Source organism: Gambusia affinis, linkage group LG17 (assembly GCF_019740435.1).
Source record: "Gambusia affinis linkage group LG17, SWU_Gaff_1.0, whole genome shotgun sequence".
In the NCBI taxonomy this organism is placed as follows: domain Eukaryota; kingdom Metazoa; phylum Chordata; class Actinopteri; order Cyprinodontiformes; family Poeciliidae; genus Gambusia; species Gambusia affinis.
The window spans coordinates 20,189,197-20,477,554 of NC_057884.1; the positions used below are offsets into that span (position 1 = coordinate 20,189,197).

General features: G+C 38.0%; 10 protein-coding genes across 18 annotated transcripts; 3 read left to right on the top strand and 7 right to left on the bottom strand.

Annotated features, from left to right (window-relative positions):
* Nucleotides 1-801: 801 nt before the first annotated feature.
* Nucleotides 802-62,918, bottom strand: LOC122819515. The gene is made up of 19 exons (XM_044096296.1): nucleotides 62,463-62,918; nucleotides 51,986-52,080; nucleotides 51,688-51,888; nucleotides 39,443-39,589; nucleotides 34,943-35,091; nucleotides 33,500-33,611; nucleotides 30,780-30,921; nucleotides 25,660-25,805; nucleotides 23,150-23,292; nucleotides 19,385-19,525; nucleotides 18,967-19,086; nucleotides 18,595-18,699; nucleotides 15,836-16,036; nucleotides 15,498-15,582; nucleotides 8,233-8,394; nucleotides 6,906-6,942; nucleotides 4,627-6,684; nucleotides 3,685-3,758; nucleotides 802-2,654 (listed from the first exon to the last, which is right to left on the bottom strand). The coding sequence occupies exons 2-19, from the start codon at nucleotides 52,044-52,046 to the stop codon at nucleotides 2,491-2,493; spliced, it is 4,248 nt and encodes a 1,415-aa protein (XP_043952231.1). The 5' UTR covers nucleotides 52,047-52,080; nucleotides 62,463-62,918; the 3' UTR covers nucleotides 802-2,490.
* Nucleotides 62,919-63,855: 937 nt separating this feature from the next.
* LOC122847096 (transmembrane protein 230-like) lies at nucleotides 63,856-101,740 on the bottom strand. 4 transcript variants are annotated; one of them, XM_044144456.1, is made up of 6 exons: nucleotides 101,592-101,740; nucleotides 101,275-101,401; nucleotides 101,107-101,172; nucleotides 68,316-68,430; nucleotides 67,369-67,491; nucleotides 63,856-64,460 (listed from the first exon to the last, which is right to left on the bottom strand). In XM_044144456.1, coding segments are annotated over exons 2-6 (447 nt in total). In that variant the 5' UTR covers nucleotides 101,277-101,401; nucleotides 101,592-101,740; the 3' UTR covers nucleotides 63,856-64,319. The 4 variants fall into 4 exon arrangements, with proteins under 4 accessions (XP_044000391.1, XP_044000390.1, XP_044000394.1 ...); XM_044144455.1 differs by having other exon boundaries at nucleotides 68,316-68,433; XM_044144459.1 differs by lacking the exons at nucleotides 101,107-101,172; nucleotides 101,275-101,401; nucleotides 101,592-101,740 and adding an exon at nucleotides 70,220-70,361.
* adra1ab (adrenoceptor alpha 1Ab) lies at nucleotides 87,324-100,152 on the top strand. The gene is made up of 3 exons (XM_044144454.1): nucleotides 87,324-87,492; nucleotides 91,942-93,038; nucleotides 96,648-100,152. Exons 2-3 carry the CDS (start codon nucleotides 92,120-92,122, stop codon nucleotides 97,127-97,129), a joined length of 1,401 nt encoding a protein of 466 aa, XP_044000389.1. The 5' UTR covers nucleotides 87,324-87,492; nucleotides 91,942-92,119; the 3' UTR covers nucleotides 97,130-100,152.
* Nucleotides 101,741-105,177: 3,437 nt separating the features above from the next.
* On the bottom strand, nucleotides 105,178-135,711 carry dpysl2b (dihydropyrimidinase like 2b). 2 transcript variants are annotated; one of them, XM_044096000.1, is made up of 14 exons: nucleotides 135,169-135,711; nucleotides 119,164-119,252; nucleotides 118,907-119,091; nucleotides 117,218-117,382; nucleotides 116,768-116,829; nucleotides 115,116-115,196; nucleotides 114,241-114,309; nucleotides 113,685-113,805; nucleotides 112,666-112,822; nucleotides 112,393-112,534; nucleotides 111,248-111,418; nucleotides 109,607-109,786; nucleotides 109,362-109,527; nucleotides 105,178-108,187 (listed from the first exon to the last, which is right to left on the bottom strand). In XM_044096000.1, exons 1-14 carry the CDS (start codon nucleotides 135,439-135,441, stop codon nucleotides 108,096-108,098), a joined length of 1,953 nt encoding a protein of 650 aa, XP_043951935.1. In that variant the 5' UTR covers nucleotides 135,442-135,711; the 3' UTR covers nucleotides 105,178-108,095. The 2 variants fall into 2 exon arrangements, with proteins under 2 accessions (XP_043951935.1, XP_043951937.1); XM_044096002.1 differs by lacking the exon at nucleotides 135,169-135,711 and adding an exon at nucleotides 131,307-132,003.
* Nucleotides 135,712-140,608: 4,897 nt separating this feature from the next.
* On the bottom strand, nucleotides 140,609-153,801 carry bnip3lb (BCL2 interacting protein 3 like b). 2 transcript variants are annotated; one of them, XR_006368588.1, is made up of 7 exons: nucleotides 153,522-153,801; nucleotides 148,657-148,882; nucleotides 145,922-146,000; nucleotides 145,708-145,811; nucleotides 144,750-144,899; nucleotides 143,455-143,570; nucleotides 140,609-140,839 (listed from the first exon to the last, which is right to left on the bottom strand). XR_006368588.1 is itself a non-coding variant. In XM_044096003.1 (6 exons), the coding sequence occupies exons 1-6, from the start codon at nucleotides 153,577-153,579 to the stop codon at nucleotides 143,522-143,524; spliced, it is 666 nt and encodes a 221-aa protein (XP_043951938.1). In that variant the 5' UTR covers nucleotides 153,580-153,779; the 3' UTR covers nucleotides 140,609-143,521. The 2 variants fall into 2 exon arrangements, 1 of the variants encoding a protein (XP_043951938.1); XM_044096003.1 differs by having other exon boundaries at nucleotides 140,609-143,570; nucleotides 153,522-153,779.
* Nucleotides 153,802-155,267: 1,466 nt separating this feature from the next.
* On the bottom strand, nucleotides 155,268-168,161 carry ppp2r2ab (protein phosphatase 2, regulatory subunit B, alpha b). Its single transcript, XM_044096006.1, has 10 exons — nucleotides 167,852-168,161; nucleotides 164,913-164,981; nucleotides 163,356-163,453; nucleotides 163,096-163,261; nucleotides 162,438-162,550; nucleotides 162,149-162,326; nucleotides 160,626-160,790; nucleotides 159,215-159,384; nucleotides 158,216-158,307; nucleotides 155,268-156,939 (listed from the first exon to the last, which is right to left on the bottom strand). The coding sequence occupies exons 1-10, from the start codon at nucleotides 167,856-167,858 to the stop codon at nucleotides 156,660-156,662; spliced, it is 1,338 nt and encodes a 445-aa protein (XP_043951941.1). The 5' UTR covers nucleotides 167,859-168,161; the 3' UTR covers nucleotides 155,268-156,659.
* A 2,878-nt stretch (nucleotides 168,162-171,039) lies between these two features.
* gsna (gelsolin a) lies at nucleotides 171,040-191,290 on the top strand. 2 transcript variants are annotated; one of them, XM_044096004.1, is made up of 17 exons: nucleotides 171,040-171,189; nucleotides 177,074-177,274; nucleotides 178,608-178,762; nucleotides 180,134-180,295; nucleotides 180,436-180,585; nucleotides 180,663-180,752; nucleotides 181,581-181,713; nucleotides 181,786-182,090; nucleotides 182,957-183,090; nucleotides 184,048-184,138; nucleotides 184,272-184,298; nucleotides 186,407-186,577; nucleotides 188,253-188,430; nucleotides 188,901-189,022; nucleotides 189,138-189,215; nucleotides 189,301-189,361; nucleotides 190,723-191,290. In XM_044096004.1, the coding sequence occupies exons 2-17, from the start codon at nucleotides 177,079-177,081 to the stop codon at nucleotides 190,890-190,892; spliced, it is 2,223 nt and encodes a 740-aa protein (XP_043951939.1). In that variant the 5' UTR covers nucleotides 171,040-171,189; nucleotides 177,074-177,078; the 3' UTR covers nucleotides 190,893-191,290. The 2 variants fall into 2 exon arrangements, with proteins under 2 accessions (XP_043951939.1, XP_043951940.1); XM_044096005.1 differs by lacking the exon at nucleotides 184,272-184,298.
* A 38-nt stretch (nucleotides 191,291-191,328) lies between these two features.
* Nucleotides 191,329-198,412, bottom strand: LOC122819343 (stomatin-like). Its single transcript, XM_044096010.1, has 7 exons — nucleotides 198,211-198,412; nucleotides 197,481-197,590; nucleotides 196,749-196,821; nucleotides 195,773-195,855; nucleotides 195,368-195,571; nucleotides 194,378-194,512; nucleotides 191,329-193,238 (listed from the first exon to the last, which is right to left on the bottom strand). The coding sequence occupies exons 1-7, from the start codon at nucleotides 198,263-198,265 to the stop codon at nucleotides 193,050-193,052; spliced, it is 849 nt and encodes a 282-aa protein (XP_043951945.1). The 5' UTR covers nucleotides 198,266-198,412; the 3' UTR covers nucleotides 191,329-193,049.
* Nucleotides 198,413-198,573: 161 nt separating this feature from the next.
* Nucleotides 198,574-211,423, bottom strand: stom (stomatin). 3 transcript variants are annotated; one of them, XM_044096009.1, is made up of 9 exons: nucleotides 211,261-211,383; nucleotides 209,047-209,110; nucleotides 207,799-207,831; nucleotides 207,444-207,553; nucleotides 205,537-205,609; nucleotides 204,757-204,839; nucleotides 203,857-204,060; nucleotides 202,391-202,525; nucleotides 198,574-201,682 (listed from the first exon to the last, which is right to left on the bottom strand). In XM_044096009.1, the coding sequence occupies exons 4-9, from the start codon at nucleotides 207,489-207,491 to the stop codon at nucleotides 201,494-201,496; spliced, it is 732 nt and encodes a 243-aa protein (XP_043951944.1). In that variant the 5' UTR covers nucleotides 207,492-207,553; nucleotides 207,799-207,831; nucleotides 209,047-209,110; nucleotides 211,261-211,383; the 3' UTR covers nucleotides 198,574-201,493. The 3 variants fall into 3 exon arrangements, with proteins under 3 accessions (XP_043951944.1, XP_043951942.1, XP_043951943.1); XM_044096007.1 differs by lacking the exon at nucleotides 209,047-209,110 and having other exon boundaries at nucleotides 211,261-211,423; XM_044096008.1 differs by lacking the exons at nucleotides 207,799-207,831; nucleotides 209,047-209,110 and having other exon boundaries at nucleotides 211,261-211,423.
* A 51,971-nt stretch (nucleotides 211,424-263,394) lies between these two features.
* barhl1b (BarH-like homeobox 1b) lies at nucleotides 263,395-272,261 on the top strand. The gene is made up of 3 exons (XM_044096023.1): nucleotides 263,395-264,580; nucleotides 266,180-266,402; nucleotides 269,587-272,261. The coding sequence occupies exons 1-3, from the start codon at nucleotides 264,127-264,129 to the stop codon at nucleotides 269,891-269,893; spliced, it is 984 nt and encodes a 327-aa protein (XP_043951958.1). The 5' UTR covers nucleotides 263,395-264,126; the 3' UTR covers nucleotides 269,894-272,261.
* The last annotated feature ends 16,097 nt before the right edge of the window (nucleotides 272,262-288,358 follow it).

Here is a 288,358-nt window from a genome sequence, read left to right on the forward strand (position 1 = left end):
ACGTTAACCTTAGCACAACTGCATTGTTCTTAGGTTTATTATTAGCATGTTTATTTTAGCTTTAGGACAATACTAACATTAGCATGCTAGACATTTCTCTAGCATGATTAAATGTGCATAGTATAGTAATTTGCTGGATATCAGCTTAAGCACAATAGCATTAGCTTTATACTCTCTTACGTTAGTCCTTAGCTTTAGTATTAGCATGTTTATGTTAGCTTTAGCATGGTAACTATTATATGTATTATTTAATTGTAATACTGATATACTTTCGTGCTAAAGCACAAAGCATGCTAATTTTAGCTTTAGCATGGTAAAATTGGCATTTTGTTAGCTTCATCAAACCAACAGCAGGACGCAAAATATAACATAAGCAAAAATACACATCACAAATGGATTTATATTTTAAAAAAATAATCTGAATGCATAATTTATATTCCTAAAATAACATCACATACAATTAGAACATTTACACTCACACAACATTTTGGTTGATGCTAATCCTAATTTGTTTTTGCTCAAATTTGTGTATTTATTGGACTGTTTGTTCATACTACTAATTAAATACGAACACAATCAGATTTTTGTGTGAACAGATCATGAAGGAAGCCAGTAAAAAGAAAGCTAAGCTAACAGTGACGGCGTTTTGTAGTGAAACTCTTGTGTAGTGGGAGCTAAACGTGGCGGGATTGTGATGTGAGGCAAATATATTAAAATATTCTAATTCTGTTCTGCTCTTGTTTGAACTTACTAAATATCTGTGGCATGAAACGAAGCTCACAACATCAAAATATAAAAACAGGCTTTAATTTTTAACAAACATAAAGAAACTTTGATTTAAAAGCATTAAAGTCGCATCAGACTTTAACAAACCTTTAATTTGTTTCATTTACTTACAACAAATTTGTCTCTTCTACCAAATTAAAATGCTGAATTTACAGTTTTAAATTCCTTTTGAGGTTTTTCTTAACAAAGCATTTAGAAAGTGACGATATATTCCCTGAAAATAAAACCTGCAATATTCAATCAATTCAATATCGCTTTCTAAAAGGAAGCTGTTAAAACTTTAACATCTCTTGCAAAAAATACATCATTATTCTAGATTTCTTTTCAATTTCTTAGAAGTCATGAGAAACCTAACAGAAGGAAATAAAAACGGATATAAAGAATAATTAATCCTCTGTGTAAAGGATTACGCCTCTCATGTCTAATTACAATAAAAGCTTGATTTTTAAAATACATTTAAAACACTATAATAATCTGGATTAATTGAGTTTTTCACAAACTGATTCTTGCCCCTGCAGATGAATCAGAAATTCATGTATAGGTAGTAAAAAAATATTCACATCTTAAAATATCAACAATAAATCACAGGCGATGAAACCAAAAAATGGAAACCCGGTGAGTTGATTGTCTATAATTGTCTATTTTCTCTGGCATCTTTATTTTTGTCTCTTATTTAGTGGAAATATCGATGCTGATGAGATCATCTCCAAAATAATAACCTTTTTCAACCTTTCTAGCTCCACTGTTGAAAATGAGAAGCTGACGTTCACAGACGACATTGAAATAAATTCCAGTCCAACATCTGGTTTGGATCCAGTTGGAGGAAAAATATCCCAACTTCATCAGATGTGCTTTTGTCTTAGCGCTGCTCTGTGTGTTTCTCATACTGAGGTCATCAACCCAAAGTTCAGATCTACCATAATAACAGCTGCTGGCCTCTGAAACCAGTAACCTCCTCCCAGTGCCAGAATCTCACTGAGGGAGAAACTGCATTAGGTTCACCTTAATATGTCTGCTATAACTTTTGGATATTTGCATATAAAATAAGTCAATAAAGTTTCATTTTACAATCTTTATATCTTCGTGTCATGAGGTAGATCTCAGCCGGCTGGTGAGAGAAAAAGTAGATCTTGGTCTCAAAAGGTTTGGGCTCCTCTGGGTTATTGGCAGCTACAGCTTTGTAGTTTGTTTAGGATTATTGTATATATAGGTTCAATATGCAAGACAAGATTTTAGCTAAAAAAAACATTCATGGTAACATATTCCACATTTCTGTGGAGCATTGACAAAGAACAATAAATTACATTTTAATGCTCTATTCGTTCTCCTCAGTGAGCAAATCAATAGTAGCTGGTAAAAAAACAAAGTATTGTTTTGTTGCAGTGCGTGGCGTTTTCTGGAAATTCAATATCGCTGGATCTCACAGCATGAGTTTGTCTGAATCCTACCGGATGATTCATCCACAGTTAGCAAAATAAACAGAAGGATTTGAAATCTTTGTGGTAAATGTGAAGCAAGATCAGATAAAATGTGAATTTCTGTGCTAAAAATGACAAAACCCACCAAAAAAAGCTCTCGTCTTCGGTCGTCTTTTATCCACTTTTGGAATAAAATTAAATAAAAAAAGAACGAGCTTGATCACAGAAGAGCTCACTTTCTCCGGCGTGAGCTTTTGTCCCCCGGAGCTCCAAGCCGCCGCCGCCGTCAGAACAGCACGGCGTCTGGTTCTGGCCCAGCAGAGCGCCTGCTTTGATGCCCCGGCAGCGACGCGAACGCAGAGGAACGTTTTTGTGCTTTCTCGGAGCGCGGCATGCTGGGACGGCTCCGGTGGGCAGCGGGCTTCTGTGGGTTCGGTGCTGGGAGAACGCCTGCAGGTACAAAAGGAAAAGAAGCTTCTGAAATTACAAAGTGGGAGTTTATTTTATTTTATTTTTTACCTCAGCTGGTATTTGATGTATAAATTTCATCTCCTTGATGGTGAACATCCATGTGTGAGAAACAGTCACAGCTTAAGGGCTGGATATTAAAAACGGACTTATCCAAGAGAGACCTGACCTTTCTCTAAATTTGTTCAAGGAAATATATTTATAAATGTCACCCAGGCAGAAGAAAGTTTTGCAGGAATTAGTTTTTTTAATGTTCACAATTCAAAACTACTTCAATAAGACAAACGGTGAAAGTTAAAGAACATGTTAAATCTATTCTTTTTTTTTATTGGTTAAGAATATTACTTTTATGTTTGTGCCAAATGTGTTTTTAAACAGGAACTTAAAGGGAAAGAATTTCTATGTTTGTAATTGCAATTCTTACACTTTTAACCCTGATATGAAATTCTAAATATGTCATGCAGCTTCAGTTTTTTTATTTAATATTTTTCACCTTTTTTGGTTTCTACTTCGAAACGTGTAAAAATTAAACATAGCAACAGGTAAAATAGTTAAAATATTTATGCTCAAAACTACAAAAGGTCAACAAAAATCCAAATACATCACCTAAAATTTACTTTTTCCCTCTTTGTTATCATTTTGGACTTATTTTTATGAGGAATTTATATTCTTTTCCTTAGCACCAGATCAATCAATCTGAATGTCAATATTTCATTCTGAATTTATTGTAGATATTTCTATGGAGGTGAGGCTTTAAATATAAAACTGAAATTAAATAACAGCATGTGTACTCGTTGATAATGTAAATCTGCTACATAATACAAAAATACAAAATAAGATTAAATTAATATTGTAAAGTACAGAACTTAAGTGACAACAGTGAAACAAAGCTACTATGTGGATAAATACCAAAATCTACTAACTAACCTATTAGGCAGATCGTTTGTGTAATTTTAATAAGTGATTTTGCTTTAAAACATTAATATACAATCTAGAAAGTTAAAATTCTCACCATCTTGTTCTCCAGGCCGTGAGCAAATGTCGCCAGCATCCCATTCATAATTCTCATCTACCGAAGGCTGCCTCCTAAAGAGGAACACAATGATTAGCCGCAAAGATTAGCCGCAAAGATTAGCCGCGGGCGCTAGTGCTACTTTTTGCTTGGGAATTAGTAATAAGTGAATTCTTGATAGATTTAACATGACAGCCCTAGTATTAGCTTGCTAACAATCGCTTCATTGGCATTTATATGCTGGCATTTACTTTAGAATAACAAATGGAAATTTGGTTGCTAATGTTAGCTTTTGCACAATAATACTAGCATTAGCATTTGTTTAGCATGATTGAATGTGCGTCGTATTTAGTGTTTAATATTATCTTAAACACTATAAAATTAGCATTGTAAGTGCCAACTTTAGCACAATTGTCTTTAGCTTTAGCATTAGCATATTAATGTGGGCTTTATTATGGTCACTATTATAGGAGTGACTTATTTAACTGTAGTATTTAATATAATTTGTATATACTGCCGTGCTAAAGCTGCTATTTGTAGCATATTCCATGCTAATTTTAGCTTTAGCATGATAAAATTGACATTTTGTTTGCTCTACCAACACCAGGAGGCAAAATTTAACAAGCAAAAAAAACAAAAAAACATTTCTTAAAGCATGATGTATTAACTTTAGTACGTATTATTAGGTTGCCTACAGGCGCTTTAGCATAATCGCTTTTGCATTAGCATGCTAAGCTTACCATTAGCATGTAAAGCCTCTATGCACAACCTTTTCTGAATTATATTCTGAAGTATACTTTGTTCTATTCAGTTACCAGTTATTGACTTTTAGACATTTGATGAGTAATGGGCTCATGTTGATAGTGACCATAGAGGTTTTCTAAAATCCCTGACATCGTCTTCAACTAAATCAAAATTCAGTAAGTCGGTGTGTTCCATCACCTTCGTTTTGGTTCTGTTTGTCCACCTTCCTTGTCCTCTGATCCCCCCTGAGTGTCCTCTGCAGTTGCAGGCGAGTCTGTCATCGTTGGGGACAGTTGAGACAAGGGCAGATGCCCGTTAGCAGTCTCCATGCTGCCGCGGCCGCTGCTAGCGTAGCTGCTGTAGCTGCCACCGGAGTCTGCCACTCCCTCGTAGCCTCCAGAGTCCACTTCCAGTGCCTCTAAGTCATTACTGATGGGCGGTAAGTATGTGGAAACCTCCTTCAGGCTGACAGTATAACCTGATTCCTTCATTGTGTCCTGATTGAGAGCTGGATGATTGGCAGCATCAGCTGAGGGGCTAGGTTCACAGTACTGGGAAACGTCAGGTTTTCGACTGCGAGTTGGACCCACAGCAGTTGAGAAATGTTGCTCGCTTTTGGTACTTGTATGAGAAAATTCAACCGAACAGTTCTCTTGGCTGAGTGACTCTACCCATGCGGATGGTGTGAGAAAGGTACTCTTCTTCTGTCTCCTCAAGTCTAGACTCTGACTTCGCTGACTGCGGTCCAAGGTTTGGGAGCCTCGGGTCCTAGCTCTCCAGTGTTCTGGTCCTGAGGTTTGCTGACAGTGACGGGCCATGTCAAAACTGCTGACAGAAGCATTCCTGCTGCAATTGAAGCTTGTGCTTCTTCTCATGTCTTCATGCCTGCTTCGCTGAGACAGCGAGCAGCCGTGTTGAACATGAGAAGCAATCCTGTGGTGTAACATGGGCTTCACGGGCTCCAATGTGGGCAACTCAAACTCCGGCTCGTCTACGCTCATCTCGACACACAACTCTTTGCCAACTGAACCAATTGGTTCACGGAGCATTTCGTCCAATCTTGTAGAGTCTGGTACTGTATCTGGAGTGTTTCTGTTGCTGTGAAACATTGTGCCATTACTAAGAGTGTTTTCCATTTGTGGCTTCTGGAATGAGTCACTTGTTTGGTGGTCAAAGGATGAGAATCGTCTATTGTAGCCTTGTGGTGGATCTACTCGACACCTCTGGTGAGGGAGAGTTGAGCTGTCAACAAAAGAGTGGCGGAGTCCATTGGGTTTCTTAGTAAATGATTCAAGAAAAATGGGAGAAAAAGAAGGAGTCGAAGTGGGAGATGTATTCAAATGGTCTCTGAATGGATTCAAAGTTGAACTTGAGTCATAAGGATGGGCTTCCCAGTTGGTTGAGGATGATGTAAGGTATCTAGATCTCTCCTTACCACCTTGACGATAGATGTTTGGTAAGGTCTTGCTTTTGTATTCCCACATAAGACTCTCAACACTTTCGTCCCCATTGCTTGTTTCTCTTTCCTCTGTCTTAACTTTCATAGAGTTTCTTTCCAATGTGTACCATCGAAGCTGCCTTTCCATTTCTTCCCGCTCCTGTGCCAGCCTCAGGCACCGACTAAGGTTCCCTTTCTCACGTTCATGTTCCATTTGGAGAACCAAAGTGCTCGCTGTTGTTGAAGGCTGACCATTGCTGGCTCGGAGATGTGGGAGGACGGGAAATACCGAAGGCAGACCTCTGTTGAGACGAGGCATGGTGCAAAAACTGGTGTTTGAGTACAAGCTGTTCCGATCAGGCGAAACAATGTAGCTTTCCTGAAGTGGTGGGAGTTGACCCAAGCTGCGCATTGGACTTGACTCACGCTCCAGTTTAAACGGAGGAACGTCAACAGAAAGCACACACGGCAGGTCTTTCTTGTCCCCCTTTTCCAAGTGGAGTGACAGAGATCTTTTGACTCTGGAAATCGTTTCGCTGTCAACGCTTATTGTGTCATAGTCACCAGCTGCAAACCGGCCATCCGGACCTCTAGAAATCAACTCAATGGAGGGAGAAATTAAAGAAGTTGTCTTGGTAAGGCGGCCTCTGCTGTAGGTTGGCTCTAGAGTCCTGCGCCGACGGTTATTCTCTGTGCTCAAAGTGGAGCAGTCCGTCTGAGAGGAAGAAGTGGTGGAAGACGTTGTGGGGTAGTGAGAGCTGGCTGGGAGGAGGCTTTTCTTCAACAAACTGTCTGGACTACTGGAGCCTGAAGTCTTACTGTGAGAGTGAGGGGAAATATGGGGAAGGGCAGAGGAGAGAGATTTGTAAGTGGAAGAAAAAATGACTGTATTTAAGCTCAGCCAGCAGCTTGGATAGATCATCACGAGGGAGATAAGAAGATGAAGCAGGAACCTGTTGGCATTTTCAGCACATTCAAAGGAAGGAAAAAGGGAAAGGTTACTGCCTGATATGCAGTGGCGTGATAAAGGGGTACTCACATTGATGGGGAGCACTTATAGATGGCAGGAAGGGGTTCTGAAAGGGAGGGATGAGGTGTAAGATGGTGCATGACCCGGAAGTGAAAAACAATATCAACCCCATCAAGAGCCCAATAGAGGGATCCATGATTAGCTGTAACAGTAGACTTTATTTGAGAAATATTTATTTTAGATGTAAAAAGAAAAAACAGTTTTTAGAAATGTTAATAAAATATTGTCACAAGAACGTCGCCATGTTGTTCACACTGCAATGCATTCTGGGTAAATGAGGTCTAATGGTCCCACTGCCTGGCTGGGGCCAGCCAAAACAGTATGAGTAATATCTTTAAGCCTTTTCAATTTGAAGTGGAGAGCAATGGGATTGTAGAAATCACAAGAGGTGATGAAGATGAGGAGAACCAAACAGAGGAAGAGGACAGAGTTGGCCGTAGCAGCTGGTGTTTGCTGCTGCTGCTACCTTTGGCTTCGTAAACGAAACAATGAGTGACACGTAATTCAGGTTGGACTGTGTGATCCGGTAAATATTGCTATAGTTCTGTGTCCGGTCCGGATATAACTGGGCGCCAGCAGTGCCACTGGTACTACTGGTACCGTTACCACTTAAGAGTTTCCAGTTAAGTACCATTAACTCCAGTGCAGAGCTTTGCTCATACAAATGACTCAAAGTCTTCTGGAGAGAAATGTTGAGGGCACAAATGTTCATCCTATGGAAGTTGTGTTTTGCTCCTGCTCTCTCCTACTGCACTCTACTTTTTTTTCATGTGGGAAATTATCCTGATTCACCTCAATGTTTTTTTTTAATTACAGTCAACAGCGACACAGTGTGGCATCATCTAAAATTACAGCAGTCAAACGTAATATGACGAACAATTACTCGGGTAAAGTTAGCCTGTCTGTGTTTACTCTGTAGATTCCAGCTCAGAATGGACCATCATCAACCCAGCAGGTTTTAAAATGGGAACCTCCATGGGTGAAAAATATAACAAAAGATCTCAAATTTTGAAGTAATTATGAGTTTTGGTGCATCACAAACAGCAATTTTTAGTTCATAGGAAAATTAACATATTTAGGCCAATATGTTCAACTAATCTTGGATCCCTTTAATGACTCAAGGCAACTAGGCTAGCTAAAGTTAATTACCCTTTCATTTATCACCGCCTATTGAGAAATTAGACAAATCAGGAAGGGACAAGATATTTCCTAAATCCATGAAGAGTAATTTATTACGCAGATATAAAGTGGCTCAATATTTTACTGAATAAATGATGACATTCAACATGCAGTTCATCAAAATGTGCTAAGTCTTCATTGGAAGATGAATACTTACCGTTCTCCGTCTTCTTGCGGCGACGGTCCCTCCTGCGGCTGACAAAGCAGGCAGAACCGAGCAACAAGACCAGCGCCAGAAACATGACGCCGACGCCGGCCAGCACACCGGCCAGCAACGACTCCGGGACGAACGTAGACGTAGCTGCGAAGCTCTCCGTCACTGAAAACAAACAAACAAATACGTTTAAACAGACAAAGAAACAAGTGACTGTAAATTTTGCCACAAGTAGAAAAATAAATGACTAACTTCCAAGTTTCATTCTCAAATCCTAAAACTCAATTCTGTGGCTGAAATGCTGCTTGAGTCAAAATCTTAACTGCTAAACATAAAAACTTGATTTTGACCTCAATGAAACACATTTTGATTTTTGAAATTTGTTTTTACTTACATATTTTATTTTTATATAACCCAGACAAAGAAGAAGGTATAGGCGTACACTGGCAAAGAGTTGGTTGTTATGTACAGTTGTCATTATTACTATTATTAATATCACTAATACTGCTACTATTATTACTATTACTACTGCTAATACTACTGCTAATCATCATTACGTAGATTTTCTTGTCATGCGAGTTATTTTGTAATAATTTTGTCTTTGTAATGTAATTTATCAGTTGGCTCTTTCACCCAGTATATTGTACAGGCCCATGAATATTATAACATGGTTTTAATTACTAATTTTTAATCATTATTGAGTCGGTAAGAGGCATATTTCATTAAATTGAGATGAGTGGTAGGGCTACATTAGTGTCCACGTCTTTTTGCTCCTTTTCAAACAGAACAGTAGTTTTGAGCTAATTATTTTGTTATTGGGAATGTATTCATATGTTTTCCCTCCTTGTTTTTAAAAAACAGTTTGAAATATGTAAATCAATAAACTCAAATTAGGAAGTTTTAAACCATTTGTTCAAACTAAATGTTTATTAGTCAACTTGATCTTTTACCAATTTCTTTTTGAAACATTTCTTAGCATCGTTTTGTGAGCCCAGTTTTCAGGAAGAGTCCATCTTTCTTATTTAATTTTTATATCTGCCTCTTAATTATTATTCTCATTGACAGTTGTTTTTCTACAATCCTTGAAAGCTAACTACAGATTAACTCCTCATTTCGTTTCTCTCTTTACAGTTTAAATGTCTTAACAGAACAGTGATTGTTATAATGATTTGGGTATAGATTTTATTTTATTTTTTTTTTTTTTTTAAATTCTCAATCTTTATTAAATCCTTCAACAATAAAACATACAGTGAAACCAATGTTAACAATATCACTACTGTGAAGTAAACAACCTTAAGTAGTTATACAGAGAAGGATTTGAGTTTTTAACATTTTCCCCCCTGAAACCCTCCCGATCCTCCCGTACTCCCCCCACCCCAGCCAGCAGAAGGAACTAAAGGAAAAGAAAAAAAAAAAAAAAAAAAAAAACAGTAAATAAAAAGTACAAACACACTGTATCTTTTATTTTGGACCAATAGTGTTTGAGCCTTTCCTCTATGGTTTTAAGAACGGTTCCCACATACTCTGATACGTCTCAATCTGACCGTTTATTTTGTAGATGAGTCGTTCATAAGAAGCAGTTTCTAAAAGAGCTGCATACCATTCTGTATAAGTAGGGATACTTTGACCTTTCCAGTGTCTTAATATAACTCTTTTTTAATTTTTTATGGCTATTTTTAACCACTGTACTTTTTTTGTTCCTATTTCGTCTTTATAATCCAAGAAGTGCCAGTGTAGGTGTCAACAATAGGTTGGAGTTGAGGGTGCTGTTAATTTTCCCCATGACCTCCTGCCAATAGGAAGTTAGTTTCGGACACATGAGGAACATATGAAGCATGTCTCCTGAGTTTTGTTTGCATCGCCAGCAAGTATCAGTGTTACTTATTTTAGCTCTGAATAATTTAACTGGTGTCCAATATAATCGATTCATAATTTTGAACTGTATCAGTTTGGAGCGTGCATCTCTCATGGGCTTTAACATTTGTTTGACTATTGCAGCCCACTGTTCCTCTGTGAACTTTATGTTTAACTCTGATTCCCATACCTTCTTAAGTCCTGTATTAATATTGCAAGTGTTCTCAATCAGATAGTTATAAATATGACTTACTCGTCTTGGGGAGTCTTTTACTTTATTAAATATGGTGTATATTGGTGATTCCATGGGTATGGTTCCCTCAGGATTCTTTAATTTTGTAAGGCAGTCTCTAATTTGTAGGAACTTCCAAAAATCTTTGTGGTTTAGATTGTATAATTCTTGAAATTGTTGAAATGACAGTAAGGTACCATTTTTGAAGAAGCAGTTTATACGGTCAATCCCTTTTATATGCCAGCTCCTCCAAAAGATCATTTTCCCCCCTATTTTTATTTTTGGGTTATTCCACACTGAGGCTGTTCCCTGAGCGAAAGGACAGCTGTTTGCTTTTTTATGTAACTGCTGCCAAACCTTTTTAGTGTGAGTGATAATTGGATTGGATTTAACTCCATCATTTGAATGTTGGGATAGATAATCAAAAGCTTTAAATGGAGCATTTATTTCACCTTCCAAGCTCACCCAGATCGGACTATTGTGGTTGTGTAACATAATTGATGTTATTTGTGCGCTTGTAAAAGCTTCCTGATAAAGTTGCATATTGGGAAGTCGTAATCCTCCGTATTCTACTTTAGTTTGGAGTTTTAGGACAGACATTTTAGGCTTTTTCCCCTCCCAAATAAAGTTGTTTATCATTTTGTCCAGGGTCTTAAATATAGGGTGTGGAATTTTGAGAGGTAATAAACTGAATAGGTAATTTAATTTTGGTGTAATAATCATTTTAATGGCTTGGACTCTACCCCATAGTGATATTTGTAGCTTGTCCCATCCCTTTAAAAGTAAACTTATCTTATTTATCACAGGTTCAAAGTTGTCCAGAATAATGTCTTCCAGGCCCGGGTTCAGCAGTATTCCTAAGTATTTAAGGTTTTTTGGTACCCACTGAAATTTCCATTTTTGTATATGGCTTTTGTAACAAAGTTTTGACAAGGGCATTACTTCGCATTTAGACCAGTTGATCTTGTATCCAGACAAATCAGAAAAATTGTTAATTAAATCCAGTAAAGGAGGTAATGATTCCTCAGGATTTGACAGTAGAAGCAGTACATCATCTGCAAATATCAACATTTTGTTGTCTATTTCACCCATTGTTATACCTTTTATTATTTTGTTTTGTCTGATGGCTTGGGCTAAGGGTTCGAGTGCAATAATAAAGAGTAGGGGTGACAATGGGTCTCCCTGTTTAGTCCCGCGTTCAATTAAGAATTGATCTGATCTTGATCCATTTGTCGTTACAGTTGCTTTTGAGTCTGTGTATATCATTTTTATTATTTCTAGAAAAGAGTGTTGAAACCCAAATTTTCCAAGTGTATAGTAAAGATAGTTCCAGCTGACCCTGTCAAACGCTTTTTCCGCGTCAAGTGACAGGGCCGCTACAGGAAAATTTAAATGTTGGGCCTTCCAAATCAGATGTAGTAAACGTCTTAGACTATCAGAGGAGGTTCTGCCCTTGACGAAGCCTGTTTGGTCCGGATGTATAATTGATGTTATGACTTTATTAATCCGCAATGATAATATTTTTGTGAATAATTTTGCATCACAGCACAATAAGCTTATTGGCCTGTAGCTTGAACATTCCAGAGGGTCTTTTCCTTTCTTCGGAATGACAGTAATTAATGATTCCTTCATGGATGTGGGGAGCCGATGTGAATTGATAGCTGAATTAAAGGTTTTTAATATTTCTGTGCCCAGTTCAGATGTAAATGTTTTATAAAACTCGTTAGGAAAACCGTCCAGGCCCGGGGTTTTCCCATTGGGTGAGGTTTTAATGCATTTAACGAGTTCTTCCATAGTAATAGGCCTTTCTAGTTGTGTGGCACTCTCTTTGGACAATTTCTGAAGACTTAACCTTCCAAAAAACTCTTCTGCTGTATTTGAATCAAATTGTCCTTCTTGAGAATAAAGGTGTTTATAGAAATCTTTGAATACTTTGTTGATTTCTTTCTGACTAGTAACTACACTCCCAGCCCCGTTCTTTATCGCACTAATTTGACGCGCTGCTTGTTTGGCCTTTAATTGGCTGGCTAATAATTTATCCGCTTTATCGCCTGATTCATACCATCTCTGTTTGATCCTGAAAAGAGAGTACTCTACTTTTTTAGAAAATATTGTATTTAGCTCATATTTAGCTCTGACTAATTTATCAAAGATTGAAGGATTAAGATTTTCCGAATATTCCCTCTCCAATTTCTTTATCTCATTTTCATATCGGTTTATATTTTGGGAGTCTTGTTTTTTGATCCGGGAGGAGTGTTGTATCAGTATTCCCCTAATATATGCTTTGAACCCGTCCCAAATTGAGTTTTGGTCTGCAGTGTTGTTGTTGTTTATAAAGTATTCAGTAATTAGTTCTCTGAGTTTTTTGCATAGGTCAGCATCATTTAGTAAACTGGTGTTCAACCTCCATCCCCTAGCCCTTTCATAATGAGAACCCAATTGTAGGACTAGGTCTATGGGGGCATGATCGGTTATTGCTATTGAACCGATATTACAATTTCCAACATTTTCAATGAGAGAGTGTGAGATCAGGAAATAGTCTATCCGGCTATAAACAGAGTGCCTACTTGAGAAGAAGGTATAGTCTCGCGCTGAAGGATTTAGGAGTCTCCATACATCTGATAAACCAGCATGTTTGCACAGAGTTTTAATCGCTTCCTGGGTTTTGCTGGTTCTAGGAATTGATTTCCCGGATTTATCCAAAACAGGGTCTAAGACTTGATTGAAATCTCCTGCTACGATAGTAGGGAAGTCCCCAAAATCCGTAAAAATTGTCTTTAGCTGTAAGAAAAAATCTGGATCCTCTATATTAGGGGCATATATATTGGCTATAATAATGTTTTGTCCTGAAATATTGACTAGAAGAACTATTACTCGACCCTCTTTGTCTTTATATTCTTTCTCTACCTGAATTGAGAGATGTTTAGAAAATAGAATGGACACTCCTCGTTTTTTCTGTTTGAAAGTATTATGGTAAGCTTGTCCCACCCACCTATCTTTAATTCTGTTAACATCTTTCTCTAACAAGTGTGTTTCTTGTAGCATCATCACATCTACTTTTTTCTGCTTTAGATATTTAAGTACTTTGCATCGTTTGGTGTAAGAGCCCAAACCATTAACGTTCCATGAGGATATTTTAACTATGGTCCCCATATTTTATGTTCGTTTATCAATAATAGTAACAAGACCATCATTGTGTCTTGTGCTGTGTCAGTTGTGTTTATACATATAACAAAAGAAAACACAGAAAAAGGCTGGCTGAGATGGAGGACCCCAAAAACAAAAACAAAAATTAGACGCAAACAAAAGCGTCTTTTGTAAAATAACCACGCCTTATTCCTTATGACGAGCATGGAGGCCTTCAGAGTGAGCTGCCTCGGCCAATAACATAGAATAATAATAGGCATCAAGAACTTCCGCCAGAACTTTGTTAGTGCAAATGACTCAGATAAGAAGAAAAAGGGGAAAAATACCAAATAAGCTGGGCTATTTAGACTGTATGTTAAACCAATATGTGGGACATAAACACATAGCAATTTAGATTGCCACACATTCATATTTATCGATCCAAAACACCATACATGCGACTTAAATTGCTTACATAGCAATCGATTTTCCCCATCAGCAAAAATTCACCGAAATAACATAAATCTGACCAGATTAACGAAGTCCAGTTTCAACGTGTATAATATGATAAACATCTTAGTCTTAATAAGTTGGAGGTTATGATTAGTGTTCTCAGAAAGGAGATATTACCACTGATCATCGCAGCCTGTTCGTTCATTCACCTTCCTCTGGGGGTTGGTATTTGTCTATCATCTTCTTTGCTGCGGTGGCGTCTTCAAAGCGGAGGCGTTCCTTACCGAGGGAGACCCAAAACACTGCTGGGTACTGCGTGGTGTATTTCAGTCCCTTGGCTCTGCACATACGTCTGACCTCAAAGAATTTGTTCCTTTTTTCTTGTACTTCCCTCGTGAAGTCTGGAAAAAACTCTATCTTGTTTCCCCTCCAGTGAAAAGTTCCAACCTCTCGAGCTCTGAGTCGTATTTTCTCCTTGTCTGTGAAGCGAAGGAATCTCACCAGGATGTGTCGGGGTCCGGCTGGCGTGTTTCGTCTGTTTTCTTTTAGAGTAGCAGGTACTCTGTGAGCCCTTTCAATGACGATTTGATCCGTTCCCTGATCCTGTGGGAGTAGGGCTCTTAGTATGTCCATGACACACTCCGGTACGTTATCCCCCTTCTCCGAGAGCTCCGGGACACCCTTGATCCTTAGATTGTTTCTCTTGCTGTAGTTTTCTTGATATTGGATCCGATCTTCCAGCTGTGCAACTTTGGACTTGAGCTCAGCTGTGCTCGCAGTGAGCACCGCATTCTCGTCCTCAAGTTGCGACACTCTGATTTCCGCTTCCCCCATCCTGCCGCTGAGGCCGGCCAAATCTGATTTCAACGAGTCCAGACAGTCTCTAATTGTGATCACGTCTGTTCCGACCTGCTGTATTTTGTCTTGGAGGTCCCGGTTCATGACGCGGATCTCGTTTAAAATCATTGAATCTGTCCCTGCATCAGCGAGCGTCTCCATGCTAGTGTTAGCATTAGCCTCGTTAGCTCGTGGGTTCGACCGGATCATTTGGTCGATTTTAGGGCCCGGTGTGCTCTTTATCCTTGAATTTTTCCCTCTGTTCATCTGTATTGCTTACCCTGTACCTCGCTCACACTGGTTAAGTCTTCTGACGGAAAGTAGCAACGTAAAACTGGCCGATATCAGCTCTGGCTCCTCAGCATGCGTTCTCTCCTCGCCGCATCGTCACCGGAAGTCTAGATTTTATTTTTAATTTAATTGTTAATCAGGTTTCCTGGTGGAGCCTGATCATCATAATCAAACCTTGAACATGTTTGTTTTGCAGCCAGATGACCGAAACTCAGCGCAGCTGTCTAAACAAAAACAGAGATTTGAGTTGCTGCTGCAGCGACGAGCCCTGATTGAGTCCTACGTCTGATTTAACATTCATGTCACACTCAAATAAAAGGAGAACAAGAAGAGAAAAAATAAATTAGTGAAGCTATTTCTATGGGCCGTGCTTCAAATGGGCAGCGTTCCCAGGGGTCTCGCTCTGATTCCTCTCGCTGAGGAGCGACGGCGTCACTTTGAAGAGGAGAGGCTGCTCTCTCTCTCAAACTCCTACCTGTGGTGGAGACGTTGACTGATGGACCGGGTTCGCTCAGCAGCTCCCCCCGACGAGAAAGCATCCGCAGCTCATACACACGGTCCTGAAACCCCACACACACACACACACACACAGAGGATGAAACCACACTTTGTCAACACATGGCGCTGTCTGCAATGCTAATGAAGTTCATTTGAATTCATGCAGACCCATACAGGAGAGGGAAGGGGGAGATGAGACAGGCACAGGGAGGGAATAAAAAATTAAAAAATGGAAGTGATGACTGTCATGTAGTCTACAAACTGAAACCACTGCAGCACCGACGGAACCGGAGGGCAGAGCGACCGGCTCTCTACCTTCTGCAGACCCCTAACCAGGATGCGGCTGCTGCTGGCGTTGATGTTCTCCTCCAGATTAAACCAGTCCTCTGCTGCGGCGGAGCGGGATTGGAGGACGAAGCCCGTGATGGGCGGCTGCTGGGCGTCAGGGAGGGCCCACTGCAGGATGACACCCGCTGAGCTCTGATTAGCTGACAGCGACGCGGGGCTTGGCAGACACTGAGGAAGAAGACTTCCATGGTTTCAGTGCACAGGAGGAAGAGGATGACGGCTCTCCGTGACTTTTAACCGTATGTTATTTAAACCAGCCCTGTTAGTGTTGTTTTGCTATATTGCTGCTGTTCAGAAAGAAAAGCTACAGCATATTATTAAAACTTTAAAAACACTTTCTGTGTACCGTCTTTCTTTGTAAATATCTCATGTTTCAATGAAGGCACATGCGGCTTATACACCGGTGCGGCTTATGTATGTATAAAAATGTGTTTCCTTTAAAAATGTAGGGGGGTGCGGCTTATAATCAGGTGCGCTCTATGTATTTTCTGTAACTTCATGGGTTTATTACCTAAAAACCCAATAAAACACAAATATTGGTGGTAATGATCTGACAAAACGTGTAAAAGGGATGATGGAGTTAACAGAGATTTAAAGAAAATGTGGAAACGTCAAGCAGAATAAAACGAGCTTAGCGGGGCCTTAAGATGTCAGATTTTAGAATATTTTCATACTTTCCCTGCAGTTGAAATGTTCAGGACAACATCTCAACTTAAGATAATTACATGTGAGCTATATGGGTCAACTTAGCCCAACTTGGACTTCAAACCGTTTAAGTTAAAGTAACTCCCTGCTGTGGATAAACAGTCATGTCAGGTGATTCTCTGCTCGTTTCTTGGAGGCAGTCCGGCCTTTATCCCGATAATGTGGCTTCTATCCAGGTGAAATGGACGATGTGGATCATAGATCACAGGGGATTGTGTGAAATCCTTTGGGCTTTGACTGGATCGCCAAAGGCGAGTGTGTGAAATGACTGAGCTGCATCTTGCTGTGGGGAACATTTCATCTCCAACACTCCAAACCTCCAAATCGTTTCTTCGGCCGCAGCAGAGAAACTCTGGGAGGATTTAGAAATCGGTTTATTAAACCTTCAACGAAGCTTTGCAGAGAGGAGACAACGTTTATAATTAAACACACGACGCCGAAATGGTACTGTTCTAAGAGCTACATGGATGGATGGATGGATGAACAGATGGATGGATGAACAGATGAACGGATGGATGAACAGATGGATGGATGAACAGATGAACAGATGAACGGATGGATGAACAGATGGATGGATGAACAGATGAACAGATGGATGGATGGATGGATGGATGAACAGATGAACAGATGGATGGATGGATGGATGGATGGATGGATGAACAGATGGATGGATGGATGGATGAACAAATGGATGGATGGATGAACAAATGGATGGATGGATGAACAGATGAACAGATGGATGGATGAACAGATGAACAGATGAACAGATGGATGGATGGATAGATGAACAAATGGATGGATGGATGAACAAATGGATGGATGGATGAACAGATGAACGGATGGATGAACAGATGAACGGATGGATGAACAGATGAACAGATGGATGGATGGATGAACAGATGGATGGATGGATGGATGAACAGATGGATGGAGATGAACAGATGGATGTATGGATGGATGAACAGATGGATGGATGAACAGATGAACGGATGGATGAACAGATGAACAGATGGATGGATGGATGAACAGATGGATGGATGAACAGATGGATGGATGGATGGATGAACAGATGGATGGATGAACAGATGGATGTATGGATGGATGAACAGATGAACAGATGGATGGATGGATGGATGAACAGATGGATGGATGGATAGATGAACAGATGAACAGATGGATGGATGGATGGATGGATGGATGAACAGATGGATGGATGGATGAACAGATGGATGGATGGATGGATGAACAGATGGACGGATGGATGGATGAACAGATGAACGGATGGATGGATGAACAGATGAACGGATGGATGGATGAACAGATGAACGGATGGATGAACAGATGAACAGATGGATGGATGAACAGATGAACAGATGGATGGATGGATGGATGAACAGATGAACAGATGGATGGATGGATGAACAGATGGATGAACAGATGAACGGATGGATGGATGAACAGATGAACGGATGGATGAACAGATGAACAGATGGATGGATGAACAGATGAACAGATGAACAGATGGATGGATGAACAGATGAACAGATGGATGGATGAGGGGAGTCCAAAGTGGTCCTGGCTCTCCGGCCTCCTGCATGTTTTCGTCTCCCTGGTTTAACGAACCCGGATCCAATGATTAGAGGATTTAGAAGAACATGGACCTGCTGAAAAGGTTGATGGTGCCACCAGGGTGAAATCTGGGCCCGAATGAGACATTTCTTAGTTTCTCTGTTTCATAGAGAGATGAGCAGCTTTGGTTAAAGAAGAAAATGTAAGTTTTCTTTTAGAATATTTTTATTTTTCTGTACAGTGAACCCTCATTTCTCACGGGGGTTGAGTTCCAAAAAGAACCAGTGAGGCGAAAGTTACCTTTATTTTTTACAATTATTGCACGGCATAATTAAATACTCTACATTGAAACCAAAGAACAAAACCTGTTTTCAGGACCAAGCATTTTTTTAACAAATATAACGCTTTCTTTCAAATAAGCACATTAAAATAATCATTTTAATCATCAATACGAAGTACAGTAGGACAAACTGTGTTTGGCGGATTTCCCTGTTCCTCTGACTGAGACGCTGCTGCCTCTCTTCTCTTCGCTCTCTGGTGGCTTTTTCTTCTGGAGCCTGAGGTGCAGGTGAGTTTTAGAGTTATCGGTAGATCATGTCGCTCTTTTTTTCTTCTGGAATTTGCCAAGCTGTATTACGTATATTTAAATACTGCAACGTTATTGGCACGTTACGCTCTACAGAGAAGAAGCGCGGAGACCGTTTAGCCAATCAGGATGCAGAACACAATGCACCGTGAAAAAAAAACTGCACAAAACAATCTGCGAGGCCGTGAAAGGTGAGCCGCGTTACAGCGAGGGTTCACTGTGTTTGTGTCAGGTTTACCTTCCTCCAGGCGGCTGCTGCAGCTGCTGCGGCTGCGTTTCCTTGACAGGGGATGAGCAGCGTCCTCCCGGCGTCCCGCCTGTATTCCTCGGCTGGAGTGATGCTGAATGACGGGGGGTCCTGCCAAACGCCAAAGCAGTAATCTGAATCAAGGACATCGCAGCGATGCAAAACAAGGGATTTCCAGTCTGGATTACCGCCGTCTTGGACTACATTAGCTTAATAACAAGAGGATTAGCCACACAATTAACTCCCCCGCTAAATGACATCGTTTTAGTCGGGCGAAGTTGACTTCTGTTAATGTGGGAGGGCCTGGCAGGGCGGCGGGGAAAGGTCAAGAAAATGTTTCTTCTTAATACACAGTGAGAAAAGTCATCATGCTCGATTTGAATGTCTGTTGCTTTGAGTTGGTACCGACCTGCAGAACCACCCTGGTGGGTCCAGACGGCCCCATGGTGCCGTAGCTGTTGTATGGAGTACAGCTGTAGGTGCCCTCTGCGTCTTCGTTGACCGTCGCCATGACCAAAGAGCCGTCGGCTGTCAGAGTCCATCCTGGATACTGGAAGAAAGAGAAAACTTTATTTTTCTTTTGTCCTGTCTCGACATTTCAGGCGTCACCAATAGAGCTGGAGTGTCAAACTCTTTTTCGTTTTGGGACAAATCAAGAGTAAGAATGTTCTTAAAGGGCCGGAAGTGCCTCAATGCATTGATAAAACCCATTAACAAACTCTAAAAATATTTAGGAATTCTTAAAATTAAATATTATTGAACATCTTTTCAGTCCCTCCAGGATTTTGTGATTCTTTTGTGATTTTTTGCAAAAAAAGTCAAAGTGTTTGTGGTACTAATTTGGAAATATTTATAAAAAGTAAATGTGACTTTTATTACTCGCTGTATAGATCATGGACTAATATAATCTGATATCAATTAAAGATGAGGCAGCTGTTTAGTACAAGTAAGAACGTTTTTTGACCATTTTTGAGAAGAATCTGCAATAAACTCCCACTTAGTGAGGGAATTTGTTGATTTTCAGTGAATTTATATCAAGAAACCGGAGCAACTGATATAATTTGGCAGTAAACAGATAAAAACTGCATTGATTTGATTGATAACATGATACTTAAGGACACTTTGTGTTTAATCTAGAATCTTGAGGGCCACATAAAACGCTGTGGTGGACCAGATTTGGCCCACGGACCTCGAGTTTGACAACTGACAGAGAAACAGGTTGCCTAAATGTGTCATAGCAAAAAAAAAAAAAAAAAAAAACCCAAACTGATATAATTGTAATCTGTTTGAATGACTTCAATCATGTAGATTATGTGTGAGTTTGTGTCTAATTTAATATTTAAATTTATAACTTTGTCACCAAAATGAACGGCTATAAATGGTTAAAATGAATCCATCTTTGTCCAATTGGCCAATATAATGTATAAGTTTCCCTTTTTCGGTTGAATTATTTCATAAATGTGTTTTTATTTCCATTATAATTCATTCACCTGAATGTATGGGAAGAGCAAAAATGTGAGAAACTATGAAGAGGTGTTTGACCTGGGAGGCGTTTTCTGCATTTGTATCCATCCAGCACTGATGCTAAGAAATGTTACCTCCAATAAAAATCACATAAAACATAAAAATATATAATAACTTTCTGGCTATTTCAATCAAACAAAGCACAGATGTTCTTTTCAGGTTTCACGATCAGTTTTTGAGAAACAGAATTAAAAGCACTCAAAGTAATTTTTTCCATTACGCCTTCAGTGAAAAGCTTTCGCTGTGTTCAAAAAGTTCTCCACTCGGCTGCTTAATGAAGCCAAAAGTGCCATTATTCTCCGCGGATTGAAGCCGTAAGTATCGCTGCGGCTCGTGGAAACCGCGGCAGGATCGGAGTAATTGGCAGAAGAGCAGCCCGACTCCGAGCCTCTGCACCAATCTCCTGCCGTGCGTCTCATTCTCCGATACAGCCATCGCTCCCAGAGTCAAAAACACACATGGGAGGAAAACCCGGACACTTTAGAAGAAAAAACAAAGTTCAACCTTAAAAGAAATAAGAGGACAAGCGTTTTTCCAATCAGGAAAAGTAAAAGGTAATCTGTAAAGGGTCCTCCACTCATTCCTCCAATGAAGGGAGGAAAAGATCGAAGGGAAAGTTGGGGACAATACAGAGGTGAGAAATTCCTGAGGGATTGCTTCCAGAGCTTTTAAGACTGAACACATTAAACATATCCATTAAAATCTATGTGATTGAATGGCCTTCCACTGCAAAGCCGGCAGGAAATTTCCATCGTGAGCAGAGGGAACGTCAGAGAGGAGATCCTTCCCTTTCATGTATATTTATTCACAGCCAAGCCCAGAATTGTTCAAGTCTCTGGCAGATTTACGTTTAAAGTTATATTTCTAAACAATTTGGAGCGGCTCAACCAGAGCCCCGAATTAATTCTCCATTGGAAAAGGGAGAAAAAGCAAGACATCATCTGCAAAAAAATCCGATCACAACTTTGTTTTTCTGTGATCAGAAGATAAACTCCTTGTTCAGAAGCAACCTGTAGAAAGCTGAAGTAGCCCTACAGGTTGTTTTTTTTTTGTTTGTTTGTTTTTTTGAGGTTACAGATCGGATTTGTCTTTGCCAGCCATGTGGAGACGACATAAATGTCATAAGTGAATATGTAGCCAAATATATAAACTTCTGTGTCAACAGCATCATAACACAGAAAATCAGAAAAATCATGAATGAGACTGTCATAGAACCAAACAAGCTGAAAAAGTTGTTCCCCTTCTCGCCTGTGGTGGCGCTACACCAAGAACTACTGAAGGAAACGACATGAAAATAAGTCAAAAGGAGACACAGATCGCAACTTTCTTCTTCAGGAAATGTAAACAAGTGAAGAAGCGTCAGATTTTAGAGGTTGGAGGATTTTTCTTGTCATTTTTCCCACTAGTGCTACGCTCACTCGTTGTATTTACCCAGAATGCCTTGAGGCATGCATTCAAACCGCACCAAAGTTCACTTCGGACCAGATTTCACCGTTTTGGTTCGCATCACAGTTTGATTACGCATTCACACCTCGACAAACAAAATAAAGTTTAATTAAAGCAAACTAAAAATGGCCGATGTGAATGAATGCTAAATAAATTTAAGCTTTTTATTGATAATCTTTTTACATTATTTTATTATCTTTTGAGTATTGCTCATCTTTCGATCAGAAACAATCTTCAAACTCTCAGAATAGAAAGTACATAGTTTTATTTCTGCAGTTTTGAGTCTCTGAGGATAACAGACAACGTAAACAGGACCAGTGGCGGAACTAGACTTTTTTTCAAGGGGTGGCCAAAGGGTGAGCAAGGCTTTATCAGAGGGGTCCATATATACAGGGTGAACATATTTTCATTTCGGAAAACCAGCAGGGGGTGGGGGGGAAGAACCACATGTCAGCTTAACCCATGGACAGCGTCAGTGAGCTGCTACTGCATCGGGCTGCCTTCAGGGACAGTCAGAAATTACAGTTTTCCTGGTTAATCTTTGCCAATCTCATAAGTATTATATTTTAAAATGACCATTTCCAGTGGGAGGGCAGTAGGGGTGGCGAGGGCTGTGTTGGGGGTGGAAAATGCCACCCCTGCCACCCCTCTGGCTCCGCCACTGAACAGGACGCATCGTGTTTTTGCGCTCTGTTAGCCTACTTCATGAAGTCAGACAGGTTCTAAGTAAGCAGGTCTGAAGTTTCTAACATAAAATTATCATTAAAAGTGGATTTTTATCTCAAATTTTGTTGATCTGAAACATTTAAGTCTGACAGAAAAAGCAAAAACAGGGGAGAAAAAAATCTTACAAAACAGTTTTTACAGCCTTGCAGGGGATCCTGGTTGCTGCTACTTTCCTCCTAAATCCCACTGAAAAAGCAAGGCTGTTTACTTTTTTCTCCCCACACACACACACACACATCTTCCCAGCCTGAAACAGACATGCCAATAACTTCATTTCTGCAAATCCTGCAGAACACACCTACTGGAGCGTAAAATGCCGCTCTGCTGAGGGGAAATGAATAGATTCAGCCACTTTACCTGGAACCACCATCATTTAAACTGCTGTTGACAACATAATGATGCACAGAAATGTGCTTATGTTTGAAACTGAGCACTGCTCAGGGAAATTTCACCTAATCGTGAGATTATTGTTTATTACCAGAGACAGATCCAGAGGCGCTCCGTCTTTTATCCAATCCACGCGGCGCAGCGGAGGCTGAGCTGCCACCGGGCATCGGATCCCGCCGCCCATACCTGTGGGAAGGTACGTTTCCTCGGGTATTTGGAGAGCCTTGGCTGGGTCTAAGTGTAGTTAAAACACAATTCTGAGTTATTAAAGTCTTCAGCTAAATCATGCCTCAGTGTCCTACTAATGTTTCAACAGTTCTACCAAAGAAAACAAGACATTAGATCTGTTTTACCCAACAGGTCAAGGATTTATTAATCTCCAAATCAAAGACTTCCTCTGGGGAAAAAAATCAGATCACACGTTTCTTTTTCTATGCTCAGAAGTGAAACAGAGACAACCTGTACAAAAAGAACTGCTGAAGAAGGCCTACAGCGTTTATTTGAGGCAACAGATCGGATTGCTCTTTGCCAGCCACATGGAGACGACATAAAAGTCAGGAGTGAGTGTGTAGCTAAATATGTAAACTTCTGTGTGGACAATGGCATGATGTGAAGAAGGACTTTACATAAAATCAAGAAAATTATGAAATACCCAGCCATCACTATCTGCCATAACTTTTTCAAGAATCTTGAGTTAAAACAATATTTAAATTTCCCTTGGGATCAATAATGTAATTTTAAATGCAGCTGCTGTTATCTGCAGACTACAACTTGTTCATTCTGACACCCAGCAGAGCTGAGGAAAATGTATTTTCAAGAGGAAAACGCTGAAGCCGCAAGGAAACGATATGATTAATTATACTACAATATGAGCATTTCTTTGCTAACAGGTAATTATAAAGAAACAGCTACCCTTCAAACAAACGGAAAACCTGGCAACTTCTATTGCACACACCAGCAACTTTTCCAACACGCACATTTATAGTCACTTTTTAAAGCTTAAAGGAAATAATGGAGTATTTATTTTAAAAGAGAACATGTTTTTACCCAAGTACTTTAACTTGACTTAACTTTTGCCAGAGCAACTTTTAATTGTAGTTGAGAAAGATTTGATAAATGAGTATCAATACTTTTGAACAGTTTTATTTATTTTCTTTACAATCTTCTTCTGACATGTAAAATGTTTGGTATTTTTTCTTCTATGAAACTGAATGTGAGCCACAAACACCACAAACGTGGGAAACCAGGTCTTAGAAGAACGTTATAGATTTTGGTTGTGAAGACATTTCTCTAATTTAGAGCAACAATATTGAAAACAATCAACCCAAATAGTTAGAAAACTGTACTAATTTCTTAAGACTTGCAATAAATTGTTTTTTTTTTTTGTTTTGTTTTTTTGCATTGTTTGATGAAAATAATGTCTGTTTAAGTCATTTTTAAATGAAAAAAACACCTAAAGGTTTGGAAACAGTTTGCTCCAAAGCCTCAGTCAACTGTGTGCAACAAATAAACGATTAGCTCTAGCTAGCTATTTCTCTAAAATAACTGGGGAAAGTTTAATAAATTGAGTATTCTTCCTGTAACACATAACAAAAAGAAAAAAAAGGCACTTCGACTTCAGCCGTTCTCTAAAGGGTCCGTCTATTAAATAAAAAGTGACGACGTCGATGTTTGTCCCGGCCTGCAGTCAGAAGATAAAGAGCGTATGGATTCAGAGAGACCCGACCTCTAACTCAGATCAGTATCAATAATCAATTCTGTAAACTGTAATTGGTGAAGAGGGAAAGCATTTATGGGTTGGTTACTTTAATCTGCTACGGTGCCGTCTGTTACTGAACTCTGAATTAGCTCAGGGTTTCCTGTTGCTTGAATTAAACTAGATAAATCCTGCTACATTTGATGACATCAGAGGTGATAGTGTGGAAGGCAGATCCTGAAAACGGTGCTGTGAATTTCATATTATTACCCCAACAATAAATATTTAGCTAAATTGGTGGCGTTAGATTTCTGTCCATTTTTCTTACATTTCCTGATTTTGTTCCCTTCATTTCTTACTCCATGTTTTCTTCCATTCTTTTCTTCCTTTTTTCTTCCCTCCTTACCTCATTTTTACCTTCCTTTCCTCTATTTTTAGATTATTTTCTTTCTTCTCCCATTTTTCATTCCTCTTTCCATCCTTTCTTATCCAAGTTTTAGCTTATTTCCTTTTATTTTATCTCCATCTTTAGGACAAGGAAGGATCTTATGTATCCTTCCTTCCTTTCTCCCGCCATCTTTTTAAGTTTTCTTACTTTCCTCCCAATTTTTTGTTTTCTTTAGTTTCTTTCCTTTTATACTTCTATCTCCCCCCATTTGTATCACTCCTTTCTTTCATCTCCATTTTTCATCCCTCCTTTCTTTCCTCCTTGTGGTTGCAGCTCAGTGGAAACCGGACCCGAATTCAAATCAACCGAGACGTTTTCCCCTCTTTACCTCCTCATGTTGCTGAGTTCAGTAAAAATAATTCATGACTTTAATCACCAGCAGCAGCAAGACCTTAATCTTCAGCTCACTTCATTAGGAAGTCGTTTCAAACAGCCACACATTTAAAATGCTACGTACGCATCACAGTTAAGATGGCGGAGGCGGTGGGCGGGGTCAGCAGCCCATTGGTCGGTACGCAGGTGAAGTTCCCGGAGTCTTCTGGCAGTAAACGGAAGATCTGCAGCGTTCCATCAACCAGGATCCTCACGCGCGACTTCAGAGACCTGCACAGGAAATATCCGTCACATCAGGCGGGAAGACAGTTTATCTGAACAACGAGGGGAGTAAAAACCAAAACACAGCAGAGGAGGTTTGCTTATGCCTGAAGTGGACATAAAACACTTTAATGAAATATTTTTTTAGATTACTTCATCAGCAGGGTAAATGCAGGTTTTCTGGACCTTGTAAGACCTTTTAATGTCACCTCCAATTTAATTTAAGACAAAAAAGGAATGTTTGGGGCTTACAATAAAACATAGCAAAAACATGTGATGAAGATACCAGAAACATTTTAAAACTTTCGTCGCCATTGTTGTCATCACCTCATGTGATAAATACCGTAGCTAAAAGCTAACTTTTACCTATCGAACCAAAAAACTGGCTAGCTAACTAGCCATGGTACATTGGCAACTGGTTACCCGCCTCGCGTTGCAGAACACGATGAAGAAGTCTGCGGGACTCAAACTCCTGACAGAAAAGTCCAGTGAGAGAAAACGTTATGAATACGAGACCAAATCAAAATTTAAGGCACGTAGAACCGTGACAAGACAAAAGAAAGTTGAAAAATGTTTAAACTTCTGTCGCCTTCATTGGTATTGCCTCCAATATTTTGGGTTTCACCCTGAGAAGCAAAGATTTGTGCTTTTTTTTGTCATTTGTCCAATCTATCACTCATGACAGACACACAGAACTAGCTAGCTAGCAATAGTACGTTAGCAGTGAGGTAGCGCAGAATACAATTAAGTTGCAAGGCCATGACTCAAACTTTTGCTTGACAGAAAAATCCCACAAGAATAAAAACTTAACATTTAGTCCTGCTATGACAAAATTTAAGATCCCAAAAACATTTAAGGCCAATTTAAATTATTTTAATTAGAGATTTTTTTAAGGTCTTAATTTTCTATACATAAAACTTACAGACATTTAAGGCATGCATTTTAAATAAAAAAAAATTAAAATTTCTTTTTTCAAGACTTTTAAGATGGATTTCCAAAAATTTTAAGGCCTTAATTTTTCATTAATAAATTTAAGACTTTTAAAGACATTTCAGATCTTAATTTTAAATAGCTGAATTGAATTAGTAAGACTTTCTAAGGCCTTAATTTTCTATACATAAAAAACTTTGAAAGACAATTATGGCAAGAATTTATATAATTTAAATTCACTTTTTAAATACTATTCAACCCTTAATTTTAGATTTTTTTAATGCCTTAATGTTATACATGAAATTCAACTTACTAAAGTCATTTGAGGCCTGAATTCTAGGTACATGAAGTCATATAAATTTTTAAGACTTTTTAAGACCTCAAATGTTTTTATACATAAAAGACTTTACACAGTTTAAGGCCTTAATTTTGGATAATCAGATTTTTTAGGCCTTAATTTTCATTAATACAATGACCATTTTAAAAAAAATCATATGAATTTTACATATGTAAATTTAAGGCCTGATTAAGATTAAAGCATAAAAAAGTCTTAAATGAATTTAATTTTACATGTGAAATTTATTTAAGATTTTTTAATGCCTTAATCTTTCATTCCTGAATTTAAGTCTTTTTAAGGATGATCTGCATCAGACAGTAACAGATGTTCTCCAGGGAAACAAACAGCAAGAATCTGATGGAGAGAAGAAAAGGTTTGACCAGAGCCTTCCCAGTTCCCCCAGCTCCTCCGGTCCCAGCTGTGCTGTGGTTTTATTTTCCCAGCAGTGGCAGAAGCAGCAGGACCGTGTAGGTCACGCGGATCCGTCCTGCCTGGCAGTAAATCTCCTGAGTTCAATGTGCCGTTGCCCCACAGCGGGGGAATGGCAGCCATTTACGGCCCGACCCGGTTCTGGTCGTGCTGACAGCGATGTTGGGAAACAGCCTTCAGGTTTACGGCGCTCAGGGCAGAACAGAGTTCACAACACAAAGTTTTCCTGTCTGCTCACCTTGGATCAGAACGACGCTTTAATTCAAGGATGTTTAAAAAGTGACTTTTTTTCTTTGCTTCCTCTCATCCTTTCCTTTATCCTTTCTGCTTTCCTTTGTTTTATTTCCAAATTATTTCAGTCTTTCCTTTCTTTACTTTTCCGTCCTTCTACCTCTATCTTTCCCACTTTCCTTCCTTTTGTCATTTTTCCTTTTTTTTCTTCCATCCTTTCTCTCCTTCCTCCTTCTCTTGCCATCATTTCATTCTTCCTCTTCCTATATCCTATTGCTTCCTCACATTTCTCCTTCCTTCCTCCTATTTCTTTTTTGCTTTCTTACCTCCCTTCATTTTATTCCCTTGTTCCTTTCTTTCTCCCATCTTGTCATTATTTTCTTTTCCTTTTTCCTCCCTTCCTAAAGCCTCTCATTTCTTTTCTTTTAGCTTTCTGTACATCAGTTCTTCTTTCCCCTCTTTTCTTCCAACATTCCCTCCTTCCATCTTTTTTCTTCCTTTGGTTTTCTGCTTTTTCATCCCATTGCTTCTTTCCTCTCTTTCTTTTGTTGTCCTTCTCTCCCTCCTTCTTCCATTTGTTCCGTTTCTTTTTCTTCTTTATTGTTTTTTGCCATTTTTCCCCCGATATTTCCTTCCTTGCTTTCCTGTTTAGTCTAATAAAAGTCTACAGTTTTCACTCCAAACTTATCAAAACAAGATATAAAAACTTGAAGTTAAATATTCAAGTGGATTTCCTCGACTATTTTTTCACCCAAACTTCCAAAGGAGTTAATTTTCCAGAATTAGTAACAGATAATTAAATCATCTTCATGTTTTGAACTCCAGTATTGCCTGCCATTTCCTGCACATCAACTCTAAATGCCCCTCTGAATTTCTCCCCTCATTAAAATCGTGTAGAGAATTAACCTGAGCTCCACTGTAATGAGTCGCGATGCGTTCAATGGCGAATCGCTAACGAGGGGAGCCCTAATGGAAATTAACCCAACCCTCTTCACCCCCATCTGCTGGTCTGACCTCTGCTGTATTCAGCAGCTGCTGGATGGCGAACGCTGGTAATCACAACCATTTACGCTCAGATCCTCTGTCTCCCAGTTAAACGTTAACAAACTCGTTCTTTGCTGCACATGTTCACTTTTTCACAATGAAATTAAACACGAGAAACTGAGGTGAGCACAGCTGAATCACCTTAAACTGGTGAATGAAAAACAGTTTAAAGTCTCATTAATCAAATGGTTTTTTTTTAAACTAGCCACACAAGGAACAACTTTAATTCCTGCACTGCAAAAACACAAAATATTACTGATTTATTCTGGACTAAATATCTTAGTACACTTGAAATAAGACAAAACTTACTTATAAGTAAGTTTTCAGCCAAAAATATGTCCTTGTTTTAAGTCAAGAATTCTTTAATATTGATGAAAAAGTTCTAGCTCCATTGGTAGAACGTTCCATCGTTACCTAGCAACCCTCGCTAAACCCAGCCTGTTACCTAGCAACCCAGTACTAGTTCCACTGGCGGATTATTTTCCTTATAACAAAACATTTTTTTAATTTTATAAGTGAAATAATCTGCTTAAAAGTTACGTGTAAGCTATTTCTTCCTTATTTCAAGTGAATTAAGAAATCTGCATTAGAAACTGGACCAAAAATATTTTGTGTTTTTTTTATAAGACTTTCAAAACCTGAGCAACCAGACACAGGACAATAAAAAATAAAAATAAAAAAATCAGATATAACAAGTCTGATACTATAGTGTCACAAGGTAGGAGTAACAACACACACACGCACACACACACTGACTTCACAGAGTCAAGTGGGAAACCTTTTAAAACATGAGTTCAGAGAAAACAAACATGGCCGACTGGAACGAAGCAATAGCGATAGTTTGTGGACTATATTTAACCGGAAAAAAGAAAAACAGTAAAACGACATCTGATGTTATTTTCTCAGTGTTTCCATCACCGTGCTTTCTGATTGGCACACGTCACATTCAACAGCCTGCGTCCTCATTTGACAACCCAACATAAGTCGAAAATATGGTCGAAAATCTGAATGACAATTTTGCCATGTGAACTAGGCATAACGATTTATCTGGAATGGGTTAAACATTTTTATGGCTTTGGGACTGGAGTGATCCACTGTGAGAGTAAGGTACGGTAAGCTCTACCAAAATAAGAAACACAAACTATTATGTAGTTGTTATCACATGGGAAAAATGTCTTGTTTTAAGTGAAATAATAGATATAGGAGCTTGTTTCAAGTCAATAATTCCTTTACATGGATGAAAATGTTTTAGTTCCATTGATAGAATACTACACTGTGCCGTTGCCTAGCGACCCCAGCCAAGCCAAGCCCGTCACCTAGCAACCCAGTTCTAGTTCCATTGGCAGATTATTTCACTTACAACAAGACAATGTCCCCATTATATCAGTGAAATAATGGAACTTTTTCATCAATGTTTAAGAATAATTGACTTGAAACAAGCTCATATCTTGATGAAAAGTTACTTTAAGTTTGTTTCGTCTCGTTTCAAGTGTAATAGGATACTTGCACTACAAACTAGACCAAAAATACTTGGTATTATTTTAGTGTTTAGTGTCATGTAGTCCAAGAGTTTTGACAATAACTGGAGGAGCAGCAGGGATTTAGCAGTCTAGATGTTCAAACATGGTAGAAACAAACCCAAAAATATAGTCACAATGTAAATGTATGTAAAAAACAAAATAAAACATAAATACACCTTCTACATCACAAGAGCAGTTTCAGTAAGACTAAAGAGCAATTCTGTTTTTAGCAGCTCTTATTTACATCAACTAGAAGTTGTAATAAGATGAGAATAAGAAGCACTACTGCTAATCGCAAAGAATCATTTTTACAGCACAGGAGGGACAGAAAGAAGGTCAAAACCATCCATTTTCAAGCCAAAAATAGAGGAAAAGTTGTTGTCATCCAAACCTAACAAGCTTTTAGAAAATGGTTTTACAGATTTAGCTTGAAGCAGCTTTTGTGTGAATCTATACAGAAATTAAACTGAGATGAGAAAGTACTCCACTCACTCGATATGATGGACGTTTTCTCCGGCTTTCTGCCACACGTACGTCATGTTGGGAGGGTCGGCCACCGCCTGGCACTGCAGCAGTGCATTCTGGGACATGTTGAGGGTTGTGTCTTTAGGAGGAACGATGATGACAGGCGGACCTGAGCAGAAGTAAATGATTAAATAATTTTTATGCTTTTTTTGTGAATAAACAAAAACTAGCTCAGAACAACTTTAAAATCTGTGCAGAAAAAAACCATTTACATCTTACAAGTGGGTGCCAACATTTTAAAAAAAGAGGCTAATATTTTATGGGTTTTTTTAACTTTTTTATGCAAAACCTTCCGATTTTTAAGTTTTCATTTGCTTTTCTAATGAAAAAATTTATAGTTAATTGACTTTCTTTCATAGCAATTTCAACCTAAAACCTTTAGAAAACAAGGAGATGAAAACTTCTGGAGGAAAAATATTTGTTTTCCTACTTAAAAAAAGGCAAAGATAGTTACTAGACTTAGGGGAACATTACTTTTTAATTTGAAGAACTATTTTTCCCCTCAACAGTTTAAATCAATTTGAAATTTTATTCATCATATTTTGCTGGATAACCAGATTAAGGAAGTAAGGAAGCAAGTGCTTATTCACAGATTTGTCCAAAATACACGAAAACAGCAACTAAAGCAGGTGAAGTTTAAAAATCTGCAGGGTCTGAGGAAGTTTTGACAACAAGCTGACACCTGACAGAGGGAAGATGTTGAACCGCTCCGCATATAGACACGAGACTGAGAGAAACACGGCGGCGGTGGAAGCTAATAAAGGGAGATCGGGCAGTCTCACGGGCTGGAAAATACACAAAGACAAGGAGAAAATCAAACTATGACACCTGTGGGAAGTGGATATTTGAAACAAACAGGTTGGGCCCAAACAATGACAGAAAGGAGACAGCTGCAACATGACAGGAATTATTTTCTGTGTGGGTTTGTTCTGGTTTTGTCATGTTTCTGGGGTCTTAAAATGATGATTGTTGGGGTAAAAAGTTTAGTGGGTAAAGAAAGTTGGAGTTTCTTCCATGTGGAGATTTTCTTGCGGATGGGAATTAGTCACAAATACAAGAGACATCTGAACAAATGAGGTGGACGTCTGTCACGTAAGACAAACGAAGACACCTTTAAAACTGCCTGCGTGTTTTCCTGCGTTTGACGTTTACAATAATGGACACTGCTATCTTAAAAGGTAGTTATGCTAACCCTAAAGCGCTACATCAGTTTATAGGTACGCTAACTTAGCTTATGTCCTATTAAGGATATCTTCTGTCCTAGTTACGTTAGCTAATGCTGGGATTGCTAGCTGATGCTAACCTACCTAGGATTTCATGTCTCATCAAGGACATCTTGTACCTTTGAAGCCATATACTTTCAAGCTTAGTTAGCATAACTATTAACTGGAATAGAGCTTTAAGGTTAATGGAAATATTAGTTCTGCTAACCCTAAAGCTGTACACCAATTAATAGGACAGGATATAAACCTTCTCAGAATATCTTATATCCTATCAAGGATACTTGATAAAGTATTATTGATACTTCAAGGATACCTTATAACCTTGAAGCTATCTACTTTCAACCTAAGTTAGCTTTAGCCCTTTAAGCTAAGCTATTATCTAACTTAGCACTTGGCAAGTAAGCTAAGTTAGCAAAACTACTAACTGGTGTAGAGCTTTAGGGTTAGCAGAAATAATGTTACAGTTGACCCTAGTAAGTACTAACCTAGCTAAGTTAGCGCCAACAACTATTAGCAAAACACATTTTTACCTTGAAACATAAATTCTTCGCTTTGTAGCTATTATACTTATAGAAAGCAATACATTCAAACTGTAATACTATATTGCAGTAATTAAGAAGCAAAACACTTAAAATAAGGGAAATGTTCCAACATGTGAGAAAAAAAATAATGTTTTGCAGTGAAGTCAGCCGTTAGCAGAAGGCTAATAAGCAGAAGCGCGTCTCTCCACCTGCTTTACATGTAAACAACAATAATCCCTGCAGCAGTCACTACACATCAGCCTCGTAATCCAACGTCTGAGCGTGAGTGACAGGTCAGAGGTCACCAACGGCTTTCAGACTGACTTCATGCAGATCAGATATTAGTCTGGATTAATGCGCCCGTTGTGGGAAGCCGCCGCCAAAGCCCAGATGAAGTGATTTCAGTCGGCTCATGAGGATTATTAGTTGTAATGTGACCACTCCGACTGCAAGAGCCTCAAATTAAGTTAAACCTGGATGAGATTCGCTGCTAAAATATTTTAGAAAAATGATGTAAATATATTTCCTGGCTCTCCTGAGGAAAGGGATCTGCAGTGGGAGTTGGAGTAGGAGTACAGGAGAAAGTCAGAAATAAATCCCACTGTTTGATATGCAGAGCTGTGTCGGTGTAATCCAATGATGCACAGATTCATATTTGCATATTCTTCATGCTTTTGTCCTCAAAATTGACTCATTTTTACATTTTCCTGACAGCCAGTCATGACTGCATAAAAAAAACCTCAAATTAAAACAGTTAGACTTCACGATACTAATAAATCCAGTTTCGTTTTTTAAACTTTCACTTGGTTTCAAAGTGAAATAAAATAAGGATGACTTCAGTTGGAGCTTTAATACAACGGCGTCGTCTGACGCAAGGCCGAGAAAGAGAAATGTAAATCACAGCGTCTTCAGGCACAAAGACAGACAGGCGGCGACAGCTGACCTTTGATCTCCAGCTTCGCCACGCGGCTCGCGTTTCCCTCGGCGTTGGAGGCGTGGCAGGCGTAGAGCCCGGCCGCCTGCGCGGTCACCGCCGGCAGAGACAGCGCTCCTCCCTGGTGAGAGCGACGAGACGGAGAAACTCAGGATGATTTGACATGAGAGGCGCTTTAAGGAAAAGTTACGCACATTAAAATTGCAACATTCCCGTCAGAAACTTGCTGATATTCACTGTTATTCTCTGCCAGCGGCTGCAGAGCAAATAAATATTAACAAATTCTTGCAAGTTAATTTCAAACATGTCAAAAGAAACAACGTTCTTCACTCTTGCTTCACTAATTAAACTCTAATAAAATAAAGATACTTGGAGAGAAAGAAACCAATATTTTACAGCAGCAGCAAACCATCAAAATAAAAAAAAAATCAAACATTAACTTTAATACATTTATTTCCCGGAGGAAAAGAAAGTAGAAAATCAGTCGATTATGGTCATTTACTGTAAAATACATTACTAGTAAATAAATTACATTGATTAATAATAAAAAAAAACCAATTAAAAAATAATAATAATCAAAAAATAAACTAAGTATTTTTTAAATATTTATAAACAAATGCAGGTAGAAAAAAGTTAATTATAAACTTAAATTAATATTGAATAATAATAATAATAATAATAATAATAATAATAATATAAATGAGAAAAAAGCATAAAATTACTGACCTGTGAAATATATTTATTTTAATAATTGCATTTATTTCCAGTTGTATTTTAATTCTGACCAAGAAAAATTAAATTATATATTAAATGATTTATAAATTTAATAGTACCAGTTTAAATGCATGCTGTCAATATTTCCCTACAGAATAACTGAAAATAATAAAAAAATATAATTTTAAGCGGGGAGGAAAGAGTGGCTCAGTGTATGAAAGGATGAAGTTCAAAGCACAAGCCATTTTGAATTCAATACAGAGGTCAGAGGTCAGAAGTGTTTTTTTAAACGGCTGCTTTTATTCTTCCAACAACATGACTCTTAAAATAAAAACACCAATACAGACATCCAGAGAAAGGAAATTTTAAGAAATAACAGGTGCAGCCGCTTCTTTTCAACATTTTGTGTTTCACACAATAAACAGAAGCATAAAGGGAAAAAAGACGAGTGCTGCCCCCGAACACGGCCTTGACTGGGAGGGAAAACTCAGCAGAAAAGACGAATATTTTACATTCACTGCAGGAGGAAATCTGAACGATTCAGACCCTGAAAACTCCACTTCAAATCTCACTGAATGTCCGACTGTCAGTAGAAAACCGCAACAAGAATCACAAAAGTGCAACGATAAATTTTACCTTCAAAAGTGAGTAAAAAGTTCACTTACTATCTCGTGAGTGAAACTTTTCAGGTTTATTCTGTTTATTTAGGAGAAATCCAGTAAATTATTGTTTGTGTACCTGAAGGTTTGCACTGGGAACGGCGCTGCCGTCTTTTAGCCAGGTGATGGTTGGCGTAGGGTTGCCAATAGCAACGCAGTCAAGAGACAGGCGACTTCCCACCAGGGCCTGGACGACAGGGGGCGGGGCTTTGGTGAAAGTGGGCGGGGCTACAAAAAAACAAACCATAAACAAGCTGGAAATTACATTATTTTCCCCCACAAGACAATAATCAAAGGATTATGAAAAAGACACAAAACATTATCTCTCAATCATTTCACCTGTAATCCAATAAATACTTAAATAGTTACATTTAATTACAAAAGCAAAATTTCAAATTAATACATTTTGACAATGCCTTTTTTGCAAATGTATTTTTCCCTCCCAGCACGGATTTATGAAAGTATTTAAATTTGTAAATTACAGACGCACTTTGTTAATCAATAAATTAATTTAATTTTTTTTAGTTTTGCAAATTTATCGGACAATCATAATTGACCTATTTGTGCAATTTATAATAAATGTAACTTACTTACAGAAATTACACTGGAATAACTGTATTATAAATAAGTACAATGATAAATGTTTCTGTCAAAACGTTGATCTGTGCTCAACTTTTCCACAGATATGCAGCTGATTATTTTTAGTTTTATTTTAATTCAGCTGTTCTGCTGCCACTTGGTTACAAATTTAAAATAATAAAACCCAGAGAAAAACTAAATCAGCTACACGTCTGCAACTTTACAGTGGTCCAGATCAAATTAGTTTTCAAATTCTGTTTACTTGGCAAGAAATTAAAAATAATCTAAACTAAAGTGAGATTTTGTGAAAAACCAATTTAGCCGAACTCTATGCATAAATGCCTGTTGTATCAAATATGATACAAACAGTTTTAGTAGCACCAACAGTTCAGTTTCTAAAAGTAAAACACATTTTATTATCATTTCTTGCATCAAGTTTGAAAGATTTAAAGTCGGACAGAATTCAAGATATAATATGAATCATAAAATCCATATTTCTCAGATATTTGATTTGAGCCTTTACAGAAAACTCTGCTGGCTGCTGGACTCTTGTTTTGCTTGGCAGGGCGCAGGCGGTTTGATTCGTTGAGGAAGAAGCGGGTGAAGATCACACCAGCAGAGCCAGAACCCGTTATCGCTCCCGACTCTCCCGCAGTCCAGCTTCGCTTTGATCTGATCCTTTCTTCTGAGCAACGATCGCAAAAGGTTTTCCAGAACACAAACAGACTTCAAAGCGCACACACACGGGAAAAAAAAAAAGATAATAATACATATTTTATACCCAGATTTAATATTTAAACATCAACAAGCATAACTTTACTTATTTTACCCCCGAAATGAGAGATTATTAAATATTACCTGATGCAAATAGAAACTTTACACACGTCCAACTTCTTTAAGCTGAATTTAAAAGTTTGAAGAAGTTGGATTATTTATAGCATCTGTCATATAATGCTTATTTTGGAGAACAAAATAAACATAAGTGCAGATATTATGGAAGATTCACTTTTTAAAGAGGCAGAAACTACCTAATGAGGCTATAAACCATTCTTTTGATTTTCTGGGTTATAAATAAATAAAATTTAGACTTTGATGTGTTGAGAAAAAACAGAAAACTGTGAAATTGGATCAAAACAATGTACCTCTGAAGAGGAGCAGAGAAGCCGGATATCTTCTGGTAAAATGTTTTCCCTTAAATCATTACGGCTCATTATAAATAACTAAAGAACTACGGTTAGGTGGGTATTTCATACAAGCAAACGCTGGAGGCTCTGGTGTAATCCCACCAAGTGGAACAGGAGTTTAGGGTTTTATTCAAGTTCTGGATAAATGCATCTTTAATGTGTTTTTCAGCCACAGCTGCATCCCGTTTATCAGCTCTGTCAGGGTCAGGATTGTTTTGTTTCTGTCTGAATGGGACGAGATTTCTGCAACATGATGCAAGTTTTAACCAGGAAATGAGACCAGCTTCCTGCTGTGCAGAGGTTTGGTTGCGTCTTCATGTAAAACATATTTTTATTTGAGCTAAAAACTCCCAAAACTAAAAGAGTTCTTAAGTAATTATTGTAGAACTACATTTGAAATATTAGTTAGCCTAAATTAGCCATCAACAGAATTACAAATCTGGACTTTCAAATTGAGTTCCACATCCAATTAGCAATAAAAGTTCACTTTGTAGGATAAACCAAACTAGGAATAATAAAAGCTTCTGTGTTCTTTTATTCCAATGGTTGTTTGTCCTGTCTGTCTCTGTGTTGCCCTGCGACAGACTGGCAGGGTGAACCCGCCTCTCACCCATAACGCAGCTGGAGAGGAACCAGCAACCCTGCAGACCCCATTAGGGACAAGGGTGAACAGAAAATGGATGGATGGATGGATGGATGTTCTTTCAAAATAAAATAAATATTTTATAATGATTAGAAATAACTACGCTATGAAGAAGCTGCAACATCTTCAAGACACAAAGGAATAAGTCCTGTGGCCTTTTATTTAAGCGCTGAGCATCGTTTATGTAGTCAACATTAGCTCAAATATAGCTAAAATTAGCTGTATGTTAGCTAAACACATAGCTAAAATGATATGTTTAGCTATAAACAAACATATGTGTTTAGCTATATGTTTTAGCTAACATGTAGCTAAAACACATAGCTACGTGTTAGCTAAACACATTGTTAAAACACATAGCTACGTGTTAGCTAAACACATTGTTAAAACACATAGCTACGTGTTAGCTAAACACATTGTTAAAACACATAGCTACGTGTTAGCTAAACACATTGTTAAAACACATAGCTACGTGTTAGCTAAACACATTGTTAAAACACATAGCTACGTGTTAGCTAAACACATTGTTAAAACACATAGCTACGTGTTAGCTAAACACATTGATAAAACACATAGCTACGTGTTAGCTAAACACATTGTTAAAACTAGCTACGTGTTAGCTAAACACATTGTTAAATCTAGCTACGTGTTAGCTAAACACATTGTTAAAACTAGCTACGTATTAACTAAACACATTGTTAAAACCAGCTACGTGTTAGCCAAACACATTGTTAAAATTAGCTACGTGTTAGCCAAACACATTGTTAAAATTAGCTACGTGTTAGCTAAACACATTGTTAAAACTAGCTACGTGTTAGCTAAACCCATTGTTAAAACTAGCTACGTGTTAGCTAAACATATAGTTAAAATTAGCTACGTGTTAGCTAAACATATAGTTAAAATTAGCTACGTGTTAGCTAAACACATTGTTAAAACTAGCTACGTGTTAGCTAAACACAATGTTAAAACTAGCAACGTGTTAGCTAAACATATACTTAAAATTAGCTACGTGTTAGCTAAACACATTGTTAAAACTAGCTACGTGTTAGCTAAACATATAGTTAAAATTAGCTACGTGTTAGCTAAACACATTGTTAAAACTAGCTACGTGTTAGCTAAACATATAGTTAAAATTAGCTACGTGTTAGCTAAACACATTGTTAAAACTAGCTATGTGTTAGATAAACATATAGTTAAAATTAGCTATGTGTTAGCTAAACCTATAGTTAAAATTAGCTACGTGTTAGCTAAACACATTGTTAAAACTAGCTACGTGTTAGCTAAACAAAATGTTAAAACTAGCAACGTGTTAGCTAAACATATAGTTAAAATTAGCTACGTGTTAGCTAAACACATTGTTAAAACTATCTACGTGTTAGCTAAACATATAGTTAAAATTAGCTACGTGTTAGCTAAACACATTGTTAAAACTATCTACGTGTTAGCTAAACATATAGTTAAAATTAGCTACGTGTTAGCTAAACACATTGTTAAAACTATCTACGTGTTAGCTAAACATATAGTTAAAATTAGCTACGTGTTAGCTAAACACATTGTTAAAACTAGCTACGTGTTAGCTAAACATATAGTTAAAATTAGCTACGTGTTAGCTAAACACATTGTTAAAACTAGCTACGTGTTAGCTAAACACATTGTTAAAACTAGCTACGTGTTAGCTAAACATATAGTTAAAATTAGCTATGTGTTAGCTAAACATATAGTTAAAATTAGCTATATTTTAGTTAAAATTAGCTATAAAATCGCATTTAGAGTTTTCCAGACAATAGTGGAACAGACAAAAAACACGCAAAAATTCCTGGTTTTTTTGGGGGGACTATTGTAACTATTAAACAGTCTCCTCTTCAGCTCCACCTTTTCAGTCGAGATACAATGTTGATGTTACCATTAAAATAACTTGCAATTAACTAAGTATTGGGAAAAACTCAATGTAATTATATTGAGGTGGTGGAGGGTTCTTGTCAGCAGCTGCTGAAAGTCCAAGTAATCAGTAAAATAGCCATGTTACTTTTTCATGGAGTGATCAATAATCCAAATAGTTACTTTTCAAGTAACTATGGCAACCTGATACTCATTGATGACAGGAAAGGTAAAAGTCACATTCTTATCCCAAAGACGGCTCACTTTATGAGCATTAATCCAGCAGGATGCAGCTCACCAGTCACAGAAAGCCGAGTCCAGTTGCTGCTCTGCTCTTCCTCTTCCAGTTTGTCCAGCTGAAATATCCGGCAGCTGTAGAAACCCTGGTCGTCCAGCTGCAGGCGCTCCAGCCTTAGGGTGGCGCTGCTGAGCAGAGACGCCCGCCCTGCAGGGACAGAGGCAGACTTCACTTTTCATCTTTCAACTTTTCATTTGTGGAGAAAACAAACAAACAAAAAAAAAAGGTTCAAGGTTTTCTTTATTTTATTTTTCAGTTGCAGAAACAGACGCTCAACGAACGCTGCTCACACAAACTTGGAAACCGGATCCGTTGGTTGCTAGGTGACGGCTCCCTCGAGCCAGCGCCGCTTGTAACATCAACCCTTTATCTCTCGGAGGCTGCAGACAAACTGTCCATGTAGATTTCACACCTTAACGGATAGATCCGACAGAAAGAAAGAAATAAACTGCACCTCCTCAGGAAGAAAATAAAACGTGAAAGCATCAAACAGACTGCAGGATTGCTCTGTACCACAGGGAAGCCACTGTTGTGATGGTAATTATTAACAGATCCAGTGGATTGGAGGGGAGCCTGGCGGCGAGGGACTGGCCTGACTGTAAAAAAAAAAAAGATCCAGGAAGTTTGAGCCAGGTATGCTTCCAGAGATAACACACCCTGTTTACTTTTCCTCGCCACCAAAGGGAATCAAATCTACAGAGAGGGGGACAGAAGTGGGAGCGAAAGTGGAGCAAAACACACATCAGCATACACTCAAGGGATTAGCTCGTTTCAAAACCCTGCCCTTTGACCCCCTCTGGTTTTTATCTCCGCTGCCTTCCTGTGATATAGGTCAGTGCAGCGCTGAGCGGGAGAGGCAGAAATGCTGCTGGATTTCAGCAGGGGAAAATGGACAGAAGTGGAAAAGAAAAAGATCTGAGCGAGACGAGTTGCAGAAAAGAAAAGTGATAAAATTTGTAAAATCCCTCTAGAGCTACTATCCAGCAACTTTTATCAAATGGAGGAACAATTTCTGCAGAAGCCATTCAGTGTGTTGGAGCAGGAATGAAACTAAAAACTGAGTTGTATTAGACTATTTGTTCTGCAGCACGGCCGTTCAAAGTGCTTTAAATCATAAAAACGCCAAATAAAAACATAGAGGCAACAACTAAAAAAACAGGAACAAACTTAACATGTTGTTGAGTGACATCATCCAATATGTTGGTCAATGATCCATTTATTATGAGTCAAAAGAAACACTAAACTGGTTAGTCTTTATTTAAAAGAACTCAGTGTTTCAGGAAGTTTTTTCCAGATTTGTTTATTTTCTGTTGTCGTTTAGTAATTTCTTGAAATACAAGAGCTCTCAGACGTTTCTGTATTTTTTATTCCATCACTAATATGACAATTCAACTAGAAAAAATTAAATCTATTAAGAGTGCTGCAAAAACACAAAAACTTACTAAGTGATTTTGAAGTAGTTTCTAGTGAAAATATCTCAGTTCACTTGAAATAAGACAAACTAATTACGAGTCATTTTCTAACAAGAGATAGAAGCTTGTTTTAAGTCAATAACCTCTTAATATTGATGAAAAAGTTCCAGTTCTAGTAGAATATTCCTCTGCGCCGTTACCTAGCAACCCTAGCCAAGCCCAGCCCGTTACCTAGCAACGCAGTTCTATGGAATTAGAACTTATCAATATTACTCAAAACAAGTGTATATTTCTTACTGAAAAGTTTATTTTAAACTAGTTTCTCTTGTTCCAAGAAACTAGACCAAAATTACTTGGCAAGAGTTTGTGTTTTTGCAGTGTAAGTATTTTATTTCTAAAGTGCTTTTCACAGACATAAAACAACAAAGCGCTGTATGACAGAAATCAACCTTGAAATTGTACAAAGCATAAAAGAAACAAAAAAAAAATCTGTTAAAAGAAAAATAAGTGCAAAAGGTTGGGTTGTCTGGTTGGAAGAGCTTCACTCTAGGCTGCAATGGTAAAAGGAAAAAAACAAATACGACCAAATATCCACAGCAGACGACACTATTACCTATCAGAGCAGTAAAATAGTATTCAAGTAAAAGTATCACTATTTCAGCATATTTTTACTCAAGTAAAAAGAAGCCATCCAAGAAATGACTTCAGAGTAAAAAGTATTTGGTAGAAAGTCTACTCAAGTATTGAGTAACTGATCAAATTCTCAGTTATTTAATATTTAAAAATTACATAAGGACCAAAATATAAAGTTAAGTGGAAATGTAAGTATTTTAAAGTAAGAAAATGACAATAATTCACATCAGTAACAAAAAATAAGAAATAAGATATTTTTTTTTTCCCCCAATCAGTTTCTTTCAATAAAAAACTATAAAACTTTAACAGAAACTGCAGGTGTGCGTCTGTGTCTGGTGAATTTCTGGTTAAAACATGTTTGTTTTTCAATCAGTGACCAGAAAATCCAGAAATTTTACTCAAGAGTAGAAATACTTCATAATAAAATTACTCAAGTAAACATAAAAAGTAAATTTTTTCAGAAAACTTACTCAAGTCAAGGTAATTGAATACATGTAACTAGTTACTACAAAAACTCTGCATATCCAAAGGAGATATGATACAAAATGAATAACAAAAGGTGTCAAAATAGAAAGAGAAAATTACAATTTTGTATTTTTTAGGGCTGGAAATCATCTTCAGTATTTAAGACAAAAGGTTGGGTTGAATCAGGAATCAACAAAAACTTTCTCAAAGCTAAAATATCTTTGGTTTTTGAGAGGATACTCAGGGAAACCTACCAACTTCCAACAGAAAACACCTGAGATAACATTTAAATCCAGGATTTTCAGGCTGTGAGGGGAAATTCAAGCTTAGAGTAACCCTAATCTTTGCTACGCTAAACGAGCTAACACAATAACACAACGGATAAGAAAAAACATCAGTAATGATCTTAGAGATGCAATTACTGGGAAGGGTTGTAACGCCACTTCAATCTATTTGAAATCTGACTTTGTCCTTTGCATAGATTTAAGTAAAACGTTTAGTCAGAAACATTTTGGCACAAACACACAACTGTTGGCTTCTTTGGAGACTCAGCACCTTTAATTGATTCACCTGACTCAAAACTCCACTCTGTACCAAAGTATTGTAGACAAACGTGGCGTTATTGGTCCAAACTGGGTCATCAATGAGACAATCATCCAAACTACCAATGCAAATCCACAACAGAAGGACTGAAAGACAAAAAAAAAATAAAAAATCAAGATAAGATTGAAAAACTGAATAAAAATGTGAACTGAAGAAATGATGGAAAGAAGAGTGGGTCAAAATACTCCGCTGGTATATCTGGGTGTAATTATCTTTTCCCATAATGACACTAAAAGTATCTTTTGACTATATGGGCCTGAGAGGATAAAGTTTGTGTGTACGTAGAAAGAAACGTATTAAGCTGTAAGATCACAAATGTAGTAAAATGAGATGGCTTTAGTTTTGCATTACCGATGTAAAAACACACATCAGGATTTCCATTTTCTTCTTTGCCCAAACTACAACTTCCCTGTTGAAAACGCACAACTTCTATCCTTCAGCTCTTCTGTAAATATGTTGTTGAGAGCGTCGTCTCTTCTGCAGCCTCAGAACCAGGGGCCTGAAAAGGCTCAACGCTGCAAAAACACAAAATCGTACCTAGTAGTTTTTGTCTGGTTTCTAGTGAAAATATCTCATTACACTTGAAATAAGACAAACTAACTTACAAGCAATTTTTTCAGGACACATAGAAGCTTGTTTTAAGTAAATAATTCACTTTGAACATGGGAAAAAAAAGTGTTACAAGTGAAATAATCTACCAATGGAACTAGAACAGGGTTGCTAGGTAACGGGCTGGCTTGGCTGGGGTTGCTAGGTAACGGCACAGTGGAATGTTCTACCAATGGAAGCAGAATTTTGAGCCAACATTATTTATGTAAAACAAGCTTATTTATCTTGCTGGAAAATGACGTGTAAGTTAGTTTGTCTTAATGCTAAGATGCTCTAGAAACCAGACAAAATTTACTTGGTAAGATTTTGTGTTTTTGCAGTGAACACTGCCTGATAGAAAAGGCTGGTTCTGTTCTGGGGACGACTGTGGAACGATACAGAGAAGGATTCTTCATAAAATCAAGAAAATAATGGACAATCCTGAGAAGCGTCTTCATGAGACTGTCTTCAGTCAGAGGCTTCTTCAGAACCTCTGCAATACTGACTGCTACCTCCCAACAGCCATCGCCATCTACAACAAAGCTTTGAAGACTTTGAGTCAACAACATTTAATTTCACTTTGGAATAAATCAAATATTTTTGAATTTGCAGAAATAATGTCTACTTGCTGAATATCTTATATTACTGTAAAAATAAAAATAAAAAATGCCAGAAGGTATCTGCAACTAAAATCTCATAATACATGAATAGTCATTATTATGGTTACTGTAGAGATCAGGAAGTATTGGGTCAGTCCATCAGGATCTACTTTGGTCACTTCACATCTACAGAATTGGACCAATCAGCTCATTCAGTTTACAGGTCTTCTATGAGGCCACTAAATTGTGGAGTTCCTCAAGGTTCTGCTCTGGTGTCCTTGTTGTTTCTGTTGCACCTGCTCTCACTTTGGCATAATTTAACATCTTCAAAAGTCATTTTTGTGTTAAAATTCTGTTACACATCTCTTCTAACGTGTAAAAGCTTAAGAATGTGACATTCCAGAATATTTTTGACAACAGCGACTACCGTACTGCGAAACTAGGATTTTTTTTGTCCACACAATCTCTTACTGACTTCATTTTAATACCCAACTTTGACATACATGAAAATTACTTTGGAATAATAGAATAGAATAGAATAGAATAGAAGTACTTTATTCATCCCAGCAGGTTATATGCAAACATTGATGTTTCAAATCTGTTCTTTTGGGACAGAAATATGCTAATTACATCATCAAAACCACCACAACAAGGCCAAACATTTCTACAAATAAACTTTTTCTAAACAATTTTCACTTCTTTTCTTTATGCTAATCTGTTTGCACACAGCACTCGCCATCAAAAGTAGCAGCTATGTGGGTTTTTCAAACGCCCAAACCAAACAATACCCTTTGTCAGCACAATTCAACCACACAATGCATTTATTTGTCAACCCGCCTTTGAATGAATCCCCCTAAAGGCTCCTTCCCCCAAACTCTTAGGTGACACTGAAACACAAAACCAAGGAGTGAAACTCTCCAAAAGTAAAGAAAATAATTCAGAAAGGAATTGCTTTTAAAGATTAGAGCATGGATTATAACACGAGACAGTCATTGATGTCCTTTCTTAAAAGACAAAAGCTAGCAGATCATCTTGATCTGTGTAACTTATTGAGACATTTTTATCAAGGGGTGACTATCAGAAAAAATTCAATATTCCCATTCTTCTCAGTTCCAGTTTGATGTCCTTCATAAAGCACCCAAACGAGTCAGAACAACGCTGACAAAAGGAATTTCTGCATAACATTTTATTGAGAGCGAAAGACGCATCAGACATATTGATTTTCCATCTCCCAAAATGGATGTGTAACATTTCAGAAATGAAGTTTTCAAATTATAAAAAGAAGCCTTTAGGGAAATCATCCACAAAGAGTCTTGTTTGGTGTGACAAGAGCCTGTAGACAAAAATTATTTAAATTCAATACCATTTTAAGCGCCTCAGACATTTATGTCCCTGAAAATGTGATATCCACGGGCAGAGAGCCCACATCATATCGAAGAGATGTCGTCAGCTCTTGGCGAGTCGAGGAGATGCTTTCAGGTTTCGGGTTACACTCCGTCCTGCTTGTGGCTTTACGCAGGGTTACCGTGTCACGGCTGGAAATCTGAATTGAAGCAATTCATCTAAATCTAAATAAGAGGCCTAACTTGATGCTCTGCTGAGCAACCCCAGCGCCAGGCTATCATGTCTGCCCACATGGGAAGGAAGTACTTTAACTGTGTTTAAAGTTGCTCTTGCTTTCAGAGGGACAACACATTTATACAGCTGTATTTGCTTTTAATAAAGTCAGCAGAAGCACGGTGCCAACCTGGGACTACATTTCCTGTCCACAGAGCTGACATTAATGCTTTGATCACTTGCTCTGCAACAACAAACACTCAGACCTCTGCTAGCTGTCTTCACAACGCAGGGGAACGCCAACAAATCCTTTTTTAGGTTTACAAACATTCAAAAATATATATATAAAAAAAAAAAAAAACTAGGAGTATATGGAAGTAAAATAAGCTTAAATTGGCACTGAGGGACAAAAAAAAAAAGAGAGAGCTACATCTTTATATCAAACCATTTTCATAAACCAGGGACTCAACCAAACAATTATTCAAGCTAACAGCTATTTGAGCCATCATTAATTGGAGCAAGCTATCTGCCATTGAAGCTTACAAGCTACTCAAGATAATGGCTATTTCATTTAGCAGCTATACAAGCTAAAAGCTACTTTAGCCATCATTAATTCAAGCTGCAGGTGTACAAGCTAACTACTTGAGCTAACAAATACGCAAATTCAGCAATTCCTGCCAACATTCTAGCCAAGCTAACAGCTATTGAAGCTAACAGCTATTCAATATATCATTAACTCAAGCTGCAGGTACACAAGCTGTCGCTGAAACTAACAAGCTGCATGAGCTAACAAGTATTCAAATTTAGCAACTGATGCTAACATCTAGCCAAGTTAACAGCTACCCGAGCTCACAGACCATTAAGCTGACAGCCAATGAAGCTAAAAATTATACAAGCTAACATCTGAGCTGACAGCTAAGCTAACAAGTCATAGGAAGTGGCTTAATTTCAGAGTAGAAGAACAAATATATACAATTTACCTAGCAGTTTCCTCAAAAAGTACATATTGTACTAGAGAGCTGAGTAGTTTTATAAATATTGCTTTGCCTTTTTATAGTGATGAAACTCATTGAGATACAGCTTCAATTTGATGAAAATACTTCAAACAATCATCCATTTTTGACTTATTGACTCAGTCACCAGACTCTTGCCTAATGCCTCTAAGATACTGACTTCTCATTACTACTCTACACAAACCCACTTCACAGAAACACATGGAAAAACCACTAATGTGGGGCAGAGATGGAACCGAAACGTCAGCCTCTGCAGACCGATTCACTTGGATAACTTGCATTTGAATCATAGCAGCCAAACATCAGTTGGAGGCTGTTTGGCTGCTCAGACACCCGAGAACACGCCTGAGGGGTTGAAACGCACACTGCTCATTTCAACACTAAAGACTCCAGGTTTCCCATGCTGCACCTGTGAGAAAGCTCAGGTTCAGCATCAGCGAGGACAAAGCATCTTTTTCAAGCCCTTTGAATCGGTGGAGAAACGGTTTTCTGTTTGTCGTTACCAAGCTCGTCCATTTAAAGACGTGGAATGAGTAAGGTGTGCTGAAACGTGTAATTTGTCATTCAAAAGGTAGGCAAATTTTAAGGTTATAAGCAGCCAGCAGATTGCCTCGCTTCCTCTGACATGGACGATGATTTATGCTGCAGATTGTCGCCTGAATCAGCAGCAAAAGCCGACTGTCTTTTACGAGCCTTCGCTGGAATTAAAGTGACTACTGCTCCCACTTTTGATAATTCAGCCAATCAGCTAAGGTTCACCCTGACTTTACTGCTAAGTAAATGTCAGCTGGGCGTGGAAATGGCTCCCCACTCAGAGGGGAAAGGCTGCGACTCAAACTAAGAGCAGGTCCTGATCCTTTGACAAACACAAAACTATTGGCAGAGATTACGGGACATTACTCTCTGTTGGCACAAGAGATAAATCTGAGAATATTGTTACAATATACTAGAAATTTTTAAATTCCATTTAAAAATGGACTCCATTCGTTCCAACTGCCTTGCAAAATTATTCATTATTCACATTTTAACATTTTACAACCAATAAAACTCAAATTTTGTGGGATTTTAGTTTGATTTGCCAAAGCAAAATAATGCATAACTGTGATATGGGAGGAATTGGTGAAAGGTTTTCAATATTTTAACAAATAAAAGTGTAAAGTGCAATTGTATGCAGCCCACTAGAGTCCAAACATTTTCAGACAAGTATTCTTAATTTCAGAGATTATTTACAAAAATTCTAGATTGGGTATTGGGCAGATCTATTCAGTCTAATTCTATGCTTTCTGCTCTGAACAATGTCATGCTTTGTCGTTTATTTCACATTTCCAATTCCTAAGTGCACTCCCTAAACCATTTGAAATAAAATTTGTTTTTGTATTTTCGCATGTTTGACCAAAGTAGTCAAACTATTTAACATTTAATTTTTTCACATTGCCTGTTATAATTGCAGTGCATTGTTTTAACATGTCTGTGAAGTTATTGGTGTATCTAAGTGTGCTGTACTGGTGCAGAGTTATCAAATAAGTTTATAATTCAGTACATTTATGTCTGTGTTTAAAAAAAAAAAGAAAGATTTTAATTCATTTCAGCAGAGTTTATCTGTATCAGATCGATTAGTGAAGAAAAGTGGATCAGTGCATCCTTAATTTAGACCGTTTTTTTTATTATTATTTCAAATACAATAATTGATTACTAATTAATACCAATGACATCAACAGATATAGAAATTCCGAGGAAAAAAAATTGGAAGAAAGGAAATAAAACCCCAAAAAATTCCCACCCTTATTTACTGTTCTTGAGTTACTACATGGTTCAAAAGGTATAATTTTGGAAAATAACAGAAAAAAATAAAACTACATCTTTGCACAGTTCATGCACGTTTTTCACCCAGGCATACTTGCTGTCGAATGCAACTTCAGTTCTGATAAAACATTTAAACGTCCATCAGATTTGATCACCTCAGATCTGTTTTCCATTCTTCTGAAGAAATGCTCTTAAACTTAAGACACATCAGACGTGTCAGCTGGATGTAAAAATCAATCGGTGTGGGTGAGAACTGCCTTAAGTTGCTCAGCATGTAATAAGTGATGCAACAGCGAGTAAGACGGGGTGTTGAAGAAAATTTACAGAGCAGTGATTATGCAGTCAAATGTTAATCGGTGCGGGCTACCCCTCCTCGGTTTTCATGTTGATGGAAATAAACGAATTAGGTTAAAAGCTATACTTACTACCAGTTTGCTGCCTGCTTACCTCCCACCTGAGAGTTAAAACGTACCAATTAATTTCACTTTGAAGGTTTTTTTCCAAGAAACTTCAGGCTTTTTTTTTTCTTAAATTGAACTTTAGTTAGAACTTTGCCTGATGTGGCAGAACATACACTGCAAAAACACAAAATCCTACCAAGTAATTTTGGTATAGTTAATAGTGCAAATATCATAGTAAACTCAAAATAAAACAAACTCACTTACAAGTAACTTTTTAGTATGATATAGAGGCGTGTTTAAAGTAAATAATTCCTCAACATTGATGTAAAAGTTACAGTTCAATTGGCAGATCATTTGACTTATAGGAAAAATTACATAATAATCTGCCCATGGAACTAGAATTGGGTTGCTAGGTAACGGGCTGGGTGTGGCTGGGGTTGCTAGGTAACGGCGCAGTGGAATGTTCTACCAATGGATCTAAAAATTTTTTAATCAATATTAAGGTATTATTTACTTAAAATGAGCTTCTGCATCAAGTTGGTTTTCTCTTATTTCAAATGTACTAAGGTATTTGCTCTAGAAACTAGACAAAATTACTTGGTAAGATTTTGTGTTTTTGCAGTGTCCTGGTAATTTTTTTCTTCCTAACTTCATACCTTTTGTCATTAACTTTGTCCTAAACCTTCTTTTGATATCCAATAGTGTCGCGTGTCATATTTAAGTAAATAATTTCTTAAAATTAATGAAAAAGTTCCATTGGTAGAATACTCCACTGCGCCGTTGCCTAGCAACCCCAGCCCGTCACCTAGCAACCAAGTTCTAGCTTCACTGGCAGATTATTTCACTTATTACATGTCATTTTTCCCATACAAGTTAATTTATCTGCCAGTGGAACTAGAACTTTTTTAATCAACATAAAGAAATTATTGACTTAAAACACACCTGTGTATCTTGCTAAAAGGTTATTTATAAGTTAGTGCCCTTGAAATAAGACAAAACTACGATATTTGCTCTAGAAACTAGACCAAAAGTACTTGGTAAGATTTGTGTTTTTGTTGGATTTCCAAAACAAAAACCCTGCACAAGTTCAGAATGAAAATCTCTACAGGAATCTCCGCAGAGTGACAAACCGGACCTGAACAAAAGCGAAGATCTGAGCCACCCAGACAAGCTTTCTTCTTGTCCACATTTGTCCCATTGTTTGTGACTTTAAAGCCAAACAATGGTAGCCCTCGCCCATTGATGCTCTTTTTTCAGCTCAGACTGTCTTTGTCCGCCGTGCCGCGGCTTCGATCGTGAACAATAAGTGGTGATGCAATGCGAGAGTTTGTTTGAAAGGCCACCAAGGTGTGGCGCAGAATGAAATCCGAGAACAAGAGTCTCCTTTCATTTCTGACTCCAGCCAGACGCGCACTCACTTCACTGCCTGTACTGCCTTTAATGAGAGAAAATTTTCACAGATAAACGTTGTAATAATGCTGGCAGGAATAATTATTTTTCAAGCCTGGTGCTAAGTGCAGACATCGGTGTGCTGGCAAACAGAAAAACGTTCCTCAGGGAACCACGGGTTATTCTGTAGAAGCGTTTATGGCCGTTTTTACAGTCGTGCATAAATTTCAGTTTCTAAAACTGCCTGTGGAGATTATTACAATAAACAGTCTTCAAATTTTAAAACATGCCCACAGGTTGTTTTTAAAGGGCAGTAAATTACAACACAGTTTAAAAACCTTCAACTAACCCACATTTCTTCAAACAGGTGCATCTATAAAAGTTAGAATATCACACAGAAGTTTCATTTAATTCCATAATTTTATGTATTATACGGCTGACAAATCTTAAGTTTTTATTTTTGAATGGTTTATAGCTAAATAAAGCACAACATCTCCATCTGGTTGGTGAAAAGAGTCACCTTGTTATAGTAAAGCAGTGTAAGTATCTGAGAATAAAAATTTTTCTAAAAGCTAAAATGTTCATACTGACGTTTATTAGGAAATTATTTATTCTTTTTCTTTCCTAAAACAACCATTGGCACACAGAGAACTAACCTGTGAATAACTACAGGTCCACTGTAAGGTGCTAGCATTATAGATAGCTCACATAAGGTTACATGCTAGTTCTACCAGTTAGCAACGTGACGTCAAGCGAGTAAAATCCGGCCCAATCCTTCTACTGGAGAGCAAAAAGCTGACACACTAAATCTTAAATGTATGTCTGATATGTAAAAGAAAAAGGAACACAGTGCTTTGCTACTAATTGTCAAGTAAGCTAGTTATGCTAGCTTGACTATGACAACTGTGATGTGTAGATGTGTGGTGTAATTCTGTGTGTTTCAGTTCAGTTAACATAAAAAAGACGACCTAAACACCAACTCTGACAGATCACCAGGTATTTAAATTACCTAAGATACCGGCGCTGTTAGCTTACCTAATAGCAGCAGACGCTAATCTACCACAGCGATCACTTATTAATTATTGCAAAATAAACATCAAATCTAAAAACATCTAACTGTAACAGACTAAATGTTCTGTTCTTTGTGTGGGAAATGTTTGAGTGGTTTTTGGTGTCGAGTCATGAAACAAAGTTGGCAGTAGCCATGGCAACGAGTCTGTGTGTAGCGCAGCAGGCAGAGAGAGAGAAAACAGGGGGTTTCAGTTATTCTTTAATGGTTTTTCTGCATTACTTTTGCCGTTGCTGTGGCACTAAATTAATAATCCTTACATCTCCAGGTTTCATTTGGTTAACGGAGTTGTTCTATCGCAGCAGCGAAGCTACGGACTTCAAGTGGAAGAATCATCTTTTCACCCTTCCGGATGTAAACAATAACACGCAAGGGGTCCATACCAACATTACCACTACAGCTAATGTTAGCAGCTAACAATAGTACAGCAGTAGGTTTTATCTAACATGCTAGCACCGAGCAACTGTTAGCATGTTGTATCACTATATTAAACTTGTTAGTTTTGAACGTTTCTCTTTAAAAAACTTCTCTACATCTTAATGTACCACATTTAACTCAGAGAAACCTAAACTCCCATGCAGAAATCCTGTTTCTTCAGTCAAAGATGAGGCTCAGATGTTCACTCTGAAAACTTTTTCAGCAGTTTTCTAATATTCGTTTTGCGTCTATTGTCCTTTTTTGAGCAACAAATTACTTTAATAAGTGCCACTCACCTTCGAAACCTGGATGGACTCGGGGTGTGTAGGATCCAAATTTCATCAGGACAGGAATGTCAACGCCTTGCCGCACCCATTCCACCACATGTTGGGTTGCAGATGACCCAGACCGCCGCCCTGCTGGTGGAAAACTGCACTCCAGATCCACCCAGCCTCCAACCTTCCCACGGACCTCCGACCTCCCACCTTCAGTGATCGCTAAAGAGTTCATAAGAAGCGAAATGAGCGGCTAGTTTAAGGTTTTAAGGCATCACATCTACAATCTTTCCACTGGAGTCAATAAAGAGATACTTACAAAAGTGGCAAAAGAGTACAACTGCAGCGAAAGTCTGCCAGTATGATCTTCCTGACCCCATATCTGTCAGTCAAACAACCTGCAGCATGTTCAGCCTGTTGGCAAAAGACACACAATTGTCACATTCCCATTACTTCCTTGGCTGCACATAAGATGACAGCCATCTGTGACAGCTTTCCAACCTAAGAAGTCTCTAACCGAGCTGTCAGTTCTGTCATCGTTTTACAGGAAGGAGAGAGAAGAAACTCGGGGGGGGTTTTCTATAGTTTTCCGATAACTGGAACTCATCCCATATCATTACACAAATGGAAAGCGCAGCGTCTGCAGCCAGAAAGCCTGGCCTGACTCTCCTTTTTATACAACCTAATGGTATAAATGCCAAATAAATCTCAGGACTCACGTGTTTTATTTAAAAGGTGTTTGGCTGAAGGCTTTGCAGTCAAGGACAGGAGCAACAGTATCAATAAAGTTCAACAAATGGTTCAGTTTTGCTTCCGTGTTTGAAATGTACGATGAATTTTTAATTTAAAACATTCTTTCATTCCGTCTAGATTGGGATACGTCAAAGCTTTGCACATATTTGTCACGCATCCTGAATATTTGTGATGCTGTTAGAAAAATAAAAGCTGCAGCTGTAAGCAAGCATCTGTTCCCACTATAAAGGTCGTACCACCAGCTGTTTCCGCTCTTACTGCAAAATTAGAAGATGATGTTGGTTGCCAGGGTCCTACTCTGCAAAAACACTCAGTTTTAAGAAGTACTTTTGGTGATGTTTCTAGTGAAAATCTTAGTTTTGTCTTTTTAACAGGCAAACTAAATGTTTTTGCACCAAGGGGCGTGCTCCGGTGGCGTAGAGGGCAGCGAGCCCCACGTTTGGAGGCCTTCAGTCCTCGACGCGGCCGTCGCGGGTTCGATTCCCGGACCCGACGACATTTGCCGCATGTCTTCCCCCCTCTCCTTCCTTCTCCCTTTCCTGTCAGCCTACTATGAAAAAAGGGACACTTGAGCCCACAAAAAGACCCCCTGGTGGGGGAAAACAATAAAAAAGTTTTTGCACCAAGTATTGAATCTGTATCGCCAATGCCAGCTTCAATTTTACTCTGTATTGGAAACTTGATCAAACTGATTTTCAAATTGAAAAAAATGACAGTTTTTGTCTTTATGTGCAAAAAAAAAATAAAAATAAAAAATCTGAACTAAAAGGACAGTTTTTGGTTGGGGTAATCATCATTAACTGGAATTTATTGTAACAACAAAAACACCCGATAAGAAATTGATCACGATAAATGACAAATGAGGAACTGGACTAGAGTAACTACGCAGGTAAAGTGTAAAATTTAGTGTTTTGTTTGTTTTTAATTTAAGATAGCATCTTAAAATCAATCGACATAAACATGCGTTAAAGTCAAATAAATGTGAACAATCAGCTTGTCACATTCTCAATGATTTCTCCACTTCCTGTTTGTGATCAGCCTCCCTCCACCGCCCCGGCAGCGGCCGTGCAGATCCTATTTTCAGTCCCCACTCCCACTCCCACTCCCACTCCCGTTTTTATGGCCGTCTTCATCTTTAAGGCCGGGGCAAAGTCTGAACCGGTGCAAAACAATTACGCCGGCTGTCAACAGTCGCCGTGCTCCGCTCAACCCGCTGCCATGCCTCAGCAAACGGCGAACGAGGCTTTCCCCAGAATTAATGTGAAAGTTAAAACTCAATCTGCAGCCGTTCTGTTCATCACCGTCAGCTGGAGCGAAAACACGCCAATCCACAGTCCTTCACCAGACTGGCTTCTCGCCGCCTCACAGAAAAACCTTATGCTGAACAAACTGCGTTTGATTTAAAGTGGACAAAGGCAGTCAAGGATAAGCTGCAACGTTACGCTTCTGCTGCGAAGAAGAAGAAGAAGAAGAAGAAAAAACTGCAACTCCAAGCCTGGCAGTTCATCACTCAGTGTGTTTCTTCAGCTTGGAGCGTCAGATAATAAGCCAGTAATTAATTTCAAAAAGCAAAACTTTCATATGGTAATATAGTTCCGACAATTATTCACTTATTTCTGTTAACTTTCACAAATGCAGCTCGCAGCTTTTGAAAACTCAACATTCAATTTCTCAGAAGTATTGATTTTAAAGAGGAGCAATAAAATGGATAACAGAGTGTTGCTATGGAAAGTCGAGTGGAAGGAAGAAGGTAGGGCTTCAAACATACCGATCACTTTAACAGTCATGTTTGTGGAGTACCCAGAAAGTACGCCATTGTTTCTGCAAGCTAACAATGCTAACAACAGCTAGTAGCATTGAAAGCAATATTAGTTGGTTTTAATGTACCAAACATCAGGCTTTCTATGTTATGCTATCAATATCTGCAACTATTTGGATGGAGTTTTTATTGGAGTTTAAGGTAAAAAAAGAAAAAGCCCAAAATAGTAAACATAAAAAAGGGAATAGAAATGATGTTTTTCATTCTTTGTTGGGTGCTTGTTGTTTCTAAAGTACTTTATATATACAGCATTATCAAGATCTTCATTTGTTGCTTTTGCAGAATCTTTTCCCCCACCACAGCTTTTTCTTCCACTCAACTTTCAACAAATATGCCTAAGTGCATCACTCTGAAAAGCCAGCTTCAACGAACGCTAAAAAAATGTGTTGTGAAGTTAAAGTTTGCTTTTTTCAAACACACAGCTACACATAAAAGCTGTAAGGAAGCATAAGAAGGAGAAGAAGAAGAAGAAGAAGAAGCAACTGACAGCTCCAGATAAATAAATTGGTTTCTTGCAGCTTTATTGGCCAGAACTGTGTGTCTGTGGCAAAACAGAAAGCAATAAAAAAATAAAGATACAAGGGACAGACAGGAAGGCAAACACAGCGAGAGGAAAGATAAGAGGCACAAAAAAGTCTCATTAAGCTGCAGGACATTTTCTGTCATTAAATCAGAACTAAAAACTGAGAGCTGCTGAACAAACGCCGGCCTCTTTGTGTGGACGCCGTGGTGACTCAGAGCGTCTCCCTCAGACGTATTCTGCCTCCATCTTGACACCGACAGCACAGCTGCGGCGCCGGCACTCGCTCTAAAGATATAATGAATGAGCAGGTAGCTCCCAAAGCCAAGCAGCTTGTCTCTCACTGATTTATCACCTGACAGAAATAGAAATGTCAGTGACAGGAAACCTGCTGAGATTCTGCTGCGGCTTCTCCATCTGCATAAGGAGACAGGCTGAATAATCAGGACTGAAGCTCAGATTTATCAGGGAAACAAATGTTTTTCCCATCAAATTGAGTTTCTCCTCCAGGAAAAAGTTCTTCCATCTCTTTTTAAACCATGCCAGGTTATCGATTTTTACCCGGGCGGTGGCGGTACCCTTTAAGGAAAACGGAGCACTAAACTTTCCCTCAGAGGATGTGGAGCATTTCTGTCTACCAGAAACAGAATTGGACATTAACCTTTATACGGAAACAGAAATCACTTGGAAAAAGGTAAAAAGACAAACAACTCGGGTGAAACGTTAGAAATAATCAAGATCAAAAGTCTGAAATATGGAGATAAATAACAGCAAAGTCAACTTCGACTTTTCATCTAAAAGATCTAAACTTCACACTATAAAAACTTAATACAGTAACTAGTTATTAAACACAATTATATTTAGGAAAGATGCAGTCATTAAATCATTAAGCAAATAAAAGGGTTTCCCCAAATGCCAAGACCTCAAGCCTGGCGGGCCACCAGGCTTAACTTGGGTCACCAGGCTTAACTTTAGCAAAGCATGGCTAATTTATACAGGATTTTAAAGTCTTTCTAAAATGTTTACATTTTTATAGTTGGTGTTCAGGTATTAATCTTCCAATAACACATAGATATTGAGGAATATTTTCACATTTCCTGTCAACTTTAAACATTTTTGAACTCAAAAACATGGCGGGCTGCTGGATGAATGCTAGCCAGGCTAAAGGCTAACTGCTCGCCCCTAATATTAAGTTTTTCTGCTATAAACTAAAATAAAAAAAACATTGCATCCAGATGTGCTTTAAACTTCACAGACAAATAACAATAGATTTTATTTATTACGCACTTTAACGCTTATGCTATGTAGCGTGTTAGCATGTTAGCTGGAGGATGACGTGAGGTTTTTATTAACATTCCTGTGCTCTCCCACTGAATCTGCTGAATTATGTTTTGTTAATTTCAAAATTTGAAATTAGATTAGTAGTGAATTAAATCAGCCTCAACACAAAGGAGGCTTAAAGATTCCCTAGAAAAACTGTCCCATCATTTAAATCATTAAGTAAATATCAGGCCTGATATTTACTTAATGTTCCGAACCATTGAGAAACAAAATCACAAAATCACTTTTAAGTTTTCTTTCCAGATATTTATTGTCACTTTATCTTTTTATGAGTGTTTTTCATTCATGGTGAACTCTATATTCACATTCAAAAATACTTTATTAATGGTTAAAATTAAATTTTAATTCGGTTTTTAACTTCATTTCATGTCATGTTTAAAAGTCTTAAATTTAAACATTTAAAAACAACTGGGCCAGATAAAACCATTAGGAAAGCAAAGAGATACTGGTGTTAATGGTTTCTTTAAAGATGTTTCTTTAGTTTAATCAAATCAGTGGTGAATAGATCGTAACTGATTAAATTAAATTAAACAAAGCTTGCTCTGTTCATTAAAGCTCAAACGTAAGAAAAGAGAATTTGAGTTTGATAATTTGATTCATTCCTCCAGATGTGAAAACCTCTTTTTATTTTTCTAAGACGTGGAAATCAGCAGCAACGTAGAAGATGAGTTGACAGAGTTGCTAATTAGTTCGGCAGGAGATTTCACTTCAAAAATGTTAATGGTGCCGACACAATTCTGTTAAAAACATAAAATAAAAGAAAGGATTGAAAAGCACCAAGTGCAAATGCGGCTGTGGCTTTTAAGGATTATCGTCTTTAACCCAAATATTCCACCAGATAAGCCAGAAAAAGCACTGAAGCTATTGCTGTTTGTCGTTTTGGGAGCCGATTTTGTGATCACTAAATGCCCCAAATGCAAACGCGCCATTAGCAAACTCTCTCTCTTTTTAGAGAGAGAAAGAAAAGATGAAAGATTCGCCTCATCACTCCATTGGATTTTATTTTCTACTCCGCTTTTCTGATTACCTGGGATGATAAGAAAGCTGGAGAAAATTATCTTCTAGTTTAATTAGTTTTGGACACAATCCACGAAAATTAGACAACTAATAGGAAGATTTTCTGCAAATAATTTGGAGATAAATTCTACAAGAAAATACAAAGAAAAATGTTTTTGTTCAGCTGGTGATATTGAAACGTAGAGCTGCGTTTCATCAGCGTAGTTTTGGTAACTAATCTTATTTTTTCTTGTTATAATCTGAAAGAGAAAGCGTTATTGAAGGGGTCCTAGGATTAAACCTTGAGGTACTCCAAATTCTCTTTACAAATTACCTAGTAAACCATTTGTGCAAAGTTCGATTTAAAACAAACTTTCCACAAATGGTTTATTAGATGCCAGATCCTTTGGAAAGACAACTTGGAGTACCACAAGGCTTAATCCTGGGACTCCTCCAAATTTCTCTCACTATTTCAGTGAGAGCAAATTGGAGGGTCCTAAAATGTGTCCAAATAAAACTTTGCACAAGATGGAACAAATCTGAAGCAAAATTGGATCAAAATTTCTCTCACTATATCAGAGCAAATTTGCTGATATAGTGGTCGCTATATCAGTGTAACTTGTGCAAATAAAACTTTTCACAAGGCTGAAAATTTTCCTTTAAGGAAGATTTCCTCCCTTAAATTAAGGAAATCTTGATCAATGTAGTTGTTGAGGTATGCAACAAAAAATTTAAGGGAATTGTTTTGAATACCAATTTTGAAACAAAGTGCAGCATAGAGTGTATTTTCAGATTGATAAACTATTTTTAGGAGAAAACTTAATGACATTGCAAAAAAAAAAAAAACTGGGCATTTCAGTATTTAACCTCGTCTGCCAATCATGAATCTGAAGAACCAGCAGGACCCAACTTCAAAACGTATAACACATGCTTTTCATATGAAAGGTCAAACACACAAAAATGTCAAAATATACATTTTTACATTTGGCCTCACATTCCTCTCTTATCTTTTATAGCTTCCTATTCCAGCTTGTATTTAAAGTTTCATGTCAATCTTTGCCAAACTCTCCATCAGTAGAACGTTTGAGGCTGTAAAATGTCATGTTGGAACATCTACTGTCAGCCATCTCTCTCAAGAAAGAAATAAAAAATAAAATGCTCTTCATTGGCATTCAGCCTGCTCCAACCCGGTTCCTCTTTGTTACCGTGATAAGAGTTTTCCCCAGGGAGCTTACTTTATTCAGCCTGGCTCCTGTTAATCTACATCTTATTTTTTTTCCCCCCATCCTTGCACATGTGTCAGAAAGGCTGGTTTTTATAAATCCAAACACGCTCCTTCCATCACAATGGGTCCTCTCCGTCTGGCTCGGTTTGATGTGCACTTAGGGGGAAAATAGGACAGGCGAAATAAAGAGGGTTCCACTTTAGCGGCCATACAAACGCTTGGAGTGCAAATATTTGGCATCTTTTCTGGGAATCAAGGTGAACGCCACAATGTCTTGTTGACCCCATAGATGGAGTGACTGTAAAGCTCTGGCTTAGAAAGTAAAGAGCAGCAATATGGAGGTCAAACCAATGTCAAAAAGTGAGTCTGTAACTTCACAGTGCTTCACGAATTGCTTCTTTTTCTGTTGCAATAAGGGTGAAATCACACCAACCCCGTCTGGTCGGCTAGTTTAATCAGGATCTAGTTGTTTTGCCAAGAAGGTTTGGTCCATTTGGGGAGGTGTGAACATGTAACTGAACTCAAAAAAAGGGAAATCTGGTCCGCTTACAAACCTCGATTTTGTTGAAGTGAACTCTGGAGCTGTTGGAATGCGTGTGTGAAGCAGGAAGTGGACTACAGCACAGGGCATTCTGGGTAAATACAACCAAAACAAATGTGCGCTAGCAAACTACGCTAGCAGGAGAAATGGCTCGTGATCTTTTACCAAAGACGAAAGAGAAATCCTACACCTGCTAAAACCTGACGCTACTCCATTTGCTCCCCCATTTACAGTGTCTTCTTTATCAGCCTTAAAGCAAAAACAAAAAACAATCTGAAAGCTAGTCATAGTGTCCTTATCCATAGTGTAATGAGTCGCGTACCAACATGAGCTGAAAGGCCAATCCGAGAAGAAGACGACTTTACTCAAAAAAGCAGACAACAGATTTCAATTTGCAACCTTCGTCCTCCATAATGAGCAGCATGGACTTAAAGTTTTATTACAATACTTTGTGGTCAAATGATGATTATTTATTACACCTTTTTAGATAACTGTGACAAAAATACTGCTCTTGGAAAAACGTTCCCATTTGTAAAATGCTTCTTTAGAACACTAGTTATATTTAAAAAGTTATTTGTATCACCAAGCTGCACAGAGTAACTTCATCTAGAAATATTTTTAAAATGTGTTGATATTTATTGATGCTTTATTTGAACAAAGTGAAGAAAATAGTAAAAACAACAATACAGACAATAGGTTGTTGTTGTTTTTTGTAGAATTTATCTTTTTACACTGCAAAAAGAAAATCACAAAATCTCACCAAGTATTTCTGTCTACTTTATAGTGCAAATATCTTAGTACACTTGAAACAAGACAAAAACAACTTACAAGTAACTTTTTTAGCAAGAAATAGAAGCTTGTTTTGAGCAAAAAGTTCTGGTTCCACTGGTAGATCATTCCACTGTGCCGTTACCTAGCAACCCCAGACAAGCCCAGACCGTTACCTAGGAACCCAGTTCTAGTTCCATTGGTAGATTATTCCACTTATAACAAGACATTTTTCTCATAAGTGAAATAATCTGGCAGAGGAATAAATAATTTACAGTTTTCTGTAAATTAAGACAAACGTCCAGCTTGTTTGAAGAAGTACTTTCTTAAAACAAGCTGAGAAGATACTTGTAAGTTAGCACAATTAAAATAAGACAAAACTAAAATATTTGCACTAGAAACTAGATAAAACTACTTGGTAGCATATCACAATAAATGATAAAAGAAACTATAAATGCCCCTCCCTACGTCTGATTAAGCGAAAATCAATGTTTTTGGCCTTAATGATTGTTTTTATGACTAGAAAAAAAAACAAATTGCTTTTTGACATTTGTATTGTGCAGACAACAGCAGTATCTCATCATTTGAATAAAATAATTGTCTTTCTGTTGATCTGCATTGCAAAACTCACTTCAGAACTGATTCAAGGCGAAGCTGTTGTATGAAATATTAAGAGATTATTACGATTAGGATTTTCATATTTCAGCCAAAGGGTGTTTGAGAAGAACCCCAGAAATTAATTGGTTTTAATATAAAGTCAGAGCCTTCTTCTTCAGATCCTGAGAGTTCAAATATGAACCTGCTCAAGGCTACAAGCTCATCTCTGTAAAGCTTTACTAATGCCTAAAATTACATTTTTTGTAAATAATATTTGAACAGCCATTTTTTATAGACCAAGAAACAAGGTGAAGCTTTTATAAAATCCTTAATTCCAGTTTTTCATGGTTTTAAAGAGCTCCTGTCAATATTTTGACACGAGCAGTGTCAGTAATAGGCTAATGTGACTTTAGGGTGATTTAATTCCACTTCAGTCTACTTTAGTTGTCAAAATGAAGTGTTTACAGTACTGCTGCAGATCAAGAGGCACCATACAGGCTCTTCTCCTTCTCAGGTTAATTAATTTCCACTGAGTTCGTTTTTCTGATGACGTAAACTTGGTGAGAGGGAAAAATTATCCATTAAACCGGGAGCCCAGCTGGTGCGTCAAAAGGCTCCATAAGAACCGAGGAGAGTTTCTGAAATTGTTAAACGGGGCTCATCTGGGGACTTCATGGACATTTTTTCCAATTAACACTGGAAAATGAAGATGAATGAAGATCGACTCAACACTACAGACAAATGCATATTAATGCAATTTTTTTTATTATTTGGGAAGGAGAAAAAAAATCCAATAATTACCTTTTGTTTATATGCATTTTAAAGTTTGCCCATCTGATATTATTTTTAAAATAGTGAATTAAAAGGGCTGATGTACACTTATTACTTAAATTTTAAAAAAATTAAAGTAGAGATCATTAGCCTAGCTCTGGTCCTAAGCATTATTGTTATAAAATGCTGACATTTTCCTTTATATTTTTAATTATTTTATATTGGATGTCTTATTACATCCCACTAATTAAAATGAATGCTCTAAATCACTTACATTTTTCAAATAAAAGTTTCACTGATAATGTCATTTTGTAAAGTGGAGTTAAAGTAATTATTTTGTTAGCAGACGACATTTAGACAGATGTCAAAGTGAAACACCATTAAATGGGGTGGCCATTTATCGCACAATTTATAGTTTATCAATATAAATTTCTTGTCATAATAAGAATCTTGATTCCTTGTCACATAAATTTCAATTGTGAGGTTTAAAAAAAAAGCATTATTTTGATATTTTTTTTTTCTATTTTCTCCACTGTTCAATACGGGTATCAATAAACATGATTAAACGCATTCTAGTGACACAAATTACACTTCTTTACACTATCCTGAAGAAGCTAATTACAAATTCGTATGTATTTGTAAGAGCAGTATTTGAGTTTGTGAGGTACGATTGTTGTCACGCAGTCCCAAACCATACAATTAATTAAAAAAGAAATAGTGACTTTATCGCTGTCAAAATAGTACCACAAAATATCGCGATAAAACGTTCATGTCGCCCAGCCATACCATTAAGCAATCAAAGAATATCAAGCTAACGTCAGTCCAACTTTGTACGAATTTATTCGGACAAATAAATATGATTAAATGCATTTTAGTGACATAAATCACAATTCTATATGGCGTCCTAAAGAAGCTAATTACAAATTAGTATATATTTTTAAGATCAGTATTTATGTTTGTGAGGTACGACTGTTGTCATGCATTCGCTATTTTTGTTTTAATTTAAAAAGGAATACTGTCACTTAGCTTTGATCAAAATAGTACCACAAAATATCGCGATAAAACGTCCACATCGACCTCCCATACCATTAAACAATCGCAGAATATCAAGCTAACGTGTAGTTAACGTCCGAATGTTCGCCCAACGTTAAATGCTAGCTAGCTACGACTCGTTCGACACTTGGTAGCCATTTGGAAAGAGTCGATGTTATGTTCCAGCTTATCAGTAATTAGGCACCTTATCTTGCCTTTATGAGTCCAAAGTGCTAACCCAGTTAGTAAAGGAGAAAAAACAGGAGGCTTGTGGATTTATACCAAGAATATATATATAAAACTGTCTCTTTTAACATTATGATAACCCAAAGAACGTTCATTAGTTTAGTTTAAATAGTCTACATGCCACACACAGCTCAGTATGGTTAATTTATCAACATTTAAATACTTTTGATCGTGTTTTTAACCTTACCTGTGGTTCGCTGGTGGATTCCCTTTAAAAATAAATCCTCTACATGTTCCTTCCAGTCCAACTGAAGCGACAGTTTGAAGCCGAGTAGAATGAAGGTTTTGTTCCTTTAAGCGACAAAAACCACCGGGATCCCCAGCTGTAACACGAACCTTTTCTTTTCTCATGCGTCTTTAAGAGCCCACCGGGCAACAGGTGTTCGTTTCACGTACAGGTGACGCCTCTCCTCTTACCTCTCCGTCCCTCCCACCGCTGCTGCTTCCTTGTTCTGTCCAACTCATCATCATCAGGAGCAGCAGCATCATGAACAGAGAGCACATCCCAACTCTGGAAGCTCCTGAATTTTAAATCCAGGGGTTGTTTGTTCAAGCTGACACGTTTTCCATTTCCAATCCCCTGATGACGTCCGTCTCAGCTGCAACCACCAGAGGGCGCCCTTTACCTGACGGAGGCCAAACTGTTGGGCTTCCGTTAAAAGTCATGAAGAAAAATGTCATAAAATATCAAAGCAGCTTTTCTAAAACGTTTCTTTTTACATTGAGAAATTTTTTACTACATTTTGGGGAAATTGTGTGGATTTTCCCCCATTTTGTCACAAAATTCAACTTTCTTTCGCTTGTTTGTTAAATAAATAAAAAATTTTAAAAATGCAAACAATATTCTGAGATTTAGAAAACTCAAATAATTTTGGTTTTCTCAGCCGGCCTAAAAAGTTGAAAAAATAAGTCTGATTTTGTGTAAGATAGTGAGGAAAAAAACATTTTTTGTCTATTTTTAGTGAAAAATTAACTATAAGGTGAATAACAATAACAATACTTCAACACATTTTTACTCAAGTTAAAGTAAAAATAGCTATCCAGATAAATTAAGTGAAAAAGCATTTGTTAAAAAGGCAACAGACATATTAACAAGGCAATCAGACACAAAAAAGAAAGTTTTTCTACATTTTATACCAATTTATTTAATTAAATACCAATTTAATTAATTTGGTATTTAATTAAAATACCAACTCATGCTTGTATTTTAAAGATTAGAATAAAATTTTGTTTAGATTTTACATGATAAATAACTCCAAATTAAGCTAAAAGAAAAAACCCACAAATTACACTTTTCACCACAAAATGTAACAAATATTAACGGAATGTTAGTAATATTAACACAGTATATATATTTTATATAATAATTATTAGCAATACTGATATCAAAAATTTCAGAAATTGAAAAGCCAAAAATGAAATAAATTTAGAAATTTACCTCATCTCAAAATTTTAGATTTTTTTTTTCTAGCAAATTTTCAAACTTGATTTTTCTAGAAAATCTCAGATTTTTTGTCAGAAATTTACTCCCCTATTTCCCCATCATCTATAATCTATAACATTTAATAAACACACCAACATTTTATTTTCTGCTTCATTGCAGCAACGTCAAAACATTCTTTATTGCCACTCCAGCATAATAAAGAGAAACATTCTAAACACAGAGCAAGAGTACAAACACTTTAAAACAATATACCTGCACACCATACAAAAAAATCTACTTTTGATTTATAATGCAAACACTCTGTCCCAGAAGAACCGGTAAGGATGAGAGTATAGAGCTACAGCTGCCTTGGAGCGACGGTAAATAATACGTTAGGATTTCTGTGTCGAGCTTTTGCAGGCCTGCTTCCTCTGCTGCTAATAAAGCAGCTTGAGTCTCTGAGGTCAGTCGTGCTTCGGCGTGGAGGCCAATAAAGCGAAGAAGAAACAAGAGCAAACAGTTATACATTTCTGCAACGTTTCAGCAAAGCTCCGACATGTCGGCCTCCACTGCTCCGTTCGTTCTGCTACATTCGATTCAGAGAGCAAACAGACGCTCGGGTCAGTCGCCAAAGTCCGGGATGTCATCGTAGGAGTAACCGCGGTAACCCTTGGCGGCGTAGTAGGCGATCCTGAGGTGGTAAAAGCCGGGCAGGAAGACCAGGAGGCCTATGACGATGACAGGGATGGTGCGGTCGGGATTCTAGGAGCAAAATAAAAAAAAAATAAACAAACATCAAATAGAGAAGGTGAAAATGAAAAAGCAAGGTAGGAAAATGTGAAACAGAAGCACAACAGGAGGCTTTGTGTTTATGCAAACCATGAGTCAGTCAGGGTGCATCGCTGGACTCCACCACCAGATGGCAGCATCATGCACCGAGTCGATGCAGGTAGGCGTGCCTGCTGGTTTTCAGAGGTGCACTGCAGCATCACTGCAGCATCACTGCAGCATTAAGGCTTTAAAACAATCTGGTTTTCTGTGTTGGTGCAGAACTAAAGCCGCAGTGCAGAACTTTAAATCTACATCTTTAATTTTCCTCACTAAAAACAAGGGAATTGATCTTGTTTGGTAGGTAAACTCTTTCCTTCAGTGCTGGCTGTTCAAAAACCGTAATTGAGATTAATAAGAAAAATAGATAAAACAAAACTCCTTCATCAATCAACTCTGACAACTTTTCACCAAACAAAACTTCTACTTAACTAACTGTAATCCTGTAACCTGGTGCTGGAAGATTTACTTCCTTTACTCGTTTTTTTAAAGAAATTAAAACTTGGAGCAAGTTAGTGAGTCAGTGAGTGAATTAGCGAATGACCAAGTTACTGAGTTAGCGAGAGGCTGAGTGAGTTAGCAAACTACTGAGTTACCGAGTGAGAGAGTTACTAAGAGAGTGAGTAGAAGAGTTAGTAGTAACTGAGTGAGTCAGTCACTGAGTTAGCATTCCAGCAAATTAGCGACTTACTCACTGAGTGAGTGAGTGAATATAAGTGAGTGAACGCATTAGTGTGTTAGTAGTGAGTGAGTTACTTAAATCTTGCTACCTTGCCAACTACTTAATACTCAGCAAGTTACTCTGATAATAGATATGTAAAGGATTGTGAGTGAGTGAATGTGAGTGAAGGTGTTAGTGACTGAGTGAGTCAGCGAGTGATGGAGTTAGTGAACAACTGAATAACTTACAGAGTGAGTGAGTGAGTGAGTGAATAGGAGTTAAAAGAATTAGTAGCTGAGTGAGTCGGTAATTGAATGAATTAGCAAGCGAGAAAATAAATGAGTGACTTACTGAGTGAGTATAAGTAAGTAAACGAGTTAGAGAGTGAGTGCGTTAGTGAGCTACCGAGTGAGTGACTGAGTGAATGTGAGTGAAAGTGTTAATAAAAGAGTGAGTAACCAAGGGAGTTTGTGAACAACTGAATGAGTTAGTGACTTACTACGTGAGCTAGTAGCAACCGAGTAAGTCAGTAATTGAGTGAGTTAACAAGTGAGAGACTGACTGAGTTAAAGAATGAGTCAACGAGTGAGTGAGTGAGTGAGTGAGTGAGTGAGTGAGTGAGTGAGTGAGTGAGTGAGTGAGCGAGCGAGCGAGTGAGTGAAAGTGTCAGTCGTGAGTGAGTGAGCAAAGGAAGGCAAGTGAGTTAGTGAGAAAGTTAGTGAGCTACCGAGTTACCAAGTGACTGAGTTACTTACAGACTGAGTGAGTTAGTAAGAAACTGAATGACTAACCAAATGAAAGAGTGAGACGCCAAGTGAGTGAATGATTCTAAGCAAGTGAGTGAACGAGTTAATAGTAAATGAGTGTGTCACCGGGGAGTTAGCAATCAGCTAAATGAGTTACTAAGCAAGTGAGACACTGAATGAGTGAGTGAAAGACTCAGTGAGTGAGTGAGTGAGTGAGTGAGTGAGTGAGTGAGTGAGTGAGTGAGTGAGTGAGTGAGTGAGTGAGTGAGTGAGTGAGTGAGTGAGAGTGAAAAAGGCAGTTGAAGGAGCAACTTGTGTCTAATTTAAATATTTGTCGAATCCTGAAATATAAATGTATTTCTGTCATTCTTGTTACCATCAGTGAAGCTTTTTCTTTGTCCAATCTGAGGTTTGGTTGTTTTAGCTGCAGCTATTTTCAACTTTTGCCCAAAAACAGAGGCAGACGTCACACTAATTATCAGGCTGAAAGCAGCCATGTTTCATGCAGGTGAGGCAGCTGAAGCATCCTCAGGTTTCACAGCTCAGCGGGTCGACTAATGGGACCAAGCCAGCGGTAAATTCTGCTCCACCTGGACTTTTCCTGCTACAATACGGTAAAAATATCTGTAGCACCCAGTGGCATAAATTATAAAAACAGATCATGTGTAGCTTAGGGTACCTGACTTACTACTTTACTGAGTCCTTACAGCTGTTTAAATAAAATAAAAGACTCTCTACTTTCAGGAAGTGGTTCAAAAGTACCACAATCCAATAAAAATCCATATAAAATGTAAAATATTTCTATAATTTCTTAATCTAATAATAGATATGTTAAGGATTGTCATCTTTTAACATAATTAAGAGCATATTTTAATTATTTCACTCTTCTGTGGGGCCACAACTGCAACAATTCAATATATAATTTGTTAAATACTTCCATATTTAAACCTGAAGTCATTATACAGTAGAATAAAAGTATTTTAAAATAAAAATTTGTTACTTAATATTTCCCCTTGCTACTAGCAACAACCTGTACAAATCACTAGACTGTAATGATAAAATTACATAAAAACACAATTATTTGGTTTTCTGTAAAATGTATACACATTTCATGAACATTTTTACATTTAACTATTTAATTATTGTATTTATTAAAACATTGATATTTTTTTAACGATTGCATGTAATTATAATTTTATTTAAATCATTTCTGAAGGTCTTTTAGGGTTTTTCTTTGTACTGTAATTGCTTTAACAAAAAATTATTTCCCAATATTTGACCATTTTTAGGCAAATATTGACATAGGAATCATGCAGGCAAAAAATGCTACAAAACTAAAACGAACCAGCGCTAAAAACGCATAATTTCCAGACTTTAAATGTGAAAAACTTCAAGTTATTGAGCCAAATAACTCGAGAAGAAACTTCAAACTCACCTCGACGTTGATGATCCCGGCCAGAAAAAGGGCTCCCAAAAGGATCAGCAAGGAGCCAATCAGGAACAAGATTACTGCCACGCCAATCGCCTTGTACGGGATCTTTGGTGGACTCTTCTTGAACTAGCAACACAGAAAATTTTGTTATTATGCAGTAAAACAGAAAAGCTTTGCAATCAGAATATAACTTGGCACCAATTCAATTAAACATTTTGAACTTAAAGTTGATATCCGATATCAATATCTGTATCGGTTCTGATGCTATGCTTTAATTATTTTACATTACATTTATTATTCCTTTCTGAACCATTTAACACAAGTTTGTTGCAGTTTATTTTAGGAATGCGCCAATACAAATATTTTGGCCGATACTGATATTTGATATAAATATTGCTTTTATTGCAGATACCCAATATTTATTAATATTATATATATTTATCGTTTTGGCACCTTTGGGAAAAAACAGCAACAATATGGAAATTAATATAGGTTGTTAACATTCTCAGTTTTATTTTGCGAGCCGATACCGATATACTTTAAAAAAGAAAAATCTGCCGATTCCCATGTTAATGCCGATATATCATATCTCTAGTTAATTTTGACATATTTGACCAAAATAATCAACTTATTGATTTTGTCACATTTTTTTTATTATTTATTTTTATTGACTATTATAGTCCTAATTGCAATGACTGAACAAATTAAAGTTGGTTTTACACGTTTGACCAAATTTTATTAAGTCAATGGTGTAAAGTTATCAAATAAATTTGTAATTTAATACACTTAAGCAAAAAAAAAAAAAAAAGAGACGTTTAAGTCAATCCTGCGCCTGTTCGGTATCAGATGATACTAAACCTCAGATATCGGTATCAGAAGTGAATCAGTGCTAATTCTAACTGCATAATCAATCAATAAAAATGTTAAAAACGTAACGATGAGGCGCTGACCTGCAGGTCGATGTAGCCATCGTCATCAGCTGCCAGTCGGGAATACTTCACCTTGTTGTTGGATAATCCAGCTGTCAACATGTTGCTTCCAGCTGCTGTTAGCGTAGCATAACAGCTGCTAGGGGAGAGAAACACAGGCTGGTAATCCCAGTCATTTACAGCTTTTTATACAAGTTCTGATTAATCCAAACAAATAGAAACCTGGCAAATGAACAAGGTCGATATGAAATCTGGAAAAGTTTAGTAGTAGTTTAGTAACATCCAGGTGTGGATAAATCAGGAAGTACATCTGTATTTATATCGCTTATTTACTGCTCCAGTTGCATTCAACCGTCCACCTCCTTAAAGTTTAACTTTAAAAACTTTATAAATATTAACTCTTTTAAAAATGGAAAAACCTGAACAGAGAACTCCAGAAATTTGAGTGAAAAAAAGCAAATGCTTACTAAACAAAACTTTAACATGACTGCAGCAATTGATTTACAAGCGAGGTTTCTACAGATTTTCCTTTTCAATATTTTAAACTTTTTCATTATGAAATTCAGTTAATAATAATTCCTTATCTAGATGGTAATTTACTGCTTTCCATATTTATTTAGGTTCTCAGGACAACAAAACAAGACAATGACAGCTGAAAAATTAATCTAAAATCTAAATATGAAAGGATTGAAAGGTTTTTTTCAGAGTAAAATAACCTTATTGAAAATGTTTCCATAAAATCCAAATTTTCTATTGAAGAAATAAGAAAAAGGAAGAGAATCTGGAACAAGTTTTGGGTTCAGAATTAGACAAAGACTTGAAAAGGTGAAAAATGCATTTGAATTTTACCAGTCTGTAAACTGTTAAATAGAAACATTTAAACCAAGTTGGAGACAATAAGTTACCTCATTGTTAATTGTTTTGTAAATGTGAACCTTCTTAGGGTGATTTGCACAACTAATTGTAGAAATTATTTCATGAAATTCAAGTTTTTAACTTCCAAAAATAACTGTGTGGAAACATTAACAGTTTAATCTTTTTGGCAGATATAAAAACGTCTAGAAGTAAAATATCACACTTTTCAAGGCTGCAAAGGAAACTGCAGTTTAGGAGCCAAAATAAAACATTCTGAAGCTGTTGAGCTTAAATCCTTGAAAAACCCTTTGTTAAATAAATAAATAAATAAAAAAAACATTCTGAAAAAGGAGAGAAAAAGTAAACCTCCTAGCGAACTAACAGGCTTCTTAATGTGTTATGAGTGTCTACAGAGATATTTAGGACTCCATTTATGAATAAATTTATACCTAATGGGTTGAAAATATTCTCAAATTGTGTGGTGTGCTGTCAAAGTTACATCTTTTTGCGTTTTTATGCTAAAACCTGGGTTGTTCATTCTTTTCTAGCTTACTAAGATGACTAATAAGGGGATTAGTTGCCTTGTGCCTTATGTGATGTCATCGTTAAAACCTGTTCTTGTGAAGGTAGTTTATCTCTTGTTCAAATAATTACAGAAACACTAACAGGAAAACTGAATAAGGCAGGTTCTATAGGTAGAGGTTGAAGCAAAAGTAAATTTTATTGATTATAATAATAAATCTGAGTAGCAGCTTTAAGTCGCAAATCGTCTTAAAAATGACGTAACAGTATAAGATAAAAAATTTTAATACAAGTTTAATCAGTCGTCAAACTGAAGATATTTTTAAAAGGCGCCCGGGTCTCCTAATACTGAATAAGGAGCATTTTTAAATCGCTTAGCTTATATATGAAGGGTTATTCACTCAACTAAAAGGCTCTTGGTTGATTTTATCGTTTTAGCTGCCTAATTAGCTCAAGCATTAGCCTCCAACAAGTTATGCTGGGAGAAATAAACGAAGTACAAAAATATACGGACACGACTGCTTTGGTTCCGCCGCTGACTCTCTTACCTTTACATGAGGCAGAATAAACCCAATTAGCGTCGCTCTGTTGCTAAGTTCTGTCCCATCCACAGTGTCTTCATTGAGGGAAAAACTTCCTTGTTTTTCCTTCACGGCGCATGCGCACATGCAAATTCCGTTTGTTTCCTGTCTAATCACGGTCACGTCGAGCCGTGATTTAAAGAGGAAGAAAACAATTAATTAAAAGTTATTTGTAATTCGTTTTTAGAAAGATAATTATCGGCATTACGGCGTTATTGTGAATAAAACCAAATTTTCTACATATATATATTTTAAATAAATGTCTTTTAAGGTTGAATATTACCACTTCATAAACTATACACGTGGATGAACAGCTGAATATAGATACCGTAAAGTACGGTAAAGTGTACCGTACTTTACCATTCCGTAAATCGTACCGTTGTTACCGTTATTTTTCGAGTTTTGTAAATTTTCTGAGGTTCAAAAGTAAAAGGTTTTCAACTTTTGCAACTCAGAAAATTCCATGTTTTCTGAGTTTAATCTCAAAATTTCTGAGATTTTTTGAGCAAATGTTTCAACTTTTGAAACCCAGAAAAGTCTGTTTTTTTCTGAAAAATGTCTCAGATATTTTTTTGCAGAAATTAATAAATTTTTTACATATCTGCAACGGCCCCAATTAATTTGTTGCCATAGATTTACTACAACAAAATAGTGAGAAAATATTTTATATTAGCTTGTGTTGTCAGCAATATTAGCTCGAAGTCCCAATTGGACTTTGAATTGAGACATGCTGATTTAATTAGATTGATGTTATTCCTGAAGTTTCTGAATATAAACATTACTAAAAATTTAATATTTAAGTCTCATTTAATGTCAGACAAAGGTAGTAATGAAATGTAGTTATTTGCTTTTTTACAGCTGCTGACGGATGAGTAATATGTAGAAAAATGATTTCTCACTCAGCTTAAAGCATTGTTTACTGAGACACTTCTACTGCATCCTTGAAAACAACATGCTGACTTGTTCCATGAACAAGCCTCCCACCTCCGACTGCAGGGAACAATCTAAAATTTACCGTCTGTCTCTGCACAGGAAACCAAGGACGTCCCATAACAACGAACGGCACTCAGACAAACTCCTTACCGTCATAAATAAGGCGACACAGTTGAAGCAGCAACACTTTAATCATTGTGGAAACCAAAAAAATAAAAGAATGTAATGTTAAAAGCTTTGACCATCACTGCACACTCCAAACTGCGTGTCAGCAACATCCTTTTCTTTCTATATTAAATCAGACTCAACATCTGCACAGCTGAGGATGTATGAAGAGACATGACAGTGTATGTTTAGTAATCCTATTCCTGAATTACGAGCTGATACTTGTTATTTGATATCAGAGCTGTTACAATTAATAAAACAGATACAAATAAATGAACTAAACCTCCTAAAGAGGGAGTATTATGTGTTTTCCAGGCACATAGTGCCATTTTATAGCACAATTAAGTAACTAAGTTACCTTCAGTTGTTATAAAAATGCTATATATAAAATTTGACTTAAAAGAAAATTTACCTTGTAAATTAATGCCTTGAAATTGGGCCTCTATCTCTGTAAGAAGCTGCTGCTCTTCCTGAAACTCCGCCTCTTTTGACCCTTTAAGTGAATTTTTACCAGCGTTTCACAGAGAAGCATCTCGTTTCTTGAGCTCAGCGGTTCCACCAGGTGTTTGCTAATTGCTGCTGGCTAGTTTGAAGGAGATGAGAGGGGGAGTCATGGCTTAGAAACTGCAGCTGTGAGGTGGAGCTGCGTCTCGAAGGCGGAGCTAGGTAAAATCAGGCGTTTTGTACAGCTGAATGGTTGCCATGGAGATTAAAGGATTTCTCAAACATGCATGAAAGAATCAAAGCAACTCTCCAGGTTTTTGTTTTTTAACATTATGACAGAATGTAAAGCTCAAAGAAATAAACTTTACATAACACTGCCCCATTAAGGCATCCATATATTATCTCATGGCTGTTTAATAACAGGTTCTGGCTTCTGCTCCCTAAAAAGTGGCTGCAGGAATTGAATCCCTGCATTTCTTCCAAGCCGCATTTTCTGGTATGGAAAATATCAAATGTCTAGCAAGGTCCTATTCTCACCGCTGACAAAACCTGAGCTCCTGCTGCTGTGACGGTTAAAAATAAAAAACCTCTGTGAGGCGGAAAGGCTCCTCTCGCTGCGGGAGGGCTGGCAGGAAACTCGGCTCGCCTCGGGCTGCTGAGTTCCCGACAGCTTCTGATTTATCTGAGCATCTCTTAGTCTCATTTTAGATCTCAGAGATCATGTTAGAGCCTTGTAACCCAATATGAAGTAAAACAAACATTTCTATGAGAGGTCTGCAGGAATTCTGCATCTAGGAAGTCGGATTTGACCTAAACTGCATGAACTCCTCTGGACGAATGGGTGGAAACCTGCTGAAACGACAACTGTTAGTTATGAACTCCAAAAATCTGCAAAAAATAAATAAAATCTACAAAAGAGAGGTAAAGAATAAAGAAGCCAAAATATGTCAAAAGACCAAAACTGAGTGTTTTAAACATGCAAAACATCATCCAATCAGCGTAATGTATGAAGATTTTATGATTTCCATATATATACAGTAAAAGTCCTAATTTCTTTAGATTTAAAAACTGGTTATCCAAACTTTCTGAAAATCCTTTGATGTTATTTTCTTCTTTCTGTTGCTTTTTCACTCATTTCAACCATTTTCTGTTTGTGCAGCCTGTCTTTGTGAGCTGCAGTGTTTCCATGTAAAAATATCAAGTTAAATTTATTCCTAAAACATAAATTACCAAACCAAAGCAGCCCAATTTTAAGCTTAATATTTACTCCATGCAAACAGGTTAGTTTTCTACTTTAATGTTTTGCGGCGTAAGATTAGAAAGAACATAATCCCTCTGTTTGCAGAGTTTAATACAGTCCTGAGGACGTTTCAGAGAAATCCCAGCCATTAGCGTCTGGCTCTAAGCATTGTTTCCACTTCATTTCCTTCTTACTTACGTCTGTCTTTAGCAAACCCCAGAGTCTTTTCAAGTTAATGAAACCAAAGGGCTCGTTTCAAATCCTGTTTGGCTCATCTCTAAATGCATTTGTTGAATAATTGGGTACACAGTACGCATTAATTCAGCAGGTTAAATAATACCGTAGCTGCTCTCTCACTTCTCTCCAGAGACGTTTCCATCTCAGGGAATTAAATTAGGATCGATATAATCTCTCTGGAATACATTTAGCTGCGTCTCTGCAGGTCGGCTTCATGGAGGGAAAGTCCAGGAGGATTCCTGAGCTTTTATGATGAAAAGCATCTTGAACTGGTTTGTTACTGGAATCTGCTGCACAAATAAACTTGACTGATTATATTATATTATGAAATGTGTAAGATGGCTCCCCAACCCATATTTTACTATTTCCCTTTTCCCCCCTCTTTTCTTTTTCTTTCAGTTTTTCATCCTTTTTCCCGTTTTTCTTTTTTCCCTCTTTTTTCTTTTTCTTTTAGGTTTTTATTTTTTATTTTTTTGCTTTTTTTCTTTTACTTTCAGTTTTTTTTCTTTCAGTTTTTCTTTTTTTCTTTCAGTTTTTCTTTTTTTCTTTCAGTTTTTCTTTTTTTCTTTTTCTTTCAGTTTTTCTTTTTTTCTTTTTCTTTCAGTTTTTCTTCTTTTTTTTTTCTTTCAGTTTTTCTTTTTTCTTTCAGTTTTTCTTTTTTTCTTTTTCTTTCAGTTTTTCTTCTTTTTTTCTTTTTCTTTCAGTTTTTCTTCTTTTTTCCCCTGTTTTCTTCCTTCTTTTTTCCTCTCTTTCTTTTCTGTTGGATTGGAACAGATTGTTTGTTTGGTTTCTGCGACAAAACAGAAAATCATTTGATTTGCTGTATTGGTAATTAAGTTCTTTCACTTAAAAATTTCATATTCTAATTTCTACAGAGTGGCACAATTTTTCCTTCCACTAAACTTTCCTTTAATGTTTGTAGCCAGCTTCCTTAGTGATAAATTTTTTTGGTCTCCTGGATAACTGTTTAATCTTCAGTCTTCCCCGTAGTAATACATTTTCAGATAAACTAAATTCCCCTGTTATTTGTGAAATATTTTTCCTTCCACTAAACTTTCCTTTACTGTGTTTGGAACTTCCTTCATTATTGATAACTTTTTGTTCATTACCTTTATCCTGCCTGCTACTACGTCAGCAGAACCTCCCTTGATTATTATATAATTATAAATACATTAAATTCTCTTGTTGCTTTTTTCCTTCCACTAAACTTTCTTTTAATATGTTCATCTCCAGTTTTCTTAGTAGTAACATTTTGCAGTTTGTGCTGTCTGCTCAGTCTTCAGTCTTCCCCATAATAACTGTAAATTTTCTGAGAAATTAAATGTTCTTGTTTGTGCACATTTTTCTTCCTTCCACTCAATTTTCCATTAATGTTCAGAGCTTTTATGGCTTACTCTCTTTTTGGAAGATGTCTAACTTTCAGCTTTCTCCATGATCTTAAAAATGTATTAAAATCCTCTTTGTTTCTCTTATGCAACATCCACATTTTAGAGACAACAAATTTAACCTTGTGGATTTCATCGCTGAGAAAAAATAACCAGCAGCATGGGAAGCTCCTAGCAGGGTGGTATTTATAATTTCTTGTATTTGGATGCAGATAAAATAAATTCTACTCTGCTGAAGGTTGACCTGCTTGCCGTGGGAGTATGACTAACACTGACTGCATTAAAATTCACCAACATCATCAAATAAATGCAAGAACGGATGACAGATGCCTCAAACATTTATGTAGTTTGGACGGTTTTAGAGAAACAAACAGAAACATTGCCAGAATACGCAAAAATTATACTCTAGAGTAGCACTACTTCAACATATTTTTACTCAAGTAAAAGCAAAAAATAGTGACTGATTGATTAATATTTCAAAATTACATCATCAGACGGATCAAAATATAAAGTTAAGTGGACATTTTGGTATTTTAAGGACAAAAATTACAATAATTAAAAAATAAAAGAATATTTTTCAAAATTAATTTTTATTTCACGAGTGTCAAACTCCAGGTCAAGCTGTAGCTTTTATGAGACCAAATGACACCAACGAGTTCTTCCAATTTCTCACAAATCTGAAAAAGTCGCACAAAATCAACAACTCTCCACATTTATCTCTCATTTTACTGGAAATATTCTCAAATTTGGTCAAAAACATTGGGTCTTGGGCGTACTGTGGTGGCGTAGGGGATAGCGCGGCCCACATTTGGAGGCCTTGGGGGTCGTCGGGGGTTCGATTCCCGGGCCCGGCAACGTTTGCCGCATGTTTTCCCCCTTTCCTGTCAGCCTACTGTCATATAAGGGACACTAGAGCCCACAAAAGACCCCCTGGAGGGGAGAAAAAACCCCAAAAAACATTGGGTTTACATGAGTTGATGTCCATAACCGATACGGCAAGCAATAAAATGTCATATTTAACATCAAATATTGCAAAAATTCCTTACAAACATTTCTAAACTGGAACAAAATCTGTAATTTTGATTGAAAAAAAAAAAAACACTATAAAAATCACAAAATTGGATGTGCTGTGGTGGTGCAGGGGTTAAGCACCACCCACATTAGGAGGCCTTAGTCCTCGACGCGGCCGTCGCAGGTTCGATTCCCGGCCTGGCGACCTTTGCCGCATGTCTTCCCCCTTCTCTCATTACCCACTTTCCTGTCAATTAACTATCAAATAAAGACCACTAGAGCCAATAAAACCTTTAAAATATATCACAAAATCCTGGAGGAACAGCAATTTATTGACATTTTAAAAGTTTTATTGGGTTTATCGAAATATTCTGGCACAACCGGCCCTTTAAGAACAGATTTTTGATATGGACCAAAATGAAAACGAGTTTGATGCAACTGGTTAAATTTTGGTTAAACATGTTAATTTTTCATTCAGTGGGTCGAAAATAAAGAAATTTTACTCAACTAAGTGTAGAAATACTTCATAATAAAATGAAAAAGTACAGAGCAATAAAAATACTCATAAAAGTAAGTTTTTTTCAAAAGGTTACTCAAGTGAATGTGGGTTTTAAGTAATCACATTTACTTGAGTAACTTTATTGAAAATATTTACTTTTTAGAGTATTTATATATATATATATAATCATAATAATAATAACTTGAATAACTTTATTACAAAGAAATTTCTACTTTTACTTTAGTAAAATTTCTGAATTTTCTTAAAATAAAAAAATAAAAAGTCCACCAGACGAAGACACTGACCTGCAGTTTTTGTTACAGTTTCTGGTTTTTTGAAGGTTTGTTGGCTCCAGAGGCCTTTATTTGAAAGTAGTTAGACAGGAAACAGGATAATGAGAGACGGGAATCGAACCTGTGACCACCGCCATCAGGATTATGGCCTCAATACGTGGGTGGTGCTTTTCCCCTGCGCCACCACAGCACCCAGTCAAAAGTTTTTATTGAAAGGAAATGATTTGGAAACATTTTATTTTGCCTGATTTTGTTATTTTTTGCTGCCTGTGTGAATTATCTTAAAATACCAACATTTCCATTTCCAAATTTCCAAATTGACATTTTGGTCTGCCTGATGATGTCATTTTAAAATATTAAATCTTTGATAATTATATCAGTTACCAAATACCTTTTTGCTCTTACTTGAGTAAAAGTACTACTAGAGTGCAACTTTTGCAAGTTATTGTGACAAAATTATTATACTTGAATTGTTCCTTTTTGTTACTTAAATGAATTATGGCAATTTTTATCCTTAAAATACCAAAAATTTCCATTTTACTTCAGATTCTGGTCCGTTGGATGATGTAATTTTTGAATATTAAATCATTTGATTAGTCACTCAGTACTTCGTCGCCTTTTTACCAGAAACTTTTTACTCTGGAGTCATTTATTTTTTTACCTTTACTTGCTGAAAAACATTTTGAGGTAAAGCTACTCTGCCCACCTCTGAATGTAATTAAGTAAATGCAACTCGTTTCTACCCAGTTCTGGTTTCCCTCTTCCTGAGCCGGCGGCGTGACGATGCGAACCGTTAACGGAGGTCAGGACGCGCCAAACGCACCGATGACATGGTGAGGATGATAAACAGGATACTCTTCTCTCGGGTTTTTGTTTCAGGCTGATTTATTTATAGACTCTTCGACGGGTCTGCAACTTTACCACAGGTGTGTTTGTGATCAAACTTTCCCCTCCTTCAACTCTGCCTCAGACGCGACGCAGAGGTAATATATTTATCTTCAGTGACAGAGACGTCTCGTGTGTCTGCTGCCTCTGGCCGCATCGATCCAAGCTATAGATCTTCCTGCTTTGTGGTTTTCTGTTGCAACTTTTTTGTTGTGCATTTTTCTCACATCGTCCTCCTTCAACTCTGCATTGTGTTTTCCAGTTGCTTAAAAACGGGGGAAACGACGGGGATGGTTGTTAAGAAGCAGACGTATAATTGTTAAAAGCGATTGATGTCTATAAAGTCCAGGACTAACAGATAGAAATCTTTTCAAACTGCAAACAATTTTCTCAGGATTGGACGTTCCAGCAAATTCCCTCCAAGGTCGCCAACATAATGATTTCTGAAATTGCAAAAAACCCAAGATGTCCATCTGAGACGCTACAGGCTTTAGTTTGCATATTAAATGTTAACATTTTAGATGACAGAGTAAAGTTGGGCATTTATTGCATCATTTGCCATTCATCGTGATCAAAATAAGAATTTTAATTTATTGCTGTCATCAAAAATTCCAATTAATGATGCTTAAAATCATCAGGATTGTTAGCTTTAACTGTTCTTACAATTAAGATATTCCCCCAGGAAACTTGCTATTGTGGTGGTGCATTCAGGCGGTCGTACGTCCAGCGACCCGCCGCGTTTTTGAGTTAAAAAACGTTTAAAATTGACAGGAAATTTGAATATATCACTTGATAATTAGTGTTTTTTGAAGAGTAATACTGGAACACAAAATACAAAGCCTTAAAAAAATGCAAACATTTTTAAAATCTTAAATAAATAAGCAACGCTTAGCCTGGTGGGGACACAATTAAAGCCTGGTGCCCCGCCAGGCTTATAATACACTGGGGGAAACCCCAAATTCCAATTAATGATGTTTAAAATCCTCAAGATTGTTAGCTTTACTACTCTCTTCACTGTTTTTACAATTAAGGTATCAATAAATATGAAAATATTTGTGCAGGTGAAGGTCGAGACACTGAATTGGTCCACCGTGTTTCTGTATTAAAAGATGTAATGCTTATAGGAAATTTAAACTATTACTGGGTAATTATGTTATCTTTTGTTCTGAAACTCTCCCACTGGTCACACTTTTATTGTCATAAACTCCCATTAGATTTCAGACAGCATTCCTGTGGTTTGAAAAAACGACTCAGTGTTGCATTTAGTTTGTCAATCCTCCGTTTTCCTTCCATTTCTCTGCAGATTTTATGATTGAAACCATAAACTTTACATAACCTGCAGCCGAGCCGATGTTTGGGGAGTTTCTGCGTATTTTTTGCTACCTTTCTAGACGCAAATATCAGAACTCCTTAAAGGTCAGATTCCTCGCCACCTTGGCAGACGGGCGTCTGGAAGAGGCATTACTGCACCACGATTCCCACTGCATCCCCTCATAACTGATGTTGTCTCTCTCGCTTTGGCCGACTGCAGGCATTAAACCGATTACACTTCGGCAGAGTCTTCCTCTCTCTCTCCACTTCTGCTGCCAGGGGAAGACAAACACACAGCCTCCACTTGGCACAGAAATATGTTTTGTTGCTATCAGCTTCAGCTGGTTAAATACTTAATTATTCACAGGTAGGCGAAGGTTTGTGTTGGTGAGATTAGGACACCTAATTGTGTCTTTGCAGAGACGATTTGCCTTCCAATGAACGTCAAGAGGAAATTAAGGGTAGGAATTTATCATTTTGCCCATCATTTATCATGATCAAGATAAGACTTAACAAATATTTTGATAGCTTCAGTTATTATATACCAGCAGCAGCGGCGGCGGCGGCGGCAGCAGCGGCGGCGGCACACTGTATTTGGTAAATCTGGTCTTTGCTCTTCATCGGTTCTTTTCCAGCTGACTGCCTTTTGTTTGACTTTTGTGTCCGCTCTGTGGTTGGGACAAACAAATATTTGACAACCCGTTCCATTTATAATTCTACTATATAGATCTGCTTTTTCCACTCAGCCTTTAATCTTTTGAAGCGAACTCTCTAAAATGTGAAGAATGAGCCATAAAGTGCTTTTGATCAGCTGTTATGCTTTCCTGAAAGTTTTGTGACTCAACCTCTGCAGTTTATAAGGTGCAGTTCACCTGGATGAACCTCAGTGTTTTTATGGTTTTTGTCTAAATTATTTATATTAAAATGACACATCCCACACCAGATGGGAATAAATAATAATAAATAGTTATTATTTGAAGCTCAAAGCATCTGAAGTCTGATTTATTTATTATTGGTTCTTCTCAGACTTAAAGGATATCTGTTAGGGGATTCCACATGGTTGTATTCTTGGCCCACTCTTATTTTCCCTATGAACACGCTGCATTTTATTATTTAAATTTCACTCATTTCGCTCAAAGACAATTCTTGTACTTATGGTAGAAAAACTCAAAATCACTCGTATTCTTATTTTGTCCTCACTGTCTCGGCTGTGCTACACACAAACCCTGTTGCCATAGCAACTGACTGACAACAGTTCCACTAGTGCATTTGGATTCAACACCGAGAAACAAGCAAACATTTCCTGCACAAAGAACAGAACATTCAGTCCGTTACAGTTTTATTTTTTCAGGCTTGTTGTTTATTTTGCGATTATTAAAAACTTGCTTTAAAAAAAAAATCGCTGTGGTGAATTAGCTACTGCTGCTATTAGCAAAGCTAACACAGCAGTGTCGATTAGCTAATCTAAACACCGGATCTACTGATGATCTGTCAGATTTGGTGTGATTAGGTCACTTTTTTCTTTCTTTTTCTTTTACTGAACTGAAACACCAAATTCCACAGCACCTCTACATGTTAAGTTGTCATAGTCAAGCTAGCATAGCTGACCTGTTTACCTCTCCCTTGCCCTTTTTTATGAAAACTTTTTTCCCGACCTTGTTATCTTAGCTGTCGTAGTGTTTAGTAGTGTCGTACTCCTTTTTTCTTTTATATCTCACACGCACAACTAAACTTCTGCAGATTTTGTTGACAATTTGGCAGCTAAAATTAAGGATAGTTGTCGTTAGCGAGCATCTTTTTGTAACAAAGCATTACAGTTTCAGTGTTTTTCATATTGTTAGCCTAATAACATGACTGCATTTATTTAAATATTTAAAAATGTTTTAGAATAAATATGACTTAGAGAACTATGCTATTAGCCTAACGATATTTGCAGATGACAGTCAGATGCTTCAGCATGAATGGCATTCAAATATTGCTATTATATTTTAACAGAGTAAACGTAAAACTTTGATTTATGCAACTTGTTCCAACTCAGAAATGGGCTTTTTACTACTTTTGAGAAAAAATTTTCAACATTAATAACGAGAAATCATCGACAAATACTCTATTTAGGATTATTTAAAGTCAGCTTTCAGCAAAATGTATGGTTTGAAATATTTAAAAATTAAAACTAGTACAATAAACCTCATCAGAAGTTGCAGATATGCTGACTTCCTTCACATGCTGGATTGTGTAGATACTTTGTTTTCTCGCTCGACATTTTCAGCTCCAGCCAAATCTAAACGAGTTTACCGGCACACTCTCCCTTCTGAAACGGAAAGCAGTCTATGTAAAATTCGATCTTACTTGTCATCCCTTGTGATTTGGGACCAAGGAAATTGCAACTGCAAGCTTCGCTCACCTGACATTTTGACAAATGATGGTTCCAAGAGTAATAACTGGAAACGGGAAACAAAGCTTTTGGGTTTTCTTCAACGGGTTGCTTTATTGTTGTTGCTTTACTTTTTTTTTAAAAAAAATATGGAAAAATAATTATTTGAGAGTTTTGGGGCTTTTTTTTCATTTATAGAAATAGTTTTCCTGGGTTTTTAGAGTTGGTTATATTTACGTTTTTTGGAAAAAATTTGCTTCTGGAGTATTTTTACCAAGCTGTATTTTCTTCTTTTACTTGAGTAATATTATTGTGAAGTATTTCTGCTCTTACTTGAGTAAAAATTCTGTATTTTCTACCCAGTGAATGGAAAACAAACATGTTTTAACCAAAGACTCACCAAACGCAGACACACTGCTGCAGTTTTCCTTAAAGTTTTATAAGTTTTTTATTGAAAGAATCTGATTTGGAATTTTTTATTTGTATTTTTTGCCTGATTTTGTTATTTTTTTTGTTACTTTTATGAATTATTGTTGTTTTTGTTTGTAAAATACCAAAAATTTCCACTTAACTTTGTATTTTGGTTCGTCAAATGATTAAATATTAAATGATTGATAATTTGACCAGTTTCTCAGTACTTGCATAGACTGTTTTTTTGTTTTGTTTGTTGTTTTTTTTACCAAATACTGTTTTACTGTTACTTGAGCAAAAATATGTTAAAGTAGTGCTACTTTTACTCCCATTCAATCTGGTGATGTATTTAAAGAAACATTGAAACAAAAATTGCCGGTGTTTTTCCACACGGCTCTATGCAGTCGGATTGACTGCGTGTCGCTCTCTAAATGGAGCGACACTTTTATTTCACAGAATTAGTTAATTCATCTTATCTGAGCGTTTTATGCGTCTGTGGAAACGGCTGCATTGAAGGAAGGTTTTTCACAGACCATGACCTGCAAATTGGAAACCTGAACGTTTGTGGATCTTGTCAAATAAAAGAGAATTATAAATGTTGACACACGTTAAATGTTCAACTGGCAGAGATTGTAACACCCAGCAGGAGGCGCTGAGGAAACAATCGACAGCTGATGCAGAAAATATTTCATTTAATCTAAATCCAGCTTCACTTTAATCATCTCACTGAGAAAAGAGGAAAGATGTAAAAAGATGTAGTTTATTTTGTTTTCACTCCTATAAATTTAAAACCATTTACTGCTGCTTCCATGTAAAGTTCACTTCTCTTCCTTTTACGTGATTCAGTTGTTGGATTCTTTCATTTTGCATCTGCAGTTCTGCTTCCGGCTTTATTTGTGAATTTCTCCTTCTTAAACCTTGTTTTTGATCCAAGCTCTCATAGAAACGCAGGCGCCAGGGTCAGGTTCTTATTCTTGACATTAGTGCGGAGGCGAACGCTTCAGACGCAAATTCAAGTTTCTCCTAAACCGCCGACCCACGCAGAGCTGCACAAAAACAAACTGTCAGCTTCGCAGATTTCCGGGCAAATGTGTCATCCTGTTTCAAGGCCAACAGTTAAAAGGTGAAGAGCGTCTCGCAAAAGATTTAATCTCTTTTATGAAAGATGGAGAAAATACTGAACCATCTATTCTCATCTTACTGCAGGATTTATAGATGTAGTGAATTATATAAATGTAGTTTTATGATGAAAGAAATTCCCAATTTCAAGTGTAACAATAAACATTTGAATCGGAGAAATAAACTAAAACAAAAAAAACATTCACACACAAGATTCTTGTTTTGCTAAAATCTGACTTTTCACAACGTTGCTCATATTGCTGACTAAATGCAACAACATGTGACTTCTGTTTGAACATTTTACCAGTAATACTAGTATTTACGAGTACTGATATTAAATATCGTCACAAAGTCGTAACAACACGAAAGAAGCTAACAAAAAGAAAGTAATGGACATTTCTTGGAGCATTTTTCTGTAGAAGATGCATTTCACTGACAGACTTCTTTCATAATGTCATAATTATAATCTTTATTCTACATTGCCCCCTCCTTGACTATTTAGATTTCTTTTTTTGTCATTTACAAGCCGCGGAAGAACGACTCCGTTATCTAAATGAAACCTGGAGATGCAGGTATTATTGATTCAGTGCCGTGCGTCACAGCAAAGGGGGAAAATAACGTGGAAAAACCTTTAAATAACAACTCAAAACCGCAGTTTTTCCCACTCTCCGTGTCAGCTACGCTACACGCAGACTCGTTGCCGTAGCAACCGACAACTACGCCACTTTATGTTTCGGGATTCGACACCGAAAAACACTCAAACATTTCCCACAAAAAGAGAACAGAACATTCAGTCAGTTACAGTTTTATGTTTTCAGGCTTGGTGTTTATTTTTTATGATCGCTGTGGTAGATTAGCTATCGGTGCTATTAGCTGAGCTAACACTGCAGTGGTTGATTAGCTAATTTAAACACCTGATTTACTGATGATCTGCCAGAGTTGGTGTTCAGGTCGACCATTTTTTAACTTTTTAACTGAACTGAAGCACACAGAATTCCACATCACATCTTCATATCAGAATGTCATAGTCAAGCTAGCATAACTGAGCTACTTCCTTCAACCTCACTATTCTTTTTCCTGACCTTGTTATCTAGTTGTCATTGGGTTGATAATTAGTACCAAAACAAAGCATTGCTTTTTCTTGAATATATCATGCACATATTAGAGATTTAGCACATTATATTGACAACTTAACAGCTAAAACCAATGCTAGCAATCGGCAACCATCAGCTTATTGCCCTCCAACAGAGATATGGATCAACATCAAGATGCATGTTGGGAAAGATGGATGAAATATTTGCTACATTAATTATTCTAGAAAGACATTTATTACTTCTATTTTCATCACCAATTTTGGCATCATCAGTCCTCCATAGAATGATAGAAACTTGCACATTTTTAACAAGTTTTTATTAAGAAAAACTTGGTATTAGCTTAAACTTTGTTTTCTTTATTGGAAAAAAATAAAAAAGAAGAATGAACAAAAAAAAGATTAATTACAAAGAGGAACAAATTAAAGCAATGTAGATATTTTTGATTTTCTCTGATGACAGTGAAGCAATTTAATTATTCAAACAAACAAGTTGTTACAATGGAAAAAGATAATAATCATATGAGATGTGAGGCACTTTATGAGCTTATTTGGGCTTTTAGGTGGTTGTAATGTTTTGCTACTATTTAGTATCAATCAAGACATTTTTCTATCTCTAATATCCTCATTATTGGAACCGTAATTACCAGATCCAGCTCATAATTTTGTTATTAAACATGCAAACCAGAGAAGCAGCGCTCCACAGGAGGTTGGTGTGTAAGGATGCAGGCAGCCGCTCACACCTCAGAGCGTCTGGGAGGCGGAGCCAAAGCGGATCAGGTTGGTGGTCCACTCAGATTGTATTTTCTATCACAGGACGCAGTCGGACCGACTGCAGGCAGGAAAATCACTTCCTCCACTGCGTTCTCCGCGTTTTCTCTGGCTGCCTCGGTGACGAATGGCTGCCCTCGGAGAAAATTAGCTCAATTCTCTTCTCACACTCTCCAAAAATAAAGAAAAAATGAAAAAAGGTAAGACTTTCTTTTTCCTGTTTTTCATCCTGCAGCTTCCTTCCTGTATTAAGCTGCCAATCAGTGCAGTGAAGCTTCCAGTTTCTAAATATTTTGCTTGTAATTTGGAATGATTGAACATCATGAAAATGTAATCCTTAAGAGAAACAACAGGTAGGTTGATTTAGGATTTGGAAATTAAGATTAAAAATCCCTAAAACAAAATGCTAATTTAAATTTAGCGGTGGATTCCCGCGGATGCCTCCCATCAGGGTGAGTGCAGCGTAACCATGGATGTCGCTCAGGCATTGAATTATGAATTTCAAGCAGCGACTCATCCCTGAGGAGGACGGCCAACATTTTAGGAAACGGACTTCTTCTGATGCAATTCATCACTCGAGTGCTTTTCGCTCTGCAGACGATTCAACGACTGTTAGCATCACAGAGTCTGGAGACGCGCCGACGACTCTAATGTGAGTTATTATGAAGCTGCAGTGTTTAAGTTTTACAGAAATATGTTTGTCTTTGACATATTTGTTAAGTTGTGACCAGAGGTGGGTAGTAACTCCATTATATTTACTCGAGTAACATTTTTTGGTTTTTTAAATGTACTTTTTTTTTTCCCCACCAGGGGGTCTTTTTGTGGGCTCTAGTGTCCCTTATTCAACAGTAGGCTAACAGGAAGGGGGTCGGGAGAGGGGGGAAGACATGCGGCAAATGTCGTCGGGTCCGGGAATCGAACCCACGACGGCCGCGTCGAGGACTGAAGGCCACCCCGTACTTTTTACTTTTACTTGAGTAAAATTTCTGGATTTTCTCACCGCTGAATGACAAACAAACAGAAATTCACCAGCAGCTTTACTTAAAGTTTTTGGGTTTTTTTAAACTGATTTGCAAAAAATTCTCTTTATTTTTTGTTACTTTTAAATATTATCGTAATTTTGTTCCTTAAAAACCAACAAATTATCATTTAACTTCACATTTTGGTCCGTCTGATGACGTCATTTTTAAACATTACATGACTTGTTCAGTTACTCAGTACTTTTATTTACTGAGTATTTCTGCTCTTACTTGAGTAAAATATTTGAATTTTCTACCCACTGAATGAAACGGAAACATGTTTGAACCAAACTTCACCAGACAGAGACACAAACCTGCAGTTTTTGTTAAAGTTTCATAAGTTTTTTATGGAAAGAAACTGATTTGGAAACATTTATTTTGCCCGATTTTGTTATTTTTTGTTTATCATATGAATTATTGTGATTTTTGTCCTTAAAATACAAACATTTCCACTTAACTTTATACAGGTTGCACGTTATGTAAGTTTTAAATATTAAATGATTGAAACATTTGAACAGTTACATTTAATTTCTTGGACGGCTACGTTTTACTTTTTACTTGACTAAAAATATGTTAAAGTTGTGATACTCTAACTCGAGCACCTCTGGCTCTGACAGTAGGGTAAAAGACAGATAATCTGAGGAAATGTCAAAAAACAACCAATCAGAGCCAGGAGGAGGGTTTTAACGCTGTCAATCAACCTTGTGTAGGCGCCGCTAAATGTGCAAAACAATGTCCCGTTACAGGAAAACATGCTCTGCCATCACAGCATAAAAGAGAGCATTGAGGAGGATGGGAACAGCATATACACATGCATTATTGACATCGCTACAGCAGCTTTAAACGTGTGAACACAAATGCATGTCAAACTTTCAGAAGTTTTGCTTCTTTGAAGACAAAGCAACTTGTTCCCTCAACGTTTCAAGTATGCTCTATAAACCCATTAAAACATATTAAAGTAGTGGTTGAAGTCCCACTAAAGTGTCTATTTTTTTCTGAATTAGCCTCCTTCCTTGTTGGAGTCGTGTACATCGATGAAGAAGATTGAAGTTGTGGAGACGTTTAAAGCTGTGTTAGGTCTTTATCATGAGATCCCAACATTTTATACAACTCTGCTCAATTATCACCTAAAATACATAATGACCCACACAAAAAAATTATTTTGTTTTTTTGGTACAAAATTAACAAAATATGAGTACTTCTACCAGACCCTGTGCAAAATTTAGAGGATAATCTCTCAGAAAAATATTCATGCTGAAGCAGAAAGCACCAATGGTTTGCTAATTGCTGCTGACTAGTCTGAAGGAGCTGATATGTAATGCAGAAGCTTGAAAACTGCAGCTCTAAGGAGGAGCTGCGCTTTGAAGGCGGAGTTAGGTACACCTAGGCGTTTTCTTCAGCTGACTGGTTGCCATGGAGACAAAAAAATTCTCAAACATACATGAAAGAATTAAAACAACAGTCCAGAAAATATTAAAACATGGTTTATCAATTTATTTTTTGCTACTAAACTAGTAAAATATGAATACTTCTATGACGTTTAGAGGAAAATCTCTCAGAAAACCTTTAAAAAAACATGGCCGCCTTACAGTACATCCATACCATGTGTGATAACGACGTTCCCTCGGCTTTTTTCAAGCCACATTAGTCCGACTAACGTCCCCCTGATGCCCTGCCTGTTTCAAACTGAACAGCGTTTTTCCCATGACGGTTTCCAAGCATCAAGGACAAAGCTTCAGTCAATTACATCCTCTGATGCAGCAACGAGAGCAGATCCGCCTTTACATTTCACATGTAAATTATACCGCTGGCTGCTGGCTTTTAATCAAACCTTATCTCTGGAGGACGAGAGCAGGTGTTCAGTTTCAGCGACCAGCAGAGAAAATGCCGTTTTCTTAAGCGGCATCATTGTAACATCTCCATTATTGTCGTGTTTTTGCAGCACAAATTGAAGAGAAAGAATGAAGAGTCTGCAGAGGAAGGCAGTGTGATTCTGCTCCCAGTGAAGAAATGAAGGTTGGGAGGGCAGGGAGGCGATGACCAGCCTGAAAAGGTCATTTCACACATTATAACCCATCATCATTTCATCTGTGTGCTGCTCTCCGCCGGCTGCCTTGCAACAATCTCACTGTACATGAATGAAACATGAAGTGGAGAGAGTTTGGCTGCATCACGACCATTAATGAAGCCGTTTAATCTCCCCAATGTTGTGCAGCTCCATTGCTCATGCTAACTGATTCATTTATGCACCAGATTCACAAAGCAGATGGCAGCAAATGCAGGAAGGAGGAGGAGAAACTCCGCCCACTAAGTTAAAAAGATGGCAGCCATTCTCACCGGTTTTCTCCAATTTTTTAGGGCTGTTTTCTAGTGTTTGCACATTTTATTTTAGCAAATTTTTTTTATCTTAAATGGCATATAATTTAAAACCCTTCCAGACCGAACGTATCGGTGTGGTACCGTAACTCCGCCACTCTTTGGCTATTTGAAAAATTCCAACGGTTTCTGAAAAGGGAGACGTTGCGCTTTCCAGCCAATATCTGGTTTTTACAGTAATTTCTCTCCCGATGCAGCAGGAAGTGATATTAATCTGATGAAACACTCTTTTAATAGACGGTAAATTGCAAAAATAACTTGCTAGATATGGAAGGTTCCAGTTGCTGTGAATAAATATATCTACTCACAGGACATTTAAAGAACTGCGTACAATTCAAAGAAGCAAAAATATCCAGCCAATATATCTGACATCTGAAAGATCTGAAACTTAGGACGTAAAGGGTTAAAACTGCTTGTTGCCATGGAGACTAAACACAGGCTTGTAAAACCAACTTCAATATTTTTTCTCCCAAAAATGACTGTTTGGAACACAATGTCATTAAATCTGCCCATTTTGTAGAATAAATGTTTTTTTCTGGCTGTGACTTACATCCATACTGACCTTTTTTATACTTTAAGTAATAAAATAAAAATGGTCTCAGAATCTTTTTAAAAATGTGGAATTTTCTGAGCTTGAAAAGCAAAAATAAATGCTAGAAAAAAAAAATTCTGAGGTTGATCTAAAATATTTTGTAGAAAACAATTTGGAAATTTCTGAGCTTGGAAAGTCAGAAAAAAAAATGCTAGAAAATATAAAACAACTCCAGCCAGAAAACAGTAATTTTGAAGCCTGAATAAAATTTTAAAACACTGTGTTGTTGATATTAAGTTAAATTTAAGAACAACTAAGCCAATCTGAAGCAGTTTTGTAAGGAGGTGAACTACTCTGCAAAAACATTCAGGTTGCACCAAATTATCACCCTGCAACAACAGCAGCAGCATAAATCGCTTCACCTGTCAGTGGCCGTAATGTTATGGCTGTAACGGCACGTCTATCTTTCAAAGCCCATGCAAATAAAAACTAACGATTCTCACCTGGACGACCTCCCAACATAAACATGTCGCCTGCCGCTGACTTACTGCGCCGCCTATGAATCGTCTCTGAACCAGAGAGCAAACAGCGTGTTGCTGCGGAGGAGTGAAGCATCTGTGATGCCGCTTTTTCTCTGCTCAGTGTTCATTCATTTCCTGGTTGACCCTCATTTCCCTCCGACACACCGACAGTCAGACGGAGAATGTAGCAGAAAACTCCACACAGGAGCGCAACTTTGTACTTTGTACGTGCACATCATTTACACACGAAAACAGCTGCTAAATACAGGAAATGCTGACGAGAAATAATATTTACACCATTGTTTTGGCGCCCACTTTCGCGCAGCACCACAATGCCGCATTGGGGTTGCTGTAGATGACAAAAAAAAATAAAAAAATCTGGAGTAAACTTCTACCAAAAGACTTGAGGTCCATCTCAGATATTTCTAGAAAAGAAGTTGGAAATTTCCAGGTTTGAAAATTCAAAGATTTTAAGATTAATCTCAGAAATTTTGTAGAAAATAATATGGAAATTTCTGGGCTTTAAATCAAAGATTTTTAGGAGAAAACTCAGAAAATTTCTATGCTTGAGAGAAGAAAGAAACTCAGAAACTTTGAGTTTGCTCTCAAACATTTTCCAGAAAACAATTTGGAAATTTCTGAGCTTGGAAAGAAACATGCTCTTAACAAAGCTCAGGAATTTTGAGACTAATCTCAGGAATTTTATAGAAAAAAAAAAAGATTTCTGAGCTTGAAAAGTGAAAAATTTGAATCCTAAAAATTTTCAGAAATTTCCAAATTTTTCCTAGAAAATTTCATCAATTAATCCCACTGGGTCCAGGAGTTTTTTTTCTTACAAATATTCAAGTTTTTCTAACTCAGAAAATTTCCAGGTACCTTTAAATCTCGAGGTTTCTGAGTTCTTTCTCAATTTGAAGCTTTTCAAACTCAGAAATTTCCAGGTTTTTAATAAAAAACTATTCTAGTAAAATTTCAAAATGTCAGAGGTTTTTGGCAGAAATCTACTTTTATCTACAACAGCCTTAATACTTTACTTACGCACGCTAAACAGGTGTTAAAAATTGTCACTACAAATAATCTCTCCACCATCGTTTGGCACCCCTCTAGAGCAGCACCCACTTGTGTTGCATAGAGCAGAACCTGTTGTTTTTACACCACTGACTCCTCACACTAAGAAATCTCATTACAGCTGTATTCAGAGTCACAGTTCATTCCGCCTCAGGCTACAGAAATCGCAGCATCGTGTGATAGCGAGTGAGTGGTTCCGCCTCACAGCAGGACGTGCAGCACAACAAATCTTTGATTCTGCACAAACATGCGACAATGACTTATTTTAAAAAATGCTATATCATTCTGCCGCAGCTTATCTCTGACGGCGACATTTCTCACTCTGAAAGGTACGGAGTGAGATTTTCGGCACCCGAAGTGCTCGCAGGGGGGTTGTGTAGCGCCCTCTGCACGGTTCGATTCTCCGTCTGTCATCCAACGAATGACATAAAGCCCAACACACACACACACACACACACACACACACACACCTTCAGCAGAGCTGTTGCAGGCGCTTGGTGGGCTGTTTGCCCTTAAAAACATAATTATATGGCTTTCATTTATCGTCTCGCTGCACGCTTGGTTGGGTTTCTCGTAATGCCGGGAATGATTCTGCTGTTGCTCCCTGGAGATCATCATTTCCACTCTGGTGTCTTTGTGTTTACATCTTATTTTTATTCAAAGTGATGATGCTGAGCGTCGGTTCAGAGCTGCAACATGGCTAACTGGAGCCAACCTACAGCTCAGATAACATTGACCAAGAGGTTAAAAAACAAAATTACTATTATTTTTAACTTTTAATGTGAAAGACTTACAAATTTCTACAAAATGACAACAATTAAAATGACTCAACAAAAAATAAGTACATAAATATCCACTCCTATGTTTGGAAATTCTGACTTCCCAGTGGGAAAAATCAACTGGCACACCCTCCAAAGTCAGATTTCCAACTGGGAAACTGGGAGAAGCTTAATGGATGTAAATTGCTCTTCGTGTCCAAGCCTGAGACGTCCAGAAATTCGGCTTGAAAAACTCAAAATTTTCTAGATTAATCTCAGAAATTTTGTAGAATTTTTAAAAATGATTTCTGAGCTTGAAAAGTCAAAATTTGACAAGAAATAAAATCCAAATTTTGTTTTATTAATCTAAGAAATTTTATACAAAATAACAACATTTCCTCCAAAAAAAACTGAATTTATTTTTTTTTTTAACTCAAAAATTTTGGGAGAAAAATTTTTACATTTCTGAGAATAAGAAGTTAAGAACGGATGTAAAAAAAAAAAAAAAAACTCAGAAATTTTCTAGAAAATAATTTGGTAGGTTCAGAGCTTGAAAAGTTGATAACTGATGTGAAAAAACTGAAAGACTTTTAAATTAATCTGAGAAAATTTCCAGAAAAGATTCCACCATTTTCAATAAATATCAGAACTTTTGAAGAAAAAAATGAAAATTTTTGAGTTTGAAAAGTTGAAAATTGGCTTGTAAAAAAAAAAAAAAAAAAAAAAATTACTTTGTAGAAAAGAAATTAGAAATTTTGAGCTCAAAGTCAAAAACTTTTGAGTTTAAAAATTTAGAAAATTTCCAAAAGTTGAAAAATTTAAGTTCAGCCAAAGTGGGGGAGTTTAGTGGATCTAGAAAACCCCTGGATGCAGATGTTAGGAGGGCAGCTCACTACTGATCAATCACGTATTGGAATCAATGCTTTCTGATCAGTTTGTTTCACAGTCTTTCCCTCTGGGTGTCTTCACTTTGTCTGATTTCGCTTGCAGAGGCAAAAAGACAACAGGCTGAGATTCTTCTGGATAATTGTGTGTTTTCTCTACTTCATTACTCTGATCTCTGCTGCAGATCGAATGAAGGGAGAAGATTGTTATTTATTCCTTTTAACCACGTCGGAGATGTAATGAGCTTTGTTTCGCCATAATGTGTTTTGTCATTTGGCTTCTCCACCAACAGAGAACGAGCATCACTTCGGTTTGTTTACTGCTAAATGTCACTAATATGAATATTTTTTCTTCTTCTACAGATATCCTGATCAATGGCTGATTTTGAGTATTTCCAGACCGACTGTGACCAAATGTGACGTTCAGACAAAGGAATCCGGACCACGAGATCTATGGGTTGTTGGCAAAAGTCAGTGTATCTGCAAATGAAGCGGTTTGTGCAGCTGGGAAGCTTTTGTCCTCTGCTGCAGCGCGACCATAATGGTTCCCACTGAGAACACAAGTGTTTCTTCGCCAGAGGACTTCTGCCCCAACTGCAGCTCGTCCGCCCAGGCGGAGGTGCATGTGGCGAAGGCGGTGGCGTTGGGGGCGGTGCTGGTGGTGTTTCTGTTGTTCGGCGTTCTTGGTAACATCCTGGTCATCCTGTCCGTGCTGCTCCATCACCAGTGGCGATCCGTGACGCATTATTTCATCGCCAACTTGGCGGCGGCCGACCTCTTGTTGAGTTCGGCCGTGCTGCCGTTCTCGGCCGCCTCAGAGGCGCTTGGCCGGTGGGTGTTCGGACGCCCCTTCTGCAACGTCTGGGCCGCCCTGGACGTCCTCTGCTGCACCGCGTCCATCCTCAGCCTCTGCGTGATTTCCATCGACCGCTATCTGGCGGTGAGCTACCCCCTGCGCTACCCTGCGATCGCTACCGGACGGCGCGGCCTGACAGCGGTGGCGGCGCTCTGGGGAGTCTCCGCCGCCATCTCGGTGGGCCCTCTATTCGGCTGGAAGGAGCCCGACCCGGAAGACGAAACAGAGTGCCGAATCACGCAGGAACCTGGATACGCCTTGTTTTCCGCGTTGGGGTCTTTCTACATACCGCTAGCCATCATCCTGGCCATGTACTGCCAAGTCTACACTGTGGCAAGACGAGAAACCAAAAGCATCAGGGAGAGCACGATGGGACAGGAGGTGGAGATGGGAGGAGTCACGTTGAGGATGCACAGGGGGAACGCGGCGGCTCAGGCGGGGAAACACGAAGACGGCGAGGAGGCGGGGACGCACAAGCGGCCGTCGTTTCCTCTGCCGAAGCTGCTGAGGTTCTCAAGGGAAGAAAAGGCGGCCAGGACTCTTGGCATTGTGGTCGGCTGCTTCATCCTGTGCTGGCTCCCCTTTTTTCTGGTTTTACCCATAGGTAGGTAACTGGTAAACAATTTCTTTCATTACACATTTTTGCGTGACATTCATGATGCAGGGCTTCCCCAAGAGAATTATAATCCTGGCGGGCCACCAGGCTTTACTTGTACCCCCACCAGGCTTAGCATTGCTTATTTATTTAAGTTATTTTTTTTTAATGTTGGCATTTTTAAGACTTTATATTTGGTATTCAGATATTCATCTTCCAATAACACATAGTTATCAAGTCATATTTCCAAGTTTCCTGTCGACTATAAACATTTTTAACTAAAAAACCCGGCGGGCCGCTGGATGTTCGCCCCAACCACCTGGCTTAGCCGGATTTCTGGGGTAAACCTTGTGATGACACTGTATGATATTCTGTTCTCCTGTCCCCTGAAGACGTGGTTATTCACAGAGGAAACCTGCAGACGTCGCTTGTCTTTTGTAGTTTAATCATTTTCGTTCAAATTAATTCTTATTTCTGCATATTTTCTTCACACCAGAACACAAGACGTTACAAAGAAAATATATAGCAACTGAGCTTGCAAGACGTTTTATACATGCTTAATTTTTTGATTATTACAGTCCCACCAACACAGTGATGTCATTGTGTTGACAATTAGTAGCAAAGCACTATTTTTTAAATGCATACATTTCAGATTTAGCGCATTATATTGACAACTTAACTGCTAAAACCAATGCTAATCATCATTAGCCAGCGACTTTTGCCCTCCACCTGAGAGATGGGGTGACATCACACTGCAAGGGGTCCATTAGTGAGATGAATCAGAACTTTGGATGCACTAAGATTAAATTTTCGGACATTTTGGTTTATATATTCACTACACATTCTAATTTAAGAGCATAGAACATGTATCAACTGAATTTTCTACCCAACTAGAGATTCAGTTTCTTTTTTCTTCTTTTGCTGCAGCCGTGAGAGAGCAATGCCTCATGTTGTGACGAGAGTTCAGGGGCGCCAACATAACATGTCTGAGTGTTTGTTAAAAACAAAAGTAACGGAGTCGCAGGGAAACTGCAAAACCAGAGTTTCCACCTTTTCAGAAGTGAGGATCTAGTAGTAAATTGCCATCACTGTGCAATTTGTTTGCAGCTGCAGCAGATTTGAGCGATTCAACCAGAGGGAGCAATTAAGTTCTGCTTTTCCAAGCGAGGCTCAGGTTTGATGCGCCTGCCAAGAAAACAAGTTATTATGTCAGATGATTTATGCAGTAGAAAATGGATATGTCACCAATGTCTTTGTTTGGCTTGGATGGATTCACGCAAATTGAGGGCTACTATTATTCAATACCCCTAATCTTATGTTGGTATATCCAGAGAAAACTTAAAAAGTTTTTTCAAGATATTTATCGATGAATTTTCACAAACAGGCAAAGTTAAAGAGACATTACAAACATTTTTGTTTGTTTTTTGATTTTGCAGCAAAACTATTAAACTTAACAGTTTTAGACAGGAAAAAAATTGGATTAAAATACATAAAAGTATATTGAAAATATATATTAAAGAAGATAATATTTACAATTTGAGAGGATTGTCAAATTGTAGGATCGTCTAAAGAAACCAAAGAGTATATAAATTTTTACTTAAGTAAAATCAATAGGATTTTCTATCAAGGTATAATGAAGTATATTGAGTCATTAGAGTGAGCCCACTGCAGCGTGACGTCACGCACACTGGATCCCGCTAGGTGTTAAGATGCTGTTAGTCAGCGTGGGGAGCAGCGCTGCTCACTGCCTCGCCATCATCCTACTGCATTTAGCACAGTCACAGACCTGGATCTTGGTGGTGGTGGCATGCTATGCATCGTAACAGTTTACAGAACAAGAGTTCTGCAAACTCAGCTGAGAAACTTTCCACTGGAAGTGACCGCTGGAAAGTTAGCTTATCAACAGAAAGAATACATACCCGAGAGCTAGCTAATGGTATTCAAAAACAAAAGTTCTGCAACTCACCCTGAGAAACTTTCCATCGGTAGTGACCCGGTCTTAAGCCACTTATCTGTTACTATTTTTTAATACAATCCTTTGGTAAGCTAACTGTTAGCTTGTCAATTAACTTTTGGTAACAGTTAGTTAGCTTACCAACAGCAAGCTAACTCTTGGCTATGTATTTCAATAATATTCAAAAACTAAAGTTCTGCAACTCTCCGTGAGAAATTTTCCATCGGTATCTTTTTAGCAATCCGGTTTTAAGCTACTTATCCATTATTATTTATTAGTACAATCCTTTGGTAAGCTAACTGTAGCTTGTCAAATTTCATTATACAAATTACCAACTAACAAATGGAGCATTGTATTTCTATTTAACCAACTGTTGCTAGCTTACAGCTACAGTTGTTTATTTGCTAACTCTCAGCAAATAAACGGTTGTTTACCTGCAGTACCTCGCAGACCACTAGAGGGTGCCAACGGACCACACTTTGAGAAAGACTGCTCTAAATCAAGTCCAGTGGAGTAATTTTAGCCAGGATGTGGAGGAACAAACAAGTTTCTTTAGGTGAAGTACAGCAAATTCATCATGTTGCCAAGTCGATACCGACCAAAGTCCCAGAGGAATGTTGAATCAATGCCACAAAGGACAAAGGCAACTTTCATTTAATGTCCGAGGAAAGATTAAATCTTTAAAATGCAAAGCTGTAGCATGAATTAGCGCTTTAGCAGCCGCTTCTGTTGAGGAATTAACCTTGGCGCTTTAATTAATTCGCTGTGAGCACAACAACGGGGAAGCCATCTTTTGTTGACTCCAGTGTCTTGACCCAACTCGGTCTATTACGTCGCTGAAAGGAGACAAAGAAATTCAATTACAAGCAAGCAAATAGAGCAAACAAAACGGTACAATGGGCTTCCTCTGCAAGATGAAATGGAATAACCTGCCTACTGCTCTCATCTAAGAGAAAACTATTATAGATAACACGCAGGAGGTTTAATGAACTGGTATACCAGTCACCACTTACTTCCAAAGCAGCCAGTCATAAGGACAGACCTTCACAGCTCATGAAGCTGCTCTGTAAAATGCCTGTGATGCATTGATTTAAAGCGAATCAACCATCCAGAAAACTGGACAGATTTGTGAATCTATGAGGAAAGGTTCAAAGTGGTTTTCAGCGGATTTCGGTTATAAAAGTTTATATTTTGTGCGTTTTGGATGAGTGCACATGCATTTTGAGTCCAGCGACCAGGCAGGGAGCCCCAGCAGGATTAATTTAGTCTGGAAACGGCTGGAAAAATGCCACATTTTAGCATTTTCCAGCTTTGGATTAACATGCAAACAGAAAAGAGGAAATATTTTCAGCTTCTGACCCTTATTTCAGGTTCTTTTGTCTACATGATAAATACCAGACTTTTTAAACAGAAGTTGCTCCGATTTGATAGCGTCATCCGCCATTGCACAAAGAGACCGGCAACAGAAAATAACGGCTCGTTCCAAAGAGCATCTAGAGCAAAATGTCAAGCGATTATGGTGCGTTCAGATTACAAAATCCTTTGTAAATTTCTGAATATTCAGAATTAATTTGAGCAACAAATTCTTGCACAGTAACTTTCTCCAGGATGTCAAACCCTTTCTTACACTTCTACCTGGTTTTTTTTTACTTCTCTTTCCCCAGGCTCCATCTTCCCATCCTATAAGCCTCCTGAAACCATCTTCAAGATAACCTTCTGGCTGGGTTACCTCAACAGCTGCATCAACCCCATCATCTACCCCTGCTTCAGCCAGGAGTTCAAAAAAGCTTACCACAACATGCTGAGAGGACGCTGCGTAAGAACCGCTGTTCCCGTTACCAAGCAAGGACACAATGCCGCTCATTCCTCCAGCCCAGGTCCGACGTCCAAGGCATCCGTTAGCTCCGTCCAAAACCGCGTCGCCGCTTCTTCTTCTTCTTCGTGGGCTTGCTGCAGGACGCTGTCAACGTCAACATCGTCTGTTGGTGGTCAACACCCGGATCAGATTGGACACGTTCAGGGGAAAGGTCTGTTAAAGGCCTGGTGCCTTTCAGCCCGGCAAACCTCTGTACCACAGAACCCGTCCACAAATGGGTCAGCTAAAGTCTTACAACTCTCTCTTGGCATTTCCGGTGACGCCGTTTAATTGGCTTCTCAGAGTTCGGGACATTCAGTCTTGTTATCCAGACTCCTTGGAGAAACAATTATCTACAACTCTGTCGTCAAACGTGAGATAAAAATGACTGCAGAAAGAGAAACATGCATGCTCAGCAGGAAACTTCGGGACCGGTTCTGCTCTTGGACTGAGCCATGCTTGAACACAAAGACAGACGGAAATTCCTCGAGTGCTGGCCAAGGATTAACAAATACAAGCAATCTGCTAAAAAAGAAATTGCACAGCAACCAATGGGACGCGATTCATCTAAACATTGTTGCTGGTGAAAACAAAGAAAACAACAATAATAATATTAATAATACAGACCTTTGGGCACTTAAATAACTTAAAAACAACATAATATGTAGGAGAAAACATAAGATACAGAAATCCTCCAGCTGAGTTTGACAATGAGGAACAGCAAAAAAAACAACCAAGTCTGATTTTAACTAAATGTGCAGATTCATCATACTGTGATGATTTAAAAAAGTCTGCTGGAGCTCAAACATTTCATCCAGCTTTCAAGTTGTCAAAAGGAGGAATAGAAACGACTAAAAGGCTTTCAAAACAAAGGTAGCTGGTGTTGGACTGTGTTAGCTAAGACTGAAAGAGAAGCATTTCAAACGACAACGTCTCAACAGAAACATTCGGTGCCTTGTTTTCACACTCATTTGTCAGGCTATTGCCACAAACCCAATCATGTTTGATGTTGGGGATTCAATGTGACAGAACATCATGAAGTACAAACCCAACTGTACTTTGATTAGCGTCAGAGGTTTGAGAGAGAACATTAGTGAACTTTAGCGCCAAAATTAAGACTATTGTGCACCCAATGGTGGCTACTTCCTTGTCACAGGAGATTATAATGAGTCTAAAGCCAATTACCATCAACAATGGTTTATGGTAAATATAAACCATTAGCATACATGCCAATGGTAACTGGCATGTATGCTAGTTGTTAGCTTCTGCAAAGCTAACTTAAGTGATTACTCTCCTTCTCATTTGCTCATTACTAGCTCCAGCCTATAATCAGATCAGTTGTTGGGTTTATTTAGGATATGAACTTTCACAACAAGGAAGTAGCCACTGCTGCATCAGCAATAGTCTTAATTTGGCCCCAATGACGCACCATATTCACCAAATCGCATCATGAAGACCAAGAAACAGATCAGGCAGGTCAGGAAAGAAGCCAGAGAAGTTATAGTGTGTTTTCACACCTGATAGTTCAGCAAGTTTGGTTCGACTGGAACATTTGTTACATTTTCAGCTGCTGTGGTTGTTATTCACACTGCACTGTGTCCAACAAGCCAAAGACACTGAAAAAGCTGTTCACCTCCCCACCTGTGGGGGCGCTGCACAAAGAACCACTGAAGGAAACAACACAAAAACCTCAAGAGAAGACACTGAGCACAACTTCACAACATGTAAACAAAAAAAGCAGTGGTAGGATTTCACTTTTGTCTTTGGTAAAAGACCACGGGTCGTTTTACCTGCTAGCGCTAGAATCACACGTGTGTTTGTTTTAGTTGTGTTTACCCAGAATGCAATGCACTGTAGTTCACTTCCTGATTTTGGAGCGGTCTGCAGTCTACGTAGTGTTCACATGCATATTTGAACAACAGAATTCACTTTAACCAAACTGAGACCAAAGTTACAGGTGGACCAGAGTTTGATTTTGTGTTCACGTCCCCAAACGAACCAAACTTCGTAGAAACTAGATTACAAAATACAACGGTGTGAATTCACCATTAGTGTCAGTTTGGTTATTTGTAAAAAACACCAATGAGCAACCGACGTATATCCTTCACTCCCATACGTTAAATCCTCACACATTTTGCGCGAGAGCAACTAATAAACCAAGATTTCTAAACGCACAAGGCTTGCTAGCTTGTGAATTGGGTTTGAATGTTGTAAACATTTTCAAAATGTTCTTATGAGAGTTGAACGTGAGCCTAAAGTGGAAACTCTGTGCTTTAAATTCATTCTACCCACACTGAATTAAAAGGAGAAAATTGGAAATTATAGTTTTGTACCAGAGTCATTTGACGAATGCATGATTAATTTTTTGTTTCTCCGCTATCAAACCTCGAGTTTTCAAACAGTTTCATCAAGTAAGTATTCTCTCTAGTGATACACATCACCAGGTTCAAAATATTCTGAAGTTACCCAGAACTTGCTTTGTTTAGTGAAGAAGAAAAAAAGGTAAATTTTTATTTTTTAAGTCAATATAAGAGCAGCTCTTGTAGTGGTGGAAGCTCTGCTAGCCTAAACTGAGCGTGTCCATCACGTCTGCATCTGATTTTTGCCTTTACAGCTGGTTTCTTGAGCGATTGTCTTGAAATTAAGTCAAGAAGTGTCACATCTGACTCCATCAGTTTGGCTATTATTCATGGAAATAAATGCACAAGCCCCTATTAGACATTCAGCTCTCATTTCTCGAGAAGCAGCGGATCCAAAGGGTGACACCGCAGCCGTCGCATTAAGGCAACGGCTGTCGTGATGAATGGATCCGGGCTGCCGTTACTGGAAAGACGGGCTTTAACCCAGTCAGTAGACTGGAATGTGAAGTCATCACAAAGGGTGATTATGATGAATAATGTCCAGGCAGCAGAGCGACGCAGATGACGTGAACTGAAACTGAATCGGTAGCTTGTGGTTTGTGTCAAGCTGGAAGTCTTTTCCTACAGAGTATCGAGGTTTCTCTGAGGGAATTAATGTGAAATTTTCATCGATAAAAAACATAAAGTTTTTTATCCAGACTTCTGCAATTATTTTCTGTCTTGTTAAATGTAAGAACAATATATTACAATACACCAGATGTCTAATCCTGACAGAATGCAACTTAATACCTGGCTATGAGGGACTAAAATGTTGCTGTAAAGCTAAATAAACATCATCAACCTGCATAATAAAATATTTTCTTATGATACAATAAGACAGGGACTCTATTAGATAAGAAGTCAAATATTGATCTACTATATTTAATTAATCAACAAAAATGATATAATCCCACAGAATATTCAACTTATTAAGGATCTTATATTATTGAACACAAATTTAACAGCAAATCAATGCAAATATCGTCTTTTGTCAGTTCAGCTGCTTTCTGGGTTCCCAAATGTCTGCTTAAAAGTGAAAACTTTCAGACTTGTCCAACAGTGTATTAGGGCCATTTTGTAGGTAGAAAAACAAAATTAATTCAATAAATTCTATCCCAAAAAATTTTTATAGAAAAAATAATAGATTTCTGGGTTCCAAAGGACTAAGATTTGCAAGAAAAAAACCTAAAATTTTGAGATTAATCTCAGAGGTTTTCTTGAAAATCTTGACATGTTTTGAGCTTCTACAGCCGAAAATGTTCAATTTCACAAAATTTTCTGAGTTTCAAAAGTTTAACATTTTGAACTTTGACCTCAGAAATGTTCACGCTTTTTGTAGAAAATTTCTGAGTTTAATCTTAAAACTTTTTCACTCTAATTTTTGACTTTTGGAGCACAAGAATGGTTGGTTTTCATGTTTTTTCTAGAAAATGTTTGAGATAAATCAGAACATTTCTGAGTTTGTTCACAGTAATTTAAGATTTTTGAAGCTGAAAATTTCCATGTTTTTATAGAAAATTTCCAAGGTTAATCTCAAACTTTTTGAGGTTATTTTGGCTGAAATTTATTGTTTCGTTTTCCATCTTCAAAGGCCCTCATATGAATTCATAGACCCGTCCTACTGTACAGTTAGCATCAGCATTTTTGTGTAACTGCAGTTAAACCACAATGCTTGATCCTAATACTAAGAGATCATATAATATCCCACAAAATCTTATGTCACTTACAAAAGCGCCTTGAATTGGTTCTACACGATCGATAAAGGTGACACGATATAAGCTAAATATTAGCTGAAAAATACTGCAAACACAGGATAAACACATTATATTAAATAAAACTGCTTCTCTATTATCCATTCATCATCTTTACCTGCGTATCCTCCCAGGATCCAGCGGCCATTGAGCCGGAAGTACGGACTCTGGATGGGTCACAATCCTTTACAGACAAATACGACAAGTTAGCTAAACATGCTACTCGCTGCATTAGCTAAACATTCCGTGTATTTAAGGTGATTTGTCTTTCCACAGTCTTACATACATGTCAGATTTGTGAAGAGTACGACGTTCAGTTCTTCTATGAACAGGTTCTCCCACCTGAACAGTTGGTTTTCAAAAAGCAGCTCCAGATTGATTTCAACATGCTAAACATGTTAGCCTGTAGCTAACTGCCGTTAGCCGACCGGAACAAGTAAGAATTAGCTTAAAATTAGGTCTCCGTCTCCCGGTAAGATCAGACAATGGATAAATAAATATTTTTAGGATGATGCATAAAATATATCATCATAAAAATATCTTAAAAATCTAACATTTTATATTACTTTTTGGGGAAATGTACATCTCCAGACTTTTACTTACTTGTCTGTCAAGCTCTTAAATTGTAGCGTGGATGTCACTGTGGGTGAAGCAGAGCTGTTTTAAACTTTTCCTAAAGTGAAAGTGATGGGCAGGCAGATGGAGAGGTGAAGGGTAACTACATGCAGCTGTGGTGGCGCAGGGGAAAAGCGTATCGAGGCCTTAGTCCTCATGACAGTGGTAGCAGGTTCGATTCCTGGCCTGGCTACATTTGCTGCATGTCTTCCTCCTTCCCCCTGTTTCCTGTTGAACTACTTTCAAATAAAGGCCACTAGAGCCAACAAACCTTTGGGGGGAAAAAACTAAAACTACATTCAGCAGCGTTCAGTTACCTGCTCATTCTCTGCTCTCCTGCAGATATCTGCACATTTTGAGCTATTTGTGCTTGGTATAATTACCTTTCAAATAATTTCTATTACAATTTATCACCCTACATCCACTAACTTGTAATCTTTCAACTGGAAAATCTGGAGCAGCTGCAGAAATCTCCACAAATTTGGGTTTATGTAAAAATATCAAAAGAGATCAAAATTAAAGGCAACTGTGCCAAAAGGCTTTTCCAAAAGCAAGCAGAGACTAACTGTGAGTGCGAAGAGAAGTTTTGAGTACAAGGATTACAAGAGTTGAAAAGAAAGACATGAAATCCTGCTTTCAGGCTGAAAATGTGTGCTCTTGGATTGTGGCAAGAAAATCCCCCCATATCTGTGCTGCTTTTCTTCTCTGCATCTCCACAGCAACTGAACCGCTCACCTTGAAGATCTTGATGAGAAAGAAACTTCTTCTTCCAGCTGTAAAACTCTGACATGTGAGGTAAATTTGATGCAAAGCGATGATGGATGCAGCCTTTTCTTTGGCATTGCTAACAGAAGAAGATCAGTTCTGCATTTCTTTTAAATCAGTCTGTTAATTAAAGTGATTTCAGATCAACCTGAAATACATCAGCTGAATTATTTTGTGAAAGGGGGAAATGTAACTTAAAATTGTTAAATTAAAGGTAGAAATCTATATGTAACTCTAAAAGGTCATTTGTTTTTCAGAACATAAATGTAAGGCCATTTGGAAAGGATTAGGGCAAGTTAAGAAAATGTCCAAATTTTGACTTTTTTCCCCAGAATTGGAAAAAAAAAAAGGGAAATGATTAGAATTCTCACTTTTTCCAGGAATTTGGAATTTAATCTTAAAAAGTAAAAATACAGTCTGTTTATTTCCAGAATTTAACGCTTAATCTGAACTGAATTCTGACTTTTCTTCTAGAATTTGAATCTTAATATGAAAATAATCAGAATTATGATTTTTTTTTTCAGAATTTAAAATAAAATCTAAATTCAGAATTTTTCACCTCAGAATCCCAAATTTTATATAAAATCATCTCACAGTTCTCAGGGGGGTTTTCTGGAATTTGGAATTTCATCAGGAAAAAAAGTCACAATTTTGACTTTTTTCTTTCCAGAATGTGAGATTTAGTCTGGAAAATAAAAAAATTTGAATTATAACTTCCAGAATTTGACATTTAATTAAAAAATTAAATATTCTCAATACTGTGTAAAGAAGTTTAGACTTTTTTTCCCCTCATAATTCTGACTTTAATCTTGAGAATAAATGTCAGATTATTGCTTTCCAAAGTGGCCCTAATACTCTTCCATACTTTTCATCAGATTTTAAAGAATTTTTCCTTTCTTTTGCAAGCTAAATATTCTGAGAATTTTCCTTCTTAGAAATAAAATAACATGGAAGTGTAACTCTTGATGGCTGGAAATATTTACACAAACTGGCCACTAGGGGGTCACAATACTCTAATAGACCTTGTAAATAATTTCTTAGAAAAAAAATTCATTAGTTTGGCGTTTATAAAAGAATCAAAGGTTAATTTAAACATTAAAAGTATCAAGTTAATTCAGACTTCCGGTAAATATGTCGTAGTTGATTTCAAATGCACAACTGATGTATTTTATTTAGCAGCTGCTGTTGAATGATGAAGGATTTACGGCCATAGCAACACGTGTTGGGTCTCAACAAGCTTGATCTGTAAATAGGACGGCACCGCCCCCTGGTGGAAAACTATAATATCTCTGGATTCCTCTAAAAAGCTTTGAGATGCCACACGACTAGCGTTACTTACTTATATTTAATTCAAAATTGAATGGAACTATTTGAGAAATTAATTTATTGTTATTTTAGTTTTACAAATAAAAATCTGAATAGTGTGGCATGCATTTGTTGTAATTACAGTTCCAAAGCCCTGGGGTGTGTCTGTACCAACTTTACACTTCTTGAAACTGAAGGTTTGCTCTTTATTCTTTAAAATAAAAATCTTTTACAGAGTCTCAATTGGATTTAGGTCTGGACTTTGACTGTACCGAATGTATGAATATACATTGTCCTAAATCATTACAGTGGGTCAAAGGTTCTGAGTTGCAGTTTTGAACAAGTTTATACACGACTTATTGACAATTAATTAACCATTTACTAATCATTAATGATGTCACTTTGTTGCCATTGCCAGAAGAACTTCATGTAGTTCTTTAAACTCTGACTATAGGTCAGTTTAATTATGTACAAAGGTGGTAGAAAAAATGTTACCTAGCAAATTTCAGAACCGATTTGTAAAAAGAGGAAACAACTTAAACTGAATTGAGATTTTCAAAATATTTAGATTCATGACAGCAGCAGTGGGAAGCCTGTTAACAATCCTGAATGTGAAATAAATCTATCTAAATCTTTCTGCATCTTACAGAAATGTGAAAGTCATTTTGATGGAGCGATATGGAAACGAATAAGCTAATGTTTTTGTTGTGTCATTTTTGCATATTTGAAATCATGGCTGAAAAAAAGCATATAGTATATTTATATATTTAATGTACTTAATTTTCCTTTGGGATTAATAAAGTATTTTTAAATTGAATTTGGAATAGTCTTTTGAGTTAAATATCTAGTATTCTCTTCATGTGAATACAGGTCAGGTATATGTTTATACCTTTTCAATTATGATTTCCTTTAGTTGTTACATTAATTATTCATATTTATTGCAAAAATTAAAGAAAAAAATAATAAAGTAGCGTAGTCCAATAAATACTACAAGTTGTACAATTAATCGATAGCGATAATGTAGTAGACACATGATCAATATCAACTAATAATACATCAGAATATTTAAAAAAAATTTATTTATTTAAAAATGAATTTAAAAAATGTAATTAAGTAATTAAAATTAAATACAATTTCTTTTGGGATTAATAAAGTATTTCTGAATTGAATTGAACTGAATCTTTTACGTCAGTTGGTGGTATCGACAAACTCACTCTTTGGTTACCTAGCAACAGCTTGAGTAACTTGCGCAGCAGCAGTTTAAGATTTTTTGCTTCATAACTGCTTAAAAATAAACAACGGCTTGAAGTGAAAACTGTATATGAAACAAAAAAGATCACTCCACATGTCTGGCAGTATTTCAAATATTTTAAACAAAAAAAAAAACAAATCAAAAATCCTTGATATCGACTGATAAGAATCGCCTGTCGTTCAGCCTTAACTAATGAGTGAAGCTCCAAGTGTCAAACAAGAACAACAAAAGAAAACACTTAATACTCTGAAGTCCTTGTTTCGTTTATTTTATTTTCCGCTGTCCACATGATCTTTTCGTCATAACAAGCAAGCATCCCAGAAACCCTACAGCCACCAGGACAAACACCATCACACAGTTTCACTTTCACAAAAAGTAGGGGGAGAGCTTACAGAGGAGGAGGTTTGGGGTGACTACGGGCCTCAGGGGGGGAAAGGTGGCGTTCAACAGCATCAACAACCTCAGAGCAGAAGGAAGAACCTGTCAGTCTGCAGCATGTTGGGTACATACATGTCACTCATATAGCGTTAGCATAATATGGCATAGAAAGAAAGCATCCAAGCTGACAGAGCATCAAAGGAGTAAAACTGTGCGTGTAAACGGAGGAGGCATGAGACACACTGAGGACGCCGGTGGAGACGATTGCCATTTTTAGCATCAAAGTCAATTCTTCTAAGCCTGCAGAATCTTTTCAGAACCATCTGGAGTCCACACAACAACTTAATTCAAAAAATATGTCAGCACAGAGTTGTCGGTAATAGCGCCGAGTTGCCATGACAAACAGAGGTTAGAGGTTTGTCGCCAACAGCTAAAGGAGTGGGGAGAGAAGAAGTTCAGAGGAAGGGGGTGAAAGAGCGGTTGGCTGCCAAGTCGTGTTACTGTGTTTTTAAACAAACTCAACTACATAATAAATCTTTAAAAACAGTGGGCTTTCAAAAGGTTTCCAGTCATTGCAAATAGGATGATGCTTCATGTAACGGATGCCAAGAGAGAAAAGTAGTGTGTTATTATTCAATACTGTTCACAGGCCAGATGAGCACAGACTAGCTAGCATTAAAGCTAAAGCCATTCAGTGCAAATAAAATCTTTTGCTTTGACGATATGATTAAAATAAAAAGCTTAACCTAGACTTAATTGATGAACTGATTGAAATTTCAAACGTTTGTTCATTTTCTTAAGCTACTTTGAATGAATAAGTAGTGGATATTATTACCCTGCTGTTCCTGAGTGTAATTCACAATTTGCATTTTATCCTGTAATTTATGCATTTAAATATTTCTCAAATCCTAGACCAACAAAACTGAAAATTACAGTTTAATAGGTGTGAACACAAGCCTGCTAACATTAGCTACTAGTATGCTAGCATAAAGAGAGACTTGCATGAATTGTCTATCAAAAGAAATCTTTAAATTAAAAATTACATTCAAAGCTAATCCACTTTATTCAAGAATTAACTCCAAGTTGTGGATTTAGATTTGAATCAGGATGCTAACAAAAGCAGAAGTAGCTTGTTTTTGGAAGCAAGAAAATGACAATTATTAGCTTTGAACATTACCATACTATAGCTATTTGTTAACATTCTAATATCTAGATATTAGCTGAGCCTAATACTTAGATGTAGATGTCAATATTAGCATACTAGTGTTAGCATAATAGTTATTACACTTTTGTAATGAGCACATAATTGTTCATAGCCCATAATTAGCATGAATGCTAACAATAGCATGCTGGTATTCACTCTAGTGGATATTACCATCTGCTAATGGTACCATATAATGGTACCATTAGTTGTCATCATGCTAATGTGGCAAATATTTAGCCAAAGCTTAATATTTGGTGAAAAATGAAAATAATTTTTAGCAGGCGCCTCCTGTAGGTGTCCCATCCCTCATCCGCATCAACACTAAATATCAGTCAGAACTACGTTAGCTCATGTCTATGTTCAAGCGTAAATCAATAGTGCTCAGCCCTTAGGCACCTAGTTACAGAATAACACTAAAAAGCAGTTTGACAACAAGGTAAAAACTCTAAAACATTAGAACATTTCAAGATATCGATCTCGCTTTTCCTTTGCGTAGGGCTCAATCGAGCTGAAAAGCCCCTACGAAAGCACAAAAATCTGGCACCTTTGAATCGGTTAATCCTGGCTATTTTACATTTTTTTTATCTTACATCCTTCACTTACTTCAACAACAAATAAAAAAGAACAGAACAAAATCAAAATATCAGTACAACGTCTGTTTGTTCAGGCACATAAAAAAGTGGAAATGAAGGAGAGTTTTCGATGAGTAGAAAACAGTCTGTATGCTAAAGCAGCAGTTGGTTGGTTGGTGGAGGACGGCTGTGAAATTTGAACCTTTGTGACTCAGGAATGCAAACAAGGTGGAAAATCAGTCACTTCCCAGGCGGGACAGATCTCACTAAAAGGATGTAAAGAGACAATAAGGCATGGAAAGGCAAAGTCTGACAAAATAAAACTTCTCAACCACCAATTCTGCAATGCAATTATGACTGAAAACAGAAATGAAACCTGACGGTTTTCCAACCATCACATGCCACAGATACACTGCAAAACAAACAAAAAACAAGATTTACAAAATCTCTTTAATTATTTCAACTCTTAAGGCAGCATTCATTGTAAATTATCAACAGAATTTGAGATTCTTGACCTTACTGCTGCAACACTGTAAGACTGATCAATTTGGTACCCATTCATTTTAGCTACAACCAAAACAAAACAAAAAGTAAAAGAAATGAACTGAAATACAGTATCTTGCATAAACACAGCCTTTTTTGTCCTAACTGACTCACATGAACCCCCAACAAAAACTGCAAAGCAAAAAGATAAAAAGGAAAAATGGAATAAAGTAAGAACAATATATATAAAAAACCAAAACAATGCAGTCAAAAGTGCTCAAAAAGCAGTGTTATTTTTTTCTCTTTCTTCCTTTATGTTTGCTTTCTATTTATTTCTAACTGTGTCCAATAGAGGCTGGGGAAACAGGAAAGTTGGTAGGTGAGAAAAACTGCATAGGAGGAAGTGCCGGGATCAACAGTGAGGCGCAGTGAAAGGTTCGGCTCCTCTCGACTTGATCTCACCGGCTGAATGCTATCCTTTGACAAATTTCCTCCTAGGCAGGGTCAAGGGTCAGGGTTGGTGAGGCGGAGCTTTAACCCAGGCTGGTGATGTTGGCCCTGCCACCTGGGGGCGCCACAATGCGCTGGGTGTTCCTGCGTGGAACGTTGTCGTCAATCTGAGCACCTGTGTAGCCAAACGGAAAGTGAGCTGTTAAGGTTCCTTGAACACGTCAAAACAAATCATGTTCATTACATTTTCGAGACGTTTTAGGTTGCCTTGCCACTTTAAATCCAAATTATCTGCTGCTGGCCACGCCCCCAACTCAACTCAAACGGTTGTATGTTTACAGATGTGCAAACATACAACTGTACATCTTTGGAAACCAACAAGAATGGAGCAAATGGTTTCCTAATGGTAAGTCAACAACAAAACATTTGTCTTGTTCGGCAGCCATTGTCCAGCGTATTCATCCTGACCATCCTCTTCATGATTTTGTATTAGATAAACAAAGAGGTTTCTTCAAATTTGCTGTAATACAGACTGCTACAGGCGGTAACCACCATTTACAAAAACTCTTGTTTTTGAATTAATATGATTTACAACAACATTTACTTTCCCTTTGGGTTCAATAAAGTATTTTTGAATTTGAATTGAATTAATACAGCAGTGAAACCAGCTGACCTAATATCTTGGCGTTCATCCTGTGTTGCTAGCTAACGGGCAGAATTCCGCTGGGGTTGCTAGGTAACGGGCCAGGCTTCTCTGGGGTTGCTAGGTAACGGGCCAGGCTTCTCTGGGGTTACTAGGTGAAGGGTCGGTGCTTGTTGATTTGTGATGTTGCATTCCTCAGGTTTTTGAAATGGCTCATTGTCCAGACAACAAAAAACATGAACTTACTGTCAAAAACCATCTGGGATTTTTTTTTTGAGGCAGTAGAAACCCAAATGGATTAATTAATTCTCAGTTTAAGCCACAGTTTTATATATTTATCATGTTAAAATCATGGTATCATCCATGACAGTGGATTAATGGTATTATATAGTTTAAAATAGTTGATTAGATCAGAAATATCCAATTATTGACACAGAGAAACTTAAGCCAACCCCATATCTGACACGGTAAAAATAAAGCAAAGCTCCTCATTGGTTGCTTACGTTTTCAAATGTGACCAAAATATTCTTCAAGTTTTCTAAACGTCTTTACCAATAAAACCAGAAGCTTGGCTTTCTTCAAAATGGTGGCAGTGTCTGAAACCTTCAACTGGGTTATATTTTTTAAATAAACTCAAAGTATCACCTCTCTCCCACCAGACAGAAGCAATCTACAGGTTCCTGACTGAGTAAAGTTCCTGACTGACCGGACAGGCTAAAGCCAGACTGGTGCAGGTTGCGGACAGGCTGGTTGGGTTGTTTGGCAGGTGAGGTCTTCGCAGAAGAGACGGGGGTCATGGTTTTAGGAGTGACGGATACCTCGCACACCGGTCCGTCGTACAGTCCTCTAGGCACACCCCTCAGCTCAGCCAGCTGCAACAAGAAAAACAACACGCAATATTAAATGCAAAACCAAAACGACAGTCCTCAAAACAACAACGCAGCACTATACCCTGCTGCGAGCCTTTATCCTCTTGTAGACGTAGTCGGGGAAAGGTTTACGGGCCACGAAGCGTCCTGAGCCCTCAGTGGCGTGGAGAGTCCCCTCCTCCAAAACAATCTTTCCCTGACTGATGACCACCAGAGGTCCGCCGCGCACCTCCAGGCCTTCAAAGATGTTGTACTCCACGGTCTAAGAAAAGAAAAGTAAGCACATAAAAAATAGGGTTATTTTTTGCAAACTAGAAGAATTTGAATTAATTCTGTCAATTTGTTTATTTTGATATTTTTCCCACGTTACAATTGCTGAAATAACAAAACTTAAAAGAAGCTCAAGACAAACTTTTTTCCCTGTCAGAATATTGCATTAATTTTTGGTCTTTTAACTGCAGTAGACAGTAACCTTTAGATAATAACCTAGATAAATTATCAGAAGCTCAAGCTAACAGCTACAAAAGCTAGCAGTTAGCAGCTATAAACACCAACAGCTACTTTAACTGACAGTTACTAACACTAATGGCTGCCTAAACTAACATCTAATAATACTAACAGCTATCAAAGCTAACAAATACATAAGCTAACAGCAACTCGAGCTAGCATTTCGCTAAACTAGCCCTTATCTAAACATCTAACTCACATCTATTCAAGCTTGTATCTACCAAAGCTAAATGCTATTTAGTCTGGTAGATATTAAAGTAAACAGTGCTTTAATAATAACAGCATCTAATTAAGCTAACAGTAATGGATTAATTCAAGCTAATAGCTACTTAGGCTACTAGAAACCTAAAAAACCATTAGATTAGATTATTTTAAATGACACAAGAACAAAATATTTTCAGTCAAGAGAATAGTTGACAATATTAATAGTTGTGAAATGCAAAACATGACAAGGTTAAAACATAATTGGTCTCTGAAGGTTTTGGATTTGAGTTCTTTTTGGCTGAACCGGTTTTAAGGTCCTTTTATTTTGACTAACGTTACATTACACTCTACCAGGTGGATAGATGATGACTCCACAATACTTGACTTACAAAACATCCACAACTATTCCTTTAACCGATTTGTTACAATGTGTTCCCTGTGGTCTAATGCTAATAAAAGAGCTAATTGTATGGACAAGAGGGATAAACTGATGGGGAACACAGGCGTTCATTTTTGTCCCAACAGATGAGGAGGCTTGGCCAATGAAGAAGTTTGTGTGCTTGTGTGTGTCCACTCTGGAAGCCTTATAATGCTCTTTCCTAAGAGCTACTGAAGCTAACGCTGAGGTCATGGCAATCTGGCAAAACTTCATCCCAACATGAGCTCACCAGTAGGATTAGCCACCCCATTACTCACACACTGCTATACATAATTTCTCCCATGGAACAAAGAGAGGCTCAAGGACATAACAGGATTAAATTAGCAGATTCCCAGAACATCCACAGCAATGGTCTCCATGTCTTTCTAAAACATACATACACAGACAGGCAGCCTGCAAACAATCAGACCCTGATGTGTTTCAGTTCTCTGGCAGATTTTATGAATGACATCACTCCCTCGACACCGTGTGAGGCCCACGCCCTGTTCAGCAGTCTTCCCAGCCACCACAGCAGTGGACTGACACCCCCTCGCTCCCACTGACAGCGGTTTCAGAAAATGGAGGACATCGTACGGAGTTGTGGCTCTTGGCAGAGATGATCTTCGTGACGTCCGGGTCCCAGAGCACCAGGTCCGCATCCGAACCCACTGCGATGCGGCCCTTGCGGGGGTACAGGTTGAAAATCTTGGCTGCGTTGGTGCTGGTGACGGCTACAAACTGGTTTTCATCCATCTTACCAGTCACCTGGAATACATTACAACTGAGAGTTAGAACTGGCTTGATTCTCTAAGCTCCCAGTTTGCATCTTCACTTCACCAATTGTTTGACTGTTCAGACTCAGGTTGTCATCCCTCCCCGCAATAGCTGTAGGTTGCAGTAAAACAATATTGTCACATTTAGGCTTTGATAGCTGGTGTTCCCACACATCTAATACCCTAAATGCTCTGACGAAAGCCTGTTAGTGAGTTGCTAACATGTAAACAAATGGCAGTTCCGGTTTGCGCAAAGCCTCATGGGGGCTAGGAATAAGGTCAATATTGTTTTTATATTTGTAATAATGGTTAATCTCTTCCTGCTGATGGCTACTATTAGGGAAATATATCAAAGTTGTTAACTGTACATTTAGTGTTGATCAGCTGATGTCACTTTCAGATTGTTAAGATAATATGATACATTTATGGAGCTAAATTAGCATCAAAGTTTAATCAAAAGAAAAAAACAAGCTGAAAAAAATATAGATTTGAAACAGAAATAAAAGATGTGAAACTGAAAAGAATGTTCAGATCTACTTTTTATATAAAATTGTTTTTATTAAGTTTCAAATTTTTATTTTCAGTTTTGATTTGCTTCAGTTTTAGAATGATATTTCTGCTTCATTTTTTCAATTCAAAACTTTTTTCAGTTCAAATCTTTTTTTTCTTCAGTCCTTTTTTTGTTTTGTTGACCAAACGTTTTGGCCCCAATTTAGCTCCATATACACTTAAATACCACTTTGCAAACTTTTTTCAATTTATTTATAAAATTAAAATCAACATAATAACATTGATATGATTTAAGTTAATTAAAAATTATGATAATGATAATAGGCATGTTGCACACATAGAGTAGCTCAGGAATTATAAAGAATTTGTTGTTGACATGTTGGGATGGGGGGCCCCAAATAAAAATCTGCTCTGGCCCCCAGAAAGGCTTGGGCAGGCCCTGGCCAGGACACGTACCACACATTTGTCCCAGATGATTGACATCCTCTCCTCTGTGCCATTGACACCCTCAGGAATCAAGGTGAAGTCATCTTTCCCCACAGCACGCTGGGCCGTGTTAAAGGGACAGTGCGCACTTCCTGTCACCTGCAGGTCGCCACTAGGAAGATTAAAAAGGACAACACACACACACACACACAGAAAGAAAAAATAAAACAATAAAGTGAATGTAACCAGAATGCTGAGACAGAAACATTTCCAAATGTGTCTCCAGTTGGATCCAACTTTTACCAGGACAGCAGGGAGTTGAGATAGTCCGGAGTGGCCGGGTCAGGACTCAGCGGTGGGGACGTGACATAAGCCGCAGCCTTGGCCCAGTTCTTACTCCAGTAGTGTGACCCGTCTGTCCCCAGGCTGGCCGTGATCGGCTCTCCATAGACCACAGTGCCTGGAAAAATGGTACAATAAGGTTCTGCTGCCAGACAGAGGCAGGTTGGGGACACTGTGGACAGAAAAATGTCTGCCAAAAAACTCAGACATTTTTAGAATAATTATGAACATTTAGGAGATTAATTCCAACATTTCATTTTTCTCATGCAAATTCTTGATTTTTCAAACTCAAATTTTTTAGAAAAAAAAAACATAAAATATGAGTTTGAAAAAGATTTTTAATTTATGATTTTAATTTATAATTCCAAAATTTTGGAGCTTCCTTGAAGCAATTTTATTGCTTTTCAAACTCAGAAATGTCCTTGTTTGTTATATCTACTAGGACCTTAACAGAAAGTTCCTGTGAGTTACAGGAACAAAGGTGGAAAGGAAAAAAGTGATATAATATATCAGACTTTTTCCTCAGAAACAAAAGTCAGAAAACATGAAAAATTTTGAGAAAAATGGCAGAATTTTGATTAAAAATTCTGATTTTATTTTCTATTTTACAGAGGGCCTCTCCTGTAACCACGAGATAATATCAATAAACTTGAAAAGTATACTTAAAGTTTGTACTTTGTCAATTTGTACACATATATGTATTTTTATGTCATGTTGCTGTGTTGCATAGAGACTCAAAAGTGTCTCAAAATAATAAAAAATATCATTTACCATATAAATATTTATCTATGTAAAGCTTAAATAAAATTGGAAATACATATATTGAGTTATTTACTAAAAATATAATGAATTATTCATGAAATATTTGTATTCATATTATGATAAAAGCACGTTTATCAAAATACTTATTTGTTTTTGTTCTACTTTGCAAAAACTGCCAAAATTAGCAAAAAATACACATTTATATATACTTTCCTCACCCTTCTTCCTAGCCTGGGCGATGACATCAGCAGCGCTCTTGCTCATCACCTTGGTAACGTACAGCGGGCAGTTCGTCTGATTGGCCACCGTCACTGCGCGGTTCACAGCTTCCGCTTCCACCTGGAAAACAAAGGCGGCTTCATGAAAAACAGTGTAGATGTGGACACCAAAATCTTCTCTAAGCGTCTAATTGGGTGACTTTATTTAGTTGTACCAGTAAAAGCAGGTGAACACAAATCAAATACAATCTTTTATAGCCCTGACTTATATTTTACAGTCAAGCTTAAACATTAACGTTGTGCTTTTCCCCACCAGATAGAAGGAAAAAGGGAAGAAAATGCATGTTTTAGCAATAACACAGTTATCTTTATAACAGATGTTCTGATGACAAACCCCATCCTTTGTTTTGGAGTCTTGTTTTCACTAAGGCAGAGAATTGTCCAACAATTATAAAACTGCCAAACACTCTGGTACCAAGCAGTGAACGACTGAAAAGGTCAAACTGTTCTGGCAAAGAAAGAGGCAGGAGTAGAAATGCAAAGTCCAAGCATTCACCTCCTCTGGATGGCTCAACACGTGTCCTTCAGGTCCGGTGATCCCCTGCTCCAAGATCCGCCTCTGCTCCTAAAAACGCACAAACACACAAACAAGCTCGTTGGACAAGTCAACCGCTGAGTCACGTCCAGGTGTTTTCCGATCAACAGCAGAGAAAACCGATCACAGCAATGACCCCCGTAACCGACTGTCCTCATCTGGTGACAATTACAAACGTCATTTGGCGGCCAACGAGCGCGACTCGTACATGTTAGAACCGGACTGCAGGCCACACAAAGCATGATCATTACATTTTCTGCACAAAATTATTCTTAAATAATGGCGTTTCAGTCTGTGTATCTTGAGCTCCATTCAGCATGAGCTGTTTGAGTACATCTTGTCACTTTAAATCCAAATAAATTCCTGTTGGCTACACCCCCAAATCCGTGTTTACACATGAAAATAGCTTCATTTTGAGGCTAAAAGTAATTCATACCATTTGAAAATAATAAAAATACACATTGTGTCACAATTGACAACCATCAGCTTTCAACTGAATTAGCTGTATTTAGGGAAACAACAGCTCTTCCAGCAACCATTCTCCAGCACATAAAGCAGTAAAACCAGCTGGCCAAATGTGCCAGAATTCCAATTGAGTTGCTAGGTAACGGGCGGAACTCTGCTGGGGTTGCTAGGTAACGGCTGGGGAATTGTTACATTACATTCAGAAACTGAAAAACTTTTACTTATTGCCAAACAATGGGGAAGGAGGGTAGATTTTTAAAGTGTTTTGGCTGTTTTTAGAAGCAGTAGAAATTCAAAATGGAAGTACAAAAACATTCAAAACAAGCTAAATATTTGGATCCCGGTTAAGGGAAAACAGCCCATATTCATACCTCAGCAACGATGTCCCCGTTCTCGGCGTGAACCTGGGCAATGGCTCCCAGATCGCGGATCACGCTGAACACCTCGTACACCTGCATCGATTAAAATTAAAAAAAATAATTTAAAAATCGATTAAAATTTACTATTTGAAATCAGATTTGCTAAAAATATCTACAGATAGTGCAGTGAAAAAGTCATTTTTCAAAGTGATATTTTCATCTTGTTACTCACTCATTTATAAATGTCACAGTTTCCAAATGAAAATTTAGTTAGCAAATTAAATATTTAATAAACAAACTAAATATTGAGTTAGCAATGCTAGTACGTAGGTGGCAGGAGTTTATATAGAGGTTCAAAAGACCCACCTTTCATTTTCATAGTCCACTTCAGTTTATTAACAAGTAATTTGAATATTAGCTAAATATTTGGCTCTGAGCTAGCTCAGTGTTTAGTTTGTGAACGAAGTATTCTGAGCTAAATATTTATTCTGAGCTAACATTTAGCTTGTTTAGCTTTGTGCCAAATGTTTAGCTCCAAGTTAGATAAATATTTCTAACTCTACCTTCATTCTGTGTTAAATATTTAGCTCATTTAGCTCTGTGCTAAATATTTAGCTCTAGGTTAGCTAAATATTTCTAACCTACTTTATATTGAGCTAACATTTAGCATTTAAAAGGCTAAATCAGAGCATTCCTGCTTTGAGTTAGCCAAATATTTCCAAGCTGGCTCAGATCTAAATATTTAATTTGGAGCGTAATATTTAGCTTCCTCACTAAATATTTATGCCAGAGATAAATATTAAGTTGGTCAGCTTCCCAACTAAATATTTAATTAGCTAGCTGAGTAGTTTGTAATCTAAATATTTAGCTAGATAATTAAACAATTAGTATTTTATGAATTAATAAATAACATTATGTAAATATGACTTTCTTTCTCTAATGACTAAATAACCCAGATTATTTGCTTATTTTTACAAACAGCATCTCATTTTCTTGTTTTCTTGTTTCTGAAAATAAGAAAACAAGGTTTTGAGCTGAAAAGTAAAAGTTTTTTTCCCAAAGTTTCCACAACCTCCTTGGTATCGCAGTAAAATGGGTTCATTGAAGGAATCAAACACGCAACAGCGAGACGCCGTCAGAGTTCAGCGGAAACAAAAGAGGAATAAACTGCAGCCCTGCATTCCTCACGCAGGTGCAAAAACCGACACAGATCTGCTTCAAAGCTGCTTTCGAACGGGATTAATTCATTTTCACCATGACTCAGAGTGAGATCTGCGCTGAGATATGGCTTTTATTACATCTCACTCTCCCAAGAGAAACACTCAGACTCTCATTACGAGAAAAAGCCTCGCCAAGACAAACGGACTCTGGATCTGGCTCCAGCTTTGCCAAAAATCAAGCCAGAGGCATGATTTATTTTATTATAAAATCATATCATAAAGTCCCAGCCATTCTCAGAAAATACAGGAAAAACCACTGCTGATACTCAAAATCACCGCAATCAAGCTTTATTTAAAGAGATATTTTCCTTTTAATCCGATTTACAAGACAAGCTGATGTGCCACAACATAAATTTTGCAACATTATGTTAATTTAATTACAGATTTATCAATTTTCATACAGGCTGGATGTAAATGTTATTTGGAGAAATAAAGGAGCCTCACCTGAGCATCAGTAAGCTGGAAAATATCTTTATACGCCAAGTAGACCAGGAAAGAGTTGACACCTGAAAATAACCAGATTAAAAAATTATCACGAAAGCAGGAAATATAAAGATCTCAAATGAATTTATTTAAGCAGACATTATGTGTGCCAATGAAAGCAAACTGTTACAGGAATCTCCAAGCTGTTGGACCCACTTCAGATTTAAATCCTTCATTTTCTTACTTTTCTTCCTCTTTCATAATTTTTTGAAAGTAAAACAACAACAAAAATCCTTAATAGTATACTAAGATATTTTCTCTCCTTCCTTAAAACTCCTTAGATAATTTATTTGGAACAAATATAGGTTGTCAGAAAAACTCCTTACATTTTTACAGGTTTCTACCGATATTCTGCCAGTCTTGTTTGTTTTGTTGTAATGTACGGATGGATCAGACGTTCAGCGTTCGTACCGTGATCCTTCACCAGCGTCTCCATCTCCTCCTGGATCCCCTTGTGCCACTCGGTGATGTCGACGTGCAGCGAGTAGTCGCAGCAGGACTTGCCGTCAGCCCATTCGTGCCACTGCTCGAAGGCGGACATGAGGCTGACGCCGGGCTCGGGAACCACATGGTCAACTGGACATGCGGACAGAAACCAGAGGTTCAACCGGAGCTTTTTAAAGGGGCAAATTCAGTTCAGCATTTCTAACAGGCTTTTATTTTAACAATGTTATAGATAGGAAGTTTGTCCAAATGTGTTTATTTATTCTTTGAATTCATTTTGTTACGTCTTCTGACATTTATTGGTGTTTTAAGTTCTGTCACGCTGCTGTTGGCAGTTGGTGGTTCCCATAGTAACCAGTAACTGACAGCTCCGCCCCCCCTTTTTCTGTTGCCGTGGGTAACTGCGCTATGTAGTAGGATCAGCTTTATGTTTTCTTTACAAATGTTGTATTTTAACATTTATTTTGCACAAATTTAATAATATTCAGAGTTTCATGAGTAATTTTGCTATGTCTTGTATATGTTTTTAACTGTTGTTATTATTATTATTATTATTATTATTATTATTATTATTATTGTTGTCCATTTGCTTAATTTGACAAATGTTAACTGCTGTTAACTGATGCTAACTGATGCTAACTGATGCTAACTGCTGTTAACTGATGCTAAGTGTAGTTCAAAGATGCTAAGTGCTGTTAACTGCTGCTAAATGCTGCTAATTGATGCCAACTGCTGTTAACTGATGCGTACTGCTGTTAACTCTTTTTTTTCTTTTTCCTTTAACTCTTTTTTTTTTTTTTGAATAAATACAATGAACCTGAATATTTCTGTTGTGACGTCAACCTACTGGACCTGAGACGAACGTTGAAGAGTTACACATTAATGATCTTTGATGAATTTTGGAAACATGAGCAGAATGAGGTTATTCCAAAGAGTTATTCTAGTTGTATGGTTCTGTTCCGTCTTCAAAATGGCGGCGGTTATTGTTGCGTCACTGCAGCAGTCAGCGTTTAGCATGAAGGGAGTTTGTTTTTGCTGCTGATTCAGTACAGGGAAGGCTATTGTGACATTTAGTCTCAATTAGCTGCTTTGTTTTTCTATAGTTCACATAATTATCAAGTATATTTAACTTTTTAAAACTGAAATAAGGAATACCTAGAATTAAGTTGTTTAATAGATGCTTTTATATGATGCTTTTATATGCAATTATGAGATTTTTCCCAACCAAAAAGGCGTCACGGTATTTAAGAATACTTTGGTGCCTTTTTCTTCTTCAGATTTGTTGAACATATAAATTGAAATAATTTATTTATGCTTATTGTCTGATTGGTTGTTGGTCAATTCATCAAGCTAGAAAAAATAAAAGAAATGCAAAAGTTTCTGACGAGAAAAAAAACAAAAGATAAAAAATACTGTGGGGATAAAATAAAGTTTGATGTGATTAATATGAAATATTGTATATTTTCTTACAATCAAAACTAATTTCATCAGACGGCGTGAGTTAGCATTTATGCTAAATCAAGGGTGTTCAAAGTGTGGTCTGGGGGCCTTTTGTGTCCGTTGAAATGATTTTATTTGGCCCCTCACCATGAGTCAAGAATGGTAAAAACAACTGAAGACCCCAAAAATGAAATGAAACGAAGAATTACGACTCACTGATCATCGTGGTGCCGCCGGCCAGCGCCGCCTTGGTTCCCTGGTAGAAGTCATCGGCCGCCGTCATGCCCCGGTCGGGCATCTGGAAGCGGGTGTGCACGTCGATGCCGCCGGGCATCAGCATGCGACCGTGGGCGTCGATGGTCTTCACCCCGCCGGGAACGATGAGGTTCTCTCCGATTTGTCTGAAGCGGCGACATTGAGACGGGTTGGGCCAAGCAGGGAACAGACACCATAAACAAGCGCCGTAAACTCACTTAATGACGCCATCCTCCATGTAGATGTCAGCACAGAACGACTGGTCATCGTTCACGATCTTCGCTCCTTTGATCAAGAGACGGTCACTCTGACAAAATAAAAAAACAAACAACGACAGGACATCATCAATCAAATCAGTTGCTGCTTTCGTTTCCAATAATTCATTGATATCCATTCAATGGAAGTGGAAATAAATTATTATGGAGGTTGCTCTCCTGGGTCTCCTAAAGCAGCTTTCCAAAATGTACATTAAAATAATTCATTTTTATTCCTTTAGTGCCACTTCACAACAAATCTCAGAGTCTTTTAAAAGCAAATAAATCCAACCATCTTCAATCCTACTTACAATATTAATACGCCGCTTTATTTCTATTTTACTCAAGAAAAATCACTTGCATAAACAGACTTGTTGCCATAGCAACTGATAACAATGCCACTTTATGTTTCAGGATTCAACACCAGAAAACACTCAAATATTTCCCACACAAAGAACATTCAGTCCATTAAAGAGTTTTACATTTTACTTTTTTTCCCCACCAGGGGTCTTTTGTGTCCCTTATTCGAAAACAGGCTGACAGGAAAGGGGGATGGAGAGGGGGGAGGAATCAAACCCACAACCGCCACGTCAAGGACTGAAGGCCTCCAAATGTGGGTCTCGCTATCCCCTACGCCACCACAGCACGCCGCAGAGTTTTACATTTTCAGTTTGATGTTTATTTTGTGATTATTAATACTTGATCGCTGTGGTAGATTAGCTAGCACTGCTGTTAGCTAAGCTAACACTGCAGCAGTTGATTAGCTAATTTAAACACCCGCTCTGCTGATGATCAGAGTTGGTGATTAGGTTGCCTAATTTTTATTATGTTTTTGAAACTGAACCGAAACACACCAAATTCCACAGCATATCTACATGTCAAGGTTATCATAGTCAAGCTAGCATAACTAGCCTACTTCAAATTCCCTCGATTAGTTTTTTCTTAATTAAATTGTTTTCCTCAGCTTGTTGTCTAGTTGTTCTAGTGTAACAAAGCACTGCGTCCCTTTTACTTTCATATATCAGCAGTACATTTAAGATTTAACACGTTATATTGAACACTTAACAGCTAAAACCAATGCTAGTCATCGTCACCTAGCAACTTTTTGCCTCCAGCAGGGAGATGGGATCTTACGCTCACGTTTTAAGGTATCCATAAGCTAATTACAAACAACAATAATGATATGCACTGTATACACATAGAGAAGCTTCGCACATGTTGGTATGGAGGGCCCAATTGAAAATCTGCTTAGGGCCCCAAAAAGGCTTGGACCGGCCCTGGTTAGAAGACAATACAAGAACCAGTTGGACACACCCATCCTGCCTCAGCACTGCAGAAACACAAGGGGCCGACCAATGAGAGCCCAAACCATGTGATCAATCATCCTCGCCTGCTGTACCAGCAGAGGAAGAGGAGGAAGAGGAGGAGGAGGGGAGCCCCCATCTCCACCAGTGTCCCCGTCTCTCCCTCTCCAAAGAAGGTGTGGCCGGTCTGGTCACAAGGACTCGGGCGTCCCCGGCTAACAAAGGCCTCTCTGTTCGAGGCGGGCAGCAGCAGAACCGGACCCAGCGCCACTCTGGCTCCACTAAACGGAACATCTCTGCTAGGCTTCGGGACTTCTGTCCAAAAGCTGGTCAGCTTTGGGTCTGGTCGGTAAATTCTGCTTTAGAACCAAACTACATTTATTTGGCAACTTAAACTTCACTGCTGGATGATTAAAGTGAAGCCGTGTTACAGTTAGATTCAAAAATATTTTATTGCTGCAACTCAAACAGAGGGCTGAAGCGATTAATCAAATTAATCAGGGTCGTTATTAATAATTATTGATTAGTTTTTGTTTTGGATTCATTTTTTGGGGCCACAAATGGCCCACGTGCCGCACTTTGGACACCCCTGATTTAATGAATGTTCTGGGTTTGAGCCAAGCATGGAGAATGGGAATAAAGCAAACAGGAAGTGGACGACAGACCGACTGAGACGAGTAAATATGATCTGTAATTCTTCAAAACAAAGTATTTACAACCACTTTTCCACAGAAAATGACGAGTTTGGAAAATTTTCTCACCTGATCGGCTTCCACTTTGCCAAAACAAAAAATCTCTCAAAAAAGACTTTTTGGTCTAATTACTAGTTTAAATATATTATTACACTCAAAATAAGACAAAATTAACTTAAAAGTAACATTTGAGTTTGCTTTAAATCAATAATTATGTATTACTATGAAAAAGTATCAGTTATTGGTAGAAATGCACCGATCCAATACAAATATTGGTATTGGCCCCAATATTGGGACAAATTCTAAATTGGGTATCATGGTAAATACAATAAATCTATTCCATCTATTTCTTTGCTTTATTATTCATGTTACATTAAGATTCCTAATTGAACCTTCTGAACCATTTGAGAGTTTATTTCAGTTTATTCTTACACATTTTGTTTCTGTCTCTGTTATTTGTTTTACATTAACTGCACTGACTGAACTAATTAAAGATACTTTTGACCAATTCTGTGAAGCTATTTGTGTATTTAAATGTTCAGTACTGGTGCAAAGTTATCAGATAAATTAGTATTTTAGTACATTTATGTACATTGTAAGTGAATTCATCTGTTTTTCTGTATCGGAATCGGCCGATACTAAACCTCAGATATCGGTATCAGAAGTGAATAAAGTGGATCGGTGCACCAATCGTTATCAGTAGAATATCACAAGTTGAAATGTCTTGTTTTACTGGCAGATTATTTCACTTTTTCATCAATATTAAGGAATTATTTACTTTCAACAAACCTCTATAAATTGCTGAAAAGTCTCTTCTAAGTTAATTTTGTCTTATTTCAACTAAAAATAGACAAAAATACAGATGAGCTCCACCAATTTATCCCTGCACTTAAAACTGAACTTTACATCTAGACAGTTGGAAATGTAATAAAAAAAAACTTTATTTTGGACATTTGGACATTTAGCATATTGTTGTTTTTGTAATGAGAACAGCTGCAGTAAAGTGACTCCTTGGTTTAATGAGAGAGACTTACAGCAGCTGCAGGCTGTAAAACCAAAACAATGATGGAAAAGAGGCTAAAACTCACTTTAGAGACGAGGAACATGAGCTAAAATCGTCCCTTAATTTAAAAGAAACAGAAATGAGAAGGTAACCTGACGAAATGCAGGATGCAGAGTAAAAAGTTTGCCTCAGGCGTAACCTGGCAACATTTTGTGTTGTGTTTCCAAAGGGGAAAATATCCTGGGAAACGTCGAGGAAGTCAGGTGGAGAAAGCTGCCAGCTGAATTACGTGTCTCCTCCTGGATGAAGCAAAAACAACCAGATTTCTGTTCGCAAAGCTGCAGGAAAAACCATAAAAACGGACTAAATGTGCAGAGAAAAACACCACAGAATGAGCTGAAACTTGGTTTAAAATATGAAACATGAAACTTTAGCTACAACTACGACAAGACGAGCTTATTAAAACTCAACTTTAAAGCCCCTCAATCTTCAGCTGAAGGATTAAAACTTTACTCTCAACTTATTTCCTGCTTGTTGGCAACAAAAAACTGGGTTTCATTTAAAAAAAAATCTTTAAAAGCAATGTATTAAACTTTTATATTAATGCATTTTTTGCTTCTTCTATTTTTATTTTGCCCCACAAACTTTCTTTAGCTTGAGAAAGTTTGAATCCAAAATGTTAAAAACGGGAAGGTTATTTTTTTTTGTTCTTACATTAAATAACGACGTTAAAAAGCCTTAAATTTAATTCAATGATGCTGGTTACTGCAACTAAGTAGCATTTTAGCATTAAAAAAACAATTTATAGGTAAATATGTTTCAAAATGTTATATCTCGATTTGTAACACAAAAAAACAACAAAGACATTTTTATTCAACCTAAAACATTTTTTAAAAAAATCTTTATTTTACTATATAACTTGAAATATGTTGCTTAATTTATCCATTTTTCGACTCAAAGTTTGTAATATAATCCTCTCCTCTGGTCGTCGTTGACCCCCCCGTTGACCTCCATTCTGCCGCCAGGCGTGGAGGATTTAACAGAGTCTCTCTGTTGTGTTTGCAGCAGAGTTCGTTTCTGGGTTTTTACGAATGAAGACGCTCAGATTGACGCTGAAAGACTCAGAAATGCCAAGCGGAGTCGGACGGTGGGCGGCCGATTGGATCGTTGGGGCATCAGCTGTGAGACATGATGGCCGACGGCGAGGCCAAGAAACACCGCTGGTTGCTACCAGTGATGGCATAGTTACTTTGAAAATGTAACTTTAATCGGACTACTGATTACTCCTTGAAAAAGTAACTTAATTAGATTACTGACTACTTGATTTGGAAAGTAACTAAGTTATACTAAAAGTAACTTTTTAGTTACTTTCACCAGCTGCTAACAACAACGCTCTGCCTCCTGTGAAAATCACATTGATCTTTGTCATTACTTAATTGTAATTTATTTTATAATGGTAACATCAACAATGTGTCTCCACTGATAAGGTTGAACTGAAGAGGAGATTGTAGAAAAATAAAAAACGTGAGTAGTTTGTGTGGTCCACTGTTGTCTGGAAAACTCTAAGAAGGATTGTAAAGCCCCCCAACCCCCAGCCTCCAGGTTCTGCGTTACGGCCCTGTGTTTGGTGTCAAAGCGCACAGATCTCCTCCTGCAGCTACACAACTCAGGTGGCTGCACAGATTTGTGACACTTATCTTAATATTAATAATTATAATGGCATTAAATTGCCATTATAATTATTGCCAACTACGGACACGTTCATTCGTGGCTGTTTTCACGTTTATTGCGCTGTTCATATTGGTCTCGATGTTTGCAGTTTTCTGGAGCGCAACGCGAAGCTCGACGTCATTCAGAGGTAATATATTAACTTGACATTAACAAAAACACAGCGGGACGGATCATCTGAGAAATGATGAACAGAGAGAGACTGACTAAAACTACCTTAATGACGGACAAATTCTGGGATTTATTATGAGTCTCTGCTTATTTCCAAACCCAAATGAGTAACTTCACGTTCAAAAACGAGCCAAATAAGGCGCAACCCGCCGCTCATTAAATTTGCAAGCGACTTTTAAAAAAATGAAGCCCAAAGCCGCTTATAATAATCGGACTTGGCGACAGAAACTCAAAATAGTTCCAGTTTTTCCACCAACAAAATCTCCCTCCATTGTTTACATTTCTGTCGCATAGAGACGTCGGTCACTCGACAAGACGAGTAGAGGAAATACGATTAAATAACAAAAGAAGATAGTAACGCAAAAATGATTTTGATAAGTAACTGTAGTCTGACTACTGGATTTGAAGTAGCAACGCGTTAGATTACTCGTTACTGAAAAAAGTGGTCTGAAGTCAGTTATCCGACGTCAGTAACGCGTTACAAATTAACGCGTTACTGACATCACTGGTTGCTACAGTATAAACGATATAGACGAGACAGAAGAGGAAATTTCTGCCAAAAAACTCTGAAATTATTAGATTCATGTAAAAAAATTTCTAGAAGAATCAAGAACATTTCAGAGATTTTTTGGATTTTTGGAATACGAAAAATTCCCAATTATTTTTACAAATTTTTCTGAATTAAATTTTTTTTGTTTGCAAATTTATGACATTAGGTGCTCAGAATTTTTTTTCTGGAAAAGTTCCAACATTTTTAACTCTAAAATTGTCCTTATCTTCTGTTCAAAATATCAGAGATGTTGAGTTGCTTTCCTGTAAATTTACATTTGGAGCTCAGAAAATTTCTTGTTTTTGTTGAAAGTTTTTGAGAGTAATCTCAAACTTTTTAGAAAAAAAATTTCCCCAAAAAAAGTTTTTGCTTTTCTTTTTTATAAAAAAAAAAAAATAAAATCTAGAAAAAAGTTTTTCTTAAAAAAAAATATTCTGGTAAAAAACTGAAATTTCTTCTTTTTGTTTTAGAAAATTTTTGAGATTTTTTTTTTTTTTTTAGCAATTTTTCAGCTGTTGGAGCTCAGAAATTCAAAAGCATTCTTCTAGAAAATGTTAATTTTTTGGTGAAAATTTACTCAATTTTTATTTACAATCAGCCCAAAACTCTGCTTCTTCACCTGATGACAAATAAATTTGTTTAACTTTGAGAAAAATAAATAAATAAATAAATTGACCCTGTTAGAATCTGATGAGTGTCGAATAATTCAGTCCAGGCTATGATTTAATCTGAGTCGGCCAAAAGAGCAGAAATGTAGTTTCACACTAAAGAAGAAAATTAAAGAATCACAAACTTGTTGTAAAACTGGTAAGTTTGGTGCAGAGCCACCAATAGATAACGCTGTTGTATAAAAATTTATTTATTCTGAGCCGAACTGAACTTTGTTACGTCTCTATAACAAGAAACTTTGTCATATTTTATGAGTTTTGTATCATATATACTCGCGCCCGCCCCCAACACAGTGGCGCCCTTGGCATAGAGCCAAATCCCCCAACAGGAAACACCAGACATTAACTGCATGTGTGGGAAACAAGTCTGTAAGACGGATAAACCTTTTAATAATCTCTGAAATGTTTTTTATTTATTTTAGAGTTCTTTGATTCCTCCTGATAATCTACAAACAGTCTTAAAATAGAGAAGATATTTTTATCCTCCGTCCAGAACAAAAGGCTTTTTGTTTCCTTAAATAATGTTTTATTTCTGTTTTAGTCTTCCTCTCATCTAAATTTATGACTCACATTAAAATGAAAACATGTTCTGTTTAAAGTGAAAGTCAGATTAACTTAATAATGACAACATTATATTTCAGCCAATACAATTTATTTAATTCTTTTTGTTTTTCAAATCAAATATTTTAAAGCATGTTTTCTTAAATGGGTTCCTATTGAGAGATTATTGGCAGTCACTATCTTACCTACATTAGATGATTCACAAAGTGAAATCTGATTGTGAGATACAGTGAATAATCCAGAATAATAAGTAGTTTAAATTATTTTTTCACAGAAAACTTCAAGATTGAATGATGATTTATTATTACTATTTTCAGGTTTTATATCAATTTACAGAAAAGAAAACATATATTTTATTTTTCTTTCATTATCAAATTTCTTTTTGTTTACATTAGATTATTTTTCCAATTATTTAATCAGATATTCAAAGGTTTAGTCAATGAAATGTGCTCCTGTGGAGAGATTATGAGCAGTCAGCATCTCACCTTCAATGTTCCAACTAAAGGTTTATTTAGCAATCTAATATTTTTCTAAAGATTAATTGGATACATTTTTTTATTTTTCTTTAGCTTTTTGTATTAGAAATATTATAAAAGATGCAAAAAAATAACCCACTTTGTTTTATGGATAATAAACAAACAATGGTGTTTTTGTCTTAAATGTCAAATTGTGTATTTATTGTTTAGATGAATAACTTCTCTAAATATGTCATTTTTTTTCACCAAGTGGCCTTTTTATACTATTTTTGTTTACGATTAATCAATTAGTTGACGATTAATTCAATAATTAATCAAATAATCACATTTAATCAAATAGTTAATCTGATTAATCGTTTCAGCCTTTAATTACAATCTGAATGAATAGTCAAATAAAACTGAATATTTTTCAGTACTGATGGGTCCGGTAACACCGATGGGTCAAGCTCTTAACAAAACCTGGGGTCGGTGTGCGCATCGCTTTCAGTAAGTCACGTGACCGATGCAGGAACTGTTTCCAAATGAAATGAAACGCGCCAAACTGTGGTTTTAAGGAAGCGAATCTGTCAGCGGGATGCATTTTCCAAAATAATTCTCAATCTTCACGGTACAGCGTCGACTACGGAGCCTCAAGGCAAAACAAAGGTTTCGTAGTTTGGGACCATTTTGATCACTTCGTTGTTGTTTCATCCGGTTCTGTTCAGTTTCTACTCGATCTATCTGAATCCAAATTCAGCTGAAACTGACTCTTAGTTGACTTTCATATTATGTTCTGCAGGTTAAGTGTTGCATATGTTTGACAGAACTGCTTTATTTAAATAAACGCTCCTCAATGCTGAGGCGTTATAGGGCATCAGAATAAACAGATACACCCAGGATAAACTCAGGTTTTTATAAATTATTTCATATAAATGTGTTGTTTACTTTATTTTTTCTACAGTAGGAGAAGTTGTGTCGAAAAAGTGCAACAAACTAAATGTCAAAATGTTGGAAAAGCTTTTTTCTTAATGAAAATTTGTGAGGGAAAAAACAAAAACAAAAACAGTCCACAAGCATCCTCATTCCAGACACTTAAATTTTCACTTTATGTCACATCATCACATTATTTATTGACTGTATCTAAGAATATCAAATATATTTTGAATTTAACTGAAGATATGACATAATACAATATATAATATACAATAAAATACAATGTCTTAAATCTTATTGAACAGACTAAGTCATCAAATCAGTGTGTCAGCCATGTTGCCTGTCCAGCAGGTGTCAGTGTTCAGTGACACGGTATTGGCGCAGTATCAATAAAGTATCAATACAGTTTTGGTCGAAACGCTTCATGACGCCTCATTTACCCATCGCTACTTTTCAGGCATGTTTTCTGTCTGAAATATTTTTCTCGCACCTTTTTATTCATTTAGTCATCAAAAAAGATCTAAAACGGATTGGTGGACTGAAACATATGGAAGACCAAAACTGACGTAATTAAAAGTAAAAGCAGAGATATTTGTCCTTTCACTTAAACTGTCAGGTGACAAAATGACTTAAACTGTCATTCTTGTCAAGAAATGTATATATTTTGTTTTGTCTTTTTCTTGTACAAGCTTCACGTTGCCTTGTCTCTGTTTTCTTTACAGTTGGCCTTTCTGGCTCATTATGCAAATGAGTTGAAGCTTAGTAACTTTATTAGAAAGTAAAGCTTCTTTTTTTTAAAACAACCATAAATACAAACTGTTTTTGCTCGGATATGGTCAGAATTGCCACATTTTTGCTGCAGAAGCTTCCAGGTGGTGAATCTGCAGATCCTCATCCATATTTAATGGAAGTGCATCTGGACTCAGCATTCAGACTCAGCTAAATATTTAACTCAAACCGATTCATTAAAACCAAAAACGGTCAGCCAAACACTGACATCTTTTGTCTCTTGCTTCGGCTTGTCCTGCTTTGGGTTTTAATCAACTTAACATTCATTTCCTCCGCAGCGTCTGTTCAGTTTAATGGCTCCTCGATGAAATCAGAGCGAAAATAGAAAGAGATCAAAAACTAAAAATAAAAAGAATCGATAGGAGATGACAGAAAAAGTACAGCTTAACGTATTTAAATCTCAGGTTTCCAGAGACATCAGCTTGGTCTCTGACCCACTTTTTCTTTCAAGTGCTTCTCAAGAATAATCACGTCTATCCATTTACGTCTGTCTGTAGGAACCCCCTAATCCGCTGATCTCTGCGCCGAGCAGCAGCTGCTCCTGCAGCGCTTCAGCAGAAGAAGAAAATCTACAAACCTCCCGTCAGAAACTCCTCCAGAGCCACAGATATCCTGTTTCTGCTTCTTAAAGACACCTAAAGGTGTCAGATTAAATACTATTTTAAAGCAGACAAACAAAAGCTGAAAATATAAACATAAAAAGTAGCTAAACTGCAAAGACACAAAATATTACAAAGGATTTTTATCTAAATTCTAATGAAAATGTCTCAGTAAACAAGTAACTTTTCAGCAAGATATTGGAGCTTTTTTAAGTAATTCATTAATATTGATTAACAAAAAAAGTAGAATTTTCCTCTGCGCTGCTACCTAGCAACCACAGCCAAGCCCCGCCCGTCACCTAGCAACCCAGTTCTGGTTCCACTGGCGGATCATTTCACTCTTAACAAGACGTTCTTCCCCATTTTATAAGGAATAAGCTCCTGTAGCGCAATAATAGATGGAAGGAAAAGTCGTAGATTTCTGCCAGAAAAATCTCAGAAATTTTGACATTAAGCTAAGAAATGTTTTGTTTAAAAATTTGTCAGAAATGTTTTTCTTTGAAACTCAGAAAATTTCATATTTTTTTTCCAGAAAATTTTATCAAAAAATTTCAGAATTTTTTTACAGCAAATTTTCAAGTTTTTTGATGAAAATTTGCTCCTTTTTTCCCTCCAACATGCTGTTTTATGACTTAAACCAACAATTATTTCAGCCAGAATACAAGGCTTCATGCCTCTTCCTAAAGAAATCAAGAAATAAAAGCTTTAAAAGAAAACTACATACAGAAATTGAGAAAAATAAAATTATTCCAAGAGACGACCAACAGTTCATGATCCAACAATAAAAAAAGAGAGAGAGAGAGAGAGAGAGGGAGAGAGAGAGAGACAGAGAGAGAGAGACCGGGCAAAAGTGGAATTCGCGGGACAAAAATTGTACCCAAAATATTTCCCTTATTAATAAAAAAATAAAAATCTTCCAATGTGGCTGAAAAATTATTGATTGATTCAGAAACAGAAACAAGTTCTCTGCATCTATAATTTCAAAATTTTAACACAACAGAAATTGTCCGACAAAAATGCAATGGGTGAATTTTTCTTAACGTCTTTGTTGTCAGCTTGTGAAAGAATCATCCGATTCTGGTCACCAGATAATTTCTTATCCAAAACTTGACAAATAAATCTGAATCGACAAATAAAACGCACAAAATTTCAGAGATTTTGACAGAAATTTTTCCTTTTTTCTCCAACACACCACCACAGATTTTGCACTTTTGCTGTATTTTAAAAAGTACATGTATTTTTTTATTTTACGACATTTGAAATTCTGAAATTTCTGATTTGTAGAAATTATCTAATAATACACCAATTAAAATTTCTTCTACCAATTTTTCTAGAAAATTTCTGAAATTAAGCAATTAATTTCAGCACCAGAAAACAGAATTTTTTATTTTTTTTTCTCTACGCTGCGCCGTCACAGATTTTGCACATTTGCTGTTTTAAAAAATAAACATAGTTTATTGTTTTTTTGAAGGTTGATTGAATAAAATTATTTTGAGTTGTGAAAACAGGATTTGGGTAACTTTTTGAAAAAAAATTTTGACTTTTGAATTCAAAAAGTTCTGATTTGTAGAAAATTTCTGATAATCTAGAAATTATATTTTTTGTTTTTTACCCATTTTTATAGAAAATTTCTGAAATTACTCAGAAAATTCCAGTTTTTGGCAGAAATTTATTCCTTTTTATCTTTTTTTTTTGCACATTTGCTGTATTTTAAAAGAGCATGATGTTTTTGTTTTTTAAGTTTATTGAATACATTTATTTTAAATAATAAAAACAGAATTTGGGTCACTTTGTTTCTAATCACTTGCTATATTTATCCAAGTTTAAGGAATACATTACGGAATAAGAAGGAATAAAAGCTGATTTTGGTGCAGATTTCAGTAAAAGTCTGAATAAACTTGGTTGTATCTTTTTGTTAAACCACTTTATGTTGCATTTCACATTTTCTTGTGTAAGTAAATGTAAATTAAAAGTCTCCGTCTGCATATTTGGACTCCCCTGTTGTAAATAAATGCAAAAGTCCTGATGTTTTATCTTTTTTATCAGATTTAAATCCCAGTTTATAGCGACAGTGACCTCCTTCCTGCCCTGCCTGCCTGCATGCATCCTGCCCTCACTGCACAGCTGAAGCAGAAACATGAAGGAAATAGGACCCTGCGTCCCCTCCCTGTTCGCCACTTTCCATTGAAACCATCATCCTCGCAGCTCTGCCATGAATTCAGGGGAATAATCTGCTCCCACGGCTAATATCTGCTAAAAATAGTGCGGGAGGAATGAAGATGGCTGTCCTGGAGGAATAAATAAATGAATAAAAAGCCAGTTTGAGGAGGGGGATCGCTGTGCTCCCACCAGTTGGTGCCTAACAAAGACCACCGGCGTGAAATCTCCACTGGCGTGCAAACCGCAGGAGACAAAGCGTGGTGAATCTAAGCTCAGATCCACGCAGACACTTGTCGCAAAGATGCTGCGGACACACCGCTGCTTCTTCCTGTTAAAAATAATTTTTAAAAAGGCGTTTGAAGAGACACACTCCTGCAGATCTGAGCTGAGATTTTGCGTCACCAAACGCACCCCGGTGACATCCCGCGTCCACGCCCGCAGGCCCACACCGAACCCGAGCCGCGGGACTGACCCGCAGGAAGCCGTGGACTCACTGTGATGCGGGGGATGTTCTTCTTGCCCTGGTATCCGGACATCTTTCCCGGCGCTCCTGCTCGTTTTGGGGGAGATTTTTGTTGATTTCTTGTGGAGACGGAGGAGTGCGGATTATCAGCGTGCAGCCTCTTAAAGGGAGCGGAAACAGCCGAACCTGGAGCGACCCAAACCGCCTCGGAAGTTCAGACCCGAACCCTGACAGCCGAACCCAGCTCTCCACCGGCGCGCCGAGACCCGTTACCTTCCCAACGCGGAACCAGACAAGAGCAGAAAGGAGGCGCAGCCCGCACTGGGAGGGTCCGCACCGCGCATGCGCAGAGCCTCGCCCTGCTCCATTGACAGGCGAGCGGCTCTAATGCCATCAATTCCCTTCATGGATTAGGATGGAGGGAGAGTGGAGGGGGAGAGGCTGCACACATTCCCAGGAAGAAACGCCCAGCAGCCATCTTAACTCCAGGATCTGATTTTATCACAAACTGGCTCCAAAAACTGGGAAGTTTATTAAATGAAGACGTTTTCCTGCCTCTAGAGAGGCTAAACTGTGAGGCGAAATGGAAAGCAGGAACATTTACAGGCGATAGAAGATTGTTTTATAAATTCCTTTAAATAAAGACTGAAAAACACATATTTCTAAAGTTGCTTTTGGAGCATAATAAATGAAACATTGACCAACGAATTTCATCTGTGATGAAACGTAACTAATTTCTGACTTTGAACCGCGTTGATGCTGAAATGTGCTGTACAAATAAACTTGAGAAATGTGAGTAAATACCAAATAAATCTGGATGACTGTTGCTAAGCAACGGCTCAATTCAATCACACCAAAAAAAAAATCTGATTATTTAGTTCTGGGGTGTCAAATTCATTTTGATTATTAATAAACAACTTCATCTGCATTCAATTAGTTGCTCTTAAATTAAATAATATTGAACATGTTTTCACACTGATCAGGAGCCGAAGATAGAAGAAAAAATGAGAAAATTTCCTGTAAAAAAAATGTAAAATTTTGAGATTAATCTAAAAAAAAGTTTGAAGAAAGTAGAAGTTTCTGACTTTGAAAAGCTGAAAATTAAGATCAAAAATCAAGACCATCCCTCTCTTTTTAGCAAAAAGGGGAAAAAATTAATTTATTTCAGAGATTTTCTAGAAAAAACTATTTCTGAGGTCCAAAAGTGAAAAAAATTTGGAGAAAGAAATATTAATCTCAGAACTTTTCTACAAAAACGTGGAGAACCCATAGTCAAAAATGTGTCTGAAAATAACTCTTTTAAGCTTTATAGATTAATCTCCGAAAATTTCTAGAAAAAACCCCAAAACATTTTAATTTTTTAGATTAATCTCACAAATTTTCTACCAAAAACATGGAAACATTTTTTTCCACGTAAAATATTTTATGTGGAAGTAAAACATTTTTTACTTTTAGCTCCAAAAGTAAAAGTAAAATTGTGAGAAAACACCTGAATTTTTTTAATTAATCTAAAAAAAATTAATAGAAAAATCTTGGAAATTCCTGAGCTCCAAAAGTTGAAAATGTTTGAGAAGATAAATAATTTTTTTTTTTTATTAATCTCTGAGATTGGCCAGAAAAAGTTGAAAATTTTGTAGGAAAATAACTCAGACTTTGTTTTCAGATTAATCTCATGCATTTTCTAGAAAAATTAAAGAAAATTCAGAAATGTCCACGTTTCCATCTATATGACAGTAAATGTGAAGCAGCAGATAAGAGAACACCGCCACCTGCAGGTGGGAGTTAGCATCACTTAAACCTGATGTTTGTTTTTTTACCACTTTTGAGGAAAATTTGCATTAAACCCACAATAACATTTGTGTAAAAAATGCAGGGATCTGTTGATTCTGCATAAATTTCTGTGCTTTGATTTGATAAAATAATATTTAAGCATTTAAATGTTTCATTTATGCATTTCTCTGGAGTGTAGAGGGCCGCATTAAACGCTGCATCGGGCCGGATTTGGCCCCTGAGCCTTGAGTTTGACACATGTAACCTATTTAGTTAAACAGAAGAGGATTTGCCATCTTTTTGCTTCCAGGTCTTTCTTTGGCCTTAATCATCTGCTGCACCAGTCTGAACATCTTATTGATACTGATAATACAATATTTAAAGTCTTCTTTGAATATTGTATTATCAGTTTCAAAAGTCAAGAATTTTTGACTCTTGAAATGCAGAAATTCGTCATAAATCAAACATTTTTCTTCAAAATTTCTGAGATTAATCTAAAAATTTTTTTTTAATTCTAGCAAGTTTTCAGCTTTTTGAACTGAAAAATGATGAAAATTTCTGAGATTAAAGTTTCTTTCCCACACATTGATAATATTTGGAGCTCAGAACATGTGAAGCAGCAGAGAAGAGAACACTGCCACCTGCAGGTGGGAGTTCTGATATTTTCCTAAATATTTCAGAGTTTATGGGTGTAAATTTGTTTATTTTTCTTTTCTATCTGCAGAGGCCCTGAACATCGTCTTGTTTTTATCCTAACTACAAATGCTCAAACGTTTTTTCCCACCAGAACCAGAACAAGACGCTCCGCCGCTAAAACCTGATGGTGTTTTTAGCATCAGAGCCATTAAATGCACCTATATAAGGTTATATAACTTTTAAAAGCTGTAAATTCTACACTAATATTGCTACAGTAAAAGGGAAAGTAAAGTCATAATGGGTGAGTTTCTTATATGTAATGGTGGAAAAGACTTGGCTCCTTAATATGTAACATGATGCAGGGATTCAACCCGACCCAAAGCTCTTAGCAGCAGGAAGCTCTTAAAGGAGCCGCAGCTTTAAACATAAACAAGAGAAAATATGTTGACATTTTAATCAAAGTTACCAAAACCAAGGAAAAAAAGGAAAATTACAGATTTTATTGATTTGTTTTCATATTTGATTAACTATGTATTTAATAAATTATTGAAACATTCAAATATTTTCCAGATTTGATCAATAATCTATTTTTATTTAAAAATATATCACACAAATATTTATTTACTGGTTAGATTATAAATACTCCAAGTCTATCGTAAATACAATTTACACTTATTTTTTAGTTATTATATTTTTGAAAAAAATCAAAACATCAACATGAAAGAAATAAGGAATTTTCTGAGGTAGAAGATATTAAAAACAAAATTACAAGGGAAATTTTAACAATAACGCAAAAGATTTTCTTTAAAAAAAAAATTTAGAAAGTCAAAACATTTGCAAGAATTTTTTTTTATATATATTTATCTCAGAAATTTTCTATGAAAAAAACAAGGACATTTCTGAGCCAAAAAACATTATAAAACTTGAAAATTAATCTAAAAAACTTCTCAAAAAACATAAAAACTGAGTTAGAAAAGTGAAAAATTTGCAAGAAACCCCCCCCCAGAAATGGTCAATCTTAAAAAAAAAAACATAGAGCTGCAAAATAAATCCAGCGATAAATTAGAATTTAATGTTTATTGATAATTGATAAAAAAAAAAATCTTATTGTTTCTTGCAATAATTTCTGCAGCAATTTATCACCCAGAAAATGTTTATTGTGACAGGCCTGTGTGTTTATAAAAGCGCATCATCTACTCATTAATTCATACATAAATTGTGTAAATGAATCTTCATTTAAAGACTTTTTCACTCCATAACCATCAGGGTGAAAAAGGCAGAGCCACTCCCTTCAGCCCTTCGGCATCAACGCCTCATTTCAGCGCAATGCCTTCTGGGAAATGCAGTCCAGCCAAGTTAACTGCTCATGCAGGATTCAACTTATTCAATTTAGATTTAAACAACCAATTGTTGAATGAAAGATCTGAGTGCAGAAAAAGCGGGTCATATCTTTGGTACCATGTGGGATTGAAACGGAGGGAAATTACCCGCCTGTCATCCAGGTTCTGGAGCGCCTCCTTGCCGGTGCTCTCCCGGATCTCCACCTTCCTGGGCTGGGAGATGTCGCTCTGCCGGTCGATGACTCTGCCGCCGGCGGCGCTCCGTCCTCTGCACGCCGACAGCGCGTCAAAGTCCAGCGTCTTCGCCTCGGAGGAGCCCTCCACCGGGCAGAACACGCCGCAAAATTTCTGCCTGGGCCTGTTGGGGCTGTCGGAACCCACGCTGTGGAAAAAAGGTGGCACTTCCCCAGCGGTTGACATCCTTTTTGATTATTTTTTCCTGCCTGCACAGACAATCAGAGCCACTCCTTTTCTCTTTCTTCTTCTCCTTCGGTCCTGTCTTTCTCCAGCTGGACAGCCGCCGCCTTCAGCCGGTTCCGGAGCGCAGGTGGTCTCACTGTGACAAAAGGAAAACAGCGCCGGGGCAGTAATCACTCCCACAGCGGCAGAAATAATGGAGATTAGATTAAAAATGGAGCTGCTGAAGCGATCTCTGCAACAATCCCGAACTGCTTACTCATCCGTCTAAACAAACCCGCATCGTAAGGTGGGGAGACCACAGCGCGGTTTTGTCAGATAAACCGACCAGGGAGGAGTTTGGCTCTCTCTGTTCACACCGATGAGGAATTACCTGTAGCCGGTTCAGATCCGATTTCTCCCAAACGAGCTGATTGGACCGATCAGAACCTGAATTGGAACCGATCAGGACCTTGGAGAGTTCCTGAAAGTCACACCCAGTCCGGGAATGGAGGGCGCTGTCCCTGCAGCACCACACCCGCACCTTCACAACCACAAGTTTGGCCACTTCCACTAATCCCATCAACAACACAGCAGAAGCCATCGAGCAATTTTCTGAATAAAGATGAACTTTAGATGTGAGGAAGCTTTGTAGAGTAGAAACTCTGTCCAACACCATCAAAAATGGACTGAAATTGTGTAAGAAGCAGCAAATCTGTGATACCTTCCTTGACCTGCTAGCTATGCTGGAGGATTTAGCTTCCAACAGCAGTTAGCTTTGCTTGGATGCTAACCTTAACTTCAAATATTAAATAGCTATCTTATATAGAGAGCTAACTTTACTTTCCAGATATGGTTAACTTCCCATATTAGCTAGCTGTGCTGTAATGCAAACTTTAACTTCAAATATTCTTACAGTGCTAACATCTGATTTTACACATCTGTGCCAAAAAAACTACAAAAATATTAGTTATCTGTGCGACAAAACAAACTATAGATTCAAATATTAGCTAGTTTTTCTGTAGTACTAACTTTAAAATCCAGTTGTGGCTAACTTTTGATATTAGCTAGTTTCTGAAATGCTAACTTTAACTTCAAATATTAGTTATCTGTTTTATAGTACTTACTTCTGATGTCAGATATCTGTGCTGCAGAGCTAAGTTTAAATATTAGCTATCTGTGCTACAAAACAAACTTTAAGTTTAAATAATGATAATTCTCCTGTATTATTAACTTTGAATTCCAGTTTTGCTAACTTCTGCTACTAGCTAGCTGTCCAGTAGTGCTAATTTTATCTTTCACATGTGGTTTGTATCAAATGTTGCCCAATTGTGCTGCAGTGCTAACTTTAATTGTGAATATTAGCTAAATATCCTGTAAAGCTAACTTTAACTACCAGTTTTGGCTAACATCTGACATTAGCTAGCTGTGCTGTAATGTTAACTTTAACTTCAAGTATTAACTAGTTGCCTTGTTAATAGTAGTGCTGTCTTTAAGCGCCATGGCTGTAAAAAGTATTTGCCTCTTCGCAGATTTCTTCTGCTACATTTTAGACTAATTTTAATCAGACAAAGTAAATTTATTCACAAAATAAACACAAAAAAAGAAAGCCTTATTCAGGTAGCCTTGATAAATAATTACCAAGGCTGCTCTGCCGTGAATCATTTTGGCGCCTGTGATTCATCTTTAGCTTAGCATCATAAGTGGAGTGTTTCCGCGAGTGGTAAATACATTAGTGCTGCATGACGATCAATACCGGCGCACTCTAACACATGTCAATGTCTGAGCAGACAAAAGCTCTCCCTAGCTGAGGCCATGAGAACGAGTTAGCAGCGAGTCCATGCCGGCCCAGTTTCCATAACAACGCGGTGGGCAGCTAATGGTTCTTTACTGCGACCATTAAGTCTCCCGGGGGATAAAGTGGGGGTGGTCGTTACCGCAGGGAAACACACGTCTGAACATCGGGGGTAAATCCTGAATGCATGTGTTTTTGTAGCAGAGACAGATTAAATAGTTCGGGGAAAGTTGGCAGCAGGCCCAAAAAAGAGAGAGAGAGTGTGATCTGTGTGGAGATTCAGGGCACGACTTTGGCATCCATAACAGATGTAGGACAAACTGACATCAGCAAAACAGGACATGATCCACTTACTGGGAGTGTAAACATGGACGGATTACTTTGGATCGGTTCTGAAGTATGAACAGAGATTATGCACATTTTTCACAAATTGCCTAGTTTTAATTCTAGATTAAATGAGGAGGAGATGAGGAGCAGAAGATACAAAAAACCTGAAGCTGTAATTTAGTAGCAATGATGGAGTAGAAACTGGAAAGGTTTAGGGACGCTGAAAGAAAAATGTTAATATTCAGAGATTGAAAGTCAACATTTTGAGGAAAATGTTAAGAATTTTTAGATTAAAGTCATAATTAGAGTCACAGTTATAAGAAAAATGATTCTGAGAAAAGAAGTCAGGATTCTGACTTTAATCTTAAAATTTAAATCAGAATTCTGAGATTAAAGTCTGAATTCTGAGAATTAAAACATTCTGAGATTAAGCTCAGAATTGTAAGAAAAAAGTCAGACTTCTGACTTTAATCTGAAAATCCTGAGATTAAATTCAGAATTGTAAGAAATCTGAGTTTAAAGTCTGAAATCTGAGAAAAACATAAATTCTAAAGAATAAAATCTGAAATTAAAGTCAGAATTCTAAAATAAAAAAAGAGAGCTTAAAATCTGAAATCTGAGAAAAAGGGAATTCTGAGATTAGAATCAAAATTCTAAAAAACAAAAAACAAGAAGTCAGAATATTTTATTCCTTTTTGTGTAGCTCTGATTTGTGCTTTTTCTAGACTTTTGTTCCATCACATTTTTGTTTGACTTTGGATATTTAAAATTACTCTGGTTTTTAGAGAGTTGCTATGTTACGCAACCATGGCAACAAAGGTAAAATAATACCTGCGCGATGGCTCTAAAACCCACAGGAGTTGAAATAAAGATTTCATGGATGGATCAGAGAGAGAAGGAGAAAGTTTAAACTCTAAGTCTTCCTACCAGATCGAGATTTAAAAAGAATCAGCAAAACCAAATGAGGTGGATTAGCATCTTTTTGTTATCCCAGAAACTGAGCTGCTAGCACGTCAGAATACAGCAACAGTCTTCAGTCAGAAGCTTCTTCAGACTGACTGCTACTGGACAGCCATCCTGCCAACAGCATTATCATCCAAAATGGCTGAAGATACGGTACGTGGGTGAAAGGAGCTAAGAGAGCTAGCTGCAATGTTACAAACTTACCTTATTGCTTTGTGACAGCTAGAGGCTAAATGACGTTAGCTAGCATTACAACGGCAGTACTACTAGATGAGGTTAGAAAACAGAGCACAACTAACTGCTACTGGAAGCTAATGTTAGCATCGCGGCAACTTGTTGCTATTTTTGATGTCAACAGCAGCCAAACAAAGCTAACTTTGCAAAAGGTTCCTCTGATATGGAGGAGAAAGAACAGGTTAATGCCAGAAATCATCTTAAATCTGTAAGTAATCCCTTATTTTCACCCCACTCTCTTTTTCCGTGTATTCATATGTTAGTGAAAGCTGTCTACATGAAGTCTCACCATAGAGACGGAGCTGGCCGCCACCCTGTAACCCATAGCAACGCCATCAGCTGCAGTGGGCGGAGCCGCCGGTGTTTAAGCTTCTGATTGGCCGATAACACGTGTCCTGACATTCCATATAAGGAAGGAGGAAGAAGGAGCGTTCATTTTTAAATGTCAAGAATAATCACGCTGTATAACCCTGCAACATGTAATTAAATACAAATAATTTGTAAATATTTATTTTACACAATAGGGTTTTACATCTCTATTATTTTTATTTTTGTGTACATCTTGACAGGTTTAAGTGAGACTAATTGTGATCATTTCAGTGTAACTGACAGGATATGACAACAGAGAGCAGTGCAGATTATCTCCCACCAGAGTGCACTGCTCTCTGTAAATTAAAGGTTGATTTCTGTGTATGGTTTCAAATTTCCATTCGTGTAACGCTATCCAGTTCTGGCTCCAAGCTGCTACACACCCAGATATACGCTCACGTTGACAGCATCCACCGTTTTCTCAAAAGATGTAAACAAACAGATGAATATTAATTAATTACAACATTATATATTATTTCAGTAATTCAGTTTATATAGTGGAACTAATAAGTAGTCATATTTTCAAACCTTTAGTCAATTTTGATGTTTATGGCTTACAGCTAATTAAGATGCAAAATTCAACAAGTTTTCCTTCTACTAAACTTTCCATTATTAGGCTAGCATAAAATACTGTATAAAGAGACATAGTCCTCATGAATTAAGATTTTGTAGATTTCATTAGAAATGTGTGCAAAACTTTGTCATCACTTTGCTAATGTAGAAAAAACAATTTTGGAATTGCGGTATTTTTTAAAATAAGAAACATTTAAAATCGGATGTGAATAAGTTTGTTTGTGTAAAAAAAAATGTTTTCATTTCAGTTTTGCAAAATAAACCAATTTTGATACAGCCAAAAAACACCCTACTTCATAATAGTGGAAAAATTTTTAACAAAAAACAAGAGCTTTTTTTTAAATGAATTTTTCCATTAAGTGAATTTATTAAAAAATGTCAAACTGTGCAGTTATGTGGTTGAAAATAAATCCAAAATTATCCATCAGTCGAACACTAAATAGAAAAACAGGGTCCACCTCTTTCAAAAATTATATTTTTTACAAATTGTTCAGGCATGGAATTCATTCAGGCTGCTGTAGAGCGAGAGAAAGCAAGACTTCGATTAACAGAAAGGATAAATTTATCACCTCAAAGTTGTTTATTTTTGTCCTTTAAAGCTTTTAAACTGTTTCTGTTATGCATTATGCTGGATTTTGAAGTATTGGCACCTTTTTGGGATGGATTCTCATTCTCACCTGCTAATTTTGTTATGCTAGCTGCGCTAACCGCTGATGCTAAATACGCCATGATGGTCATAATTGTGTTTTAGAACACCAAAACTCTGTTTTACAGTGACTTACGTCTCTCACACAGTGTGACATCACCATAATTAACAGAAATCAGGTAAAAAAAGCTAAAAAAAACTATTTAAAAAATAGTTTTGTAATTTTACCAATTGGACCAGAAATCGTCCAATATCTTCAACAAAAAACCAAAACCAAGCCGCCATTTCCACTCAAGTCATGTTTATTGACAAAATGTTTATCAATGTTTTCAATGTAGCAGGAAAAAATTAAAGCAAATGCATCATTACAAGAACTTCTCTCAGACCGGCGCAGTCTTACGGAGGATAATCTCTCTCCACACTTTCCTTCTCCTTCAGGAAGGAGTTTTATTTTCCCGCTTTTGAAACATTTTCACGTCAAGCTTGATTCCCAGTGTGTGCGTTCACAATCTCTTCTTCGACAGCAGGAAACGAAAACGGTTCAAAACACAAAAACAGAAAAGAATACAAAATGTAAGGTTTAACTGTAGCAGGAACAAATACAAGCACCAGCACAAGGGGGCAGCAAACAAAAACAAAACAGGAAGTTAAAAAAACAAAACAGGAAGTAAAAGGGTTTTTAGTGCAGAAGCATGCTTAGCTGTTTTTGTCATGTGTTTGTGGAATCATCAATTGAGATTGTTTTGATGAGAGAACGGGGAACGTTCTTGATTTGTTTCTGTCCAACAAGTGCAAAAAAAAGGAGTAAAAATCACAATTTCCATTTATTTCCTCCTGAAATAAAAGTATGTGCTTATGGTGCTGGTTAAACTCATCAATAAATTAAATTATTATGATGATTATGACTTACAGCCAATGGAAACATAAAATTCAGCTCCTCAGATATTTAGAATAAGACCAATAAATCATTTTAAAAAGAGAAATAGAATCAATTCTCTTCAAAAACAAACATTGATGGAAAGTTCAATGGAAGGAAAAACCTTGGAGAGAACTGTCAGAAGAGAGAAAAAGAAAGTAAATTTCTATTTTGAAATTTCAGATTTTTAATGACATTTTAGGAGAAAGAAATCTGTTATTTTATGATCTGATTATTTAATTTATTTATCTTCCATGCTTCATCTGGTTTAAGAAGTTAAGGAGGCAAAATAAAAGTAAAATTGATTCATTTATCAATCCGACAAATATTGAAGTTATGATTATGTAAGTAAAAGGTAAAAGATACAATTTAATTAGAAATTAAAGTAAAAAGTCCTTTAGTTTTTTATACATTCATACTTAATTTAGGGATAAAATGTAGAAAATCTAATATTTTTTAATGATAATTCATCAACAAGTCCAAAGTCGGAGCATTTTCACTGCTCAGATTTAATTTCCTAATTTCTAAAACCTGAATTTTGTTTTTTTATGAGCTGTAAATCATAATCATCCATTTTTGTCATCATTTTCTCATTCCAGGACTTTGAGGCCGTCACGCGAGTGCTGTCTGTTAGTGCTTTTCTACGTTTGCACAGCCACATTCTATCACCTGCAGATCTACGGAGGGCTTCACTGTTTTCGCTGGAGTGCAGGAGCGCTGCTTTCCTTAAACAAAAGCATCTCTGAAACTATAAACTCCTAATAGAAACGTTACATTTCTTTGTGAAATATTTTCTTCTTGAAAAACATTCAGGAAAAAGTCGGTTAAAACGAGTAAGACTGAACCTGAAGAGTTCTGCCCTGCAAAAACACGAAATGTTACCGAGGGTTTTTGTCTGGTTTCTAGTGCAAATATCTTAATACGCTTGAAATAAGATGAAACTAACTAAAAAGGAACTTTTCAGCAAAAATTAGGAGATTGTTTTATGTCTATAATTCCTAAATATTGACGAAAAATTGTTAGTTCCACTGGCAGATTATTCCTACGACTGAAAGGAGTAAATTTTCACCAAAAAACTCAGAAATTTTTAGATTAATCACAGAAATTTTGTAGAATAAAAAACAAAAAAGTCTTGAGCTTGAAAAGTATGAAAATTCTCAGGAATTTTGAGACGAATCTCTTAAATTTTCTGAAATTTTTGAGATTCAAAAGTCAAAAATGTAAAATTTCTCAAACTCAGAAATTGGCAAGTTTTTTTCTAGAAAATTTCTGACACAAATCTCAAAAAAATCTAAAAAACAAATTTCTTAGCAAATTTTCCACTTTTGGAGCTCAGAAATTTCTACATTTTCTCAAGAAAATTTCTGAGATTAATCTAAAAGATTTTGGGAGATTTCTTGCACATTCTTAACTTTTCAAGCTCAGAAATTTAAACCATTTTTTTCTAGAAAATTTTTTAGATTAATCTCAAAATTTCGGAGATTTTTTCCCAGCAAATTTTCGAGTTTTGAAGATGAGAAATGTCCTTGTGTTTTCTACAACATTTCTGAGATAAATCTAAAAATTTCTGAGTTTCTTGGCAGAATAAAATACTATATTTTTCACCAATATTAAGGAATTATTGACTCAAAACAAGCTCCAATATCTTGATAAAAAGTTATTTGTAAGTTTGTTTTGTCTTATTTTAAGCGTACCGAAATATTCCCACTATAAACTACAACAAAACTACTTGGTAATATTTAGTTTTTTTCCAGTGTGTGCAACCCAAACTGGTTCCCAGTTAGTGTCAGAGTGCGTTTTTCTCTCAAAACTGGCCAGAATAAAGGTTTGAGTTGGCTGCTGTCTCTGTAGACAACCACTGTTTGCAAAATAAATAAAGTAGACACAATTAGCAGAAGAAGAAGAAACAAAAATGGCCACTTTCAGAAAAAGAAAAAAAAAGGCGCAATCACATTTCCAGACGTCGTTTCGGTCTGACTTTGGTCGTGATCGAGAGCTGGGCTACTTCACGCAGGTGGCACAATCTCTGGCCAGTCTCTGTTTTCAACGCTGCAACAATCCGCTAAGAAACTTCTAGAGGGGAAAATACGACCTCAGAAAGCTGCAGACGGTTAGAGGGAAACAGGAGGAGGGAGAGGAGGGGTTAAAAAGAAGCAGGAGGAAGAGGAGGCAGGCAGGAGAGGAAGAGGGATGAGAGACGGGCAATCTTCTCACAACAGCACAAATCCTCCAGAAACGGCTCGTGGCAACTTCTCTTCAGGCACTTTTCTTCAGTTTGGGTTCAGAAGGAGCTGGCCGGCGGCGTGGTCAGCCTCTTCCCGATGTAAACACTGACGGGAGGAGCAGAGGAACCGTCAGACTGGGGCCAACAGAACCAGATCCATTTGGCTGCCACTTCAGCCGCACTTAGAAAGAAATCGCGTTTTTCTGTCACGTGTGTTGAATTTACAGAATAAATGTAAAAATCTCCACAGAATAAGAATGAGCCTAAAATATAAATACAATACTTTGTATTGTAATCATTATTTTCTACTATTTTTTCCTAATTAAATATAAAAAGTCATGATGGGGCTAGAACAAAAAAATTATTTCAAACATTTTCATGAAAGGAGCCAATGATTGATAAAAATCAGTTCCACATGAACGCAGGGATCATAACGTAAGCAAATAAAAAAACTAATCGTTTTACAACGTAAAACCTCGGCTTTACTCCGACTGCTGCAGCAGCACCGCTCCCCCTGCTGGTCGAACTGGGAAACTGCACTGGTTCAGGTTTAATCACAGGATCAGCAAAAAAATGAATAAAACAGCAACACGGTTTGTGTAAAACATCTGAAAATAAATGAAATAATAAATATATAATGGATTCCTTCAATAAAGTTTGCATTATGTAATCCTGCTGCCCTGCTAAAAGCCAGACGTCCCCATAAGATCCAAATAAAACAGTGAAGTTTGAGGTTTTAAGGAAACAAAACATGGAATAATGAGAAGTTCTATATAGGGAAACGATAGTTAGCATTTATATATTGTGACAAATATGCTAAATTGATAGAAAAAATACAATATTGAACTTGAAAATGACGCGAAATGTGGCTGAAATGATTAATCGTCTATTAATTTAGCAATTGATTAATCGCTACCTGGAGTATATAAACCTAAATAAAAAGCAGTTGCATGATAGAACATCACAATCAGGGGAGTAGTTAAGACAAAATGGTGCAAAAATATGCAAAGATAAAATGAAGAAATTTGTTTTTAAATGTTTTACCAAAAACATTTTAGCTTCAAATTCTGTAAAAAAAATTAAATAAAAAGCGACTTTTGTTGTCCAATTACTAATCAGTAAATTTAAAAAAATCATAAATAAAGATAACTGAAGCAGAAAAAGTTAAACGTCTCACTAAAATGGCTGAAAATCTACAGAAAGTTACATTTTTTTCTACCCGATTAATCGATTAATTGTCACAATAACTGATGGGATAATAATGTGTTGGTCAGTTAATTCGTACCCCAGGCCCAGAGCGAGGATGTGCGATAGCAGCAACGAGGGGATGAAGACTTTCAGAAACTCGCCAGAGAAGATGCCGCCCTTCTTCATGGCGCCGGTCTTCCTCATGCTGAGCATCACCGAGCGACGAGGGTGACGGAAATGAAACTCCCTGGAACAGAAAAGACCGCGCACGCACACACATACACACACACACGCATGCACACACACACACACACACACACACACACCCACGCATGCACACACCTTAACATTAACTCTTATTTTTCCATCCATCTGGTAAACAAAAATGATTTTGGTGATTCTCAATTCATTAAAACCAGATATTTGGACTGATTTCACTTCAGACAGTGAGGGAAAAAAAAGGTTAATGTTTCTTTAAATCAGTAGTTGGAAGGAAAACATTTAATGGTTCTTGATGTTTGTTTTAGTTTTTAGCAGTAATTATAGCTAATTATTAATATAAATTCCAGTTACTCTGTTTTAAATCAAAACGATCCATGAAGGTGATTCTGTTCACATGCTAACTTGCTTTAAGACAGGGGTGTCCAAACTGCGGCTCGGGGGCCATTTGTGGCCCTTGGATTGATTTTTGTGGCCCCTTTTGTGAAATTCAACAATGACACAAATGTGGCCTGTTGTACTTTTTTTAAACACAGAATTTTTCTCTTCAAAGTCTTTTTTTTTAGTTTTTGCTTTTATTTATAGTCGTGTCACAAACATCTAGTGAGTCGTTACTAAAAAACAGAAAATTAGGTCTTATATACAACAAAGTTTATAGAGGAAAACTTTGCTGTATTTATGTGTTTAAGTTTAAAACCATTGTAAACTTAAAAAACGTAAAATAATAAAGCTAAATGACTGTTAAATATTTTATATCACAGTCTCCTCTGTATACAGACTGACCATTTCCTGTGCACAAACATGGACCCGGACGCCTGTTGCTATGGAGACCTTACTTGGGGGGAATGTTTTCCGGCCGACTGGACCAATCGGCGACCCAGTCTGCGTCCTTCATCAGGATGTCCATGTCCCTCTCCTTGTCCAGGACGTCCTCCTCAGACTGAAGGGAGCAGGAAAGGCGCGTTATCAAAAACACCGCAACATCACGGGGAACAAGATGGCTGAAGGACCGGCGTTTCCGTGGAAACGGGACGAGCGGAAGCGCCTGACCTGGCTGTCTCTTCTGCCGGTCGTGTCCACGTCGAAGATGATCTGTCCCTCGTCCTGGGGGGAGTGGGGCCGCGGCGGGCTGAAGAGCAGCAAACAGCAGAAACCAGAGAAAACCTGACTGACAGTTTAATAAAGACAATACCGCAGTTTCACTGATTAGTTTTTACAGCGTGAAAACAAATCTGCCCTTCAGAAACATTTAGCTCAGACTCATAAAACTCATAAAACTATTCTGGATAATGATACACTGCAAAAACACAAAATATTACAATGTAATTCAAGTTTCTAGTGCAAATATCTCAGTAAATCTGAAATAAGACAAAAGTTTTCAGCAAGATATAGAAGCTTGTTTTAAGAAAATTATTTCTTAACATTTATTAAAAAGTTCCACTGGCAGATTATTACACTTATAAAATGACAAAAATATTTTGGTACAAATTAAATAATCTGCCAGTGGAACAAGTACTATTTAATCAAAATTAGGGAATTATTTACATTAAGTAAGCTCTTATGTCTTTCTGAAAAGTTACTTGTAAGTTATTTTTTAATTATTTAAAGTGCGCTACAATATTTACACTAGAAACTAAACCCAAATTACTCTGTAATATTTATTGCAGTGTATCATTATCCAGAATAGTTTTTATTTTATTTAGCATTATTTAAAACTCTTATTAGACTTAAAAATTAAGTTTAAAAAAATGTAAGTTGTTTTCTAGTAAATTGTTACTGAATGTGGTAACTAAAACTCAATCTAAAACATAAACATTATTTATATGTTTATGTTTTAGCTCTTTCAATTCAGAGCTTTTAAAATTTAAAATCTGTTAAAAAAACCTAAATGTTGGGTCGGTCACATTTTTCTGCGTGGGGAAGCATATTTAGCTTCGTTACCATGGTAATCTAAGAGGGATAAATAGATCTAGTTTTGTTGCTATGGTGACTTGCATGGCTTCAAACAGGCCCAGCTTCGTTGCCACGGCAATCCAAGTGGACTCAATAAAACTCATCTTTGGTGATTTAGGAGGGCTCAAACAGATTGTTGTGTTGCCATGGTGATCTTGGTGGGTTTAAATACATCCAGTTTTGTTACCATGGTGATTTAAGTGAGCTCAGATAGACTCATCTTTGCTACCATGGTAATCTAAGTAGGTATAAACAGATCAGTCTTGGTTACCATGGCAATTTAAGTGGGCTCAAATAGATTGGTGTGTTGCCATGGAAATCTAGGTGGGTTTAAATACGTTCAATGTTGTTACCATGGCAACCTAAGTCGATTCGAAAAGCTCCGTCTTTGTGTAATGTGGATTCATACAGATCCACATTTGTTGCCATTTGTTGCCAGTACAGGCTCCCTCCACACCTTCACCTTTCTACAGGACAAGCTGAAGTGGAAGAATTAGAGGATTAAGTGAACTAAAAAACGCTTCATGATGATGTTATTAGTCAGAAAGCTGCTGGGTCTCCTGTTGTGTGAGGATTCGGGTTGCTGACTCAGCGTTCCTGGCTTGAAAACATCCTAAGATGTCGACTCACTGGTGGCTGAAAGTCCAGCAGCTGATAAGATCCAGTTTATCACACCAGATGCACATGATGTGTCCACAGGGTGAAGGGTCGCATGTTTTCAACACGTTCGATTAAACAATGACACGTCGTCGTCAACATCACTCTGGCTTTATCTTCCATAAATAAACTGCTGACCTTTTTCTGACCCTGGACTTTATGACCTCATTGTTTTTATTTAACTGAGAGAAAATGTTTTGTTGTCAACGAGGGAAAATACGTCAGAACATTTTAGTTTTCATTAAAAACAAACATCAACATTGTTTATGGACTGTTTATCCTTGCTACAGCAGGAGCAAGATAAAATAAAATATAAATAATGTTTATGTTTTGAAATTTCTCTCTAAAATACCTCGACAAAACACTAATTAAACAATTTTAATAATTTTATTTAACGTGTAAAATATAAGCCAACATTTATTTCAATAAGTTATTCGTGATAAAAATTCCTACTTTTAAAATTATTGACTATTACAGTTCCTTTAGTCTGTTTCTTTTGTTTATGTTAGTGTTTTATTCAGTTTTAATGTTTTCTGAATGTTGTTAAAAATGAGAATTTATATTTAATCAACTTAACTACTTAAATAAAAGCTAAAATAATTAAAACATAAAGAATAATAAATATTATTGTTAATAAATAAGTCAAACTCTTGTTCTCAAAGGGCTTTTCCTAATGTGTTGATAAAACCATAAAAAATGTCTAAAATATGAATAAATATCCATTTCTGTCTTCAGTAAGAACTTCTTAAAGTTAAATCACATCGAACTTCTTTCCACATCGACATATTCAGGCAAAAACTGATTCAACTTGATTAACAAAACAATATTTTAGCACAGAAGGTTAGAATCCAGAGGGCCACATAAAAAGTTATGGCGGGCCACATTTGGCCCCCGGGCCTTGAGTTTGACAAACGTGTTTTATAGAATTTAGTAAACAGAAATAATTTTGGGATTTCTTACTAACCTAAAACAAGAAATGTTTTGTCTAATTTAACTTCAGACATTGAGAAAGAAATCTCTTTTTATTATTAGAAATATCTGCTTTCAAATGTAAAAGAAAAGAAAAATTTGACGTATCATTATTATTACAAACCTATGCAGTTTGAATAATCAAGCACTTTCCAAACCTTGAAAACACCTCCAGGTTATTCCAGGGTCTGTTTTCCTGGGCCTACCTGTCGCAGGACGAGTTGCTGCGGCTCGACTCGTGCTGGGCGTCCAGCAGGATCTTCTCCATGTCTCCGTTGTGGATGGAGGAGGACGACGGGACGTGCTCCAGCCCCCCCACCACGGCCTCCTCTTCCTCCACCTGAGGAAGGGGCAGCAGGCCCGGCGCCGGCCCGGCCGGCGAGGACGACTGGGCCTGCTGGGTTCTGTTCATCTCCAACTCCACCCAGGACCCTGCGAGGAGAAACCGGGCGGGTAATTTACTCCTTTATGCTTTCCGGACGGATAAATAATCAGAAATTACCAGAGAAGAAGAAATATAATTAACATGGTTATAATTATGAAAAATGACTCAAAAACTAATTTGTTTTCATTTAAAGTTATGTAGGCCTTCAATAACCTCTAATTTTGCTGGATGGTAAATTGTTTCAGAAGTTATCGCAATAAATGATAATGTTGTTGCGTTTATCTTCAGTCGTATTGATTATTGTAACGGCGTCTTCACAGGTCTGTCCAACAAATCAATCAAACAGCTGCAGCTGATCCAGAATGCTGCTGCTGGTGTTCTCACTAAAACCAGGAAGATAGAGCACATAACACCAGTTTTAAAGTCCCTCCACTGGCTCCCTGTAGCTCAAACAATAGACTTTAAAATACTGTTGTTAGTTTATAAATCACTGAATGGTTTAGCACCACAATACATTAAAGATCTGCTGCTGTTGTATCAACCTTCCAGAACTCTCAGGTCTTCTGGTTCTGGTTCTGCTCTGCATCCCCAGAACCAGAACCAAACGAGGAGAAGCGGCATTCAGCATCTATGCACCAAAAATCTGGAACAAACTTCCAGAAAACTGTAAAACAGCTGAAACACTGACTTCCTTAAAATCTCAACTAAAAACCCACTTGTTTAGAGTTGTATTTGAAATGTAATCAATTGCAAATTTATTGCTGACTATGTTGTGTTTTTATTGTTGATTCTATGTTGCATTGTGTTTTTTGTGTTTGATTTGATGTAAAGTACTTTGAAATGCCTTGCTGCTGAAATGTGCTATACAAATAAAGTTTGATTGATTTTGATTTTGTTATTTTGAGACAATTTTTAAGTGATATAATATAAGAACAAATTCTCAAATATCAATAACTTTCATTTTTAATCAACATTTAACACTAAAACTGGAAGACATTTTAATTTCCAAAATAAACAAAACGGCACATTAAATGATTTATGAAGACTGTAAACAAATATATCCTTCAAAATAAGAGCTTCAACTGAAGATTTCTATCATCCAGTTTTTCACAGAAAAAGGGACAATAAAAAATAAAATAGACTTTATTGAAATTATCTTAATTTATTGATTTATTGCTTATTGTGCCAGGCCTTTTGTAATTTTAGATCAACTTTCAGTGAAATTCAGTTTTAATTTTCACAGAATTAAGATTTTAAAAAGAGAAAACCTGTAACAGAGTTTGAAAATAATGATTTAAAAGTCAAACTCACCATAACTAATTTTACTGGAGGATAAACTGTCCCACACGTTATTGCAATAAAATTATAATATTGTTGTTGTGAGATAATTTCAAGTCACTTAATGCAAGAACACAATCTCAAATATCAATAAACTTTAAATTTTAATAAACATTCAACACTGGAACTGGGAAACATATTAAATAGTCAAAATATATAAACAAAACAACAATAAGGAAGTCACTGTAAACAAACACAAACGAATAGTTGAGACCAAAACTGTAGAACTGAAATCTATTATCATCCAGTTTCTGGTAGAAAAAGAGAAAAACAATTAATTCTACAAAAGGAAATGATTGAGTTTGCTTTAATTCATCATGTGATTATCTGGTTTATTGTGACAGGTCTAAGTCTCAACAACTTCTTAAAGTTATTTCTGAGTTTAAACTCAAAGACTGTCGTGTTTCTGATAAAATTTGAGTCACTAAATTTGATTCAACAAACCACTTTTATGTCTGAAATTACCCAAAAAAAAAAAAATTGGCGCTAATTATAAACTTACAAAACCTGGGCTTATGTTCTTACATTTTATGACAGTAAAGTTGCTTTCATTAAGTCAGTGTAGGAAAGTTTTCCACTTATTTGAGGCCAGAGTGAGGATGAGAAATAAACCACCAGACGGGTGGCTTCTATTTATTGCAGCTGGCAGTAAACGCTCGCCTGTGTAAGCAGACGTTGGCTGGGGAATAAAACGCTCCCACCGGCTCGTACGTGAGCTCCGGCATGGAGCTGCAGCTCAGAAGGCAGCGCCACAAATATAGAGGAGAAGGAAGAAGAGTAGCAGGACGAAGAGGAGGATGAGGAGGGGCGGCTTGTTGCAAACGCTTCAGAGTAACAAAACAATGAGGAAGAGCAGAAACTCGTAAACAGGAAAACACGCCAGAAACTGAGAAGCTGCTCCTCTGGTCAGCAGCCGGGCTCAACCTGCGGATTACGCAGCGGACCGTGGGCCATTGTGCTGGCCCGGTGGGCTAAAGCCGCGTTGCCATGGCGCCCATCGCTCAGAACATTCTGGCCAGACGGACAATATCAGCTGCTGGATGGTGATGTGACCTCTCTGCTGGACCAGAGGGGCAGACGGGAGCAAAGGAGCATGTTTCATACCAAAACAGAGCAACACGGACGGCAGTATGAAGAATAATCTGAACATGAACACAAGAGTCACCAAATAATCTAATTAATCCAAGAGTTAGGAGATAGCCCACTGCAAAAACACAAAATCCTACCAAGTATTTTTGGTCTAGTTTCTACTGAAAACATCTTGAAATAAGACAAAAACTAACTTACAAGAAACTTTTCAGCAATAATTTCTATATATTGATTAAAAAGTACAACTTCTATTGGCAGATTAATTCACCTATAACATGGAAAAAACGTCTTGTTATAAATAAAATAATCTGCCAGTGAAACCAGAACGTTTTCATCAATATTAAGAAATTATTTACTTAAAACAAACTCATATTTCTTGTTTAAAGGTTACTAATAAGTTGTCTTTGTCTTAATTCAAATGTACTAAGACATTTTGTGTTTTTGCAGTGCAGGTTGAGGTTTTGTGTGCCTGAAATAATTTATGATTTTTACTTCAAAATTTAGGCAAAAAGCTCAATCAGATTAGAAGGTGAAAATCAGTTTTCAAAAAGGATAAAAATCAGCCAAAGGGCCGCAAACGGCCCTTTGGCTGATTTTGTGTGGCCCCCTAAACTACAATTCAGGTATAAATTAAATAAATTAGGATAAAAGTATGACTTTTAAATTGAGATCTATTTAAACAAACGTTAAATGAAACAGAAAGTGATCATCTTTTCCAACATTTTTGGTTTTCTTTTCTATTTTTATGTTAATAGTACAACATCTACTCGTTTATTTGTACTCTAAAGTACATCTTCGTAGGCCTGTCGCAATAAAAAGTTCACTTTTTATAAATTGTCCCAGTAATTATTGTGATAAACAATTTTGTGACCATGTTCAAGTAATATATTGATAATGGCGTAAAACTACCAGAACACTCAATATTTTAAATATCCAAAATAAACAACCAAAAACTATAAATAAAAAACAAACACAACTGAACCCATAAATACAATAAAAAAACAACTCACCTTCATAAAAATATTAATAATCAGAATGGAAATTAACGAGCATATTTTAATTTATCATGCAATTAATTGGTTAATTACTTATTGCGGCAGGTTTACACTTTTGGTGCACCAAAATCTGCCTTTAATTAATGTTTTAAAACTTGGTTAGAAACAGAATTTTGTTTCAAAATTAAGACTGATTTATATACTGTTTTTACTGATGAGAATTGATTAAATATTTTTAACTTTTCTTTAATTAACCCCAAAATAATAAGCAAACTGGATGCCTTTAATTTAATTTAGCAAAAACTATTTTAATTTTTGGACCTATGATCCTATAAAGAAATCTGATTACTTTATTTGTTTAACTGATCTACGTCTTAGTTTATTGTTGAGTATTACTGAAAACGTTTTCTCCAAGTGAAAGGACCCCTGCAGCATGACACTGCCACCACCATGCTTTACAGTGGAGAGGGTCCGTTCAGGGTTACAATGCATACAGATGGGCTGTGTTTACTAATTAGTTAGCTTCAGAAGGGATTGATTGCACTGGGTTTTATTTAGAGAATGAAAGTAAAAACATAAAACATTAAAACTAAAACATCTAGCTACAATTTAAAACATGTTTTACTTCATCCACCTTTAACTAGCGTGAACCATGCTACTCCCCCACCTTTCTCATATCTAAAACTTTAGTCCCCTTGTTGTCATGACCATAAATAGCAGACCAAGTCACAGCTCCCCCCTAAATAGCGTTGTAAAACATTTTCCAACCCCTGTTAGCTGGGCCTGAGTCAGTGCAGCAGTGTAATATTTAATGAACACCTCATAGTTTATGTCATAGTTGTATCTTACATACATATTAATTTGTTATTTACCTCATACACCGCTGTTATTAAGGGTTAACTATCAAATATTCGCGTCAGTTTCACCACGTTGGACATCTTCCATCTAGGCTTGTTGACAAGAGTTCAGCCCGCCTCCAGGGAAGCGCTGATTGGTCCACGTCACTGTCACTCTAACCAGCTCTAACTGTCATTCCATAGACTGTCAATAAACGGAACATTACGTCCTAGGCCCTCCCCCTTTCGCTGAGGCTTCGCTTGCAAAAAAATAAATAGATAAATGTGAAAATTAAACCACTGTTGTTGACACACGCCGATCTATAAACGACTTTTATTTATAAATCAGAGTATTTAGAGACGGTAGCAGAGTGTAAAAATAGCCTTAAGGGTGCTTTAGGGCAAAAGGTTGGTAGCAGTTAGCTTACCGTTAAGCCCCGAGTCTCCGTAGTTCTCTGTAGTACTAACGTTAGCCGCGTCGGACATTGTGGTTCCTAGTGAGGAGGGAGGGTTGCATTAAGAGCTACACCTGTTCCTTTATATACACATTCAGACGAGCTTTAATATAACCGAGCCGAGGCGTCGTCAGCCCTGGGCAACAGAACCAAAAAACTGAGACGCTAACTCGAAGCGCCGTTTGTTTTCGTAGGCTTAGCTGGCCTACAGGCAGCTGCAGACACCAGCCAATCACAGCTCCTCCTCGGAGACGGGGGGAGGGGGGGAGGATGACGTAACAGACTCTCTTTGACACAACAGGGGTGGGTCCGGAGTCAGATTACGTAACGAGTTAGAAAAAAAAAGAAAAAGAATGGGAAGTCGATTTATCATATAATAGCTATATTGTAGTTAAAGGAAACAGCTAGACGAGAGTGTAGTTTTCAGAAAACATAGCAAGCTTAAAATAAATTTAAAACATTTTACTGCTGTCTAGTAAACATCTAATAACCCAATAGCGTAGGGAAGTCAGCTCAACACAAAAAAATTGAAATATTATTTCAAAACAGCTGGAAATCAATTTATAGGTAACTATGATTCTTTTGTATTATTATTATTATTTGAAAAGAAACATCTTTGAAATAGCTGATATATTAGCAATTAGGAAAAATTGTTTTAGATAGCAATATCTACATTTTTTAAATTCCTTTATATTACAACCTGACTTGCCATATTTCAGATTCACCTTCAACTCTAAAGAATGTTCTACTTTTACAAAAAGAAATCCAAAAACTTAGATTAATAAATAAATAAATATGTTTCCAGAGCTCATTATATGCTACATTGTCTTACCATACAGAGAGCTACCGATTCGCTTGAAATGTATAAACATGGCATCTAAGTTTGCCTGAGACGGTGGGGACATGCATGCCCCCACGTACAGTCTCGACTCTGACTCGATGAGAGCTTATTCACAAATTTCTATAACTGGACCCCATCGGAGCAGATTTTAATCCACTGACAGTTCAAATCCAAGAACTTTTCCATGATGCCTTTGAGCAATCTTGCTAAAACTAAAAATAGCACAACCCAAACAAACTTCTTATGAGTTGGATTTTACGCATTAGAAACTAAAACATGAAACTAAAAAGTTCTTTAAAACAAAAAAAATGTTCCAGTAATTGAATATAAAAAGTAAAACTTATTTTTGACCTTATAAAACAGAAAATCTGGAATATTTAGGCTTCATAAGCCACAGAAGGTAAATTTTAAAGGCGCTGTAGCCAAGTAGAAAGTTTAGTGGAAGGAAAACGTGTCAACAGGAATGTCTTCAACTTCCACAGCTACATGATGTCATGTCTCAGTAAGTAACCTAGATTTTTTTAAGACCTCACCAATTGTACATGCTAATCCAAACTAAAGATTAGCTCATGTTCATCTACCACGTTTTCCTTCCACAAAACTTTCCATTAATATGCTTGGAGGCAGCGCTGTAGGCTTAACCAGCTTATTTTCTGTTTTATCCCAATTTTCATAACTTAAGGTCATATTAAATCTGTTTTGTTCTAATTGATATTTTGTCATGTTTAATTTTATGAAATTTTCAGCCATAATCAACAGACAGAAAAGTTTAAAAAAACACTGGAAATACATCACTTTTTGGGTAATCAAAATAAAATGTTGAACTTCTTAACTTAAATAAAAACAGATGGTGAAACAAAGTCACTCAACCAAACCGATGCAAAATAATTCCTTTATTTTTCCCTTTCCTTCCACCGTCAGAGTAAAATTATAATTCCACATTACTGGAGGAATCTGTGTCCAAAAATCCTAAAAGTAATGTTTTCAGTGGTTAAAATAAGTTATTCAGTGCCTGAAATAATTTTACGGTTTTTAAATCGCAGTCACACAGTGCAGCCATCCAGACGACTGGCTTGCTGCACAGAAAGAGTCCAGTGTGAAACTTAAGATCTCTGAGAAAGAAGCTAAAAGTCCGGCTTTGTTTCACAAAGTGGGACCGAAAACAACCGGCGACGTTTTCAACAGTATTTCATATAAATATGGCAACCATAATATTAACAATATCATCTTTGTAAAGCCTTTCGTTATTACCCGACTGCTGTTGCAAACAGAAAAATAAAAATAGAAAAAGAGGAAGAGGATCCGATGCAGAAAGACGGCCATCTTGAAGGGAGATAAAAGAAAAACTTCAGGAGTTTGGGAGAGTACGACGGAGAATTAGGAACACGCTAAGAAAATACAAAAAGAAAAAAAACAAAAACATGAATATAGTACAGTATCATGAGTATAGTTGTATTACAAGAAAGTCATAATATAAAAAGTCTAGATAAGACTAGAATAAACTCATAATATTACAAGAATAAAGGCATAGTTTTGTTAGAATACGAGAATAAATTCATATTATAAAAAAAGTTGAAATATAGAAATAAAGTCAAATTATTAAGGTAGTAATAACAAAAGTATAAAGCCATAATAACTCAAGAATAAAGTGGTATTAACGTGAGAATAAAGTCTTACGTTACGACTTTATTCTGGCGTTATTACGACTTTATTCTCAACTTATTACGACTTTATTCTCACGTTATTACGACTTTATTCTCACGTTATTACGACTTTATTCTCACGTTATTATACTTTATTCATATACTACTGCAGATTTGTTCTCGTTTGAGTTTATTCTTGTAATGTAATAATTTATTTTCCTTTTTTCTTATTATGATCCTAATTCTCCGTCATAACTCAGACATGGATAACCTGCGATTTTAAAATCATGAAGGAAATGAGTAAAAATGTGATTTCTTTTAGAAATGTAAACACCACAACGTCATGGGAGACAAAAAAAAACAAACTTGTTTTAATTCTACCAGAGAAAGAATCAGAGGGACCGTTCATAAAAAAAAAAAAAAAATAAAAAAAAAGTCTAGTCAAAGTTTGAAGAAACGTGGGGATGAGACGTAAAGGTCGGCTCGGCAGGCAAACATTGGCACGACTTTAACAACAAGGCAGCGGACGACTGGAGACCCCCGTCCACAAAAAGGTCACGCAGGGGTCACGGAGCTCCTTCCAGATGATCCCGCAGGTTAAACCCCTCACCCGGCCCTCCGTCTCCGTTAGTTCACTTTATCCTGGAATATGTAGAGGTTGTTCGTGGTTGCCACGGCGATGATGTTGTCCTGTGGATGCCAGGCGGTGTGGAGGATTTTCTTGTTGAAGTCCAAGCTGTCCACGCTGATCTCGTCCTTCTTGCGCTTGCCGCCGGTGCAGACCTTCCGCGGCTTGAGGACCTGCAGCGGCTTGCTGTTCTCCCGCGACGCCTCCAGCGTGGCGTCCCGCCGCTGGCCGCGCTCGAACATCCGGAAGAAGTTGTTGTAGGAGCCGGTCATCACCACGCTGCCACGGGAAGGAGGGCAAGACAGAGACAACAAAAAAACAAACAAAAAACACTGAAAAAATGAAAACTTTTATACGAGTATGCAGAGGAAGAAAGTTCAGTGGAAGAAAAAACATTTTGGTGTTGATTTCAAATTTCAAATAGCACCAATAAGGTTCCCAGAGGAATTTGGAAAACAAAGAATGAGACTTATAACTGCTTATATTTTGCTAAATGATCAAATTTAAATTGAACGTCTTGCTAGCATCAAAATATTTCTATCTGTGTTTTAAGTGTTTCTCACTTTCAAACTGAAAAATTATAGAACAGGAAAATAGAAAATAAAAAATGCAGTAAAATTAAACATTAAATTCTTCTAAATATGCGAGATGCATTATTTATCTTTTTCTTTTAATTCAAATGTGCAAAACCTCTAAATAAGAGTAAAATTTCACCAAAAAAACTCAGAACTTTCGAGATTAATATCTGAACAATTCTAGAAAAATGGCTTGGAAATTAGTCTCAAAAATCTTCTCAAAAGTCAACTCAAATGTTGACTTTTGAGTTTCAAAAGACGTTTGACTTATTAAACTCAGAATTTTCCTTGTCTTTTCTATAAAATTTAAAAGATTATTCTCAAACTTTAAGATTTTTTCCCCAGCATATTGTCAACATTTTAAGCTCAAAAATGTTTGAGCTTTTTCTAGAAAATTTCTAAGAATAATCTAAAAAAATTCTGCTTTTTTTTCAAGGAAATGTCCAACATTTTAAGCTCAGAAATTTTTTCTGTGAAAGTTCTAAGATTAATCTCAAAATCGCTGAGTTGCCTTTCTGTGAAATTTTCAACTTTTAGGCTCAAAATTTCTAAATTTGTTGATTTTTTTTTCCAACTTCTTAAAGTCAGAAATTTCATATTTTTTAGGTTTTTTAGGTCAAACTCAAAAAGTCCCTTTTATTTCTAGGAATTTTTCAACTTTTCAAGCTTGTACATTTCCTTGTTTTTTCTAGAAATTTTCTAAGATTAATCTCAATATTTCTGACTTTTTTTGCTGGAAATGTACTACTCTTTTTCTCCCCATTTACAATGGCCTTACAGTTCACCTCTGTAAATCCTGGAACCTGTTTTTAATCCAGGGAGTGGAGATAATTGAACCCATTAAATAGAGGATCATTCAAATCGGCTCAACGTCTGAGCGGATGACGCAGAGGGAAAACAAAAAGCTCCTCTGGGTGTCCCGACCGGCAACAGATTAGTCACGGATTCTTAGAGCGTCATAACGGGCGTTGTGCTCCTACCTGTCGTTTCCGTTCCAGCAACACTCGAACTTGTCGAAGATGCAGTCGTTCTCGTAGAGCGAGCACAGCTTGCTCCTAAGATATTCATGAACCTGCAACGATTCAACCAAACAGCCGTGAAGCAGAAGAAGAAGAAAAAGAAGAAAGAGAAGAAGAATCCCTTCTTCCTACAGCTCTGATACCTGAAATGGTTTTGTCTTGTATGGTAAATGTCCTTTACAAATTGTTTATCCTGACCTCTAGTGGCCGCTATGCAAAATTACAAGGAGTGACTTAGATTTTTTTTTTTATTATTTAAAAAAAATGTTAGTATTTATTTATTACTCAACATCAGTTGAGTAATAACTAGTTACATTTACTTGAGTAACTGGAAAAACATTTACTTTTACCACACTGTACTTTTAGTAATTTTATTATAAATCACTGCTACTTTTACTCGAGTAAAATTTCTGGAAATTCACCAGATAAAGACAAATACCTGCAGTTATTATTCAAATTTCATACGTTTTAGATTAAAAGAAACTGATTTGGAATTTTTTTTTTTTTTTGCCTGATTTTATTTTGCAATTATGACCAAGCATGTCCCTAATACTGTGTTGTACACAATTATGTTATTTATACAAATCATTTCCATGTTCTATTACATACAAAAGCTTCCATACAGCTTCATATTTTGATCCATCTCATTATGTAAATTTTAAATATAATTATTTGATGTTATGATCAGTTTCTCAGCACTTAAATAGTTTTTTTTTCTTCTTTTACCTTTTTTAAATCATGTATAATTTCTTGGACAGTTACTTTTTACTTTTCCTCGAGTAAAAATACATTTATTCCCACTTCTGGATACCTAAATGTCTCAACGGCAGCTTTTAAATTAGAGTAGGAATATCTAGGAAATGGAATAAAAACAAAGCGTTTCTATTTATTTACAGATCCTAAGAGAATTCAGTTTGAGCCAATCAGAGTCTAAGGAGATCCAACCATCAGCGTGCTCACCTGGTACGTCTCCACCGGCCGGTTTTCCATGTTCAGGTCCCAGATCTTCACAGATAAATAGTCTCTGGTCATTATGTAGCGCCCGTTGTGACTGAACTTGACGTCTGAGATGGACGATATGATCTCTGAGAAGAAGGAGCGGTTGCTGGGGTTTTCTGGCTCCTCAAACACTGCAAGAGAAGAAGACGGAGACCAGCTGTGACCAGAGGGATCCTCACTTCATCCGGCCGTCATTACAGAAGGGAAATAACGATTACCGTCACGAATGGACTGTAGTAACTCATGTTACTGTGTTGGTTCCAGTGCTGCAGAGCTGCTGACTGGAATAACAACTGGCTCCAATAAAAACATTAAAGCCAAGTGCCAACTCAAATTAACTCACTCAAATGTGTTTTTTGAGTTTCAGATGTTTGGATGTCATGGAAGACAAGTTAAATCATCAAGTGATGTCGCTACTGTCGGCCATTTTTCAACCATATAATGATTGAAAAATTTACGTATTGGGACAAAAATGTTCCAGTACGACAGAATATTAAAGAAAAACAAAAGAAAAATTAAATTACGTGAATAAAGTTGGAATAATACAAGAAAAAAGTCAATAATACGATAATAAAATTGTACAACAAAAAAATTACAAGAATTAGTCGCAATAATACAAGAAAATACTGTAATAAAGTCATAATAATATGAGGATAAAGTTGAAAAAAATCTAAAAACGTAAAAATATTCATGATGATACAATAATAAAGTTGTAATCGTATAATAAAAAAAGTCACAGTAATACGAGAAAAAGTAATGAGGCAAATGTCAGAAAATTACAAGAATAAAGTCAATAATAATACGAGAAAAAAAACTCGGATTGATACAATAAAAAGTCATAATAAGGGAATAACGAATTAGAAAGTCGTACGAGAAAAAAGTTAAAATGATATGAAAAGTTGTAATAACAAGAGAAAAAGTCAAAATACAAGAACAAATTTAAAATTAGGAGAACTAAGTTATAAATGTATAACTCTTACATGGAAAGTAATAAAACATTTAAGTGAGGAATTTGAAATTGTACTTTGGTATTAATTCACAGATAAGAAAATACTTTATCTTTCAACATATCAGAAGTTAAACAATTGTTCAAATAACTATTCATATAAAAAAATCTAGTTGTTTACATCAGATCTTAAAAACTAACTAATTCCCTTCTGGCAACAAAAATCTCTATTCAGCTTATACGACTTTATTCTTATAATTTTTGAGAAATAAAAATCTCATCCCGTCCCTAATTTTTATGTCCGGCAATTTACCTACTTAAGATGCTAATCTGATATTTTATTATTATTTTCATTGATGAAGTTTTGATTTTACTCGAATCGTTTTCCTTTTAAATTTTCTGCTTAGAAAAGTGGAAGTAACTCACGCTTGGAGTGCTTGTCGCAGAGAGCCGACACCCTCATGTCGCAGAGGCGGATTGTCCCTTTGCTGCTGCTGTAGACGAAGGTGTTGCACTGGTGAGGATGAAACTCCGCCGCCGTTATCACCTCGGTCAGCTCCTCCATGTTGGCCGGCTTGATGTCAACGATATCTGAGGAGCGCGCGGTCAGGGAGCGCCAACAACACGGCTGAATTCACACACCAGCCCTGATCAGTCCGCTTTAATTCAACTCCGGGTCGTTTGTCTAGAAAGTACGGTTCGTTCTGGGAGGTGAAAATTAGCAGTCGAATAAAAAATAAAAAGGAAAGCCGGCTGTTCTGTATGATTAGCATTCGCTGTCAGAGTAGCATACTTGCAGTGAGTACGCATGCGCAGTCAGAGGTATACCACATTTACAGGAGCTGTTAGTTCAGCATACTCGACCAGATACGACATAAATAAGTCAATAGTTCTCAGTGATAACTAAATGGATATACATCCGTTGTCATGGTATCAAAGTGTATTAAGAGGATCTAGCTGTAGCTACAGTCAACTACAAAACACGGCCGTCGAAAACTCTCCTCCTTGTTCCTCGATGATGGTCTGACTAGCTAACCGCAAAGTCGGGATATCATACAGCTGTTAATAAAGTGTATGGCGATCTAACTTTTACGTCATGATGTTATGTTGCTAATTAAAGCATGTGGTAATGACAGCGTTTACTTGCCTGACAGACATAGCTGTCAATTTGTGCGACGTCCTGACAGTTTATCAGCGTTATTTCCTTTTCCGTTCAATCAAAACGACAGAAATTGGACTAATAACTGCCTCGTTTGATTGTAGAACGTTATTCATAACCATCAATACGTATGAAATATTTCATAAAGCACAGTAGCCATAGTTTTACCAAACTAATTTTAACGGCGGCAACTATGTAAAATTATATTGTAGACCAATATAAAAGTGAAATTTGCTTAGTCCTCCCTTGACATCTTGACAGAAACCAAGCTGTTTATAAATACATATCTAGGGAGAATACATATTTTAAATATCAAAACATCATATTTTATAGAAATTGAGTAAGAAATAAGGAGCTACGAACATTTTTGTGACACATTCTTGCTCATATTGGAACAGTCTTGCCTTGCGGACGTGACTCACTGACTCACAGTAATGGCGCCTGTGGGAGCGTCGCTAGGGTTAGCAGCTAACAAGCGATCCCCAAACCAGTAATGTATATTAATAGATAAATTATTCAACCGCTGAAATCTGACAGTTCCTCATTTTTGTCTACATTTGATGAAGCAGAAAGTTGTGATCAGCGTCTTCTTCAGAGGTTTTGTGTCGATTCCTTCAGTATTCCTCAGTGCAGCGCCACAACAGGTGAGGGGTGGAATAGGTTTTTATATTAGTTTGGATCGCTTGACACAGTGATGCAGCAGCTGAAAATGTCACAACTGTTGCGATTTTGGTCCCCAATCGGGACGCCTAAATGTAAATGAAGTCTCTCAGGTTGTGCTTGAGGATACTGAAGCTGCGGTCGGTGATCTCCAGGTTCCACAGGTTGATGCGCAGGTCATCCGCAGACAGGTAGGTCTCGTTGTCGCTGTTGACGGAGACAGAGTTGATATGGTAGGTGTGAGCGTTGGAGAACACCCGGCGAGGGCTGGCCTCCACCATCAGGTCCATGGGGATTAATACCGGGACCTGCAGCAGGAAAGCGACTTTCAAACACTGAAATGTGCAGAAAAACTAATAAAAACTCTCTGATTTTCTTTGAATGCATCACGGCAGCATCATGGTGTGGTTCTGACCAACCCGCAGTGAAGTGATGGTGTTGGGATCTCTGTATCGGCCATCTTCCTCTTTCAGGTTGTAGCCTTCTGGTCGCTTGTCTCTTTCACTTATTTTCCACAATTTTATAGTTTTATCTGCAACAGGAAGAGAAAATAAACTCAAAGTTCAAACACATTGTCAAAGTAAGCTTTCAAACTTTTGGAGCTTCATTTTGTTAAATGTTTACAGTTCAAACCAGTCAGCGTGGGATAAACGTTTAGTATTCTGCTCCAAACATTTGTTTTGTTGTTCCATCCATTTTATTTTTGTATTTTTAAACATTTTACAAGATAAATGTAGGTATAAGATCCAATCAAAGGACCTCAGTACCGTGTTTATTCATACGTATGATTTAAAATCAGAGACATGCAGAAAATTTTCCTATTATTTGAATATTTCTGCCGTTAGTGTGGGCTGACATCCGCTATTAGCATTTTTTGTTATGGCTGATAACTGATATTTACCAATATTATATATATTTTACTACGGTTTCGACTCCAAAAAAACAACCAATAGTTGAGAATAAATAAAAATTCAGCTTTAGCATATCTAAATGAAGGTATATTATTTACTCTCCTCCTTGTTCAGGTCTGAAAAACGCAGAGGAGAAATGTTTGGGCAATAAAATCTGCAGCTTTACCGTTGGTGGACAGCAGGAACTGAGCGGCGTTCTTCTGGGGAAGCCAGCGGATCTTGTTGATTTTCTCCTCGATTTCTAAACTCTTCAAGTAGTCGAACTCGGGCTCGTGGCTCTGGAAGGTGCTGTAAACGTTGTACTCGCTCCTGAACTGGGGCAGGTTCTTGTTCTGCCAGGAGAAACACAGACACTTGTGAGACGAAGCGCGATTTAATCTAAAAAAAACAAAACAAAAACACACCGAACGTTTAGGAGGTCTTTACTTCTACTTCCTGCTGGAAGATGACGACGCGGCCGCCCTTGTCTCCGGTGGCGAGCAGCTCCCCCGTGTGGTTGAACTCAACCGTTGATATGATGTCGGCTGGGCAGAGAAACGACACATCAGAATGAAAACATTTAGTTACAAAACGCAGCAGTAGCAGTCTGTGTCGGTGGGAAGGAGGGCGGACGGATCGTGATCAGTTTCATTTTCGCTCCAGTTACTCAAACCGTCTTTCATATCCTGGACTCCTCACACTGAGACACACACACACGCACACACACACACACACACACACACAGTTTAATGTCCACTGGAGCAGAAAGACGATGAGCAACCAGGTTGTAGTGAGGGGCCTTTGTGCTGCCGGAGGCCCAGAACGGGGTGTTTAAAAGTTTGCAGGGACGTTTTGTCTTGTTATCTCCTTAAACTTCGATGCATTTTATCATGAAGCATGGTGGCGGCTGCATCATGCTGTGGGAAGCTGGTCAGAGCTGATTGGACCATGGGTGGAGATAAATTTAGGTCAACTTCCAAAGAAAACCTGTCAGAGTTTAACCATTTTGTGCTGATTTGTCAAATAAAATATTCGGACTGAAACAATTAATCGTTTTAATTGTCAACTAATTAAGTAATCGATTAATCGCCAACTGGAGCGTGAAAACTAAAGAGAAACTGTACAAAATATATTTATGTTTTTCATTTAAGATAATTTTAAAAAAGCTTTGTAAATGTTTTACCCAGAATTTCTAAAATTGCAGTTTTAGCTTCACCTTGTTCAAATACTTTAAAAAAAAAAATTAAAAATCACATTAATCAAATTTTTAATCAATAAAATAATCACCAGATTAGCTCTACTCTGTATTAATGCTAACTTCAGTAGAAAGAGCTGAACTTTTCACATGTTGATGTAAAAGTATTTTTTTTAGCAGCGACTGTTCACTAAAGAAATGCAGTTATTGCATTTTGGGCAATAAAATTTTTATTTTCCTCTTAAAAACAAATTATTTACATCTTTTATTGTGTTTCCAATACTACTTAATAGGGGTTAGGCGGTTAAATGGAAAACCTTAAGAATGTGCCAATTTTAAAAAAACAACAACAATGTATTGATTAATTGTTATACTAATTGATTAATCGTCAAAGTATTTGATTACTAAAATAACCGTTAGTTGCAGCCCTGTTAAATAAACATTTCAGATTTGTCTCCTAATAAAAGCTGCATCCTTAAAGTTCCCTTAATACCAAACACCAGTTTTCTGAAGATCAGATTTTAAGTCATTTTCATAAAACTCTGAACTCCGTAAAGTTTGGATTTTCCCCGTTTAGAAACCAACAGCACCACTAAGTGATGAGTCCAACCCAAATGGAGATAAGGGAGGGGTTCCTGTTATGAAAACTTTTAGAAATTTAAGGTTATGATCCCCCTTGCTTTTGGGGAAAAGCAAGGAAACGTTTCAACATAAAGGCTCAAGAGCTCCGATATCCAGATGCGAACCAGGCAGAATCAATTAGATTTGGAGCAAAATGTTGTCGTACGAAGGATTATTTTAAATCGTACCTTCAGCTACGTCGTCATCAATGGCTCCCTTCACCTGGGAGAAGCACCACTGCATGTCGCCTCCGGGTCCTTTCAGGAGGAGAAAAACTTGTTAGATTACATTTATATCATGTTACAGGTTTATTGCATCAATAAATCCAGAAAAACTGCAATAAATACCAATTTAAATTATAAATGCATTTGATAATAAGTCAAATGACTGCAACATGTAATTTTCTTGCTAATGTTTTGAAATTTTTCAATAAAATAATAAAAATAAAAAGCTTAAGTTTCAGCAGAGTCAGTTATTAAGCAATAAATAAATGAGATGCAGAACAGGCTGGCGTTGCAAAAACTTACAAACATCCTCTTTAACTACTGCTGCAAACTGAGCCTTAAAACAGAGAAACTTGTCTACAAAAGATACAACAGTCTAGATATTTTACAAATTTAAACATCCACACAATTTATGTGTCCCAGTAAAACTTAGAAGAAACTCTTCATTTTTAACTTTAACACCAGATCATAAAAAACTGAAGACATCGGTTACCCAACAGACACAACTTTGGTCAGAGTTCTGTGGTTAATACTTTTTACAGGAAGGATCTCCAGTAGCAGTCCGTCTCACAGCTAATCTGAAAAAGCCTTGGACTGAAGGCTGTTGCTGTATGACGTTCCAATGACACTTTAACAGCTGAGGAAGACACTTTGCTTCCATTTTGATTAAATAAATATGGACTCATGAGAACTGGAACCATTTATGTCGAATCCAGCTTCTGTTTTTGGGCCAGAACTGCATGAACAAATCATCGGTGGGAAGGAATGCAAAAGATCTGATCAATTAGTTAGAAAACTGTAAACATTTTTCATCAGTTACAAGTAAACTTAGTGTTTATTCGAAATCGTACCTTCAGCTATAGACCTTGATTCTATAGGTCAAAATTAGAGTACATTTTATTGATAACATGTTATAATTCTAATGATTAATCTAAATTTTTAGGCAAAGAAAAATATTTTTTGTTGTTTTAAAGCCAGGAATATATATTTGTGCACATTTTTAGAGTGAAGTGCTTCATAGTTGTGAAATTGTGGTTATAACGCTGTGAGGATCTCATACCAGCGCATGTCTGGGCTCAGTTTTCCTTCATTTCTCAAGAACAGCTCGCAGATACTGTTGATAAAAACTTTTTTTAAGCTACTCAATTATCCTGCAATTAAAAAAAAAACAAATACTATGGGGGATCGCTTTAATTTCATTCCTTTATATACTTGAATGACAGCTGGTTTAGTGTAAAATGCCTTTTATTTGGTTAAATAAAAACAGTCTCATCTAGATCTGTCCTATAAGAAAACAACCACTGCTTAAAAAAACATAAATAAATTGACAAGAAGCTTAAATATTACAGCTCAAAAGCAATTTATAAATATATATCTTAACACTAAATGTTTGGAAGATTTAAAACATTACATTACATATATATATTTGTAGATCTCAATATCCGCATGTAAAATATTCACAGCTCTGAAGGTATTTTTTTAGATTAAATTCCTGTTTGGACTTGATGCTACGATGGACCAGTGATTTTCAGGTATACAGATAAAAAGATTTCAGTACCACTGCAGAAAAAGAGCAAATATTCAGGAATAAATATTACAAACTACAAGTAATCTTCTTCACATGTTTTAATCAGAATTTATACTGAGAAATGGAAGCAAACATAAAAAATACCAATTAATTTAATTTAGGAGACATTTAATCAAGCTAAAATAGACTTCTTTTAGGTCAGTTATAATTTTCAAAAATATTTTTATCTGCTAAATGCCAGAAAAACAACAGCATTATCTTGATTTTCTTTAAATCTCTGAAGTTTACAGTGGGAGCAGCTTAAGATGTCAATAGTGCAATAAGAAATGAGAGCTGAAAATAACATAATTTCACTTTTAGAACGGATTTGTAAGGTATCATTTTAATGGTTAATATGCTGAAAGTAAAAACAGGCATGTTGTGATGAAAGGAGAGAAAGAAAAGTCAAAAAAATTATTGATATTGGCCTTTAGATCCAACTCAGAATCTATAAAATAAGTAAAAAATGTGCTCATCCGCTGTTGTTTTTACTAATGTAAGCTGATTGGAGATTTAAAGGGGAACAGCAAAAGCAACCGAGGTGGATTAGCAATGCGTGTGTTCAGTCAGTGGCTTTTTCAGATTGGTTGGAACACTGACTGCTACTGAAGATCAGTCCTTCACAAAGCATCTCCTATGATAAATATTGGATATCTTTCCCAATTTTCCTTTGGGATAAATAAAACATTTCATTTGGCCTTTCGTGACGTCATCAGCCCCTCCCAATTACCACATTTTAGAGAACAAAACAATATCTTTAATTACACGTGTGCGTCTCTTATAAAGTGGTTGTGAAAGAAACAGACGGTTCTTCTGAGTGATCCGAGTCAAGTGATCCGGCTCTCTGAAAGTAGCCGAGATTCCCACCAGCAGCGCTAGCCCCATAACTCGCCTCGCCTCGTCAAAGCCAGCAGCCGGGGTGTGTTTAGGGACAACTAGACATCCCGTGGAAACCAGCACGTATTTTCCAGTCAAAGCAAACCTCCCAGTTTCATGTTTTGGTTGAGCGCAACTCTTGATAAAGAACCGTTAGAGCGGAAAGAACTGCAGCAGAGCTCGGCTAAAGCGACAGTTAGCTTGCAAAAATAGTCCCAGCGATACGGTTACCAGCGATCATCTGCTACCAGCAGCTGGCCGGTCCTTTTTAGCCGGCAGAGACAGCCAGTCCGGGGTTGACACTTGTTTCTGCTGGCTAGCTAAGGGTTAGCACTGCTAACTTTGGCTAGCTGGTTAGCTTCCGTTACCCCTACGCAACATAAAACGAGTCGTTACGGACCAGAACCAAGCAGCAGACCGGCGGCCGGACGGGGTGAAACCCAGCTCCAGGCTGAATTACCTGCCATGACGAGACACGCAGCGGAGCTCGATCCTGCTCCCCACTCCCACGCGCTGATCCGTGGGATCTGAACTTTTTCTTCCGCTCAGGATCCGATGGCGGTGTGCACAAACCTGCACGTTGCTCCCCAAATGAACCGTATAACCAGTAAATTTCTTACACCCCCCTCTTTATTTCCCGCTCTTCCTTAAGCTGGTTCCAGTAGATGTCACCCACTCTTCCCCCCTCCGTGCGTATGTCAGCCGCCCGGCTACTTCGCATCCCATAAGTCACTTCTTCTCTTCTTCTTCCTCCCCACCCCTCACCAGGCGTTTTTCCGCACGTGAATCAGAGGGCTCTTATGCGCGCGCATGTATCGCAGGAAATAAGAAGGCGCCTTCTTTCTTTCTTTCTTTCTATCTATCTATCTATCTATCTATCTATCTATCTATCTATCTATCTATCTATCTATCTATCTATCTATCTATCTATCTATCTATCTATCTATCTATCTATCTATCTATCTATCTGTCTGTCTGTCTGTCTGTCTGTCTGTCTGTCTGTCTGTCTGTCTGTCTGTCTGTCTGTCTGTCTATCTATCTATCTATCTATCTATCTATCTATCTATCTATCTATCTATCTATCAAATACAAAGGAACACCCTCTACACCACTGGTGTAAAACTCAAGGCTCGTGGGCCAAATGCGGCCCATCATAGCTATTTATGTGGCCCTCTACATTTGAAAGCGTCACATAGACTGATAACAATTATGTGCTTAAACATTATTTTATAAGTCAAATCAAACTAGTTTTCGTTTCTATAGGACCAAATTACATAAATGTGAAAAATTATTTGCTAAAATTACTTGTGTTTTAAGGAGTTCTAATCGAACATACTATAATATTTTTAACAGTTTCTTAATGAGTAGTTTAATTTTTACATTTTGTCGCAACCGGCCCTTTAAGGAAATTCGTGACCTTGATGAGGCCCAAAATGAAAATGAGTTTGACCCCTCTACAGTAGAAGATACCTTCAGGGGAAACTGTCTTAGCACTAACTAACTAGCTAGCTTAGCAATAGTTTCCACTGTAAGTATTAATGCAGAATTAATTTAAAAAATTTATGTCTTCAGTTTCTAAGTGTTAATAGACAGTTATAAGCGCCCTTAAAGCGAGTCTCAAGTATTTGTGGGTATTAATACCTCTACCGAATCCCGGAGGTCCACTCTGACCCCAAAAGCAAACTGATGTCTTATGAAGGCGATCCAAAAGGAACCCACAACAACATCAAGAGAATGGGACAATATGGCCTTCGTGGGAGTTACAAGACCAAAATCTTCCCCAAAAACAAAACAAACAAACAAAAAAACAAGTTGTCAGGGCCTTGACAGTTCATATTTTTTTTCTGTGGATTTGGATAAGACATCTGGCTGTGTCCTTCTAGGACACAGCCAGATGTCCTAGCTAAGAGGACAATAATTCGTTATTGTCCTCTTAGCTTCATCAGATTGTAATCTTCAGCTTTCATTGAACAGTTGTCTCTGGAAAAGGGTATAGAATGTCTTTTCTGGGTCGAAGACGAGGTCTTGTCCCATGCGGAGGAGTTCAAGTATCTTTGGGTCTTCTTCATGAATGTCCGGCAATGTACTGGTTTGTCATGGTAAAGAAAGAGTTGAGCCAAAAAGATATTGGTTTACTGGTCAATCTACGTTCCTGCTCTCGTCTATGGTCACGGGTTTTGGGTAGAGAACGAAAGAACAAAATCGCAGATACAAGCCGAAATCAGGGTGTGTAGACTCTCCCTTAAAGACAGGGTGAGACTCTTGGCCACTGCCCAAAAGCTGTCCAAACAAGGGTACAAACTGCATTTAGAGCCCAATAATTGCAATATACAAGTCACAACCAGCTGAAGAGGACGATAAAACATCTTCTTACCATACATAACATAGATAAACTATCTATCAACATATTACTGCCTTTGGTGTGACTAAAATCCCTTTTCAATTATTTTCTTCTTGCAGTATTTTCTGTGAGTTATGTGTGGTTTAAAGGATGCAGTTCTCGGCTGGAGGTACCAATGCGCTCCGTAAATGTCTTATAGCACAAACACGCAGGCCTTGACTTGTAGCTCCGCCGCCCACATGGATACGTCAGACTCTGTTTCTCCTTGAAAGACTGAGCATGCCAAGTAAAGAGGACTAAAATACAGTGTTTTTACACTACTGCAAAAACGGCAATGATGAAAAAGGGAAGAAAGGAAACAAATGGCAACTCAAAAGAAACAGAGCTGTAATTCTTGATGAAACTCTTTAGAAGTCTTATAGTCATGTTTGTAATTATAAAGTCTAAAAATCCTTAAGAAGTTTTCATGGCAATACATTTAAAAGACAATTTAGAAGAAAAAAATGGTATTTTAATAATTCTCCAGGCTACTGCCAGTCATATGCAGTTATATTTTTCCGCCACCAGAGGGCGACAAAGTTTTAAAGAGCTGTGATTTAAAACCCAGCCAGATTTCCAAAGTATATTCTAGTCGTTTTCATCAGGCCTTATAAGGACATAATATATTAAATTATACAATATATTCAAATTAATTAAAGATAATGTAGCTGCCAAGAAATTACTCAAAAGTATTTAGTAAAACGTCTACTCACATACTGATTAACTGATCAAATTATCAATCATTTATTATTTAAAAATTACATCATCAGATGGACCAAAATATAATGTTAAGTGGAAATGTTGTTATTTTAAAGGTGAAAATGACAATAATTCATATAAGTAACAAAAAATAATAAAATCAGGCAAAAGAAAATGTTTCCAAATCAGTTTCTTTAAATAAAAAACTTCAGAAACTTCAATAAAAACTGCAGGTGTGTGTCTGTTTATGGTAAATTTTAGGTTAAATCATTTTTTTCCCCCATTCAGTGGGGAGACAATCCAGAAATTTTACTCAAATAATTACTCAAGTAAAAAATACAGCAATCCTAAAAGTTACCAAAGTAAATGTAATTGAGTAAATGTAACGAGTTGCTACCCAACTCTGTTTAAAACCTATTTATTTAGAGGTAGCAGGGTGAAAATGAATAAAATAAGTGATTTTCAGTTTGTTTAGTTAATTTGGATGCCAGTTGTGCGCGGCGCTGTGGGTTCGGACGCCGCAGCAGCGGGCCGGGTTGGGGAGGGGTCTGTTCGGGGTGTGTCCCGTCCCGGCAGCATAAACAGCGGCTCAGCGCTGTCTGCCACGCCGACTCGACGCCTCTCCGCCCCGGCTGCAGCTCGGAAGCGATCCCCATCGGCTCGCCCAGGCAGCACCCGTTCATCCACCCATCCGTCCGTCCATCAACCTCCACATTTAGGTAATCTCTGCGTTTCTGACCATCTCTTCACTGTTTAAATCACAACAGGGCAGATTACGGAATTATAATCTGGGTTGCAGCCTATTTATGGCCTCTGTTGGAATAACGGCCTGATGTCAAGGAAGCGCGGTGAATAAAGAATCGCGTTTATTTAATCTGACTTTTTCTTTTGCAGAGATTTAAAAACGGACTAAAGTGTTTTTTATTTGCCTTTGTGCAACGCAGCAGGCGCCATATATGGGACTGAAACTGCAGTTTGGATGTCTGTGGTTGCACACTCACCCACGCAGTCAGTTCAGTTCTTACAAGATGAGGAAAATGCAATATATGGCAAGCAATTTTGTATTTATTCTGGATTCACTACTGCATGGGTACAGCTAGATATTTTCCAAAGTACAAACAGTTGTTAAATACAAAAAGAAAGAAAAAGAAATCCCAAATACAAAGTTGGCGCCCCCTTTTGGGTGGCGCCCCTATTCAGTACCTACCCACCTTTTGCATCACTGGTCCTACTAATTAAGTTTAATTCAATTTTCTGTATTTATAGAGCTGCAGTTGAAAACAGATGTTATTTTCAGAGTTTTCTGTGAAATGTGACTCCAATTTATTAGAATTGCCTGTCCACATATTTTTTTATAGAGCAAATCTAAGATACTCACAAGCAAATGCAGTTTTAGCAACTGAAATAAGTTATAATACTACTTGACATACTATTTACAAAGCTGCCGATCTAGAAAACGTATAATTTGCAGTCTAATTTATTTAAAGGTTCACTAGTTTTTATATTCAAAGTAAGCTAATACACCTTACTATATAGTTCATTTATATATAAGTGAACTATAGAGCTCAAAATATTTACTTATTAACTAGTAAACCTTTTGCAAAATGTATGTTTTCCCTCAGAGGTGAGAAGAAAAGTTAGTTGATTAATTCAAGCTACTTAATATTCATATTGCATCATTGCAAACAATAACATGGTTAACAAAGGTTATTACAATGTTTAGGTCAATTGATCTCATTTTCTCAGCTAAAAATAAAAATCAGTTTACTAGTTTACCTAAAATTTAAGACTCAGATTCTCTTTAGTTTGCTAGCAATACAAGGTTTGTCCTTACAAATTGACTAGTAATGTTTATTATGACCTTCCAAGTTAACCAAAGCTACTAAAAGTGCAAATTAATAAAAAATTAGAGTACTTCATAAATGTCAAGGCAATTATAAACCCCCAAAACATTCACTAATTAACTAATATTAAGTATTTTTGCCTTCAGAAGAAACTAATAAAGAAGAAAATGCACAGTTTTGCATTAATATTTCATTACAGCAACTAAAAGTTAAAAAAGATGGTTGAATGACTCTTGGTCCTGTCATGAGACATATTTGGTTTCTAGACAAACTGTTTTGAGGAAGTTTTACCTCAACAGATATGAGATTTCCCAGAACTAGTCCGAAGTTTTCTGTCCCAGTGCATGTTTTCTGTTGGGTTGGACTCTGGGGTGGGTCTCCTACTGTTGACATGCGGGACGTTTCCTTTCAGCTGTTCAGTCCAGATGCCCTAATTTGGCATCCTGTCCTTTAACAGCTGAAGCTTGCCTGATGGGTGATTCTCTGAATTCGGTGCATTTTGGGGTCTCAGGTTACTTAAAAATATACCACAAAAAATTGTGTTTTTGATCACTGCATCTATTGAAAGACTCTTTAAACCTCCAAGAAAATATGTCACCCTTTCTTATGCATGAAATCCCAAACAGTGTTACGAATTTCTTTGTTACTTAGATTGCTTTAAATTGGCTTAAGAACAGTCCAACGTTCAATCCCTTAAGAAAACCACTGTTTTTCTAACAGGTTTGAACGTTACGGGGTTGAAGATTTTTGCTAAAAGTTGCCATCAGCTAAGGTATGGAGCAACATATGATAAAAACAAGAAATTAATATGTTTCAAAGACCATTCTTTAGTTTTCCCCAAACAACAATAAATATCATTTATGTACGTAACAGTGTTGAAAGGATGAGCTTGACGATGACAATCTATGGATAAAAATAATCAAATATTGGCAAGAAACTTAAGTGATGTCACTTCCATGGTGCGGAGGAAATTGGACTGAACCATTATTTATAAAATGGAGGGATTGGTCTTCTGTTATGGTGTTAAACAAAACTGAAGGGACATGATTAAAAAGTGCTATTTTATAAATAATTCATGTATTTTATCATATTTCTTTTATTTAGGTTAAAGTATACCTAAAAATGTTTATATTAGAAATAACTTGTAGTAACTGGCTATTTTTATTGGTTTTATATTCAGTGAAAACTTAACATTGGTCATTGGGGACATGCTCATTTGGCTGACCTCTACGCTTCAACAACCCATAAAACTTTTCAAAACATAATTTTTTAAAAATATATTTGCATGTTACATTACCATGACACATGGATATTTCCATTTCTCGATTTTCTCAAAAATGTGGTTTGCATTATATGAAAATCTTTGAGATAAACCTGAGACACAAAATGCACTGAATTCAGAGAATGACCTTGATAATACAGTCAATAAACTACAATACATGTTAAATTAAAAACTTCCTGATGAGTGATTTCATTCAGTCACACACCATCAGCCTGCAGAGGCGACTTATCAATGCTAATTAGCAAACAGTGTAAAGAAGGAGGTTGGTTTGGTAGAATCAGCGCCTGATAGCTCATTGGTTTTTTGTTTATTTGGGTTTTTGTAACTCTCCCGTGAAGAATATTTCTCTCATTATCTCCACAAATATTTGAGATCCATTTTAACGAGGCTTTTAACTGCTTATTAAGGTTCATAAACCGTACGAAACTTTCTTAGTTAAGCTAGCTAATTAGCTAAGGCTAGCATAGCTTCCCCTGAAGCTGCCGTAGCCGTTAGCTTCAGGGGAAGCTCATTTTCATTTATGGAAAAACGCCACACCCCTCACTACTTCTAGCTGCCTTTTTAGGGGAAAAAATAAACTTCTTAGTCATTTTTTAATGCCTGGTTAAGTTTATTTTGTGGTGTTGTCAGTTGTTGGTAAAAATAACTGTTATATCCCTTCATAACATAGAGGCTGTCAATAACAGATGTTAGGGAAGCAGTGAGGATGTTACTAAGTATGCACAGATCTTTATCTGATATATCAGAGATCCACAAAGGAATGAGGAAACATGGCATTCAAGGAGAAAATGAGTCATGAGTCTCTGCTGGAGCAGGGCTCTTATTTTTATCAGGGTGGGGGATGGAAACCCTGGACAGGCTCTCAAGGCCTTAAAATCCACTTAATAATATCTCTGGGTTCTTTTTCAGCAGCAGACAATCACACAGCACAATATAAATGTAGTTTCTCTTCAAATTAATTCCCAGTCTCTTTGCAGATTGAGTTTCCAGTCAGACAACAGAGAGGGAGGCTGGTGGAAAGTGGGGGAGGGGATGAAGTATGTGAGGCCGGTGGCACGGCTGTCTGTCCACAAAGGAAGGGCCGGCGGGTCGGACCGGTGGGTCGGACCGGTGGGTCGGACCGGGACACGTTTCAGTCTGCAGAGACGCTGAGCCATAATCATATGACCCGTTCTGTCTGACAACAGCCTGTTTTTACTCCAAACATCTTCATGAGTCACTGGTTGAACGCACTGCAAAAACACAACATGTTGCAAAGTATTTTAATGCAAATATCTTTTTCATGAATATTAAATTATTTACTGAAAACAAGCTCCTATATCTTGATGAAAAGTTACTTTTGTCTCATTCTAAGATATCTGCAGAGTTAAATCTATCTGGTTCTTTTCCGAATTGAATTGGTATTAATTTAACTCTCCCAGAGTTATTGCAACAAGAGCTGGAGTAATTTTAACACTGGAAACAGTTGTTACTATTCAATCGCTTGTTTATTTAACTCTGCAAGTTTTGGTGCAAAACCTTTGAAAACATGTTTCTGGTGCTTTTAGTGGCATTTTTGTGGAAATTCAAGGCAAATATTGCAGAAAAACAATTAAAAAGTGTCTAAAAAGCTGCATTTGTTATGATATATGTTTTTATTAAGAAATAGTATGACAAACAGTAAATAATCAAACTGCTGCTGATTGTGAATAACAGGATGTGTTTTAGTTTTCAGCGTTTATTCTCCCAGCTCTGAGCCTCACAGTTACATAAGAGGAAGAGGAGAAACAAGGCGAACAAAAAGGGAAGCCGGTCTCGGTTCCCTCTGGCAGGTTGGGATCAGATTCCTGCCGTGTCTGTGGGCACAAACTGCATTCCTGTGGAAAACAAACTCTTTCAGTTCTTAAATACAAAAAAACAATTGCGCTTAAAACAGCTGGGAATTAAATTTTAAAGATGCCGAGTTCTGGTTTATTACAGATTAATTGTTTTCAGTATCTGTTGTGTTTTCTGTCCAAACTGCTGGGGAATATTTGAAGTACTCAAAATTCTGAGAAAAAAAAAGTCTAAATTTTGAGAAAAAAAAGTCTACATTTTGAGAAAAAAAGTTAAAATTCTGAAGGAAACAATAAAATTCTGAGATTAAAGTTAGAAGTCTGAGAAAACATCTGAATTCTGGAAAAAATGCAAAACAAAAAAAAAAATCATAAAAAGTCAAAATTTTGAGAAAGATGTCAAAAATCTGAGATTCAGGTCTTATTTCTGAGGAAAAAAGTAAAAATTCTGAGTAAAGACAAGATATTGAGACTAATGTTAGAATTCTGAGAAAACAGTCAAATTTCTGAGAGAGAAATCACAGTTCTGAGATTTAACTGTCAGAATTGTTTTTCTTGTAATGTCCCTAATGGTCTTCCGTACAACCCGGATCAGATAAACACTGACCTAATCTGTCCATGTGGCGCCGAGCGTCTTCTGGATAAGGATGAAGTGTTTGCTATTTGTGAGCGCAGATGTTCAGAACGGACATGTTTCTGTGTTTGTCTGAAAACATTTTGTCAGAGCTGGTGGAGCTAAAGACAGGAAGAAAACCTGTTAGCGGATGATAAACATCAAAAGAAATCTATGTTAGAATGGCCTAGACAAAGTCCAGAACTAAATCTAATTAAGAATATGGGGTGAGACCTGAAGAGTGAGGCTCTCTCCAGTAAGACTTGCCTCTGCGGTTCTACAAAGGAGAGACTGTAACTGATTACAAATGCAAGCCACACTTTTCAGATTTCAGAAGTTGCTAAGCAGCCATGTCTGCGACCTAGTTGTGGTTGCAAAGTGACAAAATGTGACGGTTGGTGTGAAAAGTTTTGGCTGAAAGTACGAAAGTGGCAATTAATACAAAGAACACTGTAAAAACACAAAACCTTAGCAAGTAATTTAGTTTAGTTTTTATGGCAAATATCTTAGAAACACTTTAAATAAGACAAAAACTAACTTAAAAGTAATTTTCAGCAAGACATAGAGGCTTGTTTTAAGCTAGTAATTACTTAATACTGATGAAAAACTCTTGGTCCTACTGTAGATTATTTAAAAAATGTCTTGTTATACGTGAAATAATATAAAAACGGGACTAGAACTTTTTCATCAATGTTATTAACTTAAAACACGCTCTTATATCTTGCTGAAAAGTTACTTGTAAATTAGTTTTGTCTTATCTCAAGCATACTAAGATATGTGCCATAAAAACTAGGCTAAATTACTTGGTAAGGTTTTGTGTTTTTACAGTGTTCAGCAGTAAATTACGTTTTTCTCTTCCTGCTTCAGCTTTCTGCACACGCAGCGTTTCGGTTGCCATCACCAGGATTTCCTCTTGGCGGTGAATCACCCTCCGGCTTGTTAATAACTACCCAGGGCCCTGATCTTTATCTGTGTAACCATGGCGACGGCGGCGCTCAAAGGGCGCGGCGGCCACAGCCGGTGGCTCATTCGTGGCGTTTACCTCTGCAGGCAGGATGGCAGCGCAGCACGCCGAGTTCCAACGGGCCGGTCAGAACCCGGGTCTGCAGGTGTGGAGGGTGGAGAACTTCGACCTGGTGCCGGTTCCAGAGAACCTGTACGGCGGGTTCTACACCGGCGACGCCTACCTCGTCCTCAACACCATCAAGCAGCGATCCGGGAGCCTGCAGTACGACCTCCACTTCTGGCTGGGTGAGTATCAGAGAGAAGCAGAAACATCTCGGCATTTATGTTTAAAAGTCCAGATGTTCTCAGTTTTCCTGCTAAGACTCTGTTTGACTTGCAAAGCGTGATGATGAGGATGATGATGATGATGATGACTTTGTTCCTCTGGAAACCGTTTTGCATGTTTCATTTTAATATCCGACAGTTTCTGCTGGCAGAAACGTCAGTGAACACGACGACGGATAAAATGTAAAATCACTGAATGAGTAGCTTCGCTTTTTATTATTATTATTATCACACTGTAAAAACACAAAATCTTAACAAGTGTTTTTATGAGCAAATATCTCAAAATAAAACAAAACTAACTTACTATTAACTTTTATCATTGTTTACGTAAATAATTCATTAATATTTATTAAATAAGGAGATATTATTTCACTTAAAACAAGAAATTATTCACATTTTATAAGTGAAATAAATTATTTTTTATTTTTAATACTAGAAAAAACAATTAGTATTAATTTTGATAGAATGAAAAATTAGCAAATTTGTTAAATATTAAACAAATTAAATATGAAAAACTTATTTATGTAAAACAAGCTCTTATGACTTAGTGAAAAGTTATTTGTAAGTTAGTTTCCTATCATTTTTATTGTGCTAAGATAAAAACACTAAAAACTGCACAAAAATACTTGGTAAGATTTGTGTTTTTACAGTGCAGGAATTGGTGACAGATTAAAAGCAGCATTATATTATAAAGTAGTAAAAACATAAAACTTCCAGTTCCCCTTTCCTACCTAGAAACATGCTAGCAGTAAAAATAAATACATTTTATTGGTTAATTTTAATAGTTCATGAATTTGCATAACAAATGTTAGCTTAAGCAATTTTTTTACTGTATTATCTTAAACTTATAGTGTCATTATTTAAAGTTAGCTTATCTTTATTGATTCCTTATTGGAACCAACTGTTGGTAGATGATTAACAGAGCTGGGTTTGCGTGGTTTCATAGATTTATATAGTTTTATTCAGACTTAGCAACAATTCTGTTGAAATATTTGTGCATTTTCTCTGGATCATTGTAGTTTGACTTCGGGAACAATGTTACTTGTTCTGCATTTAACACGTTAAAAATTTATTTCTTTTGTTCAAGCAAATTCCGCTTTCAAGAAAATAACTTTTTGTTTTAGAGTTTGTGACCTAAAAGAATTTCTTTATCTTGAAATAAATGCACTTATATGCTTAGAAAAGAAATAGAAAAATAAGATTATGATTGATTTAAGCTCACAATACTATTGTATCTTTTGGGCTAAGAACAAACAATATTAAAATGTAAAGTGTACCGTTTCTTGTGATGCAGGTGATTTCTGCAGCCAGGATGAGAGCGGCGCGGCGGCCATCTTTACTGTCCAAATGGACGACTTCCTCGGGGGGAAACCGATCCAGTACCGCGAGGTGCAGGGACACGAGTCCAAAACGTTTCTGGGCTACTTCAAATCTGGAATCAAGTACATGGTAGGACGTCAATCTGGGATTATAATATAATCCAGCCTGTTGTGGAAACATTTAACGTTTTAAAATGATAAAAACTAAAAGACGCTTATTGCAGACTTCATTTATTTGAACTGAAATGTAAAATGTATGTTATTAGCATAATTATTAGGTTATTATTGTTATTTTACTATCATTATTTATTAATTTAACTGATTATTAGTTGTTATTTAGTTGTCATTATTACCATTATTTTTATAATCATGGGTCAGTACATTTTCTGGTCCTTGTATGAAAATCAGTTTGGAATCATTTTGTTTACGGTAATATTCAAATTACAAAAATATTTTGTTGATCCCAAAGTGAAATTATATGTTGTTGTAACTCATGTTAATTTAAATTCCTAAAAGTAAATTATAATTTATTTACATTGTGTCTAATTGAATTAAATAAGTGCTTACGTCTTCCTACTCTTATTCAAACAGAAAAGTAGTTACATGGATCCTTTGCATCACAATTCTCTGCTTTAGGGCAAAAAGCTGCTGGCTAACGATGACTAGCATGGTTTTTAGCTGTTATGTTGTCAACATAAGGTGCTAAATCTTAAATGTGCTCCTGATATATGAAAGAAAAAAAAGCATTCAATGCTTTGGTGAACTATGACAACTAGATAACTAGGCCAGAAAAATGATTAATAGCGATAGTGAGTGAAGTAGGTAAATGATGCTAGCTTGACTATGAAGACCTGAACATGTAGATGTGATGTGGAATTTGGTGTTTCGGTTCAGTAAAAAAATAATGAAAAAGTCAAAACTCCAACTAAATACAAACTCTGACAGATCATAAGTATAGCAGGTGTTTAAATTAGCTAGCCAACTGCCGCTGTGTTAGCTTAGTTATTAGCAGCGGTAGCTAATCTATCATAACGATCACTTATCAATAAGTGCAAAATAAACATCAAATCTAAAAACAACAACTGTAACTGACTTAATGTTTTGTTCTTTGTGTGAGAAATGTTTGAGTTTTTTTTGTGTGTTGAATCCCGAAACATAAAGTGCCGTTTTTGTCAGTTGCTATGGCAACGAGTCTGCATGTTGCGTAGCTGACATGGAGAGGGAGGAAAAAAGTGGTTTTGAGTTGTTCTTCAGAGGTTTTTCTGAGTTATTTTTCCCTTTGCTGCGTCGCACTGCACTGAATTAATAATATCTACACCTCCAGGTTTCATTTTGTTAGTTTTCGTACCGCGGCAACGGATGGCATGAATCATCTTTTTGCCCTCCAACGATGAGCACATGCACAAAATAAACAACAACATTCAACGGTTCCATTTGTTCTCTTCTTTTCTTTATGTTTTAAAACTTGTTTGAAATAAATAACTATAAATGTACCTTCCAGAAAGGAGGCGTGGCTTCTGGGTTCAAACACGTCGTGACCAATGAGGTGTCGGTGCAGCGGGTGCTCCAGGTCAAAGGTCGACGTGTCGTCCGGGCAACAGAGGTGCCAGTCAGCTGGGACAGCTTCAACCAAGGCGACTGCTTCATCTTGGACCTGGGGGATGTGAGTCAGACGGAGAAGATCCTCATTAGTTATGGAACAAAATATCATCTGACCGTCGCCAGAAACAAATAAACCAGCTGCTGTTGCTCATTTAATTAGAGAATCTCTGGGAACCAAACGCTCTTCCTCTCATCCCACAGGAGATCTACCAGTGGTGTGGCTCTCAGAGCAACCGCTTCGAGAAGCTCAAGGCTACGCAGGTCGCCAAGGGTATCCGTGACAACGAGCGCAGCGGCAGGGCTCGGGTGTACGTCTGCGACGAGGGAGCGGAGAGGGAGAAGATGACGGAGGTCCGACCAGTAAACCCACTGAAGCAAACAGCCAAACAAACAGAGACGTTTGCTGAAACCGCTGCCTCTGCTCACAGGTTTTAGGCCCCAAACCAGATCTGCCTCCTGGGGCTTCGGATGACATCAAAGCTGATGCTTCAAACAGGAAGCGGGCGAAACTATACAAGGTTAGAGCGTGAATGTGTGAGCAGATGATGGATGGAAGCATAGAGAATCGAATCAAACCTCGACTTCCTTTGATTACATTTTAAACGGTTCTCAGGATTAGCGACTAGCATCAACATTACAAACAGCTGAGTGTCATCTGCATAGAGAACAATAACCCAAAACCAAACTTCTCCTTTCTGAAAGGAGAAGTTTGACTTCCTCTAGTTTGACTTCCTCTAGTTTATGTGTGTGAACGTATTAAAACACATTGTCTGGATTTATAGTGTCCTATTAATTACAAACATCCCACACTATTTCAACCATCCAAATCGTTTGGTTCAGGTGTGTCAGTCATTTTACATTTTGTAGACATCACCACAAAACCAGGCGATTTGAGTCTTACTACTGGTCGCCAGAAAAACGATAAAAATCCAACTGCAGTGAAAGGTGGACATGTCAGGGGAGAAATTTGTTAAACCAGCTTAAGCAAAGCTTTAGCCTCAACAGGAAGTTAGCAGTTAGCCCAAATGTTTCACAACCAAAGCAGCAAAGCTTGCTGCTACAGGAAGTTAGCATTAGTGCCGCTTCAGAACAAGCCGCTACAGGAAGTTAGCATTATTGACGTCAACATCAAAGTAATGTTGTCCACTTAAACTTAGCTTTAGCGCTAGAGCTCAGTTTACTGCAACAGGAAGCTGTAATCCCAACCAATCCAATCCCAGCTCTCCAGATTCTCCTCAGTCCGGGTTGGTGTGGACTTCTGGACAGATCCGTCCTCATTCTGGTTGTTTTTTTCCGTCGTAGTGGTTGGTACTGGGACATGACTCTCCCTGTTTCACATGTTCCAGGTTTCCAATGCCAGCGGCGGCATGACGGTTACTCTGGTGGCGGCGGAGAACCCGTTCGCTCAGAGCGCCCTGGAGTCCGGCGACTGCTTCATCCTGGACCACGGATCCGACGGGAAGATCTTCGTCTGGAAAGGTCAGCATAAACTTCGTCACAGGACGTACTTCTCCAAGCGGTGGAAGCTGAACTCAGTGATTCTTTCTCCAGGGAAAGACGCCAACATGGACGAACGAAAGGCGGCGCTGAAGGCAGCCGACGAGTTCATCAAGAAGATGGGCTACCCCAAACACACGGAGGTCCAGATCCTGCCAGAGTCGGGCGAGACGCCGCTCTTCAAGCAGTTCTTCAAGAACTGGCGCGACAAAGACCAGACGGAGGGTCTGGGCGTGGCCTACATCGCCAACAGCATCGCCAAGATCGAGAAGGTGGCGTTCGACGCCGCCAGCCTGCACGAGTCGGCGGCCATGGCGGCGCAGCACGGCATGGTGGACGACGGCACCGGAGAGAAGCAGGTGAGCGGGATTGGTCAATGAGCACGCAGCAGCTCTCAGTACAGAGCCCCCTACTGGACACGGGGGGAGAGGTTTTCTTCTGCATTGAATCGTAAAAGTACGATGGAGTATTAGAGCCATACAATGAAAAAAACAAAAAAAAAAAAAAAAAGGATAAAGTCAGAATGGTACGACAATATTTACTTTTACAACAATAAACTTGTTTGAGAATAAAGTTGTACAAGACTAAAGTTAAAATAATATGAGAATTAAGTCAAAATTACAAGAATGTCATAATATTACGAGAATAACCAAATAAAAATAAAGTTGAAATAAAGTAATATTATCAGAATATTCTTAATTCAATCACAATAGACCTGTGTGAGAATAAAGTCGTAAAATTGCAAGAATAAAGTCAAAATACGACAATAAAGATGAAATATTTTGAGAATAAAGTCATATTACTAGAATAAAGATAAAATATGATGTTAAAGTCATACAAACATAAAGTCGAAAGAATAAAGTCATAACAATACAAGGATAAAAACTAAGTAATACAAGAAAAAAGTATTGATATTATGACTTTATTCTCAGAATTTCACTTATTTTCTTCTTGGCCCTAATGTTCTGTCTGCTTTTGCGATTTAACACCAAAGAAAATAAAATTCCCCCCATATCCACTAGGGGGCTCCATTATTCCCTCTATTAACTTTATGAGTTAAAAGTAACTCAGAAATATTGGCAGATGTAAAAGCATTACAGTAACACATTAATCTGCGGTATTAAATCTACTGATTTTGTTATCGTGAGTTTAGCAGAGTATTTCAGGTGGAAATATTCAGATTATTTAAGAAAAATACTGATTTATTTGTCTGTAAACATGTCAGATCTGGCGTATTGAGGGATCCGATAAGGTGGCGGTGGATCCGTCCACATATGGACAGTTCTTCGGAGGAGACAGTTACATCATCCTGTACAACTACCGTCATGGAGGACGGCAGGGACACATCATCTACATGTGGTGAGAGGACGCCACACGTCTGCACTTTTCCTTCGTCTAACGCGTCTGCTTCAGCGTAGTTTACTAAGCCTCACAGTGGTCGCCCATACTGGCTTTGATTTTAAATCTTAGGGTTGTTTATCCCTGTTTCTACCAAATCTTTTCCTTCCACAAAACTTTTATTAGTAATATTAAATACAGCAGTGAAAACATGAAGCATGTGAAGCAAAAACACAAAATCCTACCAACTATTGGTTAAGTTTCTAATACAAACATTTTATTGCATGTTATATTTCACATGTTGATATAAAGGTAAACATGCATTTGGTTTGTTTAAAATGTAAATAAAATCTCTCCACACTGTAAAAATCTTACTAATAATGTTTCAGTTTCTTGCACTTGAAATGAGACAAGTGCAGCCGACGAGTTCATCAAGAAGATGGGCTACCCCAAACACACGGAGGTCCAGATCCTGCCAGAGTCGGGCGAGACGCCGCTCTTCAAGTGGCGTCTCGCTGCTTGAAGAGCGGTAAAAAGTTACCTCTAAAAAGTTAGAGGTAACTTTTTAGCAAAATACAGGAGCTTGTTTTAATCAAAATATTCCTTAATATTGATGAAAAGGTTCTAGTTCCACTTGCAGGTCATTTAATTTACAACCAGACATTTTCCCCATCTTATAAGTGAAATAATCTGCCAGTGGAACTAGAACTTTTTATTATTAAGGAATTATTTACTTAAAACAGGCTGCTATATTTTCTTGAAAACTTATTTGTAAGTTAGTTTTGTCTTATTTCAAAAAATATTTGGACTAAAAACTAGGAAAAAAATATATATATTTTTTTTTTGCTTTTGCAGTGAATTTTTAATAATTTTCTGCCATAGATTTTCCTTCCACTAAACTTTACATTTTTAAACTGATGTGTTGTGGTTTTCCACCGTCTTATTGGAAACTTCCTCATAACTTTTCTTGTTTTCCAGGCAGGGGTCGGACTCTAGTCAGGATGAAATCGGCGCCTGTGCGATCCTCGGCTCCCAGCTCGACGACGAGCTCGGCGGCGGTCCTGTCCAGGTGCGACTCCTTGTTGCCTCTTTTCTTACGCCCATGAACTCTCAGCCCCGTTTCCTCCTGACCTTTCCATCCTTTCATTCCCCCGTTCTGTTTTTGTTTTATTTGCTCGTTGGTTTCTGCCCCGCCTCCTCAGGTTGTTGGTGCTCCTATAACCACTCAGGTATTTTCCTCCCCACCTGCTTCTCATTCGCTGATGCTGAACTAACCGTATGACCTTTTGTGACCTCACTTCGCATGGAAAACATTTTGTGTTTATGTTGCTGCAAGAAAACAATCCATTCATGCAGAATCATACAGCGACGGCGTACTGGGGCCCTTGTGGATCAAAAGTAAAAAAACTTTGGAAACAATAAGACATAGACAATTTCTGAGGTCAATCTCAAAATTTGTAATTTTTCCAACACTGAAATTTCCAGATATTTTTAAATAGAAAAATTCTGAGATTAATCTCAAATTTTCAGTTTTTTCCAACAGAATTTTGACTTTTCAAACTCAGAAATTTCAGAGTTTTCTTTGGAAAAATTTAGAGATAACTGTCAAGTTTTTTATACAAAAATTTCGGAAATTAATCTCACAATTTCTGAGTTTTATGGCAGTAATTTACTCCTCCCCTTTTTATCTACAATTACCTTTATACGCCGTTGTAGAAAAAATACCCTTCTGCCACATTATCATCTCCAAATTAACCCCTTTTGCAATGCTCAAAATCGTTTAGGGTGTACTTTCTTTTTAAAACATATAAATAATGCACATTCTGCAGACTTTTACATGAACTAGACCCTTTTCTGCTCTCCTCTCCTACCTGTTCGCTTCGTTCCCTGCTGACTCCGGTGATTTATCCAACAGGAAGTTACATCACCAGCCGTTACGAAGCTTTACGGATATTTGGTCAAACTGCGCAGCAGACGTGATGAACGTGTGAAACATCATGTTTGTGATTTGATCCCAAGCTCGTCTGTAAATATCTATCTCTCCTGGCTCTGCTCCCGCACGTTCGGGATTAGCTTGATCTGGATTGTTGACCGACAGACCCACGTCACAGCTAAAAATAAAGATGGCGGACATGACGAGTCTCCCAACTGCCGGTTTGACAGGTTAACTCTCTGCTGCCATCTGGTGTTTATAATAAAAACTGCAGCATAGAACTAAGCATTACAGAATGTATTTAAAACGTTCAGCTCTTTTAATTTTAATGATTTTCAGTTTATAGGTAATAAAAAAATAAATAAATGGGACCTAAAAAAAATCTAAACAAGGATTTTAACATAAAAATGATGTCATCATCATTGTTTGCAGATTGACAGAGGTCACAAAAAAAAAACAATTCCTAAAGAAGCCGTCTGTCCACACTGTGAAAGAATATTAACTGAAAGTTGAGTGTAAGGAGTTGTCAATAAAACACTCTAAAAGAAGGCTGAGTGACTAAATCAGCTGGCTGATCACCAATATGAATACATAGTCATGAAAAGTTTAGTGGAAGGAAAAACTTTTTAAAAAAGTTGAGATGAATGCTTGGACAGAGTTGGCTTTACTAGAAATTAGGTTTTTGTGGCTTACGCTCCATATGGATGGCGTCAATGGCTGCCCAGTCAGAAGTTGTAGATTTTTTAAAAACAGTTTTCCTCCCACTAAACTTTACATCAACATGCTTGCACTATGGTTAACAGCCAGCTATTTTAGTGATGATCCTTGAGTCTTAGCCTGCTTGTGGAGGGTTTTAATGACAACTCAGAGTGGTTGAGCCATAGTTGTAGCTTGCCTACATATACCTTTTCCTTCCACTAAACTTTCCAGTCATAATATTTCGTACTGCGAACAGCCAGCTTGTTTAGCAGTGGTATGTTGTGGCTTACTTTGTGTGTAGAGGGTGTATGTATGTATGTATATTAGCGAACAGCCAGCTTGTTTAGAGACGGTCTATCATGGCTTACTCCACATGTAGAGGGTGCCAGTAAGCAGTTGTATTAATTAAATCAGTTTTTCCTTCCACTACACTTTCCATCAATATGTTTGCACAAGGATTAACAGTGATGGAGTCTCAACCTGTCTGTAGAGAGTTTTAATGATGACTCACGTTTCCATTCATATGTTTGCACTCAGCAGTGATTGTGTAGACTAGAACATGATTGTATAAATTGATTGTTTTGATGATGTTGATATTGATCAGCATTTGATGAGTCGCTGTGGAGCGTTTGACGTGGATAACTCACAGCTCTGAGCTCTGAGCGTCCCGCCTGGTTCCGGCTAACGCTGCTGTCTGTGCGCCAGGTGAGGGTGGTCCAGGGCAAGGAGCCGGCCCACCTCATGAGCCTGTTCGGCGGCCAGCCCATGGTGGTCTACCGGGGGGGGACGTCCAGGGACGGGGGCCAGTCGGCTCCGGCAGAGACCCGGCTCTTCCAGGTGCGCTCCAACTCTGCGGGGCACACCAGAGCCGTGGAGGTGAGTGGTGATCATCACATCATTCTGTCTGCTTCTTGTTTATCTATTTGGAGTCGATTTATCCCGTGAAGAGGCCCGGCGCCAGCCTTAACAAGTGTTTCCTGCTTAGCCGGAGCAGAGCTGATTCCTCTGCGCCTCAGAGCAGATTAAACGCCGTGCAGCGCCGCAGTAAGAGGTCTGCTCCGTTATTAACAGACACACTGTAGTTTATTTTCAGGCGCCGTCCTGCTGGCACCATAAACCTTCTAGATCTGTATTAATCCGCTGCTGAAAATAGTCCCCGAACACCATTTGCTCTTGTTTGACTATGAATTGATGTGCTGCAAAAAAACTAAAAGTATTTTTAGTCTAGTTTCTACTGCAAATATCTAATTGAAATAAGACAAAACTAACTTACAAGTAACTTCTTAACAACATATAATTCCTTAATGTTGATTAAAAACGCAGATTATTTCACTTTTCGTATAATAAAAATTTCTTGTTATAATTTAAATAATCTGCCAGTCGAAGTAGAACTTTTAAATCAATATTAAGGAACCCCGTAGGGAGGATCTGGGTATTTTAACTCCTACACTTTCATTGGTTTGCTCTAAAAATTGCATTTCTGTGGCGTTGTTTTAGTGCCATTTATCTAATTCTGCAGTGAAACTGATGTGAGCGCATATATTTATGCAAGCAAACATTGACAAAACAGTTTGGGTGCGATTTTATCTCAGGTCTGACTAATGTTCCACCAATGCATCTTATTACACTTTAAATCAGACAAAAATAACTTACAAGTCATTTTTCAGCAATAAATAGGAGCTTGATTTAAGTCAGTAGTTCCTTAATATTGATAAAAAAGTTCTAAATCCACAGTCAGATTACTTCAATTATATCTAGTACTTATTCATTAATATTAAGGATTTACTGACTTAAAGCAGACTTATTGTGCAAAATGTTCCCTTTGGGTTTCTACTGCTTCTAAAAGCAGCCTATACATTTAAAGAAAATTCACTCTGCTGGTTATTGTTTCATGTTTTTTGGTGTCTGGAAAATGAGACGTTTCAAAAACTTCCTGATTGTTAAGTCACAACCTAGGGAAGTCAGTTGTTACCTAGCAACCCAAGAAGAGTTCCCCCCGTCACCTAGCAACCCAAGCTGAGCTCCAGGAAGTTTGGTCTGCTAGTTTAAACCACTGTATGTGCTGTACAATGGCTGCTGGAAATGACAAGTGTTTATTGTTTTCTTGGTTGTTTTCTTGGTTTCTGACTTACCATACAGAAACCTGCATTCTTCTTGTTGCGCAGGAGGCTCCACTTCTGCTTTTCAATTACACAACTGTATAATTACGTATTTGTTTGCAGTAATTTTTACGTTTTTAAGTGTAAACGTTGAGAATAGCAGCAGATTACTTGGATTTAAAGATGCCAGGAAACAGCTCAAAACAAGCAGAACTAATTCGACATAAATCTGATTATCTAAGAATTATTTGTGCAAAAATTGTAATAAACATGTTTTGTATAGCCCGTAGACATGTCCTAACCTGTTCAAGGAACCATAATAGGTCATCTTAAAAAAAGCACCTATATTTTCCCGAAAAGCTACTTGTTAGTTTTGCATTAGAAACTAAAACAACAATAGATTTTGTGTTTTCTTTAGCCCGTTAGCTTTCAGCCTCTCTGTGTTCCTGCAGCTCGAGGCCGTGGCCTCCAACCTGAACTCCAATGACGCTTTCCTTCTTGTGAGCCCCGACGGCGCCTCCCTGTGGGTGGGAGTGGGCGCCAGCGACACGGAGAAGCAGGGAGCTCAGCAGCTGTGTGGCATCCTGGGAGTGTCGGCGTCCGACGAGCTTTCAGAGGGAGGAGAAACTGGTGAGCACACTGTAAAAACACTAAACCTTACCAAGAAATTGTTGACTAGTCTCTAGTGCAAATATCTTAGTGAAATAAGACAAAACTAACTTAAAAATTACTTTTCAGCAAGACAGAGGCTTGTTTTAAGTAAATCATTCCTTAATATTGATTAAATGTGGACAAATTATTTAACTTATGCCAGAAATAATTTCTATTTTTAGGTGACATAATCTACCAATGGAACTAGAACTTCATCAATATTAAGGAATTATTCACTTGAATCAAGTTCCTGTTTCATGCTGAAAAGTTTCTTCTACATTAGTTTTGTCTTATTGCAGATGAAGCAAGATATTTGTAATATAAAGTAGATCAAAATACTTGGTAAGATATTGTGTTTTTGCAGTGTAAAGTGGTTAATCAGCTGCAGTAAACGTGGTTTACTGGAAGACATAAATGGCTCTTAAAGGGACGATGTGTTATTTATCCAGATCAGTTCTGGGCCGCTCTGGGCGGGAAGGCGGAGTACCGCACCTCCACCAGACTCAAGGACAAGATGGACGCTCACCCGCCACGACTCTTCGCCTGCTCCAATAAGACCGGGAACTTCATCGTAAGTTCTTCCAAAAACACTTTAAAAACTCCTGACAACGTCCAGAGAAAAAAGAAACTAATTAAGACGGGATTTTAGCTTCTGTTCACCCAAAAACAACTGTTGTCCCTCACAGATCGAGGAGGTTCCCGGGGAGATGACCCAGGATGACCTCGCCACTGATGATGTCATGATCCTCGACACCTGGGAGCAGGTAAACGTCACAACTTCCTGTCTGCTATCAGTTCTGTGCTAGTACGGATGATAATATAAGCTGAACCAAACCTTTTTCTCTTCAGGTGTTTGTTTGGATCGGGAATGAAGCTCAGGAGGAAGAGAAAACTGAAGCCATGGCGTCTGGTGAGAATAAACAGAAAAAATTCACACCTTGCAAACAGAAACTGAAGAGTTCACTGTAAAAACACAAAACCTTGCCAACTATTTTTAGTCTATACTATAGTGCAGATAACTCTTGAAATATGAAAAAACTATCAAGTAACTTTTCAGCAAAAACATGAGCTTGTTTTACGTCAATAATTCCTTAATATTGGTTTTAAAAAGTTCTAGTTCCACTGGTAGAATATTCCACTGAGCCGTTACCTAGCAACCCCAGCCACGCCCAGCCCGTCACCTAGCAACCAAGTACTAGTTCCACTGGCAGATTAATTCACTTATAACAAAACATTTTCCCATGTTATAAATGAACTAGAATTTTTCATCAATATTAATTAATTATTGACTTAAAACAAGCTACTATATCTTTCTGAAAAGTTATTTGTAACTCGTAACTAAAGTTTTTGTCTAATTTCAAGTGCTCTAGAACTGTGGTGTCCAAACCTTTTAGCAAAACCGGCTAATTTAAACTACTGGTGGGTCACAAATTTAGTTAAATCAAATTAATTTTTACTTTCACCTGCTCAAAAATAAGAAATCTTTTAAAATATGTATATCATTAATGACTCAAAAACATAAAAAGGGATTCAAACTGTTGCCTTATTAAAAGAAAAAACATTTTTTTATTTTTTCAGAAAGGGCTGAATACCAGACTTCCATTTTATGTTGGGCTATCACAGGTGTTGAACTGGAGGCCCGGGGGCCAAATCTGGGCCGCTGTAGCTTTATATGTGGCCCTCTTGATTCCAAATTACATAAATGAGTCCCTCCAGTTTTTCACTAATCTGCAAAATTCACACAAAATCAAAATTTGCTCTGATTTTTACTGCAATTTTTCCCCCCAAAATTGGCCAAAAGAAGGGACAGCTGCCTCAGCCTCAAGTTATAGTCCTTGATCGATATGGCGATTATTAAAAAGCCACATTTTACACAAATATTGTAAAAAATCTTTACAAATTTTCATAAATTAGCACCATAAAATCTGTCATTTAGATTGAAAAGATGTTTAATATCATTTAATTTCAATTAACACTTACTGAATGTTGACATTTTACCAGTTTAATTGGTTTTATCAATACATTCTGGCTGAACCGGCCCTTTAAGAACGTTCAGCCTATTAGTTACGATCGTGATGAAAACTGAACCGGCCCTTTAAGAACGTTCAGCCTATCTGTTACGATCCTGATGAAAACTGAACCGGCCCTTTAAGAACGTTCAGCCTATCAGTTACGATCCTGATGAAAACTGAACCGGCCCTTTAAGAACATTCAGCCTATCTGTTACGATCCTGATGAAAACAGTAAAGATGGCTTCCTGTGCTCCCTCAGCGGTGCGCTACATCGAGACCGACCCGGCCAACAGAGACGCCCGGACCCCCATCGTCAAGATCAAGCAGGGCTTCGAGCCGCCCACGTTCAGCGGCTGGTTCCTGGGCTGGGACCACGACTACTGGACCAGCGACCCGCTGGAGCGGGCCATGGCAGAACTGGCTCTGTGAGCGAATCACCGCCATCCTCACTCTTCCTCTTCAAGCATTAGGCAACAAACGCCAAGAATGGTTTTGTTTTTTAGCTTCCAGCTCACTTTGTTTTAGCTTTCCTGTCCTCAGTGCCACATCAGTGCCTTCGTTTGTATTAGAACCAACGGGAGACATTTTGTTTTGCACTTTTAGACCTTTATCGTAGACTGTTCTAATTTTATATTGAATCCGCAACTCAGAAGGAAAACAAGTGATGCCTTAATCTCATTTGGTTTACCGTTTTAAAAGGTGCAGCACCCGTTTGCTGATTTCTTTCATTTCTGTATTTATTTTTTTAATTATCGCCAGAAACCAGACTAATTTAAAACTTTAAAAAATGCAGCTGCTTCTGTTTCAAATAAACCAAATTCAACACATTTCTGTCGTCTCTCATTCACAAACCAGCTCTCAAACATTTCTGTGGGTTGCGTCTTTATTTAAAGTCCTCATAAATATTGAATATTGAAATTAAAAATCACAACAAACAAGCTGCAATAAGATGCATAAACCTGGAACACAGACTCAGATGTGGGGTTGTGTAAGGAGTTTTTGGCAAAACATTTAATGTATGTTTTTGTTTTTTCAAAACTTAACATGTAAAAGTACAACATCATATTAGGGTTATTGTAGGTAAAAACTCTTAGATTAACCTCAGAAATTTTTGAGAAAAAAAATGTAGAAATTTCTGAGTTTTAAAACTCAAAAACTTTAAATTTTTGAAACTCAGATCATTCCTGAAAGTCAAAACTCTTCTAGTAAATATCCTGTAAATAGGTTTGTTTTGATTCAGAAATTTCCCTGTTTGGTCTCAAATATTTTCAGGATGTTTTGGCAGAAATTTTCTTAGACTAATTTCAAAATTTCCAGGTTTTTCGGTGTAAATTTGCTCCTTTTTTCTGTCTACAAAGGCTCCAACCACAGAGCGTAAAGTGTAGCTGGAGGTTTTTCTTCTTCCTGTGATAAAAACGTGATTCCACTCACTTTCTGCAGAAAACTGCAAAACTTTGCTGCAGCAGCACAAACTGACCAGCCAAAACATTATGACCACTGACTGGTGGGAGTGAAACAAAATAAAATGTTCATGTTGGAAATCAGGGTTTCTTTGTCAGATTTCACACTCTTCCATAAACAATTACATTTTCAAGCATTTATTAATGACATTTTGGATACTTAACTCTGAGATTAACTAAACGTGGTTTTTAATTTAACATATTAACAGTTAATTTCTAAGACGGAGCAGGAAAGGTGGAGAAAATGAACATGCTATGAGTCAGTAAGAAATGGATCTGATTATAGAAAGAGGATCCAGAACCAGGATCAGGATGAACTGAGAGTGAAAGGAAAAACATTTTAGTTAGAAAGACGTTTCATCGATTCAATGAAGAATCCAGGTGATGTGCAGAAGTTTGTACTTTTGATCCCAATCTTTAGTAAAGTGGTCATAATGTAACGCCTGATCACAACATGCTACAAACAGTCAAGCTAACATGTTCTGTGTTATATTTAATAGATTCATATAAAGTATTTAGTTTGTAAATAAAATCTCCCTACACTGTAAAAACACAAAATCTTACCAAATACATTTGGTCTAGTTTCTACTGCAAAAACCTTCATACATTAGAAATATGACAAAACTAACTTAAGAGTCACTTTTCAGCAATAACAAACAACTTGTTATAAGTCAATAATTTTTCACGCAGGTTGTTTCACTAATATTAACGGAACTAGAACTTTTTTCATCAATATTAAGGAATTATCTACTTAAAACAAGCTCCTATTTCTTGCTGAAAAGTTACTTGAAAGTTAGTTTTGTCTTCTTTCAAGTGTACTAAGATGTTTGCAGTAGAAACTGGACTAAAATACTGGTACATATTTTATGTTTTTGCAGTGTGTGGCTCATGTGGTGAAATGCTGCCAGTGTTATAATAGCGGGACAGATTAGGGGTGTGTGTGTGTGTGTGTGTTTATCGCTGATTTAACAGTAGAAGATTTGGTTTGAGGCTTCCTGAATTGTTCAGTTAAAACGATTTAAGGAGTTTTAAAATCCAAACAGCTGCTTCCAGAGGCAGGAGGCCTAACTGACTTGTGGGTGAGTGTGTGTGTGTGTGCGTGTGTGTGTGTGGGCGGCATTCTTCCTCAGCGATTTATCAGGCTGTGCATCATGTCCATCGGCAGCGGGAAGATGATGGTGGAGTTCTTCTCAGCGGCGATGGTGTTGAGGGTCTGCAGGTAGCGCAGCTGCAGAGCCGACGGGGCCTCAGAGATCACCAGGGACGCCTCCTTCAGGGCCCGCGACGCGTTCATCTCACCCTCCGCTGCGATCACCTGCAGGAGGAAGAGGAAGAGGAGAGCCTTCATCTCCACATAAAACCAAAGATTCAGACAACAGCTATCAGGTTTTCAGAGATAAAACGCTAAAGCTAGATTTACGCTGCAGCCTGAAGTGACCCAAATCTGATTATTTTTGGTTATAATGAGGCCTTCATCTATTATTTTCATGTCAGCCTGAACATCACAGACTGACATGGTAATTTATTTTGTTTTTTCAAATGCGACTCAGGATTCTTGGATACGCGTTCCTAAAACCGATACGTATCTGATCGTTACAAATGTGACCCGAGTCTGTTCATCCGACCTGAACGTGTCGGATGAACCTGTATACGACCGTAATACGATCAATACGGTCGTTTGATCGTATTGATCGATCAAACGACCGTATTGTATCCATCTTTCCCGCCGTTGTCTCGTTTAAGTATTTTCCTGTAAATTGCCCGTATTACATCATAATTACCTGCCCGAGCGGCAGCCGCTAACTTCCTCCCCCTCCCCGCTCTACCTGAACGTCATCGATACTCAACAAACGTCACAATTCTGAGTCCGGGATAAAAACAACAAACATGGTGGACGATAATGAGGATTAAGTTGTAAATATGCTGACTCAGGTCGGAAAACAACTTTAAAATCTTAAGATATGCTCCACCGTTAGCATCCATGTTTACTTACGTAAACACAGATCACGTGTTCGTCTTCTTCTTTTTATTTTAGGATGGCGGATCGCAAGCAGCTTCCAGGAGCATACCGCCACCTAATGTATGAATGAATGTGTGTAGCACTAAGGACTTCTTTTCTTTTGGCAAAACACTGAGCACGCTCGTTACGTGTGACGTTACTGCGCCCTATGCTGCGCATGCGGGACACTTTCAGGTCGTTTATAGTTAACACTAGAGATCACATACAAGTCGAATATATTTGGAAGTAGGAATGACTACAGCAAGAAAAAAAAATTGGGACTTGAGACACTTCAGGCTGGAATGTGAAGTAGCCTAAATTAAGTCTTTACGTTGAGCTTCTCAGCACGACATTATTAAATGCCACATGAAGGGATCATGGGCCTTCATCGTAAGGTTTATCATTCATGGTGATAAATCAGTCATCAGGGCTGACGACGCTCCGCTCCGCCTCACCTTGGCTCTGGCCTCGCGGCTCGCCTCCGCCTCGGCCGCCATGGCTCTCTGGAGCTGCAGAGGCAGCTTCACGTCCTTGATCTCCACGCGCTCCACCTTGATCCCCCAGTTGTCTGTGGCGTCGTCCAGAGTGGCCTACAACATTCACAACTAACTTCCTGGCTTGGCTCGTCACCGTGTAGCTAATCTTCGTTAAATGGTTTAACTTTTCACAATGATGTTTGGCACAGAGCTTTTAAAATGTACTGTCAGATTTTTCTTGGTGCCAATTATGTTGCTCATTTTGTGTTATTGCCTAAATGTCATCTTGAAAATGGCCAGTTAAATGTGTAGTGTGTAAATGCTGCTTTTCCCCGTTTAAAAATTCAATTAATTAATTCACAGTTCCCACAAGTCTGAACCAGAAGTTGTCCGCGCCATCTTGGTAGGCAATAGCAGCACGAGGCATAGCGAACCCACGGGTTTGAGACCAGCATAAAGGAAACATGCGGACAAAAACTGTATGAGAGAAAGATACATGAACAAAATGGTTGCTGTCGGAATTGATAACTCGTCTTGTGAATAAGAAGTTTCTGGTGACTGGCAGGGTAAGTACATGTCCATGTTAGCTAGCAGCTAATTTTGTTAGCTTGGCCGTAAGCACTACAGTAAAAACCATTGATATTAATCTTAGTGTTACAGAGAGGAGGGTAGAGTACTCAAGTAGTTGTAATGTCCTTATATTGTTTATAAGTTAGATGGGAACGAGGCGAGAAGTAGCGCTAAGCTTGTGCCTTGTTCATTGTTGTCATAGCAACTCCATAGCAGCTACCTACCAAGATGGCTGTCAGTCACAAAGTTCATGGAAGTGTGATGTCACATTGAAACGGAGCTCCATTTCCATAATGTAGATTATTTTAGAGGACGATACTTTGAGAAGGAGGTTAAACACAAAAAAGAGAATCAACAACCTTCATTTTGGATAACTGTTGGAGGGGTTGTGGGTTCTACCTGCATGCTGTGAGCGATCTCCTCGCGGTCCGACAGGATCTCCGCCAGGTTCTTGGTGCCCAGGACGTTCCTCAGGGTGGTCTGGGCCAGCAGCCGGGTGGCGGCGTCCGCGTTGGTGATGTTGGCCACAGCCAGGGTGGCGTTCTGGACCCGGTAGTACACCACGCCGTCAACGCTCACCGTCACCGAGTCTTTGGTCAGAACCTGAAAGAACGGGAACGTTTTCAAATAAATTCAACTGAAACGTTTTTTTTAACTCAACATTTTCACACTAAAATCTGTTTTTATTTGCTTTGAGCCGTTTTAACTTTCTTAGACATTGAATTTAGTTTCTTTAGTAGCTCTAAGCCATAATCATTAAAATAAAAATAAAAATATCACTAGTGTATACAAAGAGAGTCGTACCTCTTGTGGCGGGATGTCGAAGGTGATAGTACGCATGTCCACATTGATGAAGATGTCAGTGCACGGTACGATGAAGAACAACCCTGTGGTGTTACAAGAACGTAAATAATTTTTACCAGTGTAAACAGAATAATGAGAAACCCTGTCAAGTCAAACTCTGCTGATAAAACTGCAGCTGTGCACAGGGATGGATGTTTGTATGCTTCGGTCTCCATGACTGACAACACATTGACAGGATGAAAACACATCAGCAATGGACTTAGAGACATAACTGTTGCTGGACATCTATCTGGGTTATGAGGCAATTTCTAATGAATTGGGAAAATTGCAAAATAAAAAGAGTTTCTGAAGAAAACACCAATCAACAAACACAAGTGAATGCTTTTTACATGTTCTTGATTCTTCACAAGAACGCTAAACTCAAAGAATGACCCAGTGTTATAATGTCACTTTTAAGACCTTTTAATACCAGCTTGAATTAAATTTAAGACCAAAAACTATAAATATAGGGGTTCATTGAGGCTCATATGGGTTGGCAACAGAAGAGAACCAGTGGCAGAAATGAACATCGTCCACCATGATAGATTTTAAAAAAAGCTAGCTAGCTAGCAAATGCATTTTAGCACCTAGTTAGCGTTAGCCCCAACTGTCTCAATATGCAGAACAAATGAACAAATTCACCAGTTTGGGATTCAAACTTTTTCCACACAGAAAAGTCCAGCAAACATAAACAACAAAATAAATACTTTAGCTTACTTAAGGCCAGTTTACATGTTTTAAAAGTATTTGAGACTGTTATGTACTCCTTCAAATTTATTGAGTAGCTCCTGTTGTCATCCCATCCAATTTATCTTCCAAGCTCTCAACCAAACAGTCCCTTCTAATATATACTTTTATCATTGGTGCTAAAAATAAGTTAAAGAAAATAAACCAGGGGCGTTTAAGTGAAGTACAGAACCATTTAAACCAGACTGACCCGGTCCCTTGGCTCCTCCTTTCAGGATGCGCCCAAGGCGGAAGATAATGGCTCGCTCGTACTCCTTCACTATCTGAACAGAGGAAACACAAGGGTACGTTATGTATTTTAACATGTAAAATAAATAAAAACAAAATAAACATAGTCATGGTAAAAAACAAAAACAACAGAGAGACACTTATAGAGTTCTAACATGTTTAACTCTGGTAAAAAATAGAGAGAGGTCCATTGTGGAAAGTGAAAAGCAAGTGAACTCTGGCGCAGTTTGAAGGCATAAGATACAAGCGGACCGGAGACTGCTCCATAAGCAGGAAGTGAATGGGAAGTTTAGGGAATTCTGGGTTAAAATAAAACAAATGTGTGAGTCTAGCACTAGTGGGAGAAATAGAGAAATGTTTCTTGGGCTTTTACTAAACACAAAAGAAAAATCCTACATTTTTGTTTACATTTTGTGAACAAGGATGTTGTGCTCTGTGTCTACTTCACAGGTTTTTGGTGCAGCGCCACCACAGGCGAGGAGGGGAACAGGTTTCCAAATAGTTTGGTAGTTTGACTCGGTGTAATGTGAAAGCGAACCGTTCGACCAGCTGAAAACGTAACAAAAGTTTCAATTTTGGTCCCCAATCTACCAGACTACTCAAATATATGCCAACACCAAAAAGGATTGCTCAATTAAATTAGTTTGTGTTTGCTTTAAAGACATGCCTAACTTAGATTTGATAACCAGCTGACCTTATAGCACATCCATATGGAGAGGGGGAACGTGACCAGCACCAGCAGGAGAGAAAGTCCAACCAGCAACCAGCCGAATATGCCAATGTCAGAGTCTGAGTTCTCGAGAACTAGGAGAATAAACATTGATTACTAGAAATAGCAACCGCCATTAATCATAATCCCATTTACTTTACATTTAATCACACTATGGCCTGATCTATATTAAAATATCTACATATTGTAACAGAATATTTTCTGCTTTGTTGGCTTTTTTAAGTCTGGCGGTCATCCGTCATTTTGACAGATAACACGCACAGGCTGTTTCAACTTTATGCACAGAGAGCATTCCGAGTCAATAAATCAATCAATAAGAGAAAAGATTCACTCAGATTATCATCTCCGGTCAATTTAAATGTTTGCTGCTATAAAACACTTAATTTGTATAACAAAACACAACAACTTCGCTTTTCTATTTGGGAAAACGACAGGAAGGTTGCTAACGGCTGCTACCGTTGGCATTCCGTTGTTTAGCATTGAGCCAACAAGTGAAGCCACTGCTTAATTTGACCAAATTTCACTATTTTTAACATCGTGTTACGGTGAAACTTTAAAAGATTATCTTCTCTTACATTTGAGAAGGAAGAAAACGTAGTGGAGAACAGTGCGGCTCAGGCTAAATCCTGGAAACCGCTAAAACTCCGTTAACGGGACGATAATAAAGCAGTTCAGAAAACAGACCGAGTCTCACCGGAGTTGCGGTCTGCTTTTTTGGAGTCGTTCATCGAAACACCCTGGTTGTCCATAACCCAGAAAGCGGAATAAATCCTGGGATAAACGCTTCAATGTGTGCGCTGGGAGAAGCAGCTTCAACGGAAACACCGACTTCGGCCTGGACGTTTCAGTTCAGATCGCGGTGCACCGCCACACCTTTAAGTTTTTAAAAATGCATATCGTGATGTCATGATCTTCCACACCTGGGAGCAATAAACAAAACTTTCTGACAATGTTGTTTGTACATTTCCTCTCTGTATTTATTATTATTTGTTTCAAATAAACCAAATTTATCATGTTTCCGTCTTCTTTGAACTGAAACAAACCAATCACAAACGTGTTTGTTGATCACATCTTTATTTAATATAGAGATATATATGTTTTATATTTAAAATCATAGCAAACATGAAGGTGAAAAAATAAAATGCAAGCATAAACCTGGAACACAAAATCAAATCTGGTATTGTGTAAAGGCTTTTTGGCACAGTCTTTAAAATGTACGTCTTTTTTAAAACAGTAAACATGTAAAAACTGATACACAAGCCTAAAAATATAAACTGACAATCAACTATCACAGAGAACAGTGCGGGGTTGACCAGCAGGGGGCAGAAGAACCCAGGTTGAACTTTACTTCTTGACTCAATAAAAAAGAAACAATCATTCCAGTTGACAACAGTAACACGCAACAGTAAAATGTAACAGACACTTTCCACAGTGTTACAACAGCACACACTGATCAGGCAGAACATTATGACCACTGACAGTTGACAGTGAAAAAACTCCAGACTCAAATTTTCTAAAGTGATGTGAAGGCCTGTTGCAGTTCAGATTTTTCTTATTACAATTCTCGACACAAAAGAAGAGCTCATTTAGAGCCCTAAATATTTAAGAAATCTTATATTTCACCCAAATTTGTCGCCGATTGAAATTGTAGTACTTTAATGGAATTTAAATGGGCGTGGCCAAATGACTCTACAGCGCCCCCTAACCTTAGATTGGCCAACTGGTAAACCGTAGAGCAGGGGTGTCAAACTCCAGTCCTCAAGGGCCACTGTCCTGTAACTTTTAGATGTGCCTTTGCTGCAGCACACATGAATAGAATAATTAGGTCATTGAGGCTCTGGAGAACTGATCTACACTAGGAGGAGGTAATTAAACCATTTCATTCCAGTGTTTTGTACCTGTGGCACATCTAAATACTGCAGGACAGCAGCCCTTGATGACTGGAGTTTCACACCTGTGCCAAAGAGAGATGAGACTTGGTTTATAGGTAGAACCGCCCTAAACCAAACAGGAAGTCGGCCATTTTGGATCAAAAGGTCATTTCTGACTTTCCATACATGTTGAACTTTAACAAACTCCTCCTAGAGATTTGGCTTTCTACTTGGTCAACTTGTCCTGAAGGTTTTGGGGATTAAAGTTATCAAAAGTTTGGGTTTTTGTGAGCGCCAGAGAGGCAGCACTAAGCCTCAAAGCTGGCCTTCTTGCCCAACATTCTGACACGCTTTAACTATCACATAGACTCAATTACACCAAAATTGGTAAGAACAATCCGTCTCAGTTGTCCAATAATCCGATGCGGTCAAACGCCATTGTTTTTCTGGGAAATCCACCAACATTTGGTGGGCGTGGCCTAACTCTCCACAGGAGTCACACCAAATGAAAGGAAAACCGTTTCAGTTCAGATGGATGTTTTATCAATCCACTGAAGCATCCTGGTGGTGTTCTGTGAAAAATGGCGGTCATAATGTAATGGCTGATCTGTGTATTAAATAACAGCTAAACCTACGGGATGCATAAACTACCAACAGTCGAGCAAACGGGGATGCATGTTATACGTCGCAGGTTAATATAAAAGCTAAACACGTGTTTGGTTTGTTAAAAATGTAAATAAATTCTCCCCAGCAGACAGGAGGAGAATAAAAACAGGTGAGAGGTTGGCAGTGAGTTAAGGCTTCTGGCTGAAATGTTTGTAGCCCCTGATTTAGTAAAAAGTAAGAAACTGAAGATTAGATCAAATGAAAGGCACCACTGACATATGAGCTGCTATATTCTGGGTTTCAATGGAGTCTCTAGTCTATCAGTGGGTATAAATACTTCAGGTACTCTGGGTTGATAGAAAGCTTTTAGTATCTATGTACAAGCGTCCGAATACAGCCTGAAGACTGGAAACGTTTCATCTTATGAATGGATAATAATAATTTACGGAATATAAAGTTCAACATGGAGAGCTGCTGCCTGTCCTCCATGTTGTTTATTTACACTTAAACTTTTACACAGCAAGGGGGGGGAATCTGAAAAGTGTGGCATTCATCTGTATTCTCCCCTACATTGAATCCATTTCCCAAATCTGGTAGTTTTTCAGCGGTCAGTTAACTTCTTAAGTAATCTGTAAACAGACGGCGGTGGCAGCATCATGCTGTGGGGTCATTTTCTACACCTGGTCAGAGTTAATGCATGAAGCTGAACAACCCTGGAAGAGGGTGAGGACAGATGCATGCCACACCTTTCAGATCTTCCAGTTGTCTTCCGCTACGTCATTAAACACCATCTTACACTGCAAAAACTCAAAATCAGATCAAGTATTGTAGTTTCTATTTCAAGTACACTTGAAATACGACAAAACCAACTTAGAAGTTGGTCAGATATGTGAGCTTCTTCTAAGTCAATAATTCCTCAATACTGATTAAAAACTTCCACTGGTAGATTATTTCACTTATAACATGGAAATAAATCTTGTTTTATTTCAAGTGTGTGAAGATATTTACTGTAAAAACTAAACCAAAAATACTTGGTAATATTTTGTGTTTTTACAGTGTGTTTAATGAAATCCTAATAAAACGCTGAGGTTTGAGGATGTGAGGAACAAATGAGGATGAGGAGGAGTGAATAGTTTTGCAAGGCACTGAAAGCGATGAATCAAAGAGTCACCAGTTTGCTTTTGAACACCAGTTAACTTTCTCTACTGGGAACTCTGGTTTTGACCTTTTAAAGTTAAAACACTGGATTTAATGGTTGTGTGACTCGCGTGGTGAAACGCTGCCATGGCGGCGTTGGAAATTCAAATTCAAAGATACTTTATTGATCCGAAAGGGAAATTAAATGTTGCTGTAACTCGCATTAATTCAGATTCTTCAGAGAGTCTCTGTAGATGTTGGCAGGAGAAATCCGACAGCGAATCTGAAGAATCAGTTGTGTCACAATGTAAGGACAGACTAGGAGTGTGTGTGTGTGTGTGTGTGTGTGGGCGGCGTTCTTCCTCAGCGATTCATCAGGCTCTGCATCATGTCCAGCGGCAGCGGGAAGATGATGGTGGAGTTCTTCTCAGCTGCGATGGTGTTGAGAGTCTGCAGGTAGCGCAGCTGCAGAGCCGACGGGGCCTCAGAGATCACCAGGGACGCCTCCTTCAGGGCCCGCGACGCGTTCATCTCACCCTCCGCTGCGATCACCTGCAGGAGGAAGAGGAAGAGGAGAGCCTTCATCTCACAGGAACTAAAAAAACCAGAGCTTTCTGAACTAAAAGTCTCGGTTTTATTGTGAAGGAGCAGTTTGGGAAAACCAGTTTAGTTTGGAGCGTTTTCAGACCATCATACTGCCACCGCCGTGTCCGACTGTAGGATAAGGTTATGTTTCTCATCGGGCCGCAGAGATCACAAAGATGATTCTTATGGTCTCTTTGTTCTTTTGGGTCAGAGTTTCTCTCCTTACATTGATCATAATAATAATTTTAATAAACAGTAAATATATCTCTAAGTAATAAATCAGTCTTTGCCAACATAAGATTACTTTAGAATTTCATTCTAATGTATTTTATCCTATATTATATGAAAAGACAATTAGTACAACCACTTATGGATAGATTTAAAGTATTATTTGTATATTTTCTGTAATTGATCTGATTATAACACCTGCTTTATTATTTATAGAGAATATTTTACTAAAATTAAATGGATTTCCTGAATCTTATATTAAATCCCAATCCGTTCTTTCCTCAGTAAGGATCTAATTATCGTTCAGCAGGATTAGGTTTGATGATGTAGCCATTTTGTGAAGACAGATTAAGATCCATTACAGTTTTGAGAGGAAGCGGGCCTGGATCAGGATCAGACATTAAACATGGCGCCTGGCTGACAGCGCAGCGCTCCGCTCCGCCTCACCTTGGCTCTGGCCTCGCGGCTCGCCTCCGCCTCGGCCGCCATGGCTCTCTGGAGCTGCAGAGGCAGCTTCACGTCCTTGATCTCCACGCGCTCCACCTTGATCCCCCAGTCGTCTGTGGCGTCGTCCAGAGTCGACTGCAAGCAGAGAGACGGCCACACCCTGTAGTTTCAAACATCGTCCAGCAGGTGGAGCCCTTCGGAGAAGCCACCTGCTGCTCCGCTGCATCTTGGGAGGAAATCTCTGGGCTCCTTCCTGGGAAAACTTTGACTGGTCCATCTCACAGCTCAGCAACCCAACAGTCTTTTCTTTGAACTGTCAGAGGAAGCCGGAGAGAACCTACCAACTGGATAGGTTCTCTAAAACAAAACAGTTATTCTGGTTTTCTCTCTGAGCGTTCCCACAGGAAGTGCTCTGGCCCACAGGCGGTGGGATTAATCAAACTTCATTTATAAAGCAGTTTTCATACAAACAGGTTAAAGGTTAAAACATCCAAACAGACATAAAACCTCCAGAGACGTACACACTAGGAAGCATCAAACATAATTACAAATAAAATGGTTATATTAATAACAGAACAGAAGGAAATATACTGAGACTCATTCACACAGCACGACTAAATTCACTGACCAGGTTTCAAGCATTTAACTTCTATAATGGTCTGAGTTAGAGGATGTAGTTTAGAACCAAACTAAAGAGAGTTTCAACCATTTTTTGTATATTTTTGACAGTTCTGTGGCTTTAATGTCACATTTGTGAGAAATTGAGTTGTACTGTAACACTGAGGTAACATTAACGTTTTAGCAAAAGCTAAAGTTGACTTTCTAAATGGTGTAAATTAATGTTACCCAACTTGACAATAATAGCATTTTGCTAACATTAGTTTTTAGCCAACGTTGACTCAAAAGTTAAAGTAGGAAGAATACAGAAGTGAGTTCAGCAGAAAGATGTGGAGCTGCAGAGGTCACAGACTCTCGAGTCTTCCTGTAGTTTCAACTGCAATGTAACGTAAAGTATTGCTAATAAAGATGAGGTCATATTTGTATCTGTAGCTATCTTGTAAAACCAAGCTGCCTCTGGGATCACAGCTAACTGGGTTGACCTTGCTGGTTTGGTTCTGACAGGATGTAGGTGACGGCCTCTTTCTGCAGCCGGCGGGTTGGTCTGAACCGCCCAGCAGGTTTTCTCTTTCAGTCTGAACTCACGTCAAAAAGGTTTCAGGAAACTCAAAGCAAAACCTCAACAAACAATCAAGCCAAACCACAAGCAGCATAAAGAGGAGAGCGCCCACACAGAGAGGGGCTGATGTTCTGCTGATGCCCAGAGCTGAAGGACGAGACAAAGTTTCACTTTTATACTGCAGCTTATTGATAAGGAGCTACTTTAAGTTTAACAAATGTGTAAATGCTAAACCAATGACCCTCATTTAGAACATTTGGATAACTGTTGGAGGGGTTGTGGGTTCTACCTGCATGCTGTGAGCGATCTCCTCGCGGTCCGACAGGATCTCCGCCAGGTTCTTGGTGCCCAGGACGTTCCTCAGGGTGGTCTGGGCCAGCAGCCGGGTGGCGGCGTCCGCGTTGGTGATGTTGGCCACAGCCAGGGTGGCGTTCTGGACCCGGTAGTACACCACGCCGTCAACGCTCACCGTCACCGAGTCTTTGGTCAGAACCTGACAGAACGGGAACGTTTTCAAATAAATTCAACTGAAATGTTGAATCATTTCAGCAATTCAACTCAAAAACAGATTTTTGTATATTTCACTATAAATTATTTCTGTTTCTCATTTTTGATTTTAACACAAAACCAATGAAAACGATTTTTAATAAGGAAACATTTTGTTTCAGGGGGAAGAATCGACATTTATCTGGCAGTGACTCTACATAAAAGCTAGAGGAATACTGATAAAGCATATTAACGGAAAGTTTAGTGGAAGGAAAAGTGGAGTAGGAAAGGAATGTAGGTTATCACCACTGTGCTGCTCTGTAGGTTGAGTCAGAGCTTGAAGAACCGCCACACCCAGACATATACTGCTTCTCTATCAAACCTGTAACTCTCCCCGTGTCTCCTACACCTTTGGCTACAACATGTCTTCCTTCTACCAAACCTTCCATCTTGGGTAAATCATTTCGTAACCAACTTGTTTCTTTCAAAATGACCTTTGGTGTGTTTTCCTCCTCACTGGGGGCATCGAATGCCAGACTGGGGCAGCTGATACTGCGTTGGTCAAAGCAACATTTTTACACTAAAAATCATTTTTATTTGTTTTGTGTTGCAATTTAATTCACAATAAAGAAAGTAAATTGAGTTCCTAAGCCATAATCACATAGAAATAAGAAGTGTAAAAAAAAAAAAAAGCGAGTCGTACCTCTTGCGGCGGGATGTCGAAGGTGATGGTTCGCATGTCGACGTTGATGAAGTTGTCAGTGCAGGGTAAGATGAAGAACAGCCCTGTGGTGTCACAAGAACGTAAACAAGTTTTACCAAACCATGAGGGCGTTACTGTGTGAACACAAAGATGAGAAAACTAATCAGTAAATGTTTGGGAACAGAATGAGAATCACATCGAACCCTGCTGGTTGAACTGCGGCGCTGCACAGGGATGGATGGACGGACAGACGGATGTTCACAGCTTTCATTAGCTTGCTGCGCACAAGCTGCGCACGAGCAGCGCACGAGCTGCGCGCGAGCGTCGAGCTGCGCACGAGCGTCGAGCTGCGCACGTGTACGGCGCCTGAGCATTATGGTGCGATCACAACAAGTTCCTGTTGTGATCGCACCAACGCACTCTGAATGCAGATGCTTGACATTTTGATCTACACGTAGCGTTTTGCCAGACGCGTCGGCTCCAGGCGTTGTTTCCGTTGGATCCTGCTGATGCTCCAAACGGCGCCTGATGCTCAAAACGCGTTCGGTGTGAACGCACCGTTAAGGACATCATGATCATAAAAACTAAAAACGTCCATTAATGAAGGATTGGATGTGTCCGTCCATATAATTCACCAGAAACACGCAGCTGTTTATCCTAATTTATCAGGCTCTCAACCAAATTTGGATGTCTTCTTAAATCTTTGGTGCTAAAAATGAGTTTAAAGTATTAAATTAATAAAAAGGAATTGATGTGAAGAACCATTTAAACCAGACTGACCCGGTCCCTTGGCTCCTCCTTTCAGGATGCGCCCAAGGCGGAAGATAATGGCTCGCTCGTACTCCTTCACTATCTGAACAGAGGAAGCACATAAATAAAAACACAATGAAGACAGTCATGGTAAAAGACAGATGCTTATTCCATATACAGTACTCCTTTTTTGACTCAATCTTATCTATGTATATATAATAATCTATCTTAGACAGAAAAGAACCACCAGGAGCGTCCAGTTCAGTGAGAGCCTCTACAGAGTCCTGTGTTTTCCACAAAGCAGGAGATCCTGAATAAATCAATTGATTAATTGATCATCAGCTGGTGTGCCGGAGATCAATTGTTGCTGCGCATCAGTCCAGAAGGGTGAGACGGCCAATTTGAAACAACTTCAACCCAAATATTTAGCTGAAAGACATTCCAGAAAGGTGGAGAAGTTTTAATGTCTCCAGGAGAGAAAATCAACAGATTCATCAGTTTAAAGAGGCTCGTCTCAGACGCTGCACTGTAAAAACTATGAAACTTACCAAGCAGTTTTTGTCTAGTTTCTGGCACAAATATCTTATTACACATGAATTAACCTTTAAAGTAACTTATCAGTGAGATATAGAGGCTTGTTTTAAGTAAGCCATTCCTTGATATTGATAAAGTTCTAGTTCTGTTGCCAGATTGTTTCACTTAAAAATTGTCTTGTTATAAGTAAATTTATCTGCCAATGAAACTAGAAATTTTTCACCAACAATAACGAATTATTGACTTAAAACAGATTATTTTACTTGTCATGTTATAAGTGAAATAATCTGCCACTGGAACTAGAACTGGGTTGCTAGGTAACGGGCTGGGCTTGGCTGTGGTTGCTAGGCAACGACACAGTGGAATATTTCCTCAATTGAGCTAGGACTTTTTCAAGCTCCGATAAATTGCTGCTAAATTATTTATAAGTTAGTTTTCTTTTATTTCAAGTGATCGAAGATATTCACACTAGAAATGAGACTAAAGATACTTGGTTGGCACGTTAAAGGTTAAAGTTCATGACAGGATGATTAGAAATCAGATGAACACGTTGAGTTTGGAACGGCTGGAGGAGCCTTTAAAAACTAAATGGCAGCACAACTTTTGGACAAAACATCTGGATCAGAGTCCTGTGGATGATGAGACCAAAGAAACCCCTTAGAGGCCGGAGTTCGGTCCAAACTGGCTCATCAGCGGGACAATAGTCCTGGAAACATTGTGTGGATCAAGATGTTCCAGCGTCTCCATCAAAGTTCAGACCTTAACCTGGTTGAACTGCTGCCGTGCGACCCCGACTGAACCACAAACCGCACAGAACAGCAGCATGTTTAGGGTAAACCACTCACTGAACAGCAGCACAAAAACTTCCTGCAGACTGTTTTTCAGACGCAGTAGGGGAAGGGTGGTGGTCGGCCATGTTGTTCCTCTGGTAAAACTTTACAGTACATATACAACTGTTGGCTCCAACTACGAGACACTTTGAGGAGCTAACAGACAAAACCATGAGCTGAGTCAGAATTATTTCCTCCATCTCATTACTACAGAGGGCTTTTATCATTTAACGGATAAAATTTCTTGTCATAATAAGAAGTAGATTAGTCACAATAAATTCAAATTAAAACTCCCCCAAACTATCCATATTTTCTGAGTTTATTTTCTCCCCCTTTTGATCCACGACAACATGAAAAGAAAAGATGGTTAAATGCAGGTTAGTGACACAAATCACACTTCTTTACATGACTGATGTCCTCAAGAAGTGCTTTAAAGGGGGATCGTTTTTAGGAGAGATGATTACTGTAACACACAGTCATAGTTATACAGTTGCCTTTACAGTTATTTTAATGTGGTGATAAAGCTTTAAGTCCATTTCATCCAGCTGTTTGCTTTATGAATGAGCCGCTCACCTTAATGCACATCCATATGGAGATGGGGAGAGTGACCAGCATCAGCATGAGGGAGAGTCCAACCAGCAGCCAGCCGCACAGGCCGATGCCCGAGTCCGAGTTCTCCAGAGCTGGGAGGAAGACGACACACACACACACACACACACACACGCGCGCGCTGTGAAATAACATCATTCATTTATCAGCTTTTCACCAAACATTCTCTGTAATCACATCATGAATGTTGTCTCTTTCTAACACCTCTACAACATTTGTTTGTTCAGGTTAGTCGGGTTTCCTGTCACAGCAGAGCCAAACCCAGACACTCATGGTTACTGACGACGACATTCACCCAGACGGCGGATCAGATCCGTACCTTCAACATCGTGGGAACTGTAACGGCCCGGACCTACAGGCAAAGTAAACCAAACACAAATCAAAACGAAGTCCTGCCAGGAGCAGCGAGCCCAGGAGATCTTAAGGGTGCCAGTGCAGAAACCAACAGAGACCAACGGGTTTCATTTTACTGGAGCTGAACAGAAACAAACTGGAATTTAGAAAAATTTTAGAAGTGGACGCAATTTCTGAAAGCGATCATTAATCATTTAAAGCATCCAACATGAAGTATGACTGAAATCGCCTCAGCTTCCAGCTTTGATTTGATTAAAACATAAGAACAGAAATCCTGACATGCTTTGGTTTTTAACTGAAATGTGGAAAAGCAGTTTGAAAGTCTGAATATGTCACAACGGCGACATCTGAAAACAGATAATCAAATTCAGAAATCCACATCCATCTCCTCAACCTTTAAACTGCAGGATTTGAGTCGGACATGTTGGGTTTCTTCCCAGCAGCCTGCTGGTGGTTGGACCGGTTCCTCCTGACCCAGTTAGTGTAACTGAACCAGGTTTGTTCTCATGCATCCTCAGCGCTGTCTGTGAAGTGCAACACTTTGTCACGCAGGAAAACAGCCACCAAACCCCAAAGCTCACACCTCCCATCTTCACAGGTCGGACGGCATTTCCCTCTATGTGTAACGAGGGTCATTAAAACCAGATTTCTGTTTCACTTTCATCATGAAATGTCTAAAAATATGGGTTTCTCTTCCTTTCTGAGTGGCCTTTCAGGTAAACTTTCACTGTGGATAATAAAAGTCAAACATCAACCAGCCTCTTCACAACGTGCTGGTTTGGTTTTCTCTCTAGCTTCACTCAACACCAATCGTTTTTTCAGAGGATTTCTTTGAAAATGTTAAGATGTGTTGAGTTTTTATCCAAAAGACGTAATTTCTGTGACGTCTTCCCAGATCAGATTATGACGCATCACAAACAAAAGTTATTCCACACTCAGCCAAGTGATTTAAGGTGTATAAATCTGACTTGATCATAAGAAAGTAAAAGAGTTTGATTTATTTGATGTGACTGTGGGTGATCAACTCCATAAACAACAAAAACATTAGATTAATAAAATGTAACAGTAGCTCTACATATTTTATATGGTCACACAATGATTATTTAACAAAACATTTTAACAAAATACAAATAAATAACTGAAATAAAAATAAATAATATTTTATAAATGATTAATTTGCTGTTCCTACACTAACGTCTAATTTTAGACCGACCTGTTGCCTTCCCCTTTCTGTCCTGATTCTTCTCTTCCTCTCTTCTTTCTCTCCATCCTCACAGCTGAACGACATGAACTTTATGTTAAAAAGGTTTGAAACATACAGCAGTCACGCTCATATAACCAAACATAAGTTAATAATATCTGTTTTTGAATAACAGCTACTGATCAGATTTATTAGATACATCTACACCAATGCAGCGTCATATTCAGTGAAGATATTTAAAACACAAGTTTATCTGCCAAGCTCCAAGGTTTCCCCCAGAAAACTGGCTAAGCCTGGTGGTTGGGCGCTAAGGCAGTCGTTCATCCAGCAGCCCGCCGTGTTTCTCAGTTAAAACATGTTTAAAGATGAAATTTGAAAATATCACTTGATAATTATGTGTTATAGAAAGATTAATATCCGAACTATATAGTCTTAAAAAATGCAAACATTTTAAAAAGACTTAAATAAATATTAATCCTTAGCCTGGTGGGGGCACAAATAAAGCCTGGTGGCCCACCAGGCTCATCATACACTGGGGGAGACCCTGAGTTTTATAATTTAACTTACTTATAATTCATTATCCATGTAGTCTAAACAACTAAATGACTACAAACAAGAGCCTTTACTGTTCTTGCCATAATCTGTCATCTTGCACATACGGCAGGAAAACAGTGACCTGCCATTTTACTGGACGCTTCAGCTAACCTGGAGATCTACAATATTTACATGCATCTTCTTTATGCACTGATATCACTTGCCTTCTGTCTGAATAATTAATCCCTACACATCTCCCTCTAACATTTTCCATGATAGTTTTCTTTTCTACCCAGGAGGGACGCCTAATCTAATCAATGCTTTGCCTTTATTATTGATCATAGTGTAAGACTCGTGGGTGTTCAGTTACTGTGATTCTCCTTTGTAGAATAATCCACAGAAACAATTGAGCTCTTTCTCAATGTCGAACATTTAATTTCTTCTCCATCAGCCGTTACCGCACTCCACCGTAACCTAACGTTCGCTTCCCCCCTTCCATCCGGGGAGCCTTTCACAATAAAACATTTCCAAAACATTTTACAGTTTCATAACTCCAATTTTCACTCTTACAATATTACTAATACGTGCACATACGGCTGTTAAATGCAGAAAATGCTGACTACAAAGTATTTTTTCACCATTGATCTAAAGAGTGCGCCTTTGTTTCTGGCGCCCCCTTCAGAGCAACGCCCCTTCCTCCCGCAGCTATCACCGTCAGTTAATGGGTGTTTACATCCCTGCTGGTGTTTTATTTTCACTTTTTATAAATAGTTTGTTCTTTAATACAAAAACACGCATGCATATACTTTGTAAAAAGGATTATTCTACTCAGTTGCACGTTAATTTGATGTTAATTCTGTACAGTATATTATTATTTTTGTTGTATTTTATAGTTTTGTCTTTGTGAACCTACATGCATCGATTGCCTGTCACTTTGCTGTTGCTAGACCTGAAATAATCCCCACTGAGGGACAATAAAATATATTTATACGTCAGTTACTCCATATGAATGCTAACATTTGTTGTCCAAACAGGTACGAAACGACCAAAACTGTGAAAGGACGAAATGGCGAGGAGATGATGGGGAATTTACCAGGAAACGTAGAAAATGAAAAAGTAAAATATACTGAAATTAGTGCCGCTTTGCATTGGCACTCTTAAGTGACTCTGGGTTTAAATGGCTGCCGTTGCTAATGCGATCAATATTGATTACTAGAAACGACACAAACTGACCCCACCCGTCATTAACGCTAATCCCATTGACTTTTAATTATAGTCTGATACATATAAATAAACGACATACAATCACACTTATTTCCTTCACCCAATGCACTTTAAATATGTCCAAACAATCGTATGTTATTCTTATTATGGCACATTTAATTCCTAGTACAAAACAACAACAACTTCGCTTTTCCATTTGGGAAAACGACAGGAAGGCTACCGTGCGCTTTCCTTTGTTTAGCATTGAGCTAACGACTAAATCCACTGCTTAATTTGTTAAAACATCACCACTTTTAACATCGTGTGAAATGGGAACTCTAGAAATGAACCGTTATTATTTGAGATGGAAGATAACACAGTTGCGTGCATAGTGCACGGCACACAGCTGAGGCTACATCCTGAAAACCTTTAAAACGCCGTTAAAACGGATCCATGTACAGCAGGTCGGGAAAACGGACCGAGCCTCACCGGACTGGCGCTCTCTTCTTTTGGACTCCTTCATCGAAACATCTTGGTTGTCCATAATAATTCAGAGCGACGGAGGAGCAACGCTGGGATACACTGTTCGCTGTGTGGCCGGCGCTGGGAGAAGCAGCTTCAACATTGACATCGACTTCGCCCTGAAATTTGTCTTGCAGGCGTAATGACGTAAGCACGCATGTTTCATGGGCAGTGGTGTTTACAAGCCAAGTAATTAAAGGCATTTAACTGATTCAAAAACTAAAGCTCATGATTATTAAACACACTAATATGTTTAATAAAGACATATATAGATATAGATAAATATAAATATAAATATAGATTTATAAAATAAATAATTCTGTTCATGTTAATGATTATGCCTTACAGCTAATTAAAACATTAAAAAAAGCATATAATTTCATGCTGGAAGAACGTCTTGTTTCTGTTGAACCTGGGTTTGTAGATCACTTCATAAACTTTTGTTTTATCTAACAACTTATTTTAGTAAAACTGGCTGGATTGTTGTAATTTTGTGGACAAATTAAACGGGAGGCAACAAAATGAGCTTAATGAAAGATGGCCTCCATTTTAGGATGATTTTGCTCCGTCTGCATCTGTTTGGATGGGCTGGCCTCAGTGAAAATTTCATCTAAATCTATTTTTAAGTGTATCTGTGCTGGTACAGCAAAGTTGTGGTATTATCAAGCTGGTATTAATTAATATTAAGGTGTTTCCACTGTAAAAATAGGCACTTATAGAAGGAAACTCAAGTATTTAATTATTCACAAACAGTTGTGCAGTTGTGAGGACAGTCTTAGAGCTGTTACGTGGTGATTAATATGCTAATGCTGGAAAAACAACTTACAGTTACAGGAAAACTGTTCATCTGCCATCATGGGTGGCTATGCTAACTAGCATTAGCATTTTCAGGCTATATTGTGGTGTACCAGCTCATACAGAGAAGTGGCACTGTGGAAGAAATCCCACAGTCCCACAGGAGTGTTATTTTTAGTCAGTTTGTAAAAACACACCGTGTTTATTTTTAGAGCTTCACCACATGCCAGAGGTGCAGAGAGAGCAAATAAAGTCCTTCAAACGCAGCAGCTGATTTCTGAATTTACCAGCTCTGTAATTCAACTAATATATTTATACCAGAGACTGGCAGCGAGCCTGACATGGTCACACAAGAAGCTCCCATCCATTTATAGCAACAACTTTAAACTGGCTGTGCTACACATTTATTTGTGTATTTTCAGCAAAAAGGCAATTCAAATTGTTTTATCTGATTAGAAGAAAAATAACATCAGGGGCAACGTAAGGAAAACAATGGTAGCTTGAAAAACAGACTGTACACTTCATGGTGCTTCAGTTGTTATTTATCAAAGGCAGCTTTAAACAAATGGGTATTTATCCCTGGCTTTCATGTTGTGACGACTTCCTGAAGGTGGAGTTTCAGAAAGAGCAGGAGCTTCTTAAAGAGACAGAGGCCCAATTTCAAATTACCAAGTCAAATTAGCATCTATATAACTGAAGGTAATAGTTACTTGACTGTGCAATAAAAAGGCGCCATGTGGCTGGAAAACATATAATACTGCCCCGTTAACAATTAGGAGGTGTTTGAAATGGTTCGTTTTCCAGACACCAAATATTAACTTATTGCCAAAAAACGCATTGGTGTTTTTTTTTAAGCGCTTGAACTGTTTTTAGAAGCAGTTAAGATCCAAAAGGAAGTATAAAAAAGTGAAAAAGATCATTTTTTGACTACAGGTCCCTTTTAAGTCTGAGGCCTTCCCACTGCGAGAAGACTCTGGGTCAGACCCAAGTCTTGTAGAAGGCACTATATGTCTCTGAAAGCCTGGGAACATTTGGACCCTCCAGAAATAGCTGGAGTTGCTGGCCAAAGATATGCCTGAATTTCCCTAATGAACCCATTATGCCCTCCATCCTTAGATACAGGAAGTAAAAAAAGATTTCTAAAAACATATAAAAAATTAAAAACATATATCCTACTATAAAAACTGGGTTTGATTGAAAAATCTCCATGGTAACCCACATTAATGAAGCTGTCAGTGCAACCCTGTGGAAACACAAGCATGCAAATAGTTTCAACAAAGACTAAAGCCACTGTAAACACAATAATGAGGAAGCCTATTGGCAAATGTTTGGAAACACCGGGATGAATGAACGCCTGGCAGGAATCCAAGTCAAACTCTCTGCATGGTACCGCAGCTGCGCCGACAGCCAGGCAAAGCTGTGCATCTTTGCAGCTTTCATTAGCTCTCCTCAAGCCACTCTGGTTGAATCAGTGAATTCGACACGGCAAGGCTGATCGAAACAGACGTGTACTAGGTGTAAAATCATTTAGCAAACATTAATACAGTACCAGCTAAACAGTGGCTGGCTGCATTCTGCGTCAGGTCAGATCCCAACCATGTGTTCGGAGCAGCGAGCGGAGAAGATAACGCCGTTTCCTCGCTACCGTTTCCACAGATCCCAATAATTTCATTTCTTGTAAGTCAGTGGGGAGAAAGTCGGATCTGCTCCGGAGCAGCTTCTGTAGCGCATTAAGGGATGAACAGGAGGTTCTGGAGGGGAGCGGCTTTCACAAAAACAAAAAGATATTCAGAAATCTGTTCGAAACTAATAATCTTTTGCTTTTACATCAATTAACAAAAACAGTCATGTTTATTACAAGAATATTTGGTTTTCTTTTTTCAATTGAATTGCTTTAGGTTAAAGGAACGACGAAAAGTACCCCAAGATCCAAAGTGGGAACACTTCAAGTCCAATAATGTTGGTCCACTGGCTTCCTGATGTTGTTTTTATCCAGTTACTAGCGAATAAAACCCACTGGTGCTAAAATATAAAGCTCCAGAGCAGGAGAAAGAGGTTCAGACACTTCCTGTTTACACGTCTCACATTTCAGATTGGCTGTTTTCTTAATTTAATTGTTAGAAAAAGCAGATTTTCTATTGAAATTGATCAGGACTCAACCTGTTTTTGTACCTACACATGTGAATGTAACAATACTGGAACAATGTAGAAGAGAAGAATAATGTCTGAAGACGTAGTGAGTTGAAAAAAACACCATATTGGTGTGTTTTTGATGGATTGTATTGTTTATTTAAAACTGTTTCAATCTGGGGAGCCTGCACCAATAAAACCAGCAGGTTTATGGACATGGAGTGTAAACTCGGCTCTGAATTTCCAACATCACAACTTTGTTGCGACTATTCAAACCATTCTACACTGCAAAAACACAAACTTATCAAGAATTTTTGTCTGTATTCTAGTGCAAATATATTGGTACACATGAAATAAGACAAAACTGACTTACAAGTAACTTTTCAGCAAGAAACAGAAGCTTGTTGTGAGTCAATAATTTCTTAATATTGATTTAAAAAAAGTACTAGTTTGCAGATTATTTCATTTATAACATAACAAAAATGTTACAAGTGAAATAATCTGCCCATGGAACTAGTACTTTGTTGCTAGGTAACAGGCTGGGCTTGGCTAGGGTTGCTAGGTAACGGCGCAGGAATATTCCACCAATGGAACTAGAACTTTTTCAAGCTCATATGTTTTGCTGACAAGTTACTTGTAGGTTAGTTTTGTCTTATTTAAAGTGTATTAAGATATTTGCATTAGAAACTGTCAAGAAAATCCGAGATCATCCCACTTCCCCATGCTGGAGATTTTAGTTTAACAGTAACAATAAATAAAGTTATCTTTAAAATTAATTACTCAAGTAAAATCTAGACCCAACATTAAACTTAAATGTCAATAAAATCAATTTGGTTGTGTGTGCTGTTTTGTCTCTTGCAAACTTTGCTTTAATTCTACTTTTTTCTATTTAATCATAAGAAATCATAGTCAAGACAGAGAAAGTCATGAAACAGGAAAAGCAGGTTTCCTGGAAAAAGAGGAAGTAAGTTTCCAGCCTGCAGATTTATAAAAAATAGTTCAGACTATTACTTATCTCAAAGCATGAAAGTTTTAAAGAAAGAAATCTAAACATTGTGAGTAATTGGATAAGATTCAAAGTAAAATACTTCTATTAATATTGGTTTACTTGTAATAATACTTACACTTACATTTGCATTAGTGGGTACTCTTACAAGTAAAACAAGTAACTGTAACTTTGATATTAAATAATAAGAATCATGAATTATTCTTGGTTTCTTTACAGAAAACATTTGTAATAACTCACATTAAGATTATAATAAGAGTAACTGATAAATTATGGTTATCATAACATTATAAATAAATGATAAATCAGAGAAGCTAAAGAAGTTATAAATGTGATTTTTACTCTGAACTTGAAATGGTGTAAAAGGTGTAACTGCAATTAAAGATCACTGATGTGTTGGAGGTAGATGGTAGGTGAAAGGTTAAGGGGAAAAGGGGAACTAACAGGAGAGCAGAGATGGTCAACGCCTTATTTGGAAACAGGTTGTTAAGCAACCTGAGACATTAGCACAGACATCAGGACACAATGTCTCTAAGACAGTGATAAGACACTGTTAGCCTTTGCTGTATTTTCTACAGCTAAATACCGCAAAATGCCCAGTAAAACTAACATAAAACATCTTTACAATTAGTTACTGTAATTTGCATTGCATTATGGGTAAAGGACATTGTATTACAGTAACTTACTGTATGTTTTGAAGTTGCAGTAATTTACTGTTTACACATTGCAGTAGTGGTACTGTATTTATAATATCTTGCACTGTTAGCCTTTACTGTATTTTTTACAGCTAAATACCACAAAATGTCCAGTAAACTAACATAAAACATCTTTACAATAAGTTACTGTAATTTGCATTGCATTATGGGTATAGTACATAGCATTACAGTAACTTACTGTATGTTTTGAAGTTGTAATTTACTGTTTACACATTGCAGTAGTGGTACTGCACTTATAATGTCTTTGCGCTGGCCATGTAAGAATTCTATTTGATTTCCAACGGTCATCATAGATGTTTCATCGTGGTTCCCCGTTTCTGTATTTTTACTCCTTTAGTGGTTAACATATTTTAAGGCAGAAAGAGAGCATGTATTTTTGTTTTTTTCACATCCTAGCTAACATTAATATGCAGTTTATCTGGCTACGTCATCAAGGGTGGCTTCGCTTCCAACGTTTTTCTGATGACGTTTGTTTTAAACTCCGAAGCTTTTTCCGTCCAAGTGCAAGTGCAGCTCTGTCGCCGTGCTGTGGGTTCACACTGCTTCAGCTCTTCGCAAGACAGGTAAAAAAAACACTTAGAAAACTGTTTGAAGCCAAAACCTAATCTGGATATGTATATTTTAGATGGAGCTAACGTAAATTATAGCATCATGCTGTAATGCTATAACTTACCATGAGGTGAAAGATAGAAAAATACGATAGTGTTATTTTTTGAGCTGGTTCGGAATTAACGTTAGCTACTGGTAACAGTGTTGCCAGTAAGGTACTGTAAAATTTCAATAAAAAGTCTAACAGTGTATGAGATCATCTGTCCAAGCAGTCAGCCAATGAAATAAGCACATCATTAGTGCTAGCCAATGCAAAGGAACCAAAAGGGTGGATGAACCCTATAAAAAGTGGGTGCAAAAGAGGAAACTTTGGTTGGATCCTCCAGGCAGCTTCGAGTCAAGATCGAGATGGACAACGAACTCTGCAGCTGAAGAAGAGCCGGGGCCACAGAGCCGAAGACTGTCCTGATCATGGGGACCAACCCGTCTGCCCCGCAACATGTGGCTTCAAATCGCACTTCTCTCATCAGCTGGGTTCAGACCCCAAAGACGAAGATGAAGACCAAGGTAAAGGCAAAGGCAAAGACAAAGACAAAGAAGAAGAACTGATGCCTTCCTTTCTGCCAGCACCCAAGTCCTGTGTGACCTCACCATCCATGAGGAGAAGAAAGCTCATCAGGCCTACAGAGATCCCTGCCTTCGTCGACCAACATCCTCCTCCTGCTGCAACACCTCCTTCATCATCAGGCCAGGTCTGGGGTTCAAAAAGCCAAACTGTCCGTCTCTCTCAAAGGTTCCCTTTTTAGTTCTCAGTGTCAGCATTAGGGAAAGATAGACTAGATGATTGATTTTTCTTATTTGATTATTTCTGCTACTGAATTAAGCTGTACTGACCCTTGCAAAATTGCCTTACTAATAAAATATTTAGCATAAAGAAAATCTAAAAGATGTTGTGGACATTCAATTAATGAGTCACCTTAAAGTTCTTTGATGGTTGTAAAATAGCTATGATGTTTGATTCTGGAGAGGAAGAGGTGGAAAATGTTTATTGGTTCCTGATAGCCCAAATTTAAAACATCCTTGGGACTCGCCCGAGTCACTAAAACCTACCTGGTTCAGTAACAAGAGCAAATTGTAATAAAAGAGAACGAGCGACCGTTAACATGTGTGCTCTGTGAAACTAGTTGGCTGCAGGCTGGTCAGTCTGGCTAACTCACAGGGGGAAGAAGGGTGGGACACCTGGATGGAGGTCGTTAGAAACCAGGCGAATCGTTTCTCGATGCTTAAACAGAGTTTACTTCAGTTCTGGACAGGGTAAATCTCAGCAGATTTAGGAAACTCAATTTACCCGTTAGATGGAGAGCTGGTACCACATCTCCCCTCTCAGAAGAGGAAGTAGAGAGTGAGTGAGTAGAGAGAGAAGGGGGGTGGGGGGATGTGGCGCAATAACAAAACCAAACCAAAAATACTTGGTAACATTTTGTGTTTTTGTAATGCTACACTACAAAAAGCTTGTTATTGTTGAATGTGTTGTGCTAAAGCAATCCTCCACATCGTGTGTGTTGATACAGATATACATCTAAGACATGGGAATTAAGGAAAACAGCAATAAAAACCTCTGGCCTACTCAAAGTCCAGACCTAAATCTAGTTAATAATCAATAGAAATGCTTGAAAACTGATGTTTACAGAAGCTTTTCTTTTGGAAAATGTTGCTGGTATTGATGGAATTGCACCAAATATTTACACAAATTACTACAAAATTACCAGAAAAAATTCTCCAAAAGGACGGTTGGATTTTTCAGAGAAATGTAGAAGAGCTTCTGGTATTTATTGTGGGCCAGTTGTTATTTATGTCTGTTTTGTCTGAGTCTGAGCAGCAGGAAGTGGTAGGTGGATGGGTTTCCCCTCAGGCTCCTCCGTTCTGCTCCATCTTGTGGTCGGTTCTTGGTAAAGCGGCATCGGACTACGAATCTATTCCATGTTTTTCAGAGTTTTCAGGGCCTTTAATCAAAGTTTTTAAATTAAAACTATCAAATTTCACTACAAATTTAACCCAAATATTGCTATTTTGTTTCAGGCTTTAAATATGGAATAACGGATCATGGGGATGTGAAATAAAGCCTAGAGAAAAATATATTTTCATACTAGATTGTATTTTTTCATATTTAGTTTATTTAGGATCCACATTTAGTTACAGCAATGCTGCTGCTATTCTTACAGGAGCTACTTTTACATTGCAAACGTAATGTAAAATAACACTTTTTTCAATTGCTGTTTCCATTTAATAAGAAACGTAATAAAATCCATCCATCCATCCATCCATTTTCTTACACCCTTGTCCCTAATGGGGTCGGGAGGGTTGCTGGTTCCTCTCCAGCTGCGTTCCGGGCGAGAGGCGGGTTCACCCTGGACAGGTCGCCAGTCTGTCGCAGGGCAACACAGAGACATACAGGACAAACAACCATTCACACACACACTCACACCTAGGGAGAATTTAGAGAGACCAATTAACCTGACAGTCATGTTTTTGGACTGTGGGAGGAAGCTGGAGAACCCGGAGAGAACCCACCATGCACAGGGAGAACATGCAAACTCCATGCAGAAACACCCCAGGCCGGGAATCGAACCCAGGACCTTCTTGCTGCAAGGCAACAGCTCTACCAACTGTGCAGCCCACGTAATAAAATCACATGTGAATAAGTTTGTCCATGCAAAAAATCATTAAAAAACATGCAGCGCTGTCATCTTCTATCCACTTCCTGTTGTTGTCTTCTTTTCTTCTTTGTCATTTCAGCCAGTAGTAACATCTTGTTGTTGATCATGTGACTTGTGTGATGCGTAAAAAGTGTTTCCACTGCAATTTTACAAAATACACTAATTCTGATACAGCAAAAAAGAAAAATACCTCACCCTACCGCACAATTATTATTTTTTATCAAAAATTGTGGATAAAGAGTTGGAAAGTGGTGGAGAAGCTTGATGTTTTTCACAGATTATCTGTTTCACACCTTGAATGGTGTATTAGGATCATTGCAAATTGATATTATTAATATTTTCTGGAAAAACACATGGATTTTTTTCTATCTTTTTCAAAACATTTAAAATTACAAAAACTAAGAAATTCATAGCAAAATCTCAGAAAATTTTCAACTTCTGGAACTCAGAAATGTTCACGTTTATTTACTTATTTATTTATTTTATAAAAAGTATCTGAAATATTTTAATTTATGAAATCTTGATCTAAAAATTTAGAATTTTCTTTCTCTTGCACATTTTTGACTTTTGCATTTTGTTGCCTTTTCTACAAAAACTCAGAGATTAACTTCAAAATTTCTGAGTTTGTTGGTGGAAATCTACTCTTTATTTTACATACCATACTATCACAACTGTGACTGTTTTCATAAATATGGAAAAAACAGACGATTGTAAAAGTTACGTACTGCAACTTTAATGAAAGAAAGTCATTTTAAATTAGAATCACCGGGAAATATTGACTAAAATACTTTAAAATACCTCTGAGTTGCGTCATTCCATTGAAAAATAGGACATATCTGTGTAGAAACGGCTCCAGTTCCCCCCTGTTCAGCTGATGTGGATACAAACACGACTTTAATCTACAGCTGAGCGAATCCCAGTTTCCCTCCTAACCAACTGCAGAACAGCAAACTATCCCAAACTGTCTAAACACAGACTGCTGTGTGTGCTTTCTCTCTCTCTGCTGCTGGAGCCTCGGAGCTGCCATAGCAACCCAGGGAACCAGGCTAGCATGTTAGCATAAAGGACGACAAACAAAGGTGGAGGCCATGACAGTTTCACATCCAAACGTCACTTTTCAACCAGTTTCTGACCAGAAAAGCCAACAATGCCTCTTTGGATCTTTGGATCTTTGGATCATGGCGCCTATCAGATTTGAATAAGAATCATAACGAATTAAATTACGTTTTTAAATGCAAATACATTTAAAAATCCAAGTTTTAGCAGTTTTCATAGAATAACTACATTACTAACTGAAACATTAATATTTCTTCTTCCTACTTTGGCTTTTTTTTTTTTAAATCACTTTTAGAGAAAAATTTGTCATTCTATATTTCTTTATTTTAAAAACTAAATATAGAAAGAAGTTTCCTTCAGTCTAGTGGTTTCCAGGGAACAATATTAAGTTAAAAGCATTTGGGGCCACAAATTTTCTTTATTTTTCAAAGAACTTTTGTGCCTTTTCTTTACTTTATCTGCTCAAAAATAAACTTTAAAAAAAAAAGTAAATTATTTTCATATGTATCTGGTATAAAACAACTCTACAGTTTCTAAACTTTTGGGTTGATTGTTTTTTTTATTATTTGGTTGCTAAATTTTATGTTGAGTAAGAGGAAGTCAGTGTTTGTGGCTCTAGTTACCCCAAAATTAAGATAAAAATGCAAAATCTACTTTTGCATCCAACACTTTTGGGCAAAGATATTATTTTTCTGCAAAAAAAAAAAAAAAAAAAAAAGTCCACAAAAAGAATAAAAAGTGCCCATCTGCATGAACTAAGTATGCTTGGCCCGCCCAAAATCCGTCAGACGGCCGCAAATGGCCCCCGGGCCTCACTTTGGACACCCCTATTTTAGTCAGTATTTATCAGGATTTTTTTGAAACACTGTGTAACACTTTCAGCTCCAAATTAGTTTGATTTCGCTGGGTTAAAGCCAAAAATAATTTTTAATGTTTGTTAATTCACGTTTTATGTTGTTTCATCATAAAAACGGGCAACATGAAGATTTTAGAACTGAAAGTTTAGAAACTTTACTTCAAATTTCCATTTATTGAACTGAATTTATGAACAATATCAAAAACTAACAGAAAACAGAAGTTAAATTTAGAATTTAATTGTTGTTTTTGCTAAATATAAGCGTCTTATGCGGTTGATGAATTTATAGAGCGGTTAGTTTTGACAGGGACGTTGCGGCTCAATGTCAAGTCAATGGGGAAAGGGCGCCCCCTTGTGTTGAGCACAGAGTAAACACTGCACAAAGTTTTAATTTGTAATGTTAGTAAATTTTCACTAAGATATTAACATTTTATTTTTTGCTTCAATTGAAAGACTACGGACGCAAGCAGAAAACTGGTAATTAATAAAATTTTTATATTTGGCAAATTTCATATTCACAAATGTCAATTTTAATAATTTCCACCGTTTAGGAGAAAGAAATCAAATTAGATTTATCCACTATGTCCAAAAGTAAACATAAAAAAATCTGTAAACTCATATGAATGTTGTAGATCATTGGATGTTTTTAATTTATAGTAATATCTGCTTGCTGTTTGTTTTAGTACCAGTGTATTTATTGTAGAATCCAATACAAATGGCATACTTTATTTCATTCATTGTTTTTCTTTGTAAAGATGTTTTTGTCTGAATGCAAAATTAAAGAGGTGTTTCATACATTTTATCTTTTCTTTTGCATCTGCATTCAATCATCTCTGAAAATCTGAAATAGGCAACTTGAGGGCGACAATCAGCTAGAATTATCAAAAAATGCAGCAAAAATAGGAAAATGTTTACAAATAAAACCACAAATGCTCTCAGAGATAAATTAAAGCCCTGCTCCAGATGGACTTTCTTATGTGTCCTGTTTATTTTGTTGTATCAATTTATTTCTACTTCCATCGAGGATCATCAGTTATTTTTAATAGTTTTGCATAATAATTATATTTCCAGTAAGATATAGTAATTTTTTTGGGCAAATTTTCTGTGGAAAATAAAAAAAAATCATCACTTGTGGTCTTTTTAGTTTTAGTTTCTTGTGTCAAACTTGAGGCCCGGGGGCCAAATCCGGCCCGCCATATGTTTTTATATGGCCCACTTGACTCTACAAGAACAAATAAATAGAGAGGAATTGTGCACTTAAACATTTTATAAGCATTTTAGTGATTCTTTTATGATGTTTTTGATGACACGATAAAATGTAATGTTTCTTCTCAAATTAGTGACTGATGTCTCCTTGGTTTTATGATTTAAATTGCTTTGTTTCTGCCTTGTTGCTGAAATGTTCTCTAAATAAACGTGACTGAAACTTGACTGATTGATAAATCAAAATAGTTATCTATATACTGCCAAACTACAGTGTAAAAAAGATGCTAAATATTATTCAACTTCAAGAATTACTCATTGAATGCATTAAAACGTTTATATTTTAACAGGTTAAAAATGAAAATGAGTTCAACACCCTAAGTTCTGGGGGGTAAAATGATTCCCAGCAGATTGATAGGTGAGATTAATGAACAACAGATTTTGCTGGACGATGAATTGTCCCTGAAGTTATCGCCACAAATGATCATATTGTTGAGTTGAAACCACGTTCAAGTGAAATAATGCAAGAACACGTTCTCAAATATCAATAAACTTTAAATTCTAATGAACATGTAACACTGGAACTGAAAGACATTTTAAATATCTAAAATAAATACACAAAAGAACTAATAAAATGTCCTTTTGAGACCAACTCACCAGATTGAAAACGTTTGTCATCCAGTTTTTGGTAGAAAGAAAAAAATAAATCATGCAAATGGAAACCATTGAGCTTGTTTTTATTTATCATGTGATTAATTGATTTATTGCTTACTGCGACAGGCCTAACGACAGTATCATTTTGGAAATCCAGAAAAGTCCATTAAACATGCGTTAGAAATCAAAGGAGCAAATATCGCTGGAGCTGCTTCCCGTCTAATCCTCTTTTAATTAGGGTGAGAAAAAATGTGGGACCTCTGCTGGATTAGTCACAGCACACTGAGAGAGCACCGTGCTGGGAACCAGTGGACGCCACTGGTGACCACTGCAGCCAGTTAGGTGCAGGAACAAATCCTCTGGAGTGTGAAGCGATAGACTCGTCTCCCTGCAGCTACCTGGAGGTTCAGCCGCCCTGCGTCTCAAATCAAAGCCCGTTTTGGTCTCTGGTGAGCTGGGAGGGATAAGTTACAGCATATGATTTGCTCATTTTCAATCTTTTCACTCCTGCTTGATGGGGGCGGCTGTGTCTGCTGTCGCACTTGCTCCCTATTATCCACCCTCTTTGCTAATCCTGCAGGGTAGTTTGTCCTCCTCGTTATCTTTTCTCATCCCTAACTATCTGTCTTCATGCTCTGCCGGCTTCGTCCGCCCTTTTCTAACCCAATAATGGAGGTTGGGCCTCATGGTGATGGGGATCCGGGTGAACAAAAGAATCAATTAACAGCTGGAGCTTCTGCACACATCTTCACATAGCGCCTACTCAGGCCGGTTTAGTCGTTAGAGAAGAAAGAAGCAGGCAGTCATTTTGACTGCTACTTTATCTGAGTCCAACATGAAGATCACAGGAACTGTTGCTTTGGCCTAAAATTAAAGACTGTAACCAATCTGTAGAGTTTTCTAGCTTAAATGTTTTTCCAAAGTCTCCAACTAAATCCTACTGCTGGGTAAGCCCATGTTCTGAAGTAAATGTTGACCTAATTCCTGACTGGACGATGGTAAACGGCATCAAGGTGACACCTACAGCTTAACTCAGAGAAAATATCTACTAATATCTACTTTCATAAGTGAATCTCTCAGAAAATCATATAAAGTTGATAGATTTGTTGCTTTTTTTGAAAAAGAGTCACTACACTTAAAAAAAACAACTTACATTTCTAACGCAAAAATCTTAGTAGACATGAAATAACACAAAACTAACTTATAAGTAACTATTCATCAAGATATGAGAGCTTGTTTAAAGCCCACAATTCTTTAATATTGATGAAAAAGCTTAGCTCCACCGGCAGATTATTTCATTTATAACAAAGTATTTTACTCACACGCTCCAAAAAAACAGTCTTATCAAATATTTTTTGTCTAGTTCCTAGAGCCAGTAGCTTGGTAAACTTGAAACAAGACAAAACCAACTTACAAGGAATTTTTAAGCAAGAAAGATGCTAAAAAATGACTTGAGTATTATTAAGTAATAATACTTTATTATTAAGTATATAATTCCTTAATATTGATGAAAAAGTACTAGCTCCATTGGTAGACTGTTCCGCTGCGCCGTTACCTAGCAACCCCAACCAAGCTCAGCCCGTTGCCTAGCAACCCAGTTCTAGTTCCATCGGCAGATTATTTCAGTTATAACAAGTCATTTTTCCCATGTTATAAGTGAAACAATCTGCCAGTGGAACTAAAACGTTTTCATCAACATTAAGTAATTTTTTACTCAAAACAAGCCTCAGTTTCTTGCTGAAAAGTTATTTTTCAGTTTGCGTTGTCTTATTTCAAGTGTAATTAGATATTTGCACTAGAAACTAGACAAAAACACCTGGTAAGATTTTGTGGGGTTTTTTTACAGTGCATTCTATGTGAAATAATCTGCAGGTGAAACAAAATTTTTTAAAATTCATATTAAAGAATTACTGGCTCACAACAAGCTCTATTTCTTGCTGAAAAGTTTCTTGTCAGTCAGTTTTGTCTTATTTCAAGTTTACTAAGATATTTGCCCCAGAATGTAGACAAAAATACTTGGTACGTATTATTATTATTTTTTTGCAGTGTAGAATAGTCTTGATACAGGCAACAAAGTTGTGATGTTGGAAATTCAGAGCAGAGTTTACACTCCATATCCATAAACCTGCTGCTGTCATTGGGTCTCATTGGTGCAGGCTCCCCACATTATGCAAACTAATCCAAAAGGTTTTAAAGAAACAATAAAATCCAGTAAAACACACCAGTACAGTGTTGGTTTTTTCTCCGGATGTTATTCTTCTCTTCCACATTGTTTCAGTCCCAGTGGACGGACATTATTGGACCTGAAGTGTTCCCGCTTTGGGGCTCAGGACACTGGGTGGCAGTGTGTTCCCCCGTACAGGAGCAGCCATGTTCCCCATCTGCTCCCTCAGTCTGTGTGAACTCAGATCTGCTGGGGTTTGACAAGCGTGGAGATTAAGAGAAGGTAAAACATCCTGCGTCACATGGAGGGAAGTTTGTTCCTTACATGGAGAAAAATCTTTATATCCGTCTAGAAATATGGCCAGACGGGATGCTGAAACTAAAAAAATACTTTAATAAATAAACTCATGCAACTACTTTATTCCAATTTTTTTTATTCTTTCCTTTAAAACACTTTTTGTTTTTATTTTCTCACAGAATAAATGACACATTAATGTATAAAAATCTTTAAAAAGGATCTTCAGGAACCACAATTTTCACATTTTATTGACAAAAACATTTACTTCTTGATATTTAGTCATGCAGTGCAGTTTATTTAAATTTCAATATTTAGATTATGCACTCAAATTATTTTATTCTGTAAATGTATGTAATTAATTAATCTAATCAATATTTAATTAATACATTTTAATATTTTGTAAAAGTTCATTTATTTCTGTAACCTGAGTGAAAGATTAATTAGAAACGATTTTCAAACATTTTATTCTGTAAGTTGATTTTCCACTTACAGCTTCTGAAAACACAACTTTTAATTTTAGAATATTACAAATTAATAATTAAAATGTGTAATACAGAAATGTGTATGTCCTGCTTAAAGGTTGTTTTTTATTTAACTTTGGAATGCAAATTCTTATTTATTATTAATAAAAACTGTTAAGTGGGCAAGTTATTGTTGAAATAAAATTGTCATTTTTTTTGTTTGTAAATAAAAATAACTGTAGTTTATAGTTCAAAACATAGTGGCGTTTTGAAAATAAATTACTTGTTCAATAAAATGATTTTCTAAAAATAAAAGAAATAATTTTCACATCATCTATAAGATACTTGTGTTTGCACAGAAAGCTGCGTCCATCACTTTTCTAACAGAAAAATGAAACAGGATTAACACAGAGTTGCATCCTGATTGTAAATTTCATGGAGATGGCACAAAATCTAATTTATTCCGGTTCAATCTGCAGGGATTACAAACATGGCGGAGCAGGTGGGGTCAATCATAAAACCCGCTCCATACTTTGGTGACTTCCTCTCGCTCGTGTTTTGTTTTTGGTCCATTTTAACAAACTAAAATGCAACTTGACAGAAAATCAATTCGTGTTATACACGTAATACGGGATTATCTCGCCAATAAGCCTCCAAAAATCGGGATTTCACTCTGAAAATTTAACGGAGGGGAAGACGCGGGGGGTCAGGGAGGTCACGGCGCTGATAAGCCGAGAACTTGTAAATCCTGTCGATCTGTTTTCAAATTACGGCAGTAACAGCATGCGAGGTGTTGTTTCCGTGTATTATGGTAATGTAATAGCTGAAGCAGGGCCTCGGTCTGCAGCTTCTCCCCGTTTGTTCGCAGGTATCCGCGCTCCCTGCCATGTTGGCATTTCGCTCCACTTCTCCCGCTAAAAAAAAAAAAAAATAAACAACCTCTCCTTCTACCTCTAAACTTAGAGGATGCAGCAGCGCCCACACATCTGTTCTCCCCTGAGCTGGCGTACATAAAACATAAAAGGCGAGCCTATATGAAAAATGCACAGAGCGCTGGAATATAATGTGGATGAAACCCCGTTGCTGTCGGGCAGGAGAGGGATAAAGAGAGAGGCCTACCCTGGATGGATTCCTTTTTCTGCAGGATTCGTTTGACTGGATGCCTGTGCAAACATTTACTCACCGTGCTCAATCCGAGGATCACATTACAAAGATTGATTGTTCACTCGCCTCTCACCCTCCACTGTTTCATTGGCCAATATGAAATCAAATGGGATTTTCCTTTCTTTTTTTTTTTTTTGAACCAGAGGTAGAGTTGTTATGCACAGAATCAGCGACAGCGCCCCGGCAGCCAGAGCAAACTCCCCCCTCATTGTTCTCATGCATCCCAGCGCCGAGGCGAGTGGAAAACAACTCCGTGTGATTGTTACAGTTGAAACGGCGGCGCGGCGCTCCCTCGTGTTGCAGCCGCCTAAATTAGAAGAGCTGCCGTGTAAACTTGTAAGGCAAATAATTGGTGCCCCGCCACCTACCACGGAGTAATTGCAAAGTTCACAAAGAGAAAGTGAAATTAAACAAGAGGGGGAAACATGGGATCTTTCTACGGGACTGTGCAGACCAATTAGAGCTTGTAGATTTCAAATCCAATGAAATCCAATCAAGATTTTCAAAATAGAAAATGGTGAACAGCTGGGGACAGGTTCTCTGGGAAATATCACCTTGAGTAAAACAACAAAAACATAAAAATTAATAGCATTTTTCCAACCATCCATCCATTATCTAGGCCCACTTATCTTCAAACACATCTTAGGACAATATGAGACCAGTTAACCTAACAGTAGCTGTTAGCGTTACAAAGGTCCACAAAAGTTCGTCAGTAAACTTTGTCTAAAGTAAAAAAAAAAAAAAAAAGAACACTGTTTTGCATTTGCAGTGTTTCCACTAAACATTAGACACAGTCACAGCAGGAAGTTAGCATTAGTGCTAAGACAGTTAGCCACTCTGAAGTTAGCATTAGCGCTAAGACATAGTTAGCCACTCTGAAGTTAGCATTAGCGCTAAGACATAGTTAGCCACTCTGAAGTTAGCATTAGTGCTAAGACATAGTTAGCCACTCTGAAGTTAGCATTAGCGCTAAGACATAGTTAGCCACTCTGAAGTTAGCATTAGTGCTCAATCATAGATGGCTACTAGAATGTTTGCATTAGTGTTGCATCATACGTATTCAAAACAGGAAGTTAGCATTAATGCTGAAGCATAGTTAGCCACTCAGAAGTTAGCACTGGCAGTAAGGATAAGTGCTGAAGCATAGTTAGCTGCTAAGCTTAATGGGTTAATTGGAAGATTGAATTAAAATGAACTTGTTTTGTAACATGCCCTGTGATTACATTATTATTAATTGGTGCAAAATAAATAAACTGTACTTTAATTACTAATTTATGTGAACTGCACATTTTCTGTATTTAAGTAGAAACAGGTGGGGGAGAGGTAGCACAGCATCACTTTATGCACCACGCAAATAAAAAAATGTGTATACAGAAAGACTTGGGTCTTGTACGGAGATGTTTAGTTCCCCTCGCTATCCTCTGCAGGGCAAATCTTAACCAGCATATCCTGGAGATTCTGAGTGCAAAATCAAAACTGACGTTAAAGACTTTAAGCTTTTACCACTTCTCTTTTCCAACCAGTCAAACTGAACCAGATCCATAGAATCTACTCCCCTTTGAGGATTTTTATCAATAAAATCAGCTGGTAAAGCAAATTAACACTGTCGGTAGACGGCAAAAGATGTTGATCTGGGTGTCTGAAGCGCTGAAGTGAAAGTAAAGAGCAGAGCTCAGCCGCTGTGACCCGAGGGATGGAAGGTCAGCACACTTTCTCCTCCTCTGTAACCTGCTTTCAGAATTACCAAACTGCTCCTGGAGATTAGCCCCCCTTCCTGCCAACACGTTCTCCTCTCCATTTCCCCTCTACGTCTTCCTCGCCGCGTCACTTTCTCTCCCCCTCTCCCTCTCGCCCCCTCACGTCGTTAGCATTTAGATAGTTGAGAGCAGAGGAGCTTGGGTAATAGGCTTTCCCCTCCTCTCCCCTCCATCCCTCTTTGCTCAAATCAGCTGAAGTGAGAGGGATTAAATCAAAAGAACAACAATGATGATGAGAGCAACTGCAAGGCTGAGAAATGCGGAATCAGGGGGTGGCGCAACGCCTGATCGGCTCTGAGCTCATTAACCCGGGCCTTGACAGAACCGATGTTAGAGGTGATTGGAGATTATCACATTTAGAGGATATTTCATCCCCTTATCTCGCCCAGCGTCACCTCCCCTTCCGCGCTTCCCCGCGTGCTTCTGTTTCTCTCGATTTCATCCGGGTCAGCTGTCCGCGGTTCGATCCTCCTGGGGAGGGGCGCGCAGATGCCATCAACACCGGCTCCGTGTCCGCTTGATCTCCTAATTCTGCTTCATTTAAACTTCATCAACTGTTCCACTGGACCGGAAGTGGAGAAGAATGAAAACAGCTTGTGTGGAAACAGCTTTTTCTCCCTCGCTCCCTTTTTTGTTGTTCGATCTGGTATGATACCCCCAAAGCTGCCACCACCCCCCCTTCCACTCTCGTAGCCACCAAATTTACCTCAGAACCTGCAATAAAGGCAGGTGTTCATGCACAAACGCCTGAAAAACAACAAAATGTACTGTCTCTGCAGGGCAGGCCCAAGCCTTTTTGGGGCCCTAGGCAGATTTTCATTTGGGGCCCCTTTGTACCAACATGTCAGCACCTGATACTTCATCATTCCTAAGTTACCTGCTAACGCTAACATAATTTTTTAGTAGTTTACATCACACTAGCATTGTTATGGCTATTGATTTTAGGGTCACAGGAGTGAAAAAATATATATTTGTATGTTGAAATATGCCATATTATTTTAACTGTTTAAAAATGACATCACTGATAAATACTAAATTTGTAGTAAAAAAGCTAGCATGTTTGATATCTTACATTTCCCCAGCAGCCAACATGAGGAGCAGATAAACCAATTATTTTGCAAGAACCATAAAAATAATATAAAAAATCTTTTCCCATTATAATTAATGGAATTATTTGAAATGCAGAGAGGAAATCTAAGTGTCTTGGACAGTTGCTGACATCAAATAAAAACTAATAATATTTCCATTTTATTTAAAAATGAAGCTCCAATGTTTAGCTGTTACCAGTGAAGAACGTTGTTTTTCCTGTTTGCAGTGCAGTATGGTGAAAAAAAGCTTTATATATGTTCCTCTTTTTAAACTAAACCAAACATCCAGAGTTCAGTTTCCAGCCGACCGATGCTTATTAATCCGGTGGTTCTGGACTGTGTCCAGGTCCAAGCTAAACTGAACTAAACTCTATATTCAGAAATAATCAACAGCAGTGGTGAAAAGCTGAGCCATCTGTAAAAACAATTAAAAAGAAGAAAACTGAAGCAGAACAGGACCCTGCAACACATTAATGACCCAAAACATCATTTTAAGCCACTATGGACTGAAGAAAAAAGTCCTGAACACATTTTCTTGTTGAAATAGTTTGTTTAATTAGTAAAACAAGATTTACTGACAGTGAAAATATTTTCATTTTTAGATCCATTTATGTTCTGGAAAATATTGCTAATTAACTCTGTGTGCTCAGAGTTTTCTGTATCTTCTCTTCAAACTTGCCCCGACTGGTTCTGCTGGAGATTTTTTCTTGTTAGAACAGGATTGTTCTTCTCTACTATCGCCACATGCTTGATCTTTAGTGCAGCACATTACTGTAAAAATCTTTAGAGTGGGGACACAGAATGTAAGTTTTTGATATTTCCCATTAGCCACTTGACATCGAGGATGACCTCCATTTTTCAAGATGGTCGCCATGTTAGAGCCTTTAACCAAAACTGACATAAGCATTGGACATTGGATGTTTTTGATGTTTTGTATTTTAAAGTAATAATATATAGTAGACTGTGGACTTTGCTGATAGCGAGTCTCACACCAGTTGTCAACTGGAAGGAGATAAAGACGGAGAGTTGTCTTAATGGTTAGTGTTAGCTTCTGCTAATTTTTTATGCTACTGCTATGTTTTAGCAGTAGCATAACTGGGGTTCTAATTTAGTAAATTAGCGGTTAATAATACCAAACATTTTTGCTTAGCGGTGCCCAACTCTTGCAATAACTATTGCTGATTTTAGTGCAAACACATTATTTCCTTTACGACCAGGGCGGCCATTTTGAAAAATGTCCACCAGAAAAAGGAAACAAGAGTAAGAAAATTTATGAAGTTCAAAATACATAGACTTTGTTTGGGCAGCAAACACATTCAGTTAATTGCTGATTTTATTGCAAAAAAATAATTTTCCATGATAACCATGGTGGCCATGTTGAAAAATGTCCACCATCTTGATTTTTTTCATTTGGGTTCTTGTCACTGCATGTGAAAGATTTAGCTGAGATATTCAGTTATCTGCTGGATTGTCTTCATGCAGTCGGCTGCGTTTCTCCAGGTGGCATTATAAACTCAACTTAACTGAACTGAGTGAAGTGATTTGGATGTATTTCATGGTTTGAAATGTGGCTATAATACTGTAAACAGTGCATTCTGCAATTCTTGAGTGACAATTTCTTTTTATTAATAGCAGAAAAGTTGCCAACATTAAGATTTAGTATTGTACAGAAGACTAAATGTAGGGAGAAAAGTAGATTTTCTGCCTGTGCTGCTGCTGTAAGCCTACAAACTCACACACACTCCCCTGATTTGGGTAAAGTCACTAATCCCACCGGTCGTCAACGATGTGCACTGCTCCCTCCTCCTCCCCCTTTCACACTGGGAAATTTAGCATGCCCCCTCGGCTGAGGCAGAAAATGAGATTACTGTATTTAAATGACTATGGTAATGGCGGGCATGCTGCCGGGCCCCCGTAGGATACGGGATTTTCTCCTGTGCTCATTGTTAGCAGTTTTGCAAAGTGCTATCGTCCTGCTTTGGCTCACAATGGGGATGTCATTTAAAAGACATTTCTTTTTCTTTCTCGCCCCCCCGCGCTCTCTTTCTTTTCATGCCCCTCTGTTCCAGCTCCATGTACCGGTCCCCAGGAGGCCCGGTCTCCGACTGAGTGAGCGTCAACCTTCCACCCGTCCAGACATAAGGTGAATATTCTTTATTTAAAGGAGCGGCTGAGTGATTGGACACGGTCGGTCTGTTTTGGAAGACATAATCCAATCTATGTTTGTAATGAAGTGTACTCTCTGAGGACGGACGCCATGTGTCCGCTGTGAGACGCACAGACCAGGTGGCCGGGAGGTCAAGTGTTTGAGGGTACCTGTGCTACCCTAAACGCCACTGAAAGTAAGAATTTTCTGCTTCGTTGATCATTTGCAACAATAAACAGCAGAATAAATAAAAATACAGCTACGCCATGAAAAGCCTTTTTTCCACATTTCGTCACATTGAAGCATCAAACAACAATGTCTTTTATTGGGATGTATCTGATAGACAACACAAATTTGAAAAATTTTTCAAATAAAAATCTAAAAAGGGTGGTGGGCACATGTATTCACCCCCCTCTGTTGCCCTTAAATAAAACAAATCAAAACCAACCAACTGGTTGAATATCTACCAAATGCCGAGCTACCAAGACATGGCTGTCCACCAAAACTGAGACAAGAAGCACCTTAGAGCTTAATCCTCCCACGGTCTAAAGAGATGGGGTTAATTTGACCATGCAAAATGTTTACCCTGGTAGGGTTGGGGTTAGGGGTTAGGGTAAGGGTCCAGCATGGTCACTTTTACAATTTTTTGCATGTGTGGTTTTGGGAATTGACGGTCTGATGGGAACTGAATATCCCATTTGTCTGAGCCAACCTTAAACTTTAATAAAAAATATATATATATTAAGGGTTGAATAAGTTCATGTGTAATATAAAGGTTTAGTTCAAAGAATATTCATGTGCTACAATGACCTAGTCAAAGTCCAGACCTACATCTATCTGGGAATCTGTGGCAGAACTTGAAAACTGATGTTCACAATCTGACTGAGCTTGAGCAAATTTACAAAGAGGAATGGGCAAAAATGTTAGTATGTAGATGTTCAAAGCTGGTAGATAGATTTTTAAAGAACTTTGTGGAGTCAAAGGACATGTTAAGACCAAAGACTTGACTTCTGGGAAACAGGAAGAATGAGTCTAAGGGTGTTTTCACACCTGGCAGTCCTGTAGACCTGGTTTGATTGGGGGTCTTTGGCAAAAGACCACAATTCCAATATTTTCAGCTTGAGCAGTTTCCTTTTCAAACCATCCAAACCCCTAAAAAAACCAGTTCCCACTTCGCTTGTGATGCCGCTGCACCAAGAACCACTGAAGGAAATGAGACAAAGAAGACAATTTCATTCTTCAAAAAATTTAAAGAAAAATGGAGATTTCACTTTTGTCTTTGGCAAAAGACCATGAGCTGTTTCTCCTGCTAGCACCAGACTCTCATCTTTGTTTTGGTTGTATTTACCCAGCATGCCCTGCTCTATATTCCGCTTCCTGCTTTCGGAGTCTCCGGTCTGCTTAGGGTTCACATACACACTCAAACCGCACCAGAGTTCACGTCAGTCAAATCGAAACAGAGGTTTGTAGGCCGAGGAGAGTTCACCTTTTTAATCCGTATCAGACTTTGATTGTGCATTCACACCTTCCCAAACAAACCAGACGTTCTAGGTAAACAAACTACAGTTCGATTAAATTGGACTAAACAGGACTGGAGTGAATGCACCCTTAGAGGGTTTGAAACTTTCACACAGCAAACCTGCAGTTACATTACAAGCATACAGACAAGAACCTTCAACACACCCTGCTCCACTTTCAGCCAATTGAAGCTAATTGTAGAAATTACAATTATGCTGATGTTTAGTCCCTCACCAAGTTAAGAGGCTATTCATAAAGAATTCAGAAGAAGAGGACGCTGGAGAGAGATGGAGTAAAAGAAGAAACAGGAATGTGCTCAGGAGGATGTCAAGACACCGGCGGGGAGCGGCGATGTTGCTGTTGCTTTTCTTCTGCGTCACAGAGCACTTCATCATAGGTGGGTTTTTCCTTCCCCATCCTCTCCCTGCCTTCCTGCCTCCTCGGGCCCCCTGCCGCAAGCCTGATCTATTGGTTCTCAGCAGCGCGCAGCACAATAAATCATGAGAATGGGGGCCGGCGATGATTAGGTTGCAGGGAGAGGAGATGGAAGGAGAAGAGAAAAGAGACGATGGATGGATTGGAGGAGCAGGAGGAGGGGTGAGCAGCAGACAGGTTACTGATGGTGTTTGTTTCTCCGAGGCCTGTACCTGTGCAGGGGGCAGATTCCTCTGGGTGTTACATAAAGGAGCTATGGGTCTGCTGAGGCCCGACGCAGCCCGCAGGAACACATAAACTGGAGCTGGAATTACCCAGGCGATGAGATATATATATATATATATATATGTATGTGGGCATGGCTGCATTGCTTATTCCGGCCAAGCCTATTATATCAGCTCTTTTGCTGAGGCAAAGAGGAGGAGGGAAATAGGGAGCAAGGTGAACCCATGGGAGCAGAAAATGTAGATTAATATTGCTGCATATCTTAGCACAATTAAAACTTCATTTGTCTAAATGTGTTGGCTTTAGCCTCATTTAAGCCTCTGTGGCTTGGTTTAGAAGGGATAAATTAGCCAATGAGAAGCAATAAAGACCTTATTGTATGGTTTGTGTGACATTTTAAAGGATGGATAGTTACACCTTGTTTTGCCCAACTCCTAGGGATAGAGCTCCCTGCCAATTACTGACAACCCCCACCCCTCCAGTCCAAATGTGATTATAGAAATACCAGGAGGACTGTTGATGAGATTGGAGCAAAACTTGGGTTTATCGCCTCATTGACAGAGATTTGCATCATTTAGCCTGTCATCTTTTTCTCAGGTAACACAACCCTGCTCACACCGCCATGTTTGGAGCAGAGGACAGGTACGAAACACAAGCAGGGATGGTAATGAACAAGGTTGTGTGTGTTTGGGTGACTGACAGCCAAAACAAGCCCCTCACACCTCCACCTTCCGCTCTCCGAACCGCGCCAGTCGTTTCTGCATTTAATGGCTGCTCTCTGTTACTGTATGTTTCATCAGCGGCGCAGGGTGGCAGGTGGGAGGGATCCCGCCTTTGGAGGAGCAGAGAGGAGGCTTTGTTTGCTTTAGTTTACACGCTCGCGCGTTGTTTGTTGCATGTTTGCATGCCAGATCCCCGCCGTCAGCCTGCGCCGCGATCGAGTCTGACAACTCCGCGGCCATGTTTCCGGGAAAGGAAGGATCCAGGTGATTCTCTCTCTTTGAGGTTTCTGCCACAGAAGGCACTCTAAGAGCTAACGTGGGTGATTCTCTTCTTCTTCTTCTTCTTCTTCTTGGGGGCATAAGGAGAGGAAGGGGGTGGTGGGATTACAGAGATGATCCTGCCATTCATCCTAGCTCTAAACAGAGCCCCCGTCTTCCCTCCCCAAACCCTGCTAATTCCCTTTTGATGAGGCGTGCTAAATAAATCCCATTTCCACGCCTTTATTCCCCACCGACTCCTGCTGTGTAGATCAGGGGACGCAGATTTTCAGGGGGCTTCTGCCGCCGTTTGGGACCCACAATGGAGCCCGTCTTCGTCCAGTCAGCCTCATTATGCCTGCACACAGACATGCCCCAAACACAGGCAGACTGGCACATTTACACATCGACCTCCACAGCAGCACACCGTAATGGCTTTGTGGAGTTTTTGGGACAAATACCCAACATCATGTCATGTACTTTGAGTTTGCAGTTGGACAGTTAAAGCATCCTCCAGGTGTCCACATTGGTGTGTTGGATGTGATTTTTGTGTGTATACTGTACGTCTCCCTCCTGTCCTGTCGGCCCTCTCCACTCTCACACGCTGAGCCCCAGCGCTTCGGCTGTGACGCTAACAAGCTCCTCCGTCTCTCCCGCTCTGTCTGCGCCGGGGCCCGGTTATTAATGGGGACCAGCTGGGAGTGGCGAAGGTACATGCACAACCAGACAAAGCCCCATATATAATCATAAAGTCGTAACAAACGACCTGATGTAAATGAGGATTGGGGGTGTTTTGAAGTAGTTTGGAGTGAAAAAACAGGGCAATGGATGGTAGGATTGTGGTAAATGGAGGACGGAGGTGCTAACCGACATGAAAAAGGTTTCCGCTCTCCTGGACGGCCTACTAGGCCTCTGACCTCAGCCTGGACATGGCAGAGTGCGGGTCAAGACTTGAGAGACAGCCTCCCTGATGGCTCATATTTCTGCTGATGGAGCTAATAGGCTGCAAAGAAACCAAAAAAAGATTTCCTCCCTGACTGTAGAGTCATGGAGAAATTTTTCTCTTTAAGGAGATCATGTTACTTTACAAAGGAGAGATATCCTACTCATGTGCGGGGCTTACGCAGACACATGCTTCCAATTAGCAGGGCTTCTTCATGTAAATGCTTCATAAATTACCAGCCCTGCCCTGGGATTAGGTGCTCATAAAGAGAGTTAGCATCTCAATAAACAGCAAAGGTTGTGTATGGAAAGCAAATTAGGGGTACAATGGGAGGGTGTGGAAAGCTGGGGGAACACGGAGGAAGGGCAAGGTAGGTGTAGTTGGAGTTAGAGTAATATGCCATAATGACTCTACAAACAAAAACTGAGCGGACATATTTGTAATCTGTAATCTAACAACTACTTAGGCACAAATGATGACTATCTGTTCATAGAAACCATCTAGTTATAAAAATAAGGTTAATAAGGTTAATTAAGTGTGCTTTGGACCAAATGTAACCCATGATCCAATCCCCACACAAACTTTGGATGGGTTTAGGACTTAACAACTTAACGCAATATGAAATTTACACAAGTAGAAAGAAGATGGTAATAAAATGAAGCACTGTAAGAAATAGTATTGAAGCACAGTTAGCCACTACAGGACGTTAGCATTAGAGCTGAAGCATAATTAAAAAACACGGTTAGCTGCTACCAGAAGTCAGCATTAGTGCAGAACATAGCAAACCACTACAGGACGTTAGCATTAGAGTTGAAGCTTGGTTAGCCACCACAGGGACTTTCCATTAGTGATGAAGCATAGATGGCCATTACAGGGAATTATAATTAGTGCTAAAGTATAGCTAGCCACTATAAAAAATTAGCATTAGCCTGACTTAGTGCCACATTGTAAGCTAATATAAGATATGTTTGAGTTGTTTTAGCACTCAACTAGAATTTGGGTATGATTTACTATGTATTAGGATTAGCTATACAATCCCAAAAACAGCTAAGTTAATTTTGTTTTATGGTTTTAAACACAAATTTGACCCCAAACCCCACTTCTAGCTCTGATTGGTTGTTTCTAATAAACACTGGGAGTACTGGGAGGCGGCAAAGGAGCTTGATTTTTTTCAACAGATTAACTGTCTTGTGTTATATAGTCATGACATAGTGACAGTTTCAACAAATATGTAGATAAAACATCTTTTTATGAAAGTTATACTACAAAATATACTTAATTTATAATAAATGTCTGCGGTGATCTACATCCGTTTTGTTTTTTATTATATTAAGGTCTAAAATTTAACCAGACTTTATGCAATTTCTATGAAGACAAGAGATAAAAACATAAGTTTGACATCTGATGTTCTCTCCAGTACATCTGTTCTTGTCCAGTTCTGGACTGGCAGATTGTGGCGTCCCAATCCCTAGAGGAGTAAAGCGCAGAACTTTCCCTCGCCTTATCTGACTGGAATGACAGTCCGTTGCGTTCTGGATCTAAGGCGTTCAGCTAGCAGACAGAACAAATGTCCAGCTCCATATCGCTCTCTGTTGAAGAAGCCTCAGCCCATCGTTACACAGAAAAGATAGAAGAGAGAACAAGTGTCTGCCTGACCAGCTTTGGTGTTTGGATGCATAAATCTAAGGCTCCCACCCAGGACCAAGCATCAATATAACTCTGGATCAAAGAAATGAGATCCTGGCTGGGCTTAGCTGGGAGGTTCAATGTTACATTAAAGACAAATATTGCTTCTGGCAGTAAGTTTAATGAAGCTAAATATATTTCAGTACTGTCCAAAACTTTTGCATCATGCTTCATGTCTTTATATTTACCAGTTCATTAGTATTCAGTATAATTATTATTTTTTTGGTTCATTAAATTTTGTCCCTCAGTGAATTTACAAACTGTAATCAGTGATTTATGCTGTTATTGGAGAAAAAAGGGAAAAAAAGACATCTAATCATTTTTTGGGTAAGAAGTTAAAGTTTTTTTGTATCTGGTAAGTGAACCATTTCAAAAAACCTTCAGAATGTAACGTCGCAAATCAGCAGACACTGACTGTTACTTAGCAACACCACTTAGGCCCAGACCATTACATAGCAACCCCAGCAGAGCGCATCTCCAGCACGTTTGGTCAGCTGGTTTCAACCGCTGTACAATGGCTGCTGGAAAAGACAAGTGTTTTGTTGACTTACCATCCAGAAACCACTTGCTACATTCTTGTTGGTTGTTCAGGAGGTGCCACTTTTGCTTTTCAAAGATGGATGGTTGTATAATTCAGCATTTGTTTGCAGGCATTTTCACATGCATGTGTAAACATTGATTTGAAGGCATGTGGGTAAGTAGCAATTTATTTGGATTTAAAGTGATAAGAGGCCCTAAAAAGGCTCAAAACCAAACTGAAATCTGTTATCCAACAGTGACATTGTGAAAAAAATTAATAAATATGTTTTGCAAAGCCTATAGATGTATCCTAATCTGTTCAATGAAGCATAATAGGCCATCTTTAACATAAACTTATGGATTTAAAGAAAGTTTTTAAAAAACAAAATCAACTAAAACCATTTTTTTTCTCATTATATTCTTGCAACCGAGCTCCTGTGATCCTACAAAGATATGCAAGATGGACTGATTATTCGTAAATTCAACAAACAGAAAGAAATTTAGTAAGTGACATAAAAAAAGTACAGACTAAGTCTGATTTAAAAGTATTAAGAAAAAATGTTTTGTGCAACTGTATGTAAACATTTATAATCAACCTTTGTATGACTTGGTGTGAAAGCTATTATCTAATCCATTTTGGTGTTCTACAGAGCTCACTAGACTTCAGAAGAACGTAAGAAATATTGTAAAACTGACAAAGTTCAAACAATCTGATGATCCATTCAAGCTGGAACGAACTGCTTGGAGTTTGTGCGATGAAAGACTTTTCTGGTGAACAATCAATTATTACAGCCACAAACACTGATGAGATTTTTGTCTGCTTTAGCTCTAGTCACTTGAGGCTTGTAGATCTACATCAGACACAAATACTGCTGAACAACTCAAAGCTTTTTTGCTCCACAACTTTTCCTACGCTCAGGCTCAGGCTGTCTGCTGAATACGTGACGGGATAATTTGATAGGGCTGCGTGCCTGTGCTCAGTATCACAGATAAAAGCGGGGGGCATTACGAGAATTAGGCCGCGCGGTTTGTGCAAAAGGTGCGGGGCTGGTGGGGGGCTTTTGAATTCTGCTGGGAACTTAAAGCGTCTGTAAACACAAAGCACACAAACGCTTTAAGGCGCTAAACCTCGGGCCACACTGGCCACACAATCCACTGTCATATTGAATTGGCGCAGAGTTGTGGGAGAGAGGCTGGTGAGGATGGGAGTTAAGCTGAAAGATGGAGCCCCCCGGCGTGACAGACACTTGTCCATGCAAAAGGAGCTGTGCAGAAAACTCACACCACCCTCTCGGCAACACTCTGCTTCACTGTCGATCACCAAGACGCTCGGCAACACCGGCTGTCACCCGCACATGTAATATAAATGCAATCTCACATTTTTTCCCTCCCTCTGATGTGTATCAACCATCTCGCAGGGCCAGACTGACACACACTCGCTCAGTTGTGAACACAGACAGTCAATAACAGAACGGGGTGCGAGATTAAAGTCTAAGCCCACCTTCTTTTCATGTGGCAGAGCAGCCGCTGCCCTGAGATCTGGCACCAGATGGCGCTGTGCTGGTGAGTGCCAGGAGATAATCGGGACAGATCGGGCCGCATTACTACCCATTATCTTCTAATTATTCTTGTGTGGAGCGCTGATCCTGCCGTTTGTGTAAGTGGATGGCGCAGAGAGCCTGTCGCCCCCGGCATCCCGGAAAATCCTCCCCGCTTCCCTCACTTCCCTCTGGGGATGGAAGGAGAGATCAGCCGAGGGGAAGAGGAGGCAGAGGAGCAGGTGGGAAAGGGACCTGATATTCCGGCTTTATGGAATACACCGCGGCTTATCGTGAAAGTGACACCGGTGAGGCCAGAATGAGGAGATCACCTGTGACCTGTGTGTCTGAGTCGTCTGAAACTTACAAGTTTGACAAAACCGGAGCAAGAACTGCAGTATTTTCTCTCTGATGACTCTATAAAGACATGGCGAGACTACAGTTCAAGTCTCCCAGGCTTCATTTGTACTGCGCCTGAGTAGAAACAGGCTCCAACCCCTCCCTTCACCCCAAAGGATAGAGCAAACTGCGCAGAGACATATGGCCTACCATGTGCTGGGTCCCACATGCACGCTCTTAAGCGCGATTCAACCCAGAACATCTTCGCTTAATTATCAGCATTTTGTTCAGCATCCTCCCTGTTTTGCATATTAATATCCGTCAGATCTGAACGTAATTTGAGGGGATGAAAGCTCAGACTCTGAGGACATACAGTCACGGTAACAAGAAAATGCACCTTCTTTGAAATCTGTTTTCTATTATTAGGTGGTCTTTACCAGACTCTAAGCTAACTTTGAGTGTACCCAACAGATTCTTTTATTGCTCTTAAACATATCAGGTGCTGTCAATCAAATAAATTTGATTTGTCCCTTATCAGCAAGTGTGATCGCCACTTTAAAAGCAGGATTTGGCTTGCCTGCAGCATACAGGTGTGTTTTAACTCAATGTCAAGACAAAGAGATAACAGACACTTATTTTCAGAATGAATTATTTCTGCCTATCAATCATGGAAGGATTGTAGACCTTTTCTGAGCAACTTGAAGTTTATTGTTCTTCAGGGAAACACCCAGAGATGAGGGCATGCAATGCTCAGAAATTACAAACAACCCAATCGCTCTAGCACAGACTCTGCAGGCCAAAGTTAGTTTGTTAATGCAAGAGATTATAGCAGGGTAATAGGAAAAAGACGGAAAAGTATGGCTTGTTTGGAAGGAGTTCCCAGCAGCAAGTCTTCTCTCTAAAAGGAATATTGTGAAAGTGGTTATACATCTCTAGGTCTCTGGAACAATGTCTTTGACAGACAAAACCAAAGTAGATATTTTGGACATAAGTTAAATATTTGACAAATACTTAGCACAGCAAATAAGCTCACTTTATACCAAATATCAAGCAAGGCGATGGAAGGGTAATCCTACTGCCTTGTTTTTCAGCCAAAAGTCCCAGACAGTGATTGGACCAACCATTAATGTCTTAGTATCCTAAGTATTCTAGAGACAAATGCGAGGCCACCTATCCAACAGGGTCAAACTGGGTCATCCTCAGGGTAACAATCCCAATCATGGCAGCTAATGTACACCAAAACTCAAAACGATAGGCAGCAAGTGTTTAAAAGCCTTCATGAAATGAAGCAACGTTGTACAGAAAAGTGAGCCAAAATCATTTCCCAACAAAGTTGTGCTTTTGCACAATTTAAGTTGGTTTTAAAAGATTTTAGATCCTGGATTATTGTTCTCATTGGTGCAGGAGTACAACTGAAAGAGGGTGTGTTTTCTTTTACTAGAACTGTATGACTGTAAACACAAGCCTCGCTGAGGAGGAGTGTGCATATTTTGAAGCAAAGACTCCCAACTGGGAGTCAGAGATGATCTGTGTGTTTTCCTCTACCTTTTTAAACAGGCCTCTTGTGTAAACGAGTATTTGTAGAAGTGTCAGAATCCTGAGATGAAGCACCAGCTCAGAGAGTGTGTGTTTTATTTGCCCATCACAGCCGACACTGAACACTCCAAACCCGCCCGACGTGCGCGTTCTGCCGTGTTGTACCCATCTCTCTGGCTGACAAGTAATAAAACATGGCGTGGCATTGCTGATCAATCTCGCCAGCCCACAGGCCGCACAGCGAGGGCATGTATATGCAAATGAGAGTAGCTAAATGCCACCGAGGGGGGAGGAAGAGAGATAGGCAATCACTTTGGCTGACAACCCGCACAGGAAGGAGGTAGGGAGGGGAGGCGGCACCTGATATCCAGGGGGAATTTTTTTATGCAAGGTGATCCAGGAGAAATAAAATTCCAGGTGATAGAGACTAATCAGAACTACGACTGCGCTTGTGAAAGGAAGAGGTGAGAAGTTTCTGCTTCTGTGTGCGCGGCTGCAGGGAAAGAAAAACCAGAGAGCCGTGATTAAAATGTAGGAGAGGCTTTCTGCTAAGACTCGAACCATTCTTCGCTGAGCCGGGGGTCAGGTCAACCGATCCCGGGGGCCACTTGGGCAAATCCCAAACATAAACACAGCAGAAGAAAGGCAGAGAAAGCACAAGAAGGCTGGTGGTAAAAAGGAGTGATAGAACTCATCCATGGGAAGATGAACAGCCCAGGAGATCATGAAGGGAGAGCTGATTAACTGGCCTTTTAGTTCTCTGAGAACTATCCCAAGGATTCCCACTCTAGCTCCACAAATCCTGACCCTAACGCTGAATATATCAACCCTGGGAGCCCCTGCCGCAACAATGAGAAGTCTATAAGCCGGCCCAAGCTGCTCCATTGACGGTTCATTAAGCAACAATGAGGAGAGATAACCACTGCATTGCTGTATCAGTTTGCTTTGCGCTCTGAAAATGGAGGGCTTCCCTGTAAACCAAAAAAACTGTGCATTCGAGAAGACTGAAGCAGGTGTTTTTTTGTGATGTGTGGCAAGCTGCAGCTGTCAAGCACACCATTACCAGTGTTTTCTTTTTTTATCTACCTGTGACGAAGTATGGACTGTGCAGCTTCAAGAGCAGTGAGACAGAAGGGAAGTTTTGATATAAAAGCTCAGGCCCAGGGCACCAACCCACTTCAGAGGGCTACGTTAGATATCAAAGACAAAGCAGCAGGTCAAAGATCAGAGAGATTCTCCTGAAAATGAACCGTGTGCTTTAGATTGCAGAAGATGAGGTCATGCATAAATCAAGGAAGCTTTTGTGAGCCTTTCTAACTGAGTTGGCATTTGAAGGACTTGCTGAAAAGTTCCCAAGCAATCAAAAATACTAAAGCTACAATTTGAACATCAGAGCTAAATGCTAATTTTGGTAGTCCATACATCCATCCATTTGCAAAGGTCTTCTGAAAAGCTCATTTTATAAGGGACATGTAGAGACTGACTTGAAATGCTGCATGAGCTTCCAAAATAGCTTCCCACGTCCCGTGGCCATGGTCAACAGTCCAGAAAAAGTTGCTACATTTATCAACTAATTTTTTCTGCAAGTGATAGACGTCTTTGTTTGTTTTGCTTGTATTTACCCAGAATTCCCTGCGCTACAGTCCGCTTCCTGCTTTTGGAGCGATCTCCGGTTCTTGGATTTCAAATATGCATTCAAACCACTCCAGAGTTCACAATAATCACACTGAGTCCTCGGTTTGCAAGTGGACTGGAGTTTGATCTTTTGGTCTACATCAGAGTTTGATTACGCAGTCAGACCTCCCCAAATGAACTAGAAAAAGATGGAGATATTCATGAGGAAGCTCTTAGGAACCCCAGAATTGCTGCCAGTGGAGATTTAAGGGTTCCTCAAACATGCATGAAAGAATCCAGGCAACACTCCAGGTGTGTTTTTGATGAGGGAATAACATTGTAATGCCTAAGACAGGTTGACAACCTGTCCAGAGTGATAGGAAACTCTGCATGAACAGATGTTCACATTTATCAAGATGGGATAGCTACTGTTGCTATGGTAACTTAGTGACCCTCCGAGTTATCACTCCTTGGCTCCCTTCAGTTCATTTTTGGTCTTTTTCTAGTCCTATTTATCTGTGTTCCAATTACATAAAACTTCTTAAGGCAATTTTAGTTTTGCTTTTTTACAACCATTCCATGACTTGTGAAAGTCAACACTTTCCTGGCTTTCTTCAATGGTCCGTTATCTAATATTTACCCTTTCGACGAGAGGCTAAGAAAAATTGCCCTCTGTGTCACATTGTATTTATGCCTTAGGCAAAGAATAAATCATGGATTACTAATTAAAAGTTCAATACTCATATCAAGACAACAAGAAGTTTGACTGATTCTTACTCCAGAATATCAGTCGTCCAAAAATAATGCAGTGTCACTGAGACAGTCATAAATCAAATCCAACTCCATCCCTTTCTGTAGACACCAGTGTGTTCATCTTCAGCACAACAGGCTGAGGCTTCCGATGAGTCTCTGTGATCGCTCTTAAGATCAGGGTTGATGGGTTAAATAGCAACCAGAAGTTGCAGACATTGCTGTTTTTAAATTTTCTTTGCAGCTGTGATTTCTGACCTCCTTGACAGCAATCAAACTAAAAGCACGGTTGAGCCAGGAGCTAATTGTGTATTATTCAACTTATGGCGACCAGGCCGTGCTGCTTCAGCTTGTTGATCGCATGTATGTATAATTTAAAGCGCTCCACACATGTATTATAAATGAACACGGTTCACGAAGTAGCAGATAGGTTGCAATTAACATCCCAGAGCGCAGGCTGTGCAGTTTGACTGTCTTTAGCCTATTTTTTGGTTGCTCTTTTTTACTCTTTCTGTCCTTTTTACCCCCCCTCTCCTTTCAAACTCTTCCATTACCTTCTTCCTCCCCCCAAATCTCTCCTGTCTCCCTCTTTCTCTGGGAGTCAACTTTATGAAAGAGTCTGAGTGAGAGTGAGTGAGTGAGTGAGGACTCTAGAGGCAGTCAATACCTTATCAACTCCTGCCGAACGCTGACACCCTGACGTCCTTGACAGCAAATTATTACTTTTTCATGACGCAACCAGGTGCAATTACAGCAACATCTTTGGGCTCAATCCTGCTGCTCCTGCAACTGTCAAAAGGCGTTCCTGCTGGGATCCTGGAGGAGCTGAGACATCAGTCTCACAGTCCCTCCATAGATCTCAGCAAAGACAGACTGACAGACACAAACGACGTGAAAGAGAGGGACCGAGTGCAAAGGGAAAAAGAGAAGAAGCCATTCAAACGTGCCCAAAGATTCAGTAAATAGTCGCATTCAACTCAGATTCCTTTTTCTGGTCATGCTCAGCGGTTTGTTTAGAGGAATGCTGAGTGACAGCGAGAATGTGGCAGAGTTTTGTTGTTGTTGTTTCACCGCTGCTAGCAGCCCGGTAAACAGCCGTGTTTGTAATGTCATCACAGGCTCTCCGTTGCCTTTTTTTTCCTGCGCGCCGCACTGTAAACCCTGTGGGCTTGATTATAAAGTTTAAAAGCACACTTTATTGCACAACAACACAGAAGGGGGAGAAAAACAGCCAGGTAAACCTCAATTAAGACTTCAGAGTGTCACTTTCTCCCTGTGGCACAGCAGCAGAAGAGGAGCACAAAGACCTCACAAGCCTGTGATGCCACCCCTGTGAATAGGTGGTGGGTGGGTTGGTGGTGGTGGGAGAGAAACTTTGCCATCCTGGAGGTGGATGTTGCCTCATGTCTCTTTGTGTTTGGTGTGTCCTCCTGGCTGACGTTGGCAGGAAGTGTATGTGTGTTTGTGTGTCATGGTAAAGAAGGACAGTACAAACTGCTAAGGTGCAGCAGAGACACCTGAGAGTCTCACCTTTAATCTCACCCTCTTTTTCTTCCTCATTTCCTTCCCCACTTAGCCAATTCCTCCATTTTTAATGCACCAAATGCCTTCCAGATTACACTTTTTCAAAGCACACACACATTGGACTTATGCAGGTAATGACACCTCGGTGAGCTATTGGTTTTCCTCGGCCCTCTGTATGTTTTCTCTCTTCTCTTTCTCCTCTTACTCCCCAAGGCCTCTCTACCCCTCTTTCTTTTTTCCCCTGTGTTGTCAGACACAGATTTATTCTGCCTGTGATGCGTGTAGAGCAGAGGAGTATGAGCGAGCGAGCAGGCAGGCAGGGAGGGTCAGCCGCAGAAAGGTGTGTGTGCATGTGTGTACAATAAGAGATAAGATCATGGCTCCCCGGGGGCTTGTTTGGCCCTGTACCCGATCCATCAAACGCCCGCTCCAAGTGCCAAGGTCAACTCTAATGAGCATTTTCTGGGGTCTTATTCTCAACACTGAGCGCCCTCCTTTCCTCCTCTTTTCCCTCCTCCACCAGCACTCTCTCAATGCACACAAACACGGACGCTATCCAAACACACCTTGGACATTCCTGCTTAGCTCCTGGATGGATGGTTGTGTGACAGGAAATACAAGACGCTTGCATGCATCCCATCATACATATCTGCAGGAGAGCAGGTGCACAAGACGGTAGGGGGTGCAAGGTGAATGATCTGTGTCAGGTAAGGACTATGGCAGGTGGGAGGATTGTCAATACTTTTCAAGACCTGATCAAAAATGTGTCAAAGCATCAACTGGTGATTGATGGAACCAGATGACAAATCCCAATTCTGTTTATTATATTGAACCTGTTTGATTTAGGCTTTTGGTGTAAGGCAGTGGTCTTAACCCCTTACCTGGCGGTATCCCATCCATGGGAGAGATCGAGTTTGTTTGAATACTCTGCCTTTTTCACCACCAGTTAAGGGGTTAAACTGCATCTCTAAAGGGTAGGTGTCCTGCAACTTTTAATTGTCTCTCCGCTTCAAGACACCTGGCTCCAATATTGGCTCAGCAGTGTAGAGCTCGACTGCGTGATGCAGTTCAGCCATTTAATTCAAGTGTGTAGGACAAGGGACACATTGAAAAGTCCTAGGACACTGGTCCTCAAGGACTAGAGGTCGAGACCACTGCTTTAAGGTATTGCAAAGACAATGTGGTGAAAAATGTGGTTTCCCTTTACGGATTTCTCCTGTTTTCATTTTTTTAAGAACAAAAGCAATTCAGACCAATCTGGTACTATCCATTCATCCGTCCATCTTAATCCGGGGTCGGGAAACAGAGGCAGCAGAGAGGCCCAGACTTCTCCCAGCCACTTGGGTCAGCTCCTCTGAGGGAATCCCAAAACGTTCCTAGGCCAGCCGTGAAAGATATTTCTTCTTGGGTCTTCTTCTGGGTCTCCTACTGGTGGGATGTGCCAATAATAGTAGACATCTCCAAAATGTCCATGCTTTTCCTTACATATTTAGAGGAAGTCTTGCTTGTGTGCTTTGGACCATTGTCCATTCTTGTCCAGTCATTTTCCTTTAGGTCAGCAGTGGTTGAGTTTTGACATTGGTTCTTTTGTAATCTCCTGGTTGAGACACCATTGTGTTTTTAGAGTAATTCAGGTAGGTCGGCCATTGTTGAGAACATTACATTTGTAACTTTGCCTCTGAGCTGTTCAGATTACAGACTTGTCAGTGCTGAAATTAAACTTATTTATTCAATCTGTGGTTATTTTTCACAGAAATAAGTGGGTTTCAATAGCGCCCCCTGTTCAAAATAGATGTAATTTTCATTAAAAATTTTCTTGTAGCCCTAGAGATGTATGGATCTCAAACAGAAGAAATCTTTAAGGTGGCAAATATTTTTTCACAGCACTTTATAACGACTTCCGCTGCATGTTTTCCATAATTTGGTCATAAAAATATGCCTCAGCGACAGGGACTGTAGGTGGGCTTTTAAAAGGAAACCGTCCCACATCATCACCTCATCACGTGCTGATCTGCCAAAAGTAGTTAAGGTCTGAAGGCTCGTGCAAGTGTGGGTGTGCACTGGAGCATGTGGAGCATACTAATGAAGCAATAAAAGTCACGGCGGGAGGGGTGAGGGGGATATTGGGGAAGGAGGAATCGGGAGCCTCTGACAGGAGGTGTGATAATTGAGATGTTGTGACCTCACATATTACCTGCATATTGGCCAAATTAAGGAGCAGGGAGTTCAGGGGCAGGAAGGAAGGCTGGAGGGTTCCCATGAGCCACCTTGAATGAGTGTTTTTGGGACAAAAGTAGAACATGGTGTGACATATTCCTTCAGAAACTCCAATCTGTTGAAGTGGTTCTGAAGCTTTTTAGATGTAAAAACACAACATCTTACCAAGTGATTGTCTAATTTTTAGTGCAAATAACTTAGTACACCTGAAATAAGAAAAAACTTCCTTAAAAGTGACTTTTCAGCAAGATATCGAAGCTTGTTTTACATCAATAATTCCTTAGTATTGATTTAAAAAGTAATTGTTCCATTGATAGATTATTTAACTTATAACAAGACATTTTCCATGTTATTAGTGAAATAACTTAATACATTTGATCAATATTAAGGCAATATTTACTCAGAACAAGCGCTGGCGTATTACTAAAAAGACAAAGTGTTGTCTTATTTCAAGTGTATTAAGTTATTTGTGCACCTAAAATAATTGGTAAGATTTGGTGTTTCTGCAGTGCATCATGTTAAAATATTCATAAGTCGAGACATTAGACCAACAGCAGCAATAATTACCATGTTTAATAAAATGGAATTCATAACTGACTTGAAGAGAAATAAATTAAAGTTACCGAGATATTTGACCGCAAAGCCTGTCACACTTTTGGTTGATGATTAGTTTATTATGGGTTTATTTCTTTGTTTTGTATGTTTTATAAGTTTGTTATTCTTTTAAACATTCCTAAGTATAAAAATCTTGAAAACTGATAATCTTCAGACATGTTTGGTTCGAGACAGGAAAACATTTTCTTAAACATTTTTTTGAAAACGTGCATACAGTGGTGGTTTTTGATGTGGGTTATATGGGCAGTAGCCCAGGAGGTCAACAGAAAGGGGCGGAAAATAAAACATATGTTATCTAACAGTTATCCCCTGAACAAGTGTGGTTCTACTTGTATAAATGGAAAGTTTCCTTTGTTTCTATTGAGTTACATGCTTTCTGCTACACACAAAACAAAATCTATAATTAATTTCCCTTTGGGATGAATCAAGTATTTTTGAATTTGAATATAATTTCTTGCTTTTGGTTGGAGTGCGGTAAAAGGAGGCACTAGCCCAGGGAACTATTCTTATATTCCAGATCAAACATGGAGAAGTAGCATCCAGCTTTTACGCACCACAAATCTGGAACAAACTTCCAGAAAACTCCAAAACAGCCGAAACACTGAATTCTGTTAAATCTGGACTGACAACCCACCTGTTTCAAGTTGCCATAAATAATAAATAAAACACTAACCAATATTTCGATGTGTAACAAACGTAATGCTTGCTGGTTTATTTTGTGATGTCTTTTACGACTTTGTATTTTTATAGCATAAAACACTTTGAACTGCCTTATTGCTGAAATGTGCTAGATAAACTTGATTGATTATATTTCAAGTTTACAAAGTTAGGCATAGTAATAAAAATGTTTCTTTTATGACATTAAACTTGATGAAATAAGTTGCAGCCCGAAAATAGAGTCAAAATAACTGCGTTCAGACTTATTTTTACAGTTTCTGCTATATCTCATGGAGCATTGCTTTATTAACTACTAAAATATATTTTACCTGTGTCTCCTAAGAGATACATGTGATATGGTTCATAAAAGCCTCTCCACTTTCCCACCTGAAGTACTAAGGCCAAGGTTCCAGCCCACCTGTGTGCCCCCAACAGAGGGAGAGTTTAGGGGTAAACCTAGACCCTCTGCCCCTCTCCTGCAGGTGCAGGAGGTGTAGATGTCTCCTCCCTGTCCACCAGCCCGTGAGTCTCCCTGTGGCAGCTGCAGGGGACCAGCTACCCTATACGAGCTCCATAACACACCATCACTCAGGAGGAGCATTCCTGACAGATTAACATTGAACTTTGAACTGTGACATCACTGCATGGGGAGAAACGCCGCACACTTCCAATAGGATTTCAGAAGTAACTGAAATCTAACTGGACAAAGACATCTGTTTGAAGGGAGTAATACCAGAAATCTTGGACTTAGGTCTGGACTTTGAATAGGCCAATTGAGACTTTATACTCATACAACTTTTTTCTCATATTATAACTTTACTCTTGAAGTATTCATTCTTGTGTTATTGCTATCTTATTCTTATTATTTCAACATTATTCTCATATGACTTTATTCTTGTAACTTTATGACTATTCTCATGATTTTGTTGTTTTTTTCTTAGCATGGCCTTAGTACAGCGTCCCACAATACAAAAATGACACAAATTTGATTTTCCAACCTGATGTTTGAGGTTGATTCAGACAAATAAAGTTAAACAAAAAAGATACAGATTAATTCAACTTCTTAAAAAAATGAAAAAATACGATACAAAGCACTTGTCTTTTGCCAACCATGTCTTGGCAAAAGACATGGTTGTCAAGACATAAATATCTAAGTAAATTAGCTTAGCTATTTACTATAAGCTTTTACTTCAAGTTTATAGTAAATAGTGACTTTTAATTCTAATTAATTCGGAAGTAGAAAATCTACATTTTATGGCCCTTTACTACTTTCACACTTGACGTTTTGGCCTGGACAGCAAACTCAATAGGTCGTTGCTAGGTAAACAAAGTTGGGTGGAACTTAGAACTGCTTGCTACCCAGCAGGGTGTTGCTAGGCAACCAAAGAGCGAGCGAATTAGTTGATTCTACCAACCTAGCTAAAGTCTTTCCTCTGCCTACGTCTCCACATAAAGCATTTATGCTAAAATTAAATAAAATGTTCTTAATGCGGTTGGTTGCACTGTATTTTATTTACAAATATTATAATTTATATTTTTAAAAACCTTTAAAAAAGATGCCTTCTTTGTTATACTTTGCATTGGCTAATTAATGACAATTATCACTAGAAAAATGTGCAATGTCATAAAACTTATGGCACACAACAGAAGGGAAAGTAGTCCTAAATGATACATATAGTTAGCCATGGTATTAGTTCTAAACACTGAGACCAGTGTTGTGTTGCTGGACTTGTCTTACTGAATTGAGATGATGCAAACTGGGACAGTAATACCAACTTCACTTAACAAATGCAGCACAGGCAAAAATAAATAAACAAACACCAAAACAATTCTCTGAAATGCTTCATGGTAAATTTTAGACAACGTGTCACAAAGAAGGACAATTTGTGTCTGTCACCAAGAATGCAATTATACGTTCTTCATGGCCATTTCCCTTTTGGCAACAAGATTCTGGGATAAAAATGCACAGACGTACTCTAACGTATACAGACTAAACGTTTTGTCAATTACCATTCCATAGGAGCCTCATTAGTCACTGCAAATCCAAAGAAAAACTGGTCAACGGCGATGCATCCACCACTTATCTCCTTATTTTCAAGCATTCTTTCAGGTTTTTAAATCCAAGTTTCTTGACCAGAACTGGCTTCTCAGTCTTCAGCTTCACCTATCAGTACCTTTCTGCACGATAAGTGGTGATTTAATCCGAGCTGCCGACTCAGGAGTATGTCACTTTCGGTTTTGGAGCAGATTTAACTCCTCAAATGCTGGAGGTGGAATCAGCATTGGGCATCATGTGCTGGTTTTCCAAGCTATAGTAAATGTTGAACTTCATTCGTAACAAGGAACAGGAACGAATAGAGAAAAATGAGACACAAGTCTGACACCGTAGTACAACGGTTGTCTTATTTCCCCTTTCTTGTGGTTTCACCTGCCGTTTCAGTTGCCCATTAGGATGATTTCTACCCTTGTTTATGTCCAGCGGTGGGAAAGCCAGCATGCAGAAGCAAGAGTTGAAATATAAATAACTAGAAGCCCCTGTGGTATTCTAGTATTCCAACACTGTCATAAATGGCAGCATATATGGATGTGCTATATATATGCCCAGGCAGCTTGGCAGCAGATGATAAAGACAGATGGAAAAGCATATATGAAAACAATGACTGTAACTGTCAGAGCTATATAACTGTCAGAAGTACTCCCAGTTAGTTGTTGAACAGGACGAATGAAAGGCATGTGCCTGTTCTGTTCAGCATAAACACACCAATAAAAGTCTCCTGAGCTGATGTCTCGGTTGTCCTTCCTTCCATCTTTACATTATTACTGTTTTCTCAGATTACAGAGAAATAAACAAGATTTAAAAGCTGAGAATAGGATTTTTTCAATTGCTGGAAAAGATTAAAGATTTAATGCAGGGACTTAATAGTACCCAACCTAAAATCAAGCAAATAAAGTAGCCCAAATTATAATTTTTTTTCTAAATTGATATTTATTGTAGAGCCAAAGCATGAAAGGAGTTTTAATAACAGTGTATTATGGCCATTGTGCAAAAAAAATGAAAAATTAAAAAGACGGAGTGTGTTTCCACAAAAAACTTCAAAAATGTCATTACATTTTCTAGAAAAGCCATGGAATTTTTCAGTTTCAAAAGTCAAACATTTTTGACATTCAAAACTCAAGTTTCTTGCAAAACATTTCTGAGATTAATCTCAAAATTTCTGAGTTTTTAGGCAGAAATCTACCCTTTTTATTCCTTGAACCATTGTAGATTTTGCATGGTTGCTGTATTTAAAGAAAAGGATAGTTTTCTGTTTCTTCTGGGCTTGATTGAATAACTTTATTTCCAGTCATAATAAAAAAATTTTGGTCACCTTCTTTCAAAACACTTGCTATATTTAGGCAAGTTTTATGAATAAATAATAATAATAATAATAATAATAAAAGTTGATCTGGGTGCAGCAAATCTGGATTATCAGGAAAAGTCTTTAACTTGGTTATAAAATGACAAATACTTTTAAAGAAAATTATGCTGGAAATAATTTTACCCTAATCACAGATTAATACTCTTCATCTCCATCTATGGGACAAATTTGTATAATTTTTTTAATTGAACTTGAGGGCCACACAAAATCAGTCCCGGGGCAGCAAATGGCCCCCAGGTCACACTTTGGACACCCATTTGTTTCCTTTATTTTACCAAGTTGTTTTTGGCAAAATAGCTATGAGTTCTACTTGTTCAAGCTGAGCTAATTTGTGTATAGATTGGAAGTAGCACAATTAGACGAGGGTGTACACGTTATTATTTACTAAAGCTGAAAATAGCTAGCTTAGCATTTTCTACGTGGTCACTAACTAGCTTAGCATTTTCTACGTGGTCACTAACTGTTAGACACATACCTTCTCCAAGGCAGGTTTTGATTCTGTTTCACTAAGCTAACTAACTTATAAAGAATATGAACATTAATCTTCTTACCTTGTAAAAAGTGTTCGAGGACAATCCACGATTACACCGAGGGCTGCTATAATTTACGACTGACGTCTCATATCCATCTCCGTCCTCTTTCTTCAACAAAAGGTTAACGACAAAATAACACTTTTTGGTTTGCATCCCTGTCTGTTTGTCGACCGTGTAGTGAAATCAACTAAATAAAAGCACTATTAGGCTACCAACTGTCTGCCTTTTGGCAAAGGGTACAGGAGTTAACTATGTTGTTTTGACGCCCGACATGGCGGAGTGCGTCGCTTTCTGAAGAGCATGACGTCACGCGCAACGGTAACGGCTTTCTAACAGTAGCGTCTGTAAAAAACAACAACAACAACAACAAAAACAGTAGCGTCTGTAATGTGAGCGAGCGCTAGCTTTAGCTGAGGTATAATGTAGTTATTTTCCTTTACGGTTTACGACCAACTCCATTCACACAATCTTAAAATCTAGTGACGAAACAGATTAATAAATAGCTATAAATTGGAATTAGCCAACAGTTTAGGCTTCTGATATGTAAAAGTTTAGCATAGCAAAAACAAAAACAAAAAAAAAACAATAGCTAACTCTAGAACAAAGGTTTGCAAGCTAAAAAAAAAGGTGACCAATCTTTTTGCCAAAATCATTGGGTCAAAAGTACTAGTTGGTCAAGAAAGTTAAAAAAAATATATAAATAAATTAATTAATTAATTAAGTAAATAAAGTAGTATATTTTTAATTGGGGTGTAGGAAATAGTTTTATTTGTTGTAGATCCAAAACTTTTAAAGATTCGGCATGTTTGCTGTGTTAAAAGAATGACACTTTTCAAAAAAATTGGGCTCAGTTGAATAAATTTGTTATCAGCATAAGATCAAGATTTGAGTCTCTTTCTTTCAAAACGTAATAAATTTGATAAAAGCTCACTAGGTTGCAGAAGAGCTTCTTTTTCAATAAGTCTAAAGCATCATCATAAAATTATTAATACTTTTATTGTACATAACATTTTCCATTTTAAGAAAATAACATATTTTTCTTGATTTAAGATAAAAAGGTCTTTGTCTAGTAATAATCAGTATAATCAAAATGAGCAAACTAAACCTAAAGTCCTTCTGATCATGACTGTTTAAGGTTAAGCTGAAAACTTGGTTGCTTAGTTTTTTCTTTCTTTCTTGTAAATAATCAGTTTTTATGCACAAATATACATGCATATGTTATACTTTTTTTAATTTACCCTACAGTTGCACTTTTCTTTTAATCATAGTATGCTATTTTTAATAACTGTACACAATCATTTTTCTTGTTCTGTAAGTTTGCCCATACTGTACAGTTTCTTATTACTATTTTTGTTTTCATAGTGTTACCCTGGTGTGCATTTGCTTTTCACTTTGCTCCTGATACATCAGAATTTCTATTATTGGACAATAAAAGGACATTTCTGCTTTTACTAAGCTCTGGTTGCCATTAAAAATAAGACATTTAAAAAAAAAAAAAATTCTCTTCTATTCATGTATACTGTATTATCTCCTTTCCCATTATGAAAAAGCAAAAATAAAATAAATAAATCATGTTATAACCTATATGTATTAGTCTAGATTTAGGTTAAAGCTAACCACTAGAGTTAGCCTCAATATGTTGACCAAACAAGAATATGCTAATGCTAACATATTTTAAAGCTTATTTATCTTTTTTTTCTGTTACAGATTCTAGGATGTGAGCAAGCAGACAACTTACAGCTTAAACAGTTATGGGTTAAGCTAACAGCTAACATTAGCTTTAGTGATCAAAAAATAAGAACCTAACTTTGTAGTGATTGATCATTTTAGCCAGTGTTACTATTTTTGTTTTGTACTAACTCCCAGCACATTTTTCTAACATATGTCCTGCAATAAATAATATGGGAACTGTTAAGCAGATAGCATTTACTTAACCTCAACTGCTAGCTTTAGCCTTAAGTTAATTTCTAACATTAGCTTTGAAGAGCAATGAAATTAGACTGCAATAACATTGCTTCAAATAAGCAAAATTATTGCTAATTTGAAGAAATAATATTGTCAAGAGCTGAAAACAAAATCATTCAAACTAATAATGCACAGATAACTTTGATGATCCTTTTGTCCCAGTTTTAATATTTAACATGCAGGGTTAAGCTAAACGTTTTGACGTTTAGTTCAGGAGTTCATAGAATTTCAACACATTCATATTTGCTTGGAAAGCAGGTAAGTAACAAATCAGTTAATAACTAAAAGATTTAAAGTTCAGCTAACTCCATAGCTTTTTCCTGATGGACTTCACAGTTTGGGGATTTTGGGTCAAACGTGAGTGAAAGTTGGCCGTAGATGAAGAGGCTGGCATTCCTCATGAGGGCCGTTTATGATGGATGCTCCTGACTGCGCGTCCTCTGCCTCCCCACACCCCTCTCCATTGGCACCACACTCACCTCTCCAACCTCTTGCCACCATCCCTCCATCCCCTCTTATCCTCTGACCAGATGTGTTCATTGAACTCTGTCAAAAATAATAAAACGCTAGCTGCAAGGGCCATGTGTGCGGGGCCGACAGCGCAGGGCAGCGAGGCTGTAACACAGTTAGTTTTTTCCCAGGTCTTTGCTTTTTTGTAAATTCTTAAAATAAAAGAACAATATAAAGATTAGTACACTGTAATTTTAGTGTAAGAACTCAATTAGTTGGAAAGACAAGTCAATCTGTGACCGTTAACATGTACAACACTGCAAAAACACAAAATTTGACAAAGTATTTTTGGTTTAGTTTCTACTGCAAATATCTTAGTACGCCTGAAATAAGACGAAACTAACTGACAAGTGACTTTTTATCAAGATAAAGGAGCAGAGTTCAGAGTTTCCCTCAGTGTATGATAAGCCTGGCGGGCCACCAGGCTTTACTTGTACCCCCACCAGGCTTAGCATTACTTATTTATTTAAGTCTTTTTAAATGTTTGCATATCTTACGTCTTTATAGTTGGTGTTCATATATAAATCTTTCTATAACACATAATTATAAAGTGATATTTTCACATTTCCTGTCAACTTTAAACATGTTTTAACTGAAAAACACGGCAGCGGGCTGGATGAACGCCGACCGACTGCCAGGCTGGACAAACGACCGACCGCCAGGCTGGACGAACGACCGACCAAAGTACCAAATACTTTTTCGCTCTTATTTGAGTCATTTCTTGGATGACTATGTTTTACTTTTAGTTTAGAACAATCTTTGGTTACCCTGTAAACAAGCTTGTTTTAAGTTTATACTTAATGTTGAAGAGAAAGTATAGTTCTGCTGTCAGATTATGACTGATAAGTGAAATTATCGAAACGTTTTCATCAATATTAAGGAACTATTGACTTAAAACAAGCTTCTGTGTCTTGCTGAAAAGTTACTTATGCGTTAGTTTTGAATTATTTCAACTGTAATAAATATTTGCACTATAAACTTGACAAAAACACTTGGGGAGATTTTGCAGTGTATGCTTTCAATATCTCCCATAAAAAGTACAAATACACTTGAAGAGAGACAAAACTAACTTAGAAGTAGCTTTTCATAATACATTGAAGCTTTTTAGCCAATAATTCCTCAATATTGATGAAAAACTACTAGTACCATTTTCCCTTATTATAAATTATTTAGACTTTACAAAGATATTTGCACTAGAAACTGTTTAAGGTTTTGTGTTTTTGCAGTGAGCTGCTTCGGAGACACCTGAGTTAATCACTCTGCTCTTCCTGATATCAGATTCCCAATCATGTTTGGAAAAGTTTCTAACGGTTTCCTCTCCGATTTTTAATCCACAGCTGACAGGCGAGCTCAGGAAATGTCCAACTCTGCTGAAATATGGAGTCCACATGATGAAGAGGAGGAGGACGAAGGCCTATAAGGAGAAGGTGGGTCTGTGTTTTGTGTGATGCGGCTGCTCACCCAGGCCTCCCGGGACAGAATCAAACCCAGACTCGCTTCAGTGCCTCTTAGCAGGGTGACCAGTCGGCCTCCAGGGAGCTGCCAGATGAGAGCCGGCACGCCGAGTGATGGCAAAGATGGCGGCATGCCGTCCACGCTGATGGCTGGACTGATGATTTCCTTCACGAACACGGACGCGAACGCCTCCTCCCACCCTGCCCGTGGCCCCGGCCCTGCAGGCAACACACACTCTCTCTACCGCACACACACATCGTGGTTAGGCCTCCAATTAAATCAAAAGTGGTTTGTTTTTATTGGTCTTTTGCGCTGACAAGTGGGCTATCATTCTGACGGCTCTACCTGTCAGCGAGCAGCTGAAAATCCTCCGTTGACAATGCCCAATGCTTCCAATTAGAGGAGAATCAGACTCCTGGCGCGCTAGCCATCCTTCCACCCTCCTCTTCCTCCCCCTCCCTCTTTTCTTCTGCTCTCTCTCCACCTCCCCTCCCATCCTCTCCTTCCTCTCTCCAGGAGAAGGGGGTCTGTCTCCGCTGCAAATTACCGACACAAAACGAAGGTGGTGGCGGCGCTGGCGCAGGGAGCTGCCGGTCCAGGGGCCCTGTCAGCATTAATGAGACGATGAAGGTTTATTTTGCCCGCATGCATGTGCTAAATTCTTTCTTGTGTGACAGCTGACTGGGAAATGTGAGTGTTAACCTTATAAAAGATTCAGCGGGTTCTCATTATTTTCTGTCAACTCCAGTACCTGATGGCGTTAAGGTGCATCATTTGCATCCCTGACTGGTCCGAGGTGCGGCACCAGCTCCACAATCCTATTCCTCCATGTTTTTCAATGCTGTTTGTTTGTTGTGAGGAATCATTTTTTCTTTTTTGTGTTCTTTTTTTACACGATAGACACGATTTTGCTCCATGCAAAAACAATAGAGATGCCAAAGTTTATTCAAAGGCGACACAGATTTTTACAAAACATACACAGATAGGCGTTTAACACGTCTGCTCGGTGACGCCAGGAAATAAAAACGAAGCTTTGTGGGGTTTTTTCTTTACCCAAACACAAAGAGGGAAGCTGAGGAGGCCCAGCAGGCGTTATTACAGGCCACTCTGGTATGACTGAGAAACGGGATAAAGCCCAGGAATGTAGACAGATTATTGGCACTGACAGGTCAGTTACAGAGGAGCAACTTTGTACTTTCTGTTATAGATCCGTAAAACGAGCGCAAACAGCTGCTGGATATAGAAAATGCAGACTAGAAATAATTGTTACCCCACTTCTGGCGCCCCCTGTAGCATAGCGCCCTTATGCAACATAGTTAAAAAAAATTTGGTTTATTTTTGCACCACTTGTCAGTAATATGATGAAACATGCTCCTTTTTCTAGTTTATAAGATTTTCTCACTTTGAAAGGGAATCGAAATCTTAACGATATTTGAAATTTTAGATTAAAATGTGGAATTTTGTGGAGTTTGTTTCCACATTTTGTCATGTTATAACTGAAATCTTTAACCTTAGTTTGTTTGACAGCATGGTATGTTTGAATATATAAATATTTTAATGTTTGTCTTTAATTTGATCTAGATCTGTACTTTGACTAGACCACAATGACTCATCTTTACCTCTGGATGAATGTTTAGGGAGTTTTGCTCCTCTGAAAGGAAAATCTTTTGACAAGCTTTCCTTCAAGATCTCTACTAAAAACAAACCCACAGCATGATTGTGCCACCACCATGTTTCATGGTAGAGATGGTGATTAATGGTGTTTATTCACAGTCATGTAGGACCAATCATCACATTTTGCCTGTCAGGACCTCTGGTCAATTTTGTTCAATATTTATTCATTTATTTTTCGCAAAAAGAAAAACAAATGCACAAAACCCAACAAATACAGACATAAATGAACAATATTTAAATTCCTGTCAAAGGTTAACACAAATTATAGACGAGACACTAAATGTTTATGGAAAATTTCAGAGACAACTTCAGATTTACTTCACCAATTGCTTTCCCATAAACGGCAGATTTGTGGCGTTAGTCAGTTTTGTTGAATGCCTCTGTCTTTGCACGCTTACAGCTTGCCATACTCAGACGCTCCCAAACCGGAGTAAAGTTGGCCGGACACAAATTCACACCACAGCGTTCATTTGTGTTTACATTTTAAAACAATATTTTTTTTAGATAATCCATGTAAAACACATTAAGGTTTGTGGTCGTACTGTGAGAAAATGTGTAAAAACTCCAAGTTGTGTGAATATTTATGGTAAGAAACTGAAACTGGGAGCCAATTTGTCCCAAAACGAGTTGAAGGTTCAGCTGATGTGCAGCAGCTTGGAGGGATACTGTCCACTGATTCCCTGAAAGTATCCCAGTTTCCTCTCTTTAACAGGGATCAATAAAAAGTGTGTGTGTGTGTGTGTGTGTGTGTGTGCGTGTGTGTGTGTGTGTGTGTGTGTGTGTGGCGCTGAGTGTGAACTGGCTCCCACACTCTGAAAACACTTCCTGGAAGAAGAAGAAATAAATAAATAAGTAAAAATTGGGCTTCACTTGACAAGAGGGACAGTTGTTTAAAAGCAGCAGCAGTGTGAGCCAAATCATTACACACAAACAAAACTCACACACATCCGCCCCCTCACACACTTCCACCGCTACAGGTTTGGCTGCCTGGCTGCTACTACAAATAAATCCACAATCCAGGGGATTTGTAAAGTTTTCCACAAGCATATAATTTTAAATTGATTTTCAAACAACACATTTTGCTCACACAGAATCTAAAAATATACAAATTACAATGTTTTTATTTTGGTTACAGTGTTTAATTTTTCAGTTTTTGGCATTTATTTTTCTTCTTGATTTGGAGTGTAAAAAAACCAGAAGTACAAAAATAAGATCATATTTATATACTTATCATTAAAAGTGTGAAATGTGTTTTTATCTTTTTCTATATCTGGAAAAATATGGAAAAAAATAAATTAAGTTCAGAAATGTGTTTGTGTTTCCAAAGTACATTATATTGGATTGTCAGTCTGATTGATAAATGACAGACAAACCAAACTTGTACTTCCTGCAGTTAATTGGTTGAGTTTCCCAATATCATTGTAAATAAAACGTTTCCTTAGACGTAAGAGAGACGCAAATAAAGGATATTTGTTGTTCCCCGTTGTGTTTAATGATTGGATAACGAGAAGAAAAATATTTTCTCGACATAACCAGATAAAAAACAAGACTACAAAACTGTCATCACAACAAATAAACTCATATTATCTCCACATTATGACATAAATGAATCATTTTGGGAACTAAAGATTATCTTTCAATTAAAGTAAAGAGTTTAATTGTTACCATAAAACATGAGATTGTGATTGAAATCAATCAAAATTAGACAAGAAGCTAAATATGAGATCACAATATGATGAAATATTAATTAGCATTACCAAACTGACATATTGTGATCTCAAAATAAAGAGATAATGGAACTGAAATCAAACTCTAACATTACCTCTAAATAAAAATGTTCTTCTTGTCATTTTATCTCAAAATAATGAAATAATAACTTTCGTTTTCACAATTAAATGAGTTGCAAATAATCAAAATCCAGTGTCAGATATCAAAGCAATGACACAAAGAACTGAATTAAGTTTAAACTGACGCTGTCTGGAGATCATGAAATAATAAAACTGTTATGATTTAAATGTTTGGAATGATTACAGAATGGTTTATATCCCTCCACAGGCTTCAGGTCTCAGTAAAACCTACAAAAATAACTTTTATATTCATTATTTCAACATAATGATAAATTGAAACCTTTTTATCATTTTGTCAATTATAATGTAATGAAACAATAAATAGAGCAAATCCTGTTATACTAATATAATGAACCTTCATGTTTTATTATATTTAACTTTAAACTCACCTTATGTTATAATGTAACATCAGGATAAATTAATATTTATGTCGAGATAATGAGATGAAGAAAATGCTTTCATAATAAAAAAAATGAGATAATTTGAATTTTTTAGCACATAAACCTGCTTGAAATCTCAAGATAATGACAAAGTTATAGTTTAATAAAGACAAAACATGACGGTGGTGCAGTTATCTCTATATAGGACAAAAAAAACCAAAACAGTTTATGATTAAAAGTTACTATCTCCTAATTTAAAATAAAACCTGAAAACCATCTAGCAATGGTATTTTAAATGTTATTTTCTCAGGATAATGACGTAATTATAGTTTAATAAAGGCAAAACATGATTTTTGTCTCTACATAAGACAATAAAGCTGCTTTTAGTTATCTCAAAATTTAACAAAAATAAAAATAAAATCATCTGGCGATGCTATTTGAGATTTTATCTCAAGATAGAATTCAACAAAACAGAATTATAAAACAATTAAACTGTATTTTAAACAACATTCCTTTATTTCATATGAGAACATTTTTGCTCTCAAATCAAAACAATGATGTGGTCTCACTATGTCAACTCAAATCAACGTCTTTTCTTCACTGAAAATGACCAAATATTGGCTGTCAAAAAACATGTTTGAGGGTCTCTAGTACGAAAGAAATATTTTTAAAAATCTTAATAATAGTTACATATGTTTAAAACTATTTATGATTTTAAAAAATATCAGTAAATTAATTTAATAAAATCTGTGCATTGCACTGACGGTCTGATGCAGATTTAAAACTAAAATAAAATCTAATTAGGGAGAGTTTCCAGGAAGCTTGATGATCACAAAGAGGAAGAAGAAGAAGAAGAAGAAGAAGAAGAAGAAGTCAGTTGAACCGCCTTATGATTAATTCAGCAGAACTTTAACTGGAGCTCGCGGACGCAGGACAGAGAGGATGAAAAGAGGAAGACAAAAAAAAAAAACAGTGAGAGGAAGCATCAAACCACCGCTCCTTTTTTCTGCCCCAGCAGAGGAGAAAGAAACAGCCACGTCAGGGTGGGTGTGTGCAGCCTCATATCTGTGTTGTCCCCGCCTCGCATGTGACAGCTTGCAGCCGTGATGGGACCCCATGGGAGCGGGGAGCGGATTCACTAACCTGCCGGTGTCTGCGAGGCCGGCGCGCGCCTCCAATCTGGTGGTCACATGGGGGGGAGGAGGAGGAAGAGGAGGAGGAGGAGGAGGAGGAGGAGGAGGAGGTGTGTTTGTGTTGGTGATGATGGTGGGGGTGTCGGCCATAATGGGAGGGGGTCGTTAGATTATTAGGGGCTGTCGAGGCCAAGGCGCGGGGCAAACTGATGTGCAAAGTGCGCACAATGGCATTTAACGCGTGTTAAAGGGAACAATTGTGCAAAAATAAATAAATAAAAAAAAATTTTTTTTAAAAAGGCGCAGTTGAGTTTTTCAATCCCACTTCTTTGACTTTTTGTTCGCGATTTCCAAGGACTATTAGAAACTTACTTTTTCCAACTATCATCATTCAGTTAAAGAAAAATAAAGTTAAAGATATTTAACTTTATATAAAATATTAAATATCTGGACATGTAGCAACAACATCAAACTGACTGGATTAAAATATGAGAAAAAAGAAGGAAAATAAAACAAAGTTGCTTTAGGAAGCAAGTTAAAGTGGAAAGAAATCACTGAAATAGAAATAAAATGAAATAGAAATAAATTAGTATATCAAATAAAACATGATTTTTCATGTTTATTTTTAATAAAACATAAAAACTAAAATTATTTTAAGCTTTACTTCACAATTAAGTGTTTGTTTTAATCATGAATTAATTTTTTTATTCTACAAGCTTCAAATTACAGCAAGTACAACAGCAATAAATGATTAAACATTTAAATAAATAAACAAATAAATTCAAAGTCGTATCAAAATGGTGTAACGGTGCAAATAAATAAAGGTAGAAAACAAAAACAACATCTGTTTTTGTTTTTAGTGACTATTATCTGTAAACATTTATTTTTAACAAATAAAGGCAACTCTTTAAAGGAGTTTTACTTTTTTATTCTTTTACAAAATTTTAAGGAAGGTAAATATATATAATTACTTAATTAAAAAGATAATAATACATCTGAGCTAGACAAACGGGATTCAACATAAATAAAATGTAGATTAACAACAGAATAAAAGTCAGCAGATGGTGAATGCCAAAATGTAAAACACAGAAGAAGAAGAGGAGGAAGATGAAGATGAAGATGATGATGATGATGATGATGATGTGCAAGAGATCCGGAGAAAGAAGAAGAGAGTGGAGGAGAAAGCAGCGAGCCGCTGCTCATAATAACCCCATTATGAGCCTCATCAATGATGTAATGAAAGCAAACAGTGTGAAAATTGCCTGTAAACAGTTGGATCTGAGTCTCCTGATGAATCCACTGTCTGCTATCAAAGCGAGGATGAGCCAGAGAGGAGCGCAGCGGACGGAGGGAGGAAGGAGGGGAGGTCCACTCCGGCTCCCTCAGCCAATCAAGGCTTGTCACAGGGGACTCACGTGGACGAGGCGCTCTTAAAACCTGCTCCTGACTTTTCCTCAAGTTCAATTTTTTGGGATTCCCTCCCACCCCAGCCGCATCAAGTCGCTTTTACTTCCCCAGTTGTCACTATTTAACCTGCTTTATCGCTCCTTTTTTTCTCCGCTTCCTCTTCCTCCTTTCTTCCTTCATTTCTTCCTTTCTTCTTTCCTCTCTTTCTTCCTCTCTTCCCACAGCTGCTCCGGATTCTCCTGTCGCTCCACTTCCAGCTCTTTAAAGCCCGTTTTTGAAACCCGCTTTAGCTGCCCACAGGAATGCCGCTGAACCGAGTCCAGCGGGAGGACGGTTCCTGTCCATGGTGCTGAAAACTGCGGAGCGTTTCCTCTTCCTCAAGACGAATCGATTGCTGCACCAGCTGCGTTATTGATCGCCGACCACAAGAAAATCGGATAAGCGAACTGTTTTCATTTGAATTTTTATCTGGAACTATTTCCGTCGACCGATCCGGTAGGAGGACTGGAAGTAAAGCGGATGAAAATAAGCAACAGCGGCGCGTTTTCCGGAGAAGTCCGAACATAGTCCAGCTTTCCTAGAGTAAAACTTGCACCTGAAACCAAATGGTAATTTAAAAGAGAGATTAAGAAAAAAACCCGGCCTCATCGGAACAATGGAGGCGTCCACCAATGGGTCCAGTTTCGGCATCGACTCGCTGCTGTCCCACCGGCCGGGGAGCCCGCTGTCCAAGGCGGACGGCCTGCTGCCGGGGGAGTGCCGCTCGCCGCTGGAGTTCAGCCCCAGATCGGACGTGGAGAGCGGCTGCTCGTCGCCTCCGTCGCCCCGCAGGGAGTGCGTGGAGGAGGCAGCCCAGAGGCAAGTGCACAGCGCGGGGCTGCCGCCGCACCTGCAGCACGCACAGATCTCTGCGGGCGCGCAGCAGCGGACCGTCACCTCCTCCTTCCTCATCAGGGACATCCTGGCGGACTGCAAGCCGCTGGCCGCCTGCGCGCCCTACTCCAGCAACGGCCAGCCGACGCAGGAGGCCGGGCGGCTGGCCGCCAAGATAGCGGACGATTTCATCGAAAAGATCCACAGCAACTCCTCATCGGACAGCGAGTATAAAGGTAGCAGCTCCCCCCGGCCCCCGAAATATTTCCTTCTCTTTTTAAACTTTTCATTTAGGAAACAGAAAAAAACAAACAACAAAAATAACTTTCTACACGTAATCCAGATATATGCTGTATTAATCATGATCCATCTCTGGCTGAAAGGATCAAAATTTTCAGTTTATTTTTGTGATTCACATTCATCTCATCCACAGTTGTATTTTTTGGCAATTAACTGAATTATTTCTGTCTAATATTTTTAGATTTTTCCATCTAGACTCAATATTTCATTTTAATTAAAACGAGACGTTGCAATAAAGCGAAAATATCGATTAAATTTAATTTTGTTTTTTTTAGAAAAACTGCAAAATTTCTAATCTAATCCATTTAAAAATTATATTAATCACTTAACGTAAATTCCGTATATTTATAATTGTTAATTTAATTTGCAGGTATTTGTTTATTAGGTTTGTTGGCGGATTGAAGGCAGAAAAGTGTCTCTGTGTTTATAATCCTGTCAGCTGAAACACAACAACTCCTTTAACTTCAACCACATTTCATATAATTGACATTTTTCACATTTTCGTTTGAAAATTTTAAACTTAATCGCTCACGTTTTCGCGTGTGCAACCCCGGCTCTTGATCGATTCATTGATTTATTTCAATAACTGATTGATAAAAAGCAGCCACGCGCACCTTTACTTTGATGCGGCCGCCCGGATTTGATCCAATTTGTCCAATTTCGGCGCTTTAATCAGACATATGAGCGCGCGCGGCTCGTGGTTTCTTCCCCTCCCTGTGAAGTGGCGCCGGCCGCGCGTGGAGGGCTGCAGCCCCGTCCCCTCGTGGCTCAATTAGGGGGATTATTATCGCGTTGCTTCCTGTGATGCCTCCACTATTCAAGCTCTCTCGCCTCTGTTCGCGTTTCTCTCCTTCAGAATGGATTATAAGAACTCATGTATGTGATTTCTTTGCACTCCACGCGTGAAAAGAACAAAGACTCCGCGGCTCTGCTGACGGGGAAAACATCAGATCTGAAATATGAATATTGAAGGAGCTTCTCATAACAACTTAAGGGCAAAAATCAAACAGCCCCGCAGCGAGGAAAGTCGCTTTGCGCGCTAAAAATCACGTTTTGGAAAAACTTGAAGGTAAATTCTTTACGCTAAACACAAGCGCTTTTGTAATTTACAAGAAGTAAAAGTGACATTTTGGGCGGTATTTGAAGCTGGAATTGCATTTTAAGAAAAAAATAAAAATATAATATCAGTTATATACCTTCAATTTCTGCGACTGTCATTTTTAAGACACTTTATGGACCCAAATACGCAAATTAAACTAATATTGTCAATTAAAACGCCTTTATTTCTCAGCGTATAACATTTAAATTTTAAATAAAAACAATTTTAAAGACTTCATAATTTATGTTCTCTGACAACCAGAAAATTTCAGATTAATCAATGACATTTTCTTTCGATAAATCCAATTTAAAATATATTTTTGTTTAAGAACTTCAAAAACGTGCTGGACAAATATTTCCAGCCTTCATGAGACAAAATTTGACTTCCATTTCCTTCCTCTCAACATTCTTCCTTGTTGTCCGTTTTTAATCGGCAGTGAAAGAGGAGGGGGACCGGGAGATCTCCAGCAGCAGGGACAGCCCCCAGGTCCGGCTGAAGAAGCCCCGCAAGGCCCGGACGGCCTTCACGGACCACCAGCTGGCGCAGCTGGAGCGCAGCTTTGAGCGCCAAAAGTACCTGAGCGTCCAGGACCGGATGGAGCTGGCGGCCTCCCTCAACCTCACCGACACGCAGGTCAAGACCTGGTACCAGAACCGGAGGTGAGGACCGAACCGCCGCCGGTTTTTTACTGGGTTCGGTTCGGGGAGCGAGGAGAGAATCTGGTTTCCCACTGAGGAGGAAGTTCACTTCCATGGCTGAGTCACATTGTCGAAACCGATTAATTCACATTTTCTCTCCATCCATTTAACATAATTACAGCTGCATTTAATTTATTTTAAACTTTCAGATTAATCTTTGAACCTATAAAGCTCAAAACACTTTTATTCTCTTTTTATTCCACCAGCTCTTATTTAGATAATTAAATGTGTCAAAGCTGGATTTCCCCATCCAAGAATCTTCTCTAGATACTTTGGTTTGACTTGTTTATTCATTTTAAGCCACATTCAGATGAATTTCTATCAACATGAAAGGAAATGTGTTTGATTTATTTTATTCTAATGAAAGAAGGAGCAAAAAGTTGATTATTTCTTCAGTTTTCAACCATTTTATATTGGTTCTGTAATGGTGATCCAATGACAAACTACAAACATTTATGCAAGACAAAAAGCCTGAAAAGGCTAGAAGTTTATACTTTTCCCTAAAACATAACCTCATGTGTTTAGTTTCAATTTAACCTGAAGGGAAACACGTCAGATTTGGTTTGTTTAATCAACCAATGGGGCCCATATTTGGAGGATGTGCCTTGGAAACTTGGGTCCAGATCCAGATGGGCTGATGAAAGTCAACTTGGGTTAAAAAGTAGAACCCAGATGTTTCACACAACTTGAAAATATTCTCTTCATATCCATCCCAGACGTTACATTTTTAACTCCAGTCCAGCTGTCACTGTGAAAACAGGGTCCAACGTACATAATACAGTTTTATACTGTTTTATTTTTAGACAACTTTGCCGTTTTAAATATTTTTTAAAATATGGAAAAAGAGAAGAAAATATTATTACACTTTATTTCAGTTTTGAATGCATAAGTAAAATGGAAAACAGAGGAAAGAGACCAATTGCACCAATTATTTTTGTATTTTTTACGTTTTTATCAACCATCTATTTACAGCTTAGTAACAAACTGCTGGTCTGAAATAATTATTTTCCTTATTTAGGCCAGAAAAATGCATCAAAAATTAAAAGCAGGTGTTTCCACTTCACGATTTTCACATCGTTTTGATGGAAAGCGATGTTTTCTTTTGCATTTGGGGAATAATTGACTTAAGGAACAACCAACTGACGTGTTTCTTGTTTAATGTCTTATTTCAGTTTTTGAAAATCACTTCATGTTGGTTGGATCTATTGGTGATCAATAGATCCACAGTTTCCAGTTGGACGAAGCCAAAGACTGGATTTAGTTCTTAAGGTTTTTGGTTTTTATTGACGCTAGTCAGGCAGGAAGTGGGTGGAGAGAAAAAGGGAAGACATGCAGCAAAGGTCACAAGGTCAGGATTCAAACAGGAATAATAGTCCAATTCCCAGAAACAACTTTTTTTGTACCTTTTCTTATTTAGATATTAAATAAGAAACAACGTTTACTGAACATATGGAGCCCATTAATGGGTCCCAGATTGGATTTTCCTGGGTAGCTTCATGCTGACCACTGGTCTGATTTAGATCAGAAAGTGGAACCCATATGGATCCTAGATGTGAGAAGGGACCCATTTGGTTTGGCCAATGTGTGCTGCATGTAGACGATGCAATGGGCCTCATATTGAAAGCCTAGCATGATTTCAGGCCCAGTTAGAACCCACATGACGTCGTTTTCGCTTTAAAATTTTAATCAGGAAGAACAATTTAAATGTTAAACGGCCTGCTGTTGCAACCCTGAAATTAATTTTGTATATTTAATTTAATTTATTTTTAGTTTTTTTATGACTAAGACATTTTTCAGCTCTGACAATCCTAAACCATAAAAATCATCAGTTCCCACATACTTTCCGAAATATTGATGTTCATGAATGTCTTACATTTACTTATGGGACCCATAAGGGACTGGATGAAGAATACAAGTCCAGGAGTGACTGCCTTTGTTTTCATTAACGCCTTACGTTAGCTTAATGTTGGTCATCTCTGGGCAGTTTGTGGGACCCATCCAGTCCTGGGGGTGTTGTCCAATTTGAACAGATTTCCTTAATACCCATTTGAGACCCACTAAAGTCCTATATTGGGTCCCCAACTATTTATTTAAGCCAAGTGGGTCCCCTTAAAGAAGCCAACTGCGAGCGCAGGATCACTTAGAACCCATCCAGCCAGAGCTAACACCATATGGGGCCCATATCCACTGTCCATGGACAGGGGGGCAGCTAAGTACTTTCGGAGGGGTATGCAGACACATTACAGGCCCCCCTGGGGGGTTTCGATGCACAAACAGCTGTCAAATACAGAAAATGACGACTAAAAAATATAAATAGTCCACCATCATTTGGCGCCCCTATGAGTGGCACCCACTTTTTGTGCCACTGTCAATAGATTTATAATAATGTGTATTTTATGTCGGTCAGAAACATTTTTTATTTGGGATATATGACTTTATTATGGCCCATTTGATCAATTTTGATTCATTTCTAGCAACATTTTTTTTTTAAAATGTAGGTCTCTCTTTTTTACTCACTGTCATTTTTTCAACGTCCTTCCAATGAAATTCTGCTTGAGGGGATAATTTATAGTAAGAACAGGCCCGTGAATTGTTTCTTTAAATTTTTTCATTTTACTTTTGAATGCTCAGGAAATTATTTCTTATTTATTTTCAAGATTTATGGCAGAAACCATGCTGGTCATCACAGTCAGTGACTGAATTAACCTGAGTGCGCCTGTTTATTTATTTATCTTTCATTTTATTTCTAACTCTCATGCAGCTAAATGACATAAATAAATATAAAAAACACACAATTTGAGTCGGAGTTGCTTATGAATAATGCATCGTTGCATGTGTGCATATTAATAATTCAAACAAACTACTATATCTACTCAATTATCTTTATTATGAATTATTCACCTGGCGGAGTGCACGCTGGCAATCTGAAAGACGTGTTTGGGTGTGAACACAAAGTGGCAGGCTGGAGATTTGGGTGATTTTAAAAACAGAGCGGGGGGTAAGAGAGGCTGGAGGAAAGAAAGAGGAAAACATTCCCTACTTCTAATTGGATCCCAGGTTAACAGATGGGAGATATTTTGGCGTGTCAAACACAATCGCTGCCGGCTGCAGAAGACTAAAAACAGCCTGTTTTATTTCTCTCCAGGACAAAGTGGAAGCGGCAGACTGCGGTCGGGCTGGAGCTGCTGGCGGAAGCTGGGAACTACTCCGCCCTGCAGAGGATGTTCCCGTCCCCGTATTTCTACCCGCAGAGCCTGGTGTCCAACCTGGACCCCGGGGCGGCCTTGTACCTGTACAGGGGCCCCTCGGCGCCCCCGCCGGCCCTACAGAGACCGCTGGTCCCGCGGATCCTCCTGCACGGGCTGCAGGGGGGCGGAGAGCCGCCGCCGCCCCCGCCGCCTCCTCTACCCCCCATGTCCGGAGTGCTTCCCCGGCCTGCGCAGCAGCGGTGAGCCGGGCCCCCTGCTGAGTTTTTATAGACCAAACTGGACCCGCTTTGAGCGAACAGGACAAAATAAAGAGAAAACGATCAACAGTTAGGGCCTTTATGGGACAAAACTGGACGGAACCGAGCCGAAAAGACTCTAAACGGACTTTTTGTTGTTTTTGTTTGTCTTTGTGAGACAGAAGCTTTATTTATAATGTATTTATTTTTCAGAAGGCAATAAAGCCTTTAAGTTAAGTATTTATTTACACCCAGTTTCAGTATTCGGGCTCCGGTATTTGACCTCCAGCCAATTTATTATTATTATTATTATTATTATTATTATTATTATTATTATTATTATTATTATTATTATTATTATTTACAGGTAAAATGATCAAACTTTTCTGTCTGAATAAAAAAAGTAGTTGTATCATCCAAAGGAACAATATTTTTTTGTTTTTTCATTCATCCGAGTCGTTAACGTGTAAATAAGAAATAAGAGGACTTTTTTTCTTCGATTGTTTGCTACTCGGTCCAGTTTAAACCGAACTGGTGCGATAATAAATATTCGGATGGACTGGATGTTTGGATCCACAAACTTTGGCTCTTGCTGACTTAAATATGTCAAATTATTTATATCTAAAACGCGGTTTTAGCCCCCCAACAGATTTTAATGCTTCACCTCGGTGAGGCCTCATTTTGTATTTTTATCGATAATCGATTAATCAGGCTTGGGCCCCGAGCTCAGGTGGATTTGTTGACGTTGTGCATCATTTCTGTTATTTCATATGAAGCTGTGATAATAACTCCGTACTGTTCCGACTCTCCTTTATATTGGTGAACATGTATATTGCAGATATCAACCTTGTGGAGTGATTTTGGTAAAATTACATTTCCTGGATTTTATTCGATTTGTTCCCTCTTTTTTTTTTTTTTTTTTTTTACATTTTGGTTTTTTGAAAGACGTTTCCTCCCAGAAAGTGGTGAAGTTTATTTTTTATTTTAAGTGAAGTTCACAGCAAAGGTTGGACTGATTCAAAAAAGAAAAAAAAGAAAAACAAAAGGGGGGATTTGATGTAAAAAAGAATTACTTTTATAAATGTGGAAATAAAAAAAAAGATGTCTTTCATTTAATGCCGTGAAAAGCCTTTGGAGTTTAGTGGGGAACATGGAGGGGAATCAACATGTGGATTCAGGAACAATATGTTTACTGCTGATACATGAACATTTGTTTAAATTCTTCCAAGCGCAAAATCTGGATTTATGTGAACTGAACAACAAAAATCTGTGTGAATTTTAAACAATTCGGTGTCTTTTCTCGAAGATGGCGTCCACTCTCCCCGCCTACAAACAGCAGCGACTCCGACCCGTTGTCCATAAACAATGCAGGGAGCGGCATGAAATATTAATGCCATTCGTCGCAATTGTTTAAGTGCCTTTAAATGATCCCCATTTTGGAAAATTGATTGTTTCCATCCGCGTGTGGTTCCTCCTTGAGAGGCTGCTGGATGCGCGCTGCGGTGCCAAGCGGCTCCAACAGCTGGTGACCGGGCTGGAGCTGCCGGCAGACCGGGGATCAGAGCCGGGACAGCTGGTCAGCGGCGGCCCCAAACCCCCCGGCCAAGCCTGAGCGCATCCACACGATCCCTCCGCGACGCGTCAGGGGTTAAAGGAGTTCAGGCTGACGGACAAGGCTTGGCGAGCAGGATGTTAACGACGAGACAAAAGACCTTAATAGGTTTTAATTGAAAGTCGATAATGGGTTTGATAGCCAGCTCCCCCTGCTGTCAGCCGCGCATGGCACCTGTTATCTGGGAGTCCCGCTCCTCCTCTCGGCGGCTGATCCGGCCGTGAAACATCAAACTGACGGCTGGAGAACTTGCGCTTTTATCAGGCGGAAAATTGCATTAAAAACGCAGCGAACTGCGCCAGGTTCTGGCCAGTCTGGGTCATGCATGACGCTTCTTACTTACAGTAAAAAGAAGTTCCCAACAGGACATAAAAATGCTCCAAAGAGCACGATGGAGAACCAGCAGACATGTTTATAATGGGTTTATTTGACAAAGGAAGTCCGATAACGTCAATAGTGACCAAAGCGTGGACCAATCAGGATCGACAAACAATCCTGCAAAAGCAAACCACTACAGCCAACGCTTATCAAACAAGGGAAACAGAGAAAACTCATTTAAAAACTAAATTAAATAAATAAGACGAAACAAACCATTAAAGTCCTATAATTTTTAATATACATTATTTTATAACTTTAGAATTAATTAATTCCTATTAAAGCACTTTGAACTGCCTTTAAATGTGCTACAAATAAAATCACCTTTACCGATTATTATTGATTTTATTTTCCAGTTTGATGATTTGAGATTAAAGTTATTGGTTCAGTCACTTTGTAAAGGTTACAAGATTTTTATTTACTTTTATATTATTATTTCTTCGAAAATAAAATATACAAATTATTTTATTGTTTTGAAATTTTATTTTTTACATCATTCAAAAAAAAACCCAAAACAAAACAAAAAAAAAAAGAAAGTATTTTTTATTTATTTATTGGTCCAAAAGTGAAAACCAGCGAATATATCGCCTCATATTTTAATCAGATTGTTACGATAACAAAAGTCAGACTCTTTTTCTGTCACTTACATTTTTTAAAAACAGTTTTGTTATAATTTCTTTCACGCAGCGATGACAACCGGATAGCGCCTTGTTCCGGATCCATTTTCGTGTCATTACGTGAGATAAAAAAAACAACAACACCGTTTTGAATCTTCTTCGCCTCCTCCTAAAGTTCAGCTTTGATTATTTTTATGGCCACTTGCTTCCTTTCATGGCGCCTTCTTTATTTACACTGGAAGTAGCCATGATACCTGAAGCAACAGAGCAGCACCTGCTGTATGCGAGGACAAAACAAGAATCCCCTCTGTTCAGATTTCACCTGGATAAAGAGGGAAAAAATACCTCCCAACTCGCCAAAAGATCATTAAATCCCCATCATGTGGATCCGTGACCGATTCAGATAACGACTGCGCATTTTCTTTTAATACTTGCAAAGTGCGCAGCTGATTATCACAGGAATAAGGGTCCAGCGCGTCCTGCCTGATGACTCGGAGATTTCACTTTTATTTCCATGTGAAAGGGGGAGCTGGTGGTAAATCCCCCGGCTCTCACCGCGGATTGTCCCCGGCTCAGGGTTAATGAAGTGCGGATGGAGTGTGGTTAAGATCCCGACAGACAAAAAGAAGGAGAAGAAGAAAAAGGCTTATTCTCTCAGGATCAGTGGCTCATTCTAATCCAATGGACCTCTAATAATAATAATAATAATAATAATAATAATTCAAAGGAGAAACAAAAACACGAACAACCTTCTGATGAAATTAAGAGCGAATCAAAACCTGATTTGGATCGTTTCTGCTTTTATTTTTAATTTTAGTGGACCAGTGAGGCAGATCTGCATCAGATCTTCATTATTATTGTAAAAAGATTCACAAGGGAAGATGAAAAATACATCAATTAAATGCTGAACAACCACACGGCCCGTTTCTTCTTCTTCTTCAGCCCCAAATGAAAAAGATCTAATTTTACAGTTTGGTGCGCAAAATGTGCTTTAATGCTGGTTATTCTATCTGCTCTTAGTCGGATATGAAACAAAAATATTTTATGCACAAACAGCCACAGCTTTGCTGCATGCATTTAGGGCATCTGGAGCAACTTTTGAAGCCATCTCGGCTCACAGAAAAGTTGCAAAACCAACCGATTCATTGCGCAAAGAGCTTCAATCCGAACAAAATATTTGGATTTAGCTGGAGAAAATGCGTTAAATGCATCCTGCGGTGTTAATTATGTCGTTTAAATATTCCCTTTAACAATTAGCGGGGAAACTAATTACAGCTTTAAATCAAACGGATCTTAGTTTCTGACCCTTTCCAGTTCAAAAGGAAAACTAAATTTAGGAAGATGCTTCCATATTAGTTGGGAAAATAAACAGCAAAAGTTGATCTGATGATGATGTTGTGTGATAGGATGAATTAGGAACTGTACTGTGGGAATATCTTTGAAGGAAAAGGAGAAATACTTCTAGCCTGGAGGTAGGAGTGGAGGAAGCCTGGTGGAGTGGAGGGGAGATAATTTCCCCCAATATGACGGAGGGGAAAAAAACATACAAACTTGGGTCAGGAGCGCCGGGATTGACATCCCAATCTCAGCAAATAATGAAAGCTTTCCTCTCGGATCACAGGCAGGGTTAGGGAGGAAACAGAGAGCTGGAGATGGAGATGAGGGAGAGGGAAGAGACGGGCTTGCTGCCTCGCATAGCCGCACACAAGACCCGCTGCTACCAGCCCGTTTCATGTTCCCAGAAACAATCAAACTGGTGGCACTGGTTGACTTTCAGCTGTGCGCTTTAGATTGAGAAATGAATGCTAACTAGAATGCTAGCTAGAATGCTAGCCAGACGTGTTGACAGTATAAATGTTTATTTATTTAAATTGTATTTATTTATTTAAATGTTACCCAATCGCTAACGTATCTGTGACGTATGTGAGAAGCACCAGTTCGGCTATGAAGACAACCGGAAGTTACGTGCGTTGTAAACAACAATCCTCAATCTTATGAAACGTTAACAAAAACGTCAGATGTGTTTCTGTCTGCAGATTTTTATTTTTTTTTTGTTAAAAAAAAATCTTTTTCTTCATTCAGTGAATTTACTCACAATGCCCAGAAATTTTACTCAAGTAAGAGTAGCGATACTACATGATAAAATGACTCAAGTAAAAGCAAAAAGTACAGCTTTGTACTTTTCAGAAAACTTTAAAAATGTTACCCAACTTTGTCTATTTCAATTTTTAAGTGTTAGAACTTCTGATGTTAGTCAGCTGTGGGCACAGTACCCAAAAATTGTACTCTAATAGGACAATTACAGCTATTGTAGATTTGAAAAATGAAGTACAAATTTTCACAAAAAAAACAACAAACAAACTTAAATTTTGATATTCATTTTTGACCTTTGAAACCTCAGAAATTTTGCAAAAATTTTGAGAATAATCTCAACAATTTTTTAAGCTGATTTTTTTTTTTTACTTTTCAAACGTGGAAATTCTTGTTTTTTCTAGACAAAATTAACCAAAAATTTCAGTTTTCCTATCATCTTTTTACTTTTGGAGTTCTGAAATGTCCTTGTTTTTTTCCTAGAATATTTCTCAATTTTTGGTGGAAATTCACACCTTTTTTTTCTATATAAAATGGCCCTACTACACCATCATTTGTCCTTCTGTTTGTTGATTGGTTGGTAGAAATTCTGCTGGAGGGAATCCAAGTCAATGGGAGAAAGCCTAGACTGTAGCTTGGCAAAAACCAGACATGTTCTACGCTTTTTGCTAGAAGATCTGCACCCTCAGCTACCAAGAAATGATAGAGGAATCCAAGTCAATGGAAGAAAGTCCAGAATGTGAAGCGAGATTTAAATTGGAATTGCTTAGGAAGTGAATCTGCCAGTGAAACTTTAATATTGAGGAATTATTGACTTAAAATAAGCTTATATATCTTGCTGAAAAAGTTACTTGTAAACTAGTTTTGTCTTATTTGCAGTGTACTAAGATATTCCCACCAGAAATATTTGGTAAGAATTTGTATCTTTTGCAGTGCAAATGTAGATTAGTGTTCAGATGTGACCAAAATGAAGCATGATTGACTGATAACAGGTGAAAAAAACAGAGAACCTTGTTTCTATTCAAAGCGATTCATCTAAGTAGTGTTGATGAAGTGCCATGAAAACACAGATAATCAATAACAACCAGCAGCCACCAACACCTCTTTGATTTCTTCTCAACATGAATTGCTTCTTCTTTTCTCGATAGTGCTGAAGGCTGCGCGGCTCCACAGCGGGGGGCCTGTGTTAGACATATTACTATCGGATGACACAGATTACTCAATCAATATCTAGTTGTGTTTGTAAGAGCGTCGGCCCCCGGTCCCAGCGCTCTCTCAGAGCCACTTTGGTCAGACGACATGTTGGAGAAACAGAGAGAAAAACAGCCTGGGGGCCCTGACACCCACCGGCCAACCAGCCCTACAAATGCCTCTGGGAGCAGACGGCTAGCTCAGACAGACACTAAAGCTAACAATGATGTGACATTCAGGAAGAAGAAGCAAAAAAATTAAAAATTAAAAATAAAACACAAAGGTTTCGTTGTCACAGCATGAGATATTAGATGTAGAAAGTAGAGAAATCTAGTGTGAACAATCTAGAGGTAGGAAATTACATTTACTTTTGCAACTATTTAGAGAAATGTACTTTTAGGAGTATTTTTATTTACTTTTACTTGAGTAATTTTATGATGAAGTATTTATGCTCTTACTTTAGTGAAATTTCTGGATTTTCTACCCTCTGAGAGAAAAACAAAACATGTTTTGACCAAACTTTCACCAAACACAGACACACACCTGGAGGTTTTGTTAAAGTTTCATAAGTTGGGGGCGTGCCGTGGTGATTTAGAGCGACCCACGTTTGGAGGCGTGGAGTCTTCAACGAGGCCGTCGCGAGTTCGACTCCCGGACCCGACGAGATTTACCACGTCTTCCCCCCCTTTGTCTCCCTTTCCTGTCAGCCTACTTTCATATACAGAACACTAGAGCCCACAAAAGAAAAAAAAAGTTTTTTATTGATTTGTAAAACTTTTTTTTTTGCCTGACTTTATTTTATTTGTTATAATTATATGAAATATTGTCATTCTCGTCCTTAAAATACAAATATTTCCACTTAACTTTACATTTTGGTCCAGGAAATGATTGATAATTTGATCAGTGACCCAATACTTGCGTAACTTTTTACCAAATACTTTTTTATTCTTACGTGAGTAATTTCTCGGTCGGCTACTTTTTACTTTGACTTGAGTAAAAATATGTTAAAGTATTGCTACTCTTACTTGAGTAAAATTTCTGGGTCCTCTACCCACTGTGAGTAACTTCACTGAATGAAAAACAAACATGTAGTAACAAAAAAAAAGTTCCATATTGAAAGAAATGGATTTTGTAAAACGTTTCTTTGGCCTGATTTTGTTATTCAGCTCATGTGTTTTGGTGTCTGGTAAACGAGCCATTTAAAAAAGTTCTAGAACAAATCAGCAGGCGTTGCACCGTTACCCAGCAACCCCAGCAAAACCCAGCCCGTTACCTAGCAACCCCAGCAGAGTTCCAGCATGCTAGGTGGAAAAAATGACATGAACAAGTTTTGCATCGCTCAGAGATCTTTCCTAACCTGTTCAAGGAAGTACAATATGTCACCTTTAGGGCTTCTTGATGTATAAATGTTTTAAAAACAATGAAAATAGCAACATTTTGATGTCAGATAAAACAGATTCTCCTTCTCTTGTGTTTTGATGTGTCCTAAATCATAAGGTTAGCGCCACCTAATGGCAAAGACAGGGCATTTCAGTCATTCGTTTAGATGTTAGGAGAACATGATGTTCATGTAGATTAGGAGCCATAGTGAAGAGTTAAAATCTGCAAATACGAGACCTTCTCTAAATGTTCTTAACTCTGTATTTTATTAGGTCAAACAGAAAACATACTGTAATATGAATTAATACATACAGTGAAAACCATCTTAGCACCAGCACAGAAGCTAACATCTACAGTTTTCTTTATTTCCGCTCTTTGGAGTTCAGCCAATCAGCAGCAAGGAAAGTAAATGGAGTTCCTGGATTGGCTGCTCAAGAAGAATTATGCTTACATATTTCAGCTTCCCAATCTACATTTTCTTTCAAATATTTAAAACATGAGGGGAAAAAAAAAACTTTGTATAAGTTGATTTTTTGCAAAAATCCAAAGAAAAGTAAATCCCCCAGCAGGTAAATGAAACGTCCAGGTCACTTCATTTTGTAAACAAAGTCTAATTTTAGTTCTGGACTGGTTATGTTTTCAATCTGTTGCTGTATGTTTTTAAAACTGTGATGTTCTGGGACAACTCTGTGTTGGAAGCTAATGGGAAGATGTCATTGTTTGTGTATGGAAAGCTGAGAAAAAACGTTGAATTTAATTTCATGAAGCATTAAATTTTTTTTCCTGTTTTTACATTTTCTGTATTTTGCTACTGAATTGCTTTTCACACAGAAATGTTTCCGCTGCAGAGTTTATTTGATGACTTTCCGCTGTTGGTAACGTATAATTGTGTTTGTATTGGTGACTTTGATAATGACAATAATTCAGCAAACTCTTTCACATGTAAATCAAACCGAGGCTTATTCCTTTCCACCTCTGCCTGAATCGATTGTGGAGTGCCTGCTCGATCCCCTGTAGGCTACAAGAAAACATCAATCATTCCCTTTTCTCCCAGAAACCAGCACCGCTCCCTCTACAACTTTCCCATAATTTATCCCAAGCTGAGACGTGAACGCTCGACGTAATGAAATGTTAAAAAGAAAAAGTCATTGTTTACTTTTTGTTCCAATGTACAAACACGTCTGCGTGCCAAGCATCGCAAAACCAGCTCAGAAAACATTTAATATTCCTCTCCTGAATACTATCAATCAAGTCGATCAAGTGTATTTGTACAGCACATCTCAGCAGGAAGACGCTTTTCATAACAAAAACAGAAAATTGCAAAGTTATAAAGAACATTATCAGAATCACAACAAAATCTAAAAAATAGCAATTCTTAAAAACAAGTCAAATAATTGAATAAAACAAATATATCTCAATAAATAAAAATATAGTAGAAACACACAGAAACAGCTGAAATGAATTAATCTGTTATTCGAATAGTGATTTATTTTTATTTGTTTTATTATTTCCCAGCAATCATAATCATAATCAAAGCTGAATTTCTCCCAGAGAGGAAGGATTGATTCAAACACTAGTGGTCCTGCTCTGCTCTCTGGCCTCCAGTGTGAGAGAGCTGCCAGACATCAGACAGCAGCAGCGTTAAAAATACATGTATACCACTCCTCATCACTTATTGATGACCTCTCCTCCCTTTATGTTTATGAGGTGAGAGGCCTCCAACGGTGACCCCGAGGACCCGCCGAGGTGTCCCACAAGCTGCCTGCTCCTTCTAATTGAGGCTCCATCGCTCACGTACACGGAAAAGCGCAACGCAAGGGTCACCAGTAAATAGCATACAGTCGCCACTATGTTGAAGGAAAAAGTTAGCAGACTCAGTTCAGAATGTTCATTCGTTCTCTGTCGCTTTATGTGTATACGCAGCTCCCCAGTGACGTCACGCCTCCGTGCGGTTACCATGACAACACTAAACAAGCCGTGCTTAGAACTAGCTCTCGCATCGTACAATACGACTATTACTCGATAAATTTTAGAGTACTCTACCCTACGGTGGCCCTGAGGTGCAAACCACTACAACATTAACGAAACCACAACATTAACAAAACCACTACGTTAACGAAACCGGAAAGGGTATGTCCCAGTTGGAGACCTGAGATCGTTGATTGGACGACAGCGCTTTTGAACCGGAAGTTATCGCTTGAGCGGATCGTCCCTTTGTTGCAATACGTTATAGTGTCCGCCATGTTGAAAGTGGCATATCAAGCTAATACAAGTAAATGGACCGAACTTCGTAAAGTGCCGTTCTGCAAAGTATTTCAAGTTAATGAATGCCACTGACACAATCTCTCACATATTATCATATAGGAATGGGAAAAAAAACAAAGGACAACGTTTCGAACTTTTTTATGTGATTATTTAATTGTTTTGGGTACAATAATTACGTCAAAAGCACTGTTGTCCAATCAGCGATCTCTCAGGTCTCCAACTGGGACTTACTCTTTCCGGTTTCGTTAATGTTGTACAGCAGGGATCCCCAAACTCGGTCCTCGAGGGCCGGCCTCCTGCATGTTTTAGTTCTCTCCTTGGTTTAACGCGCCTGAATCAGATGATGGCTCGTTAGAAGGCCTAAGAAGAACATTGACATGCTGAAAAGGTTGTTGGTGCCACCAGGGAGAGAACTAAAACGTGCTGGATGCCGGCCCTCGAGGACCGAGTTTGGTGACCCCTGTTGTACTGGTTTGCACCTCAGGGCCACCGTACTACCCTCCTCTGGGTAATACTAGGATAAATATCAGTGATATTTACTGTAGAACGGCCGAGTTAGCTAAATTAGCTTAGCTAGTGTAATTTTAAATGCTAGCTAACACGGACATGTAGCCTACCTGTGCGTTACTTACTCTGCCAGTCAACAGAACCTTCACACGAAGAGTTCGTACATCCTTTACAAATCCGTTTAAATACTGATGGTATGCATCCATGGATTTCCGGTGAAGCTCCTCCGTGTTGTACTCACTCTTCATATTCACTATAGTTAGCTATATCCACATCGTCTGGCATCTTATCCATCTCTGTCTCATACTGGTCGATCCCGACAGCGGCCATTTTGTTCATGAATCTCTCTCTCATATGTTTGTTAAGAATGTCCACATATTTTCTGTGTTGGTCTCGAAGCCATGGGTCCACGTGCTGCCATTGCCGACTAAGATGGCTCGGATCACTTCCGGTTCAGACCTGCTTCGTAGACAAAGCAGCAGTGACGTGTGATACCACCATATTGAGACAATGACACGAACTGTTCATTCTGCCAACTCCATGAAGAAGATCTCTGTCATTTATTCTGGTCATGTGTTTTCTGGCAAGATATTTGTACGTTTATTTCCCAAACAATTCTTGATGACTTTCCCCTTACTTATATAAATGTGTTGTTTGGATTCTTCTCTTATCCCACTAATAAAACGAAACAATTTTATATTATTAGCAATTTTATTTGTTGCCAAATATCATATACAGAAGTCCAAATTCTCAAATCAGAAACCTCGCTTTTCAGCCTTTAAAGAGGAATTCAAACAGTATATTAGATCTCTCCAGTATTCAAAAAATAGAAAAGCCATTAAGACAATGGATATGTGCTCTTACTTTAATATATTTGTGAGTTAACTTTTCATTTATTCATTTGCTTTTCGATTTGTTTGTGCTTGCTTTATAACACCCTGGCATTATTGTCTTGTCTGTTTTGTTACTCATTTGTGTTGTTAATTTTGTTTTCTTGTAAACCTCTTTATTATCAATAAAGAGAGAAAAAAATCTACCATACTGAGTAAAACTGAAGCAGGTACCAGCGATACCGACCTGATACTTAATGCAAAAGACACTTAATTTTCCTGTTAACTCTAAAAAAAATAAAATAAAATGTGCTGTGATTCAAATCTTGGCTTCCTAAAAAGACTATCACTATGTTCTATACAAAACATGTTTATAAAAATTTTTTAACAAAATCATTCTTAGATAATGAGATTTTTATCTGATCATTTCTGCCTATATTGTTTTTTTCGCCTCTTGTCACCAAATAAACTGCTGCTGGCCACGACATCCAACTGTTTATACTCAGATGTGAAAATGGCTGCAAACAGATGGGCAATTATACAACTGTACATTTCTGAGAAGCATTAGTGGGGCCTCCTGCACAACCAACAAGAATGCAGCAAGTGGTTTCTGGATGGTAAGTCAACAACAAAACTTTTGTCTTTTCTAACATGCAGCAGTAAGACCAGCTGACCAAATGAGCTGGAACTCAGCTTGGGTTGCTAGGTAACAAGCGTAACTCTGCTGGGGTTGCTAGGTAACGGCTGCGGTTTGGCAAACACAAACACCCCTAGGCAGTGTAACAAATGGACCATCCCATAATCAGTTTGCTTATTTAGGTTCGGCGGCCTCCTGCTCTGGTTTTAACATTCTGGCTTTAAAAACACCTGAAGATAAAATAGAACAGTCAACAAAAGCACCTGTAAGTGATTGTGTAATCATTGGTTGTTGTCTATATATTGCCTATATAGACATTGCTTAGGCCTCTAATTGTGTTAAATTTTGTTTCATAAGATCAAAAGGGACAAGAAGAATTGTAGGTAGTAAAAAATGAAGCAAATTTGCATTTTAATTATTTGTTTTCTGTCAGAAGGAATGTTGACTTTCCCCAACAGAAGAGACTAAACACATCAAAGTAGCCCTAAAAAACAAACTGATCGACTATGTTATCAACATTGTTTGGAATATTTTTGTTTGTCCGCCATTTTATAGTAGATTTGCTTCCTTGTTTGGGATCATTTTCCTGTTTTTACCAAACTTCACCTGAAGAACAGATGATCCCATGCTGGAGTGATTGTTGACTCAGAGTGTTTTCACACCTCATGGGGAGCAAAACTGAAACATTTGTTACATTTTCAAACTGCTGTGCTTCCAAGCTGCATTTAAAAAAACAAAAATTAAGACATAATCTACAAACTAAAATCCGCAAATAGGTAAATTTGCCACCAATAATTTGAAGCTACATTCCATACAAAAATGTCCAAATACTGAATCGCGACTGTAGCTTATTTCAACATTCAGACCTTCAATGGAATCATTTAAAGCTCATTCATGTGTTGGAATGGCCTAGTCAAAGTTCAGACATATTCCAATTAAGAATCTGTGTTCAGTTTCACTCTCATTAGTTACACAGGGTGGGTGCTCTACTGTGTGCTAACTTAAAATGTAAGAGCAACTAGAAAAAAATGCTTTCATTTTAACCATATACTATTTTTACAGTGTAGAATTTAAATGGTTAAATTCCACTCAAACTTTGGAAGGAATTGTTTTGTGACATCTTCAATGTCACTAATAACAATGTCATTTTGGCTTGAATATGGGCTGCACAGTGGTGCAGTTGGTAGAGCTGTTGCCTTGCAGCAAGAAGGTCCTGGGTTCGATTCCCGGCCCGGGGTCTTTCTGCATGGAGTTTGCATGTTCTCCCTGTGCATGCGTGGGTTCTCTCCGGGTTCTCCGGCTTCCTCCCACAGTCCAGAAACATGACTGTCAGGTTAATTGGTTTCTCTAAATTCTCCCTAGGTGTGAGTGTGTGTGAATGGTTGTGTGTCTCTGTGTTGCCCTGCGACAGACTGGCGACCTGTCCAGGGTGACCCCGCCTCTCGCCCAGAACGCAGCTGGAGAGGAACCAGCAACCCTCCTGACCCCATCAGGGCTAAAGGGTGAACAGAAAATGGATGGATGGATGGATGGATTTTGGCTTGAAGGAATAATACTTCTGATATTTAAAAAGTTAGCATGGTTTGAATTTATATTAAAACGACTTGCCATACCCCAGGAGGCATGTTTAAAACAATCTGAGGGGTTTAAAATCGGTTAAAACGCAGATTTTTTCTTTCTTTCTTTTTTTTCTGTGCATTATTTAGAGTTATAAAAACAGCAACCCAGATGGAGATGCCAGTTATAAATTGTTTGTGGAGAAATATGTGATGTGTTGTGGATTTTTTCATTTGTTTGTTTATCTTCTGTACTTCTGTCAGTGTTTACAAATGCGATGAATTATTCGGCGCGGCGCGTTTGTCCTTTAAGAAGACGCTGATATTCTTGGGGAAAAAGTGTTACGAGAGCAGTCAGGGAAAGTTGATTCCCATAAACAGGCTAAGTTGAGACATCTGTAGTGAGAAACCACTTGAATCGGCGCTGCACATCACAGCCTGTTTACTTTTTTTATTGTGTATTCTCAGGAATTTGTTGCGTTTTCTTTATTATTCTTATTATTAAGGCTGAGTTTGGGTGTCAGTACCCATCAGGCCTGTGTGAGTCTCTGTGAAGGCGACGCCACAGACGGAGCGTCACATCCAGTTAGCAGACACCCAGCGCGCTAAAGAGGTTAAACTGCCGCGCCTGGCACAGCCAATTGTATTGAAAGCCGTTTGAAGCCGGGTTTCTCTCCTTCCTCTTGCATCACGCTTCACACGCTTTATTCGGGTTGCCACTCCAGACAAACTTCAAACCTGTGTGTGTACAGGTGTGGGTGTCTGTGTTCATGAGTGTGTGGGTGAGTGTTTGCGGCTCCAGAGGCCTTTGGTGTTGTTTGTTTGCGCTGCTTTCCTTTCTATAAACCGGGCTTCTGATCTTCCAGCCAACATGCCTCCAAATTCCTCTGCTGTTCCCGGCGCCATGTAAATAAATCGGTGTCAGCTCGGCTGATGATGAAACGAGCAGCGACACAATCCTGGAAGAAAACAAACAAAAAAAAAACGTGCAGCTTCTTCTTCTTCTGCGGTGTGAAGTGTGAGATCTGCGGCTCTTTTTTTGCGTCTCTTTCTGTTTTCCACTCTTAACCAAAGTGCAAAGGTGGTTAGTGTCCACAAATTATACTCAAGTAAAGGAAAGTTACATAATCAGATGGGCTAGGAGATAAAGTTAGGTGGAAATGTTAGTATTTTAAAGATCAAAATTAAAATAATTTATATAAGTAACAAAATCAGTCTGGTAAACTTGTGGTTGAAATAACTTTGTTCTTCATTTAGTGAAGTGAATAGAGTATCCAGTTTGGGTTTAAATTGTCCAAATTAGCCAGTTTCTTTTGGTGAAATTAGCCAGATTTTGGTTTAAATTTAAAAGTTTTGGGTTCAAATGAGCCAATATGGAGTTGAAATATACCCGTTTTGGGTTTGTATCTTCCAATTTTGATTTTAAATTTCCCATTTTTGTGTTTGAATTCACAGTTTTAGGTTTAAATTCACCAGTTTTGGGATTAAATTCACCAGTTTTGGGTTTAAATTCACCAGTTTTGGGTTTATACTCACCAGTTTCGGCTCCTATAGAGGTGAAAAGTTTGGACTCCTGGTCTCTAAAAGCGCCTCATTAGCCAGCGCTGCTCACGGCGGCAGTGGCGGCCCGGAGTTATGGCTCTGTCGGGCCAGCGGTCGGGGTCCTCCCAGGCAAATGGCGTGTCACGAGGTGGTCAGTGAGGTCGGCTGTCTTCCTCACTGCCACAGGTCTCGCTTGTCCAATTAGGGGCTCTTTGGCCTCCCTTTACGTCCCCAACATGTCCGCCTTTGACTGATTCCCTGACACCTCCGGCCCCTGAGATGGAAACACCTGACAGAGCGAATGAGTCCAGGTCCGCTCGAGGAGAGAGAGAGAGACGAGGACAAACAGAACTACTCCTCTTTGTTTTCACTCACACTGTCCTGCGGAAGAATTCAACCTTTTAAAATAACTGAGACTTTAAAAGCAAAAGGGATTCTACATATATGAATGAAGCATAAACAGCCTGCTCATTATGTGACAAATGTGTTTGCCATACCGGTTCCTTATAGTGATTCTTTGGGTTTCTGTCAGATATTCTGAGGGTCCTGATGATGGAAAAGAAAAGAGACGAAGTCAGAAGACAGAGAGCTGAGAGGAAAAGGGCAGAAGGGGGGAAGGATGCCAGGGAAGCGGCGGAGGCTCTGGGGATTGCAGCTGGCGTGCATCAGGCTGGCTGGGCGCGGCGGCCGCCTCGGCGTCCCTTGATCTCGCGCAGAGGCGGGTTTTCGGCAGGCCTGCGGGTGCCAAGGCGCCACCATCCAAACCTGGAACCGTCCTCATCCTCCCTGCGGACGCTTGGAGAAGCAGAGAGAAAACACACGGGAAAAGCGCGTGCATCTGCAGGACGGATATTCATGCATGCATACACCGCTGACAGGCCGTACACACATGTTCCCGTGGTAACGATGACAATGTCAACACATGCTGCTGCACATCCTGAGTCATAATGAACTAGAGGAACAGATCCGTCTTTTCTTCTTCGAGGGATTTCTCTGACAATTTGTCGCCTGCCTCATGGATGCAGGTTGGATTCGGACCCTCAGGAGGAGAACGAGGAGAGACGGGAAATAAAGGCAAACACAACCAGAGTGTGTTTATATATGGCAACCCCATCCGGATGAAACGATGTGCCACTCTGCGACCGGGTTGTTGCCTTCAATTAGGCTGAACACGAAAATAGGAGCAGAGAGGCGAAGGCTGGAGACGGAGTCAGGAGAAGCAGCTCAGATACAGATGAAGGTTAAGACGGACTGTTAGGACAATTTAGACAGGAAAATACTGGAGTACATTCCTGCCAAAAAACTCAGGAAAGTAAACTAATCTAGGAAAATTCCTAGAAAAAAACTGGGAGATTTTGAGTTCCAATTTCAGTTTTTATTTTTACTTTTGAAAGTCAAAAAAAGAAAAGTAAAAAAACTGAGAGATTTCAAAGTTTTTGTAGAAAACGTTTGGTAATAAATTTCCAACTTTTTTCTAGACAGTTTTTAAGATGTATATAGTTCTGATATAGTTCAGAAGTCTAGAAAAACTTGGAAATTTGAATCTTAAATTATTTAGAAAATGTTGAAAATGATTCTCTAAATAATTTTCCAAAGTTTTCCAAAGGTTAAAAATTTGTGATTTTTTAAAACTCAGGATTTTTTTATAGCAAATTTTAACTTTTCGCATTCAGAAATTTCCCTTGTTTTTTCTGAAAAACAAGGGAAATTTTAAATTAATCTCAGAATTCTGAAATTAATTTCAAAATTTGAGTTTTTATAGTAAATTTTTGAGTATTCAAACTCAGAAATTTCCATGTTTTTTTTCCCAAAATTTAAGAACCACTGAAGGAAACAACGCAAAAATCTCTGAAGAAGAAACTGAGTGCAACTTCCTTCTAGTGGCAGATTTTAGTGGTTGTGGGATTTCTCTTTTGTCTTGGTGAAAAACGACAAGTCGTTTCGCCTAGCTAATGCTAGGCTAACGCTAACTAGCGGGTTTGTTTTGGTTGTATTTACCCAGAATGCTCTCAGCTGTCCACTTCCTGCTTTTAGAGCAATCTCTGGTCTGGTTGATGCTCACATATGCATTCGAACTGCACCAGAGTTAAATATTTTTGAGTTCGATTTCGTTTTCACACTTCCCCAAACACACCGGGCTTTCTGGGCAAACAAAGTAGAGTTCAGTGAAAGTGAACTTAACAGAGCTGGTGTGCATGACTCACCCTGACTTTCCAAATCTTTGTAGGAAAACTCACATCTGCTTATTAGCTGATTACAGTTTTTAATGTTTGTGGGTGTTTTGCAGCAGGAGGGACTGGTGCACTTCACAAAGTAGTTTTCCTCCAGAGGAATTAGGTGTAAATACTCAATGAAGATCTCAAGGAATGAACCAGGAAGTCACAAATGGAATATTTTTCTATTCCAAAATAAGAAGAAAGAGGCCGGCGTTGGAAATATCTACTTCCTTGCTTCCTTACGCCTGCGTACAAGCGGAGGGTTTTATTTTGGATGCTTTTATCATCTGCTCACCTGAGATTCCCTGGAAGCTATTAATTTAAAGCCGCAAAGTTTACTGCCTCCGCTAAAGGAGGAAAAAGGGTAAAGGAGGAAGGGGGGAGGGCGGGAGAGAAACGGCAAAGAGTATCTTATTGTTTTTATTAGATCCATTCCCTGGGTGTCCTGGTCAATAATGACTCGATATATTAGCGGGCGCCTTGCTATTTGCGCTGTTTTCCGGGTGTTTTCCCTGCCGGTGATTGAGCGGAGCTATTTTCACGAGCGGAGGCGGCTGAGGGGACCAGGGAGGCTAACGCGTGTTTGATCAAAGTTTATGTGAAATTTCCCGGGGCCTCCTGTGGGAGCTGCTGTTTATGAACTGTAATAAAAAGAGTCATTTTGAAGGCGTGACCCCGCCGCGCCGGGTGAAGGATTTGGTTATGTCTCTGTTTGCAAGGAGCAGGAGGTGGAGCGGGAGATGGGAGGCAAAGCTGGATAGGTTTTCGGAGGAAGGCGGATCATGCAGCGGCGAAGGATGGGAGCAAAAAAAAAAAAAAGGGAGTGTTGGAAAGACGAGTGAACAGAGGGGATTACAAGCCTCGGTGTTGTCTCAGCAGCCAGCCAGCACCTCTTAATGAAACACTTTGGTTCAATTCCTGACTCATCCCGCGCCGCCTGATCAGCTTTGTCCCCCACAATCCTCCTCTCCTCTGAATGTAATGCATCGTAAATGAGAAATTAGAATGCAGAAGACTCTCAAACACGGGAACCAAGAAGAGAAGATGAATCTTATCGAGTGTGTTACGAGGAAACCACGTCGATAAGAAGGTATAAATAGTAACCTTTGAGAAAATCAAATAATGTTGACCTTTTGCTAAGTCGATAAGATAATCCTCCACGCTCCTTTCTGCCTGCGGAGATGCTTGAACAGTATTATGCTTTTAATGAAGTGATGAAGAGTCTCCGGGCTGCGAAGATTACCGCCGGACTTGGACAGATGCTTTCCAAAAGCTACTAAATGATAGGTTAATATTAACATTAGCGCGCCTGAAATCATTCTTTCCAGCAGTTTGCTTCTGTATGCATTGCTTCAGAAAATCACTCTGAATTTTCTCAAACTTCTCCAGACTTCCTTGTAACCTTTTAAAGTGACATTAAAACAGTTCCTGTAGGTCTTCTGAAGGGTTTTTTAGACTCTTGTGACTTTTTCACTGATTTTCTGTCCAGTACTTGTGTATATTTATGTAAATATATAAAAAAATTGACTACAAGACACGGATTAATCTCTGCAAAACTGTCCTCAGCAGATGAAACATGTCTGTAAGACACTCATCAACTGGTGAGGTCTTGTTTATCATCGACTGCACCTCGACAGTTTCGTGGTTCTCACC

Excerpts from the sequence above, each read along its gene's own strand:
- LOC122819343 (XM_044096010.1), bottom strand. The coding sequence starts at position 198,265 with ATGGACAACCAGGGTGTTTCGATGAACGACTCCAAAAAAGCAGACCGC. Across the intron at positions 196,822-197,480 it reads CCATATGGATGTGCTATAAG|ATAGTGAAGGAGTACGAGCG; the intron begins GTCAGCTGGTTA and ends TCCTCTGTTCAG. Across the intron at positions 195,572-195,772 it reads TCGACATCCCGCCACAAGAG|GTTCTGACCAAAGACTCGGT; the intron begins GTACGACTCTCT and ends CCGTTCTTTCAG.
- adra1ab (XM_044144454.1), top strand. The coding sequence starts at position 92,120 with ATGGTTCCCACTGAGAACACAAGTGTTTCTTCGCCAGAGGACTTCTGC. Across the intron at positions 93,039-96,647 it reads TTTTCTGGTTTTACCCATAG|GCTCCATCTTCCCATCCTAT; the intron begins GTAGGTAACTGG and ends CTCTTTCCCCAG.
- stom (XM_044096007.1), bottom strand. The coding sequence starts at position 211,315 with ATGGACAACCAAGATGTTTCGATGAAGGAGTCCAAAAGAAGAGAGCGC. Across the intron at positions 207,554-207,798 it reads CAGTTCCCACGATGTTGAAG|CTCTGGAGAACTCGGACTCG; the intron begins GTACGGATCTGA and ends TCTTCCTCCCAG. Across the intron at positions 204,061-204,756 it reads TCGACATCCCGCCGCAAGAG|GTTCTGACCAAAGACTCGGT; the intron begins GTACGACTCGCT and ends CCGTTCTGTCAG.
- LOC122847096 (XM_044144455.1), bottom strand. Across the intron at positions 68,434-101,106 it reads GATCCTGGGAGGATACGCAG|CAGCTGTTATGCTACGCTAA; the intron begins GTAAAGATGATG and ends TCTCTCCCCTAG. Across the intron at positions 67,492-68,315 it reads ATGGCTACATCGACCTGCAG|TTCAAGAAGAGTCCACCAAA; the intron begins GTCAGCGCCTCA and ends CTGTGTTGCTAG.
- ppp2r2ab (XM_044096006.1), bottom strand. Across the intron at positions 163,262-163,355 it reads TCTTCCAGCAGGAAGTAGAA|AACAAGAACCTGCCCCAGTT; the intron begins GTAAAGACCTCC and ends TTCTCCTGGCAG. Across the intron at positions 156,940-158,215 it reads TGCTGGAACGGAAACGACAG|CGTGGTGATGACCGGCTCCT; the intron begins GTAGGAGCACAA and ends TTCCCGTGGCAG.
- bnip3lb (XM_044096003.1), bottom strand. The coding sequence starts at position 153,579 with ATGTCCGACGCGGCTAACGTTAGTACTACAGAGAACTACGGAGACTCG. Across the intron at positions 146,001-148,656 it reads AGCAACTCGTCCTGCGACAG|CCCGCCGCGGCCCCACTCCC; the intron begins GTAGGCCCAGGA and ends GCTGCTCTTCAG. Across the intron at positions 145,812-145,921 it reads CCGGCAGAAGAGACAGCCAG|TCTGAGGAGGACGTCCTGGA; the intron begins GTCAGGCGCTTC and ends TGCTCCCTTCAG.
- dpysl2b (XM_044096000.1), bottom strand. The coding sequence starts at position 135,441 with ATGTCAACCGCTGGGGAAGTGCCACCTTTTTTCCACAGCGTGGGTTCC. Across the intron at positions 112,823-113,684 it reads CGCCCAGGCTAGGAAGAAGG|GCACTGTGGTCTATGGAGAG; the intron begins GTGAGGAAAGTA and ends CCATTTTTCCAG. Across the intron at positions 109,787-111,247 it reads CTGCCAAGAGCCACAACTCC|ACCGTGGAGTACAACATCTT; the intron begins GTACGATGTCCT and ends TTCTTTTCTTAG.
- barhl1b (XM_044096023.1), top strand. The coding sequence starts at position 264,127 with ATGGAGGCGTCCACCAATGGGTCCAGTTTCGGCATCGACTCGCTGCTG. Across the intron at positions 264,581-266,179 it reads ATCGGACAGCGAGTATAAAG|TGAAAGAGGAGGGGGACCGG; the intron begins GTAGCAGCTCCC and ends TTTAATCGGCAG. Across the intron at positions 266,403-269,586 it reads ACCTGGTACCAGAACCGGAG|GACAAAGTGGAAGCGGCAGA; the intron begins GTGAGGACCGAA and ends ATTTCTCTCCAG.
- LOC122819515 (XM_044096296.1), bottom strand. The coding sequence starts at position 52,046 with ATGGGGTCAGGAAGATCATACTGGCAGACTTTCGCTGCAGTTGTACTC. Across the intron at positions 51,889-51,985 it reads TGTACTCTTTTGCCACTTTT|CGATCACTGAAGGTGGGAGG; the intron begins GTAAGTATCTCT and ends TGAACTCTTTAG. Across the intron at positions 19,087-19,384 it reads CCACCAGGGTGGTTCTGCAG|GACCCCCCGTCATTCAGCAT; the intron begins GTCGGTACCAAC and ends GGCGTTTGGCAG.
- gsna (XM_044096004.1), top strand. The coding sequence starts at position 177,079 with ATGGCAGCGCAGCACGCCGAGTTCCAACGGGCCGGTCAGAACCCGGGT. Across the intron at positions 178,763-180,133 it reads AATCTGGAATCAAGTACATG|AAAGGAGGCGTGGCTTCTGG; the intron begins GTAGGACGTCAA and ends TGTACCTTCCAG. Across the intron at positions 180,296-180,435 it reads TCATCTTGGACCTGGGGGAT|GAGATCTACCAGTGGTGTGG; the intron begins GTGAGTCAGACG and ends CTCATCCCACAG.